Source organism: Tachysurus fulvidraco, chromosome 23 (assembly GCF_022655615.1).
Source record: "Tachysurus fulvidraco isolate hzauxx_2018 chromosome 23, HZAU_PFXX_2.0, whole genome shotgun sequence".
NCBI lineage: Eukaryota > Metazoa > Chordata > Actinopteri > Siluriformes > Bagridae > Tachysurus > Tachysurus fulvidraco.
Genome location: NC_062540.1, coordinates 10,635,058 through 10,923,415, shown reverse-complemented (window position 1 = coordinate 10,923,415; position 288,358 = coordinate 10,635,058). Strand labels below are relative to the sequence as shown.

Genomic DNA, 288,358 nt, shown 5'->3' with positions numbered 1-288,358 from the left:
CACTGGATTTGGTTTGCTCCAACACTGTGCCTGGGCTTCAGACTAAATGGCTCAGTTTTAGTTTCCCAGACCACAAAATCTTTTTCCAAAAGCTCTCAGACTTTCTAGCATGGGCTTTCTCAGAAATAGCTTCCTCCTGGCCACTCCCTCAGAGGCCGGATCTGTGAAGAGCTGAAGTAATGTTGATGTCTGCACCGGTTCTCTTATTTCAGCCAGTGATCTCTGCAACCCCCTCAGTGTTGTAGCTGGACTCCTGGACACTCCTCCGACAATTTGTGTTTTGTTAAATGGATCTGTTTTTCTCCAAACAACTTCGTAGCATCTCAAAGACAGTTCTGTGTCCTTCATGACAGCAGGACTGATCTAATTCTCCATTTTAGCTGAGACCTCCCAAAGTCAGAGCTCTTTATATGAGCATACAACTGAACGCAAACGGATTTAAAATGTTCATTTGAGCTTTTAAAAAAGTCCCAGTTTAGATCACTAAAAGAAAGACGGGTGAATACTTTCCCATTGAGACCTTTACTTTGTTAAATAATACATTTAAATACTTCATTTCTTCAATTTCGTTCTAACATTCTAATATTAGATGTTAAAATACAGCAAAAAGAAATAATCCCTGGGCAGTGAATACTTTCTCTAGACACTGTATGAATTCATTTTGAAGCCTTGAGATCTGCAAATGGCAGTGAAGAACCAGAATCTATACAATAGCCATAAACGCTCCTTGCTGTATAAAACCTGAGACTTAAAACAACTTCTTCCACAAGGCTACTGATGATATAAACAGGAGAGAGGAAAGAGGGGGGAAAAAAAGACAAGCAGCTAGCAGTCTCAGGGTCACAGAATTCTACCAGGCAATAAATACTAGAGTGTTGAGGAGGCCTTGGGTTCTTGCTGTCAATTTCTTTTATCTCTATTGGGAGTATTTCTCTTCTCAAGACTGGGTTCGTTTGAAATTTGAAACATAAAAGCCCATATACACCGCACAAGACTTCCTAAATCATTCAAACCAAAATAATAGAGCTTGTTTCTATGATGCTCTTTTTTTGAATAGCTGCTGGTAGATTCTGTAAATGCAAAAATCTTTAAACGCAGTGGATACTGAAGTGGATCACTGCAGTACTGCTGCAATCAAGAAGACCTGGCCCTAATGTAGTACTGAGACATGCTGAGGCAACACACCAAAGCTGAAGTCTGCTTATGTGTGTGTGTGCGTGTGTGTGTGTGTGTGTGTGTGTGTGTGTGTGTGTGTGTATACGTGTGTGCGTGTGTGTGTGTGAGTAGAATCTTGGGTAAAGCTCAATCTGATCTCATTTCTCTGAAGCACTGAACTCCTTAATCTCCTCCGAGGATAAGGGGTGGGATGGGATGGGTAGACCTACAATCGCACACAAAGCACTTGCACCAGTGTGTGTTTGTAAGCACACAGACCAATGGGCCCTCATGTCGATGCTTATACAGTACTAAAAGCAAGAGGCCTTGCTGTTACTTAACTAGATTTTAATCCTTTAAACTCAATTCTAAAACAATGATGCTTGAAACAAAAAAACTGCAACCCTACAGCAAACATTATAAAAAGTACTGATAATTCTACTAATATTCACCATCACTAGTGCTCAAGGCATCAAACAAATCAGGTCAGTGGAAACTATGAACAATACCTAAGGAAGCAAGGGAGTAAATACAGAAAATGGACGAGCTGCTCGACCAAATCCCGGTCGAATGCAGATCTGAAAGGTAGATGTCATGGCCTGGTTATGGTGAAGTGGACTAAAGAGGTTGGAGCAGGGCTCAGTGCTTTATCAGCGGGTTAACTGCCCACTTCACATCCGTGCTTGCTCAGAGGTGAAGGTGTCACTAACAGCCAGGTTACTGTGTGGGTCAAACTCATGTCCAGCCGCTCACGTTTTCTCATATACACCTGAACAGTCACCCTGCTTCACCACTGGACCACAAATTCAGAGTAAACTGATATTAAGGCAGAAAATGTGCCGTCAGCGCACGATACAGGCGAGTATTTTCACCAAAATCCTTACAGCTGCTGGCCTGTATTTGCTGAAGTGTTTGCTCAAGAATTTACTGTTTATTGATTTTTTTGTTCGGTGAAGAATGTCAAGGCTAATTCAAAGAGCAAACAATTCCCCTTTTACAGTAGGTTATCTTATCATGGCTCTTTCACAGGTCCTCTTAATTTCTCGGTAAATCCTAAGGATCCGATAGCAGGGAGTCCAAATTTCAGGGGCATTTTGGAGGTTTTATGGCTCGACCTTTACTCGGTTTTTCTGAAACACACCCAACCAACTCCTCATAAAACAATCAAAAAAAAAAAAAGAAGAAAAGAAAGCAGGGCCTCTGCTTGGTGTGGTATTGCACACAAAGCTACATACCCACCCAGTTTTACTCACTTACACAGGATAGAGTTCTGGGAAGACTTTAGCAAGTTCCAGAGGACGTGAACAGTGAGTTCACAGCTTGGGATACACACCTGGGTGCTTACACTCCCGTAGACTGTACACATACAAACACACCTCATTAGCAGTAAGCAGGACCTGGCTGTCTAATTGCATGCACACAGAGACACACACAATGATAAACACACTCACAGAAGCATGCGCTAAATCACAGCAGGCCACCATTCCTGTGAACAAAACAAATTGTTAGCTATCTGTCAAGCAAGTGAGCCCATGTGTATAATAATTAATTCAGGCTCTTCTTATTTGAGGGTGGCGTGGAGGGGTGGCAGTTAATAATTAAGCAGCCATTGGCCCTGACTCAGTGGAAACCATCTTCTCAAGGACCCAACACCAGCAGCACACCTCTGAACACACACACAAACACACAATTACTCCAAACCAGCCTAACTGACTACAGACTGATTGAGAATATTTATTCGCTAATAAGCGTCATTAACAGATACATTACTCCATTATTGGTAGCAGATGAAAGTGACTAAAAATAGGAGATAGCAAATAAAAAAAAAAATAGAAAAAAAAGAAAAGGATCAGGGGGTTGTCTAACTGCTATTAAAGGAGAAGAAAATGGCAGCCCATTTATTTGTTTCTCTTTTCTCTTGCTCTCTTATGATTTATCTTTTCATCTCCTGTCTTGCTCTCTCTCTCTCTCCCTCTCTCTCCCCCGCTGTACACTCCCTACAATAACTTAGCAAACATACTCACAATCAAATAGAATGCACACTGGGAAATGTCATATGTTAATGGCTCTGCATTTTTAATAGTATTTCCATTAGGTTATCACATGATTATCATCCTCCGCCTCTCCTTTCTCCCCCGCATGCTCTTTAGTGTCTATGGGAACTTGTTCAAGCTACAACACTTAAGATGCAAGATGCAAAACCATTCCAACTGCAGTACAGACTGCAGAATAGCCATCTGTTCCACATGAATTCCCTCACTGCTCTAGTCAAGTGCTAACAAACTGGGTGGGATCTGGGAAACTGGAGACACTTGCCGAGTTCTCGGGCTAGCAGCTAGTGCTCAGATTATCACAGTCCCATATGCTTAAAAATGATTGTGCCACTTCCATAAAAAAAAAAGAAAAAGAAAAAATGACCAATGCTTGAATGCTGTGTCCAGTGGTCTTTATCAGAATTTAACTATTCAAAAATCCTTGTGATTTCATACCTAAATAGGACCAATTTTTTTTAGGTTTGCCTTCCACTATTGAACAGCTTCGAATAAACATCACTAAATATAGAAGTAAAGCAAGCTATTTCTGCTGGTCTGTATGGCTCCTATGTATCTGCACTATATTGACACACAGTGTTCCATAGATCCGTGGGTGATATTCTGAAAATTAAGCCAATGGAGCAAAAAACAAAAGATATCTGAACCACCAATTCCACTTTTGTAATACATGATGGATCAAGTGAAAACATTAACCGTCACATTATCAAACACATTGTGATAGATGGGAGAACATTCGGTGTTAGAATACAGCCTTAAGTGTGTGTTTATGCCATAGGATAGTAGGAAACATATTAGATAGTCAAGCTGCTTCAGTCAGCTCAAATTCATTTCCTACATGCACGTCTTGTCTAAAACAATCACCAATATCGACAGACACTGTCTCACATTATACAGCTCAATATAGTTCTCAAGCTTATGTAAAAAAAATAAAACAAAACAAAAAAACCAAAGTTACTGAGATGACGTGTATTCTGATGTTTGATGTGAAGATTCGCTGAAGCTCTTGACCTGCATCTGCACTGACTTTGCACTGAACTGCTGCCACATGATTGACTGATTTGATCACGGCATGAACATGTGCACAAGTGTTCCTAATAAAGTGGACAGGTGAGTGTATGCATCCATGTATACACATGAACACACACTATATATCTATATACCCCCCCATCTATATAATATCAACATACATATAATTAGCTCACATAAATGAAAACAAAAAACAGAATGTGGAGAAATTTAGTGCAGGTACATAGTACACATTAGGCATTAGTTATTATTTATTAGTTTTATGTAATATAAGACATGGATTCTAGCATAGATTGTATAGGGCCATTAAGAATTAATGCTATAGCTTTATAGCTGCCATCAAGTCTTTTAAAAATAAATAAATAAATAAATATTTTGGTAGTGTAATATTATTTTGGTTGTAAATGCAAATGATTAGCTATTTAATTGGGTTGCACAATTTAATGATATAAAGTGTTTTTTGGAATAAAACAGTTGGATCTCTGTGTTGATCATAAGGGTGTGGGAATCTTCACTGTGTCAGTATATCAAAAGAACCTTAGTGACCGACTGAAGATGCCCAAAACACTCTGGGTTTAAGTTACTCTCATTAGAAGATAAATCCAACAGGAGAAGATAAGAATCTGTGACCTGCTGAAACCAGAGGCAGCAACCTGAAAATATTAATGAGTCTCCACCTTACGCACCTGTCACTCAAACCGGCCGGATCCCTTCCATTGGCTGGCAGTCAGTCTGTAGTTTTCTAAGCTGCTTTGTGTACAGGGTTTGTGATTTGTTTTCTGGAGCTGTGGGATGTCATCTGTTGGCAGTTGTGGATGCAGCAGTGCACCAAAAATAACTTTGTTCCTGCAGTTCAAAAGCAACAGTAATAGGTCTGCATGTTATCAGCTCCTCTGTACTGTACTGTACATTCAGTCCCATTTAGACTGTTGTGAGAAATATCCGAGGTGATTAACATCGGCATACTGTACACATTTGTGCAAAGCCTTTATGTTCATTTAGTTTGTCAGCTATTTATCTGAAGCAGCACTCCTTGCAGGACCCACTTTAGAATGAGTAATAAGCAGTCACAGAAGAAGGTTCTGCCCCTCTATTCAAAAAGGATTGCAAAGCTTTCAGCCGGAACGAGCGGGCCAACGTTCACTTGCCTCGCCTCCCGACATGCTCACTACTGCATTGTGCCACACGTTGCCTTTCACTGCTGCTGGTGAAGCTGTTCGGCGTGTTGGAACTGTTTGCCTGCATTCTAAAAGATTTCAGTAAAGCCTAATAATACTAGAAGAATAGTGGAGCACGACGTCCCTCACAGCTCTGAGCGTGTTTGAAGACAGAATGGGAGGATAGAAGGATAAAATGTTCGGCCCGGAGACGTCTGTGAAAGCCTGCTCTTAAAAGCACATGTATCTCTAATGTTATACATTTCCTCTAGCAAGGAAACAATCAGACACCTGTCATTATGCAGCTGGAAGAGCTATTACAGAACATCAAACACTGCTCTCAGCCTACCTTGATGCATACACTCACTGCAGATAGCATAAGCCTATAAATGCCTGTGGTTCTTCTTGATTGCTGTGTGGTGGACTGCATGCTTTACTGCAGGAAAATAGTGACTGATATGAAAGGCAAATGTATTCAATAAAAACTAACCAGAGCACCCTCAATAACATGCATGTACAGTCAGTGAGGTGTTTAATGACTGTTGTTGACAGCAAACGGTGCATTCCTAGGTGTTTATTAGCCTGAAGTATGCCCATGCTTTATGTGCAGAGTATGAACTAAGTACCTAGTGTAATTATTCACTTTTACACTCAACCTCCATTTCTTTGGTCCATTGGGATGCTTTTCAAAATAATGGTGTTATTTTTTCACTGCCTGCTTTACCCTCACCATCACCATATTCATTTTCTCTCTCTCTCTTTCTCTAAGCACACTCACTCACCTTGCGTACATGAAGGAACATACCTTTTTTTAAAAAAAAAAAAAAGAAAGTGACCGCTGCATCTCTCAAGGTCACTTGGAGGTCACCTAACCGCCTATGGGGTTAAAACTAATCCACCCAGGTTTCAGAAAAAGGTCATTCAATCTAATATCTAAAGCTATGCATCAGGTGTAACAGAATACATGTTTAGCGAGTAGCTTACAACGCTCAAAACCCTCACCCTCCCACTTTATTTAGAACACCTGTGTACCTGCTCATTCAGGCACTTTCCTAAGCAGCCAACCGTGTAGCAGTAATAAAGTGCATAAACAAGTCATGCAGATACAAGTCAAGAGCTTCAGTTAATGTTCACATCAAACATCAGCAAGGGCAAAAAAATAAAACATAAAATAATGGCTCTCTGTGACTGTCGCCAAACAGGCTGGTTTACACATTCCTGATATCCATGAAACTTTTCAAGCAGTCTATAGAGGGTGCACACAATGGCATGGACAGAAAAAAAAATCCAGTGAGCATGCAGTAGTGTGGGCTGAAAGGTCTCAGAAAGGCTACAGTAAATCATACATCCACTCTTTACAACCGTAGTGAGCAGAAAAGCATCTTAGGATCCACTACATGCTGAATATGCTTGAGACACACGGACAGCTGAAGAGCTCACAGGCTTCTACGCCTGTCGGCCAAAAACAGAAATATGAGGACACTGGCCTCACGGAAAGCTGAAGATTCAGGTCTTTGCACAAATAAGCAGGTAGTTGCCGTTCTAGTAGAAAGTGAATGTACATGATGACTGTTTATGAGACATCTTCAAGCTGCATCACTTGGGGTACCGTGATGGAGAAAAGCTTTCTGTCAGCTCGATCATCAGCTGATATTATGGTCTGTTTACGTGAACCAATTGAGGTTTATTAGCTAATTACATTAAATGTACCTTTAAATCTATGCGAAATTGTAACAGCTGGTTGGTAAGCATTATATAATCATTAAGAGTTTCCGCTAATCTCATCTCTGGTTTGTTCATTAGAGTTCTACATTTTGGTAATTTTTTGTCTATAAAATTCAATTCTCATTTTGGAATGTGGAGCATGTGATTTCTTTCAGAGAAAAAGGCACCTAATTCTTGACCAGTCATGCGATTTTTACATTTTCCCTAGTGACTGAAATCAAGATTATTATTAATATGCAAATTGATTAATTTGTATTCTGAGTGTTCCTGTGAGAATAAGAAAACAGTGGGTGGAAAATTTGACAAACAGATGAATTCTTTGGTGATTTACTAACCCTGAAAAGATTTGAGTAATTGCCTGCGTTTTTTTTTTTTTTTCCAACCACACCTTAGGGCGGTATATTTAATCGGACATGCAAACTCTGCGCCTCTGATCTTCTAGAAACGTGACAATCAAAAGCATATTCAGTTGTAAAAACAACTCAACGCAATATTCCCATATTCACAATAAAATAAACAACTCCACATGAGTGCTGTTAGGAATTCAAATAGAGGGACCCCTGAGGGGGAGTGCTGTGCATTTGCAGCATGGTGCGTACCCTGTGCTGCTATAACCTGATAGTTAAAGACTGGTAGGATCCATGTGTCTGTGTGTGTTGTTCAATCCTCCCCCAAAACTGAACAATAAGACAAACAGCCTGCATTGATTGACGCCGTTTTGCCTCGCACCGCCCGACACTTGGAGCGACTTCGGGATCACGCTGGAATACTGCTAGACATTTCCATTCATATACTCAATAAACTGATATTCATTAATATGCTCCATTGTTCCTTGACCGTGTGCTCACAGACCACAGTTAATTAATACTTTTAGCCCCGGTTAATGCAGATCATATTCATATTTCCCGTTCAAAGATTACAGACTTTAATTGTGCTTGATTATATCTGCTTAGACCTTAGTACCTAGAGGCGCAATGGAATTAATGAGGTTCACTGAACTAGCAATTTTAAACAATATCATCATTAAACAAAATCAACAAGCAAATTGTTCCAGCAAGCTGGTAATTCACCACGAGCTGTTACAGTGATTCTTGCTCAATGCATATTAGAATGTATTTAATGTATATAATGTATATAAGCTCATCTGAGTCCTTCTTTACCCTCTGCAGAAAGCGATATTTCCTATAGATTCTCCTCCACCCTTCCTCCTCCACTCCATCTGCCAATACCCTCTCCCTCCCCCTCCTTTTTCCCTGTCTCTCTCTCTCCTGCTCTTCGGTCTCTCTTTCCCTGGACGTATAGGATTGTGGTGTGGGGGAAGCAGCATTAGTATTGCATACAAAGCCTCACCAGACAAATCCTCAGTGTCAGTCTTCACAGTTTGGGCACAAAATTAAACACTAATATTTCACTGATATTTTTCTCTGGGGTCAGGATATGTGCCGCAAGGTGTTTGCGTTACTCTTAAAAGAGTCATTGAGAACTACAGAAGAGCTAGGACAGCTACCGCTTATCCATTCACTCTTCTTTCTGACACAATAAGATATCCGGATGTACACGGATCAGCCACTAGCAGTAAAACGGCTCGGCCCCTTACACTTGACCCTTTCTTCTGCTTTCAACATGTCAACTGCGCAAACTGACATTGCACTTGCGGTCTAATAAATCTCACCCTTTGACACAGATGTCAGACACGAGATAACGTTATTCACTTCAACTGTCAGTGGTTTTGATATCGAGGATGGTTGCTTTGTCTGTTAAGTATTGTCACCAAGAACATCTGTAATAATTAGGCATGATTAATGATGCTTATGACTTTTGTCACAAGCATTCGAAGCTGCAATGAGGCTTTGTCGTAGCAGGTCACATGACCACAACATCTACAAGCCACAACATACCTAAAACCCAACAAGCATCAATATGGTTTGGCTTCTGGGGAGACGACAGAAAGAGTAACCCCTGGAGCATTTTTATACTGATTAGAAGAAGAAAAATCACAATAAATATTTTCCCCACAGGATATGACAGAAAATGTAGCAATATGTCAATACGTATGCAATACATCAACTCGAGTTATTTTTACCGGTATAATCTTTACAAACAAATGCGCATCTGTCAAAACAACTAACACGGCAGATTCGGATGGGACTGAAATCATAGAGATTCAAGATTTCCCTCAAAGTGAATCTGGTCCAGTTTGAATAGGGTTTTTTCCTTTGATAACTGAGTGCACTATGCCAGGTGTAGCTGTCACTCATAACTGATTGCTCTGTACGTCAATTCCAGAGGCAGACATCCTCAAAAGATCAGTTCACATGAGAGGCCCCTCGTCTGAGTGGTTAAAGACAACTCTTGCTTTACTCTCTGGAACCTAGATATAATCCATTTGGTTACTAAGAGCGAAGTGCAGATCTGTTAGATAATAACTGTGTATTTGAGATAATGGAGAACCACAGAGAGAAGCTTGAAGTCGCTATATATGCCTTCTAACATACATGGTTGGTTCCTACTTTACTTAATCAAAACCTAATCAGTACTTTACACAGAAGTAAAGTAATGACTTGTAATTTATTAATATAATTTAATTTGGGATATAATTGTGCTGCTATGATGATCAGTATTTGTAGTCAAGGGCTTTGACTGAAAAACTAGTGTTTGCTATGTTTTGTTTGGTTTTTTTTTGTTTTTTTTAAATCACAGATATAGCTCACAAAATACTTATAAATGTCACTGAACGTGGCACTAATTTACGTTCTGCTGAGCTCTTCACACATACTGAGACTCATGGTGACAAAATGACCAGAGACCATACATTTTCAATCTGAGCTGGTGGACGTCTGACACCATGAGCGCCCATGACCTTTGGCGAATAGATGTGTGCTTGTCTAGGGAGTTGGGAAAATGTAGTCCATGCGAATATGTCCAAAGAGTGCAAAGACAGTAGAGCTGATATACACTGGTACATATTATATACCAACACTCATCCCCCAGAATGTCTCATTTTAGCTGCAAGAAAACTGATTTGGAATGCTAGCTGTGCAACCCACTGATAATGTGTTATTACTATGGTAACCAGTAGTAGGAACTTCTACCTGCGACTTCATATTACGATGACTTGCGGCGATAAAATCCGAGGAAAACCAACATCGCTTAAACAATAGACTGTTTCCTTCAGGCTTAAGAACAACAGCGCTAGCACTAAAGCGCCTGCTGAACAGAAGTTACAATTGACCATGAAGTGAAAGCAGCTAAAAGCAGATCCTTGATGGCTATTAACACATACTCAAGTGAGATCATCTCTGCCTTCCCTTAGCACATCACAACTGTGCTTAATACATGATGTAAAGATTGTTAATTTGATTTGGTGAACAAGCAGCACGCACACCGTAGGATCCAGGCTCAGTTGGAGGAATTTAATGGAAATATTGGCAGATAATAATGGAGCAGAGAATGTCTTATTAGAGTAGACATCTTAAAGTAGAAATGTGCTGGCACTACTTCCCTCCATGTTTAAGCCCAGATAACTACGCGTTCATACAGAATTTGAAGACTATTGATATGATTAATACTGCCATTGAAATACTGCCATTATTACTACTAATTACTAATAATAATAATGATAAACAGCCACAAATGTCAAACTGAGGTGTTCAAGCACAACCCTGGTTGCCATTTCTTGGCTATGCAGACATATAAATATACTATGAAATGTAGTGACAAAAGCTAAAGCTAGTTGTTTAAAATGCGTGTTGAAAGCCCCCATATTTTCTTTTATGTAATACCAGGGGCGGTTCTAGGCCTTTTTTAGGGTGGCTTCAGCCCCCTGTCTGTGATCTCAGCCACATTATAACTAAAAGTATAATTTTTACTTTCATTAACAAACAATAAAAATTACGTTAAAATGCAGGACATGTCGTATAGGAAAGAAAATTATTTTTCAGTTTGATCCAAGAGCAATTTTTTTTACTTTGCTTTTACGCACGTGCGTTGTAGTCTTTCAATAGTGCATCATCAGCTGTCTGCCTTTAATCGGCGGAAAGACACAAAGACGGCAACCAAAAGCAGTGAAATTTCACTATTCTTATTACCAGAGTTGATGGCACAAACAAAATATTAATGCAAACAATCCATTCAATACTTTATTTTTAATAAAATAACTGCATTCTTTGGACACACTTTGTAGAGAATGCACACGTACAATGAACTGATTTGATTCAAGACTGGCATCATTGCATCATGCATAACATTTTGGTGTCCACTTCTGCCATTTTAAATAATACCATAACTTAGTCATATAATATATATAATATAAAACTCTTTGTTTTAAATTCTCACTGAGGGCTAAGCCCCCCTAAAGATGATATCCTAGAACCGCCCCTGTGTAATACGGTGATGCAATGGCACCAACAAGCAAAGAGCCAACAAGTTTGGTTTGCTTGTAGTGTTTGGTGGGGTTGAAAACAACAAAATAGAAATGTTACTGTTTTTTGAGGAAACGATCGTTTTAAGTGCTTTGTCTGTGTGAAGTATTAAATATGTTCCGTTAACCAGTGTTAAACTACTGTACGTGTGTGGGACTACAGTTTTAGCAGCCAAGCGCGTGGTCAATAAATGAACTCTTGAAACACGAGCTTAAATCAGATGCACCTACATTTATTTACATTCAGTATATTCTCAGACTTTTACTGATTTTTCTCTTAGCAATAATACTTTTACTTGAGAAACCATTTTTGATACTCTAACCACCTCTGACAAAAACACCCATAACTATTTAAATTATTATGAAAACACTATTTTTTAAATAATATTGCAACATTAAATCCCACATTTTGTGTTAATTTCTGGATTTTACCAGCCAAAAATTATTTTTAAAAAAAACAAACAAACAAACAGTTTAATAAGGATTTCAGAACTTTTCATTAACTAAACTAAACATTAAGACTTCGCTTTCCTGAACGTAAACACTTGTCAGGCGGAAGAACGTGCTGGAAACCGAAGTGCAATTCACGATGTTTAATGAAGAAACAAAGGGCAAATGCAGAAAACGGCAAACCAGAGCTAAGCTCAAGGTTTAGCAAAACCTGGTGAATGCTATGACCAGAGAAAGTTCAGAGAACTAAACAGAGTCCCGTAAACTATGAAAACCAAACTAAACATGTACGTAGCTTGGGTAGTAAAGCAATGTTCATCAACATTCGGGGGAAGGGAGGTTATATAGCCTGGAGGCTGATGAGTGCCTGGTGTAGAACATTAGTACAGTAGGTAGGAGAGCTGCTTGGAGTGATAGGTGGGTCAAGTGAAGGTGTGGCTGGTGGATCCCTGACAATACTACAGTATCTGCTTATTGTATGTGAGTCAAGAAAGAGAAAGAAGCAATGTCATTTATCATTTATATATCATATATGCTGCAGAGTGGCTTTGCTGCCCCTTCGAATCAGAAGTTGCTAGTTGAGGTGGTTTGAGCCGCTTACAAGGATTCACCCTGATCAGCTTCCGTTAGAAATTTATTACTCATATCTCACTGAATGAGCGTCCAGACCTGCTGGAAAGCTCATATCTCAGACTTCTTAGCCTGCTGCCTCCACAATCCCGTAACATAATTAAGACAGAGGTTTTTTTGGGCTGCATGTCCGATAAGTCTGTCCTTAATAGAGGTTTTGGTAGATGTTTTTTTTTTTTTTTTAACTTTAGTGAATGAGGAGATAGTAGTGAGAAACGTGTTTCAAGATTTAATTCAATTTGAAATGATGCATATTTAATTGGAAAAGGCCTGGATATTGATCACTCTAATTAAGCACTTGTAGCACATGTATTTGTCAACTGATACTAGCAGGGTCTATTTAACTTAACAAATTTAGCCACTGAGTTTGCCTTTACAACACTAATTGAGTGTCTAATTAGGCTCTTGGAGTTGGAGTCATTAAATGCAAAGATTTAGGTCACTGGGTCACCTTTATTATACTGTACTGATTAATATACATTTTGTTTTGTATTGAGACAATAAAAGTGTTTAAACTGAATATTTCTGATTGGTTGTGTTGGCCAAAGAGAGGTCAATAATGTTTGATTTGCTTTGCTGTCATGACATGAAAAAACAGACCAATCTGCCTTATACCAAAAAAGAATGCTGTTATATATATATATATAACAGGTCTATAGTGTCTACAGTACACACACACAGACACACCTCACTTTAGACATCTGTTTCGATTAATATTTGAATCTATAAGGAGCAGATAGGCTTGTTCGTCTGATCACTGGAGAAATAAAGAGACATGTTAAAGAACAAAGGGCTCGTCACTTATACTCTGAAAGATGCCGTCTCCAAGAAACTGATGTCTGTGTTTCTGCTAAGAACAGAAGGGTTAGAAGATATCAAGCATCAGAAGATGAGTGTTATGAGGAGGTTGGCTTCTTTATTCTCTGTGGATATCAGTCACTCTCAGCCTGGAATCTCCCTGCAGCACTGTCTGAATAATCTTCCCACTTCACCTCACCCTTCCCTGGCTTCTTCCCACTTCTCTTCCCTGCTATTCTCATATGTACTGAACCTGCTGGAACTGTGAACCGGAAGCAGAGAGGGGGAACGTGTTTGATCAAAATCGATTCACTCGCACCACACCTTGGCTCTCATGCTCACAGTGTGTGTGTGTGTGTGTGTGTGTGAGAGAGAGAGAGAGAGATTCTGCGAGTGTACGTGACAAAAGCATCATGCTTTGGCATACTGCTTTATTGGCTTTCATCTCAGAGGTCATTACTTCTTTCTTCTCCATAAGGGGTCAGGTAGTTTCTATCAAGATTGAGATGAGACCAAGTAGAACTGACAAAGAAAGTGAAACCAAGCAAGATAAGGAAGAAGGAACGCGTTAAGGAATGAAAGTGTGCATGAGCGAGGACATCGCTGCTCTTACCATCGTCTTCTTTGTGTGTGTTTTGGGGGCTGAGCATTCTCTCTATGTTCGTGGCTGGGTTCAGGTCTGAGTGTGCGCTGTGGTGCTCAGTTGAAATCCATGTGGGGTCGCTCATATCAAACTCCTCACTGCTCACTGAACTCTCATCCTAGAGAACAGGAAGAGAGAGAAATGCAGAATGGATGAGAATGTTTTGAGAGGGAGAGAAAACTGATGGAAATGGACACAAGTTTGTAAGCGTTTCTACACAGTAGCGTTCAGTAAACACCTTTCTGTCTGTACTCACCTGCATCCGCATAGTTGGTTATATTTATAAACAAAATAAATTCTATCAGCAGCACGTCTGATATAAAATTAGTCACAATAATGTTTAATTTCAGCGTGAGACATTTTTACCTCTGCTCGGATAAATGCAGAATTTTAGCGGACAACCTTCAAATCTCAGACCTTTGAAACGGGTTTGACGTTACTTTACATTTGCATGTATGGCATTTGGCAGATTTTCTTATCCAGAGCGACTTATATTTTATACAACTGAGCAATAGAGGATTAAGGGCCGTGCACTGGGGGACAGCTTGGATGGACCTGGAATTCGAACCCGCAAGCTTCTGTTCGATAAGCCAACAACCTGAAGTAGCACATCCACGTCACCAATGATGATGTCACCATTGGTGTCAGTGTGTACTTAGAAGGTATAAACGTTTATTAACCATTATTGTTTTTTGGAACTTATCAAAAAAAAAAATACAGATAAGCCCCGAGTGCCTACTTTCACATGAAGCATTACAATTCACTGATGAAAATTGAAACCTGCAAAACAGGCATAAATTCCATATTCTTTATATGATTTATTAGGGAAGAAACACAGAAAGCGCATCACAAATGCCATTGACTATGCTCCAATGTATATCCACATGGTCTTCCTTCTGTCCTGCGAGCTTCATATATAGTCATTCACTCCCACCCACATGAAAGTGAAAACCACCTGCTCCTGTAACGTTTGTTCCTTTTAAGTCCTATAAAGATCCCAATCCGATTGCACACATCTACGGCAAGAGTCTCAACAGGTGGTCATTAAGGAAAAGATGCGCACGCACACACACACACACACACACACACACACACACACACACACCACTACAAGGCTATAGGGCTTGGCTTCAGCTGCATGCTGCATGATGTGATTATGAGGGCAGCGCATATGAAAGAGAGATCAAGAAAAAAGGTTGAAGCGCAGTATGACCTTTTTGTGACGCACTATGCAAGTAGACTGAATGCATTTCTATTCTATATCCTGAGATGGTAGATGGTGAATGGTGCCTGAATTACTTCCACAGAAAGCTCCAGTCAAGATCAGATATGCTGCTGATAAATACGAATATGAAAAATGTCTTTGTGAGAGTGTGTGTGTGTGTGTGTGTGTGTGTGTGTGTGTGTTCAACTCTTTTTTTTTTTTTTTTGAGGATTGTGAAATGAACAAGACTTGGAAGCGCAGCACTCTCAGTAATAAGGTCCAAAGTGCACCAGCATTTTTAAGAAATGAAAAAAACATTGTTACTTTCTGTCTTTTAAGTTTTTTTGTTGTTGTTGTTTTTATACATTTCATTTCCTCCATGTACAATCCTCTCTTGATTATTCAGTCTTCTCTCTCTCTCTCTCTCATCTTAATTTACTCGCTCTTAATCCAATATACAATATTACACAGGAGACATTTCAGGGACTTAGGACGACAATAAGAGATTAGCACAAAATGCTTCCTAAACAGATCTCATCTACTGAATATCTGCATTGTATATGAAGAATTTCAGCATGCTTCCTTTTTATCTGGTAACACGTTCCAATAAGAGTCGACCATCTCGCCTTAGGTGATATGAACCAATGCAGAGGTTATAATGAATAAAGCACGTTGTTCTGATTGAATAATGGTTAGTTCATGTTAAAGGATGAGCAAGAACATTTAATGCATCTATTAAAATTTCATCAGTAGCACATGATAAACATCACTAAATAGTACTAAGGCTTTATTCACTGCCGTATAACTTCATATAGCTCTACCCAGATCTGACAATATTCAGAATAATCATTACTGATCTCAATTATACATAACTTACTGAAATGGGTTTCATTATTGTTGTTATTTATATTCTTACCACTATTGCCACGGTGTCTTACCTAAACACATTGTAAAATTGTTCACTTGTAAAAGTAGTATCATTAATGCGATATATCCATGTGCACTGAATAGTTCAGTTCATGGCATCCAACCATCACTAGTCAAAATGCATCTATTTTGTCCAGCAAGGGCACAGACAAACAATAACAGACAAAATTCTAGAGGGAGAATCTTAACAGACAGAGACAAGACGTGGTCAGTCTGAATAGGCCATAAGAAACAAGGCCGCCGGTGCGCTCAAATATATAGAGACAAACATTCCGTGAGGGAAAAGAATGGAGAAGAAATTCTAATAGCTTTGGCTTGTGTTAATAACACCTGAAAATAAAGCTGTTTCTATGGACTGACTATGCTATGAGGGAGAACTCAAGCCAGCTGTGTGACCAGATGAATTAATTTGTTCTAACATTAGGCCTGTGTGTAAGTGTGAGGCAAGGGCAGCGTGCAACATGCGCATCTGCTAATGCCCGCCATTAAAAGCGGGGGACCTGACAACTCTGTGACCGATCTGTTTAATCAGATTGGCATCCCCTCAGACCTGCCAGTCAACACACATCCCCTGCCAGCAGCCCTGATTAGGTAACGTTTCAATTGCAACTTGTCTGCATTAAGGATGCATGGTGAGTTTGAGGAGACAAGCGCCATTGAACCTGCTCTGGGCTTAGCGTTCTTCTCGATCAGGCCACCTCGACTATGCCAATACTGCCTTATCTTAAACAACTGAACATAAATGCTCAGTCTGAGGAGTCAGCCAGAAGAAAAGATCTGTCAGGGTCATCCACCGAGGTCATCATTGTGTCAAGAAATCCGCCTGACGTGAGAGGGTTCAGGGATGAGCACTGCTCACTTTAGGAACAAGAGATTCAACACCAAAATAATTTCTTTCCCTCAACAAATTCATCAGGAACATGCATAATGTTACCAGAGCCAATATTACAGAAGTTTAGTTTCATCTCTAAACACCTTATGATTACAAAACTGCATTTAACTACTTCAGCTCTGATCTGTAAAGTAAAGATGATCCAATTTAGAGCTATTCTGGTTATCTAATCTAGAGTCTATGTCCCTAATGTTTCATCTCCTCTCATCCCTGTTACTTAATCCTGCCAACCTTTTATTAGTTGTATTGTTTATTAATGACCTTGCTAATGCATGCCACTCATCTCTATGTAGATGATGCTCCTCTTGCTCCGCCTGCTCCACCGATGAACTGCTGTCTGTATGAAAACAGGGGCGAGGGCTTTGGCCCATGGCCACTCCGCTCGGTCGTAAAACAGTCTCAGGCTCTCTCCTTTCATCAACAAGATTTACGGAGAAGATGTTTTATTGAGGCAGTATTGTACCCACTGGCCTCTTTTGTGCAATGTTCTCTTGATTGGAGGGAATGGGAATGCGTAGCCTTCGGATTCATGGAGGTTTTTCTTTGTGCGTGTACCAAACGGCACCAGTATGAGGAAGACAAAATGTAGAGTGGACGACCTTGGGAGCGGTTCTCCACCCAGCCTAAATAAATATTTAGCTCTCAATAAATTCCTGTCTTCTGTAGATTGCACCTTTTAGCAGATTAACATTACTTGCATAATGAGCTGCTGTCACTACAGTGCAGTGAGGGACCAGAAATAATCATTAATGATTAATAACTTCATTAATTGAGGTGAACGTCCAGTAGAGAACCAATAGGTACAAACGCAATTGATTCAACATTGAAATATTTGTCAGAGCTATATGGTAGAAGTCTATAATAATAATAATAATAATAATAATAATAATAATAATAATAATAATAACCCATGAAAACATGAGAAACGACTATTAATGTATATTTATCCAAACAAAAATGATGGAGTCTGGAAAAGTTTTTTTTTTGCCCAACAGTGGCCAAAAGTGCGATGTGGCGACAGGCAGAACTGTCTGGTGTCACTGAGGAAGCTTTCAGGGCAGAAGCCGGATCCGTGGCATGGCCATTTTGAAGTTAATCTAGTTAGCGAGCTAACTCTTCCTGTCTGCTCCTCCTCTCATATCTCAAACTTGGCTGCTCTTCTCTTTCTCCCTCATGCGTACCGTCTCTCTCCCTCGATCAGATTTGCTTAGGCTTAAAGTCTAAAAGAAACCTATTGGCGAGTACAATTAAACCTGATAAGTGGTGTATACAGAGTGCATTATAAACTTACACTGTAAAATCAATAATGGTTTCTCAATAAATACATTCAACATTGTGTGGTTTGATGCTAGGCAAGTAGGTTTTTGGCACTTGTTATAACATCTTCTGCCTAGAGGATGCAAAAATAAAAATAGAAGCTTAATAGAAATCTTCAAAAGGGCAATATAGTCTTACAGTTTTGTAAATATTAACAAGTAGTTTGACCCTCCGTCCACCCCTCATACACCATTTCACCTCTTTTTATGTATCGCCCTTATGTTTTTTTTCCCCTCTCTCTCTCTCTGGTCTCTACTCCTCCATAATCTCACTCTTATTCACATATAGTCTACAGAGACTGCTGGGACTTAGACACTTCTCTAAAAATAGGGGTAACCAGAGTCTGCTAATTGGCTACCATGGAAACAGTCCAAGAACAAAGCTTGAAACAAACTGCGAACAAGAAGAAAAATCTGACAGGAATGTTTCAAGGATAGATTGCAATGTAACTTAAAAAAAAAAATTTAAATACAACAATTGAACTGAAAGCACTAAGCGCAAACAAATGTAGTAAACAAAACACACAATGGTGGTGTAATAAGGTAATGGAGTCAGTCTTGCAAATAAATAAACAAACAAACAAACAAACAAACAAACAAACAAACAAATAAATAAATCACAATAATATGTCTATATAATGCTGATGGTTTTGGCCATCTCTCAAACTCCATGACTGAGGCACTTGAGGCACTCTCTCCATTCTGACAGATAAAAAGCTAGTCCTTTTCTGTTTTGCTCTTTTTTTCCCCTCTCCATTTGAGAGAATCAATAGCTAGCAGGTAAAGCAACAGCCAAACTGTATCATTTCAGACAGAAAGGTGAAGTATTGATATGGGAGACATTACTCGATCAAGATTCGGTGTGAATACAAACACACATGCGGTCAAGCCTAGTGAGGATTAACATGGTGCAGACTGTGAGCTTCCACTAAAGAGTATTGATCCTATAGGAAAACCAGCTGAGAAAAGGGGAAAACACTGGCAGTGTCTTATACGCAGAGCTGCGGTGTCTATTAACTTGGGCGAACTTGGAACATTGGCGTAGTTGCAAATATGGCACGAAACCTGTAGAGTCATTTCACCCTGTGCTTGTGATATTCTAACATGCTTTCAATCCCAGACTTCGTGAAATAAGTATAAAAGTAAAAAGCATTTTATTACATGAAGACAGGTCTTAATCAATGACCGTGACCTTCATTGATTATAGCAGGAGAGGTGCTGCAGCTATTTCTGCCTGCTGTCCCATCCCTGTAACTACATTGCTGTCAGTTACCTCACACAGAGCACACCCGTGCAGTCCTGAAACCAAATCTCTGCACTCAATTACCGCCGCCGCATGTTATTCTATACACAGCCGCTTGTCCTGCAGAACTGAACAAAAGGAAAAGTGAGAAGGAGGAATCGGACCAGAGGGCGTCCCAAACTCCTGCTGCTCCTCTTTCAGATGCATCGCTCATTCTCTGACTCACTATTGAACATACTGTGCAGTATTGGGCATCATTGAAACCCTCAGGCATGGGCATGTCCATGCATTGAAGTAAAGAAGAATAGAGGGACAACAAAGCAACAGCACATCAAGGCATGTCCAACCTTTTGCTTTCGCTCTCTGCCTTTTATTCATTGTGATGAGAGTCACTAGCAATTTTTCTAATTGATGAACAATACACAAAGCCACTATTTCACTCAAATGATTCAATAAGAGAAATTCATATTTACTAAAATAATATTTTTGTACAATTATATGCAATTTTCCCAATCTCTGCACAAGGTGAAGGATACGGGGAGTACATTTTGCAGTTAAACCAACCATACTGTAATAATAGAACCCAAAAAAATCACTCTGGGCTGTATGTATCAGCTGGATATTTTCCTGAGCACAAACTGACTCTAAAATAATCACAAATTGATGTCTAATACAATTGCATATATAATTAGCTTGCCGTTCCACCCCACCTAACTGCCAGGGTTGGTGGATAAAATATACCAGAATGTCACAAAGTCACAGTAAAAATTGTCTATAAGCAATAGTGACAAGGACCCTGTGTCTTTCCTATGTGACAAAATAAACAGCTAGTATGAGGATGGTTTGATTCAGACAGTAGCACAGGGTGCATTCTGGCCATAAGGAACACTCTGAAGGTTCACCTTCATGGGAAGCAAAAAAAAATAAATCCTAGGTTCGGCTACATGGATTCCGCCAAAGTTATCTGTCCACCAACAGATGGAAGCTGAGCTTGTTGCCAGAGCATGCAACTCTCCCACTAATTTTGCTGATTTAATGAGATCATAAAAAGAAGCCTTAAGGGACTCCGGAAAAAATTGGGAGTGCCGACGCTGTGCTCTCGGGGAAGTGCGGTCCACAGAAACATGCTATTCACTGCTGAAATGATTATCACAAACATCTTTAATACACTCTCGTGCTGCAGCCCAGCAGTACATGAAGGATTATTCTCTGAACCATTTTAGGTAGTCCACTGGATCCGGAAACGATGCACACAATTACTGAAATGGATTCTAGAGAAAGACTGTGCTCTAAGGGCTGCTGGAGTCCTTAGAGCACATTCATCCTGAAGGGCCAAAGCCATGAGAGCAGGTGATTTATTTTGGGATGTACCAAGTACTCGACAGCAGGACTCCTCAGCATAACATACATGGTGAGAACAGGCATAAGACAGAAGAAGAAAAACCTGAGCACCAGATGGACGATCCGCAATTCCAGCTGGATTATGTGCCACATGCCCCCATGACCCTCTGCTCCCCAGGCACTAAGAAATTAATTGATGGTTACTATCTTTATTGATGGGGAAACACTCCAAAACAGACCCACTACATGAGACGAGCAAGCTAGAGCCTGTGCCCTGCTGTCTGAAATAAAAAGCACAGTTTTTGGATTGTGGTTTCCAGTCACAAGTAAAAAGGAAGGCATTAACAGTTCTAGTATACGTACTGTAACTTCATCTGATTTTATAGTGTGTGACCTTGCTGCATCTTATCACAATAAATTGACAGCATTCCCCATGACAGTGAATGCTGTAAGGAAGAAAGGATTTGTTCCTAAGGGCCTGTTGGGATTGTGGAGGATGCAGTCATTCATATAGGTCTCTGGTCATTATGGAAAGGCACCAGAGGTAGTAGAAAGTGTGGAATTTAAAATTTTGGTTTCTGGGGCAGTGGGAACACTAATCCACCAACATGAACCAGACTCAAGACAGATTGTTTCAAGACACAATTTATAAATCTGAAAAAACTTAGCATAAAGGGGCTTAGTGTGCTTTTGGGGAAACCTCTATCCTTCCTCTAAACGACAAATTATGCACAATCGTGCTTCTGTCCAAGAAGGAACAAACTTTTTGGGCTAAAATGACAATCCTGGTGCAGCCTGGTTCTTGCCAAATGACAAATTGGTTTGTAATCCCCCTGCTGCCAGGTGCTACCCCGGGGGACCCTTAAGTAGTGATGGATTGCAGTTTTGGACAGGACAGATGACTGTCCCTGCCTAGAGCTCACTTGAGGCTGATGAAACCTTTGTGGACACTGGAAAGTGGAGCAGAGTTGTGATGAGCTGAAAGTGCCATGTAACCAGTCTGTTTGGTTTCATGATTCGGAAACCTTCCTGTACAACAGCTTCATTTGTCACATGTAGCACTGCACCATACAAACAGCACTTTGTTGGAAGGTCTTCACCTAAATGCACTCGCACAGGCGTGTGTGGGCTGCCTTCGGCTGTTCTGAGGAGTGAAACAATCATGTTTCTAACGCACGTCTCTTGCGAGCGCTGTGTTTATATCTGTAAAACTACCTCCGACGTGAATGGAATATTTCAGATCTTCAGTCCATTTCATTAATATCTCTTAAAGCTTTGCATTTCCTAGGAATTGGAAAGCTGACATGTCATAATTAAAAGATCCTTTCTGCAAAACAAAGGATGTAAACAGCTCTTCAGAGCTTCTTGCAGCCTTTCCTTTTACACGGTTATATGGATCCAGTGCATCATTTCCCTGAATCGACTAGACTGTGCCCTCTTCTTTCTTTAAATATCATAAAGGATTGCTAATTCTTAAGCACCTGATGCGTGCAAACTCTCTGAACCGGCTCTGTGCGACACGCCGTTCTCCTCCGACTTCAGCGCACACAGAAAAGCAGTAGAGAAACTTGCTGGGAAGATTTCTTTTGTTAGCAAATAAGGAGTTATTGTCACTTGAAACATTTTAGTTCATATAAGCGTGAACAAATTTATCAATGCTTTATTGTCTCGTGCAGTGATTTCTCGAATTTAATGTGTCAGGAAAATGCCTGAAACCTTACAACTCAGACGACTGAATATGTAACATGATCTCTGCTGAAGACATAAAATCTTAAAATCAACTAAACAGCAAGGAAAAGCACATGGGGGGAAAAAAATTAAAAATTCAACACATCAACAGAAAAGACATGGCCCAGCCTACATATTCCAGACAATACAGATTTTGTAAATGGCAAATTGTGTGCTATTTAATACACCAGGTTAATGAAATAACATACACAATTTTGTGTGAATGATGAACATCAATGCGGTGGTGTCTACAGAATACACGCTAAGGAGGTGTTGTGAGGTCTTGTGTGAAGCAAGGAATGTGCAATGTTGCCTCAAGGTCTCTTCTTTGTGAAGGTGTGCTGAGAGCTCGCTTCTCCGTGCTCCTGGCGATACTCTGCTTTCACTCCAAAAACACAGGCGGCGATGCTTTCATCTCCGTCAACAAAGCAGCCGTGTGGCGTGAAGACACTGGCTTTTTGTTCTGTGCACCTGATTCTGCGTCTGTCAGTCAGTCACTATTTTAGAACGTGATATACTTCAGCCAGATGTAACGTGTGCTCGGTTGCTATGCCGACCGTAACTTATTGACAGGTGTTGAAACCGCAAGGTCTCTAGAAAGAATTGTGTTTATGTGTTGAAGCAGGTAACTAGTGATGACAGGAAGTTAACATACAAATTAAGTTGAAAACTTTTCATAGAAATCCAACAGCATCACACTGTATTCCTCACAATAACAACCACAAATCAATAGCTTAATGCTGCATGTCTGCTACACACATGCACACACGCACACACACTCTTCAACCAACTCTCTCTCTCGTACATTCACACATGCTCTCCTTTTCACACAGAAGCACATACAAACTCTCATACACACAAACACACACTCTCTCTCATACCCATGTGCACAGACACACACACACTTTCTCTCACACCAACAATCTCTTCACAGTCTCTCCCTTGCTCGCTCTCTCCAACACTCACCCTCGCACACAGTCTCTACCTCTCCAATAGTTTCTCACACACACTCAGTGAAAATATGAGAGAAAGATTGATTGAGAGAGAAATTGACTAACACACTCCCTAACACACCTGCTCTCTAACTCACTCTCTACCTTTCACATAACCTCTCTTTTACAGTCTCTCTCACACTGAAGCTCTCATACAGTTTCTCTCACACACTTACTCTGATAAATTCTCTCTCTCCAACTTTCACATAACCTCTCTGTATTACATGGGCTCTCTCTCACACACACCACACACTTTCTCTCTCTCTCACACACACACACAAGTTGGGGGAATGTGCTACCATGAAGTAGTCAAGTTCTACAGTTGCTGGAATCTGCACTCTAAAGGGTTTCTAGCTGACAACTTGCAGGCAACTAAAAGCGGTGAACCCTGGGAATGATGTGTGTCCTGTGTCCGAGTGCATCATCGTGCTGAAAGTGTCAGTTCACTTGCAGATTATCTGTAGCTACAGTATAAAGAGGGAAAGCCTGTGCAGCAGTGAAGTCCAGATTCGCCCTGCCACTCACATGAACATTAGGAACATTGAGTGTACAAGAATAACATTACTACCACTGCTGAAATGTACTTCTGTTTGTAGCAAACTCTGCTCCACCCACAAGGACCCTGACATTGTCCACTGAGGCCGTTTCCTTTTTACCAAGATTTAGTGTTCTTTCCTCAAGACAACACTAATTTCCAATTTTACTTTCCTACATGTGAATCACGAACAAAAGACTTTTCTTGTCCACAGCATTGCTAGTGACTTCTACAGTACGTTCCACTTTGTGTCTGTCCTGAACTAGCTGTGCCTGAGTCCGTCTTTCCGGGATTTCAAAATTGCACTCACAGAATTGGGATTTTTCTGCAGAATTTCCACACACTTGGGCCAAGACGAGTCATGTGACATCATCGCACCCTTTTAGCCAAATCCCATTTTGATTCATGTCTGTCAATCAGGAATACAGCCATCATAAAAAGTTATTAGACTAGTTGAAAAGAAGAATCGTGTGCTTGCAATTATAACAATAAAGTAATTTTCCGGAAAAAAAGGGGACAAAAACAGCAAAAAAGCTTCGAAAAAAAAAAAAGAATTTCGAAAAAAGCTTCAACATCAAGCAATTTTGACTTCAACAATCCCCTTAAAAACTCTAAAATGTTAAAGTTTACATGGGCAGTAAGCATCAGCTGGATAGGTTGGCAAATGTTAGCGATCATGTCAAAGTCAAGAGTTAATAACTTGTTTTCCTCATTTCATTGCTCTTTAATACACTCTCTAAATAAATAAATATAAACATTATTGAAAAAACACCCAGCATAATGGATGTAATTGCAAAAATGAGCCATGTTCCATGTCACAGCTAGCTTATAAAAGCCTGCTAAAATGTTTTCATTGTTTTTGCTTGGACCTTCAGCAGAAACACAAGATAAATCACATCACATTTTTGCCTCGGTCGTAAACAGATCTGCGAGTGACAGGCGTCTGCTCCGGACTCCAAGTGAGAAGCAACAAAAACACAAGCCGTTGTGAACATCGAGAGGAGAAGCGTTCTCACCGAGCAAATAGTGATGTTCTCACAACGCATTTGCACTAATTTCATTTCACACAGACGTTCTACAAACATTTTATCAGAAAGTGGATTATAAAAAAAAAAAAAAAAAAAGATTCTCTTCGTGTCTCTGCTAACATGGTGATCGATCATCAGTGTGTACAAGCGAATCAGTCATCTGACTACTATTTACAAAAAAAAAAAACGAGGAAGATATACCTCACTTTCTGTGAAAAGCAGAATGCATTAATGGCTTTATTCATGTTATTGGAAAGGTGTGGCTCTTGCTACTGCTGACCTGATCTTTGAGAGGGAGAAAAAAAAAGCAAGAGAAAAAAAAAAATCTGTCTCTGTGATCTGTTTACCTAGATCTGCCCTAGTCTTATTGTGGACATGACAAAAATACCTCAAAAAAATGGTTGCGAAATAATTGAGTAAAAGAGAAAAAAAAATCAGGGTTGATCAAAGAAAAACAAAACCTTTCGAGTTTAGAAACGTCTCGCAAGGATGGGGCAAATAAAGCACTGAATAAACCCGAGTGAGGGACCTGCTGTGAAGTAATGGGAAATTTAGTGGCAGCACAGTTACAGAGAGTACTTAGGAGGAGATTAGAAGATCCTTTCGCGTAACCTTGAGAAGGTCTGGTGGAGATACTCAAGGTTCCGGTTGCCTGAGCTTTAAGCAACAACAAAAAATAAACCTCAGGCAGGACCAGTTGAGTGCAGAGAAACCCAGTAGAGCAGGAGGGCAACAGGGAGTCAGTACATCACATCCTATATCGCTGTGCGTTCTGCTTGGGAGGAAACGAGCCGTAAAAAGACAGGAAATTGCACGGTGGGGAAGGATTCGCTTCTTTGCAGCAGGTTTGTTGGTTAATTTGGCACTCATGCGGGCTGAGATGGGCCTGATACAAAAAAATGCTGGCTTACCTCATCATTAAAGAAAAAAAAAAAAAATCCAAAAGGGAGGCTTAGGGAGGTTTGTTTTGTTTTTTGACGACTGCATAGTGACTACAAGGATGCTGCAAAACGGATAATGAAGGACTCTGAAGGAGAACGGCACTAGTTTCAATTTCAAGTCTGCCAAATCATGATAGCACAAGGGAAAAAATTAAGTCTGCAAACATATTTTCAAATCTGATTAGTAAGCTGTGCTAGACCACTCAGAAAAGCTCTTAGTGCTCAGAGAAATCCCAAATGTGTGTATGTGCATGTGCTCTTGTATGTAAGCCTCCGAATTTGATGCCAGGCTCTATAGTAATTTGTAGAGAGGAGCGTAGGGTGGTACAGGCCCTCCGAGAGGCAGAATGAAACATTCACCAGAATGCAGATGAACGAAACAAAGAACAATGAGCGACGGGACAGAGAGAGGGTGGATCAGGGCAGAGACGAAGAAGAGAGGGGACAGTGTGAGAGGGAGCAAAAGAACAAGACGAGAGAGAGCGTGTGAGCGAGTGAATGAATGAGTAATAGTAAAAGTAGAAGGAAGAAAGTGCTAGAGAGTTGACAGAGTGGCACAACGGCAATACTGCACAGTTCTTGCCGCTCAATAGCATTCTGACTTTTAGAAAGTGGCGTTCTTTTGGAAGTCTTTATCCCTGTAAAGCTCCAGCAGAAGACAGCATGCTATAAAGGGCACTTTAAAGCTTTTAACCCTTCACCAGCGCAGACGGTCACTGTAAAGGGATTAAAGTTTCATTCTGTTTTTATAGGGAACGCAATGGACAGCAAATGTTTACACACATTTTAAGAGATTATTGAATTTCAGCTCCGTGCTTTGGAGAAAGAGATTCCAAGACTGTAACTTACTGACACGTCTGGGGAAAAAAAATTAACCTGGTATGGACATTACACTTAAACATGCACTCGCAGGTAATATGAGCAATACAGTGAACTTTGCTCAGAGGAAAAAGTAGGGTATATTTAGGCCAAGTGCAGTAGGTAGACTTGAGACAAAATCCAGGCAGAAAGAAAGAAGACATGAAGCTGACCATCTGAATTAAAAGTCACTCAACATCTTGTAGGAAAACGTTCATTATGCAGTCAAGAGGATTTACACTGTAAACAAACAAACTAGGGAAAACAGAAAGCGACTTTCCTTTCCTTTAATAAAGGATAATAATAATAATAATAATAATAATAATAATAATAATAATAATAATAATAACAACAATAATCTTAACGGTGGCCATCAACAGAGAATATTACAGTGCAGGATAATATTTTTGCTGTGAGATTTTGCCAAAAATCACACAGCAAACAAAAAGTTTCTAATCTTTCCAGACAGCAAAAAAGATAAATAAAATAAAAAGAATACAATACAATACAATAAATACATACATACATACATAAAAAATCATACCAACTAATTATTTGGGTTCAACCCACCAGGTAAAATTAAATATAAACTAGACGAGATGGTCTTAAAAATAATAATAATAATTAAATAAGTAATCAATCAAAAAACGCGCAGAGACGCTCATGCATGTTAATGCCAGTCCTTAATACGCATTGGGGAAACACGTCGGTCACGTGCATGGGCATTGTTTACATTAAATATTTAAAGAATAAATGTTGTGCCGATTTTTGAGAGAGCAGAACGCGGTGTGTCGCTTCCTGCAGTGGGCTACATTAATCAATATCCTACATGAACCAAATACAGGAGGCTCTGGAGGACACCACATGGACACTAAAAGCTCTTATACATCATAGAGCTTCTCAATAGATTTAATATCGTTATTAAACGTGTGGACTTTTTATATGACAGAGTCGTACAGTCCAAGCACGAGGAGCGAATGCCTTTAAATGTATGTTTACACTTAGGAATAACAATAATATTAATAATAAATAATAATAATGATAATAATAATAATAATAATAAAAAAATAAATAAGACAGCATAGAGGGCAGAGAGAAAACCGGTCACATACCTGCAGCTCTCCGGGTTATTTCTGAAATGTTCTAGTGAGGCTTTGTCCCTGTTTTTGGAGCCTGTGCGTGTCTTTTCGCCTGCGCTTTAATATTTCAACAAAATATCCAGCTGGAGGAGCGCGAGCCGCCGCGCTGAGTCTCACGGGCAGGCAGCGCGAGGGAGCGAGGGAGAGGCGGGGCTACGGTCCACACGTCACAGCGCGTGCTATGGACGCTGGAGTTTACAGTAGGATACAACACCAGCTTTACATCCGTTTTCAACCCAAGACATTCATTAATATTCACGTAACGCTGATATTCCAAAAGACACTATGACGACTAGTAAGAATTCACTCGCTTTAATTCACACTGTGCTACTAATTGAAGTAAACTTCACTGGGAGCCCCATTTCTTTCATGGATGACATATCCTTCCTTCCATCCATCCATCCTTCAATCTATCCATCAATCCTTGCATCTATCCATCCATCCATCCATCCTTTACAGTGTTTATCCTACTGAGTCACGGGGAACCTGGAGATGTCCCAGGAGACTCGAGGCACAAGGCAGGGTACACCCAGGACATGATGCCAGTCTATAACAGGGCAACTGTTGTATTATATGACATTACAATCCAACACAATTCCCAAAACTGCTATCCTGAAATTGTGATTACATTTCTGTCATATGAGCTTCATTTAAGTACACAACTGGGTAGTCAGTGGAATAGTGGTGCAGCAGGTAATGTTGCTGCCTCCACACTCCAAGGTCCCAGTTCGACCGTGAGCTCAGGTTACTGTCTGGACAGAGTTTCTCCATGTTCTCCTCGTGTCTGCATGGCATACCTCTGGGTTCTCACGTAAGCCAAAAGGTGGAAGAGCTTAGCCAGCTTTTGTGCATGATTCCCAATTTAAAACATGACAGTGTGTGGTGTGAGTGTGTGTCAGCTCCCATTTAAACAAGAGCTCAAATGGCTACTAGCCCAAAAAAAATGTCAAATGAAAAGATATTATGATATTCAATAAATCCTTGGCATCTGATGCAGAACAGTAGTCATGAGAGACTTAATATGGTAATATGTTTAATACATTTTCAAGATAGATGCTCAAACTATCCTTCAAGAACTTCCTGCAATTCATTACTGGAGCCATAGACCCAATTTCTTGACTTCGACTTAACTTAAATACCAGCATGGAGACTTTGACTTTGCTTGAGAGATGTAAGATGAGAGATTAAAATCAACTTGAACTTCAAAGCTACATTTGACTACGTTCGGACTTGAGGGTAAATAAACTGTTTACAGTGCTGATGTGCACATATGCTTATATGTAGATACATACACACATCCAAATAATGGGTCTAGATTATGCTCTCTCACACACACACACACACACACACACACACACACACACACACACACACACACACACACACACACACACACACACACACACACACACACACACACACACACACACACACGATAAAAGAACTGCTTGTAAAACCTGCCACCTACAGGTAATATAGAGCAATGCAGCTTTCCATTAATAGTCTAATAAAAAAAAAAACAAGAACAAAAAAAATGATTTAAATATAATAAAATTACTGCAATTACAACAAAATGGTCCATATTTACTTTTTTGGGTCGTTAACAAATATGACAAACTCTTTTCTGAGATACACAATTTAAATGCTCCTTTAAAAACCCAACCTATGATAATTGTTCAATGTCATTTTGAAGAGACTCACTGCTCCTTTAAAAGCTATACTATATACTAGAAGTCTAGAGTTACCAATGTACTTACTACTGGTGTCTTACTAGATTAATAATGACTTATGTAGGCTACCACTAACTGCAGCCATATGTTGCAAATGAAATTACCTCGTATGCAGCTTTGTGACCTGCAGACCTGCAGGCTTCTTCGGGGAAACAGATTTAAAACTGGCAGGCTTCATTAAGAAGAACATGTTTTTTTTTGTTGGAAATAAATACCAACATACTGTTTAAAATGTCAAATGTCCGTGTGTACAAATAAACTTGGAATTTGAAATTAGTTTCAATCGAGAACTTTCCCTACAGCCTGCATTGCAAACTTGAAACGAAAAGTGCAAGCAAATGAATCTGGTTTTTACTTGTATTTTGCTGTGCAACCGGTAGCTTTATTATAAACTTCAAGTGCAACTAGCCTGGTCCCACCATATCTTCTGCTCATTCGTTTCCAAAAGAGACAGGGTGACAAAGAAAGAAGTCTCCACTGGAGATCCATTAACTGGAAACCGAGGCTAGAAATGAAAATGAACAACCCCTCCCTCCTTAATTCCCTGCATTCCCCACCCTCCCAAACTGGAGTCTGCAGGAAGGATGCTGCTCATTTCCTCCTTTATTAAATTGACACGCACACATCCTGCAATGCCAACCAACCAGCACTGACAAGTGCATCCTCCACTCTTTTATTCTTGTTGTTCCACAATTTCAGACAGTGTGATTGTATGCTTGCATTTTGCCACATCTGCCTTACTTTCTCTTCCACCCAATTTGCCTATCTCAGGATTCCCAGAACGTCTATTATCATTTCTAACAGAGTGCGCTTCTTTCCTGGATACTAACCGCTCCCCCAAGCTTATATTTCACACATCCTCAAGGATGTAAAAAACACCCTAAATTCTTTCTTCTGAAAATATGTTGCATATCAAAATTCACACGATATAAACATTGTTCCCTTTCATAAGCACAGAGAAAAGATGTAGAGTTACAGATCCTGCTATTTTCTGAAAGATATTTTCCAAACAAGCAAAAGCAAGGACGTGCCTGACATGCAGGTTAAAATATATGAAGAAAATTGCAGCACTTGATTTAGCCTTGTTGGATGTGAATAAAATAGCTTTGCAGTATGGGATAAATCTGGAACACTACAGGGGTGTGTGCTTGTGTATGTGTGTGCATATGTACGCACAAGTATGCGCGTGTGTGCAGGTGTGTATGTGTTTTTCAGAATGAGAGTAAGCCAAAACTAATTGTTTCCTGAAATACAAACTGGACAGTGACAATGATATTCATTCAGGACTCGTGCAATTCCTGGTATTCCTGGTTCATAAAAGAGCCTGTGATTTCATTTTACATACACACATAAAGAAAAGGAAACAGGTCTAGAGTTGAGGATGCAGTCTCCCCTGGTGAAAATGACAATTAAATCTATTCTAATTCGATCCACATCTATCTCCAAAATCAGGATTTCTTAATGGAAATACAAATGGAATCGTTTTAATGCACAAACTAAGCCGACTGTTCAATACAATCGTGGTTTAAAACCTGCCCAATTTAAATAATCTCAGCCTGAGGGCACATTTAAATTAAATAACATAGAAACAAAATTTTATTTGTTTCCAAATCAGCTGGATTAAGAACCGGTGGTATTGATGACTGGCTGTTTTCGGAAGGGATCTGTATGCCTACACTTGATGGTCTGATTTGATCAGATTGGCTCTGCTGTGTAAATGAAGTAATGCTAGGAGGTGTGGGTTTGAATTATCTATTGTAATATGAGTGGATGGGATATGAGGGGAAAAAAACGACCATTTTGTGCATACATTTACAGACTGTTGTGTGTGGAAATTGGAGAAGATCAGCAGTTTCAGAAAAGCCAAAGTCAGCCCATCTTGCACCAATATACATGTCAATGTCATAGTCAACAATGACACACCATTTGTTCCCCACTCTCACATTTGAACATTAACTAAAGCTCCCGATTTCTGCATAGTTGTATGCATTGTGCTGCGGACACGTGATTAGCTGATTGGTACCTCTGAAGAATATCTGAGTAAAATAACTCATTACTTAATAATCACAAACACAACACACTTCGAAGTACAAGCTCCATCACACTTCATTAGCAATCGGTGATTACTGACTGTATTGACCTTTCGCCATATGATTTGCCTGGGACTCAGGACACAAAAAAGGGGACGCACTGATCAGGGTAATAATTGTGCACACACCCATTCACACATTTCTGATCATTTAGAGATCCCAGTGAGCCTACAGATCATGTCTTTGGACTGGGAATGGAAGCCTGAGTGCCAGGAGGAAACCCCCAAAGCTCAGGAAGAACATACAAGCTCTATACACAAAGCAGGATTCAAACTCACAACACTGGAGGGGCAAAGTAAACATGCAACCACTAAACCCTGCTTATTGTTATGGAAATTTATCCTGAAAATAAACTTGGAAAAATACTAATTCAAACAGACACATCTAATACTGCCTAATAAATATTATTTAAATCCTTAGAAACAACTGGTTCAAACCCAAGTGTTGCATGAGTCACAGCAGGAATGGTGGCTGTTGGATCGCTTCGACGTTCATCAGTAATCTGCTATTCCCTGCACCTCAGCTAATTAGCCTGCTGCTCTGGGAACTGGTTTATTAGACAAGAGCTAACCCTGATTCTTGCAAACGTTATTGTAGATCCACTCCCACAACACACACACTTAACCACCCACCCACACACCGTGGATTGACAGGTTTAACAGATGTACACCAACAGGTGTGATAAATATGTTCACACCAAAAGCAACTCTATGTAAATGCGGCTGAGAGCCAAGAGCTGGGTACGCAAAGCCTAAGCCCCAGTAGTATGCAGAGGGTGAGTCAGTTATATTTGCCCTTTTATAAATGGAGTAATGCAAGGTCAAAAAACACAAGCTGAATCATTAGGAGACAAAAACTCAACTCTGTGGACATCCATGGGCGCTCGTTACTCATCTGACCATTTTGGATTAAAGAAGGCAATGTCTAATTTAAAAGCATCCTTGATCTGGGGCCTACACTGCCCCACTGAAATCTGACATCTTGGATTTAAGCATAATAACTTTCTTTTCTATATTCTCAAAATATTTATGCGAAATCAGTTGCTGCTTATTCATTGGGGCATTCCACATCTACTGTTTAACCCAATGTTAATCTTCATAATGTCTCCATCCGTAAGACGTACATTTTCATTTCCACCAAAATACTTATGAACTCTTTCGACTGACCAGTGATTTTGTTGAGTTGTTGTTTCATCTATTTTCTTAATGTTTTAGATGTTGCATGACTGTAAGGCAGATAGCAAACTACCCCACTTAGCTTCCGCTAATAGAAGGCCACTGGGGCAGGAATTATGCTTCCCCATGCTCAGTCTAAGAACATTTTCACTGCAGGAGGGGCAGTGGTCAGGACATTTTTTACTGTGTTTTTACTAAGATGAATTCTAATATCAGAAACCATAAGCAAACTGCAGTTAGAGTTAAGAGCAGATGATGTATATGATGTACAGGGCAGTTTCTACTGCATTATAAATATAATGCACTGTTTGGGAAAATGAAATGGGGATTTTGAAGCAAATAATATTTCACATGCTATAAACCGCCTTCCTCACACAAAGGCTAAAACAAATACGTGTTTTCATTTTCTGATGCCCAAAACTTTTAAGCTGGTTTCAGTTCTTCTGTGAGGTTTTTCAGATGTACAGTAGACGGGCTGGAAATGTTGCCGAAACCTGACCAAAACACCTGCTGCATGGAAAGCAGTTGAACAAGGGTACAGCTAAAACTTCTCAAAATGAGCTACTACAGTAGATTACACAATAGACTGCTCTGAACTCTATACTAAAAAAAGACAGTATGATTCCATGTCAGTTAAACCTAATCGATATCAGTCTGTCCAGTTAGAAAGCATAAGAAATGTGTGAATCAGTTTCATCTACTTTGGTTAAAATAAAATTAACATCAGGCGCACTGGAAAAGCAACCAAAACGCAAAATGGTTACAAGGCTACAACAACCCATCAGCAGAACTGACCGGTCTCAGAGCCCTACAAAACGACTGTGAATGTCAGAAACAGACTCCAAGTAGCAAGCCAAGCAGCACCACAGCACAGACTGTCCAGCAGCTCACTAAAGCCCTGATCCAGGTCTGGGAGGAAATCCCCAGTACACCATCATGTGCCATCTCATCATGAGCATGCCCAGATGTTGTCCAGAGTGCATACAGGTGCATGGGGCTATGCACACTACTTATGCACACTATTAGTTGTTATGATGAAATACATGCAAGTTGGATCAACCTGTAATTTCAATACTTTACTTTGGTTTTCGATGTGATCTAGCCCTCAATGGGTTGATCATTTTGGTTTTCATTGACCGCTGTCACATTTTGTTCTCAAAGTATTACACAATGTATACAGTATGTACTGTAAAGATTTTCGACTTGAGAATTTAGTTCATAGAGATGCCGTGTGATTTAAGCGTTCCCTTCATTCTTTGAGCAGTGTAGACTACATACTAGGCTGTATGCTGGATGACAGACAGTTGAGAGTCAAAAGCACAGTTATAGGATTAAAAATTCACAGATTTTGGTTTCGCTTATCATTATTAATGCTGCTGCTAGAAATGATGTGCTTTGTATAAAAGATATCAAATTAGTCACAATTCATTTTCCCTCATAACAATGATACAGACTTCAAAATGATCCCAAATCAATTCACAAAATAAAATGCAAGGAGAGACTAAATAGCTGCTGTGGGATTCTGTACAGCAGTGCAATCTCTTTTTAAAACACTTTAACAATATAACTTTATAAACAATCGACCGATCATGCACAAGTTCATACAGAAGCACCAAACACATCTTGACTGCTCATGAACAACCACAGAGCAGCAGAGTCCATTCTTTATATCAGTCAGATACAGATCAGCATTCAGAAGAGTTATCAGTGAGAATTAAAGATCTGAGTATGAGGTGTACCTGTTCGTTGTTGTTAATGCACTGCAGTTTCATCTGTTTCAGGTAGGTGGTGGTCAAAGGCATGTTGTAGTCGATGAGGTCAGGGGCCAGAGATGCAGGCCGGTCATTTTCTGGAGAAACAACAGGATCACTATGAACCAATATGTTAGCAGTGTACTTGCAATCAATCATCTGTAGCAACATTATCAAAACTGGGATTAAAAAAAAAAAACACCACCATGATGCTTTTGCCATTCATCATGGAAAACTGTAAAGGACCATGATGGTGTACATGCTGCACTTAGCATTGTGTGTAAAGATGTTCTGTTTCACCACTAGGGGACAGTAAATGAAGCTCTTCATGCTACATGCACACATGTATGGCCCAGTATCTTTGTCCCATTAAAAAGTGCTCAAATTATAACACGTGTGAACTGAATACACTGTTCGTATGCAAATGTAGCCCCTATGTAGTAACGGTAAAAAATGGAGACGGATTTAGTAAAGAATACATGCGTGTGTGTGTGTGTGTGTGTGTGTGTGTGTGTGTGTGTGTGTGTGTGTGTGTAGGTGTGCCAAGTATGAAAGTGACGAATGAAAGTCTAACCAAAACGCAAACCTCGTGTGCTTTCAGATTCCACCGATTTCTACTACGACATCATAAAATGACTTTTAGCCCATAGTGAAATGAGACTATAGTACATCGAAGGGATATTTCGATTTGAAGAAAAAAATAAGTTGCTAATGATCTTACACACAAAGCTGAAACATGAATCGTTAGTAATCAGTGATCATTATTACTAGAGAGGTGATAACTTGTCTCATTCACTTGGTATACAGATTTCTATCCAGACACAGTGTTCAGGTCTGCGCGTACAGCACCTATACTGTGACGTTAAGCATGAAGTCTACTTTTTGATATTTAAATAGATTTCTGACCCTGATATAAAAAGAGCTTAAAGAATTAAAACAAGCTGCAGCTTCGGAGTCGATTTAAGGAAAAAAAAGTGTGTGTGCACAGAAATTAATCACTTTTAATAATTTAGAGCTGAACTTTTGCGTGGGTAGCTGGAGCTAAATAGAGGGGCAATATGAGGGGGTGAATAGGAGGGGAGGCGAGGGGGGTTAACGGACCCCCATGGGGTAGCAAGCCAATTAGCACTCGCTTTATGAAGCGACACCCAATGTTGTCCTCATGCTGCCACACAGAGCTGTGACAGATCAAGCCTGAAGGTGTTGGTGCCTGTGTGTGTGTGTTTTATCTCACACCCAGGAGTGGGTCTTGGGATGATGCTTGGTTCATAATGGGTCTTCTTTTTTCTTTTCTCTTTTTTTTTTCCTCTCCTTTTAATGTACCAGACAGGATCTCTCCATCCAGCTCCTCCCCCCACTGAACTTCTCACATCTTTGTTTGCCGATCCCAAATCTTCCCTCTCCCCATTTTATCTCCTTCCTGCAGAAACCTGGTGTCCTGGGAGTGAGATTTTTCAGAAAAGGGGCTGTAATTGGGCTAATGCAGGGAGGACAAGACACTCCAGTGATCAGTGCCTAATGAATGTCTTTGGCGAGTGTGTGTGGCATGTGTGACGGAGGGGTTTAGCTATTAACTTCAGGAATTGAGGCGGTGGGGGTGGACGGTGGACAGAGTGCAAGAGCCAAAGGGGTGACGGGATTTGTTCTCTGGGACTGTGAATCCCTTTACTGCCAATCATCTCTGCAGAACCTGGAACAATGTGGATGTGGAGACGTTACACCGCCATGGAGGCTTTTGAACATGCTAAATGTTGTGAGCGCTCAGTAACCATGAAGATGGCATTGGATGGCAACTGATGAACAGCTTTGCTCTGTTGGCTTAGGACTACAGTTGTAACAGCTTTAGGACTCCAAGTGCCACAAACAGTTTTGCATTTATGTCTCTATCAGAGAACAGTCGATAATTCTATTAAATTTTATTAGTACTGTATCACACGTTTAACAATGGTCATTGGTCTAAAAGTGGCTTAACCAAAGAGAAATATATAGTGGAAAAAAATTATTATAGAAAGATTAATATTGTACATATTTAAATGTGTATGTATTTATCTCCAATGAGCAAGCCTGAGGTCACTGAGGCGAGGAAGAACTCACTTAGATGGAAGAGGAAAACAAAAATAGACATCATGTTAACACTGGAATGAATTTGCACTTCTTGAACCAATTGTTACGCAGTTATAGACAAGAATCTTTCCGAATTGCAATATCCAGGGTCATCTTTTTGAGTCTGGTTCCTCTCAAGGTTTCTTCTTCAAATCATCTTGTTAACAGTTTTATGTTTTTCTAATGAAATCAGATATAAATATCAATCTGACAATACACCAAGAAAAGCAGTACTATTAGTAAATTAGGTCTAGAAACAGGTTTAATAATTTAGATGCTTGTAATCATTTCATAGGAAGTGCTAAATCATTCTGACCATATTCAAGATCTTTTAACTTGCCAAGATGTTTTTTTTTTTGCAGTACATTTTTGGTTGATAAATGACACACTGAATTTATCATGTGGCTAAAATCCAAATCAGACCTCCTGAAATCGGATTTAATTATTTGCACCTAATTCGCTTAGGTGCACTTTTACTAATATGTGAATAATTCCAATCCTGGGCATCAAAATGACAGAAATAAGCAAATATCAACAGAGCTGAAATGTCTACCTGCCTGCCAGGTTTGTACTCCCTTTGTATCTGCTCACTAAATGTAAAAGCTCACTAAAAGCTCGTTTTAATTTAATAAAATAAAATAGGCGAAAAAGTGGAATACTGAAATAATTGTTTTAAATATTATTCAAAAATAAAATTAAATACGCCATCAAATTGTCCATTATGTTTAAAATCATTACAAGGCTTCAATAACACATTGAATTGGAATGCTCTAAAGAACAAATACAAAACAAACCTTTCTACAAACTAAAAGAACAAAATTATACACACACAATATAATATATAAATATACAGACACACACATTATATATATATACGAACTCTTCAACAGTATATATATTCAATTCATTCAATCTTCAACAGTATATATATATATATATATATATATATATATATATATATATATATATATATATATATATATATATATATATATATATATATAAATATATATATATATATATATATATATAAATTCAATATATATCGTTCAATATTATTATCACGAACGCTGAATGTTTAAATGTTGAACATTAGTGTGAAAATGTTTCAGTGAGCTTTTGGATGCCGTACCCTTGCACTCGGCTCCACTCGGGCTGATGTGCATCCTCTTCTGACACTCCCCACAGCCCATCAGGAATCGGGTCACTGCTTCTCTAGGCAGAAATGCATACGTCTCTGCTATCTGAGACAGAAACAGAGCGAGATGAGGTTTATTATTACATACAGCTGCATGAGAGCAATTTCTTTCAGAGTCACATGTCAATTGTTGAGCTCACTGTATTTTTGATAGAAAATGTGAAGGGTGCATTATGTACAGTGTATGTACAACAATAACCAAGATAATATACAGTGTAAGTACAGATAATATATATAAAGGGATGTAAACTAAACCGGGGTAGACAAATGTAGTTATCTACATTTATATTTAGGTAGAGAAGAGGTAACAATGACAGGATGGAGCAGAACTGCAAGATGATTACAGGCAGTGAAGTATTAGTGAGACATATACTGACAGGTTGTTAGCATTCAGATGTGTTGCTCCGATTGAGAGATTGAGGACAGAGCAGGAACCTATAGCAACTGACCGTCTTAGCGCATATCCAACACCTGCAGCTAGTCGAGTCTCTTTACCTCTCCGTGAGCTGTGCCATGTGTGCCGTTCTGAATCACTGTTCCGGTCATGTCTCATTCTGTCTGCTTATTCAGACCAACAGTGAGCACACAGCCACCAGGCTTATAGCAGTGTAATGGTTTAGAGGAATGTGGGAAGTTTAAGATATGTGTGTGTGTGTGTGTGTGTGTGTGTATTCAAGAGTGGAAGGTGTGACCGTTAAATGTCAGTTGCAGCCCTTGGTGACAGAGTCTCTGTCAATCAGCTGCAAAATAGCAAGGTATCAGGGTGCACGCGCACACACACACACACACACACACACACACACACACACACACACACACTCTCTCCATGAACAAAGGTAGTTTATCAGTGGAGAGACAGCATCCAATCTAAATTTAAATTTCATTAATTCAGGGGAAAGGCAAATGAAGTGCTAATCAGGTTCTTAAATCAGTGAGCAGCAGTGACTGAGACTGTGCTGGAGGGGTCTGACTCGTATTAAAATAAAGAGAGACCAGACCACTACCCCCTTTCTGTTTTTTTACTCCCAACCATGCACTATGCTGAAATTATGTATATAGACGCATTGAGATGTATATATAAAAGCATCTCAAATACATATATAATTTATATATTATATACATATACACACACACACAAAAACATATAATCAATGCATCTATCGAAGCAATAATTCATCAACATCTGTGCTTTGTCCTGTTTTTTTCCCCCCACCCACTGCCCACTGACTTCTTTCCCTCTTTCTCAATCCCAATCTCTTTCATTATTTCACCTCTTCCCTAGAAACCTGCAACAGCAGCCCGGGCTAAGATGAAGACAGAAAGAAAAAGAAAACACACCCCCACAATAGAGCCACATTCTCCCCTGAGGCTCAGAAAAACAAACATAGGGCCACTATGGCACTATGGCACTGCAGCAGCAGGTCAATGTGTGCTACAAATGCAAGGGACTGTTAAATAAAATCCACAAAGCCCTGAGCTTACACCCCGGTGTACTCGCCTGTATAGAGTGCACTGTTAAAAAAAAAAAATCCCTGCTGGATATAAGTCCCAGCAGCAGACAGCAACAGCAATTTCCCCTGCTAGTGTTTGTCTGAGTTGCTGCTCTATACAATAACAGGGGGACTGGCATAATGCCACAGAGATGCTCTGCTCAGCAGGGAGGCACGATGTCAAGACCCCAGGTCCAGAACAGGTTCTGGATGGCTGCCATGCCATACAGCCAGCAGGCACGAAGGGAACACAGCCAGCTGCATGTGTTAGTGTTGAAAACACAGATCTCTATCAATTATACATTAGAGGAAACAGAAACAAACAAGACTATATTTGTGCTTCTGTTAGAATGCTGTTGATGCAGAGCACAAAGGTGTTGAAGAGGTGTTGACGAGGCTGCTCCGTCATGGTTTACATGCAGTCCTTCTTCCGTTCATTAGAGGGCACTATCACAGGGGGTATAGAGCGGTATTGGGAAAAGCTAATCAAAATTAGACGTGTGAGAAAAGTCTTCTAATAAAAGGTGTGATGTGTCAGTATAGCGTGCACTCTAACTGAAAAGAAACATTCACAAACACAACATTTTCATATTTTATTATTTTTAATGCATTATAACAACCCCCTGACACCACAGAACGGCATCGGCGATAAAAGATTCAGGGATTTTTCATGCAAAGAAATAATCCTGATTCAGTGACAAAGAGAAAAAGCCGCCAATCAGTAAGATGCGTCTGAGGGTCTGGAGTTCAGGCAGCGATATGACATGCAATCAAGCTGGTCAAAATAAGAACATGCGAGAGAGAAGGAAAAAGAAGTACAGTAGGGAAGAACATAATTGCTAAGTGAACGGAAAGGACAGGAAAGAGAGAATGGGAATCAGAGAGCTTCAGAAAGAACGAAGGTTGTTTGATGTGCTACTTAACCGCTTTATACGTTTTCTTCTGGCCGGCATGTTTGGGCACTTTGGCTGGGTCAGAGCTGATATCCACATGCATGGCGTAGATGATATCGTAGAAATCCTCCACCACCGCGACTCTTTTCAGAGACGAGATCTCCTGTCCAGGAGCAGTGTCTCCACACTGCACCACAGAGAGACAGAGAGATGAGAGAGAGAGAGAGGGAGAGAGATATTTATCATTTGATAATTTCATTTTTGCCAACCAAACATCAGTTTATCAGATACTCCTTTGTCAGAAGTGTCCCAAAAATGAGCAAAACAGAACCAGAGCAGTACTGTTGCTGCCTTACAGTCCCAGGGTCCCTGGATTGACCAAAGCTCAGGCTACAGTCTGTGTGGAGTTTTGCATTTTCTTCGTTTGTGTGGCTCTGTTGTTCGGCTCTCTGGTTTTCTCCCGTTGTCTAAAAAACATGCATGTACTGTAGGCAGACCGGCTAAGCTAAATTGCTCAGTGGGGCCCGGTCATGATCTGACAGGGTAAATCCCACAATTCTGGGTAAATCCCCACAATTCTGCACCAAGTGTTGACTTATTTCTGTTCCTGTACATCATACAAATATTCTCCATGTCCAGTGCTGTTATACAGTATGTGCCTTCAGTCATCTCTGACTATATTCTAACTTTTGCCAGATAGCTTCTACAATCTTCAACATAGTCAGCTCCACTTCTATTGGCATATATGTGAAATATGAGTAAACAAAGTAAAGAAAAATGTCGTGTTAATTAGCTTAATCTTTCAGTGACAATTAGAGATCCATTAATGGATGTCAAATGCTTCACTTAATGACACTCCTGCATTTACCACTTTGTGTAAGCTCCATTTAACAATTCATTTAAAATTTCCTAGTACATCATGGACTAACAGCCAGATATCCCAGATCCTCCTTTATACGTAATAGTATGTATAGTAATCATCTTTTGTCTTTTCTGAGCACAGAACTCCGGTCCAATCAAAGTTCCTGTAACGTCTGTTAAACTCCAGGCATTTGTGTTTGGTGGCATGAAGGTGTCTGTAACGCATCCAGGTGAATTACAGCTCTGGTTGCATTTACAGCAGTTGTACAGATTTCTGAAGGTCAACACACGTTTAGTTCATTTGGCTAAATCGCCAAGCTTCCTGGTTTTGAAAGATGTTTGAAACAGGAAGTCAAGGACAAAAGAGTTCCTACAGTAGTTCTCAGGCGAGTAAAGTATATCCATCATTTTGTACATGGTTACGTTTTGTTCATAAGACTTTCTGAACAGATACAGATTTTCATTAAGGGTTTTCAGAAATAAAATGGATTTAAAATTATAGAATAGATTTCTTATGCTGTCAAGGTGTCAAGGTGAGATTTAGCAAATGATCCATTGTATCCATCCAACTGTACCGATCTTTACCATCTTATACCCTATTATATATTATAGTGATTGGACACAATTGTACAGTCGAGCGATTAAGAGTTAATAGTTCAGAGTTAAGAGTCGGTCGGTCGCCCACTCACCTACTGCAAGAAAGTGAGCGACTTCCAAATGGCTGAATTCATCAGGGAGAAAATGAAGAGGCAGAAATGTGCTGACTCTTTCTATCCACTGATTTTAATCCTCTTTTTTCTAAATGTTTAATAGGCATTTAAATTCTTACACATGATCGGTGGTGATGTCCTTCATTATTAATCATATGTTTTGCTAGCGAGCATGCAGACCTGTTTGGATCCGGTTGCTCAGTTGCACGCTCACAACCACATGCAGGAAAAATAGAAACGTGTTAATATTTATGACGTAACAATAAGAGAACCCAAACAGACAGTATCATTAATTCACCTTTCATGATTTTGTGTTGTAACATTTATGTTAGCTATTATCCAGAATTTTCCCTTTCGGTCATCAGGGCCCTGTTCAGAATGTACAGTCAGAGAGGAAAATATGGTAGTTAACCTACAGAAACCTGTGTGTGCAGGATTTTGTACTTGTTTTGAAGTATACAATGGTCAGAAGACCAAAAAAAACAAAAAAAACACTAACACCACAAGACAAGGGAACACTGCAATAAACAAAAAGTGATAGATAAATATATACTCTAGCTAACTTTCTTTTCAATATTCAGGCCAACCACAGCAAGAACATTCTAAGAAGTGATCTGAAAGCTTTAAACACAAGAAGGTAGAATACACAGTTAGATAGAGGCTAACCACCTGACTTAACATGGCTGACCTCATGTGACTCACACAGCCAGTGTCCCTGGGCCACATACACACTACCCTACTCTTTATGCACACTAATTTATTTCCCCGGTCTTGTACTCTATTCCACACGAGCCGCCCCATCACCCCACACCCCAGTGTCCTTCTCATGTGCACCTGTCCCCGTTCTCTGTTCCTCGCTTCTACCCCTCCCATCTCCCCCTTTCTGACCTTTATGACACTCTGTGCCATTTCCTAATGTTCTGTGCTGGCTTTGGCAGCCTGGCTTTTGTAGTGTGAGAGTCTACCACTACAGTGTTGATGTTGTTGGGGTGATTGTGATGGCATTGTGCTGCTGGTGGTGGTTGAGGTGCTGTGGTCTGTGAGGATGTTCGTGGTTTATTAAAGCCCATTACAGCTCATTGTTTTTTCTACTTTGCTGATGAAATTAAGAAACGATACATCTTGTGTGTTCAATCCAGACTGGAGTAAGAAGACACCGGTTTGTTTACAAGAAATGAAGATGAGTTGGGGCACAACACTACAAAATGTCAAGATAGACAATTTGGTTGCTTGCTAGATGAATACATGGAGCCCAGCTTGTTATTTCCTAATGGCTTGCTTTGCCTCTACCTCACCAGTGAACATAGTCTTAAAATTAATCCATCCTGCAGCTTTGGAAATAAAATAATAATAGAAAATACCCTTGCACATACATCAGAGTTGCCAAGTGCTGTGGCCTGATGGTCCAAACTTACACAATTTGGTTTGCTTTTCAATCTTTGCTTTTCTAATGCACCTGATGTAGCAGAAGACTTCATCAGAAGTTTCACAGGTGTGCAAGTGCAAGCTTAATCTGGGCTCCTGTGGTATAAACATACTCACTTCTGGCATCATGCGTGCTCAATTACCTCCAGGAAATAGGGCATGGATGCCAGACTCAGGATGTGTGTGCTTTAGACGTATGCCACTGGAGCAGGATGCTGCCCTGCCCCCTTTCCTACTAGCGGTTGCAGGGCACATCAGCAGCCTGGGATGTTCGTGTGCATGACAGCAGCAGGGCCTCATCACAAGCCAATATGAGACAGGAGAGGGAGGGGGGTGTAGCAGACTACCTTCCTGCTTATCCAACCACACACAGGGGCTACACCTCAAGGCACAGCAGATCGGACATTTAGCCCACACCCCTCCTGAAATTGGCAAGATGGGGTCAAAGTCAGTGCACTCGAGAGAAGGGAAAGCCAGGCTGTCCTGCCATGTGCCAGACACACAACACTCCCAATTAGCATTTCCATTGTGGCACAGAACCATGGCAGTATGCGAATGCCATTCTGGCAAGGTTATGGCACTTGAGTGTATGCATGAATAAAATATGGGGGAAAATACCACCCTTCAGAGCTGACCTTGCTCTTTTACTCTTTTCACAAAAACACTTGGCTTAGCAAATCCTGACAGACAGAAAAATAAATAAATAAAGAATTTGAGAAAACAAAAGAAACACAAGAGGAACAGAGTAGTTGCTCAACCTGGACTGTCAGAAAAATACTGTTACAGTCCAGAGGAATTTAGCTCCTTATTCCCCCTCATCACGGATTCGCTGATCCACTCCTGTATCTAAATAACCCCCTTTTCCAGCCTTCCCTACCTCCCCCACTCATTTCTCTTCCTCCCTCCAGTTCTGCTCTCCACCTCCAGGCCTCTGCTCTGTCCAATGGCACAGAATAATTGCAGCCTTTCCTTTCTTTTCATACTCTGCATCTCTGTGTGCTCGCTCTCCCTCTCTCAGCTTCCACTCCTCTGTCCCGGACCAAACAGCCCTGTTGCTAGGAGACAGACCAGGTTAGTGCAGCAGCAGCAGCAGCAGCCGCCGCCGCCTCACCTCTCTCTCTGAAAGAAGTGATGGAAGTATGGCAGAGAAGTGCAGTGGGCCAGAGGAGCTCTTCAAACATTCGAGACCATGACAGCTCTGAGAAACAAACCATCCCACACACACTTGCAAATATTCAATACAAATATATACGCACACAAATGCTGGTAAACTCAAAGCCAGATCCTCAAACACATTAACATAGGTGTGAGATCAACATCCTAGAGACAAACAGCTATTCTCAGGACTTCTGAGTTCCTGGATTATATCTGAATTTTATATGAGAAACATATTTACTGAGACAACATGGTTTTATTAATATTATATACACACACACACACACACACACACACACACACACACACACAGAACCTTTAAAGTCAAGCAGAGAATGTGCATAGCTAAAAGTCCTCAATACACCGAGATCAGTAGTCTTTCTGATGGCTTGCCACATCATGGCTACAGTGAATATAAGCACATCTCTGTTCAAACTGCAAATCTTTGTAATTAATAATGCTATAATGAATTTCAAAGTAAATAATGAAACCAAGATAAATCATGTCAAATCTTTTTTTTCCACCTTTTATGTGACCTAGCAACCAACAAACTGAACAACAAAAGATGGATACTTGCAATAACCTGATCAAACGAGTGTTTACCCCTTAACTAATACTTTGTTAAAACACCCATCAATTATGATATAGCACTCCTGAGTGAATGGCTACCAACTTGCCACATCATGATTTGGCAAAAATGCTTTATTGTGCTGCCACCACCACGCTTCACCATGGTGTTCTCTGGATGACGAACCGTCTTGATTTTGTGCCAAACATAGCTTTTAGATTTAAGCCCAAAATGTTCTACTGTGGACTCATCAGAGCATAACAAAAGAAAGGGGTTGTCTAGTCATCCATTCAGCCCAGACATGTAAAGAATACAAGCTATTGTCATCATGGTCAAGGAGTGACCAGTACTTGCCAGATAGTCTTGCAGCTCTTGCTGTAGATCTCTCAGCCATCTTGTAGTCTGCAAACAGGTATACAGTAATAAACTGTATAAATATTTTCATAGAATAAAAATCATACTTTATAGGAGCTCTCGTGTGAACAGTAATACATGTGAATGTGCATTCAGATCACATTCAGTAGGATTCACATGATTCAAATGTGTGCTGGCATTTTTGGGCTAAAAAAGTGGACTCAATCAATTCAGCTTTTTGGGTTCAATCTGGGAAATCGCCCCAACAGGAGAGCCATAGGGGAGTTAATCTTAGCTCAAAGTGTTAAGATGTTTTTAATCTAGGAATCAAGCTAAAAGAGAGGAAGCATGTTTACAGCAAACGCTGACACTAAAGGAGTTAAGATTTTGGCTGTTGAGTCGTTGCCCATGCAGTTTTAGTCCGAGGGTCCATGTGTTAAAAATTCTTTTTTTAAAATACAAGCTTTGGCCTAGATTTCTCAAACTCCATAAACTAAAGCATCCTTCAAGTCATTCCTGTTCCATTCACAGGCCCACGGCACTGCACATGTGGACAACGGGAAGTTACTGCGGTGTACAACAGGCAGATAAGGCGCACTGTGAGCCTTGAACCAATTAAAGTACTGTTAATTTCTTTTCCAAAGGAGCAGCCATGGCACAGACCCGGCTCACCATGGCAACTGTAGGAACGAGGGGAAGACAGCGGCACCATCCACTCTGCACACAGTCCAGCCTGTGCGGCCACGTTACAGCGGGGGTGTATGTGCGAGCCTGCAGGCTAAGGTTAGAACATAGGCAACATAAAAACCAGGAAATGCACAGCATGAGCAAGTGCACAAAGGAGCCTATAGTGTAAACTAGAATAAGAGACCAGCTCTGCGGACCTGAACACTCAGAATACGTCTTTACTAATGTTCACTCATTACTATGGTTACCATATTCTAGTTCATAGAGACTTTTGTGGGGCTTCTGGATTAATAGCATTCAAAACTGGGTTACTATGAATGCAAACATTAAAACCAAAAAAAAAAAAATGATTTCATTCTTCCCATTTTTACAATTTTGCCTACATTTTTTTTTTGGAAATCTCATTGAATTAATTAAAATATTAGCTGCCAAGAGTGTACCTACCACCATAATATACAGCATGGGACTAAAGCATGGGAATATTTTGTGCAATTGTTAAACAACTGTTTGATGGTGTATACAACAGTGCGTCACGCGTTGGCTGAGAGTTGGCTAAAAATTGAGAGGCAGGAATTTTACCAATAGTTCCTGCAAGACTTTTATAAATCATCGATTTGTGTGCAGGAAAGAAGGAATTAAAAAGCATGGTTACAGCAATGCAAATCTGTGCACACATATTGAAGTATCAGACCATCGTACTGAAACGAAAGCTGAATTTAAGGTCTGGAAAAGAAAATGTAACCCGTTCCTGGTAAAATACCGTGTTAGGCTTTGCTCACAAACTCGTTTACTACTTACTACACAGATATCTGTAAAGAGGACCTTGCCTAGTGTTCCACGCATATGATTTTTCTGTTGTGGTCATCATTCTCTTTAATCCATGTATTACAGTATAAATGCTTTACGGAATAAATTACTTTGACAATCTTGGTTTAAAGTGTGGGGGGGGGGGGGGCATACAGTAAGAATTCTTAGATTATCTGAATACGGACATTACCGGACAACCACTACAGAGCTATTCTTTATACTCCTAATGGCTTTTTTACCATCATGAAAACCGCAGAGGTCTGACGATGACTTTCCAAACAGGACAAGTGAATATAAAAAAAAAATAGTAGTTACTCCAAACTAGTAGTTACAATGTAGGTAGAAACAGAGAAAGGTTGATTGATATTACGTAAATAATCCTAGAGGGGTACATGCGACATTGCTTATTAAATGCAACAAAAATTTAGTTGCATGAAACCACAGATCTTTCATGTAAGAAAGTTATGCAAATCAATGAGTTTATACTGTGAACTTCTAGTCATTTCCAGCATTTAATCCAGCATTTAGCTGATTCTTATAAGCATCACAGTTACAGTTGTAAACACGACAGCTTCCTTTGTTCCATGAGAGAAAGAAAGGGTCACGGCGGCTTCGCTTCGAGGCAGACCGTTTAAAAACGCGACTCGCAAGTCTATCGGAAATCCTGTAGAATCCAAACAATCAGGTGACTTCAAACCTCTTGAAGTGTTTCCAGTTTTGTTTGCCGAATGCATCAGACATTCTGCCAACGGTTCGTGTGAAGTCTGAGGCAGAGACTACCCCTGCTTTGGCCTGTATATACAGTGGAAGCTAGGACAGCTTGTGATTTCTAAGAGAACACAAAACTGAAGCAAAGCGAATATGTTTATTAGAAAATACAATGGATATAATGTAAAGAAAAAAAGGGGGGTACTGTACAAAAAAGTGGAAACCAAAATAATTAATGTTAGAAGTTTTCCAACCTTACACAATGAAAATACAAAATTAAGTGCAAAACAATCATTCAGGAACGACAGGGAAAATATATATATATATATATATATATATATATATATATATATATATATATATATTAGTTGTTTGTGTGTGCAACAATGTTTGATTGTTTCTCATTTAATTTGTGATTGTATCATTGTAATCACACATTGATGGTGAGTAAAAGATGTGAGAAAGTTTAAATTTCATGATGTCTTTTGCTTTAAACATGGTATGTACCCAAGCTGGCAGGAACTCCACAAGTTGGTGCAAGTCTGGACAATCCATGTTATATCAAATCTATCTGAAAAAGCACTAAAGAATACAAATGAATGGAAGGGATCAGTTTGCACTGAGTTTACCTTAGAACTGGGAGTCAGAAATCATAACCGTCATTTTCGATGTAGTAGATTCAAGTTAAAGTGTGTGCTTGTTTACTTCCCCAAATACTATGAACTGTATAGTCAATGTTATAGACTTAACACACGAACAGGTTTGTATGTTGATTTCTCTAAAGCAAATACCTGAAAATACAGCGTAAATGATTTAAATAAAATAGGAGCTACTGTTCACCGTTTTCATATCAAGCAATATAAAAAATGTGCCTAAATTTATATAGTCCTAGAAATAGTGTCGAATCCTCAATATTTTGAATCTTGATCTCCAGTCTAATCAGATGTTTAGACCCCACTGATGACCTAGTCCAAAGATTTTGGCAGGCCCCAAAATTGGTTATACTGTTAACACTCATTCCTTAAAAAAGCATAAGCCAAACCTCACCCTCAAAGCTCATGAATATTCATCCTCACGAAAAGCCAGCGAGTATCGCTGATATCTGGAACCGTGTTGGTCATATCCTGACTTCTTGAATCCAATTGTTTCACGATGATAGTGTTCTCACTCGTCACCATGTCTGTCTCTAACCCCGAGGTGAGGAAACACTACCACATCTACATTCAGGCTCTCTGTAGCGCTCTACCCATGATAAAACTGACAGCATTGGAATTTTAGGTGTTTTTTTATCTCTGCGCTTAAAGACAATTCTTGCATTACATCAACGTTAATAAGACAATTTATACCTTGAGGACTTTAGTGTAAGCGTTTCTTTTTTATTTCATGCTGTGCAGTATAAACACTGCAGCCTATGTATGAAAGTGCTGTGGAGAAACACTTTCCACTGTTATGTACCAAGTCCTTATTGTTCTTTTTGTTGTTTCACTACTTCCCATCTCTCTCTCTCTCTCTCTCTCCCAGAAGTCCCAGTAACACAATTACTCCCAGGCCATCTAATCTACAGCTGCACAACCAGCAAAGGGGCACCAAGGCACACGAGTGTGTGTGTTAGCAAAACTAAGTGCACACAGCATACACACTTGTCAAGTCTAGTTTTATCCAAGTCAAAGAAACTATGTGGCTAAGTAAGAGGATTCTTTTCCACAAAAAAAACACTGCTTTCAATCATTGCAAACCAGTAATACTTTGTGCATCCAATACTTTCTTTCTCCATTTTGTACATCATTAATGTTTGTCCACAACTAGCTTAATAGCCAAATGAGAAAAAACTCCACACAATTCTTTATATGCTGCCAACATTCTAAAATGATCCTGCAAAACCTCATATTACGCTTTGAAAATATTTCGTTTAAAACTACTAAATTTTAGTTTTAAAAATAAACAGAAAATTTTCACACCCATTACCTCAGTGGACTCTTTTGAACAGCACTGGACATTTAGTTAATTCTTTTTTTAGTTTTGTTTATTAAAAAAACAAACAAACAAACAAAAAAACAAAGTACACACATGCACTTTATTCATCACTGTCATGCTATAATTATACCACTGTATTTCATCAGTAACTATCGTTTCATATGCTGCATTAATTGTCAATTTATTTCTCCCTTCACAGCTAAATGCCACTTTATTTCTTTTGCTTTTCATTTGCTAATCTACGTTTGCACATTTTTCCACTTACTCTTGTTTTATTTTTATCTTAATGTATTGCATTCTATACTATTCTACACAGTTGTAAAAAAGCATTTTGTTGTGTCCTACTGTATATGATTGTGTATGTGACCAATAGAATTTTTATTTTAAATATATTCTTATCATTTTTATAAGCTCTATTATAAATTAAAATGCATCCCAATCACTGTACCAAAGCTCCACCTGTACGAACTATAATAAACTTCACTAGTTGCACATCTTTTAACATTCTGAGTACAAGAATTTTATAAAATCCTTGAAGGCCATCAGTGGTCTTAAGGCAAAATGCTGACTATCCTTCCTATTATTGCTGCTCAATCTCTTTCTTTGGTGCTTTTTTAGATTGGCCTCGATAAGTGAAGGGTGTTGAGTGTTTTGAATAAGTTTGTCACTTTTATTGGCCTTTTTATATTTTATCTAACAACAACAACAATAATAATAATAATAGTAATAATAATAATAAGTATTTGTTTACTCAAACTCACTTATAACGTTCAACAATGAGCTTTGAGTTATACCGACATTGATTTCCAGCTTAATTTATGAAAATGACCGAGTTAAGAATTGATTAAATCTTTGCACAAAAATCAATGTATCCCATAAACATTTTCTTCCCAAACAGCTGCCCTTAGACTCTGTGTGTGTGTGTGTGTGTGTGTGTGTGTGTGTGTGTGTGTGTGTGTGTGTGTGTAAGTGAACGAGAGAGAGATGTTCAAGCCCATGTAACAGCCTAGAGAACTAGGCTTTTCGGGGGTTGGGGTATATGCAGGTAAATAGAATTTTCACAAAAAGGAGAGAGAAAAATACCTGTATAGTATGCCTCTCAGAATTTCTTCCAAATACTAGAAACAAAATGTATAGTTTATAAAGTTAATAGTTCTGTCTGGCACAACAAAAGTATGGGCCAAATATAAATAACCACCAACACAACAGATACAGCGACTAAAGGCTTCCAACCCTCCCAGCTCCCCCCGTCCCACCCCCCAAAAAAAAATCCACACACACCACCTGACACTCTCATTGAGCAAGTTAATGAGGTGTCGTTAGAACAATTCAACCAGTTTGTGGTGTTTATTTCATGTGAGTAAGGTTACTGAAGTTACTGAACTGTTAAGGTGAGTAACACATGGGTATTCAACTAAACTGTGCTTAAAAAAAAATAGTCCAGTTATAAAATACCTCATTTATTCACAAAAGTCTGGCTAACAAGGTTAATGCTTAACCATAGAATGAACAGTGAATGTTGTTTCCATCTTGATGTTTCCTAATATCACATTTGACCAGCATCATGGACTTAAGGCAAGGAGAATAATGGTTTTGCTCTCGACTTAACACGCCGTTTTGCTCATCAGACCACAGAGGGTTAAAAAAAATTACATGTGTAAAAACTTCTGACAGACCTAGTGACACCTAGTGCCCTTTTGCTAGGCTCTGGTCTTATGAGCTGCCTTTGGCTAAATAATTTACATAAACACATCTGGCTGGATGAAACAGAGGATCTGCCTCAGAAGCTGTTCTGGGTCAAGTTTAACGTGGAAAATAATCATGCAAAAACATAAAATCTGTTCTACTACAATACTTTTTCCATTGACTTGGTTCAGTCTGCTGACTTGTTGGATCCGTATACAGGCCGGTGACCACCAGTTGATGACCCCGCTAGAGACAACATTTACTTACTTACTTACACACACACACACACACACACCACTAAGTATCTCTGTATAGCATAAAAAAGTCTAAGCATATAAGATGTTAACTGTAAAATCTATGAGGCTAAATATGCTGTAGTGTCTTGTTCCTCTCTCTGCTTTAAAGCTTCTAGTGCATTTTCTTTCATCGGGCCTTTTATATAATCAACACACAATATTAAGATTAATTTCAATAGAAGAAGCAAAGAGACAGAAGGGAACAGAAAGAGAGAGAGACAGGGGCAGAAGAAGCAGAGATACGTTGTGAGGCTATTATTAGCATCCCCACAGTCACGGGTGTCAACTTCATGTGATGGCTTTGTGACAGTTTCCTGCCTCAGCTGGGCCTCTCTGGCTTACCAAATCGGTTATTTTCTTTGCCCCATTTTGGCTTTAGATATCGCCTTCTCACTTGGCTTCTCTGAGTCGCCATCCCTCAAGTCATAGCTACTACAGGGTCCTTAAAAATTACCCTCAAATCTCCCAGAATCACAAACTCAGCTGTAGTGACACATATGGACATATCCCCTATTATGTCCATGTTATGTCACAAACACACACAAAGAGCAGTTAACATCTCTGGGTTGTGGTCTAGTGATAAAGGTCACTAAAGGACAGCACTTACAAGGTTTCTTGGACCCAACTGTGTGCATGGCTCATATTTCATGCATGGACTCTGTGTTCACAGGTAACTCTACAGGATTTTTATTACCCATCTATTTAACCCGAAAATATTGATATTATCTGTCTGCAAAGGCATCATATGCAAATATGGACCTGTAGAGGAAGAAGAAAGGAGACTCTCAGAGAAAACACAGAGCATCTGCTCAGCTTCAGTGTCACAACGCTGAGAAACAGTTCTGGACTTGTAAGCCATATTGACAGTCAGTACTCTGAGACCGATCATTATCTCATTACTGTAGTCATCATCAGTGTGCACTCACACCCATCCATCTTGCTTTCTCTCAGACTCACACACACAAACTCTTAACACAAAAGGAAAACTAAGCACTTTCGTTCAACTTAAAACTCCCAGCAGCCAAAAATAATTGGTGTTTTTTTCCTGCTTTACTAATAACTACACTTATGGGTTCTTAGCTTCCTAAAGAGGTTGTACTTAAAACCGGGATCTGACAGGACAACTCTGTTGTAGGGTTCTAAACAAAAGCCCCTCTCCAGGGTCCCCCCAGGTAATTAAACCCAAGCACTTTGTGTTGCTCTGTATTGTGGTTCCTAATACCCAAGGGATTTTGCCAAAGCACCGACAAGTCAAAGCTTTCTGTATTTCTCAAATATGATCATCACCCAAGTCCTAAAACTAAACAAAAGTCTGAGCTCAATTATATTTTTTACATTTATTTTACTGAGCAAAATGATACATTAAAACCCTTTTTGGGAAGGTTCATGAACCACTAGGAGGTTCATGAATCAAGGGCATGGCAGGCATGAGTTTTTGCAGGCTGTGTTTCAAGAACATAAACTTGGAACTTCACCATCAATGTCTGCTCTTTACCACACAGACTTATGGAAGTGTGATATGCCTAGATCAAATTCAAGAGTTATCACCAGGTTGGAAATGAAGGTTTTAAGAATTTTTAAAAAGTTTGGCCTCTACCGATCCACCATGTGGCAGATAATATACAAAGGGAAGCAATTCAGCAGCATGAAGTTTTTAGGTGGTACTATCATGCTAGTATCATGGTCCAGTATGGCTTGCCGTTATTGATTGGCCTACGAATTTTGGATTGTACAAGCAAATGTCTGGATATTTTTCTGTGAACTGAAACGTTACCATATTTGAGTTATGCAGCAAGGAAATGAGCCTAAGCACACAAGTACCACTACAAAAGATATGGTATAAAGAATACAATGTATATTTTGGCACGGCCATACCAAGTACCATATCAAGCCTGAACACGTTAGAAATGTTATGGAAAGACCTAAAAAGAAAAGCCTACAATCACCACAGAGATGAAGCTTTGGTTGATTTTTTATTCTTGCTAAAGGGGGTCAAACCAGTCACTGAAAGCAAAAGGTTAATATACCCACCACCACCACAATGGAGTTTTGGAGTTTTTACAATGGGGGCATTATGTTGTTCAACAGAATTGTAAAAACTCCATTGTTTTTGAGTCTTATATTTAATAAAGTTTTCTTTATCTAATTTTAGAATTTAGATGTAGATCTGATCATATTTTAGGTGCACACAGGCTACATAGTTGATAAGCTATCGACATACCACACAAGTAGGAAGAAAAAAGTAGTTTACGTTATGGACTTTAAAATCGGTCATTTCAAAAATTTTTCCCCCCATTTACCGAAAGATGTCAAGGGTTTGATTTCAGCTAGTGCATATACAGCAATTACACAGTGTAATATTTAAAAATATAGTACACAGTAGATTAGTTGCTATTCTAGTGTTTTACAAGCTTGTTCGCACCCACAGAAAACTATGCATGTCATATTGCCAATCCCTAAAACTGGACAAGAGTACTTTTTTTTTCAATTTGGGCAAAAGGGCAGCTCATCTGCTAAGGTCACTTAAATGGCCATGTTGGTGAGGGTGTTTAGATCAATAAAAAGTATAATATCTTCATTATACACAGCACTGCACAATCCAAAATGACCCTGAACTGTCAATCAAGTAGCAAGAGGTTTGCCTGCATGTGTGTAAGAGCAGTAACAAGCAGTGACAAGCCTGTGCCTTTGTGTGGTAGAATCTCCCATTCATCAGCCCTACCATCAGCCAAAAATCAAACCTTTCAGTTCTCTCCAAGGGGCCTAATTGAAGTCAATTGGAGAGTGAAGAAAGGGGTATGAAAAGGAACAGAAGGAGCAGGAGCATGAGAGAAGAGAGATAATGGTTTCTGAATAAGCTAGGTGAATCTGGGGCAGCTTCTTCATCATCAGGGGTATAGGGACAGCAGAAAAGATCCATATTCTGGACTGAAGCTGAATCCTAGTTTGAATTGTCTGTACTTTCTATCTTGCACTGGCCTGACCCTCCTACCTCTGCATCCAAACACACACACACACACACACACACACACACACACACACACACACACACACACACACACACACACTTTTAGCAAGGGGAATCAAATATCTGCCCAGCAGGTGTGTTTGGGTTTTTACCCTCTGCACCAGCATCTTGCAGATTAAAATAATTCATCATTCTGCTCTACAAACAGCATTTTCCTAACAAACTGTGTTACTAACTATTACTTCTGAAAATGACATATTGAAAATTATATTTATTATAAATACATGTGACAAGTCACTTTGAATCTGATTATACAAATAAAGCAGTAAATGACTTACAACTGTATTGGAGAAGGTTTTTTTATTCTCATGTGAGTTTGGGCCAAACCTGCATAGGCACCTGATGCAGCAGAACAAGGTCTTGTGAAAACAGTGATTAGTGGAGCAGGTGGAGCAGATTAGTAGATTAGGACTGCTACTAAACTCGAGGGTAGTGAATCTTACTAAAGCTAAAAACCTCAACAAAAAAAAAGTTTAGTAGGTGAAAATCCTGCGCGAGCTCCCCGGCCTATGCGCAAATCCACGCGTGTCCCGACGCTTTTTTTAAGGATATTTTATTAATCATTCGTTAATGTCCACGCTAATTAATGAATAATGATCAGATTTGACATGGCTTACTAAATGTAAACGTTGTTGTCAACGGCGGTGTTCTAAATACCTTGGAAGGTACTTGGGTGTGTTAATAGGTGTTGTTTTTATGTAACATTTCGGAAACAGCGCGCGCTACCCGTTTAATGTATGGAGATGCCAATGTCTCTATTCTGTACAAACTACTGCGCAACTTCGGCAGTCTGGCATTAATACAGTGTTGTAGTGTTTTCCTGTTCTGAGACACCTGAACCAATTTGCCAGTTAATTAAAATGTCCCGGAACAGGGGTAACTTCAGGAAACAAACCTGTGCACTGACTATTCTAAATAAATAAAACCTCACCTTTTTTTCTTTAGCATAGTTTTTCAAAATATTTTTTTGTTTTAATATAATTCTAAAAGAAATGATTCTGAAGTGCACAGCTTTAAATAAGCTATTTGGTGCGCTAGTGTGGATTGCACAACAGTCGACATCCTGACTGCTCCAAACACCTGATTTAACATCGTTTTAGCGGTTTCATCTCCACACCCAGGTGTCAGAGTAATGACTAACGTGTCTTCGTGATCTTCATGTGCTTATTCTAAAGTGTCAAAGTGATCTTTGGTTTTGCTGAAATGATGCTCTACTGTCCGAAAGTGCGTGTGCTGCCAATCAAGCGTGTCTGCGCACGACTGACTACGAACTAGATTTGCATAGGCAAATGCGCCCGGCTATTACGCACACAGCCATAAGACAGGATAAGAGGGAGGGGAGAGAGAGAGTGTAAAGAGGCACTCGAAGCATACTCACCGTTGCCTTTATAGGGACGTAAAGCACTGGTCTTTCGGATTTTCCATTCCTGTCTCTCTGGTTGTCGCCCTTTTCCACTTGGAAGCCTTTCGATTTAACCCAGAACTTAAATTTGGCGTTGATGTGGCTGCCATCGGTGTAGGCGTCCGAGTCCTCGCCCAGAGAGAGCGCGTGAAGGATCTTGTCGTATTTGCGCCGGGTCACAGTCTTTGTCTTGGCTGAATCTCCGTAAGTGCGGAGACACCAATCCTGAAATTCACCGAACATTTCCGTTTCGGATGATACCGGGCTTCTTTTCGAGCAATCCGCGTTGTGCTTCCTACCTGACATCTCTCTCTCTCTCTCTCTCTCTCTCTCTCTCTCTCTCTCTCTCTCTCTCTCTCTCTGTCTGTCCTAAACCCTCCTCTTGCTGCTCCGAATCCTAAGAGTAAGACTTCTTAAAATGCGCTATTTCAAAATGCGTCACGGTCCCTAGTTTCTCCCCTTGTGAGTGAGAAATATTGAGCTGGTGCACTCGGACCTTCAGCAGATAGGTGTATCCCGTTTAAACAATGAGCCGGGAAAGAGAGAGAGTGTGTGTGTGTGTGTGCGTGCGCGCGTCCGTGCGTCCGTCCTCGCACCTGTTTGCTGAGCCGATTCTCCCCTTGTCCCAGAGGAAAAACGGAACAAATATCAGAGGTGGTTTCTCTCAAAGAAACAGAAAGGGAGGGGATGTTTTTCTATGAGTCCAACCCCCCCCCCAAAAAAAACAAGAAATAATAATAATAAAAAAAAACGCACAGGCTTTATGTCTCACTGTCCCCCACCTGTATTCTGTAGCACAGATTCTCCAGCTAATTCCTCAGAGCTGCTCAGATCTTCTGAATGCACGGATGCCCTGAGATAATTCAGCAATAAAAATAGCTGTCAAAGTCTTTTGTTTGAGCTCCGTTCGGCAAAACCGTTCATCGGTGCAATAAAGCGAGTAGCCATACACCCCCCCTACTCCTCCTCCTCCTCCTCCTCCTCCTGCTCTGAGCTCCACCTGAAATCGCTTACCACCTGTTAGAATGAGACGCCGTCCTAAACAGACCCAAGCGCGGAACGGATAATGAAATCAGAAGCACGCGCCTCTCATTCAGACAGTCGCTAAAACGCACGCGTTTTCGTGGAAATTCGGTGAAATAAACGGCGTGTGGCGGCGAAAAGGGTCCCGGAGCGCGGCTGGCAGTGACGGGACTGTGCGTGCGGAGGCGACTCTCAAATCCAGGAAGTGCACAAGACACCCCAAACCAACACAAAGCAGCTGCACCCTCCCTCCATGGGAAAAACAATTCGCCCTATCGCTTTTCACTTGTACTTTTAATATCTAAAAAAATAATAATAATTAAAAAAAACCCCACAAATTTCATTAGTAGGGTACCACCAGGTCGTTTTTAAACACAAATTAATTTCAGCGGTCTGTGATGATGGGCAGTTGGTCGTGGGTCAGTGGTGGGTCGTTAGGAACCATTCTCTTTAAACAACAGGATTTTCAGAGTCACTAATTCACAGTCTCACCTGTTCTTGTAGGTGAAAACATGAAAAGTGAATCATATATACAGGGTTTGATTTCATATATTAAATCCAGTAGATCTACAGATTAGATAAGGTTAAGATCTAAATCCTACACACATTCTTACCTGTTTCTCAGATCACCACAGAAAAAGTGCAGAACTAGACACAATATCAGACTACATTTTTAACTACACCCTGGAAGATAATTAGCATTGGGATGAAGGATTTTATTTCCATGTGTTAAGTGTGAATCTTAACCAATTGCTTGTGAAATGTTAGATTTGACACACAACCTTTATCCTTCTATTTTAAAAAGGAACATCAACAATACAATGTGTCCAAAGGGAACTTTATAGGCACTAGTACACTGCCCTATAGAGAGCCCAATGGAGCTGAGGAGTTCTCAGGTAAAATGACTGACAACAGATAGCAGATAATCTACAATGGGGTTGCCAGATCAGACCAAATGACTTAACTGGGGTGGCAACTTAAAAAAAATAAAAATAAAATGAAATTCTATTTGTAAATTGAAAGTAAATTTCTTCTAATTTCAAGTCTAACTTCATATTATATATAATGTGCACTTACTATAGTTTTATGTTTACTATACTATACTATACTATTATGTTTATAGCTTTTAACAAAATTCTTTGATTTATTGAAGTGCTTTGATGTCTTTACCAAAAAAAAATCCTCATGCTAGTTCACTAGGTCAGGGACTAAGAGAATTTTTTTCTAAAAGCCAATCATTTAACATTTGACAAAATAAAGCATATGAAAAATAAAGAATGGTTTGAAACAAACCCATACATTTGTACAAATAAAACTAGACAAATGGAGGACAGCCCGGTCTATCTGCTCATAGCTAAATGCCTCAGCTGATGGAAGATTAAGGTCTTCTTATGAGTTATCAGTTTTATTGGTCAAATATGCTAAGCAATTTGTTTGACAGTTTCCATTGCCACTTACACTGCATACAAAAAACAGTAGACGTTGGTCATTGGACATAAGTGAGTAAAGATTTACTATACAGCACATAATTTGCAATATAAATAACAACATGAAGTAGTTTAGTATAAATAATCAGTGACTGGTTCATTGGTTACTGATGAACTTGTTCGTGTTCAGTTATGAGATAAAGGAGGTTTAAGTTGTTTTTTTTTTTCTGGGTACAATCTACAGTAGATATTTTTTCTCGCCGTTTTCAAGTCCCACAATTTTCTTGACACTTCACTGAATTCACACCTTTGTTCGAGTTCTGTTAAACTGCTAAAAACTTTTATATTCACATAGAAATGAGTCAGAATATGTGCACTTTTGCCTTTCAGCCTTTTTCTTTCACTGTTCAGTAGGCATTTTGTGTTTCAAGCTCTCTGTGAATTTGAACTTTTATGGAGTTTTGTGGGCATCACTAAATGCTAATTAGCTGTGTGACATACACAGATGACTACTAAAAGTAATCAGTATTTAAATTCAGACAGAAATGTTCGTTTGGTTTATACAAATATGTAAACAAACAAACAAACAAATAAATACATATTCATTCATTCATTCATTCATTCATTCATTTTCTACCGCTTATCTGAACTTCTCGGGTCACGGGGAGCCTGTGCCTATCTCAATAATAATAATAATAATAATAATAATAATAATAATAATAATAATAATAAATATAGAAACAAAAAAAATAATAAACAAGGTCCATTATTTTGAGCAAAGCTGTTGAAAGCAGAGTGACCTTTTGTGTACATTTTGAAATTTTAAAATGAGCTCTCTCTTTTTTTTTTTATCAAGACAAGAACACACTGTTCTGTTTAAGGCAAATCCTTGAACTAATAACAGGATGTTATGAACAAACATTTAGGGAAGCATTTCCTATAATTTATAAAGAATAATTTTGAAAGAAAATTCTTTGGTACTTTTTTGTTTCCAAAATGTTTTTCTTCCCTTTTCTCAGAATTTCACACATGTAGCAAAAAAGGAAATAGTATTTCTGCAGGACTGCAGTCTTACAAAATGAAACATAATGTTGTAAAAATGTTGTGTGTGTGATGTTCTCAGGAATATACTTTGTGAGTGTTGTATGCCTAGATATTTGTACCTTAATAAATGAACAAATATATCGTGAATATATATTAGAATTTATTTAGAAATGTGTGTCTAAATTTGTGTGTCATAATAATTATTTATTTAGAATGTGTGTCATAATAATAATAAGCAGCGAATAGAATTCCTTTATGGGGAAAGAATAAAGGCAAGCTGTAAAAAACATAATAGATTAGAAATTCATTTGACCTTGGAAAGAATGGTTTTTTTTTCTAAATTTCTAATAGTTCATTTCTTTCATTTTTTCTTACTCATTCATACATGTAAGTTATATAGCGAAAAGTTTGTGAACACCTACACACTCAGATGGGCTTTTTTGAGCATCCAGTTACAGCTGTGATTACAACCTCCACTCTTTTACGAAGACTTTCCCCTGGAGTTTGTAGGTACAGTAGCATGGCTGTGATCTACTGTAGGTCCTTAGTTTCAGTGAATTGAAATGCTACAGCATACAATAACATCCTATACACATTTGTGTTTCCAACTTTCTGCCAAAACTTTGGGTGAAGGCCCACATGTGGGTATGATGCTCAGGGTGACCACAGACTTTTGGCCATACAGTGTCTGACACATTTTCCTGTATAAGGGCTGTTCTAGTAGATGAGCTTTCTGCTAAACCACCTGACAGCAGGGCTGTATCAAAATAGCCTCTCACTTCAGGAAGTGAAAGTGGGTTTCAAAACTCTCCTGTTTCTCTCCATGCCTCTTTTTCCCCTTTTTGTGCTGCTGGCCCAATAGACAAGCGGTCAGTCATCTGCGGTTAACCCACTTATCCTTGTTCTCTAGTATGTTTGTCACACACTCTGTTGAAATCACAACCGCTCGGGCAGCTTTGCACCCGTTCTGCAGGTTTTGGAAGTCAGTTCGATTTTCATAGCTGAAAAAGTCTTTTGTTTATGTCTTGCTTCAAATGTGTTGGTTTGGGTTTATTTCCATGACATTTCTAACGTGTGGGCAAATAATTAATGTTCGTGTTACATATGAACTATAAACGGATGTTTAATAACAAAAAAATTAATATGGTCTAGGTTTGAAGCTTTTAAAGCTTTTTCCACCAACAATTTTTATTATTCTTTGAAATAGAAGGTTTGGAAGTCAGGATAGGTAAAAAAAAAAACCCTGCAACCTGACTACCAACAATGATACCAGAAAGAAGGAACTAATATGGCATTAACATATTAATAATTGTGCTTTATATCCAGTTCTTAGCTTCTTTAAAAATGTGCAGGGTTTGTGACTCTGAGAAGTTTTGTCTATCTGTTGATCTGTTGATACTGTAGCTGTGATGACACAGTTTAAGAGAGTGTGTGTGGGGGTGGTAGGTACAGGGAGGGGTGCGTGTGTGTGTGTGTGTGTGTGTGTGTGTGTGTGTGTGTGTGTGTGTGTGTGTGTGTGTGTGTGTGTGTGTGTGTGTGTGTGCGTGTGTGTGTGTGTGTGTGTGTGTGTGTGTGTGTGTGTGTGTGTGTGTGTGTGTGTGTGTGTGTGTGTGTGAGAGAGAGAGGTGTGTAGTGTGCCTGTCTTCTCCGATTACAAATCAGGGTCCAACTGCACAGACAGTTTAGCATGGTCAGCAAACAAGTGGCTGTTGACAATTTGCATGAGTCACTCAGCATATACACTTACTAACACACAGCTTTCATGTACAAACAAACAAGATGTCAGTACTGGAAAGTCCAACTCTAACATTAAGTCGCCTAGGTTTGCAGACTGTGGAGTAGTGGGACTCTTTAAATCCCAGGAAGCCCTCATGTCTGTCACACCTTCTGGCTCTAGCGTTTTAGTTATGCTGTCATAGCTAGTTTTACCGGAGTCCCTGTCTGCACTTTGCACATAATTTACATTGTCCATCACCTGATTGCAATCATACCTAACAATTTTTCTCTCTCTGTGCAGCTATATATGCCACTCCCGACCTCCCGGTGTTTTGAGTTCCTAGCCTGATCATCTCTTCTTACGGAGCTACTTCATCAATCCTGATCTTCTTCAAGTGGTTGGAGTCTCTTTGCCCGGTGGTCACCTTGCCAGGGATTGATCTGCATGGTCAGCCAGTGTCTCATGGGATTGTTGTGGATGGAGCCACTCGGAGACTGTCATGCCTTCTTTAAACCAATGTTGTGTCAGTCAGCTGTATGGTCTGGTCTTTATGAGCAATCAGGTCTGTGCTGAACTTAGAGTTTACGATGACCCATAAGTTCCCCAGGAGCTCTTGGTTGCACTATTATAAACTGTTTTAGAAATGACATTATTTACATTGACATCATTTCCAGCCCAGTGTCACCCAAATGATGATGGGTTCCCTTCTGAACCTGTTTCCTCTCAAGGTTTCTTCCTCATATCATCATCACATATGGCTTGCTCATTAGGTATAGGGATAGATATAAAGTATTTTAAATTTTAAGTTAATATTTTTTGTAATTAATTTTAAACTTTAATTGTGTATATTCATTTATTTATTTTATCCATATTTTTTCTTCTTATTATATATTTATTTCATTTTTCTCTTTCTTCTTTTTCCATATTTCTGTAAAACTGCTTTGAGACAATGGGAATTGTTCAAGTCAAGAGTCAAGTCAAGAAGCTTTTATTGTCATTTCAACCATATATAGCTGTTGCAGTACACAGTGAAATGAGACAACGTTTCTCCAGGACCATGATGCCACACAAAATAAAGACAGAGCTAAGGACTTAAAAGCGCTATACAAATAAATTGAATTGAATTGAATTAACATTACATCCAGACTGCCACGACAGACTGACACCAAATCACTATACACAGCCTCAGTGCATGCCTAAAGTTTAGCTATCAGGCCGTAATGATTAAATTGGATTTGTCCATAATTATTTATATGTTTACGCAAACTATCAGGCTGGAGTCACTGCTGAGACGAGATGTGATGAAACAGTTTAGATCAGATACACAGTAGTATAATCATTTGCACTGTTAATGCACTATCAATAATATTGCACTTGTTATCAGTCCATAATTAAGGACATAAAATGGATCACTGGGTTATGACAAATTGGCACTGAGTATTCGTTTGAAACTTTTAGCATGTTTCACAGTCATTTTGGCAAATAAATTAAATACTACCTGTTACATACTACCTGATATTTCAAATGCAACCCATTTCCTAAATATGCGTATAATAATTTGAAAAGCATTATATCAAAAACTAAATAGAAGAAATGGGTTTGTCACAACGTGAGTTCTTTATTTCATGAATTGGCTCAATGCTGTAGTATGGATAAAGCATTAGTAATGCATATTTTTGCATAATATTGAAGTGCATAACTAGGGCAGCCACAGACTCTTCAAACAACAAGCAGCCAAACACCCATCGATCTCTAACATTGCACCTCATTATTGTTCTGTCCTAAGACTCCACGCTGCTATAATAGCTATTTAATGATCTCCAATCCATCTTCTATAATCAAGATGGCGCCCAGAGCCACCAAGGACCTGGAATGCATTTGATATTTATGGAGGCTATTGTGTACTCATATGTTGGAAAACCAGAGAAGAAGAGAGTTATGGTAGCTTTGGAAGCTTAGTAAGCAGGTTCAGGTAAGCTCTTGCCATGTAATAGCAGAAAACCATCAGAAAATCACTACCAGAAATATAAAAATACTAACCTAAAAAAAAGAAGGTTTTTTTAAATATACGATTGTATTTTTTATTTCTGTTTCTTCATCTCAAAGTTGTATTCCAACATCCAACACACCAAAGGCCATGTTTGGCCAAGAATTTTTCCACTTTCTATATATTTGACCATATAGTGTACAAAAGTAAAGATCTCCTGTCTGCTGGACCTGTCGATCATCATTGATATCATCAATGTTCATCTAGCATACAGCCCTCTCTAACCTCAAACACCTAACCTGTAAACACCTCAACCTCCTGCTCTTGCACATTTTCAGAGTAACACAACACTCACAGACAGGTAACAAGGAAAGCAGAACAACGTGATGTGTAAAACAAAGTAAGGTGTTAAGCCACTAGCAGCTGTGAGAACTTTGCACCTTAGCACAGCCCCCTCCAAAAGTACCGGGATGAGTTAGGAACAAAGGTGCCATGTACCGAGGTGTTAAACACATCTCAATGTAAAATCAGGAAATCAATGCTGAAATATTAATGTTATCTATTGTTCATTATTTAGCACAAAATAAAATTCCTTCAGTGTGTAGCAAAAACAGAAGACTTGGCTGTATTGATCAGAGGGGACCGAAGATTCTCAAAGCATCTAAATCTCTAGGCTTTTTCCTAGACATTCCCTTAATTGGGGTTTTTGATGGTTGCTAGTGGGGAGTACTGTCTAACTGCTGTCTCCAAAATCTCCCCTAGGTGTTCAGTTGGATTAAAATATAGCTAGCATGAGGGCTATAGCATATGATTTCCATCACTTTCATACTCATCAAATCACCCTTGTGCTTTCAAGACTCAAGACTCACACGTGTAGCAGTGAAATGAGATGCAGCCACTCTAAAGACATGTGTATATGTGTGCACATACATACCGTACACATGTGCTCACATATATACATATTTTTATGTGTATTGATGTACTTGTTTTGGCTGCACTCTCCTTTACTCTCTGACTCCTACTCCCATTTGTATATTGTCTATAGTGTATTTTAGTTCTTTGTATGAACTGCATCTCATTTCACTGCATGTATAAACCTTTAACCTTGAAAGTGTTTGTGCTATCAATCTTTCTTTCGATTCTTTTTGGACTCCATACAGTCTTTTACATTTTCCTTTATTTCACTTTCCACAATAAAAGCTGTCAGTTTGAGATAATTGAGGATATTCAATCAACAAAGCCAACACACACAAGCACCCACAAAGATGCACAGTGTTGGAAGTAACCTCCTTAGTCCATCTGTCTTTTTTGCCATTATTTTCTCATTTGACCTTTCACCTTAAAGCCATCAAGTTGTGGCCTGGGGTCAGTCTGGCATGTGCCATCCCTCCAGCTGCCAATAGAAAAATGTGTGTGCATGTGTGTGTGTGTGTGTGTGTGTGTGTGTGTGTGTGTGTGTGTGTGTGTGTGTGTGTGTGTGTGTGTGTGTGTGTGTGTGTGTGTGTGTGTGTGTGTGTGTGTTTTATTCTCAGCTGCCAATATAGAAAGCCTTTACAAAGAGGGATGACAAATTCATAACTATAGAGAGGTCTAGGATGTGCCAATGTCTTGCTTACCATTACAGCCCCCACTGGGGAATCCACTAGAACACAACAATTAAGTCTTGATGTGTAGTTAATATGTGAATATGACCAAACTCGCATGCATCGCTGCACCACACTCAACACTACCTTCTTTCTGATTATTTAATTTCTGATATATTTTTGAATATATTCTTTGATATATAGCTAATATATTGATTTCTTCTATCCACTTGTTCCTTATTTTTATTATTTTATTTTATTCTTTTATTCTCTACGATTGGCTATTTTTTATATCAAGAATAAAAAAGCTTTTCACTACATGTTGTACTGTGTATGATTGTGTACTGTATGTGACATAAAATTTGAACTTGAATGATTTCAATTTGGAATTTTTTTCAGTTTGAAATCATTACAGTCTGATCCGTTTTGTTGATGATATTTTTTTTTTGTTTTGTGATAGTTTTTCCCCAAACAGCGTTTCATTTTGTCCTTCTAGGGGAGCCTGAGAACCCTCTCTACCAGGACTCAGTCGTTCCGATGGGTCGCCGAAATGGAAATCACCTTATGACATTTTCAATCAGTATCAACAAATAATTTATTTAATTACTGAAATAATTGAGTCAGGACACTGTTTGGCTTTCGCTGAGATTTTAGTGTCTGAAGATCATGTTTTGTATCGTCATTTACTTTGCAATTATAAACATTTGTGTGAAATTTTTTTACTTAAACTTTACTATGAATATTTAACCTCTAGTACAGTAAGCTACTGTAGAACAGAAATAATCCTTAAAAATGACAAAATGAATGGTTCATACTTTCACTGCTGTGGAGAATGACACTAACAAAAAATGGACGTGGACGCCACAATACAGGCAAAAATACAATTTTTTAAATCTGCAGTAACCAAAAAGCTACAGGAGCTTTTGCAGCCCCAAACTACATTAGCTGGTGCTTCAGGTGATGTATAACTCGTTCAATTTTCTTCATTGCTTGAGTCATAAGTGATGTATTTTTTGCATTTTATTATTTCTTTGTCTCCGGACCAAATCTTGTATTTCCAGCTGCGATATGATCACTTCTGTTCACCAGACAGTCGACTTAATATTTCTCTGCTTCATCATATGAGTTCATCTATAGAACTGTTCATTTTATCCCTACTGTAATCCGATCTTCCTCTGTGTGCCATGCATTCTGCTAGTAAGAGTACAGGATGACTGTTGTTTTTGATCAGAAGCAGCAGTACGCAAAATGACTTAATAATTTTACTTTCATTTCACAAGTCACAATATGTGTCCGGGTTCATTCATTTTTTTCACTCAATCTAACAAAAATAAACAAAAAAAAAACACTTTTATATTGTTAGAAATATCTGATTTTGTTAGATATAATGGTAAATGTTTGTGAGGACAATGTGTGCATCACAGGTTAAACATGCCTACTTTAAAGATAATATAGTCTTATTTCATATCACTGAATGGCCCTGGCACAACCTCCTCAAATATGTCACCACTATACTAACAATCCTAAATTTAACTATCTCAGGTTATCAAAACCTTTCTAAATATTCTTTCTACGATATTAACAGCACTGGACTTTAGCAGATCTTATCATTCTAGCAGTAGTATTGGAGTGCTTTTGTACATGTGTGATAATTGCAAATGCCCAATGCTGAAATGGTTTTCAACAAAAATTCATATAATATGTCTTTTTATATGGTTATATTAGATATCGTTATACATTTTTAGACATTCTTTCCCAGACCATCAAAATGGTCTTATGGAGTGGAGACCATTTTGTCTCCACTTAAAATGGAGTAAATTCACCAAAATAATATCATCTTAAACTTGAAATAGAAAAGATGCCTAAAAATACTTAATAATCTTAATTACTACTACTACTGCTAAGAAGAAGAAGAGGAAGAAGAGGAGGAAGAGGAAGAAGAAGAAGAAGAAGAAGAGGAAGAAGAAGAAGAAGAAGAAGAAGAAGAAGAAGAAGAAGAAGAAGAAGAAGAAGAAGAGGTGTTTGATCGAAACCGCTGCAAATGTGGACGCAGAGGGGCAACACTGGACTGTGACTGATGGCAGGAAATGACGGTAGCTCTGGTAGTGATCCGGAATGGGAGATGAATCGTGTAGCAGGAGTGCAGGAAGGAATGAATGGTGGAAAGTTGTGAATCGGAAAAGGAAGAAAACTAATAGTCAAGGATCATTTACGGATAGTGGAAAGGAGGATTACGTGAGTAGGAAAAACCTAGAAGAATATAAAATCATGATGAAATTTGCAAAATCAGGTATGATGATAAACCCAATTAAACTCACAAAATCTCTTAATAAATCTTTAGGAGTAATCCATAGTGCAAAGACTCTGAGAGATGGTAACCTGATTATTATGTGTAAAGATGAAAAACAACAAAAGAAGGCTTTAAGTATAACCTCGATGCTTGGACTCTCGGTGTCATGCACATTGATGAACGTTGGATTAGAGGAGTAATAACTGGAATTCCTACTGATATGAGTACAGATAAAATTAAACGTTGTGTTGAAGGAGGGAAGGTTGTGTTGAAGGAGCAAAACGGCTTCAGTATGTGAAAAATAAAGAAAGGAAGAATAGTCTATCAGTAATGCTTCAGTTTGATGAGGAAATCCAGAGAGGGTAAAAATAGGATACGAAAAAATAGATCCTCTGCTTAGGTGCTTCAAAATGGTTCTAAAGACCCTATCTCTGGCAGATCTGCTGCTACAGTATATATTCCACAATTTCAAACCTGTAATATAGCTGCAAGCAGCGATGGCGGGCCCTCGCACGTTTTGGTGCCTCCCAGAAAACAATGCACGGTGGGCAAGTGCATGAAGTGGGTAAATATCAGTGGACTATTTTAAGTTGTTACAGAACCATTTGGGGACTGTAGGTAAATGAAACCCCATTTTAGACATACGGGGGCGCAAGTGAGCCACTTAAGAGACACACCTTTGTATGACCTTTTTGTCCACACTTAACAGCCGACAAATGTGATGTATGTGTCAAATTTCAAGTTAATCTAAGCACGCCAGAAGCCTTAAATATGCCTGAAATAAAAGTAAAAGTAAATTTGGACACAATGCCATGGCAACGGTGTTTGAGATATCAAAAATCCGTTCACGATTTCGCATCTCTAATATCTCTGCGTCATGGTGGCCAAGTCTGGTCTGCATGAATCCTCTAGGAGGAGCATTTAAAAGTTCATTGCATGCAGTTGTCAAAAAATCCACCTTTATGACTGACACACTTCCTGGTGGCGCTATACCCGGGACTCACAATAAGCACATCGATGCGATTGGAATCCTTGGCAGAACATACACACCATGTGTCATCACAATAAGACATTTTTTTGCCTTAGATAGAAGACACTTCCTGTTTCTCCGAATTCGTCATAACTTAGTCGCCTCGCCATTGCAGCACCGTTCAAAAATTCCTTCGGAATTTAGCAAGTGCAACATCTGTGTTGACCAGGTTTTATATCAATCACATGAATGTCCTAGGAGAAGTATTTAAAAGTTCACCACATGCAACTGTTATGACTGACACACTTCCTGGGGCCTGTTGGTGGAGCTATACCCGGGACTCACAATAAGCACATCGATGCGATCGGAGTCCTTGGCCGAACATACGAACCATGTGTCATCACCATAAGACATTTTTTGCTTTAGATATTAGACACTTCCTGTTATTCTAAATTCGCCATAACTTAGTCGCCTCTCCATGGCAGCACCGTTCGAGATATCAAAAATCCCTTCGGAATTTAGCAAGTGCAACCTCTCGGCATCATGTTCACCACGTTTGATGTCAATCGCATGAATGTCCTAGGAGGAGTATTTAAAAGTTCACCTCATGCAACTGTTGTGACTGACACATTTCCTGGCGCCTGTTGGTGGCTCTATGTCCTAGATTCACAATAAGCACATCGATGCGATCGGAATCCTTGGCCGAACATACACACCTCGTGTCATCACAATAAGACATTTTTTGCTTTAGATATTAGACATTTCCTGTTTCTCTGAATTCGCCATAACTTAGTCGCCTCGCCATCCCTTCAAAATTTAGCAAGTGCAATGTCTCGGCATCATGTTCACCACGTTCGATGTCAATCGCATGAATTCCCTAGGTGAACTATTTAAAAGTTCACCGCATGCAATTATAAAACAATCCAAAATGGCAGACATCCTGTTGGGCGGAGCTCATAGTTTAGAGTGCGAAAGTTGTTCGGGACGATGAGATCTATATGCCTACCAACTCTCGTACATGTGCGTACATAATTGCCCGATCTGTGCACAAATGTTTGCTTTTGCATTACAGGGAGCACTACAGAACCCCCCTGCCACACCCGTATTCCAGCCTTTGCTGGAACCTATTGTCGCCCGACTCTGACGTGTGTGCCAAATATCAAGAGTTTTCGAGCATGTTAAGGGACCCCAATTGGCCAATGTGTGCAAGAATAGATAGATAGATAGATAGATAGATAGATAGATAGATAGATAGATAGATAGATAGATAGATAGATAGATAGATAGATAAATAATAATAATAATAATAATAATAATAATAATAATAATAATAAACCCGAGCAAAAACAATAGGGCTTCGCACCATTCAGTATTCGGGCCCTAATTAAAAAAAGAATAACTGATCATGTATCTGTGCAACAGAATTAATTGCTATGGTGGTAGCCCTACAGTAGATAGAGGAAGTAAAACCAAGTTTATTTGTAATCTGTTCTGATTCTTACGCAGCATTATCGAGTCGACTTTATATATGAGATACTTGCAAGTTTATTAAGAACCAGCAAAGTAAGCTTGCTAACTTTTTGTGGGTTCCTGCTCATGTGGGAGTGGAGGCAAATGAAGTGGTAGATAAACTAGCTAAGGAAACTCTTAAACACTCAGAAATAGATATTCAAGTGTCTCTAAGCAAAAATGAAGTTAAAGGGAAAATTAAAGAATTCATAAATAACAAATGGCAAGAGGCATGGAATGGTGATAGCAAGGGGAGGTTTATGTATAACATTCAACAGCAAGTAGGAAATGGAAGATATTTTGTCAGGAACAGAAAAGAAGATACAATTATTACACGTATATGAATAGTTCATACTGGATTAAATCATTCTCTGTTTAAAATAGGAAAACATGAATCGGGCCAATGTGTTTATTGTAATCAGCCAGAAACCATAGAACATGTTTTAATAAAATGTAAAAAAGAAAATATGAAAGCAAAAGGTTAAAACTAATTAATGAAGTGAAAAATGTAGGTGTTGAATCATTCAATGTGATAGGCCTGTTGTAGGAACAAGCAAAGCAAAGTAACATCTATGGTTCTATAATACAATTCATTAAAGAAATTGGAATATTTGACAGAATTTCATTTCTCTTTTTATTTTGCTGCATGTCATATGCCAACTAGTGCTTCACACACCAGACCAGATGGTGGCGGTAAATGCCATCCGCCATAAAAAGTCATAAGAAGAAGAAGAAAACTTGTTCAAGGTAAGGTTTGCTAAAAATATTTTTCTGCCGTGTTTCTGTAAATCAAAAAGTATCTGTATCCCATCTGAGTGAGAAACCTGTAGCACCCAAATCTCCAGTTCCTGCTGGTTAAGGGGAAAAAAGCTTTTGTACTGCTAATCTGTGCATTGGGCCTCTTAAAAGCCTTTCTTACAATCCTTTACTGTCTCCACATTGTTATGTATTTATTTTATCCCGACTGCTTCACTTTCTTTAGGTTTCTACGTCACCTTTGTGATGCACGTTTCCTCCTTATCATTATTCCTCTGAAAATGTGACTCAAGTAACTTGACGTTACAAGTAACGTGACTCAAGTAACTTCCTAAATATTCCATGAATCTGATCATAACTGAAACCAAGCAAGTCCTAGGAAAATGTACTGTATGCAGACCGTGTTTAAACCAAGAAAGCCCATAAAGCAGTTTTTACATGTACTAGCTTGTTGCTTCCCAGTAGTGATGTTACCAGTGACACCGAGGCGTGTGTCAAAAATGAACCGATTTTCATTGAAGCTTTGTATCGAAGCTTGATTCATTCTGGCACGTGACCAATGACGTCCGAAGCGTCGTTTCACACACACACCCACGTGACTGCTTCGTTATCTGATTCAAAAGTTTAAAATTGTGCGCGACCCGCGGCGGCGCGCCCTCGTGTGTTGTATTGGAGTATTACATGGAATCTATTACTGTATAGCGAGTTTAGGAGAGCTTATTGTTGCGAGTTGTCAATGGAGCTGTTACAAAAAGATCGCGTTCTGAAATGTGGGAACACTTTCAATTGATTTCGCCCAATAAGGTGGATATATATGGTTTTGTTTTAAAGCCTATATTTATAACTTCACTCATCACTGGGCAATTATACGATTCAGTGTAACATTTAATGTCGTATATTTTGTCATATATATTTATTGGATAGTAGTAATAAGTTGAAAAATGAAAAGGGATGCAAGAAAAGCCTTTTGTGCACCGCTTAATAGCATGATCTTTTTTTAAATGGTTCACACTTTATACTTTTGAGACTAGGTCTATCCTTAATCTGTTTTAGATCCAGTGTTGATTTGCTCCCAGCAGCTGGCCTGTAATAATAATAATACATCATCCAGGTTGAGACATTTTCGTGCAAAGCATGACAGATCCTCTGTCCAAGATGTAGGAAACAGCCAAGGATAAAACCTACTTTTTAATTTTATTCACTTGCTTCAGTTCGGATAAGCGGCAGAGAATGAATGAAAATAGGAACACTCTCTCTCTCACACACACACACACACACACACACACACACACACTCTCTCTCTCTCTCTCTCTCTCTCTCTCTCTCACACACACACACACACACTCTCTCTCTCACTCTCTCTCTTAATTTCAATTTAAGTGTGCTTTATTGGCATGACAAAAACTGTACATTTGTATTACCAAAGCACCTGCATACAAATAGTACAAAAAGTTACATTTAAACAAAGTACATTGTGCATAATTAAAAGTAAAATCGTAAATTATAGAAATACAATACGAACGTACTTTATTGTATTTAATATATTGATTCATTTATTTATTAATCTATCCTTAATTTGTCAATCCATTAATTTTTGCTTCTAAAATGAATACGTTGTTTGGTTGTGGAACATTCTGTGAAAGCACTTTCACCAGCAGAGGTCCTCATCGAGCTCTGATTTGAAAAGCTTCGAGTAATGAACCTTTTTCCGATACAATTGGGTTGAAAGCTTCACTGCTTCAAGAAAGCTTCACTTCGCCATCACTAGTGAAAAGTAAAGCATGCTGGATGCTAACGTTTTGGTCATTTCTGCCCCCTAGTGACCGCAACGCTGCATTACAGTTGTTGAGAAACTTCTGCTAAAAGTCTGGTGAAAGCCTGATTACACACACCGACCCTTTCCGGATAAGATTGAACACACATCTGGAAATGGTCGGTGTGGGTGCAGGTTTTCATTCCAACACCAGAAGACACAACAGAGTCTATTAAAAGCCAAGATCAAGTGATTAAAGAGAAAAATTAAAGAATATAAAACTAATGAAAGGGGGCACGGTGGCTTAGTGGTTAGCACGTTCGCCTCACACCTCCAGGGTTGGTGGTTTGATTCCCTCCTCCATCTTGTGTGTGTGGAGTTTGCATGTTCTCCCCGTGCCTCGGGGGTTTCCTCCGGGTACTCCAGTTTCCTTCCCCAATCCAAAGACATGCAAGGTAGGTTGATTGGCATCTCTGGAAAATTGTCTGCAGTGTGTGATTGCGTGAGTGAATGAGAGTATGTGTGTGCCCTGCGATGGGTTGGCACTCCGTCCAGGGTGTATCCTGCCTCGATGCCCAAAGATACCTGAGTTAGGCACAGGCTCCCCGTGACCCAAGAAGTTTGGATAAGCGGTAGAAAATGAATGAGAAGAATTAAAGAATATAAAACTATTCTTTCATTAAATTTTTTTTATATATATATTTAATGTACATATCTACTCTGCACTATTCATATTCTATGCATTTTGTACACAGTTTGTATTGTATACCTGTTTACAACTGCATTTTCTACCATCTGTTTCCATATACACTATATCTGTTTACATCTTCACGCTTACTTTTTGGATCATCTGTTCACATTGTGTGTGTGTGTGTGTGTGTGTGTGTGTGTGTGTGTGTGTATGTGTGTGTGTGTGTGTGTGTGTGTGAACGTGTGCACCTTTTAAACGAGAGAGCCTTAATTTCGTCGTGCAGCTGTACAATGATAATAAAGTATTCTATTCTCTACCAAACGTATGAAATCGTGTGCTTGATTGGAATGAAAATCTGCACCCAACCTGAACTAGACACTTGTGATGTGGTGTTGTGATCTTTGTATTATCTTTTGTATTTCCTCATCACGTCTTTTGTTTAACCTTCTTAAATGTAATACTAGTGTTGTCAGTCTGATTGTGTGAAGGCCCAAAGCATATGCTGGTCTCAGTATAGAGAGCACAGCGAGCTGATGGCAAATGAAATGAATCCAATAAAGAATATGCATTTTTCCACTGTATCTCGGTGGGTCCATCACAGTACCTTTAACAGCTGATTTAGTGCAATTGGAACACAGAGAAAAGCAGGAGGAGACAGAGGGGTGAATGGGAGGATGACTGGAAGAGAGAGAATAGTCAGTAAGAGCAGGCGGAGGCCTGAACCTCCAGCCCAGGAAAACCAGTGGGACGGACATGGATGCTAGGGCAATGTGAGAGGCTAATGTTGCTCAGGTACAGTAGGTGGTAACTAAATAACAGAAACAACAGATGAGGATTAGTGTGATACCCACATACCAAGAGAATTGTATGGGTAAAGAACCAAACAGACATACAGTCAGGTCCATAAATATTGGTACACAGACACAATTCTAACATTTTTGGCTCTATACACCACCACAATGGACTTCACAGTGCATTTGGACAATGACCCAAAGCATACTGCAAAAGCAAACAAAGAGTTTTTTAAGCATGATTGCCGATAAGCCGATTGAGCATGCATTTCACTTGCTGAAGACAAAGCTGAAGGGAAAATGCCCCAAGAACAAGCAGGAACTGAAGACAGTTGCAGTAGAGGCCTGGCAGAGCATCACCAGGGATGAAACCCAGCGTCTGGTGATGTCTATGTGTTCTAGACTTCAGGCTGTAATTGACTGTAAAGGATTTGCAACCAAGTATTAAAAAAGTGAAAGTTTGATTTATGATTATTATTCTGTCCCATTACTTTTGGTCCCTTAACAAGTGGGAGGCACATATGCAAACTGTTGTAATTCCTACACCGTTCACCTGATTTGGATGTAAATGCCCTCAAATTGAAGCTGACAGTCTGCAGTTAAAGCACAACTTTTATTTCAAATCCATTGTGGTGGTGTATAGAGCCAAAAATGTTAGAATTGTGTCGGTGTCCCAATATTTATGGACCTGATTGTATATATGAATACACACCTCTTTATTAGAAACTACACCTGCTCATTCATGCATGTAGCTAATCTGCTAATCATATGGTAGCAGCCCAGTGCATAAAGTCATTTAGATACATGTCAAAAGCTTCGAGTAAAGTTCACCTTAAATATCAGAATGTAGAAAAAGTGTGATCTCTGTGACTTTACTCGAGGCATGGATGTTTGTACTGGAAGGGCTGGATTGAGTAATTCAGGAACTAAAATTCCACACACAACAGTCTCTAGAGTTTATGTAGAATGGTGCAAAAAATCAAATAAAATCAAAAAAGAAATAAAAAGCTGAGTGAGTGATGGTTCTGTGGATGGAAACACCTTATTTATAAAAGAAGCCAGAGGAAAATGGCCAGACAGGTTTGTGTTGCTGGGAAGAATTACTGTAACACAAATAATAATGTACTATTGTGGTGAGGAGAAAAGTATCTAAGCACGTGGAAACGCACAACAAAGCTTGAAGTGGATGGCCTACAACAGCAGACCACACCGAGTTCTACTCCTATCAGCCAAGAACAGAAATCTGAGGCTTTCTTGAGAACAGGCTCACTCTGCAGACATCATGCTTTTTCACAATTTCACACTATCTTTTGTAAATTCTAAAGAATGTTGTACATGAAAACCCCAGGAGATCAGCAGTTTCTGAAATCCTCAGACGAGTCCTTCTGTTACCAACGATTTGGTCGACTGAAATGGTCGATTTTCCTTTATTTCCCCTCAGCTTTACAATGGTTTGCTTTTCTCCCATATCCATTTTAAGCACAAATAGCCTTCACAGGTAAAACCAAGGGCTCAAACATAACCATTCAGGGTTATTTACCATTAAACAATCAGTCAAACAGGGCACACATTTTCAGCTTAGCACGTGTTCTGATATTTTTTGATCACTTTAAAAATGGCTGGGTTCAAACAAAAGTTAAACATTTAACAAGAAACAAATGATTGAAATGAACAAGTTCATCAAATTTCTGATCATCACTGATGGTAAGAATCTCCACTATGTTATATAGTAGCTACAAAGCCAACAAAAATATTTCTATCCTGAATTTCTATCTCTATTATAACTGCCAATATTGTATTGACACACCAATTAGGCTAATTATAGGTAGAATTAAACTGCAAATGAGAAACACTCCTATTGCAGCACTGCAGTGTGTGTGTAAAAGACTTTAAAACATAGCATTTCTGCACACAAGTGCCTTTTTACCTTGTGGTGGAAACCTCACATACTGTACCCTGCTTGTGTCTCCTGTGAAAGGGGGCCCTCTTTTCCTCCAGAAAGACCTCACTCGCCATGTCTGTGCTGTAGAGATTAGGGCGGATCTGACTGTAGTAAAATACTGCAGGAAGTGGCTTTATCCACTTCCGACGTCATGATTGTGGTCTGGCAGTGTAAGGAACACAACCAAGAACCCATCAATTATCCCTCAGTACATGAGACAATTGGCTACGTAGGTGTTTGGGATCAGAAAATTGAGAAGTTGATAGACAAGGTACACTGCTTCAGGAAATTATGGGACAAAGGTAAGAGTAGAAGAAGACAGTATAGAGAAATGTAGTTAAGAGAGTTGTAAAGAACGGCATTGAGTTATACAAATTAAACACAATAGTGCATATGCTGGACCCATTTCCTGTTTGAAACTGCACACTTGAGACATGGGACAAAGCCTATAATATATGTGTGTCGGGGGGCAACGTTTAACGTACAAACTGGGCAACTTTGGTCATACCTCTTGGAGAACCCGATGAACTGTGCATAAGCGTTTTCTTCCTGTCACATTTCCTCAGCACATTTGCAGGGTCCATGACTCTGACTTCCCCAGCCAAAATTATTATTATTATTACTATTATTATTATTATATGGCACGATTATTTGCCTACAGCATATCCTGTTGAACACTCCAGTGTCTTTATCATGATCTAACTCTGCAGAATCCATCAGTCACTACTCTGTGAAATAGCAATTGCAGAAGTGATGATAACATAATGCCTGGAGGATCGTACTTCACCACTGTCGTGTAGTTTAGTCCTTTTTTTCTGCTCGTTATGATCTGATATCCTTAGTAAAGGTGATTTTGAATTCATTCACAAACACTTGGTCCTTAATAACACCAGCAGGCTACTGTCTTTATAAAAGGTATTATAAACTCAGCAGTTCGAATTGTAGTCATCTCTTTATTAATGGCTGTAATGACATTCTACGCATGTCCCTATTTTACCCATACTTGAGTAAGAATATGAAAGGTTAGCCAGAGAGCTTTAGGTGTGTCTCTAATACAGGGCCATAAATCTTCAAGCTTAATCCCTGTTACATTGTGCAGAATTATATCAATCAGTATTAGCTTAACTGATGCACTATTTTAAAGGGGGATGAGCACACAAACATTACCCATTCCCTTTAGCCTAGACAATCAAAAGGGATCATATTTCCATAGTTTTATTATTTGCTTTGTAGATATTACTTTATAGTTATCTGTTATCTAGTCAGTTTATCTGAATTGAACTGTGAACGGCATGTGCACCATGTGTGTTAGCGGGTTCTTGTTTTAGACTTCTAACTCAATTCTAGACGAAACAGTGCCTTAGTTTAACCTATTGGATCACCTGTTTTCTGTTCACTGTGTTCAGACTGTGGTCCTAATGGCTTGGCTTCCTTTGTGAGTTATCTGCATCCCGATCTGTTCTGGGGCTCTGAGACCTGAGGCATGTGTAAAGAAACTGAAATGATCTGAACTGTGTGAAATGCAATAATACACACACACACACACACACACACACACACACACACACACACACAACTTATCCAAAGATTCACTGTGGTAGCTGATGATGAACTCTCTGTGTCAAACATCATAACTGAAAGATATTGTGTACCCGTTTTATCAAGTTTGACTGAAAATTTACAAAACAAACCCCAAACAAAACAATGGCCTCAGTAGTCAGTAGGGCAACATTTTGTTGAAAAGATGATGGGTTAATAAGCTAATGGCACAAGTATAACTTCTTCAGTAAGTCTGAACGTTTGGGTGTAACAGTAGGTCAAAATCCAAGTACAAATACACACACACACACACACACACACACACACACACACACAGAGAGAGAGAGAGAGGGAAGTGAGCGTTATCTTCAGCTTTAATTTAAGTATATTTACATCCATATCAAGTGAACAGTGCAGGAAATACAGGACTTTTATATGTTTATATCTTTGTAAGAGACCAAAAGTAATTAGATAATTGGCTGCTCAGCTGTTCCATAGTCAGATTTAACCACAAAAAACATAGCAGATGACAGAACAATTCTTTCAATGGTGAAGAAAAGCATATATCATATCATGATATTCCTGAATTCATGTCAGTATAATCAATCCAGTGTAATACTCACTGTACAGTATACAACTATACAATATGGTTTTACAGTGTTGGTGCAGATAGGAGGTTCTAAATTGTAGCTTACTCATTGCTAGAGGCTCCACAGCTTTTTTGTATATCGCTCTGGATAAGGGTGTCTGCCAAATCCCATAAATTTAAATAGAAATGTAAACGAATCAAGCATTCAGTTCATAAACAGAGAATTTGAAGCGACTCTGTAAATTGAATCAAACTTTGCCATTATTAGCAACTTCCTTAAAAATCACGTGAAGATGGTTAACACAGTAGAGGAGAAGTTAGAGGGTATTACGAACCCTTCCTGATTTGAGACAGGCATGTTAGAGCGAAAGAGAGAGTAATAAAATGACAAAGTATTCATTGCTTTACTGACTGAACCTCTTATATCTGTTATTAATCTGTTTCTGTCTGGTAAATGATTAGACGTAGTGTTGTAAATGTGTAAAAACTACCTCCAGGATGAGGGAGGTGAGTAGACTTCAGAGTACAGTTTGGGTCTGATTAAAGACTTGTCTATGCATTGACAAATTGCAGGCCTGAACCCGCTTTTCTAGAGCCGAGTCACAACCTCAAAGCCAAAACGACAGACAACTGTCTTCCTTCACATATAACTACATACGAATAGAAGAATAGCTCAGTCCAATGTGCACACATACAACTTAACCTGAGCTTCTTCTTTTTTTTTTAACAAACAAATAAATAAATATACATTTTTGTATGCCCTCCTCCCAGGATATCTATATCCACTGCATATTTTGTAAAATGTTTTACATATTTAATTATGTTGTTTAATTGAATGTTACAGTCAGTTCCTGATACATCGTCAGCCTTTAGATGACTAAGCAAATAGATGATAGAACAGATGATATAATAAAATAATACATAATATAATATTCCCTTTCTTCAACAAAATCATCCATCCATCCATTTTTTTTTACTGCTCATCCTACACAGAGTTGTGAGGAGCCTGTAGTCTATCTCAGGGGACTCGGGGCACAAGGTGGGGGACACCCTGGACAGGGTTTCAACCCATTACATGGCACACCCACACTACAGAAAATTAAGATATGCCTATAACACATGTCTTTGGCCTGCGGAGGAAATCCCTAAAGCACCTAAAGCATGTTAATACCCCACACACACTGCAGAGGTGGGTATCAAATCCCCCAACCCCAGAGGTGCAAGGAATGCATACTTACCACGATGCCATTGTGCTCCCCACTGTGCTCCCACCAAATCCCTTGGTCATTCCCAATATCACAAACATTAGCAAAGAACTCAGCCCAAAACACAGACCAAAACATTCAGGTTCATCAGATTCAGGATATAAAATACACATTCAGTGAAAATGACCACTAAGCACAGTTTGACATAAAATAACAAGTGCAAATAAAAAATGCAAATGATTGTCTGCAGGAGCAATCTGAGTCCTGCACAGTGAGAATGGTGCTGGGAAGTGAACTGAATTACATCAACATTAAATCACTGGATAAAAATGTTTCAAATAATACAAAATCAGTGTTTGTGTGAATTTCTTGATAATTGTTAAATATAATAATAATAATAATAATAATAATAATAATAATAATAATAATAATTATTATTATCATCATCAAAATTGAAGAATGCTAACTCTCTCTGGCTGATATATATATATATATATATATATATATATATATATATATATATATATATATATATATATATTAAACACAAAATAAATAAAATAAAAAGATTATATAAAATAAAAAATAACAAAATAACTATCCTTTAGGTTTTTTTTTTATACAAATTATCTAGAGTGCAATAGATCTACATAAGCAGTGGAGACATACAGCCATGACTTTGCTTTCTCATCACAAAACCAGGTGCAGGTGACAATTCTCAGTAACTGCTGTATACGTGGTCTCTACTTAAATCCCGTGGAAATGAGACTTCCCCTTTTTGCTCTCTTGTGTAACGGAAAGTTTTTGTTTTCTCCATTTCTCATAAGCAGGCAACAACACATGATCACATACCATACTGTATTTATGGAACTGTGAGCTTATCTCATCTGACCAGATAATTACCTTCAGGTAGACAACTAAACCTACAACAAATGAAAGTCCTCAAAAAACCCTGCTGGGGAAAAAAAGGCAAAAGAAAAGAAAGGCAAGAGTAAAGAAACAAGGGTACAGTGGTTTACTGAGCTCTCACATGCAAGATAGAGAGAGACAGATACAGAGAGAGAGAGATAGACAAAGAGACAGAGAGTGAGAGAGAGAGAATGAGAGACTAGTGTTCAACAAGTGATGTAAGATGTTGCTTAAATATTTTAAATTAAAATATGAAAATGAATCTACAAAGAAAGAAGAAAAAAAAAGGCTGTAACCACTTTAAATGGTTTTAAAGGCCGGTACATACAGTTTTATATGCTTGACTTACTGGATAATAGCAGATTTTAAGCGTAAGACTAAATAATATAATCATAAATTTCTCTACTAAACATTTTGTTAATCTTCTTAACTCTAAGAAAAACTTTTACCCAGGAAAAAGATTTAGGCATATCTTTAATTAACTCTTCAAGTACAGTAGTTGTCCTTAAGGTCTCATTATATATAAAATATATAAAATAGACACACTGAATACACTGGACGGTACAGACTGTTTAGACCTTTGAACGTCTATTTCAATTTGTTTTATTAAGAGAGTAGATTTCAAGATATAAAATACAACGAACAAGTGAATCAAACAGATTAAAGTGCATCTAAATTTGGCGTGTGTATAGATACATTAGTCATACATTTAATCACATATAAACACATTCATTCATTCATTCATGCTCATACACACATTTAGTTGTTTCTGGGATTCACCAACACTGGATTTGTCAACATTAGAAGGGTCAAGTCTGGTCCTTAGCTGAAGCAGTCCATATTGGCTTTGGCTCGTTCCATCTCATGAAGGAAGTTATAGAACTGGGGTAGAGTCAGTTCTGCAAGAGCACAGAGAAAAGAAAAATATCTAGGCCTACAATATCAATAATAAAGATCTCAAATTGATTATGGGCAAAAATATTAAATGTTAAAAAAATGGTGCTCATAAACAGTCATGAAATGAAATGGTAGATGTTATATGTTTTTATTTGCTATATAACCATAAAACTAATTCTAAATATTTAACAAGCTAAGCTCACAGCAGCAGGCTAAAACCCAGCAAACAGAACAGGTTCAGTTAAATGAATTAGGAAGTGAAAAAAAATCTTACCCATATACACATTTTCTGTTGTGTTGCCCTTCCTGAGCACCAGCTTAAGCTGTAAAGAATTACAAAAGTAATAAAGTGTAATTCGTTTAGTGAAGTTCGTTTGTCAGTGACACACCTAAACCTGTAAACAGTTTGACATCATGATTTCTGGGCTCAGGCTTCATGGCTATAATATATAGTGTTAAAAGGCAAGCCCTTAGGCCATCAATCGTGTGTGTGTCAGCTTTGTGTGTGGAGGTGGTAGGATATTTATCGGATAGGCTAAAGAGTGACATACAGGTGAAAAACTGTTCTGAAAAACGACAACAAAGCATCCTGTGCTATGATCAATCACAAACATTTTGTAATATGTGTGTCTTCAGGGCTGGGAGAGAGAGAGACGGCTATTCTAACAGAGACGGTGATAAGAGCTAGTGCTCTCTTTGTCCTTTGCACTGTGCATACCTTTTCTTCTTCTGTGCTTCACACAGGACGAGGCCCAGTGTTTCTTTTGACTTTTGTAAGTGACTCTTTATTTAAGTTGTCAACAGAGATCATTACAGTCTATCTCTTTTCAGTGCTGGGTTTTGAATCATGTATGATTAATTACCTGTAAGAAGATGTTTCCAGCCTTCTGTAGTTCACTTGTCCCTACAGTAACTACAAAGGTAGGAAAAGGTTTTAGAAGTAGTAGTCGTACACAACGACGTCGTTACATCTCAGCTCAGTATTTGTAGTAAGAACTGTGTGTACAGAAATCTGCTAAAATGACGAAGATTCGGAAACCAAGCACCACATAACATACATAAAAGAACAGCTTTTTACAGCATGTTACATTCTGTCCAAAAATCTGTAATTAATTACCACCAAATTTCCATTCCATATCCACCAGCTGGTTGACCATCAGTGTCTGTGCAACTGCCAGTCTGGACAACACGGGGTAGTGAATCCTCCACTAGGACATGAAACATGCATACAACCCATACATTATATTTGAATATAAATGTCTCCCATGATGTGTGAAAGACAGTCATACTTTTATACAACATAGTATATATATATAGAGAAAGCAAACTATTTTAGTGATGGCATGTATAGACGATGTGACGCAATGTTTCTTTGTAGATGATTTACCTGATCAGAGAAGTGACTGGCTTTGTCTTCAGTCAAACCTACACAGTGACACAGGGATCAGAAATTAGCATTATTTAATCTACAGTAACTGCTTTAGTATTCACTCGCCTTAAAGTTTTCTACACGCTGAAATAGACCTCATTTTGCCTTTCAGTTTTCCATTTCATCTAATGATTGAAGATGCTAAAAGTTTCTCGTATTGGCTCGAGTGGTTAAGGCTCTGGGTTGTTGATCGGAAAGTCGGGGTTCAAGTCCCAGCACTGCCAAGCTGCCACGGTCGTGCAATCGAGCAAGGCCCTTAACCATCCCTGATCCATTGGCGCTGCATCATAACTGCCCCTACGCTCCGACCGGGTTACGTGAAGAAAGAATTCCACTGTTCTGTAATGTATATGTGGTGATAATAAAGGCTTCTATTCCTTAATTTCATTGCCTGATGTTTTAGCTGTAAGTCATCTGAGATGAGTGTTTATCAGCTTATGGATCCTGATATTTTTAGCCATCCTATCTGGCAAAATTGCTCAGAGATGTTTGGTGAATGGTAATTTTCAGATTTCTGCTGTAAATCTTCTCTCTGATTGAGGTTGGAGCTTTGACTGAGCCGTTCAGGTTATTCATTTTGAACCACTCCAAAGTACCAGTGGCAGATTCATTAGATTCATTGCCATGTTAGAAGGTGAAGCTCTGTCCCATTTTCAAGCCCTTTACAGACTGGAACAGATTGTACTCTGGAGTTGCCATGTATTTGTCCCTATCCATCTCTCCTCATCCCAAAAACATTGTGATACCACCACCATGTTTCACTGCTGAGATGGTGGTCTCAGGGTGCTAGTGTTCTGTATAAACATACCACTTATTGCAAGGACTAAGGTAAATTCTGCTCTCTTCAGAAGAGAGGACATTTGAACACATTTGTTGGGTTGCAAACTCCAAACGGGATTTCTTAAAAGTGCTACAATCATTCTTCCGTAACCATTCGTCGATGAAAACCCAGCTTTGTGGAATGCCCCGTCTTTGTTTGTCCTGTGAACAGCTTCTCAAAACGAATGTGTGGATTTCTCTTAAGTTCTTCATTCTCTGACTAACGCCTTCCTTATTTAGTCCACAGTTGTGACATTTTCTTTCAATTATTTATTAATGGGTTTCAAGGTGCTTAATGGATGTTCAAAGGTAGATCGTTTTAACCCATACGATCCTTGATACTTTTCCAAAAGTTTCTGACTTGTTTTGACAGAAGCTTGACTTGCCTGATGCTGTTTATTAAGATATTTTCTTTAAAATACGCTTGGAACTTATAACAGGTATATTTCATTGAATGACTAAATTTGTGACCTTTTATGCAAACTGGTTGCACCAGAAATAATTTAGGGGTTTAACAATGAGGGCTTTGTATATAATTATATGATATTATATTTGTACATTCGTAAATAAGTACACTTCAGCTCAGGTTGTAATACTACAGAATGTGAAACATTCAAGGGGAGTGAATTCTCATGCAAACTATTTAAACTGCCAATCAATGTGGCTTTCACACCAATGATTGAATAGTGGGGGGAAAAAATCATACCGAGTGAGAGCAAGTCCTCTTTCACCTGCTCAGCTGTCAGGTTCTTCTTCATTGCACCTGAAACACAGAAATCATCATTTTTCTTTTTTGCTTATTACACACATTTGGGTGGTGTACTGTCACAATGCTAAATACCTACAGTCCCATTATAGTCAGTATAAGAGCTCTTTCCATATGTTTGTGTCATTTGTGACCAATAAGGTACAACCCTTAGTAAACAGAATCCTAGGTTATCTGCTTTCAGATATTAAACTGCTCATATTTTACATGGGGTAAAAAAAAATCCTAGGTTTTCTGAATCTGACGTTTCACAGCGTACATTCTTAATCCCGGAGTTAAGGATCTAAACTGCATGTTTGCAGTAACACCCACCAGGACTGGATAAATGCAGCATGTGACCGCTCTAAATACTGGCTTGTCCTGTGCTTTTGCATCGAGAAACACACAGGCTCAACACTTGACCAATGAATTTGTGTCTTAAATTAAAAGGACATGTCTGCTGTTCTGTACCCAAGCTGGTACAGTATTGTTATCTTTCACAGTTTATAATCTTTTTGACCTTTTTAAATTTCTCACAAAATTGACCAGTTGTTTGTTAATATCTGGCTTCCACTTTTTCCAAACAGTTCCATGCTGTTATTTCATACTGTTCATTTTTTTGACAGGGTGTCTGTTGCTAAGTATCTGGTTATAACGTTCTCGCACTGCATCGTTTCATGCTCTACATGTTAGCAGTACGAACAAAAGCAGTGCCAATCTTGCTTCAATCTTGCCTCAATTTTGTGCTAACTCCACTTCTAAATTACAAGTGTGAAAACCTTCTCTACCTGTGGTCAAAAGCACAGCTTAGATGATAACTCACTGTAAAAATTGTTACAAAAGCTTAAACTAAACTAGAACTAGGTAATGATAGGAAGTTTGGTAAAAGCTATATATGAAAAACCGGAGAAAACAGCTTCATTTTATGAATCTGGTTTCACCACAGCAGTAAAAATCTACAAAGCCAGTGGTGATTTATTTGTCTTAATACATCTTTGTCGTAATGACATCTTGTGAAGCTGCAGCACATACGGTTGTGATTTCCACACTCATTAATGCTATTTAATTCCTAGAGCTTTATATTGTTTTCCTGAAGCTGGCACACAGAAAACAGAACCATGCTTCTGTGTTGAGTAAAACATTTCATTCAAGATTTAAGAGTTCATGTATACACTATATAGCCAAAAGGAAATGGAGACCTGATCATCAAATGCATGAGACAAACATTTTTTGAACATCCCAGTCTAAAGCCATGGGCATTAATATGGAGATGGTTACGCCTTTACTGCTGAGATTGTCCTCTCTCTTCTGGGAAGATTTTCTACTATATTTTGTAAAAGGGCTGGGGGACACAAGAGCATTAGTTAGGTTAGACATAATGTTAGGAAAGAACAAGTGTTCCAATTTGTCCTAAAAGTATTTCTTTGGTTGAGGTCAGCGCTCTGTTCAGGCCACTGGAGTTCTTCTACACCAGCCTTGGCAAAACATGTCTTCATGCGTTTTTTTTTTGTGCACAAGGCATCCTTAAAGCTTGAGCAAAACAAAGACATTATGTGTGTGGCAACATTTTGGGGAAGGTCCACATATGGGTATGAAGATCAAGTGGGGTTACCACATTCTTTTGGCCACATATTGTATATTACAGGTACAATTGTTTGGTAGGTGGAGTGTAGTACAATACGAGTGTGGCATTAAACATGTTCAATCCCCCTCCCTAAGCACTTTATTTCAATTATTATACACCTAATTATTCAAGCAGTTATCTAATCAGCTCATTTAAAGGCAGCAGCACAATGTATAAAATTATGCAGATACAGATCACGCACTTCAGTTAATGTTCACATCATACATCAGAACAGAAAAAAAAGTGATCTCACTGACTTTGGTTGTTGACACCAGACAGGCGTGTTTAAGTAATTCAGAAACTGATGATCTCCTGGGAATTTCACACACAACCGTCTCGAAAGTTTGCACAGAATGTTGCAAAAAAACAAAAAAAAGTGAGTCACAGTTCTGTTGGTGGAAAGTCCTTATTGATGAGAGCATCCAGAGAAAAATGGTCAGATTGGTCAAGCCAAGAGAAAGGATATAGTACCTCAAATAACCATTCTTAACAACTGTAGTGAACAGAAAAGCATTACAGAACACACAAAACATCAAACCTTGTGTTACATGGGCTACAACAGCATAAAACTGCATTGGTTCCACTCCTGTCAGCTACACTGGGCACAAGCACACCTTAACGGTGGGGTCTCCGCTGTTTGAGAAATGGTTCAGAAAACTGCGTTGGGCCGCCAAACAAAACAAAATTAACGTGTAGTCAATGAGCAGAAAGGGGCGTGTCTTGTCAATTTAGGCGAAGAGAGTGTTCAGTGCGCATGTGTGACATTAGCAGAAAGCGGTTTTAACATCAATATGGCGGAAAAAAACAAAGAAAGAAAGCGAAGAAAGGCTTACGATAAGGCAAGAAGCAGGACCCGTGTTAAAATAGGATCAGTTTTCCAGCGCTGGAGAGAACTGAATGTCTTCCGCGTGGAACAGAGATAAACCTTTCACAGTACAACACACAGTGCTACAAAAACATTTGTATTACCATAGTATTACTCATTGAGTTCATTTATTGATAAAAATTTACCCTCAGTCAGCTGCCCCAGCGGGTTCCGCCATAATACTTGTCTGGGTTATACTTGTCTGGTGTACGTGGAGCTATCAAAACAGGGGTGAGACCCATTTGGGTTAGGGCGTGTTTGTATTTCAAATGTCAACGTTGGCTTTCAAACAATGGAGACCCCACCTTTAACCAGACAGATGAAGATCAGACAAAGACCAGGTGATTCTTTTTTCTAATATGAGATCCAGAAGACCTCTTTTCCTCCAATTCTGATGGTCGATGTGAACGTTACCCGAAGCTGCTGGCCTGCATTGCACATGATTGGCTGATTAAATAATTGCATGAATAAGTAGGTGAACAGATGTTTCTAATATAGTGCTCTGTAGGGGTTTATAAATTATAGACCAGGCGTAACAAGATGTAATGTCATTATGTGCAAAGAAGCAGTGGGTGAAGAGTGTCATTTTCAGTTCACACTAACTGGGACATCCTTTATTCATGGGGTCCTGGAGCTTAATTTGAATGCTTTCTTACTAAGAGTAAGTAAATACAAATATAGCACAAACTGTCAGTGCTGAATTATTATATAATTATGAATGCGTTACTGTTAACTGTTACACAGTTAAACAAAATGTATTGGGTTGAGAAGAAATAAGCTTTCTGGGTGCAAAGCCACTTTACATAAATCACAAAGGAACATTTATTATAACACTTTGATTAGCTCACATTTAAACACATGAAGATGTGAGAGAGATCTGTGTTCAGAACAGAAAACCAAATGCTCCATAGAAGTTTAGTAAAAGATTCAAAAACTGCAAGGTTAGGTCGTGATCAGCTCTTAGAACTTAGAACTAGAACTTAGAACTAGGATGCGCTCATTTTGTCTGTTGAGTGTTTAACCCTATGAATGACCAAAATACACCTCTGTGTAGCTACTAATGGCAAACAAATAATACAGACCGTATTACTGTGGGTAGTACCACTGCATGTTCACACCAATATAACCCAGCAGGAGAATTTAACTGCAAGGGGCTTTTTACACCTGGTCACTTCATGCGTTTTCTGTGATCAGATAGCTATCCGATCGTAAAAAGACCAGGTGTAAATGCCCTCCGAAACGGTTTCGAGACGGATATAAATCCGATCGCTCAAACCCCTTCAGGAGGTGGTCTGGGACGCATTTCAGATGAAACTGGACAGGTGTAAATGAATGTGGTTGTTCAAGCCACATACATCAGCGCTATACTCCCCCCAAACGGAAGTACATCACTCGCAGGTGACTCGTGATCGTGCATCGCACCAGAAACAAACATGTTTTCCCACAAGCGCTGGCTCCGATCTTTCACCCAGGTCTCTTGTTTGGTCTTAAAATGCACTGCTGCCGCCAGTGAAAATGCAGCAAACAGTAAATGCTGTTTTTTGTAGCAACTGTATACACCAAAGCGTGTTCCATTTCAATTACCCCGTAAATTAGGTCAAATATATTTGCATATTGGGCGGGAGTAGAAAGATCGGATTGATATCCGATTTGCCAAGACGCATTTATGTGGCCTAATGTAAATGGAAGTTTTAACAAATCAGATAGCTATCGGATCAGAGAAAACACATGAAGTGACCAGGTGTAAAAAGGCCCCAAGTTACTGCTCAGAAAACAAATTCGGTTTTTGTTTTGGGATTACCATGTGGAAGCAGAAGAATACTCTTCATTAAGCCTCGAAGTGGACCTGCTGCCATGCCGTTCTCTCCTGCAAATTCACACAGCTGGGCAAGAAATTGCTCCGACTGCACAAATGCACACACAAACACAACTGTCAAGGTTTAATCTCACACAATGCAGAATTGTAAGTGCACCGAAAGCTATATTCTACAGGAAGGGTTTACTCACCTCTTTAGGCTCCAACAGAAACTGGTACAATAAATCAGTCAAGCTCAGAAATTGCTGTAAATTGCAGAAAATATGGTCACACAACACAATGATTAGCTACTGACTGACACACAAAGATTAAAATGGTATCTTCAACTAATAAAGTACAGACAACTGACAAGCCTGATAACAATTAAATATATTATTAAATAACCACCTAGACAGATTATTATTATTGTTATTATTGTTATTATTATTATTGTTGTTATTATTATTATTGTTATTATTATTATATAAATATTACATTCTCTAATTCACTTAAATAAACATTAACGGTTTGATCTGATCAAAGTATGCGACCGTGAGGAACAGCAGTAAAAAGAAAATGTTGCACCATCACTCTCTGGGTGGCTATTAACTTTTTTCCTGCTGAACTTTAGACTGTGACAGTTATATCAAGTAAACAATAAGATGAAACATATGGGATTCTCAAATCAAGTCAAGAAGCTTTTCTCATCATTTCGACCGTATATAGCTGACGCAGTACACAGTGAAACGAGACAACGTTTCTCCAGGACTACTCCAGGTGCTACACAGAACAAAGACAGAGCTACATAAAACAACACAGAGCTAAGGACTTAAGTAAGTTAGTCCTAGCCACATAAAGTGCATCTGTGTAACCTGGCACAAACAGTGCAATACAAAAGACAGTGCAAACAAACAAAACAAGACATTACACAAAAGACAATACACAAAAGCAGCACTGGCCAATGTACATAGTAAATATTATATAGTACATGAGCTGAAATACTGGAATGAACACTTAATATAGTAGCAGCAGTTATATGAGGCATTGTAATGATTTGCCCAAAACAGAAATTGACTGAAAGGACAATGTATCAGGCAAATTATTATCAGATATTCAAATGTATAAATTAATGTATAAACTGTAATAACCATTTCAGGAAACTAGTGGTGGAATTGAAATTTTCTGTGACATACACAGACGAGCGGTGTGATACAAACGTCTCTGTGTGGTTACACTAAATATAAGCACACTCGGAACACTGCACATCCAATCAAATCAGTGGATAAAAACTAACTTGCTTAGTGACTGTACCACAGCACTGTTAAATTCTCAAACTTGATTGGTCACAAGGTGACTACAGTATCTATAACAGCAGCTCTGTTAGTTGTGTGGGTCGTAAATCCTAATGATGCTTATATTCACATCGTTTTAATGCTTTATTGTTTCTATAGTAACAGCTCGCTCACAAAGAAATCATATACTTGTAGAGTACAGTCCCTGACAAAAGTCTTGCCGCTTGTGTACAAATTGACCTGAAGTGCCTCTGAAATATATTTCTAATCAAGATTTTTTATTTTTTTTTTTAAACAAAAAAGGCTCATTTTAATCCCAAAGGCTTTTGCAATAATGTTTCAGTCAAAACGAAACTGTCAAAAAGTATTCTAATATTCACAGCTTGGTAAAGCCCATTGAGTCAATTTTTGCAAAGACATAAGTTTTGTCGCCTTGTCATATGAGCTTCACCTGTGACTAATAATGGATCAATTAGGTCTTAGATGTGTATAAAAATCACCCCAGTACACTAGACCTTCACATCAACTGCAACTAGACCTCTGCAAACATGCCTAAGATTCACCCTGAGACTAAAGTTTTGATTATCAAGAGGCTGAGACCAGATCCACTGCTGATGTGGCAGACACCTTCAATGTGTCTCAGCGTCAAGTACAGAGGATAAAAAAAAAAGATTTGAAGAGAATGGAGACGTTTTGGACAAGCCCAGGTCAGGCAGACCCCGCAAGACAACTGCTCGAGAGGACCGTTTGTTGGCTCAAAAATCCAAGGCCAGCCCATTTTCCACTGCAGAAGAGCACGAGACCTGGTTACCTGAAGTCCCTGTGTCAACCAGAACAGTTTGTCGGATTCTGTCTCGAAATAGCCTCCAGGGTCGAATCAGTGCCCAAAAGCCAGCACTAAACAAAAGACAATTGAAAAACTGTGTGGCATTTGCCAAGGCCAATAGCCTGCTAAAAGGATGGCAGAAGGTGGATTTTTCAGATGAATCTTCTGTTGAATTACACCACAGTCGCAAATATTGCAGGAGACCTACTGGAGCCCGCATGGATCCGAGATTCACCCAGAAAACAGTGAAGTTTGGTGGCGGAAAAATGATCTGGGGTTACATCCAGTATGGGGTGTGCGAGAGATCTGCAGGGTGGAAGGCAACATCAATAGTCTAAAATACCAACAAATCTTTGCTACCTCTTATATTCCCAACCATAAAAGAGGCCAAATTCTGCAGCAGAATGGTGCTCCGTCGCATACTTCCATCTCCACATCAAAGTTCCTCAAAGCGAAGAAGATCAAGATGCTCCAGGATTGGCCAGCCCAGTCACCAGACATGAACATCATTGAGCATATGTGGGGTAGGATGAAAGAGGAAGCATGGAAGACGAAACCAAAAAATATTGATGAACTCTGGGAGGCAACTTCAAACCGCATGGATGCAGTCCTTCAAGCTCATGGAAGTCATACAAGATATTAAATTTGGATCTCACGGCACCACTACTTAATTTGCTGACATATTTTTGTATTTGCAGTAAATTTGTTCAATTTCTGTATAGGCGACAAAACTTTTGTTTTGCCAAAATTTGACCTTTCTGCCTTGATTAAATGATAAATCTTTTGTCAGTGAAACTAATCTATTTCAGTGCATTAAACATCATTTGGGAGGGTTTTAGCTTTTCATATGAGCTATTTCTAACACCAACTGATTAATTAAAAGTCAGGTTAATAGCAGGTGTTTCTACAAAATAGATGTGCGACAAGACTTTTGTCAGGGACTGTATAAGAACCATATAAAGTATATAACCATCATATATTTTTGAGATTTTCTGTTAAGATACCTATAATCAACATTTATAGAAAGAGTCTTAGGCACTTTGTAACAGTAAGATTTATTTCATTAAGGTCTTCAGGACAGAGAAAATTTTATTATAGGTGTTTTGTTTGATTTATTAACTTCACGACAGAGAAGAAAAAAACTGTGTTCATGTAAGTAATACTCCCAGAATAACAGGAACTAGGATTAAAGTAAGTAGTACCCGTTAAAACACATCCTGCTTTTTGTTAATGAGTTACAAATTCTCATTAGCAAAGCAACTAAAGCACCTTGAGCTGCTATTTTTCTAAAATAATCAATGTCTGGTGTGTGTGTATTTTTGGTGTTTATTTTTTAGAACAACATGTCCTGTTGGGTTTTATTCTTCATGTTGACTTGTTCAATTCAATTCAAATCAAATTTACATTTACAGCATTAAACAGACACTCTTATCCAGAGTGACTTACATTTTTATTTCAGTTTATACATCTGAGCAATTGATGGTTAAGGGCCTTGCTCAGGGGCCCTGTAGTGGCAACTTGGTGGACCTGGGATTCGAACCAATGACCTTCCAATCAGTAGTCGAACATCTTAAACACTGAGCTACCACATCCCATTTACTTGTGTAGCACTTTTAATAATTGACATAGTCTCATAAACTCATAAAGAACATAAAACAAAAGGTTATTATAAAAAATACAAAGATAAATATAATACAAAAAAATATTGATTAATGTTAGATAATAATATTATAATATTAGACTTGTGTGAAGAATATTTTCACAGATGCTGAAAATATTAGCATGAATGCTTTTCACTAACACTGGTATCAAGAAGGGATTATTTTTTTGAATGTTGAATGTTGAGGAGTAGAAACTTGGTGATGATAAAATATTTATCCTAATGGCTCGATTTCCAAACAATGCATCATCATCAATGTCTGTTAGAATTAGTGCCAATTCAGATGATAAACTACTGACCAGAAGGATGAAAATACAAACATTAGAGCTTAAACTAGAGCCATAACTCTTCAGTTCTCTCCTGCTCTAATGTTCAGATAAAGCTTCTGTCCATTACATGACTAGAAACTGGAGGTTAAATGCACTTTTAGCTGTTGTTTTAACGTAAATGTGCATTTCATGATACCCGGGAAATTACAATTTAGATAGCATTGTAGCATTTTTGCTACATTAGCACAGATTCGAGCCTAAAAATGCCACAATGCTACTAAATCGTCGTGTTATGCTGTTCTATTTAATCAAGCCTTGCGCAGACTGAACAAACAGCCCGTTTCGAGCCCATATACATCTTTAAACTGAGGCATTTGTGCAGTTGATAACAACACGGTTCAGATGCTAGCTGCTTAGCCTTAGACAAAAACATCCCTTGTGTAAGTTGGATACTGAATCCTTACCTGCTCACTGAATTTATTCAAGGTCTGAAAATCACTGCTGACATTGTCGGGCAGAGTTTCTTTAGTAAAATGCAACTGCAACATGATCACAGTAGAGTTTCTTTATCCAGTAACAACTGTTACTAGGCTTCACATCTACTTCCACATTACCGCCCAGAACAAGAAGCTTAAGATTCACTTCAGCACTTTCGACATTGTCGCAGACGTGCGCTGTGGTTTGGTGTGAGCGTAAAATTTTATTTAAAAAGTTTATTCAAAGTAAGTTTTCATGCATTAGGATAAACATCCAGTGTATTGCAAGCAAAGGAAAAAATGACAGTTTAACATATTTCCATTTTAATACATAGTTTTCTACAACAGAAATGTCGCCACTTACACTTTTTATTTATTAAATGTGTTTTATTTTATTGCAAAAAAATATATTTTATTTTATTTATTAAATACTTAGGCCTATGGAATACATTTGTCACATTTCTAACAGTAAATACAGTTAAAAATAAATAAAATAAGAATGTGCGCGTGGAAAGGGAATTATTTTCGTCTGCATATATAAAGTATATTAAATAATAATAACTATTATAGCAAACAGTCCTGATTCTGCCATGAAACATGAAGCATGGCTTTTTTATTGTGTTACAATGGTGGAAACTCACTAGCATCGATGCAAAAATAAATAGATAGATAGATAGATAGATAGATAGATAGATAGATAGATAGATAGATAGATAGATAGATAGATAAATAATAAATAACTTTTAATAAAGTGTCCATAAATACAGTAATGACAGGTGCGTGTTACAAGAAAGAAAGAAGAGCTGATAAGGTAAATATGCCTTTCGTTTTGCATTGGTATGATTCGAGACCCGGGAAATAAGTCACGCCTGATCACTGCAGCGGCCACAGAGCAAGAACGAGGCTAGATTTACATATTTGCCCCAAGGGTTTAAATGCGTGGGTGAGATCGAGGTGAAGTGTGACTCCCCGCGACGGCTTGGTAACATCAGGAGTACCATAAAGGATTTGTCAGTGTCGTGTTGTCCCGCGCCTTCAACACCAGGATTCCTGCAACAGGTAAGTTTCATTCCTCTTCTGCATGGAGCTGCTCGGAGCGCGCGCTCGCTGAGAGTTCTGACTGCACGTGCCAAGGTACATCTCACCTGCATATTACACCCTTTTGTTCTTAGTTCATGATGCAAATTAAACAGCAATAAAAAAAAAAAATTTCCATGGCAAAAAAAAAAAAAAAAAAAAATCACACGCTAGGAGTTTGTAAAGAACGATTATGTAAGTGGGATATGTATGTAAACTGGAACATTTGTTCATTTTTTTTCTTTGCATAAAACATTTTAATCGATTAAACAACACGTTGTATCATCCGTAGGATTTCTTTTAGACGTTTTGTTGCGCCAAGTTCCTCTGCTGCATGTCTATCACACACGGCCCAGACATTTCATGGTCGACATTAGAGTTACAGTTTAATAATGATTGCTGAGATTTTGGATTCGGCTTCACTACTTTTTTTTTTGTTTGTTTTTGTGCTAGTTGGATATTCAGTGCTGAAATCCTTTATCGAAACCAAATAGCTATTTCCAAGAGCCTTTTTTTCCGTTTTTTTTTTTTCCTTTCTTACTCAGAGCACACAGGAAGCGCGTGCTGGAGTTTGCAGATATAATCGCTGTTCTGTTGCAATCCAGAAAGTTGCGTGTGGCTTTGGCTTCAGTTTTGTTCACGTTGCGGGGAAGGAAATAGTTCAGAACACGGGAATATTTTTTACCAGAAACCCACCTGTCTGCGTAAGAATACAACATGCAGTCAGGGAAAAGTCTGTGAAAATGTGGCGACACACGACAGACGAAACCACCTGGCAGATGAAATTTCTGTTTTTGAGTACACTTGTGTGTTTTGTCACGTTTTAAGAGCTATATCTCGCGTTTTGGTGACTGCGCGCAAAAGCGTTTCCAGTCCCTCGCGCAGGAATATGACCATACCAATATATGTACATATATATATATACACATATATATTGTTATTGATATATAACGAGTCACTGGTTTCCTCTTACCCCGCATAATAAGTCCATAATTAGGATATATTCCCAATTTTAGTTTAAAATAGGCTTATTACGACATTATAACACTTTTAAGATGATGTATTATTGCTACAGTGTTGTGCACGTGCCGTGTTGATTAGTGCAGGACGGCGTTACCAAGTCTGTTCATGGGAAAGACAGCGCGTGCTCAAAAAAGTCGCTGGAAGCCACGAGAGGAGCCATGAGCCAATTTGCATATTCATATCATTATCGTGCTCATTTGCATAACAAAACGTGCCTGAAGTAGGAATACTGTTCCTCAGTATAGAATATATTTATCAAAATAGAAACTAACACGTTATAACTTATAGAAAGAACTTTGGTAATGGCACAACATATTAACTTTAATTTCTGTAAAGATTTATAAATTGATAAAGTACTACACAATATTTACAATTCATAGACTGGGATTTTTTCAAATATATAAATATGTTTATTAATTGTAAATATTGCAGATAGAAGAGTATAAAACGTATAAAAAGTCAAATGAAGTGCACAGGTGGGAAAAACAACAAAGGTGAACAGCGATTAGTTGTTCGAATCAGTGGTGATCAGTCATTAATCATTGAGAAACAATAGTGCCAGTGATTGGTCTCTTTTAAAATAAATAAAGTTGCTAAAGGGGTCTAAAAGTCACCAGATATATCAACAAAGAGAACCGCTGGCAATGGTGGAGGACATGTTTTGACTATCATTCATTACTTTTTTCAGTAATACAATATGGCAAACAATTACAATTCCAGTATTTTTAAAATTCTTATGTAAATAAGAAAAACAATATGTGAAAACATTTTGATGATGATGTAGTATTATGCCAAAGACTTGGCCAGACACGTAATTAATTTGGTGGCCTTTCTAAAGCTTGACAATCATTTCAAGATTCAAGATTCAAAGTGTTTATTGTCATATGCACAGACAGAAAGCATGTTTCCCTGCACAATGAAATTCTTACTTTGCTGTCCACACTAAATGTCATACAGTAAAGTAAAAAGTAAAAATAAAAATGTGTGTATGAATAAAATAGAATAAAAAAGAGCAATAAAAGAAATAAAGTTCTTAATAAAGGCAATAAGAGGTGCAGTGCAAAGGCAATAAGTGCTGCTATTTCAAATCGGCTATTAAAAACATGGGTTGTTTGCTGTCACAAAATAAACTTTGTTGAAAAAAAAAATACACCACAAAACTACACCACAACCTAAAATTTCAGTAATTCACTCATTCATTCTGTAACTGTGGATCTTAGCATGAAGTAGAAATACACTCTGTATGTGGTCGGTGTCCATTACAGAACACACACAAATTCATACAATCTTTCATGCCTAGAGGATATTAAGAGTAGCCAACAGACCTACTAATAAGATTTTGAGAAATGGGATGAGATGATTTTGTAGTAGTATTCAGGTAAATGAGGAAGATTTTCACTATCAGACTGAGGTTGTTAAAAACCACATGCCTACAGAGTTTTCCTATTGTAACACTTCAAACAGAGCCCTGGTAATGGTGGGGCAGTTGTGGCTCAACTGGTTAAGGCTCTGGGTTGTTGATCTTAGGATTGGGGTTCAAGGCCCAGCACTGACACTGCTGGGCCTTTGAGCAAGGCCCTCAACCCTCATTGCTCCAGGAGCACTGTATTATAGCTGCCCCTGCACTCTGACCCCAAACTCTTTAGTTGGGGTATGTGAAGAAAAGAGTTCTACTGTAATGCATATGTGGCGATAATAAAGGCTTCTATGCCCCATTCTGTCTGTAATTACCTGTGCAATTGAATATATTGTGGTAAATGAGATAGAATACTATATACTAGAGTGCTATAGCAGAGTCTGATGCCACTCATCAAGAAAAGGTCCTTTTGGTCATTCCTACATTTTCTCATTCTAGATGTGATTCAAACTTAATGAATATGAACTAAAACATGGTTAAGGTACAAAACAGTATGTCTGGGAACACAAATGCACACAGAACTGCCTTTCTGTGGTGTTCTCTGGGCAGGTAGGGACTGGATTAGGTATCATGTAATTGAGAAGAAATTATGGAATGTACTTTAGTATTTTCCTGTTTTTCAAAGGTTCACAAATCACATCTAATGAGGTGTTGAAATTTCGATTCAGCGGGTTACTGAAGTTTTTAAAGATTAAATAGTCCTGGTTTACAATGATATATTCCTGGAGATGTCCAGAAGCTTTTACTAGAGTAAATAGTTTATGCTTTTAGAGATAGCCTGTTTCCAGATAGCCAATTGATGTAAAGTAATATTGGTGTACTTAAAATGAACCATTTACAAACAGAATTTGATCAGTCATACTGAACATGTTGGTTCTTTCCCTCTAATTCACTATTTCTGATATATTTCTCTTACGTTCTTTTACTCCATCTCTCTCTCTCTCAGTCTCTCTCACACTCACACAAACACTACAAATACAGAAAGCCCCCTCCCATTAGGTTTAGTCCATAATCTCCTTGCTCAGTCTTTCACCTTTGATGTAGCCTTTCTTTGTATTCTCACATTCAGTCTCATTCATTCACTTATTCACCTTCACAGACACTCCCTTGGTGTGGCCTGCACTGAGTGTATGTTTGTGTGTGTGTGTGTGCATGTGTGTGTGTGTGTGTGTGTGTGTGTGTGTGTGTGTGTGTGTGTGTGTGTGTGTGTGTGTGTGTGTGTGTGTGTGTGTGTGTGTGCCCTGTACTACATATGTGTGTTTATGGAACCACATAAAAAAAACTCTTAAACATCATAACTCAGAATACAGAGGGATGTAATGAGGTACATCTGCTCAAGCTGTGTGTGTGTGTTCAAGTGAAAACAAATGATTAGTTTCTCAGTGTACATTGTATTTATACACAGGATGCACCTGGATACCTTGTGTTGCCTGTTGTAACTGTATATAAGGGTTTGTTCACCGTTTAAACATCATTCTTGATCATATATTAACCACAGTAACTACAGTATATAGTTACGAGAAAGGGGAATGTAAGTCGTAGCCGCCAACAGAAGTTCAGCTAGTGTGGCCATGTTTGTACAGCTTTGCTCCTGTTCAAAAATGAAGACAGCTTAAGACAATGTGTGATAGACAGAGGAGAAATGAGAGTTTACGTTTCACACAGTCACTAATCACATACTGGTTTTTTTATTTACACAAGCCTAGCAGCTTTTCATCATCTTTACCTTTCCAGGTTACATTTTTCAACACTTCAGCTCCTTAAAGTGTCAGAATATCTGATGTTTTCAACCACACCAGCCAACCATGTTGCCCGAACATAAGACACTCCATCACATACCTGATGTCTCGCCATACCAGGCCGGCGGGGCTATCGCTCTGTTTGTTTAGAAATAGTTGTAAGCTTTGTTGTATTTACAAGGCAGCATGATTGTTATTCAGTTTTAGTAAATCAGCACCACCCAGACTCATCCGAGAAGCTTGTTTAAACAACCGTTTACACTGTCAATTGTTATTCATGTCCTCAGTCGGTAGATAGGTCATGTCTGTCTGCCGGCTAGCATGCATGAATAATGTAGGATTGAAGAAGGTACCTTTATGTACTGTTAATTCAAATAAGTCAGGCTGATCTAAGGATCGCCTCACCTAAGCCAATCATTACCATTAACATTCCTAGAGGGGACTTGCATCTTCAAGGTCAATGGACTTAGTGACCTCTACATACCTGTAGAAAATCCACTTGGAGTTCATTCACTTATGGTTTAAGTGCTTGTCGGTTATTAGTCCTTTTTTAATAAGCTCTAGCAGAAGTACACTTTTAGTTTTTGTGTAATTGATTTCACTTTTTACTTTGTATTTTTGGCACTTTGTACATTTAGCTACCTTATCATGTAGCATTTAGATAGCTAACGCAAAAGAAGTTCTTCAGACCCTCTGGTACATAACATCATGATTTTTGGACTTAAAGTTGCAGATTTACATTTGCACTAAACGTTAAAAATAAGCGTTAACGTATATGTTTGGAGAAGACTATATGCACTGTGGTTATTTATTTCTACTAGTTAAATTATGATTCTAATTATGATATTAAAATACTAATAACAATATTTATTATTATTGTGATTTTTATTAATATTAATGTTAGGTTATTTATATGTACTTGTTTTTGTTACAGCTTAGCAGACAAGAAAACAGAGCAGGAGATACTACCCAAGCGGTGATGCCATCCAATAAGTATTCCTCCGCTATTATGGCAGAAAGCGACAAGATGACAGCCACGGTAAGAATTTGTGACCCTCAGCTCTAGTGTAAACGATATCTCCAACACATGCAAACCTACACACACTATCGTGAATGCAGTGGATTCCATTTCTTGTTGCATGTCTGTGCAGCATTGAAGTGTGAGGTAGAGTTATAGACCTGCAAGGGGTCCCCTGTAGGTATTTGGTATTCAGCAGCATTCAATCACACACACTCCTAAATTTTGACGTCCAGCACGAACCTTTCTGTGTGTGCGTAGCTTTTGTGCTATTTTCTAGTGCTAAGGGATAAACATGTGGTTTACATGTGGTAAACAAAAAACAATTGTTCATCCTACTATTTGTCAGGATTGTGAGTTCATATGACAAGAGCTACCAATTCTGCTAGTTTCCATTAACTGACCTAAAACAAGTGTGTACTAATACCAGAGTGAGCCAAAGCAAGCATGAAGGATGATGGTGCTACAAGCACTAGTCTTGATGCTCTCAGCCAAATTATGATTAAAATTATATAAATTAGGGGCTCCACAGTGGTGTTTTATGGCTCAAATAAAAGTTGACTATCAGGGCTTTATAATCTACTTATGAAAGATTTTATAGACTTTTATAAGTATTTCTGTTTTTACTTAGCCTAACTGGGGATAATGTATTCCAGGAGTTCCAGGAACCCCAAAACAACACAAAATTTTTTATATCTTTAAATTAAATGTAAATATCAATCCCATTTCTACTCTCTGAGATGTTCTCTATCCATAAGCATTTAAAATTTGAATGCATTATGTTCAATCTTTAATATTGTATGTAAGGTTAACCAAAAGGAGACAAAAAATGTCTCACACTGAAAGCTAAAAGTGTTCTATATCAGATTTGTGGTGAAAAAAAGAATTCATTTGTTTATATTGTTTATATAGTAATTGAAAATTCAACTGATGAAGTAACCCAAGCAGACGTAGTGCAGGAATTTACTATATTACTGTAGTCACGAGATGTTAAAAGGAGTTTGGGGTAAACATTTCCAAAACGCTCACTGGCTGAATCTATGTGGCCTTCAGGGTTGTTCGTTTATTCTTACCATTGGGAGTGTAGACTCCTGCATCTTCCTTCTGTGCATTGAAGGGAAGCTGGGCTCTTTGTGCTGTGTGGGCAATATTAATGAATGCTCATTACATTCAGGTCAGTGAGTGGTCCAACCATGCATGCCCATTTGTGTGTAGCTATGGGCAACAGACACACTTGGAATGAATGATTGATTCGATGATAATCTAGGGTCCAAAATCTTTGAGTCCGGTAGCAAGAACAGTTTTAATTTCATCAATTACCAGAAAAAGGCTTCCAAATGACACCAAAGCAAAACGTTCTCCTTAGTGATAGGAGAGTTTGAATCCTGACTATAGTTTAACCAGGAGCCAAGTGAGCAGAATTGGACTGTGAGTTCATGTATGTGGAAGAGGTCACGTAATCTTTCCTCCACATGTGTACTGTATTTATGCCCTGTGAAGGAGTTTAATCAGCAGTGTGCAAATATGTGGTTTGCTGGTTTCATGCTTGTTAGCTTTTCCCTCCCTAGTTGGTGGCTGAATGATGACGAGCTGGCTGTTGTGTGTGAATTAGGGAGAAAATAGGAGAGTAAAATGAATAAACAAATATACTAAAATATAATGAGTTGCAAACTATTAAAAGAGATAAATTCTTTATTTGAAATACATTTGAAATGTAATTCAGAGTTTTTTTGTACAGAAGTTAAAACCAACAAATAATATTTCAGACTAGATTAATACATTAAAAGGCAAAACTATTGACACTCTTTATGAACATTATTTTGAAAAGAAAGTTAATACTAACATCATAAAATAGAATAAGTGAAATTTTGAGCTTCAACTAAAAACTTTACAATACAAGTAGAGGTACTGTACATAGTAGTTACTAGATAATCTACATTTAAGATAACTTACTGAATTAGATCCCTCAAGTATAAGGATTTACACAGTGCACTGTACTTTCTTAAGTTGTATTTTTTGATTTTTCTGTTTCCTGAAGAGAAGAACAGCAGCACTGGGCTTCTTGTAATCTCAAACAAGTTTGGAGGAATTTTGAAGAGGAACTTGGTTCATTCCTCCATCCAGCACGTCATTTATATTCTTTGTAGAATGATAATTCTCTCTTTTGGTCATGTCCTAATTTACTTCTAGACTTCATTTGTGCATGAAGGATTTTATTTGTGAGACCTGCTATTTCTACCTGTTGTTCTATACACATGAAGCCGACTAAGTACATCAAAGAAACTACGTCTACGAAGGCGTTCCTAATATTGGTGGCCATAGTAACAATGTTTATCGGCGAGTTGCACAAGTAGCTTTCCACTTAACAACAAATCAGTTTTCTTGCTACTAATATAAAATGTTCTGGAGAGAGATTTGGTGTCTGTATATAAATTTCATACGAGATGAAGGAGAAGCATTGTGTGATCTTTGTCACCGCTCGTGCGTCTTCATCTCATAAAGTTGCTCTAAATTTGCATTAAGTTAAACTTAAACTTCTCAAATTTGTCACATCACTGGACAAACCCACATATAGTCACCGACGGTTGCCGCCACTCATGTAGCTGGAAATCTCCGGGTCTCTTCGAAAATGAACAACTTGCTTTGTAGCTGATAGTCGCTGTAAGTACGAACGTAGAAAAACGTTCTATCTGCCGTATTCTGCATACTTGAGCACAGTGACATGAGCCATTGGTTAGTGTTGCAGAAAGCGGAGAGAGTGTATGCCATCCCTCCCACCCAGAGAGACAGGCCACAGAGGCTGTAACCATAGACACGGGATGGCATCATGGGGTCTGAATTTGCAACAGTAGGGTGTGGGCTTCTCTGTTGTGCCTTCGTTTTCTTTATCATATGATTTCAAATTCAAATGAACGTGATGCACAGCAACATTATAATTTAGTTGGTTATTTTTGTCAGTTTATGCAGAGAACATTGGTCAAAATATTCATTCTTTATTTAATTTCTTTATATATTTTTGTCATTTGTGGTCTGTACTTGTGGAAAGTAACTCTGGCTCCCTCACTTTATGTCTCACAGTCTTTGTTTTAGTGTTATAATCATTTTTTTGAATAAATACATTTGTATAAAACATTATTAAACAAGTTATAAAAAGGATTTAGCTATACAGGGATAAATATTTCTGATCATTTCTGTTTTTGAAGTCTCATCTAGTTCTGCAATAGAAGGATGAGAAGGATGCATTGTAGTGTTTTTATTATCATAGTATTTTTTTGAATGTGTTCTCTTTGATCGCTGCCTTTGACTTTTAGTTTTAGGAACCCAGTCTGCCCTCATGGTACAGGGAGACATCACTCTTGTGTGCAGAAGACTAGATCCAGTGGCATGTGGATTTAGGGAGTGTTCTTGGTTGCTGTGTGTGTGTGTGTGTGTGTGTGTGTGTGTGTGTGTGTGTGTGTGTGTGTGTGTGTGTGTGTGTGTGTGTGTGTGTGTGTGGTTACAGGGTTAACGGGTGCATACTGGGGAGAGAGGGGGCATTTACCCACACAGCAGACCTTTCATGTAGAGTAAGGGAGAGCAGTGGGAGTAAGAAAGGGAGGGGATTTCTTTTTTTAAGTCTCTTTTTTCCATTAATTGCTCTAATGGGAAATATCCAACTGATCCAACTGTACCCTCTCTCTGCCTTCCTGTATGACTAACACATCCCAGCACATTCCCTGTCCATCTGTTGCTTGCTCCTTGTCTGTCTCTGTATCTGGTGTGAATTTGTGTGGCATGGAATATAGTTGAAGTTAATATATATATTAGTATATATAAAGAAAGAAAGAAAGAAAGAAAGGAAGAAAGAAAGAAAGAAAGACAGAAAGAACCTTACAATGACGTAAAGTTTTGCCCGTTTTCCACTAAATGAATGCTTTATGAACTTCCGAATACAAAATTCATTCAAATTAAAAATGTAATTATGCTCTTTTTAGAATGGCTCCATTCATTATATAGATTAGAACTAAATAATTTCATAACTGACACAATTAAAATAAAAAGGAAATTCACCCAGCACACAGCTTTTTGCTTTTCATACTCATTCATTCATTCATTCATTCATTTTTAAAGATGGGAATTTAAATAGCATTTTGTGGAGCAAGGGTTTGACAGAACACTCGGTTCATGACATAATGTGAGGAAATCTGTTGATAATACCTAAAAGAGTAATCCTAAATTTTCTGAACAGGTTTGTTATTTCTCAAACTACTGATAACAGGATAACAAGACTTGCGCCTAGTTATTTGGATGATGCAGAAATTAATGCAGCCAAAAGCTGCATTAATTTCTGCATCATCCACGACATACTACACACTATGCACTTACACAACACACTGTTTTGTACTGCTTCGAGTATGAATTTTAGAAGCGTAGTGTTGACACAAATGGAGCACTAATGGTATTTTACCAAACAGGAAGAATAAGCCGTTACCCAGTCGATGAGATGTCAAATATATATAATGCCACCCCACTAGCTTTAGGACAATAGAGCGATTTTTTTTTCACACAAATGGACTAATATAAGTCTCCAACATTCCACATGTTTATCATCCGGGTGCATTTCTCCTTCTTGGAATTTTCAGTGTAATGCACTACACACTATTTATAATACATAATTGGATAGAACAGTACATAAGTGTGCGATTTGGGATGCGTCTATAGAAAGTACTGAAATAGAGCAGAAATTTTCTAAACTGGTAGTTTGCTAAAGCTCAAACAGACAAGTATATACTCTATATGGGCAAGTTTGAGAACAGATGAGACTACATCAGTCTTGGTTCTTCCCCAAACATTGCCACAAGACATTGTTGTATAGAATGTCTTGTATGCTCAAGCATTATGTTTTCAGTGCACTGGAACGTCAGCATTTATTGTCTTATTGCACTTTCCAAAATTCACCCAAAAGGGGACAAACCATCTCTAGCATTTGGTGTGTGCTATCAAATTAATAAAAAAAATTTAAGCATATAATATTTATAATAACAATATTATTTTATGCTTCTTTTCTTCTCTCTCTCTCTCTCTCTCTCTCTCTCTCTCTCTCTCTCTCTCTCTCTCTCTCTCTCTCTCTCTCAATTTTTTCTCTCTCTGGTTATGGGAGTACCTGAAAGAGACTGGTGGTAATAAGACACAGTTGATAAACATCTTGCGTTACCTTCTGGATTAACTCATCTCTTCTCCGACCACAGCTGAGACATGATCATGTTCCTTTTCAACCTTTAAATCATCATAAACATGTCTGTCAGTGCAGTTAAGTGTCAAAATGCTCACTAACAGAGCATGTGAGTACGTGTATGAACGTTGGCAGGATGTGTGAACCTACAGCATGCGGCACAGGTGTGGTGTGAACGATGAGTGTCATTCTGGTAAAAAATTACCGAAATGCAACAGCAGCTGAGGACCTTGTAAGGAGATGCAGTTCTTGTTAAAAAAATCCATTATGGGGAGCAAATAACCCCACAAGTTTGAGATTGTCAGATATTCAGGAATAAGGATGTTCACACACACATAACACAAACACACACTCTTGAGTAAAAGCCCTAAATTCTTCTCTTCTAATGACTATCGTTTTATATGATGCCAGCGTGTCATTAAGCTGCCCATCAACCAAAAGGAAACTTTCTTACCAGCACAGATCATACACCTATACACTATTATATTTGTATAAATACACCCACTGCCAAAAGTGACAGAATGAAATCTGATGTATTGTATAGTCATATTCATCATTTGGTCTCAAACCTAAATTTCTTCAGCTTTTAACTACAACAACAACAAAAAAATAGACACGATATTCAGACATTCTTGGAGGGGACATCTGTATCAACGCATTCAGGATAACCCATAAGGTCATCCTCTCAAAGCTTTTGATTGAGCATGCACTTAAAGCATGTCTGCACACAAGGCCACTAATGTGCAAGATAGACAACCTGTAATCTCTTTATACATCTCCAACTGTTTTTGTGGAACCAGGTGTCAGAGGGCATTACAGAGTCTGATCCACAATCAGTCCAGGTCTTACTGTCCCATCTTCAAGTCTCAACACAACTCCAGCTCCACTTAACCTTAAAAAGCCCCTTGAGCATCTTTGCTTTTTTACATAATACCGTGTTTCAAGGTAGGAGGCTGAAAACGGTCCAGGTATATAGTTTGCTTTGGTTATTTTTTATCACCTGCTACTGTAATGAGGTACATTATTTCTCTCAGGTCTTTCTATCTTAACACTGAAATGTGTTTTATCATATTTGTTTTATGTTTTATCATCTTTTATATTATTGAGTGCAATTGCAATTGACATAAAATTCATACTTACATACAGACATATTTTGCACTTTATCAAGACTTATTTATTTTTTTGCGCAGTGATTTACTATAGTAACAGCGACAATGATGGTTTTTAAATCTACTGATATATTCATGAAAATTATACCAAGACACTAGTGATTAATACCTATTTATTGTATCTAGCTAGAAAAAGTCATGTGCTGGTTCCCTCACCGGTACTGAAGCATCCTATATTTTAAGTAGCTTATGTGAACATAAACAGCTCAGTGCCAAGAGCATCAATCAAAAGTCCCTTCAGTATTTTGGAGAGGTTTTTTTTTTGTAATTGTTGCAGCCGAAACAGCTGTAAGTTGCTGCAGGTTTTTTTGCTTTTTATGTGGAAAACCATTTCAAATGGTGAAATTGCAAGCACAGATTTTCCTTTTAAACTATTAGCGGTGAATAAATATATGTAATTGTTCGACGCACGTGAATCGAAGAGGAATTCGTCTGACTGCACATTCTGATGTCACAACGTGCGTCTTGAAAAATCTGCAAGTACCCTGCCTCAAAATTAATATGCCTCAAAATGAAATGAATCTATTAAAGAAGCTTAGAAATCTCTTGACAAACTGTTTCTGATGTTTAATTCGATGGGACTATGGCCCTGCTTGGATCGATTAAAAAGACCCAAGGTTCAGTTCAACTGCTCGTTACAATCATAATTTCTTTTCAGTCCATACAAACATTCAAACATTCTTTGATATCATGCTAAGAATCTCGCTCATATGGACACAGACACCTACAAAAACCCAATGCATTCACCGCCTAGTGGTGAAGACATGAAAAACAACTTCACATTCGTGTCAGTGCACAATCTGTGGCATTTCAACAGTATCTTTAACTGTATGAGTGGAAATCATGTGATTAAAAGTAAGTGTGGTCATTAATAAGAAAATATGGTGCCTGGAATCGCCTGAACACTACAATATCCACAAGGATGGAGCAGTGAAGTGATCATTCAGAGACCGTGTTGTGCCTGAGAGCACTTCAGTTCTGTGAGCACTGAGCACTTCGTACGTTTCCTTTCCCATCATAGAAAATTATTCATGGCCTAAAATTAGAAAAAGTTAATGTGTTGTCGTTTCTTTATTAGTATTTTATTTAAGAGTGTAAATATAAATTTAAAGAGGTTACATAGAAAATGTGTTTTTTATTGTCACAATTTATTTGCTATTATTGTTGTTATTATTAATGTTAGAAATATCACTATGTATTTTAAAACTTCAAGGCTTTCACTGCCTTTGTAGTCTGCGTCAAGCTACCCCCCTAACCCACGCTAACCCATGCTCAGTTTAACCATTAACCAAACTAATTTTCTACACACATTTGGTTATTTCAGATTATTATGCTACAAGCACAGACCTAACAGTTTTCTAACTTCATCAAACCTCATTAAACCAACACCTTAAGTCATACTATTCCAGAACATATGACTGATCCAGAATTTTTCTTTCAAAATGGTTTATCTCAAGGTTTTAATTAGCTTTATATCTAACACACTGACCATATAACTGTTAGCTGTTAGCATATGAGTGCCAACTGAAATCATACAGGCCTTCTAACCATGATATCCGCTAGGTGGGTGAAATGTTATATAAATATATACTGTACATAGAATAGTACCGTAGGAAACTTGGCTCTTTCGGAAAAGTAAAATCTTCCAATTGAAGCAAAACTGCTAATATGATGTCAACCATTTCGGTGGTTGAATATTAAGTCCAGCTAATATGTGAGAGAAGGTTCTTATTCATAAACAATCTGAGGAAAGTAAAAGAGCATTAAAAGTCTTGCCTCATGTCATTGTCAACAAGAAATTGATCTCAATTTTCATTTATGAGCATTTTATTAGAAGCCAGTGAATAGAGAGCTGATGACTGAAAATAGTTCGAAACGATGATTGTTCATAGGTATATACTTCTTTAAGGCTTGTGTGTAACAACAGTGCACAGATAACAGACAAACTGGACTGTTAACTTGCATGATGTGACTAATAATACAGCACGCATCATTAGTTTCTTTACAGCTGGAAACTACTGGCTAGTAACCAAACTTCTAAGGTAATTAACATTGAGCATTAATGAGAAAGGAGAATGGTTTACCACTCCATCTGTTTTTTTGTCACTATTATTAATTAACATTCCTTTTCAGGTTGCTCTCTCTCTCTCTCTCTCTCTCTCTCTCTCTCTCTCTCTCGCTTTCTCTCTCTCTTGACTTTTCAGCTCAGTCAGTAAATGGATTTTTTTGGAAAAGGTGCACAGTATACATAGTGTATCACCTATGTGTGGGAAATCACCTACAGTATGTATAAGTGTAAACCCAAAATCCACTGATAAACCTTTAGTGTGGAACCAGCTTGTGATAAACAGGTCAGGGAAGTTGTATACTGCTAGGTGTTGCCAAAAAGGGTGTGAGAGTTCTCCTCCTTTGACAATTGGCACAGCCTCTTATATGAGAATCAGTCTGATAATGACAGCTTTGATGGACGTTCACCATTTGTGGGGTTTGATATATCAGTTAAAGGGATCCTTAAGAACAGACTTCATCAGAGCTGTCTGAAAAAAAAAAACAATCAAACAATCTACTCATTTTTCTTTTTTTTTTACTACAGTATATGGACTGTGGGCATACTGCTTTGTTTTCCTACAGCAGCTAACATCTAGGTGAAAAATAGAAAGCTAACAAATATGAATTAGTAAACAGATTTAAATAATTAATGGGCTGTATTTCTGGACTTGATATATAATGCAAAAAAGAATTTTTTTTTTCATTGGTTGGAGACACTTTGGGCTGCTCCTTCATAGGGAATGCTTAATGCTTCTTTATGTTTTTCAGTTCGTGTACATGGACATACATGTGAGACATACACTCAGCCTAGTTTTTTTTTACTTACCAACTGCTAAAAACATATATATATAACTTGACAGCTTTATCAGGTTCATTTGACATCTGCACCAAGAGAATTTTCTTCTTCTCCTAGCAAATGAAACTATGATATTTATGTTCTGACCATCTGCACTCCTCAAGGTCACTGCTATGTTTGCACATGCATGCCTACTCCCCATTCTTCCATTGCAGCAGGCTAGTTGGGCCTTTTTCCTGGTTGCCTGCCTCTTTTTTCTTTTCTTTTTTTTCTTTTCCTTTTTTTTTTTTATAAAATCTAGCGTAACAAAGCCAGTCTCTCAATTTCATTTCATTTAGAGGAGACTGTTGTAGTCTGAAAACGGCCCTGTGTGTGATTTATCATTGGGAAAAAGGAGGCAGTGTTGATGTTCAGACCTGCCCTAACTTTTATCTTCTTTGAAAGATGCCTAACACTGGTGCAGTGTTGCAAGATCACACACTCCCTAAAACAGCAGTTTTTTGTGTTAATATGCAAATCAGTTACCTTATTACCACCTTTTTACATTCAAACAACAAATTTCAGTGTTGTTTTTAGTTGTAGTTGCTTTGGGAATAAGGTAGTTAGCAAAATTTTCAAAAATGTAGTTTTTCAACATTCATGGTATTTGCGTCACACGTTGAGAGAACACTTTTCACCTGTTGGGAGAAGTTTTAGTTGTCAACATGTGGCTTGGAAAGACACATTGTTGTATGATTTCTAAAATAATTGTATAATTGCTAACATTAAAAAAATAAATAAATTTCTGAAATAATTGTATAATTGCTAACACTCTGCTTACACTTGGTTATTTTATTCTTCCTGAGTATCAAGATTACATCTGGAGGAGATTATACATGAATATAAAATGAAAATGTAAACAATCCATGATACTACTCTACTTCCAGCTGGAAAACCTTTTGTTTAAATTTTCCCTGAAGCATGCATATAGGTGGATTGGTTCTGGTAATTTAGGTGAAATAGGTGTCTGAATCGTGCTTTATGATGGGTTGGAATCCCATTCAGTATGTATTCCCATCTCACCCAGTGTTCCCAGGGTAGGTCCAGGATCCTCCGCAACCCTGACCTGGATTAAGAATGATAATGTTAATCTGTTGCAAAAAATTACTTTAGGCTTGTGATAGTGAACCACTGTCACCTCCAAAAGTATTGGAACAACAGGGCCATTCCATTTGTTTCTACTATACTCCAAAGAAATTTGGTTTTAAAATACAAAAAAAAGGATATAAGACACAAGTTTAGGATTTAAGTTTTTATTTCTTAAAATATACAGCATACAATATACAATCTTGTATCAAACCATCCCATTTTTAGACAATAAGATGTCACATGCTCACCTACAAATGTTTTGGCACCCTAGCTTTCTGTCCACTTGCCTCCAAATGTAACACTGATCCTTATGTCCACTCGCCTCCAAAAAGCACCGGCCTTTGCGAATACTTGCTTTGTCAAAGCCAACATCAAAGTTTGTCATGACAAACTTTACAAATCTAGTTATATGATTGGTTTCTTTCGTTTTCAGGACATTCTTGTTTAATTGGCTATTCCCAATCTTTGTGACTTGAGTCTGGTTGATTTTCGATGCTGGTGGCATACAGTAAAGTGAAATTGAGTAACAGTTGCATTATGTGATCATAGACAGCTCTCAGATCTTAATGTTGGTTTAACCCTTCTAACAAGTGTAATATTCTCAAGTGAAACGGAAGGCTAAAACCAAGAGTAGCTGTTCAGCATTAATCCAAACTAAACAGGGAACATCTGGTAATAAGGAATACCTTACAGTCACATATTCCAGTATTTTTGGAACTCACCTGAAATTATACAAAATGTGCTACTTAATAAGTCATTTAACCTATTTACATATAAATACCAGGAAATAATAATTTCTTCAGTAAAAAAAAAATATATATATATATATATATATATATATATATATATATATATATATATATATATAAAGGTGTTGTTGTTCCAATACTTTTGGATGGGACTGTGCAATATACTAGCATATTAAATACACAAAATATTGTTATATTAGACATTTTAAAATCGTCTCACTCTACTCTGTTCCATGCAGAAGCATATAGGATATACAACAAAATAATCCCATGTATATGTCTTAAAGCAGATGCCATAATTTGACACACTTGGTGGACAGAACAGGAATGTCTGGTTTCGATGCCGGTGGCATACAGTAAAGTGAAATTGAGTAACAGTTGCATTATGTGATCAGATATCTGATTGAATATTGAATAACATTAAATGTAATCATGGTTTTATACATTTAAGACAATGCTGTAGAAATATTTCATTACATAACATGAACAAAACATTCTAATAAATAAAATTGTTTGCAATGAGGAGAAGACAACAGTCAAGTTTAAAGTTACTATAGTAAACTGTAGTATCTTTGATTATTTATTAATTTTGTTCACTAATTATCAGCAGTTATTTAGTTGACTAAGGCTCTCTTATGATTTTATTGCACTGCAATTTTAACATTCAAAATACCATGATATGTTTATCACACTTATAACCTGATATTACCTTAATATATTATTATACTATATATTTATTAATATATAATATACTATTAATATATAACCTGATAATAAGAATGTAATATCACCTTTTGGTGATTAAGAGCCAAAGATGGCTGAGGCAAACTCGTCATTTTTAACTTTCTTTTTTCTCTCTTTTTACAGGCTGCTGTAAATGGTGACATGCCCACAGTGGAGGGTTTGTCAGAGAATGACAGTGGACTGGAGATGACCAACGAGAACAGCCCCTTAACCGGGGCAGAACCACCTTCACCATTCAGCCCCAAGCAGAACGGGGGTGCAGCATCACCTGCAGGTATATACGCACAGATAACAAATCCTTCATGGGTATGTACAGTACAAAGAAATGCATATTGCATAACAGAAAAACACGTGACATACTACCGGTGACATTGACATAAACATTATTGTTTCCAAACTCCACCTAGAAGTAGAACTCTACAGTTCTATATAGTAACTATAACATGTTAGAATATGCCTTTGCATTTTTAAGACTGATTCACAGACATTCTCTCTCTCTCTCTCTCTCTCTCTCTCTCTCTCTCTCTCTCTCTCTCTCTCTCTCTCTCTCTCTCTCTCTCTCTCTCTCTCTCTCTCTCTCTCTCTCTGTCTGTAAGATGACAGTGTAAACAGCCTGAGAAGGAAGCGATCTCGGAAGCGTTCTGAAACAGATTATGAGAGCGTCTGGGACTCCTGCAGTGAGGTCTGTGCTCACCACTCCACTCTGAGATTTCTGAGCCAATGAGATTCACTGTTAATACCCTTACCAGGAGGAAACTTTATATATATCCAATTGCAATTCAAATTACAAAAATAAACTTGTGTAGATTTGTGTGTTCTGGGAGTTCCTAATTGTTTTTTTTCCTTAACTTTATAATAAATATAATATAATATGCCTGCCATAGAGGGTTCTGATACTTAATAGTAGAAGGGATTTAAAAAATTTGCAAGACAAACACACGTTACTTCTTATGCAATGGATTTTTGCTGCCTCCCACCACCCCGTATGTGTGTGTATATGCATGTTAGAGACTAGAGGTAGACTAGTTCAACAGGTTCCCACTGATATTTGGTCATGGGTAGGAAGTTGTTCCTCTAAAAAAAAGTCAGTTAATCAGATAAGGCAGCGCTGAGAAATTACATGTGTGTGCATGTGAGTTTTGTAGTAAAAAAAAAAAAAAAAAAAAGTAGCAATAAATGTTGTCATTGCAGGAAAAGTCTGATCTGGGTTCAGACTGTGGTTCCACAATCCACAAACGGAAACCTCGTCCCAGGACCATCTTTCAGGCTGGACTAACAGCTCAGACGAAACCCCGCAACAGTGTTAGGGGCCGGGGCAAGCCGGAACCCAGCAGTCTGGTAACGTGAGCGCACACACAAATGCAAAATCTGATACTCAAATAAGTTCCTGTCATCATCCTATCATTATAGATATCTAAAGTAGGACAAAATGTGCAAAACAATGCAGCAAATGGCAGCGCAGTACACATACCTAAGCTTAAAGTATGAACATGTGACAAGAGTATGCCATACATGTTTTTAGCTGTTTGGAAGAGTACATGGTCAGCCATGACATAGCATTCCTGGCACAGAGAGACTTAAAGACCTTGCTTAAGACCCCAGAAGTGGCAGCTTGGTTGTACTGGGGCTTGAACCCCTGACCTTGTAAGCAGTAATCCAAAGCCTTAACTGTCCAAAGCCAGAAAGTACACAAGCAGGACAATGCAATAAAAATACATTGTATCGCATATCACACGTTGTAATGGCATATCACTGCTCACATTAGCCAAATCATTCACGTGCATCAAACATTAGTAGAGCTATTATCAAAGGTAATTCCGTACAGTATGTACATAGTTTAAAATAAGAAATTTGTGTGTTTTCACCAATTGAGCTAGGTTTTTGTAGAAAATATCTGCAAGTTTCAATGCTATTAAAAAGCCACAGCAAAATGAAGCATTTTTGGTTGCAATAAACACAAAAATAAAAACCCTCTGGGAAATCCTAAAGGGTCTGATTAATATTGACACAGATAGCACTACAAAATAGAAGGAACATAAAAGTGAGTGTTAAATACTGAGCACAGTAGCAATATACATACATAAAAACATGCAAGTAAACTCCTCAGTGCATTCACCTTAATGCATTTAGAGCTACTCTGTTCACATTGTCAGCTATTTTCGGTGGAATTATGTTCAGTACATTTATCGAGCAGCAGTCAAACAAAAAGGTATTGATTATGTTACTTCACAACAACATTAACATTACTTAATAGCACAACATTGTAGAATTCTCCAATCTTATTGGTCATTAAGTTTTGTTGTGTGTGTCTTCCTTTTTCACTCAGTAAAGAAAACTTTATAACCAATCAGACTCGAGAATTATAAAATAGCATAAATGATAGGGCTGCGAACAACATTAATTCTAACTGTAAAATGGCAAATTGATGTGTTATAAAATGAAGACATCACTTTGGTTCATGTTGTTCTATGATGGGAAACTAAAGTGTTTTTAATCCCACGATTCTTACAGAAAAGCACTTGTTGCTCATTTACATAAAGTAGAGCTGTATTCAGCTTTATTGTGTCAGCCAGCCCCTCACTTCACTTTTCCTAATGGTCATTGTAAATCCCTGTAAATAAACAGAAATGATTGATTTCTGTCAGCTTTGTTGTACTGAATCATCGACACTGTTTATACCCAGTATAAACAAGAATTGCCTGGTTAAGAAGATGGCCAGAAAATCACAAAGGCAATGAGATGAGATAAAGAAGGCATACATCCTTATTAAATGAGACTATTTTAGATTTAATTAAATATCCTTTCTCTCTTACTTCTCATACAATCTGCCTGTTTCCATATCAGCTTTCAAGCGTCTTCTTTCTAGAAAACCAATGAGAAAGATTTACTACTGTACCTTTGGGTTGGACTCTCTTTTTTTTTAACCTCATGTTCAAACAACTGTTTCCTAAAAGCAACAATAGCTGTTTAAAAGCAAATATTACTATAGCCATGCGAGCTAGCACTAGCTGAGGTATTATTATGAAAAACCATACTAAACAGAGCACCAGACCACCTCAAATTCTTCAGAAAGGAAAATGAATAGGCATTTTCTTCAAAGCCTTTTCTCTATGGCTTTGTGGTACTTCTTGTGGTGCTGTTTATGCCGAAGCCCTTGCCCAAGCTATTTTGTGAATCACACTGGATCACGCAGAGTGTAAGCATTGTCATGCACTCTGATATGAAGCAGTTTATTTAAATGTGTAGAGAAACATCTTTGATGGATAAATGAAAACATCAGGTTTTCAGCTGTAAAATTCCATCTTCTTTTCTTTCCCATGATCCAAAACTAATAATTTTTTTACTTAGCACTGACTTCAATAAATATATATTTATATTTTAAAGTCTTGCATGTAAATGTTTCTTTGTTTCCAAAAATAAATACATTTAAGTCTAGTCAAAAGTCAAATCTTAAATGTATATCTATTCCTTTCTATAGCTATTCATAATGTAATATATCTGCACATTTAAAGCGGTTCCTGGACTGCTTTGCACGGAAGGAAAGTCTGGTCCAGGCAGGTCAGATTGCTGATTACAATATGAAGCCTAACCTCTGTTTGAAAGGAACAAAAGAGTTGTTTAGAATGGCATCATATACCCCATAAAGATCTTTGGCTATCCCTTAAGTAGAGTTAATGTTGTTGTTTTTTTTCTTTTGCAATGCTCCATTTTTAATACGTATCTACGTTCTAGCAGTTCACTCCCATATCTTTTGGTTTTATCTGTGGCCCATCCATTTTCTTGTTTGTTTTTTGCGCCGAGTCAATTTGCCCACATAGGGGTTCTGCGGGGTCCTTTTCTTTTAGCTGCAGACGAGTTAGCATTGACCCTTATCTTCTTTGAGGTTGATGGATATCTTAAAGGAACTCTGCAACCTTTGTCAACCTATTCCTTACCTAATAATGTATGTACAATTTCCACAGACAAGAATTTTAACTAAATGATCTATACCGAAAACAAAAAGCATAATGCATAATAAAACAACCAAGATTCTGTTTAGCTAAAACTTACAGAACCGAGGTCTATGGACAGATGTTCCAAAAAAAAAAAAATTATTATTTAAAATAAAATACAAGTAGAATTTAAATACGTTATACTCTCTAAGATTTAACTTAGATAAACCATCAACTGTTAAAAAAGTTTTAATGAATACTTACTCTTTCCATGATATTTTTCCAGATAGAAAGTGAGGCAATTTTGTGTTTTCTTTGTTGCATAATCATATCTGCAAGGTAAATTTACAAGTATATTTACAACTGTATTTGAATGAATACAATTAATCAATTAATTAATTAAAAATAAATGTCAGGATTTTGTGTTCTATTCCCAATACAGGGAATTTATTTTCTGTGGCCCATAACAAATACATTGGAGACATACTAGTCTTTATTGTTGTAGTAGTGAAATACGTGAGTCTTAATATTGAGGTCTTCTTGGCTTAATACTAAAGTAATAAAAAAATTTTTAACTATCTAACTAACTATCTCCCCTTGTGTATAGGTCCCTAATCTTCCTGAAGGTCCCCAGCTGGAGCTGATGGAGCAGGACTCTAAAGACTCAGCTCAAAGCAGTGCTACATCCACCTCCACTACCGATACAGCCAGCCAGCCTGAATACAATGTACACACACACACACACACACACACACACATGCCGGCACAGTGCAGCCATGTGCATGCCCTCTTGTCTTGTCTTGTCCCTTTTTCTTCTTTTACACAAGACCTAAGTTATGTTTGTCCACCTGCCCTCTAAAAGTAACAAGAGGCTCGCTTATAGAATAGCTCTCTTTTTTAAGCACAGACAGTCGTCTTTGTCTCACGGTTTAGCCTGAGGGTTCAACTTTACAAAACCCAACAGCTACATCTTTATAGAGCTCATTGACTTCACACTCAAAGAGACCGTTAGTTCTTGAATTATGCCATTGTGCGGCAGAGATTTTAACAGAGTTTCTATTGACAGTAACTGTATGTGCAGAAAAGCACTAGGACACACACATACACAACTAACAAGAAATAAGAGTTCACAGTAACTAAATTAATCATGTATATCATGCTCAGACAAGTCCTGTAGATGCAGTCTTTATATCTGACATGCTAACCAGGCTGACTGTCTTCCATACAACTACTAGTAGTTACACTTATGTTATAATAATGTTACATTTATGTTCTTATGTCAAATACATACATTAAATTGCTAGTTTATTAGGGAAGCTTTGCAGACTCTATCGTCTATTAGAGGTATATAGAGGTACGACTAACTTTGGCCCACATTTGTAGTTGTCCAGTTAGAAATGATAGCTCCTCTTTTTTCATGTAAATGTTGTATTATTCATCCTCTTGTCCTTTCTGTGCTCAGCTCCTAAACATAGAATTGCTATTAGACCATTTTGCTTGTTGCATTAGTCTCAACACTGCAGTGATGCTTGAGTGTTTTTAACCCCCCCCCCCCAAACAAACACACACACACACACACACACACACTCACTCTCTTTCTACCTTTTCAGAGTAACTAATATTTTATGCATACCAGTTTAAATAGCTAATAAATCTCATATATGTAAAGGTAACTTATGGTTAATTTTTGTCCATAATCATATGTTTCTTGTAGGACAATAAGGGCTTTGGAATCGGGGAGCTGGTATGGGGCAAAATTAAGGGTTTCTCCTGGTGGCCTGGCATGGTGGTGACCTGGCGAGCCACAGGGAAGAGACAGGCCTCGCATGGCATGCGCTGGCTCCAGTGGTTTGGTGATGGGAAGTTTTCTGAGGTGAGTCTGACTCTGGAAACAACATTATGGATATGTTACAACAAAGATTAATTCCGGTTACCTATGAAGGTTTTCAAGTTATTCATTTATGGGGTGAATATTTATGGGGTATACATTTATGGTGGGTGTGTGTTTTGCTTGTAGGTGTCTGCCGACAAACTGGATTCTATCACAGCCTTCTCCAAGTTTTTTAATCAATCCTCTTACACTAAGCTGGCTTCCTACCGCAGAGCTATATTCCAGGCCCTAGAGGTAAGACGGGATTCACTGTATGAATGCTGATGCTAATAAGGTAGCAACTATGACATCTGCATTCTGTTTGTCCAGCTGAGTATATATTTGTGCCTATGCAGGTTTAAAAGGCTGAAAGGTAAGAGTCTAGGTAAACAGTTATCTGAAAGCTTTGTGGAATTCCCCGACAGCTCCCTTAATTACCTTCCTCTAGAGAATAAGATGTTCTACCAAAACAACACAAAGGTCAGCAAGTCCAGACACGCTCGAGAACCAGAGCCCTGCATGTCTGAACTGCATGCCTTGTTCTTGCTGCAGATGATCACCTTTCCTGTGATGTACTATAGATAATTGGTCTCTATTTTGATAACCATAAACTTTGATTAATGGTACACTTTTCAAAGACACTCTCATGTGTTTATTCACGGTATAGCACAGCCTGTGTGCTTTCTTATAGTGTCTTTAGTGACCCTGCCTAGCCACTTTCTTAATTTAAATAGAAAATAGCTTAGCGCAAAGTATATTTCTATGCTAATTCTATCAATTACTAAATGTACGCAGTGCTTGAGATTGAGTAATGCAGTAATGCAACTCAAAAGAAATCCATCAATAGAAACATCACCCAATGTTTATCTGGTGTCAAACAGCTTTTTATATGTTATGAATCTCAGAAAGCTCTTCGTGGAGCTGTGGTTATAAAAAATAATAATTCCAAACACTAATGTTTAAACACTGGCGCCTCCAAGTGGACCAGGGACAGGATCCCGCGCTCCCTTTACCGCGGTCGGGCTCTAGCCCAGCTACTGAAGAGTTAAACTCTCAGTGCCGGTCCAAAGCTCGGATAAAAATGGGAGGGTTGCGTCTGGAAGGGCATCCACCGTAAAACCTGTGCCAAATCTAATATGCAGACCACGTGATCCACTGTGACCCCGAACAGGGATCAGCCGAGGGGGTGGGGGGTGGGGGGGATTAAAGATTATTTTCTCGAATCCAAAAAGTCACAAAAGAACCACCAAATAAAAAACACAAGCCAAAATATATGATATGTATTCATAAGAACTAGCTAGGTAAGGAAATCAGACAAGTTGTTAGATAAAAGCAAAGTTATGATAAATAAAAAGAAACTATTATGTATTATGTCATGGTTTGGCTTTACTTGTCCCTTTCAAGGGAAGTACTTCTAAGAATGCTCACGTTTAATATATAAGGTTCGAGGATTCACTGAATGGCTGGAGATGTGTCAATATACAGTACTGTATCCTTTACAGCCTTCACATTCACCAGATCACAAAACACTTGAACGCTTTTGTGAGATTTTGAACCAGTGTTTGACACCACCATCATGTTAGACACCATGTTTCAACAGCCATTTTGGCTCCACAATATCTGTGTTTTTATTTCAACATACATGATGCTTCATAGTACTACATTCCATATTTGACTTGCAACTTAAACAATGAACTATCAATATCAAAACTCTCATTGTTTCTCTGGTTTGTTTTCAGATGGCAAGCATTCGTGCTGAGAAAGCGTTTCCTTTGTGCGAATCTGATAATCCAGAGGACCAGGTGAAGCCCATGCTGGACTGGGCTCACAGCGGCTTCCTGCCCAAGGGCAAGGAGGGCCTGAAACCCAAAGAGAACTCCCGTGAGTATGACTCTGAATACCCAGGAACACCAACTGTTAGTCATCAACTACTTCTCATAGCCTGTCGATCCATCTACAGTTCCTTATACATAATCCTTCCATAAACACCTCAGAGCTGGTAAAGTCCTCTAGATAATCTGTGTATCATTTAAATGAGGTTGTAAAGTTCAGTCATCCAACACACACACAGAAGTTTCTTTTTTGATCGGGCAGCTTTGCAATTCATGATTAGTGTGAAGAAGGAAACTCAAACAACAGCGAAATCATGTGTTTATTTAGTGCTCTTAACACACATGACTCATAACTGAAATATGAGATTCTGCACGTTCAAAGATTTCAGGCCTTCTCCGAGTTACGTCTTACCTTACATGCTCTTGTGTTTATTTAGTGTACGTATTTAGTACTTACTTATGTACTATTTAGTGATTCAGGCAGAAATACAAGACATTCACTTAAATACGTGTCACGAGATCCCCTCATGTTCTGTACATGTGCCAGCACACATTCTGGTTAGAGAGGCATTTGGCATCTGCTCGCACATTTTCAAATCAAAAACTTTAATACTACATTACGACAAAATCAATTGTTCTGATGTATCTAAATGTATACCTTAATGGAAGAGTTTGATATTTCAGGGCTGTCTTCAGCTGCTGAGGCAGTTCACAAAAGAGGTTGCATTTAATTTGTTTAATCTCATTATTATTATTATTATTATTATTATTATTATTATTATTATTATTATTATTATTATTATTATACATTGGTATAATTTAATATTAGCCAGATTTGATAAGCATATTGCCTTTTTTTATTATTATTATTTATTTACTTTAGTGCAACTCAGAAAACAAATTCCCTTTGTTATCCATCAGCATGGTCAGCATGGTGGTACAAAGAATAACATTGCCAGCTCACATCTCCGTCCTAAGTGTGTGTGTGTGTGTGTGTGTGTGTGTGTGTGTGTGTGTGTGTGTGTGTGTTTCCCTGTGATGGAGTGGCATCTCATTCAGCATGTATCCCACTTTGTGCCTGGTGTTCCCAGTATACCCAGATCTGCAGAGCTAACCAGGATAAAGAGCTCACTAAAAATGAATGAATCTAACCCTTATTTCAATCTTTTTTAACTCACTTGTAAACACAGTCCCAAGCTACTTAAAATCCTCCACCAGGGGCAGCATCTTTTCTCTTGAAGAAGATAGACCTGGTCCACATTTGTATGAAGCTGGAGTTTGCAGGGTTTCCTCTGGATCCTGGATGCAACCATTTGAAAAAATCTGCTTTCTCAAACTCTAGCATAAATGTTTCCTGGGAGACTGAGTAGTGTAATTCCTCTGTAACTGGAACATATTATCTATTTTTAAAAAAAAATCGGGGACCACCATCCCAGTTTCCCAGTCCTCTGCAAATCTTTGCCACTTTGTCCAAGTAAAATAACATAAATATTGTAAATATCAAAGTTTTCCTCATTAGAAAGGTGACATCTCAATGAGGCAACCATGATGTTTACCAGGACAAACTCCAACTGCAACTCCAATAATTCTATGCAATAGATGTGACTGTTTTTTACTGATTTCTGCAGATTATTTTTTTTAATAGATTTGATATAATAGATTTCAGGTGTTGTTTGAATTTCAAGAAACAGAAGGCTATACAAAATGCTTTAAGTTTTTGCTATATAAGATCTCACTCACATGCCTTGCTGGTTTCATGCCATTCTTTGTGTGTGTGTGTGTGTGTGTGTGTGTGTGTGTGTGTGTGTGTGTGTGTGTGTGTGTGTGTGTGTGTGTGTGTGTGTGTGTGTGTGTGTGTGTGTGTGTGTGTGTGTGTGTGTGTGTGTGTGTGTTGGTTAACATGGTGGTTTATCTTTCACAGCTGAGTGCTGTTTGTTCCCAGCAGCTCCAGAGAGCACAACACTGCAGGCTAAACTTTTGGAGTCCGCGCCACCGGAGCTTGCACCATCTGCCAAGAGAGCTCGACTCAGCATGTGCAAAGCCAAATCAGCCACTGAGGACATCTACAGTAGAGGTCAGAGGTCATCATGTTTAGTAGGACGTACATTTTCTCTCTGGATTTAAAAAAATAATAATAATAATTATGTGCTTTATATAATGAACATGTAATAAATTATTTGTTGGTTCTGGTTATTTTGACCTAAGAGTAAAACGATGACCGGTTATAAATGGACTTTATCGGTCTCTACGAACACTTTTTTCACAGTGTTATTTTTTTTTCTCCATCTTAGAACAAATGGTTCATGAAGTCTTGAAGAATCACAGAAGTATAGAAGGTATGTTTGCACCAAATTATACATTAACTTCCATATGTTCCATCTGGTTATCCTGATTTTTTTCCTCTCTCTGTCTCTCTCATATACCCAAAGAGTTCTGCTTGTCTTGTGGCAAGACAAGAGCAGCAACCTTCCACCCCCTGTTTGAAGGAGGCCTTTGTCAAGCATGCAAGGTGAAAACTCCGTCAGGCTGATTTACATCCTCTGAGTAACTGCACTATGTGCAGACTTGCACAAACCAGAGCCATTGAAAAGACTGTCGCACATTTTAACGAACACCTGCAAACCTATGTTTGATTAAGGGGCATTAGGTTACACTACAGTTACTTAGGGTCAATGTATGTTAATAAATCAGAATTGAAATAGCTCTAGGCTTTTTTTTATCTCTTTTATAACCCTCTGTAAATCTTAGTTACTGGATGTCATCATTTTAAGACTTCTCACTCTCTCACTCTCTCTTTACCTCTCTATCTTTGTCACTTTCTCTTTGTCTCTCTCAATCTCTCTCTCTCTCTTGTTCTCTCTCTCTCTCTCTCTCTCTCTCTCTCATTCACTGTGTATGTGTGTGTGCATGTTTTAGGATGTATATTTAGAGATCTCTTACATGTATGATGACGATGGCTATCAGTCGTACTGCACAGTGTGCTGTGGAGGCCGAGAAGTGATACTTTGTGGCAATGTCAACTGTTGCAGGTTCAGCATCACACACACACACACACATACACTTACATTTGATCTTTTAGCACTTTTTCACAACGTTCTGATACACTGTACAATAATACAATAGTCATAAGCGCCATGCATTAAAAAAAAATGATTTCATTGTTATATTATTGTCTCAGTAAAAAAAAAAAATCCGTGTTACAGAGAATTTTTGTATCCTATTAACTCCTTCCATACCCAGTCATAAATTAGCCATGGCCCATCCTTGTGGATGTCATCGTCTTCTTCTTGATTTGGGGCCCCTTTCATGGCCTCTTGGTTCCAAAAAAAAAAAACTGATCATTTTTTGTTCACAAGCACTGACATGACTTCAAGCAAGAGGACATGCAGTGTAGAACAAAGAGTTAACAAAACACTTATTTGTTTAGACGTATGTAAATCAGACTTAGTCTATTACCACAGTAGGATGCACTGATAATTATACCCCATGCAGCCGTTATTCTTTTCACTCATTTGTTTTTCTCACCAATATTGTTTTTTCTCACCAATATTGATCAAATTTCTACTTTACAGTTTCCTCACTCATTTCATACCATGTATCCCGTTTCCTTCTCTCATGCTAATACAGATATTAAACTTCTTGTGTGTCCTGCTCAGTATCCTGTTCTGATGTTTTAGTTTTTTTATCCTCAGGTGTTTCTGTGTGGACTGTTTGGACCTGCTGGTGGGTGCAGGAGCGTCAAACAGTGCACGTGATTTGGACCCGTGGCTGTGTTATATGTGTCAGCCTTTGCAGCAGTATGGCGTGCTGAAGAGACGTCATGACTGGAGCCTTAAACTGCAGGAGTTCTTTGTCAATGACAACGGACAGGAGTTTGTGAGTCCTGGGTCACTGCATAATAATAATAATAATAATAATAATAATAATAATAATAATAATAATAATAATAATAAATCCTTTTTTTATTACTACGTACTATACGTTTAGAAGCACTGTTATGCTTGTTTAATGTCAACATCCATAACCTTATAGTCTGTGAGGACTTTTTAAATGTTAGAATGTGTCTTATTTTGTCCCCCTAAGGAAAGCCCAAATATTTACCAAGCAGTCCCAGCAGAACAGAGGCGTCCCATTAGAGTTCTGTCTCTGTTTGATGGCATCGCCACAGGTAAGCTTTCCTGCATATGTATCTGTTTGTATGCATGCATTACATTTTGAAGTTGCATTAAAGGAACCTTTTGTTTTTCTTAAATCCATCGCTGTAGCATAAGTCCAGTAAAAACAGATGCTACGTCGATACAATTCTTTCAACTGACATAATTCCACTCACTAATATTAGAAGACAAAAACGTTATGTAAAAAATACCACCAACCCATTTTATGCTTTGCTGTAAGTCAGTCTTGTTTTAATTTAAGCTCGGAATGTGTATAACTCATGCTTTCAGAGATGAGAATTATTTTTCCTAGGAAAAAAATTGCATGAAATGATGAGTGTGTAGACGTTAAACATTGACTTTCATCAAAGTTTTCCAAAAAAATTGTGTTTTACATAAATGTCTAACTTATCTAAGACCAAACTATGTTTTCAGATTGATGCACTAGCATAAACTATGTTTGAGCTAAGTTTTCTTTTATGCTTTGGTAACATGTTTTTAATCTCTGTCTCCTCTTAAAATAGGTTGTTGCTTTATCAACTGCTGTAGATTTCTATAATACGTTTTTTGAGTCGCCGCTTCTTGCGTGTAAAGCTATTGCTTTCCTTTAAAAAAATGTTCCAGTCAAATTACAGGTCACTTTCATGAAAAGTAATAAAGAAGTATTTGTTTCTTGGCCCTGTGATTTATAGGTTATCTGGTGCTAAAGGATTTGGGTTTTAAGATTGATGCATACATTGCCTCAGAGGTGTGTGAGGACTCCATATCCGTGGGAGTCGTCCGACATGAAGGAAAAATCCAATATGTGAACGATGTTCGAAATATCACCCGGAAAAATGTAAGTGGAGAAGTCAGGATCCCTTTGGCAATGTCCTCAGTCAGCTGAGTTCTGTCTCTGTCATTCGAAACCGTAGAATGTTAATTGAATTCTCTCCCCCTCTCTCTCTCTCTCTCTCTCTCTCTCTCTCTCTCTCTCACACACACACACACACGCACATACACACACCTGGTCTAAACTTGTTATTTGCTTTGTTGTTAGTTGCATGTCCCAACAGCTCTTGATAGTAGCAATTAGACCACTGTAGAGGAGTCTGGCTTTTGTAGCTCCTCCTTCCCTTCAAATCCTCCCTGTTTAGCTTTTAGTTTCCTCCTTTCCCTTTCTCTTGTCCACACACATGCACACACATATATACACACACACACACACACACACACACTGCTCCCTGGAACACAAAGCATTCCCAAATCCCTTCTTTACCCATTCACTCATTTACTCCACCATCCACCCTTTCATCCATTCATTGATCCGCTCGCTCAGTCACCAGTTCACCCCATTGTCATCCTGCAGAGGCTGGATTGAGGTGGGAGGAGAAAAGGGAGGAATGAAAAGGGCAGCAAAGAGAAGGGGAGGCCAGGAGCCTGTAGCTGGATAGGGAAAGCATGAAAAGAAGCTGAATAGAATCCAGCTGCATACAGTCTTTTTCTCTCTCACACACACATACACACAAACACGCAGATGTGCCTGTGATATCAGAGAGGTTTTGTAGACAGTGTGGTTTGTGCCTTGTCTGTGTGTGTTTCCTAATCTCTGTGTTTGTGCACACACTCGAGATTTATCTGTGTTTTGCATGCCCCAGTGACCTCTAATCACACAGAGTGTGAGTAGAATTTATGTGCATGTGTCCCCTGACAAGAAGGGATTTCCTGTTACTCATTGGCTTTGTACTGCTTGTCAGTGCAAGACTCGATGTTTGAAATACTAAGACCTGTGAATGATATAGATTTTAGTGCACAATGAGTGTTTGAATGGCATTTGTGCTTGAAGTGCAACAAAAACAGTACCAGGAAACTGATAGTTGGGGATGTGAGTGCTAGGTGGAGCAGGGTAGAGGGGTAATGTGTGGATTAATACTACATGGTGTTGTTTTTTACTTCCACAGATTGCAGAGTGGGGACCGTTTGACTTGGTGATTGGTGGAAGCCCATGTAATGATCTGTCTATTGTCAATCCAGCAAGGAAGGGCCTTTATGGTGAGCATTTAGTGACTGAGCTGCCTGTCTGTCTGTCTGTCTGAGTCAGAAAAAGGGTGGTGTCTTTACTGATTAGGCCGCTAGGATAACATAAAAAGGGGTTTATTAAGGAAAACAATAAAAACATAGAAAACCACCGGGAAAGACAAAAAAAAAGAAAAGAGTCAAGACAACAAACCTAAAAGACACAAACACAAAAGGTAGCACGTAGCATGAATCAGGAAAACACTGAACATCACAAAAGTGCTCGTTGTTGTGAGGGGGAAATATTGTGGAAGTTGGATATCAAGAAACGCCTGGTCAATTACCCGACAAAATTAAAAAGATGATGAAAGATGACGATGCCTGCTCGGGCACAGAACGTTAGATATGTTGTATTTGTTCCTCGCTGATATAAGAGCACAGACAAACCGTTATTTAAACCGGTTCTACACAGTATTTTTTCAGTGTACTGTATTTTATGATTTTTTGTTTGAATTATTTGTTAACCCTCGTAAAGAGTTACTAGTAAAAAAAAATGAAATTACACTGAACACAGCATGCTGAACACAAATTACACTGAACACAGCATGCTAAAACCTAAAAAGATTAGATGATTAATTAACAATAATGATAATAATAATAATAATAATAATAATAATAATAATAATAATAATAATAATAATAATAATAAAAACATATCAGTAAAAATCCATCAAGTGGCTGCTCCTGCTTTAATTGTCAGAAGTTAAACATAACAAGAAAACCTTTTGTTGCTGACACGTAATTTTTAAATTTGGCTTTACTCTTCGGCTTTCTATTAAATCAACACATAAAGCCCACTGCGTACATAATCTTTGCAGAAGGGACTGGCCGTCTGTTCTTTGAGTTCTATCGCCTGCTGAGCGAAGCAAGGCCAAAAGAAGGAGAAGACCGGCCCTTCTTCTGGATGTTCGAGAACGTGGTTGCAATGGGCGTCAACGACAAACGGGACATTTCCCGCTTCCTTGAGGTTTGTATTCTTCACAAAATTTGTCCTTTTCTTAAAGTCAAACGGATCAGCTAAGTTTAATAGATGATGCTGGAGTGCAGAACAGTGCAGATTCTCTTTTTTTGTTGTGGGCATTTTTAATTATCCGTCTCATTTCATTGGAGAAAACTTGTCCTTCAAAAAGGAATAGTAATATTAAGATGTAGGAGCTGTGGTTTTAACTATTTATTTGTATTTTTAACATGTTAATGTGTTCCAATCCAGTGCAATCCGGTGATGATTGATGCTATTGAAGTGTCAGCTGCTCACAGAGCTCGATATTTCTGGGGCAACCTGCCTGGAATGAATAGGTAATATACATTTTATTTCTCTTTTCTTTATTTCTTTTTTATTTCTCATGTTTATTTAAATGAAGACGTTAAACTACAATGTTGCTAAAGGCTTCCTAAGAAGTAGATGTTCTTTCACATATTCACTATTGAGAAAATAGATTGTTTTCTGATTTCCCTTTTTTAGATATATTATGGATATCGTTGTAAAAAGAACAAGTTTAAAAAAGTATTTATCCAGGGTTTTTTCATCAAATGGTTCAGGGAGTTCATCTTTAAATGACATTCAGCATCCTGCAGTCCACTTTTTCATCTGAGCATATTTCCAGTTTATGATGATGTATCAAGGCTACAGACTATTCTGTTTTTCTGATAATTCCCATTCTTATCAATTAAAAAGAGAAATAAATTCGGTTATGTACAGTAACTGTGATTGAACAGATTGGAGGGCTGCCAGGGGGGGTTTCACTTATATGTACATCCCTCTACTTTACTAAGAATCACTCAATAAATAATCACTTTGTATTGAGGCTGAGAATAAATCAGGGTGTTGCTTGTAGGAGTAAGAATAACTGTGATTCTTAATAATGGATTGTATTTAGCCTGTGTATCGTTCAAACACCCCAGAGTTGCGATAAAGCAAGCTAGGTTTGGCCACAGAGGGACATGTTTAAGGCCCACAAAAGGTAACAATGCTTGCTGACCAAGAACACTTGCAGTTTGCTTGCTTGTCTGGCTATAGTGATCTAAAACAAATGCCACTTTATATTTGCATCTTCTACTGGTTTCTATGACAAGTTGTAGAACCTATTGTTTTAGATTGTAGATCAGTCTTATCTGCAAAGGGCCACTGCGGGGCCAACCAATCAGAAGCCACACCTGAGCCTACTGAAAGCCAAGAACGATTGTCTTCTGCGAAAAAAATGTCTTCTATCTCCTCTTCTGCTACAATGCTGCCACATACACTTTTTTGTATGGAACCAGACATCTAGACAACTAATATATAAGTTGAAATAAGTTGTTTATGTCCATTGATTCACACCATCTTGAAAAACATTAGGTTACTGTCGTAACCCCGGTTCTCTGAAACATCGAGTGGAGAGATCCACCTATGGGAAGGGCATCCGTTCCTGACCTCTACAGAAGCATCCAATTACACCAAGTCTGGCTTGACAGACAGGAGCGCGTGCCAAAGGCAGGTAAGGTAACGCCCCTCACCCAAGTGCATAATGCACCTGCACGCGCTGCCTTTCCTCAGTGTACATATTCGCTTCTCGTGCAGCAAGCGGGGCAAACTTGGTGGATCTCTCCACTCGATGTTTCAGAGAACCGGGGTTACGACAGTAACCTAATGTTCTCTTTCATCATCTCGTGTTCGAGATCCACCTATGGGAGATATAGACAACTCCCCAGTTGCCCAATACACTCACAGCAAGGCCCTGTAAGCCAGAGGACGGCCAAAAAGGTGGTGCTCGGCACGTCACAAAGCAGCAGACATAACATACTGCGCGGGGCAAAAAGCTCAGCCAAAGGGAAACACAGCATGCGGCAACATGCATGTTAAAACTTCGCTGACGTCCAACAAGCGGGCAGCCTGCCGGAAAAGAACATGTAAATAACATGTAAATGGACCAACCCGAGCGTATGGCGGGGAGAAGACCAAATGCCTGAAAAACATGCACAGCCAGGCCAGGCGGACAGGGCTGACAAGAGTGCACGTGGCTACGAAGAGCCCACACTCAAGACCGCATGAGCCACGGTGGTACGAGTAACATCAAGCCGGTAGTGCCTGACAAAGGTGTGCGGAGAGGACCAGCTCGCCGCGGCACAAATGTCCTGCAAGGGAACTCCCCCCGAAACCGGCGTGACATGCAGCGATAGCTGCCAAATAGACCTTAATTGTCTAAAAAGACCTGCCACGATCGATAAGGCCCTGTAAAAAACCCAAAATATCAGTGACTGAGCACAGATACGAGACGAGCTGGTGCTCCTCGCACCTCGCCTCAAACACACGCCATTTGCAATCATAGAGAGAGCGTGTGGAAGGGGCCCCTGGCAATCTGAATCGTGGCGATAACACGGGGGGGAAGCCCCAGCGTGCTCAAATTCGCCCTCTCACGGGCCAGGCCCAGAGAGCCAACCTGCCCGGGTGAGGATGAAAAATCTCCCCGTTCATCTGGGTCAGGAGATCCGTACGCAACGGGAGGGGCCACGGCTCCGCATACAGAAGAGGAATTATCTCCGCTAGCCAAGGTGCCTTGGGCCACCTGGGGGCTATGAGGATCAGAGATAAACCCCGCACCGCGACCCTGGCCAGGGTCGGGGATATCAGGCAGAGCGGAGGGAAAGCGTAGAGCAGCACGCTGGGCCATGGATGAGCCAGAGCGTCCATGCCGAGGGGGGCGTCCTCGTCCCGAAGCGAGAAGAACATAGGACAGTGGGCGTTTTCGCGCGAGGCGAAGAGATCGACGGCAGCCTGGCCGAACCTCTCCCAGAGCAGTCCCACTATCTGGGGGTGGAGCCTCCACTCCCCGTACAGAGGGTTCCCCCTCGACAGAAGGTCTGCACCTCTGTTCAAAAGGCCCGGGACGTGAGTCGCCCGTAACGACAGAAAGTGCTGCGTGCTCCATACCAACAGCTTGTGAGCCAGAGCGTGAAGCCTGGAGGAGCGCATGCCGCCTTGACGGTTGATATACGCTACAGCTGTCGTATTGTCGCAGCGTACCAGCACATGATGCCCCCGCAGGCGGGGTGAGAAATGCATCAGAGCTTTCCACACAGTGAGGAGCTCCAAGTAATTTATATGGGCTGAGCGAAGTGAGATCGGCCACACACCGTTCACTGACCTGCCCTCTTGAGTGGCTCCCCACCCTGTCAAGGAGGCATCTCTCGTGACCACTTTCCGCATCATGATCGCCCCGAGAGGGGTCCCATGTGCGTAAAACTCCGCAGCTCTCCAGTGGCGCAGCGAGACCATGCACACGCGCGTCACCGAGACAAAGCGGAAAAGATCGAGCAACGGGCAGAGATGAAGGGACAAAATCCACTTCATGAAAGCCCTCATTCTCAGAAGACCTGGAGGCAAGACATGGACAGCCGAAGCCATAAGACCCTGTAATCTGAGACATGTGCGATACTGTATCAGCGCGAGCCCGAACGGAAGGACTGTGAATTCGTAACATACGCCTTGGTAGGCGAAACGAAGGAATTTTGTGTGCGGAGGATAGATGCTTATGTGGAAAAAAGCATCGCTCAGATCGATCGAGCAAAACCAATCGTTCTGCTTTATCGAACGTATGAGAGAGCCGTGTGTTAACATTCTGAAGTTGTATTTCCGTAAATGTTTGTTCAACACTCTGAGATCCAGAATAGGACGGAGAGATCCGTCCTTCTTCGGGACCAGGAAATAACGAGAATAAAACCCCTGATCGCTTAGATGCGCGGGTACAACTCGAATCGCTCCTTTCTCGAGAAGAGATGAGATCTCGTCTTTCAGAATGTGGGCGGAGCCCTGGTCCGTGTGGGACCAGACCACTCCGTTGAACCGCGGGGGTGATTGGACAAACTGAAGTCTGTAATCCCTCGTGACTGTGTGAATCACCCAATCGGGGGCCGAGACAGACAGCCAGGCTGTCACGTGACTCCCGAGCGTCCCTACACGGGAGGGCGGGACGCCGGGGGCCGGACCGTTCATTGATGGCGCAACGGCGCCCTCCAGTGGCCAAACCAGAAAAGTTTTCATAATTTTTTTGTGAAAAACTGGGGCCGTATCCTTTATTGAACATGTGAGAGGTGTGCGAAGGGGGGTGTTTGGTGACACTGCTTCTGCAATCGATCCCACGACCGTCCCTACTGGGACCGGGGAACGCACTCTGGGCGACACGGGGAACGGTGAAGCGTGTGCAGAACAAAGGATGACCCTCGCCAGCGAGGGGGGGCCGACCTCGCCGAAGGAGACCCTCCGTCTCTTGGACGGGTGAGCCTGGAGGGTAGAACGGGTGTCCGGAGGGCTGGCCGCCCATGAACGCGGACTGAAGACCCCCAGAGGCCGAACATCAGGTCGGTCGCTTACGTTACAGAACAGAAGGAGCGGGGATAGGAGGCCTCCGAGCCGCGGCGAAAGACGTCTTACCCCAGGGCCTATCGGGGGGGAGGGGGCCCGTCCTGCTGAGCCTGTGGCTTCCCACGGTGTTTGTTGGACCTGCCAGCATAGTGAGATGGCGTCTGGCGCGGCGCCGGCTTTCTAGGAAGACACAGTTTGAAGGCCTCATCCTCCTTCTTCTTATCAACGCAGCGCTGCTGCATCAGCGCAACGGCTGGGCCGAAAAGAGCTTGACCCGGCTCAACTGGCACCCCAGCGATGCGGCGCTTCTCACTATCGGGGAGACCAGATAGGTTGAGCCACAGCGCACGTTCTCCGACCACCGACAAAGCCATAGAGCGCCCGCTAGCCTGGACAGCCTGACGGGCGTTGCGGAGGACGAGGTCATTGACCTTCCAGAGATCGGGTGATGGCGACCCACTCTCCAGCTGCTGGCCCAAATCAAGCAGGAGTTCAGCCTGATACGCGGACAACAGCGAGGAGACATTGAGAGCTCGAATGGAAAGAGCTGAGGCTTTATAAGACGCCTGATGGATTGATGCGGAGAAACGATCCATCTTGCCCGGGAGGACGGGCTTGGGTGGGGCGAGCAGCCCGCCCAGGGATGGGTTAAGGTGTCTGGCGATGGAAGGCTCGATCACGGGGGGGTCGCCCATGCCCAGACCCGCCATATCCTTCACCTCAAGCCCCGCGAGACCGTGTTTTAGATCAAGCGGATCTCCCCAGCAATACCTCATGTGTTTTGCACATGCAGGGAGGACGGGCAGGAGCTGCTTCCTCGGGCCGGCAGGAGGCCCTAGAAGCTTACCGTCATACACATCCCTCTCCTGATCCGAAGCGTTCAGGAGAGCCGGCCATTCGATGTCGCGTTCGCAAAGCTCCAGCAGCACCGATTGAGGTGGAGCGGGGGGAGCCTGAGGGGCCTGTCGGTCCTTCGGTGAAGCGGGGTCAGCCGGTAGTAAATCCTCAAACGGGGAAGGACACATGTCGGCCAAGTCAGAGGAAGCCGCGCCGCGGGAGGCCCCCGGGAGCGCGGCGGCGTCGCCTTTTTCCCCCTCCGAGTCTGACAGCTCGCAGTCGACACACTGGGAAGTGGCCGTCTTGAGCCTGCGACGCAGGAGCTTTTTTGGGAGCGCCAGGCAATGGCTACAGTTCTCCGGCAGATCAATAGCCTCTTGCGCGTGCTTGAGACCCGTGCAGACAACGCAGAAGGGATGGGAATAAGCGCACCGCACGTGGCCGGGCAGGCTCGCGATAGGTCATCCACCGGAGTAGCCGGAGCCGCTTTGGAGAGCGCCATAAGGAGGAAAAAAGGCAAAAAAAGCAGGCGGGCAGCCTACGGAAAAAAAAGGGGGTGTGAGCGTGGGCAGCTCGCGAAGCTAACCTGGCTGAGGACGAACACGTCCGGCGGAGGCTGATCAAGCGATATGTCCTCCTGAAGACAGAAAGTGCAGTCCAAAAAAACAGGGAGCTGTGAGGTAGGATCAGAAGTCGCGAGAAGCGAAAGTAAACTGAGGAAAGGCAGCACGTGCAGGTGCATTATGCACTTGGGTAAGGGGCGTTACCTTACCTGCCTTTGGCACGCGCTCCTGTCTGTCAAGCCAGACTTGGTGCAATTGGATGCTTCTGTAGAGGTCAGGAACGGATGCCCTTCCCATAGGTGGATGTCGAACACGAGATGATGAAAGAGAACTTTCCACTTGTATGCAAATACCTGGAGTACTGACAAGCGCATACCTGACCTGTTGAGAACATTGAGATTCATTTTCAAGGGCAAAATTTCAAAATGTGTGGTCTGCTGAGTGACCTTTTCATCTGGTAATGTCTGGTTTGAGCACTCTTTATCATTAACAAGCTTAGCCAATTAACCACAGAGTGTTCAGGTGGAATAGGGCAGCAGCACCTTTTGCATAGTCTGTTGAATGCACTGCAGTGTTCACAAATATGCATGTGATAAGGGGCATGTGGTAGCCTAGTGGTTAAGGTGTTGGGCTACCAATCCACCAGGCTGCCACCGTTTTTGCCCCTGAGCAAGGACATTAACCCTCAATTGCTCGGTTGTATAAAAATGAGATAATGTAAGTGGCTCTGAATAAGGGCATCTGCCTTTCACCTTGCTATGTCACTTACTGTAAGAGTCCAGTTCACCAGGTTGTGTCAGCTCGGAAAATATATAGCTCTTTAACACAGCATATTCAATTGTAATTAAATCATTCTTTATGTATATGTCCATTCAAATCGGGTGAACAGTGCAGGAAGTACAGCACTTTCTTATGGTGTTCCCCTTTTTTAAGGACAAAAAAGTAAGAGCAATTGGCTGCTCAACTGTTCCATGGCAAGGTGTATGTTGGCATCTTTATTTCAATTACAAGTAAGCTGATGAAGATCTAGAGTCGATGCCGTGTGCAGTGTGGTACGTTTGCATTCAGAAACTCTCCATATGATAGCCAAGAAAGTAAACTATAATTTGGTTAAAACATCAAAACAAATCCATCAGAGAAAAAGAAAACATATTATAAAAATATTGTGCATCTCAACATCACTCACAATCTTTGGCCTCACAGCAATGCATAGACAGCAGTATTTCCGTAGGCCGTGTGAGCTATGCTTTGTGCATTATGCTGCAGTTATGACAAGGTTCTATAGGTATGTCATGTCCATCATCCAGCTCCACCAGGGTTTAGCAGAACAAAGATCTTGCCCTGAAATATTCAAGAAGCTGGGAATGTCGACATATTCAACTTTTTACACAACCTTTAAATGTTGTGTACTTGTTACTCTGTTACTACTCAAAGTGCCCCGTACTACATGCTGACTTAAAAATTGTCCTCAGATCTTGTTCAGCAATAGAGTCAGGGCAAAATTCAAATATGAGTATTGCCATTACATACAGTGTGCCTCAGTGCACTTGCTCTAACATTAACAAGATTAACAAAAATCAAAATATTAGTGATCTAAAATTCAGTGTCTTTAATACCATTTGCTGTACTGCAGCAGACCAGAATGGAAAGAGGATGAGTTTGATGTAGCAGTGATGTAGCACATTTAGGTTTGTTTTGTTTTCTGAGTCATTTTGTCCCAAGTATACAGTATACGTGGCATAGTACTGCAAACCTTACTGTAAGAAACTCCTCTGTTGTAGGCCTCTCTGTGCCTCTGGTATGGATAAGCTAGAACTACAGGACTGCCTGGAGCATGGCCGCGTTGCGAAGGTAACCTTGCCCTTTCAGCATGTTTCCAAATGTTTTAGTGAACATACTGAAGATGTGGTCAAACAGCAAGCACCTAGAAAGACCCTCACTGGCTTCTATGATTACTTACTGCATTATTTAACAGTTTAGTAATTAGTAGATTGAAGTGTGGCTTTATGGCCTTTTGAGCACTAATTGTGAAGTAACACTTCACCACCTTGTGTCTCAAGTTTGGAAAGGTGCGTACCATCACAACCCGATCCAACTCCATCAAGCAGGGAAAAGACCAGCATTTTCCTGTCATCATGAATGGCAAAGAAGACATTCTGTGGTGTACAGAGCTTGAGAGGTGAGCAGCATTTTAGATCAAAGAAACTTTATATTCCATCACCACATGTTATTAGCTGGATTCAGGTCTGGGTGCTGGCTAGTTCATTCAAAAACATTGATCTTTTGTTAAGGCTCTCCTTTGTTGAACTGGATGTAGATTTGGGTCCTTGCTATGCTGAAAGCTGAAAATCTGTTTCATCTTCATCATACTAGCAGACACCTGAAGGTTCTGAGTTAAAATCAACCGGTATTTGTAGCTATTCTTGGTTTCTTTTTGCCTTGATAAAAGTCCCAGTTCTGGCTGAAGAAAAGCCAGCTAAAGCATGATGCTACCACAACCATGCTACATTGTAGGTATGGACTTATTTTGGTGATGTGCTTTATTGCACAAATTATACAATGGATTTATTTTACCTTTTGGAATTGGTCTCATCAGATCATAACATTTTGCCATGTAGTTTTGTGAGATTTAGTTAAGCATGGATGTTTTTGTAAGAAAGAGTCTTCCATCTAATATGAAAATATGAGCAATTGTAGTCACATGCAGTAATCATAGTCTGATATTCATGGAGCTCCCTTATTGTTGCCATCGCTCTCTTGGTAGCCTCCCTGATATACGTTTTGGAGACACGTCCTCTTCTTGGTGATGTCAATTTCTCTATTTTGTAATGGTGTCGTTTACAACATTCAACAAGCGTAAATCAAATGTTACCTTTCAAAACATCAGATACCATGCATGCCTTGTAAGCTCTTTACGCACCATGGCTCCAGGGGTAAGATGAAACCATGAGGATGTAAAGAAAATTGACACAACTAATCTTTATATTTGGTGTTGATCAGAATTATTTCATTGATGACAGCTATATGATATAAAACGGTGTGCTCACTTTTGCAACCATGTTATTGTAATCTTTTTATTTTATCCTTTCCACTTATTTGTTCTAAATTGTACAGTATATTCACATTGAGAATAGAAAAAGTTGTTTAACAAAAATGCCATTTTAACAGGGGTTTGAAGACTTTTTTATCCATTGTATATTGTCGTGTAAATGATCTTCTCTTATCTTTAAGGATTTTCGGGTTCCCTGTCCACTACACAGACGTGTCCAACATGGGACGTGGTGCCAGACAGAAACTGCTGGGTCGCTCATGGAGTGTGCCAGTCATCCGACATCTCTTTGCCCCTTTGAAGGACTACTTTGCTTGTGAATAACAGCCAAAAAAGTGTCCAATCTACTAACTCTACACACTGAGTTAATACCTACAGCAACAGAGCTGCAAATGGCTTCACAAAACACAGAGGAACCTATGAGGTTTAGTTATTTTTGTCTTGTTAGATATCCAGTTTTGTGATTCTGTCCAGCTGGTCCTGCTGTTGCTTTGAGCCAGCAAATATCATGTGTGGTTCTTAAGGTCGGAAAAGAGGCTATTTTACTAACTGATGACCATAAACACATAAACTCAGTTGTCCTCAACATTTCTCAGTACTTGATTATCAGGGATCTTGTTTCACTTAAAGATGCCTTTTCTACCTTGATGGACAAAAGTTCTGGTAAACTCTCATCTCAAAAGAAAAGTTGAACATTATATCTTAATGTTTATGCAAAATATGTATACCGAATTCCCATGTTTATCCTGTGTGGTTTATACAATCAAAATCTGAATTTAAAAAAAAATACTATTCTTCAGGGACTGTCTTTTTGCAGTCGTGTTTATTCAAAGATGTAGTAATATTTAATTCCCATACTCTTTGTTACTTCAAATAATTGAAACACTGATTATGCTCCAAAATATCTGAGTTGTTTTAAAAGAGCACAAGTCATCTAAGGATGCCAAAGATACTGTACACAGACTGAGTCTTTTATTTCAAGTCACAACATTATTCCTTACAGTTGGACTTTTCCCAAAAAGGAAAAGGGATTTATTTTTTTTTCGTTCTTCTTGTTGTTTGTGTAGTGACTGGATTGTGTGACAAGCATTGGTAATGCATTCCTTGTACTATAGGTCTTTTTACTAAAAGAAATACTTGAAATGAGCGCATCAGTGCAAAGCTAAGCTGTGAGCCCACGACATACAGTATATTTGCAAACATTTTTTACAAAGAACCTCAAAGAGTTTTCCATACATTTGAGGGAAAAAAGTTAACATATAAAACAAAGCCAAAATATACAATTTCTATATAAGTAGCTTATTTGATATTTTTTATAAGTATAAAAAGAACAGGTCCAGAGGCTTTGTATTAAAAAACAAAATAGCAAAATGCAGTAATTCTAAACAACACACAGGGTACTGTTTTGTATGTTTACAACTAGATTTTAGGGTCTTCACATAGACCTTCACTGGAACTACGGTATATTATGAACGCACCTAACTGAAAGATAAGGACTGATTTTGAACTAAAACAAATTATTACAAGTTTAAAAAAAAATTGATTGGGTTTTCTGTTATAACAGGTTGCATTTTTTGAGCTTTTTGTTTCCTCAAACATTCTGTTTTTAGTACCATTTTCAGATATTTTTAAACTTATGGTGCCTTTTGAAGTACAGTAACCCCTTGAGCCTTTTTGATTGCTTGCAAATAAAAAAGTAATGCATAAGCTCTAGATATATGTGCTTCAGAACGACTACTGTTCAGAAATAAAGCTTGAATATGATGTTAACCATTTTAAGACTGTATGCTAAAATATTTTGTTTTATTTTGTTATCTCATGTAAGATAGGAGTTCTCTGTCACTTATATTTGCATTGAGAACTACAAACATCTAATAGCCCAAAATGTAGGTCTATGTAAAAATAGAACAAAGTATTGCCTACTTTTCACCTTATGTAGACTTTATATTATAGTGTTTTAATATTGTTAAGTTCTAACATTTTATATAGTTGTTCTTTAAATATGTTGAATAAATGTTTGTCATTCGCTATTTGGTAAAATAAAAGAAAGCATTAGCACTGAAAACTTACATATTAACAGTACATTTTATACAAAGTCTATTTTGGAGCAAGTACTCCATGGCTTTATTTTTATACTTTTGTACTCATTTGTATGCTTTTGTATACTTTTTTTCATTATTCATAACTATATGTAACAAAGCATTGTTAGTGGCATTGAGACCAATAAAGAAGTTATGACCTTTACTGTATTATGCAAAAATGTGAGTGTTTTCACTGACAATTATTTATTTGGCAAAGATGACGCAGAATCCCATCTACACATACAAGTGCAGAAAGGCTACATTTCCACCTAATCAAAGAGAAAGCAAAATAGTTGGAGGAAGAACAGCATCACAACCATTTCAGACGCAAACACACATGAACACTCAGACACAGACACGCAGGAAGTGAATCAACTACTGTATACAGGAGGTACAAAAAAATAGCCTAAATATAGAGGATAGTAATATGGCTGGAGTGTAGGCCCATGATGAGTGCCTCAAATATAGGGTTAAATATATATTTTATATATAACATTTTTACATTTTTATAGTTTTCCTTAATGTATGGTTTTTGACAAGTCTCCAGTGCTGTAACTTTATAATAGTTTTTTAGGTTCTCCTGTTGTTATTCTGCTGTAATTGGTTTGTAAGAAACTATACAGTAGCTGTATAACTAAGCTAAACAACCATTCACATAGCAGGAGCACAGTACATAAAATCATGCACAAAATGTACAAGAGCTGCCAGGAATGATATATTAACTCTAACCTTAAGGAAGCCATATCAGGTTCTACTCCTTTCAGCCAGGAACAAGAATCTGAGGCTATCATGGGTACAGACTCATCAAAATTGAAAAAATAAAGATTAAAAAATGGTTCAGTTTCAGTTCAGTTCTACTACTCTATTTGGTTAGGCTTTAACAGTCCACATCCAGTTCCACTGTTAAAGCCTAACCAAGTCATGGTTTCATATCTTTCTCAAGAGCAGGGTGTTTTAGCCTGCAGAATCTTATTTTTTTTTCTTTTTTGTTTTGCCCCACTCTGTGTAAACTCTAGAGTTGTGTGTCTGTGTAAACTGTTGCTTGTGAAAATCCTGTCGATCAACCATGCCACTGTTACGATCAACCATGCCACTGTTACATTTACATTTATATTTACAGCATTTGGTAGACGCCCTTATCCAGAGCGACGTACATAAGTGCTTAAATCTCTAGCATTGAATACATTAACACTAGGTTACATACTTAATATACCATGAGTTTAAAACTTTTGTTCAAAGTTATAATGAAAAAAGTGTCAAAGGTTGTGTTTTTTTGTTTTGTTTTGTTTTAAATGCAAAAGATAGGGAAAGAAGTGTTAGTTGAAGTGTTTCCTGAATAAGTAGGTCTTCAACCGCTGCTTGAAAATAGCCAGTGACTCAGTTGTTCGGACCTCTAGGGGAAGTTCATTCCACCACCTTGATGCCAGAACAGAAAAGAGTCTTGCAGTATACTTGCCTCTTACCCTGAGAGATGGTGGAACCAGTCGAGCAGTGCTGGTAGATCGGAGGGTGAGGAGTGCAGAGCAGGGAGTGATGAGGGCTTTTAGGTAAGAGGGAGCTGGTCCAGAAGTGATACCGGTCTGTAGTTACTGATGTCTGATGGATTCAGAGCAGGTTTCTTTAGGATGGGAATAGCCCTTGCTCTCTTGAAAGTAGTTTACGATCAACCATGCCGCTGTTACGATCAACCATGCCGCTGTTACGATCAATCACGCCGCTGTTACGATCAACCATGCTGCTGTTAAGATCAACCATGCCACTGTTACACTCAACCACACCACTGTTATGATCAACCATGCCACTGTTACACTAAACCACGCCAATGTTACGCTCAACCATGCTACTGTTACAATCAACCATGCAAATGTTGCAATCAACATGCCACTGTTACGATCAACCATGCTACTGTTACACTCAACCACGCCACTGTTAAGATCAACCATGCTACTGTTAAGCTCAACCATGTCACTGTTACGCTCAACCATGCCACTGTTACAATCAACCATGCCACTGTTACACTCAACCACGCCAATGTTACGATCAACCATGTCACTGTTATGATCAAACATGCCAATGTTGCAATCAATATGCCACTGTTACACTCAACCATGCCACTGTTACGCTCAACCACACCCCTGCTACGATCAACCTTGGCAATGTTACAATCAACATGCCACTGTTACGATCAACCATACCACTGTTATGCTCAACCACACCCCTGTTACGATCAACCTTGGCAATGTTACAATCAACATGCCACTGTTACGATCAACCACGCCACTGTTAATCTCAACCATGCCAATGTTACACTCAACCATGTCACTGTTACAATAAACCATGCCAATGTTACACTCAACCACGCCACTGTTAATCTCAACCATGCCAATGTTACACTCAACCATGTCACTGTTACAATAAACCGTGCCAATGTTACACTCAACCATGCCACTGTTACAATTAACCATGCCAATGTTACACTCAACCATGCCACTGTTACAATCAACCACGACACTGTTACGCTCAACCATACCACTGCTACGATCAACCATGGCAATGTTACACTCACCCATGCCAGTGTTACGATCAGCCATGCCAGTGTTACGATCAAACACACCACTGTTACACTCAACCACGCCAATGTTACGATCAACCACGCCACTGTTACGCTCAACCACGCCAATGTTACGATCAACCACCCCACTGTTACGATCAGCCATGCCACTGTTACGATCAACCACGCCACTGTTACGATCAGCCATGCCACTGTTACGATCAACCACACCACTGTTACGATCAAACACGCCACTGTTACGCTCAACCAAGCCACTGTTACGATCAAACACGCCACTGTTACGCTCAACCACGCCACTGTTACGCTCAACCACGCCACTGTTACAATCAACCATGCCAATGATATGATTAACCACGCCACTGTTATGATCAACCATGCCAATGTTACGCTCAACCATGCCACTGTTAAAGTGAAGCTCTTGACCTGTAACTGCATGCATTGTGCTACTCCCACATGATGAGCTGATTAGATAAATGCATGTATGTGCAGATTTTCCTAAGAAAGAACATACAAGTTTTATCAGTACTCATAATTTGTAATTCAAGGACTTTAAATGGCGTGGGCTAACCAACATACCCACAAAGTGCTTGTACATGTTACAAATGACGTCTGCATGCGAAGGATAATACAACAATTATGACATACTGAAAAAACACATAAATAAGTTTTATTATCTGCATTGTAGTAGTTTGGGCACAAGATTTATTATTGTTTACTTGATCGTTTTCCGTTCCCTGTAAATATTGGCCAATGATAGCGCTTGTGCATCAGGGGGCGGAGCTATGCTGAATCGTAACAATTAACTAGGTGCTGGTACGTGCGCGGGCTGGTAAGTTAAGAAAAAATAAACTTTTTAAAAACTAAAATAAACTTCTTTTTTTTTCTATCTCTTAGTATATGCCGGTTAATTACATACCGGCTTGTTATGGTCAGCCAGCTTAAATAACTGCGGGATAGTGTGGATAGACGTGTTGTGTAACGCTAGTAATAATACAATTCGCTTTCTAGTAGCTATGGTAGCTAAACTAGGTGGACATTTTAGAAGATTTGCGGTGTGTCTTAAATAGAGCTTAAACAGAGCCACACGAAAAAGATTTGTAACACATCTGCCCATGTCGATGTTTAATGCTTAGTTATAATGAACTTTTAAACTTGTAATAATCACAATTATAGGGGTTACGTTTAGTTTCTTTGTCTTTCTTTTGCTTGAAAACACGAACTGAAGCAAAGAGTCGTACTAGCAAAAGTATGACGTTAAGCTTAATCATTTAAAACGAATGGTTACAAACCCCAAATATTTAGGTTAATTTTATAACACTTTTTTTTTCTTTTCTAAATTTACCTTCAATTTAGCTGTTTACAACTCGATGTAGCCTCCCCAACCTCACCGTCCTGCAATAGCTGGAGTGTTGTTTTTATCCTAGCCGTTAATAGACTATTTTTAACGACTTTAGGAAACTTTTTCAAACGGTTACAATACAATAAAAGCGTTAATATTGTATGTCGGGTAAAAGAAACGACACCTACTGTTCTGTTTAAGGCAAAGAATTACTGTAAAAACAAAACAGAGGGACAAAAATCTCTGGAAAAGTTTTGGAGATGAAAGGTTGAATACTTTTTTGGGGGGGGGGGGGGGCTGTTAAAGTAGCTGTTCTTTATTATGAGAGAAATGTTTCCAGTCATATGTCAGAAATATGTTTACATCACATTATTGTTTTTGTTTTTGCAATACACAATATGTATCGCAACATTAAGGCATAACAACAAAGTGAACTAGGAGGACATTTTAGAAGATATGCTGAGTGTCTGTTAGCTTAAATATAGCCACATGAAAGAGATTTGTTACACATCTGCCCAGGGCACCATGCATACACACACCCACACACATTTACACACTCATCTACAAGTAGGTTCACTATAGAGTTACTAATCCAGTCTTATTGGGAGAACAAGTGCAATTCTGTGGTGCTTTCAACAAGCTGTGCTTTTAACAGTAAATACAGTTGATTTGCTTTAAAAGCGATCAACTGTATATAAGAAAAGCACTTTTTATGTAATTTAACACTCATATCAACCAAATATAAGTCACAGTTCATAGAATGATAACACTCATTATTTCAGTTTAGAAGTTAGTTTACTCCAGGATTTTGTTGAGTTTTGGAATTTTTTTTAAGCACTATTCTTCTTTTAAACTGCTACTATGTAATGTTACTATGTATAAATAGTATACTATGTATATGTATACTATGTATAAATTACTATGTAATTTATTTTCTACGATGGTAGTTTTTACTGATGATTTTCAGTAGTTTAAAAGGTCATTATTATATTTTTGTGTTTAAATATATTCAGTGAATTAATTTATCCCTTCTTCAGTAAATGTAATACAGAGCCTACTAATCATGTTAACACTACAGTGCTTTATGTCTTTATGTCTCACAATATGGTAACCGCATGCACATGGCATGGAATGTCCCTCAGGTTATGGAAAGATGGTGCGGAGTGTGACGCATGTATTAGAAGCCAAAGATAGTGATGCTGAGGTGCTGGCCTGGCTCAATCACACGTTGCAGTCTGGATTCAACACTGTGGAGCAAACATGCTCAGGTATTTAACTCACTGTTCACGCGAGCATTAAATTTAGCCCAGATCATGGGGTTGCACATTTCTTATATACAAATTAGTGACAGATGGTATTGCAACTGCGTCTTTAACGATCAGTGATATTTCGTTTTGCTCAGGCTGAAAGCAGGTTGTAACTCAAGACACTATGTCAAACAATATAAAAATGAATAACTATACTTTTTCCTATGTCAGTTTTATTAAAATTGAAATGTTTTATTTAAAATTTTAAATTGTCTGGTCCCTTATCCTTCCTCGTTTTCTTCTTAGTAACACTGGAGTTGATAAAAGTTCTCAATCTTTTGAAACTCAAAAAAAAAAACGGCAGATGAAATAACTATTCATAATAATCTATCTATTATGAAATTGTTTTGTTTCACTGAGCTTATAATGTACGTTGTATAGACAAATATTTGTGGATACCTGACAATCATGCCCATATGTACTTTACATTCCATGTCAGATTTAGTTCCCCTTTGCTGTTATAATATACTCTACTTTTGGAAGGCTTTCCACTAAATGTCTGTGGGGATTTGTACTCATTTATCCTCTAGTGAGGTTGGGTACTGATTTTGGCTTAGGAGGCCTGGGATGCAATCCGTGATCCAGTTCATCCCAAAGATGCTCAGTGGGGTTGAGGTTAGGGCTGTGTGCAAGATTGAGCCTCTTCACACAACTAAAGGGAAACAATTGTGTGCTTTCAACTTTGTGCATATATGGGTGTGATGGTCAGTTGTTCAAAAGCTATTGGTCATATAGTGTATAAAGGTGATAAATCAGTGAAGGGCTTTTTTTTCCCCCTCATGTGGTGTTTTCCAGGTGCTGCCTTCTGCCAGTTAATGAACCTGCTTTACCCTGGCTGTATTGATTTGCAAAATGTAAAGTTCAGAATAGAGGATAAAATGGATATATTCAATAATTACAAGATACTTGAAGGTGCCTTCATCAAGACTTCCATCAATAAAGTAAGTTTTAGTAACATGTGATCTCATATGACCCATCATGTAGCACATGTCCCACCTGAAAATACAGGAAAATTACAATACAAAAACATAAAATGTAGCAAGGACGTCCTAAAGAGAAGACTAAGTGTGCCAGAAAATGTCAGGTGGTTGATGGTGTAAGTTTTTCTAATGGCAAAAGAATTTTGACAGATGGTACCTGAGATGTAGATCATAGCAACAGTATACATTATTTCAGACAGAATAAAAAAAAAAATTCAGTACACTCTGTTAAGACTTACCTTAACAGTACATTTCAAAAGATATGCAATTAAAGACACGGTGAAAGTTTTTACAATTAGCGTTTGTATATTGTTGTGGTATTTGAGGCATGTAAATGAAATTGAAAGACTAGACATGTCCATGGAGGCAGATGTATGTGTGTGTGTATATATATATATATATATATATATATATATATATATATATATATATATATATATATATATATATACACACAGTACTATTTACTATGATTACTATGATGTGTGGTTACAACAGTGTGACTATAACATCTTTAAAGGTGATGTCTAAAGGTGTGCTGTGGTATCTGGCACCAAGACTTTGGCAGCAGGTCCTTTACGTCTTGTAATTTACAAGGTGAGGCTTCCATGCTTTGGACTTGCGTGTCCAGTACATCCAACAGATGCTCACTCGAATTGAGGTCAACACCTTGAACTCGTTGGCATGTTCAGCCCCAAGGGGTGGGTTTATTACCATATTGGTGAACCTTAGGTGCCCATGATATTGTTGCTAATTTACCAGATGTATTTCCTTTTTTGGTTGTTGCAACCAACTGCATGTTGGAAACATCTTACAAGACCGGCTGTTTTGGAGATACTCTGACCCAGTTAGGAATTTTGTCATATTTTTGTGTCAGTTTGTGTGTTTAATGTATATAAAATATTTCATACATTCCTACAAAAGGAAGTGCATGGAGCATTTTGTTCACTATTCTGAAATGTTCCAAACTGAACAAATTCATTTATTCATATTTTTTTCCTACAGACATTGGAGATTGAAAAGCTGGTCAACGGCAATTCCACAGATGCCATAAATTTACTGAGGTGGTTCAAAGTGTTTTTTGAACACAATTTTGCAGGATGTAGTTACAATCCTATAGTGGCTCGAGGTGGAAAAATTATGGAACCCTGTGTCCCTAAGAAACCAAGCTCTCTTGTGCAGCTGGACAATTGTGAGACTTTGCACTTCCTTTCCATTTTTCTTGTAATTCTTCAAAATCTCAAGTTACATAACACATCTGGTCATTTCTCATGCATTATATTTCTTTGCAGCAGCAGTTCCAGACAGGATTAGTGAAAATGCTGACATGGAGAGAAAAGTTCCGGATTCCTTTTACTCCAACCGGGTGTTGTGTTTTATCAGGAATTACTGTCCATCTGTCTCAGCCAGCACAGACCCATATATTACATGTTGCAAAGCCAAGCAAGTGCTGGGTCTAAAATACCCAAAAGACATTGCAGCTTTTTGTAACCAGGCCCCTTACTGTCTGTATGTGTACCAAGAAGGGGAGAAATCATACGTGGTCTTGATTGGGTATTTTGACCAGACTGCTGGAGAGACCAAAGTGAGGCTGCTTGATGTTATTGAGGAGACACGTGCTGCCTTAATGACCTGTCTTGTGGAGACTCTTAAAAAGTTTGAGATCAGTCCAGCCAACCTTGCAACATTTTATTCCAATGCACCTAATCATACAGAGTTGATTTCAGGCCTGAAAGCATTGAATCCAGGCACTATTTTTCTGTGCAACCTTACAGATGTTGTAGAACAAGCATGTCATGGAGGAATTACAGCAATGGAGCTTTTAGAAGAGATCCAGGATTTGATTAAGGAAGTCCACCGACACTACCCTTCTCTACCAGACTTTCTAAAGGAACAGCTTAGTAATATGGCGGACTTCAGTCTCACCCCTTCTTTGATGTCTGATTGTCTCAGCCTCAGAACAACAATTTATGGAATGACCCTAGCGTGGTCAGACTTGCTGCAATACTTTAATTCCGAAAGTGCCACGAGTGAAATAAATAAGCATATTTGTTCCCTCCTGAGTGATGAGACATTAAGGCTAGGTTTTCTGTTTCTGAGCCATGCCTTGCAGCCTCTCTGCCGATTTCAGGAGAGCTTGGAATGTGGTAAAGATGTGAGAACATTGCTCCAAGATGCCTGGAGTTTAGTTCATATTTACACATGTAGCTTTCTCACTCCTAAAGCTGTGGAACGCTTCCTCAGGAGAGGTAACTTGGGATCCCATCTACCAAGAGACAAGGTGAAGGTTGGTGAAGAGGTGATGGAATACCTAAGGCAAAATAACACCGAGCTAACTGGCTCCAGAGAACTCTTCTACAAGCGTGCTATTTCATTCTACACAGCAGTCAGTTGCAGTATTTTTAAGAATTTACCCATTCCTGATGCTGCTCTGAGAAATATAGACACTCTCTTAAACCCAGAAGGCAAGCTGGAAGTCACCGCAAAGGCTGTGTCTGATTTAGCGGTCCACTTTGGTCTTTGTGCTTGTGGAGAAGATGTCAGTATGTTAACTGATGAGTTTCTTGAATATCAGTTTGCTGAGCAGGAAGATGTACTCACAGGTCCAGCTGTACAGACACTGGAACACTACTGGAAGGCTGAGCTAAGGATTATGGGAAAGATGTCTCTCTTTCGAAAGCTGATCTTATGCCTGTTGGCCTTGCCTAAGACACTGAGAATGGAAAGGATTTTTGCACAAGTGAGTGAACATAGAAAGAACAGGTTTTTATGGACTACATCTAAGTTTAGCTTGGTACATCCTGTTGATTTGCAAGATATATGGCATGATATTGTAGAACAAAATAGAAATATTATATGCTGTGTTTGTTCCATCATTTCCACAGCAAAATGTCTTTTCATTAATGTCTTTTAAACTTTTAAATCTATCCTGAAACTTTTTATCTTAAATCTTATTTCAAATATTATCTTAAATCTTATTTCAAATATGTATTAACAACAGTGAAGTAGCATAAAAATCTTTCTTGTAGTTGTAGGAATTCTGTAGTTCTGATTGTTAAGGATGCCACTGCCCAGTAAGGAATATGAATACTGAAAGATTTAATTCTGATTCCATGTGAATTGCGTTCCTCTTATGCCCCTTTTCCACCAAGGCAGTTTGAGTGCTGGTTCAGAGCCAGAGCACTGAACCAGGAAAAGTGCTTCTAAAGTAGCACCAAAACGTTGCTGGTCTAGACCGCTTGCATCAGGGGCTGTGGGCATGGATATTTTTAGTGCCTTTGATAATGTACCTTAAGTATACCAATGTTTAATACACTTTTACTTTACTGCAATATGATCAATTATCAGCACACATTATAGTAGGTATTTACATGCTAAAGCTAACTTTTTTCTGTGTTAATGACAAAATAACGTTATGTACTTTCCGTTATTCTCGATTACAACCTCAGTTTATAAAAATTGCATTGAGCTGCACGTACACATTGGATTCACCGTGTTTGGATGCCAGTGTTGGTTTGCAAAGGCATGAGCATTAACAATAAAGCAAAATCTGCCATTGTTGATGTAGAGTTTGTTTGCCACTGCTGCGCTAACGTTGCTGAGAAAGATAAGACGTATACAGTGAGTATACAGACTTGGCTCTGGAACATGGAAAGGCAAACTGGTTGTTAGAAGGCTCGCCAGTGGAACCAACTTCGAACTAGCATTAGCTCTGAACCAGCACCCGTTTCTTTCTGGTGGACAGGGGGCATAGTAGCAATAGTAACCGTTTTGAATTTATTTAATTTATCAGATATTGTGCACCTATAATTTACATCCTGGCCAAGAGTATGTTCTGAAGGACATTGCCTGTTTCTGTATGATCTCAGATGTTTGAGGGTGCCGATCACTGCACTGATAGTGATGAGAGAGAGGAAAAAATGGAGAGTTCTGATGCCATAGACATGGTACATAATGATGATGATGATGATGATGGGGATGTCACAGATACCAGCTCTTACAAAAGTGCCCCTTCTCACCCCCTCAGTCCCGAGACTCAAGAGAGTTCAAGGATAGGTAGTTATTACTTTCATGTATTCACATCTGGATGAGTGTGTGAATGTGTGTCTGTGGTTCTGACTAGGATAAAGCCATTGCTAAAGATGAATGAACGATATACATAATTCACCATGCTTTGTTGATGCTAAATCAAACTACATGATTTAATCTGAGACTTGTTCTGATACTCAGAGGTTATTGATCTGACTGAAGAAGAGGATGATATTTTAATGGTGATTAATGCCAGCTCCTCTGGTCCAGACGTGGAGATTATACAGGGAAACCCAGGTTAATAAAATCAATATTTTACCAATAAATTTCCCACATGCTTTAGAAGAGGTTCAGATATTTACTGTATAACTTATTTTTGATTTTTTGTGGTTTAATTTGTGCACAGCAAAAGACATTTTAGAACCAATAATTATAGATGATGATGACACGGATGATGTGATGAGGACTAATACTTTCTATCCAGAGGTACTTTTATTATTATTTTTCTTTATTAAATACACAGTGCTAAATTAGTTTACTGGTTAAGTTGATATTTCATGATTTCTTTTTCAGAAAAAACACAATATTTCCTTAGCTCCTAATAATGAAATGGAGAATTCATACCAGGTAAACTGATCAAATCAAATTGTTGGGACTTTTTATTGACAAACAAACCTTAAGAATACTTCAGGGTGGTATATGGAACTTTTTCTACAAACTACGTGTTTTGCCTTTGCTTTGTCTGCACCTGTAGGATGGGAAGCCTTTCGCAGCAGGGGAGATGGTATGGGGACGGGTGAAAGGCTTTGTGCTGATTCCTGGGTTGGTGTACAGATGGACAGATGGAAAACCCAGACGGCACATACGCAAGGTGGTGTGGTTTGGTAATGGTATTGTCTCTAAGGTAAGAGTTCAAACAGTTTGTTTGTTCTACATTAAATCTTTAAGGTGCTCAGGGTTGACGTGTTCTTTCCTTTCTTACGTTTGCAGGTTCATCCAGATGATCTGCTGCCTTACTTTGTATTTGCACAGTGTTTCTGCCCTGATTTCTTTGCTGTGGAGACGACGTACAAAGATTCCATCTTTCATTCTTTGCAGGTCAGATTCAGCCTATATGCTGCATTTACATTGTCAGAGATTTATCTGCCAGTGTTGCTCACATTGATATATTCTGGTCATTAGTGGGTGTGTAATAGTATACTGACATCTTCAGGAGCTACAGTTGTCTGTGAAACCAAAAAGCACAGTGGGAGAAGAGATAATTCTGTCCCCTCTGTAGTCACCATTTTACTTTGTTTCTAATTTCAGTAATCTGATATTTTTCTTTATACCCTTTTATCATTGTCGTTTTTCCTTTTTGTTCTACATTGCCAACTCACACTGAATATGATCAGTGTCCATCAGTGCTGATGTAAGCCCAGGATCAGCAATTTAGTCTACTAGAATGTGTTCAGTGTTTGCTTACTCTCAGCTGTGACATAGTTGTAGAGTGCCTAGTATTACTGTTTGCATTGGAACTAATTAGGGGGTTTAAATATTCTTTACCACTATATGAATTATAGGCTGTGGCCAGTAGCTGATAATTACATTGTTAAAATGTCCTAGAGCATATTAAAGTATTGGTATTATGAGGAAGTTAGCATGATTTAATGTAATTGAATTCACTGCCACAACATTGTTTTAAAACTTGAACATCACAGTCTATGTCTACATGTTAAGAGAAACACTGTGCGTCCTTTCTCCCTATGTGGATGTAGGTGGCTGCTGAGCGTGCTGGAAAAGTCTTTTCTCTCAGGTCAGACTCTAAGGATGACCTGATTAAAGCAATGTTGGACTGGGCCATTGGAGGTTTTAAACCATCTGGACCCAATGGACTCAAACCACGATCAAGAGAAGATGGCAAGTTCATTAAAAAAAGAAAGATAAGCACTTCAACTTCCCAAAGTTGTGTCACATGAAGCTCTCAAGTTTGTTACACATGCAGTGATCTGTTGTTTCTGTTGTGTACATTTTCAGAATGCCTTAAAATGTTGGATCAGAACTTGCAAAAATTTATTGAAATCCCTCCGACTAAAGAGCAATTAGTAAAGTTATACAACTTAAAAGAAGTGTCCGTATGCTTGAAGAGACTGTCTGTGAAACTGCAGAATGGCCGGTTGGTCCTGAAGGATAACAACTTGAGTAAAAAGCTTTCATATCCAAAATCAGAACAGTCTTTCTTAAAAAAATACAGTCCGCCAGGTTCCAGTAAACAGAAAAGTGTTCCTAAGAATGAGGCTCGTACCAGAAGCTCGGCTGTTCAAGACAAAGAATACTATAACAGATGTACGTATATTTTTAATTTTATATAAGAACACTAAGTGGTTTAGTCATCTTAGTTTGTAAAAAAAAAAATGTAAAAAAAAATTTGGCTTTCCTTTATAGATCAAATGGCACAGAAGGTTTTGGAGAAAGGGAAAAGTATTGAAGGTGAGAAAAGTGATTAAACATGATTGCACCATGATGATCGTAGCCCAGTTTTAGTTTTGTAACTTCCTTCTTATTTTGATTTCCTAAGATTTCTGCTTATCGTGTGGATCTGCACAAATCGAGATCTTCCATCCACTGTTTGAAGGGAGTCTGTGCTTGAAATGCAAGGTACTTCTGAGAACAGCTGTTTTCCACAAACACCTTCTAACAAAATAATGTTTACAACATAGAAATGAGATTATGGCCTAACCGGAAAGAATGTTATTTGATTTTGGTGGCTGAGTAGAAATTGCATCATGGGAAATAAAAAATGGACTTTCTCTTGATTCTATGTTTTAGTTATCAGGGGTTAAATAGCATTCGTGTGGTCCACCACAACCTAAATAAACAAGCAATTAACATGTAACAACAACAAACAAACAAAAAACATCTGGACCAATTCAGACCTCGATCAAAAGTTTAATTATTTTAAGTGAATTATTCAGGTAGGAGGTTTGTTATTTACATTCTGGTACATCTGTAGTACTGTTCTACTGATGACTAGTATCATACCTTTTTTTTGTGTGTGTGTGTGTGTAGGATAATTTCACAGAGACATTATATCGATACGATGAAGATGGATATCAGTCGTATTGCACTGTATGCTGTGCTGGGCAGGAAGTCATTCTGTGTGGACATTACAGCTGTTCCCGGTAAGTAAATTTGAACTAAATGATCATTCATGAGTCAGTGTTGAAACTAATGATTACTTCAAAGAAGTTTATGCAGCAACACAGCCCAGTGCTTTTCTGTTTCAATTGTACTCAAGGTGCACCTGAATTATGCTTCCATTTGAAAGTGTAGGATGATTGCTAATTAATAAATGGCAGTAAAATACCTGCCACTTGCAAGTCGTGCACATTGTTGGGTGGTGATGAATCTGTTTATCTTCATTTCCTTAAGTGAGGCCAAGGTATTGCCCGTTTGACCGAGTAGAAAAGAGACACTGTCAAAGCCTTTAACAGGAACATCTGTAAAACCTGTGTGTTAATGCAGTAATTAATGTGAGCAGTGCGATGAATATAATCATGCAGAGACGGGTCAAAAACTTCAGGTTCACATAAAACATACAATAGGTGAATGTGGTACAACGAAATGTTTATATTTTCCTCTAATCAGCAAATAGCAAGTTTAAATCCTGATGATGCAAAACTGCCTGTGCTGACCGCATGGGAGAAATAGGGTAGTCTCAATCTCATTTGTCACGATAACACTTGCCAGTCATTTACCTGATAATGTGTATGTCCCCTGTGTGCTGCCAAAACAGCTCTGGGGCTTTTGAGGATATGCTGTGGTATGTGGCATCAGATCATTTTAGCTGATTGTGTAACATCCTGTGAGGTGCTGCCTCCGTGGATCAGACACGTGTGTTCTGTACATCCTTCTGAAGGAATTAGTAGTCACCACCTTAATCTGTCGTGATCTTCAGACTATACCTGAACAGTTTTTAAGTGAGGCAGGACACGTTATTGTCCTCAGAGGCCTCTGCTCTTAGGTGAAAATGTTGTCATGAAGGGGTGTATTTGGCAGGTGCCATTTTAACAAGATAATTGATGTTCATCTCATCTCTTGCTTTTTCATCTTACTTCTTCGAAGTGTGTTACATTGCTCTGTGACAATGCATGTACAGCACTCTAAATATGATGACAGTTGTTGTTTGATAGGACAGAGCTAGCAGATGGATGGGGAATGGCAGCACCAAGATTTGGGACAATATTGCCTTGTTGTTGCCTGCTGCCTTTGATTTGATGTGATTTTAGGGTCCTCTTACAGCCCTGAGTGTACACACCAAATTTAGAATAGAGTCATATGTACTGCATCATAAAATCAGGAAAATTGTAGCATTACCAACTGAATTTTATACATTTCTTAAATATTGCCATTTCCCTTATTTAGACCAATTGCTTTATACTCAGCTGTACTCGCTTTGTCTTCTGTGTTTAGCTCCTACTGTGTGGACTGTTTGGATATCCTGATTGGTGAAGGCACATTTAATCAACTCAAAGACTTGGACCCTTGGATCTGTTACATGTGTGCACCAGAGAAAAGCTCTGGGGCTTTGAGACCAAGACATGATTGGAGTATTCGTGTCCAGGAATTCTTTGCTGCCAACAACAAAGCCATGGAATTTGTGTGTTTTCTTATCATTCCTCAGAATTTTATGGTCATTTTAACACAAATAACACCGAGCTGGAAACTAATGTCTGTGTGAATTATAATAAATAAAAGCCGTGCTTTATGATAGGTTCTGCCCTGCTCTTCCCTAGTGTTTAAAATGACGTATTGGTGTAAGTAGGTTTCTGGAGAAGAGTCTTCCAGACCCTGCTGAAATTTGAAAGTATAACTATTTGATACCATGATTTTGTCCTTACTGTCAGGAAGTACATCGGGTTTACCCATCAATCCCCGCCAAACAGAGACGTCCAATCAGGGTCCTCTCCTTATTTGATGGTATCTCTACAGGTAAGTTGCAGACGTGTGAAAAGTGTTTATGTTCAGCTGAAGATTTTCCACAAGATGGAGCTGTTGGCACTATCTGTGTATGGCCCAGTGGTAGTACAGGATATCTGTGGGAATGGCGATAATTTCCACTGGGATGGTAAACCTATGCCTATTAACATCAGATCACTTTCTTACACATTTTGAAAGAATACTTAAAAGTTTTGCATATACATTTTTCTGCAACATTAAATATAATAAGGATTGTGCATTAGGACCAGCTATACATGGGTACAGTGGAGCTTTATTGTCTTCTACTTTGAGTCCTCCACTGGTCCCTGTCTATGATATGTTGCAGTACTATATGTGTGTCCATTTTAGGATACCTGGTACTGAAGTATCTGGGCTTTAAAGTGGAAGCATATGTTGCTTCAGAAATAGATGAGGAGTCTATCACCATCTCAGTGGTGAACCATAGTGGAAAAATCACCCATGTGAATGACGTGCGTGAAATTACCCAGGAGCACGTATGTATATGGGTTTTCCACACTTTGTTGTTTCTGTGTACTTCACTCAGTCGCTTCGGCCTTTTTTTCTTTTTGTAACAGTAAAGGAAGTCAAAATATATAGTTGCTCGCATTTTGGGGATTTTACTAAACTTTGAGACATTTTACTGTCAACTCGTTGCACTGTTTTTCAGATTGAAAAATGGGGTCCATTTGATCTTCTTATTGGTGGCAGCCCATGTAACGACTTGTCCATAGTAAATCCAGCACGGAAAGGCTTGTTTGGTATGACATTCTGCTTGTTATTTGATGACCGTAACTGCTCGAGCATGATTTAAAATATTATCCTCTAAATGTGAAAAAGTGAGATTTTTATGGTTAATAAGTAAGGGTAATCAAACACATTAGCTTGTTATTATCAGTTTGTATGTAACAACAGCATACAGTTGTTTTTATTCTCTACTTGGGCATCCACATCTGTTATCATTTATTAATCATCACCACTATCATTATTATTAAACTTAATTAGTCTTAACCTATCCATCAAAGTTTGCAAGCAGGGTAAAGCTTTCTAAGGTAAATTGAAAAGGCTTTTGTTGTACTCATGCAGTAGGTGTTTCTTGAATACTGTGCAATGTTATAAAGAGCTCCCTCTCAAACGATACAATCTCTCTTGCTTGCAGAGGGCACAGGGCGGCTTTTCTTTGAGTATTACCGGCTGCTGAACATCATGAAACCCAAGGACGATGACCCTCGACCGTTCTTCTGGCTTTTTGAGAACGTTGTATTCATGAACACCAGGGACAAAGCTGATATCTGCCGTTTCCTGGAAGTAAGGTTCTCCTAAGTGGCACTGAAAAGCTTTCCACAAAACTAGTTTTACTAGAGAATTCACAATCTGTGAGAGGGCAGAGGTTTAATGTATCATGATTGAATATTAACTGCATTTTACTTGTACAGTATATATTTAAGCAATCGATTACAGTGTGTTTATAGCCTCAGGCAGGACCTGAGAGGAACCATGGGCTAGATCTTCTGAAATAACAGTTTCAATTTGATGAGCAATTTGTCAGGAGGACATTTGGATTTCATCTTCGACTCTATGAATTAATTTGATTTCATTGGGCACTTCGTGGAGTTGTCAAAGTGGAATTTGTGGGGCAAATCCTTAGTGGCCTCATTCTTGTGTCTCGAATAAAGACAATCTTTTCAAAAAGTTCAACATGAACTAACTCAGTTGCTTGGCTCAACAGTGCAGCAGCCATATAGGGTCAATACTGATTACATCAAGATGTCTCTGGTTAGCTTTACAGGCAACACACAGCTGAAATGCTTTATGATTTACTCTTTCCCGTATTGTCATTTATCCATTGCATTCGAATCTTTAAGGAACTTTATTTCTTTGCATTTTTTTGTTGTTCATGTGTTTGTTTTGTTCACAGTGTAACCCGGTACTTGTTGATGCAGTTAAAGTGAGCCCAGCTCACAGAGCACGGTATTTCTGGGGTAATCTGCCAGGCATGAACAGGTGGGTATTTCATATCCACTCTCTCATCAGCTTTGCACCCTTTAATGCGTAGATTCTTTGTCATGAAATAAAGTGTCAGTTCTTATGGTGCATAAAATGGTAAAAAAGTATACACAATATAAAAGACTATAAACATTAACATTACTTTAACTACAACAGTTAAAGTAATGTTTAAATAATATAACGTAATACTACATTTTATGTAGTTGAATAATAAACTTCAATAAGACTGCAGTTAGGTTCAAAGCATTGGAAGGAGCCATGTAGTGAAATTCAGTGCGTGAAATAAATATCTGATCCGCTATAAATCAGCAAGATTTCTGTTTCCCAGGTGTCTTTTTACAGGTAATGAGCTGAGATTAGTAGCACTCTCTTGAAGGCACTCTCTCCTAATCTCATCTTGTTACTTGTATAAAACAAAACACATCAGTCCACATAAGCAATCAATCGTTCAGATTCCAAACTCTCCACCATTGGAGAGCATCTGCAAAGAGGAGTGCGACAAAATCCCTTCAGAGATGTACGCAAACCTGGTGGCCAACTACAAGAAATGTATGACCTCTGTGATTGCACACAATTACTAACATTTTGCAAAGGGATTGAATACATATTCCACTCATTAAATTGCAAATCAATTTAGAACTAGATTTGTAAAGTTCTTCGTGACAAACTTTGATGTTGGCTTGTCGGGGCAAGGTGTGCCAATACTTTTGGGGGCAAGTGGATACGAGCATGTGACGTCAACGAATACCCGTGACGCTGTGATGCTGAGTGTTTTGATATATCAAATGTTCATTATGTGTTTTTTATTTATTTATTTTTGGGGTAGGGCTGCACATGACATCAGGTGACGTCATCAGAATACCCATGAGGAAGTTCCCCTCATTGTTCTGAGTGTTTTGCTATATAACATGCCAATGTTGTGGAAAGTTTTTTGATTTTGCGGGGCTGTGGGGAAACCGAAAGGCCAATCAGTACACCAATTTAAAACTTTGTCCAGAGTATCACCCTAAAGAGGCTGGCCAAGTTTGGTGTAGATAGATCGAAAGCTTGCAGAGTTATAAACCTCTAAATTTTATAATGTGTGTCTATGGCAAAAAAGGCCGCTTTGAGTACCGTGAGTACTGGAACTCTGATCACAACAAACTTCAGACCAAGGTCTGCAACATACCCGATTTTGGTGCATGTGGCTCGGAAGTCCTAGGAGGAATAGCAAAACAGAATCTTGGCTTTTACAAGCCAACATAACTATTTTTAAATGTTTCTCTGGATTCTGGATTTTTTTTTTTTGTTATTCTGTCTCTCACTGTTAAAATAAACCTACCATTACAATTTTAGATGGATCTTTTCTTTTTTTCAGTGGGCAAATGTACAAAATCAGCATGGGATTGAATAACTTTTTTTCTCACTGTATATCCCTTAAACAAATTGAGTATGTAACTAGTAACTATTGTTTTATTCTTATCTAGACCAATCATCGCCTCCCAAAATGACAAACTGACCCTCCAGGAATGCCTTGAAGTTGGCCGCACTGCTAAGGTCTCATGCAATTTTTATCTTAAGCATTTAGTACATGACACTGAGACTCTAAATGAGAATGTAACACAAGGCTGAGTTCTCTAAAGTGTGAATCATCTCTCTCTCTCTCTCTCTGCATCCATCTATCTATCTATCGCTCTCTCTCACTGCATCCATCCATCTCTCTCTCTCTGCATATATATATATATCTGATCTGGTCTGATGGGCAGACAATAGAAATGTAATAGTGCTACATATTTATCTTTTGTTAAAGCTGGACTGACTTACTGTGCTAATTAACTGCTTTTCCATATGTGCACTCATATTAGTACGTCAAAGTAAGGACCATCACCACACGCACAAACTCCCTTAAGCAGGGAAACAATGACCAGCATTTCCCTGTCTCCATGAATGGAAAGGATGACGGTTTATGGATAACAGAACTGGAGAAGTGAGTCACTTTTTGTATACATATGTGTGAATGAAATTATGTAATATTAAACCCACAACTTCACCACTTCTTCTTCTTGCATTTTTGTCAGGATCTTTGGATTTCCAAAGCATTACACAGATGTGAAGAACATGAATCGCATGCAGAGACAGAAGGTGTTGGGTAAATCATGGAGTGTCCCAGTCATCAGGCATCTCTTTGCTCCACTGAAGGATTACTTTGCTTGTGAAGAAGTGCCCCTAAAATGAAGAGTTTTTACATGACTTTCTCGATCTCTGAAAGTGATTTACTCTCAGGAATGTTTTAAGTAATTTTGCTTGCTCTTTTGTTGTTGTTGGGGGTGTGTGTTTTTTTTTAATTGGTTTATTAATTTTACTGAATGTATGGTTACATCATGATGATTGCAGACATTCTTAATCAAAGTAATCTAAATGTGATTTGAGGGAGGCGGGTTTTAGTAATAAGTAATTAAGTAAGTAATTAAGGGTAACATCATATCTGTAAACCTAATTCAGTTTTATAAGCTGTAACAATTATTATTTCCAAGAATATTTACGGTTTTCAAATAGCCGAACTCTGGCTTTTGATTGGTTAATTGAGCTGCTGATTTAAAAAAACATATATAAAATATCCTTTTTAAGTTAAGTTGCCATCTTTTTCTTTTCTTTTTTTTTCTTTTCAAAAGTTCATGTGCACACATTTGAGGTCATAAATGTTAGTTACTACATTTCAAAGTTTTATACTTGTGCTTCTCTTTGATGATGGTGTGCCAGAAAGCATTATGTTTGCAAATTACCTGTAGCTTATAAATCACTGTTTCCCTGTCTTTATGTACATATTTTAATTACAGGTGGTTCAATAAGATTTATTGTAGGAGGTCATAAATTGTTTTACCTTTGGCACTGCACACGTTCTATTTCGAAACAAGTCTCATTACTGTGACCAAAAAAAACTTTAATCAAACTTTTAATTAATTAAGTAAATAACTGTGTATTTTGGGCATAGGGAACAGGTTTGGGCCTCTTGGTTCCCATGAATGTTAAGCTCATAGCATACATTAAAAACAAAAATAAAAGTTTAGAGAAGTTTGGTCATGGAGTGTAAATCTAGCCTCCTGAGCATGGTCAGTCATATACTAGTAATTAATGTAAACATTGAGTTGTGTGGTTTCATGGTCATGCTGCAGGTAGTGTTGCCTCTTATAGCCTCAGGCTCCTTAACTAGATAAAGAACATCTTTACTTAAAACTAAGATTAAACCCACAAAAGGTGAAAACACTAAACACGTTTTAATTTTGAACTCAATGCTCCAATATGCCATAGCAATCATTTACAAATGGACATGTTCTGCATTCCCTAAAGCCGGTACTGAGTAAATACCTCAGACGCTTTAAAAGTGCTGCTCATTGTCATTGTCGGTAAATGTTTTTATAGCCATATGCGACGCTTTTCCTGCTCATACTTCGAGGGTGTGTAGCCGACTTTTATTGTGTAAAAAGGAAGCTGTGTTTGGGCGGTCACCGTAAAAAATTTCCTGGACGTTAGTTGCTCTTTTTTCCTCTCTGTTTATAGTCCGCTGCCGTTTGCAGTCTACGGTTACACTTAAACAACTTTGGTAAGAGATCAAATCAGTCATTTATCTGATATCTCTTTATGACTGGTCTTTATTTTGCTAACAAGATCCTAGCGTCAAGATAGCCTAAAAAATTAGCCTAGCTCCCGGTAGAAGATACCTGTTAAAAGCTAGCACAGTTATCGACATTATCACTACTGATATGTTTGTAAAGTAAGTGTGAAATATATAGAAAATTAAATCGATATCGTAGTAGATTGACAATTTTACGCTAGATAGCTTATTAGCTAGACTTTTTTTCCCCTCGCTAACTGCTTGTTAACGCACTTAGCTGCTTTAGCTATTTTGGCCTACGTCCTGTCTCATCAAAATGTCCTCCTTTAGATCGCATTTATACGATATCGAAGTATAGTGTTTTATTTATTTTTTAAATCTAATTTGTTAGTGACAATAGAAAATGCCTCGTGATATTTTGATAGCGTGAAAGCATAAAATATACAATATTATTTGAGCAAATCATGATCAAGCGTGAAAGCATAACAAAATATACAATATTATTTGAGCAAATCATGATCAGATGCCTTCTGATTTACAATATATGTTAAAAAATAATAATAAATAAATAAATAAATTATACGTGTACAAAAGTGTGGTTTAAAAATGATGTCAAACATTTTTGTACATTGCTGATTAGCCGAGCAAGAGTTTCGCTTCCTCAATAATAACTAGTAGGTCATTCTGTAACCAGCTAGTCATCTAGTTTACTAAAGCTCTCCTGATAAACTAGAGGGTTTTCCTGACTCCGCTTATACATCACCTTTAACTCCTAAAACACTAACATGCCAGGTTTAATATGTTCATACAGTGGTCTGAATAAGCTGACAGGCCAAGAGGAAGCACACAGGTAGTCGAGGGGGCTTTAAAGATGCATGAACGGTAAAATAAATACAATAAATAAATAAATAGATAAATAAATAAATATGATTTTGTACATTACTTACTTGTAAAAAATATCCTGGAAGATTTGTGGAAGGTGATTTTTAAAACGTAACCGTTTAAGAAAACGTGCTTAGACTGACTTCCGGTCCAGGAGGCTTGCTTGTGTTTGCATCACGTCCTGTCAGTCATTTTATAAACAGTCTGCAGCCCAATGTAGACTTCATAAACATGAACAAGAATCATTAAAATGTGTTAATATTTAATAGTCTGTAATATTGTAAAACTTTCTGTAAGGTGACTTTATTTAACCTTAATGAAAACAAGGTTTTTTTTTTGTTTGTTTTTTTGCTTTGTGATGGTCAGGACGTTTTCTAGTATGTTTTACTGTTGTATAAATTTCTTATAAACATGACACGGTTTTTTACTTTTTCTTTTTTTTGGGGGGGGGGTCGTCTATTTAGGGAACGACATTATAGTTTTATAAATAAAATACATTCTTGCCAATATTAAAGCATTACTTTGCAGCAAAAGCCGTATAGTCTTTGATTAAAATGTATTAATGATGTACCATTTTAAAGGATTTTTATTTTCTGTCTCAGTTTATGCCTTGTTTTCAGAGCCTGCAGCAGGTTTGCAAACCGACTTGTGCAAACGTAATCTCTTCCTGTTAAATTGTCTGTGAAGCGAATGCGTGAAAGGGTTTTGCATTACAGAGGTTGTGAAAAAGGAACCAGGGTTGTTTTCACCGCATGTCAAGATGTACAACATTCAACTGAAACATTAGCTACTGTGGTTAACTAGCCGGGGTTTGAGTTTAGAGACATTTAGCGAAGTCATTTTCAGAAAGTTTACAGGAAGCATCCATTTAAACCACCTATTTATTTTGCAGTATATACAAAGTCCTGCTAGTAAAGTCTGTCTATTAGACATCTATCTTTGTATTGCTCCTCAGCAGTTATTTTCAGTCGTACAAATCCTTTCTAGGTGAATAGGCAGAGACCCTCAGACACAAAGTAGATCAGCAGTGAATTATTGATTTTAAACGGAGCTCAAATCTGACAAAACCCTAAAAATTATAATGTCTTTAGTTTCAATAGCAAAAATGCATTTTCTTCCACACTAATTTGGCTATTGTACACATTACAAATGTCTCCCATAACCAGTAAGGTTAAAAACCCGATGTGGCAAAATTATTTTCAAAAAATTACACCATGTGGTGCCCAGTGTACACCGTTGTACTAATGCAAACTGCGCTCTTTGAAAAATCGGGAGGAAGAACTGCAGCATCTTACCACAGTAATAATATAAATAATCTGATAAAACATGCCTTTTAAACAGTATCATTATTGAGTGTTTTGGCATTGACACATTTCAAAATCATGTATTCGGAATTAACATAATTCAGTTCAATTTCAATGTATTTGAACAATGGATATTGTCTCAAAGCAGCTTTACAGAACATAAAAGGAATGGTATTGATGCCTAAAGTGTTGTTTTTCCAGGACCACAGTGAAACACTTAACAATGCAGTTGAACATAAAGTGAAAATACACAACAGCGTAAGACAACAGCAGGAAAATAAACGCACAGCACAGTGAACACAGGAAAGCTCTTGCATATTTAACTATTATGTTGTGTAGCACAAATTCTGGTGGCAAAAAAAAGTCTCATAAATAAATCAAGTGTCTGATGCAGCTTTGTAAAGTGCAGTGTGCAGAGGTACAGAGTCGTATTGGGTTAGGTGTTTTATTAGTTCAGGTGAGCTTTAGGAAGGAGCGACGTGTTGAGTAATTTCAGTGCCTGAGTTTGATGCTGTTGAGTCTGGTGGTTATGGCACAGATGCTTCAGTACCTTCATGTCAGAGTCGATGAGAAAGGTTGTCCTCGATGCTGGTGACTTTACGGATGCAGTGTTTAATATTCAAGGCGACAAGACCTCATTGGAATTTTTCTTTTAGCTGTTGTCACGATTCACTGTAGGTTTTTGCGGTCGGAGACTGTTGCAGTTCCCAGACCATGTGTGTGGGTGTGGTATGGACAGTAGCCTGTATCTGCACACGTCAGTGAAAAAATGTGATACCCCTGGTATTTTTCTCATTTACTGAAAAGGCGATTTGCTTTTTTTTTCAAGCAACATTTATTAAATGTACATTTTAAATATTTTGACTAATTTTATGCAATTTTCTGTCTCGTCTATATACCACATCAGGTATTAACATGTTTGGAAGTTAAAATTTTCTACAAGCTCTGAGTTTGCAGTTAGGATGCCATGTTGAAGTTTCTCAATATGACACAACTAATGAAAGTCTTACCAAATTTATCTGATTTTTTCCCCATCACTGTCTTAATACCTTTTTCATAATATAAAAGACTGCATGCTAAGGCTAGCAGTTGGTGCCCATATTTAGCAGAAGCCAGTACGATGAATCAAATCGGGTGTATTGTTCTGCACATGTTCCTGTATTCTTTCAAATTCTTATATTCATTTAGCCTGTGCTTATAAATGAGTTTATTAATGCCCAATATTAAACATTTGTTTTTCCCCACTTCCTTTGTATAGATAGCCGAGTGAAACAATGCAGACGATTAAATGTGTAGTAGTTGGTGATGGTGCTGTGGGTAAAACCTGCCTCTTGATTTCATACACCACAAACAAGTTCCCTTCGGAGTACGTACCCACAGTAAGTATATCAGCCTTTTTGTCCTATTCTTACTCCGCTATGAATAGTATGACGTGTATTGTAAGTTACTAGTCATAAGAAAACAATATAGAAACTTAAGTAATACGTAATGGTTTTGTTTTCATTTACAGGTCTTTGATAACTATGCTGTAACTGTAATGATCGGCGGGGAACCTTACACTCTCGGATTATTTGACACCGCAGGTATGGTGTTGTCTTTGTGTATACCAGGAGGCTGCTAGGCTTGATCTTGGTTTTGATATGTTTTTTTTTTTTTTTTAATGTGATCAACAATTTAATTGCACAGAACAGCAGGGGAGAAGATGATGATAATATCAGTTGTGCATAGTGGATTCTGCAGTAACGCACTCAGATGTTGAGATAATTTATGAGTTGCTCCTGGTTACATAACTCCAACTTTCTGTATAGGACTGTTGAAAGGACATTTATAAATAATCACACTCCGCCATTTATGGTAATTCACACTCTCCAGTGTTTTTAATCATTTAAAATCACTTTATGTAAAGCTGCTTTGAGACAATGTACATTGCACTATACAAAAGCACTATGCAAAAATTTTTTAAACGGATTGCAGTAATTTACTCAAAGCGGTCGTTTTTTTTTTCCTTCAATTATAATAATTTTCTAAACCCGTTGCTTGTTGAACACATGGCTGACATGTTTTTCTGTTGACACGGCTACTAAAAGAACACATCAGGAAGGAGGGGAAAAGACACTGGTTTTAACTTTTATTATTGGAATTCATTTATTTAGGCATTCTGAATGTTGACTAGCATATTCTTAGGGAAAATGCAGGTCTGGTATGTAATGTCAGTGACACTGGAGGTCAAGGCAGTGTAATATAGTGTATTTATTAAATAGTACAAGACCACCCAGTACAGTCTTGTAGAAAATCTATGTGTGTTAAGTGATGCTGAGTGTAAAAGGTCGAAGCTCTAAATTAATGTGAAATAATGTTTTCCCTTCCCAGGTCAGGAAGATTATGATCGGTTGCGACCCCTGAGCTATCCCCAAACTGATGTCTTCTTAGTTTGTTTCTCTGTAGTTTCACCATCATCTTTTGAAAATGTCAAGGAAAAAGTATGTTTCCTTCCAACCAGAAAAAAAACTAAAAACCCCCATCATATATTTTACAATTTTAGCCCAGTTTTACTAAAGTAGACTTTTTTGATGTGTTTGTTTCCCCTCCTCTCGCATGCAGTGGGTTCCTGAGATTACCCATCACTGTCCAAAGACCCCATTCCTGCTGGTCGGGACTCAGATTGACTTACGAGACGATCCCTCAACCATTGAGAAGCTTGCCAAGAACAAGCAGAAACCTATTACTCCAGAGACAGCTGAGAAACTCGCCAGGGATTTAAAAGCAGTGAAATATGTGGAATGTTCAGCTTTAACACAAGTGAGTGTGTTTGGAAACAGACATTTTATTTATTTCAAAATATTTCACTTAAAAAAATAAATAAAACAATATATATATGTGTTTATATATTGCACTGAAAAGGAGACAAATACAAATCTTTGTAAAGTTGAACCATTTAAGGTTTATTTACAAATGTGTAAGAAATAATATTTGCGATCATGTGTATAACGTATCGTGATATTATATTGTCATATCGCCCAGCACTTCTGCAAGATTAAGTCAGATCTTTCTCAGTTCCTGATTAGACAATAAACTTGTTAACGCAAATCATTTCCTCTTCTTTCTTTGTAGAAAGGGCTAAAGAATGTGTTCGATGAGGCCATACTCGCTGCGCTGGAGCCCCCAGAGCCCAAGAAGAAGCCCAAATGTCTTCTTTTATGAGTTCAACCTTGCCATAGGTCCTTTCAGGCAGAATCCATCTATGACTTCTCCATCTACACTTGAATCAGTTCAGGAAAGGACTAATTATAGCAACCGTTATGCTTAATTTATTTTTTTCTTATTTTGCCTTGAATTATTATGTCACCAGAACTAAGCAAAACAAATAGAATAAGCATAAGGTAAGAGTAAGAAAAAAAATGTCTCAAAGGTTATCTTAATTTGTATTATATTTCATAAGAATCTTCTTCTCAGAAAGACCTAAAGGCTAAAGAAGACTTTTAAATTCGGTTATTTATTCATACTCAATATTGTGACAATATTACTGTTTAGTATCAGTGAACTAGATAAAACACAAATAAGAGCATCTTCTAAGTCAGCTGTTGAAATGGTGTTATTTTGTACAAATGAATAAGTCTTTTAGACTTTCTTAGGTCTCCAGAAAACCTGGACAGTGTTATTGTATATGATTAGATTTAGAGGCAGAGCCGAACTCTCGGAGCATCCTGAACTGTCGGCTGTGCTGCAGCTCTAAACTGCCTGATCCTTAAAGTGGCTCGATAAGTTAGGAATACAAGCAACTGGTGAACCAAAGCTCATTCTGTTTCTAAAATGCATTCACTTTCAATCGCGGTTAAATAATCAAGCCACTGATACCGTTTGATTTGCTTTTTTCATCAGAGTCTTGATGAAATTCGTTCAAAAAAATGTAAATAACCTGACAGTCACGTGATATGCAACGCAAAAACTTCATTCCAAAAACATTTCCATACCAACGTGAGTGTGACGCTGGCAGATGATACCTTTCACGTTGTATATTTATTTTAATCAGTCCAGAATTTAATCTGATATAAGCACCCAAAAATTATCCCAGATACCTAAATTTTAAGTGTTTTTCCATCACTTGACAAAAAAAGAGAGTTTATCATAATTGTGTGTGAAGTTGGTCTATTGCCATTTAGATACACTCTAGGTTTGTTTTTTGTTTTGTGTTTTTTTTTAAATATTTTTATATGGAATGTTTTCGTTAAGGAAATTATCATGTGAATATTACCTCAAAATAAACATTTCCAATGTTTAACACAAATGTTTATATGAAGTAAACCTTATTATACTGCATGTGTCACCTTAATGTCTGTTGTCATGGGAACCCACTGTAAATAATGTTTAATATCCGATTTTATTAACACGTTGAAAATATGCACACATGACACAAATGAACACATGATAATCCTAAAACAACTAGTGCACTAACACAACTATGTGCACACTTTTTTGGGGGGTTCCACGTTCTCTTGTGCTGAAAGTGCTTCTCTCTTTGGTGCTGATTTATTGCTCTTGTCTTCGAGAATCCTTTGGTCTGTATCCACATGACCCTACAAACAACAGAGAAGAGAGTAAATTACTACACTAAGACAAAATTGTCTATTAAGATAAGATATTCTTTTATTCGTCCCACAATGGGTAAATTTATGTTACAGCAGCAAAAATATATAAAAAGTATAAAGACATACAGTATATACAAAAACTACAATGTCTGAAAAGAGTAGTGGTTACACTGAAGACATATTGCACATTTTTTTTACACATGTTTAAAATACTTTGTTATAAAAAATGTCAGAGTACGTTTGCTTGGCCAATACTGTTGATGTAAGGCCAACCTTAAAAATATTCTTGTTTGCGTGACCCGACCGACCCTTTAGGGCCGACTCAAATGTTTTATTTTATTTTTATTAGGGTCCGACCTACTTGCCGGTTGTAAATTTGCGTTAAGACCGACCAATTTTTTTTTTCTCTTCAAACAATACAAAATAAAATACTATTAATTATATTTTAGTAAGTACTGTAAATATATAAATTGCCTAGGCCTACATATAAACGAGGGCTACGTTCTTTCTTTTAAATAAAAACCCGTGACGTCATCTATGTTTACACTATTGGTTAACGGATGTCATGGCCTGTGCGTTCGCTTCGTCTCATACTCTCATTCATTGTCAGAGTCATACGGGTTCGGGCACCATAATACATCTAAAAAAAATCATTAAAACAGCTCGACACCGCTTTAACTTGGCACGAAGTTCTGGAAAAACTTTGCCCAGCATCAAAATAAGGTTTGCAATGATGCGTCCGAAGGCACAGGTTGAAGACCCAGTCAGTGACATCACGATATGCTAATTTGTTTAAAGTCATACCTACGTAATCACCGTCACCGAAATGGTACCTTTTTTTATTTTTTTTTTACATTGAAACTTGAAAAGAAAAAAAAGACCTACCTATCGACCCCTTTTTATTTTTTTTTACTGTTACTGCAAACCAAAGTAACCCTGCATCACTTCACTGTACTCTATCACTCTCTCGGTGGCTCTTTACACATGAACATAGAAATGAGACCAGAGGAAACTGATTCCAGACAAATAGTTTGATTTCGTTTTGAATTCTGTTTTCAGCTCAATGAATCTATATAAGAATTTGAAACACTCCAGCAAGAATGAAAGATATAAAGGTTACAATTTGTGGAAAATCAAAGAAAATAGAGGGCCGAGTTAGAAACTAAACTAGTGGGCTAATGGTTATGAAGCCTGTTATTGCATTTGAAATATGTTTTTTGCAGCTGTAAATCTAATTCTGAGCTTGAATAAAACGGTTTCAGAACTCCAACTTAAACACTGCAGTTAAATTGTGAAATACTTTATTTTGTGAGGGTTCTATAAAATAGGACGATATACTGCTCTGAATCTTTGTTCAGTTGCTTTCATTAGTCTAGCTGTAGTTTTAATGCTGAAATAGACTTTTGTGATATTCATTCATTTTCTACCGCTTATCCAAACTACCTCGGGTCACGGGGAGCCTGTGCCTATCTCTGGCGTCATTGGGCATCAAGGCAGGATACACCCTGGATTCAGTGCCAACCCATCGCAGGACACACACACACACGAGACAATTTCCCAGACATGACAATCAACCTACCATGCATGTCTTTGGACTGGGGGAGGAAACCCCCGAGGCACAGGGAGGACATGCAAACTCCACACACACAAGGAGCAGGCAGGGATCGAACCCCCAACCCTGGAGGGTTGAGGCAAACGTGCTAACCACTAAGCCACCGTGACCCCACTTTTGTGATATTGATTTGTGATATTCTGAAAACACATGATTGTAGTAAAGGCCACTGGAACCGGGATCATTGTTTAGACGCATATCATCTGTATCATCACACAAGCAAGAGTGAAAGTCCATTTCTGATCACGCTGCAGTATTTCTATATTTACTTACTTGCTACATTTGAATTATATCTCTATTTGAGGTAAAACAGTTTAAGGTCAATAATGCATCCATATAGCAATCGAACAAATGACATTATTTTCATTGCCCATCCTAATCTCATTATATAGACCTAAAAGTGCTAAAAATAATGAACACTAACCTTGTTCTTTTGTGTTGCATATTTTGCTGTCCATCTTTGGGCCTTTTCCAAATAAGCTGCTTTGTTGTATTTAAATTCTGAGGACTGAAGGAAATGCATTAGAAAAAGCATACAAGGGTGGAAAACAGTGGGTGATTCAGTGGGCTCGAAGCAGAAAGTCAGGAAAAACTCACAATATCTGCCATTAATGGGTCGTCAGGGTTCGGTTCTGCCATGAGAAGCTGTATTGAGCTCAACACTGTGGAGATGTTCAGTGAGGGCCTCCATGCACCCTGTGAATATCACACTAATATTACAGCATTCCACAATCATGCACTGCAGGTCACAGACTCACTATGCATATGTACACTGGTTATTGTTATGGTATTCTGTGTAAGTTCCTTTTCTTAATATAGTAATATACTTCTTTTAATTACTTTTAAATACTTCTTTTTTAAATATAGTAATATACTTCTTTTAATATACTTTAATATACCTTGCATTGAGCCATTCACCCTGCCTGCACTTAAATTAAGGAAACCCAGTGGTACTGTCAATATTTGAATTGTTTCTAATATTACTGTGCATATGTACATTTTCAAAGTAAATGGGAGTACATATAACTGATGTGATTCTTCGCAACGACACTTTCAATCTTTTCAGTAACAGTAAAATAATTTAGCATAAAATTATCAAATTTAGCTTCAAATGTGGCTTCAAAGAATCTATCTTGAAATTTTCCGGTGCCATGATTTGTTTGATTGTCAAAATAAGCCTTTTTTTTTTTTTTAAAAAAAACCTTACCTTGGGCGGTAATTTCAGTGCATCAAGACAAATCCGGCCTGCATTATCAATATTGGGGTGGTAGATGGGAGTCAGGAAACGCATTTTTGGAGGTTCAAATGGATACCTTGAACCGATAAAGTAAACAGCAGTCAGTACACTGAAATATGACTTTCATGTTATGACGACTACAAACCGAAAATCACAAACACACATCTATATAAAAGACCTCACCTTTCAGGGATCTTTATTTCCAGTGTAAACAACCCACCATCATATGGAGTGTTGGCACCTCCAACAATTTCTGAACAAGAGAGGATTTCATGAAATCGTTCAGTTTTCATTTGTTATAACAATCATAAATAATACACGTGAACTTGATTGCAATTAATGGCAACCACATCACATCGATATTCTTTCAAATATTCTTACTATCTTCCTGCTATGGTTTCTTAGAGTTACTGTGTGTCTGCAATGTTTCGTCAGTCCTGTTTGTGTTTATTCGTCTGCTCTAGAAGCATCTGCACCGTGTATAATGTATTTTATCACAGCGTATAAACACACATACAGTTTGCTAACCTATGGTGAAGCTCTAGTGCCTGACAACATAGCAATCAGGGATTGAGGAAAATCCTCAAATGAAATCCAGAGATGTTACTACTTTTTGACATGATGATTTAAGTCCTAAAACCTGCTGTGACCTAAGAATATTTAGTCAAATTTAAACTCATTTCAGTTAAACAGTTATTCTGAAAAGCATAATTAATGGCTTGGTGAACAAATGAGATTTAAGAAACCTATAAAATGTGTTAATTTACTGACTTTGTGCTGTGATTGGACAGTGGTTGTAATTCAGTGTTGCACGATTGCAGCATAGTCAGAAAATGAAATGCATTGCAGAGGGAAATTGCACTCAGATCTAATGCAAAAATACTTATATTCTACTTATAATTTTTAAAACATTACAGCAATGCAATGAAGGCTTTGCTTTCCAGTATGACATACTGTCCTTATGTCAGAAATAAAAAGCAAAACCGTCTGTGTACGTTTTCGTCTACATGCCCACCATGACACTAAGCATGAGACTAAAACGGACTCTACTAGAACTATTTACATAATCACAGACTACCTTCTTCTCCACCATGGGGCTACCACTAACACAATATGATCAAACCGACATTGTAAAAGTAGCACTGCATTTTTTCAACACCTCATTTCCATTACAAGAATGAGAAACAACACCAACACCAACCAAAAAGCCTCAAGAAACAGCAGTGCAGTGTCAAACCATGAGTGCTGATAAAGGGTCTGAAGCAATTACCAAACACTATACAAGGAAGATAATTGTTTCTATTCTTTATATTTACAGCTAGAATCAGTCCCAGATTAAAATTAGTGCTCCGAGATGGACTCTAGCTGGCTGTGGTTTGTCACTTACAAGGCCGCTCCCAGTCATCACTTTCAGTACGTGTAAGAACGTAGTATATAACTATCTGCATGTTTTTATATCTGCTAAGTGACCACTACATATAAAGCTAGACTTGAAAAACCTGTGCATGGTGTTATATTACATAGTCAGTTACTTCAATAATATTCTGAGTAAATTAAACAGTGTATAAATCCCTCACAACTGATGCTATGCATTGCTGATTCACTCTTCCAGTAACATCCCATTATACCGAGCCTCTTATACATTCCAAATAATATCTAATCAGTAGTGGTCTTGTTTGACTAGAAAGAGATGAATTACAGATAAACAGCATAGATGGACTACAGACAGGCTGCATAACCACATATGGACTACAGACAGGGTGCACGGAGACAGATGGACTACAGACAGGGTGCACGGAGACCAATGGACTACAGACAGGGTGCACGGAGACAGATGGACTACAGACAGGGTGCACGGAGACCGATGGACTACAGACAGGGTGCACGGAGACAGATGGACTACAGACAGGGTGCACGGAGACCGATGGACTACAGACAGGGTGCACGGAGACAGATGGACTACAGACAGGGTGCACGGAGACAGATGGACTACAGACAGGGTGCACGGAGACAGATGGACTACAGACAGGGTGCACGGAGACCAATGGACTACAGACAGGGTGCACGGAGACAGATGGACTACAGACAGGGTGCACGGAGACAGATGGACTACAGACAGGGTGCACGGAGACAGATGGACTACAGACAGGGTGCACGGAGACAGATGGACTACAGACAGGGTGCACGGAGACAGATGGACTACAGACAGGGTGCACGGAGACAGATGGACTACAGACAGGGTGCACGGAGACAGATGGACTACAGACAGGGTGCACGGAGACAGATGGACTACAGACAGGGTGCACGGAGACAGATGGACTACAGACAGGGTGCACGGCGAAAGATTTGCTGACTACTGACGGGCCTGAAGCTCCTCCACTCTCGAGTCCAGCTGCCAGCAGGAAACACCAGGCGGAGGCTCAGTACTGAGCATCTGCAGCTCTCGTTTCAGACGGCTGTTCCTCTGCATGTTGTCTCCGTCCACGTCTATAATACCAACAAAAGAAGACATTTCAATCTAACAGTGAACTGCGGCTGAATTTATCGCGACAGTTAGCCGTTAGCACATATGTTTACGTTAACGCCAATAAACTTAGCAAAGTTTCGTGTCAGACATTTTATTATAATTATTTATAAATAACTATAACCATTACTTGTATTTCTACATATATAAATTGTTTACAGCATGCGGTGTTAATCTGTTACTGCACACAAGTCCACTATAACACACCAGTCTCCTGTAACCTGTTTTTGTTTTATTTTGATTCTCCCGGCTGAAATTTAATACGTCACGTGCAAACCTGTTCCCGCGTCCGGCGCAAGGCCTCATGGGTATTGTAGTACATTATCGCCGGAAATGTGGATGAAGAAGTGATAAAATGCACAAGCTTTCAAAACAATCTTTTTAATAGGTAACAAGAGAAATAAAATTTAATTTTTTTTATTTGAAAACGTATCACAATATGTATGAGATATCACTTATGCCGCAGCAAATGACAACAATTACAATTTTAAATTGAATAAACAAAACAATAAACTTTTTAAATGCTTAATGTTCTGGAACTTTCTACCAACCATATAACAACAGATTCAAGTAAAGCAGAAGCTCAGAGAAGTCTACAATCTGAAGGCTGAGATCTGAGAGGGATAACAACATTAGTCTCTTACAATTTCCATGTACAAAGCTTTCTCCGATCTGACAAAATAATCAGTCAAATTTATTCAGAAAGCACACTGTGTTGGCCATAGTGCTGAACATCAAATAAATCGGTACAAGAAATAAAATAAGGACTTGAATACATATAATGTAAAATGATAGTGATTAGGAAAGTAGTAATTCAGTGGCTAAGGTGTGACTGATCAGAAGGTTGTGAGTTCAAATCCCAGGGCCGCCAAGCTGCTGCTCCTGAACCCCTGAGCAAGGCCCTTTAAACCTCAACAGACGATAATTAAAATAATAATAATTATAATAATCGTCTGACTCGACATGAAACTAGACACCATCCATCACGTAATAACCTCAAGAAAATTGGCAAGAAACATTAAGGTTCAGCTTTCAATATATTTCAGGGGATAGAGCTTAATGTTATCTGCACCGCGGTAAATGTAAACATTATGCTTCATTAGATGGAGGAATTAACCTTGTGGAAGTCTCAGGAGCAGAGCAATAGGAAAAATCACTGATACTCACTAAGGATATCCTATGCTGTAGGTGAACTATTTTAGAGCCTGTAAAACCACATACAACCAATAAACAGATCGTGGTCCTGAGGTCTGGTAACATGAAGATGGTTTGTCAATCAGTCATGATTTTAATGCAGTAAACAAAGCACTGATTAGGACAATCAATGTTAATACATAACTGATATTAAGTGATGGAGGGATTGTATGTGGAATTGGTACATGAGACAGTGTATAAGTGAAAAAGTGAGTGAATAAGTTTTATGTGAGAATATGATTGCAGGGTGTAAGTAAGAGTGGACAAGGTGGGAAAGCATGATCATGAGTGACAGATATACATCTAACAAAACAGAGATGTTTCTGCTTTACTTAGCAGCTATAGCATAAATGGCTTGAAATGGGAGGAGCTTGTCTCTTCTGTTCTCCATTCGGACATCAGTGAAACCACAGGACTGCAGTGCCTTCATGTAAACTTCGGGTTGCCAGTTTTCACCATAAAACACGTTCCTAGATGCAAAGCCAACAATATGATCCAGCCTGAGGGTCGTCACCATTAGCGCACCTGATGGAGTTAAACAATGTGAAATAAATATTTCAGGATTACATGGCAAAATCGGATTTTTCAAGAAAAAATAGAGAATTTTCTTGAATCCTTTACACAACCTCTAAGAAAGTTAACAAGAATACAAAAAATAAGAAACAGACCATCTGTATTTCAGTACCTGGTTTCATCACTCGGTATATCTCTGAGGCTGCTGTCTTCATATCAGGCCAGAAGTAGTAGCAATTGCAGTGGAACACTTTATCCACACTGCTGTCTTCTAATGGCATTTCTGCTACATCACAGCAGTACAGAGCTACTTTTCCACTGGCTATGTGACCCTGCATACTCTTTGTGGCCATGTGGTGCATATAATTGGAGTAATCCACCCCCAGCAACTTTCCTCTAGGTTCGGTGAGAAGTTTGACAGCCACCTGCAAACCCAGACCTGGACCATGTCCCAGCTCCAACACTGTCTCATGAGGCTGGATCTCACACAGCCTCACTGCATTCTCCTCCAGGATCTGGTTATTCCTCTTCAGGAACTTGCTAATCAACCACCCAGAGATAGACTGAGTGGGTCGCCCCAGCTGTTGGCCCAGTTTTCTGAAAAACATTCTGCAAAATGTACGAACAGGCAATGTAGTATTAATGCCCAATTTCCTGATAGCATATTTATATATTTCTTTAAATCTGTAAGAAATGTCTTTAAATCTCTAAAAAAAGATTTGTGACAACATCAATTGTTAAAAGTGCTATACAAATGAAATTTGTTTTGCTTAAGCTGAGACGAGGAATCTTTTCCCTTTGACAATGATCTGATCTGTCAAGTAAATCAATTCCACATTTCTTTAATTCTACATAGTTATTAATAATATCAGAATTGTATTTGTATTTTTGAGTGTTAGTTAACCAGTAGGGACACTAAAATTTAAACAAGTAAACATGTTAAGTTAAATCAGCAGTTTTGGCTGAAGGCATACACACTTTGTTTCTTTTGGCGGTTACAATTATACTAAGGGCTGTATTCAGAGATGGTGATTTTCAGTGGGAACATAAACATATGACAATATATAAAATAAAAACATTCATCATATCTAGACCTGAGACCAGACATCCTGATGTCTCTGTGGAATGAATGAAATGTCTACGTTTTTGTGGTGTATTTATACAGTTCATAAACACACTATTTATCCACAAAAATGGATAAACTTGCACATATTTTGTGCACTAAATGGCCAAAACTATGTGAACATCCATCCTAATTAATCGATTCAGGTGTTTCAGACACCCCACATTACCAGGAGGAGTTTAATAAAAAAATAAAAAAGGAAAAGAAAAGAGATTGGACGCTACAAAGGTGGTCAATCATTAATGATTGTGTCAACATACTTTTGGCCATATAATGTATGTTATGTATTCTAATTTCAATTTATCTGATGGAGTAAACAGTTCCTGAGAACACAAATTAGTTTCCTTGTTCCCTAATTACTAATGTATGCTGACACAATCCCTGATTTGTTTGTCCTTCCCTGTAATATTACTGTCTTATCTGTCAGTCATTGATGAATCTATCTGACCCATGCATAGAAGTTTGTGTTCTTCCTTTCATGTGCACTGGATAAAGGTGAAGCCTGTAAACCGAAGTGTCCTGACCATTAACAGTATTTCTCATTACAAAGATTTGGTCCCATGTGTATATACATTTATATTTAAGAACACAGTATAATGGCCTGATATGAAGAAGTAAAGGCAAGTACTTTCAGTCCAAATGTGTTTAGAACTAAAGCACGGACTTTATAAGGCACTTTATAATACTACCGCACAGTATGTAATATGCGAACAGGAGCATTTTACAGCTGACAGCTTGGCCAGTAAAAAGCACGCCATAGGTTTGGACATATAGACAAGATTTATATGATTTGAACAATATAGACAATACTAAAAAAACACCAATTGTGCGCAGGAGCACTCACTTTTTCTTACGGCTGGCGTTAGTACTTTCCAGGGAAGGCTTTAACCACAACCACCAAAATCTTTCATGCGCATAAACGCGAATAAACAGCTATGTCCGTCTGCGTCACTGAGAAGGCGGAGCTTGTGGGTAACCTACTGTACTACAGTTATGAGTCAGTTATGAGTCAGTGTTGTATAAAGTATTAGAAAGCAATACTTGAGTAATAGTACAAGTATCGTACTAGAAAAAGACTTTGGTAGAAGTGAAGGTCACCTTTTAGAATATTACTCAAGTAAAAGTCTTAAAGTATCTGATATTTACTGTACTTAAGTATCAAAAGTAATTTTCTGATATTTAATGTACTTAAGTATTTGAAGTAAAAGTAAAAAGTAAAATGTCAGTGATTTTCGGTACAGCAGGGGCGGTTCTAGGGTTTCATCTTTACGGGGTTTAGCCCTCGGTGAGAATTTAAAACAAGAAGAGTTTTATATTATATATTACTGTATATGACTACATAGTAAGCCAAATGTTATGGTATTAAATGGCAAAAGTGGACACCAAAATGTTATGCATGATGTAATGATGCCAGTCTTGAATCAAATCAGTTCTCTACAAACAGTGTGTCCAATTAATGCAGTCATTAATAAACTAATATTCACAAGATAAAGACCAAATCAATAAATGTTTTTTATTTAATATTGAATGGATTGTTTTCATTAATATTTTGTTTGTGCTATCAACTCTGGTAATAAGAATAGTGCAATTTCACTGCTTGTGGTTGCCGTCTTTGCGGCTTTCAGCCGATTAACGTTAAACGTAGATAAACGCCTCCAGCTCTGACTGCGCGTGCACGCTGCGCGTACCTGTGTTTCTCCGTAGAGCGCGCGGAGCTGCGTAATGCAATCCAGGAGCAGTGATTCGCCAAACCTCCCTTATTGCTCCCTTATCGCACACATTTCTGCTGATTTTATTTTGTAGTAACGAGTAACGAAGACGCAAATATAACGGAGTAAAAGTATACATTTTATCTAGAAAATGTAGTGGAGTAAAAGTGAAAGTTGACATAAATTTAAATAGCGAAGTAAAGTACAGATACGTGAAATTTTTACTTAAGTACAGTAACGAAGTATTTTTACTCCGTTACAACAGTGGCTACGAGTCGGTGAGTCAGAGTCAGTGTCAGCTTTATTGTCAATACTGCTATATATATATAGGACATACACAGGATTGAAATTTCTAAATAGAAATTTCTCAGTCCTACGGTGCAGAAACAGGGAAAAGAAAAACAATAACTTAAAAAAAAAACCATTTATACACACACACACATATATATATAGCATACAAATCATGCAAATAAACAAATCTGTGTACATTATACAGAATGAAAACTTAAATATCTATGAAATACATACATTATCGCTGCTCATTGCTAATTTCATATCTAGTCAAATGCTGCTTCATCTAGGGGGAGCAGATACTTATGGTAAATTAAATATGGTAGGTTTATTCACAAAGAGTGGAGTAATGTCTGTGAGTGTTAGACTTTAAAGCATTATTTTCATTTCTTAGCGTACCTGGGGCTCGAACTCACAACTTTCCAATCAGTAGTCCAACACCTTAACCACTAAGCTACCACTTTAATAATCACGATCATTTTACATATCATCTGTATTGTTACTATGTTATGCTGATGGGGAGATTTCCACACTACTGTGCGTAACCCTTATTCCATAATGTCCAGCCCAGAACTGTGTGTCCTTCCCTCCATGCTTAAAACGGATAAATCGAATACCAGGTCCATAGTCCTTAAAGGTATATGTCATCTAAAATAAAACAACAGCAAGTTATAGACATCTTGTATTAAAAAAACTGCTAAAAAAAATTCCATATTGAAAATAACCAGTAAAGAAATAACAGTGTAGCTGTAGTGTAGTATCAGCACATATTAGGTTAAAAATTATGATTTGAAGATACAATAAAACAGACTTTACTAAAACAATTACCTATCTGCTATAAATAATATACAACAAATGTAGCAATAAACCTGTACACCTTTTGCTGTGTGCAAACCGTGAAACTACAAGCACACAAATTTACAGAGAAATATTGCAGTGGCTTGGGAGGTATGACACAAGACCCACAATATCAACAGACTGATTAATGGTAGACTGATCCATGTGCACACCTAGCAAAACAAGCTAATCATGTGGAAAAATTAAAAATATTGTTTAAAGGGAGTAACAAAGATGTTTTCTAAGTTTATAACATTTTGTTTATTGAATATGTAAATCATGCAACTATCTCCTGGAGCTTTGCATAGGAACAAATAAAAGTGACTAACCTCTTCCCATTTCTGATCATTCCATTGAGGAAGAAACACAGGCTCTGGCTTAAATGACTGGACAGTCGTCTTCCGGTGATTGAGTAACTCGACTTGAATTTGATATTCACAGCCACAGTCAAACCGTGGAGCATACCTGGGCAAATAAGTCTAAATTAATTATTTAACAAGAGGAACATTTAAAATATTTTTTTCTTATTCAGGAAATAATAGAGAAAAGCTGAACAAAGGCTCACCAATCAGATATCACAATGTCAGGCTGTATTTCATCCATAAATGCAGGACTGTACCCTTCTTCCTCTAGGTTGATCAGCTGACTCTTTATGCATTTCCTGTTATATGAAGCACAGTTAATATAGACAGAATTGTGTATAGATGGCAGGTCTCTATAAAATAATAGTTGCACATCTTCATTTTTTATTAAATACTTCATAGTTGGCTATGGGCTTCTCAATCCATTCACTTTTGTACATCACCAGGTAACAAGAATGTAGAAGAAACATGTTTCCTTTGTATAAAATAATATAAATGTTGTATAAATACAAAATGAATCTTACCCAAAAGAGGTAACAAAGCATTTTGTTACAATATCATCTGGATGAGGTACACGAATATTCTCTATAACCCATCTATGACCTCCATTTTCTTCGATTTTCCAGCCAGCAAAACATTCTAGATAAAAAAAAAAACATTTCGGATATTACATCAACTATATAAATTTTTTTTAAATCCTAACTTTTTAACCAAACAGTGTATACATACAGACATTTTCCAAACCATATCACAGTGACATCTGTTAAGGAAAACAGTTTAATCTTTATTGATTTTTTGCTCACCATCCGCATTGGGGTTCTTCAAAAGATTCCGTCTCATTTTACATAGAAAATAAAACATCTGCCAATGTCTTGGGACTTTGTGGATAGTGAGAGGCTTGAGTCCTTCCCTACGGCATCGCTTTCTCCAAAACGCATTGCTGTCCACCACCGACTTCCACTCAGAACACACCAGGCGACACACACAAATCACTTGATGGCCAGGCAGGTTTAGAAGAATTTCCTCAATAATAGCAAGAGGAAGAGTTGGCCACTGTGGCTACAAGAAAAATAACATTACATTTCAGGTGAGCACAAGTCAGCCACATATTTACATCCAGAAAATATTAATTCCCCAGTGAAAATCAGGAAATGAAAATCATCTCGCAATCAAGAGCAACATAGACGGAGCTAAAAATGTAAAAATGTATGTACAATGATCCAACACAAAGGGTGAAAATACAAATGAATGGAAATAAATAAAAAATGGCTTGTGTTGTGAAATGACTGAGCCAAAGCCCAGACTACAATCAAAATCTGTTTTTTTTTTTACATCCGACTAAAAATCTGTTTTGTTCTGGAGATTCTAGTAGATAAAACTATTTACTCAGGAGTGATAGAATAAGTAGAAAGTTGTTTATTTTTATTTAAAGAAAAAAAAAGGTTTCACCTACACAGAACCCTAAGCACAGTTCTCAGGGGCTTTTATAACAAGTGCATCAGGGTATACATTTTCTAAAAATTGCAAGAACAGCTTGTTTACTGACTTTATAACCACCGTTGTGGTTCTTCCCCCATGTATATCTAGGTGTCAGCTGTGTGTCACTCAGCAGAACATACTTTTTAAATTAAATAAATGTGAAGCCACACTAACCACTAGTCAAAATTTGGCTTGGCCTGACCATCAAGAATATCGATTAATATATTTTTTTAAATCTAAATACTTTAGGTAATTTTATTTCTGTAGAGAATATCAATACAACACACTTAGATTTTATCTTGCAACACAGTAAAGAGAAAGATTCACAATATTCAAGTGGTGAACACATTCTGGAGGCACAGAATAATGGGATGATGACCATAACCTAGTCCAGACATCCCAAGTGTCCAGGAAGATCTGGGAGTCTCCCGCATATTGTTAGCGGCTCCCATAGATATATACACTAGATGTCACCTTGTATACGGCAGTATATTGGAACGAACTGAGCAGCCATCTTGGTACAGGGGACCCCCTCCTCTTAATGCATCAGTTTCAATGTAGGCAAAGAAATAAAATCACCATAAATCGTCATGAATGCCATTTCCTAGTTTTTTTGGTTCATTCCAAAGGTCAGACATGTATTTATTATTGAGTACAGAGAAAATTTAAGATTTTGATATGAAGATAATCTACTTTTTCACAATATAATGCATAGTGCTAGTAGGTGTAAGTGTATTACATACATTCTTCCAATTGAGTAAACTTCAAATGAACAATCACTACTTACCTTATAGCCTACTGCATGCAACACTGCTACAATCGTGTGAATATACATGTTCATTTAAACATTTAAATTGTATTGGTTTATTAAATATGATACACAAAGCAATTTGCAGGTGGAAGCAAATCACAAATTTGAGAGGAACATAATGTGAAAGTTAGATAGTTGAGGTGCCAAAGACTGTTCAATCTTTTATTTATTCCTTTCCCACAATACTTTTGCTACATTAAATAAGTATAGTCACATAAAACAAAAAACAACAACAAAAAAACAAAGTTTGACTTTGCTGATGAACTTGTGTGTTACACTGCCAACCTACTGTAACTGGTGACATCCTTCCAGGACTGTCAGCTGAGTTAACCATTAAAAAAAAGTGTTTAGTGTCCCTGCAACTTGTCCATGACTGACGTCTCTGTTTATCACTTGGGAATCTACAAACAGGTTCAGATTCAGATTATTTTATTTAAATATGCTATTTTCATGGCGAAAATTCAATTAGAAATATAGCTGCAAGCAGCGATGGCGGGCCCTCGCATGTTTTTTATCACTATACGGTGCCTCCCAGAAAACAATGCACGGTGGGCAAGTGCGTGAAGTGGGTAAATATCAGTGGACTATTTTATGTTGTTACTGAACCATGTGGGGGTTGTAGGTAATTGAAACCCCACATTTTAGACAAACGGGGGCGCTAGTGAGCCACTTAAGAGACACACCTTTGTCTGACCTTTTTGTCCACACTTAACAGCTGACAAATGTGATGTATGTGTCAAATTTCAAGTTAATCTAAGCACGCCAGAAGCCTTAAATATGCCTGAAATAAAAGTAAACTTTGACACGATGCCATGGCAACGGTGTTTGAGATATCAAAAATCCCTTCCCAATTTCACATTAGATTCAATCGCATGAATCCTCTAGGAGGAGTATTTAAAAGTTCATTCCATGCAATTGTGAAAAAATCCACCTTTGTGACTGACACACTTCCTGGGGCCTGTTGGTGGGGCTATACCCGGGACTCACAATAAGCACATCGATGCGATCGGAAACCTTGGCCGAACATACACACCACGTGTCATCCCAATAAGACATTTTTTGCTTTAGATATTCGACATTTCCTGTTTCTCTGAATTCGCCATAACTTAGTCGCCTCGCCATGGCAGCACCGTTCGAGATATCAAAAATCCCTTCGGAATTTAGCAAGTGCAATGTCTCGTCATCATGTTCACCACGTTTGATGTCAATCGCATGAATGTCCTAGGAGGAGTATTTAAAACCGCATGCAATTATGAAATAATCCAAAATGGGCGACTTCCTGTTGGGCGGAGCTCATAGTTTAGAGCGCAAAAGTTGTTCGGGTCGATGAGATCTATATGCCTACCAACTCTCGTACATGTGCGTACATAATTACCCGTTCTGTGCACAAATGTTTGTTTTTGCATTACAGGGGGCACTACAGAACCCCCCTGCCACGCCCATATTCCAGCCTTTGCCCAAGCCTAGCATCGCCCGACTCTGACGTGTGTGCCAAATTTCAAGAGTTTTCAAGCATGTTAAGGGACCCCAATTGGCCAATGTGTGCAAAAATAAATAAATAAATAAATAAATAAAAAATAATAATAAACCCGTGCAAAAACAATAGGGCTTCGCACCATCGGTGCTCGGGCCCTAAAAACAAATATCATATAAATACAATAAAAACAAAACAAATATAAACAGCAAGAGTCATATTATACTTTTTTTTTTTTAATTAACATACGATAAAAAGAAAAATCCAAAACATTTTTCAGGCATGTCATTAAATATATAAGTGAAGTAACTTGATAAAAGAGCATTCTGCTTGTGTTAAGTCCAGGACAATCTAATAAAATATGTTTGATATTAGATAAGGGAATCTTAGGTGTTACTGGTGCTGCCAATTTCTAACTGTGATGTGGAAAGAGCATTCAGCATTGTGCGTCACATCAAGGCAGAATTTAGGAGTCAGATGTCTCACCAAACACTTGTGAATCTGATGTCTTGCAAGATAAACATTTCATTGACACAGAGTGCTATGAGGTTAAGGTTTCTGGAAAGTTGCTCAAATCTGTGAAGCAAGCAGCAACAAAGTAAAACGAAAGCTTGCAAAAAAAGTTAAAGGCATAGGATGTAGGAAATAGTATGTAGACTACCGTTGGCATGTGTGTAAATAGTTATTTTATTCATTCATTGTTCTGTTATATTTAACTGTATTTCGGTTTACGAGTAAAGTCATGTTCTTTGGTGAAATTTCATATCCTTCATATCCTTGTCCAGGGGGCAGTCGTGGCCTAATGGGTGGGGGCAGTTGTGGCCTAATGAGTGGGGGCAGTCGTGGCCTAAGGGTTAGAGAGTCTGACTCGTAACCCGAAGGTTGTGGGTTCGAGTCTCGGGCCGGCCACTACTGAGGTGCCCTTGAGCAAGGCACCGAATCCCCCCCCCAACTGCTCCCCGGGCGCCGCAGCATAAATGGCTGCCCACTGCTCCGGGTGTGTGTTCATGGTGTGTGTGTTCACTTTGGATGGGTCAAATGCAGAGAACGAATTCTGAGTATGGGTCGCCGTATGTCACATCACTTTTTTGAGGGTGAGGGAGAGGGAGAGAGAGAGAGAGAGAGATTGATATGGGATACCTTCGGAATACCTCCCTGAAAATACTTTTTGCAGGTTGGGATGTCTGCAACAGACTAATGTATAAATAAACAACTCACCACTAGTCTGCTTTCTGAATGACTCATTCTTTTCTTGCGTGGAAATATAGGTCATTTCGAAGTCCTTCGCCTCGTGGGTTAATAACACAAAATCTAATACTGCTTTTTACATTACTTTATTTCGCGTGTTTATGCTGTCAGGTGCCTTAGTTCCGGAGAATTCAGTTCAGTTCTCCTGTTTCCCCTCTAGCGCGCATGCGTAAAACCGTGACGTTGTCCGCAATGTTTTGCATTGAGCCGCTCGTGCGTCGTGTAATTTTTTAAAAATCAAAATAAGGTATATTTCGCGTTCTTTGTTTGATAGTTTGCAATTAAATGCCTACTTTAAAGTCACTATAGGCTTATAAGAAGTTATATATGCTTGATGATTATAGCTTTCGCTTTGTTTTTTTCTGATTTCCAGGAAATCCTGTTCCCCCTGTGATTTTAGTTTAGGAGACTGTTCTGTAGATGGAAGTTGTTATATATAACGAATGCATTTAATTGCAAAAATAAATTATGATCAAATAAATAAACACATCAAAATTGTGTTGTGTTTAAAATATCGACTCATTTTAAAAACCGTGTCGAGTTCCTCATAACTCCTCCCTGTTTAAACAGTGAAACGCCTCTTTTAAAGGTGCAAACACTCTCACAAATATAACATTATGTGTTAATAGAGATTTCAGAAACAACATTAACTGTATTTTTGCGTAGTAATAAATACATAAAACACAAAACTCATGGGTTTTGATTCTCCATTTCAATTAAAAGATATATTTTACCCAATGGCGAAAGTTTGATTTTGACATTGTTGGGGACATAATTTATTTGACATTGGTGGGGAAAACATTCCCCGTATTTTGTGCATAAAACTGTAGTTATAAGAATACTTTCTTACTCACTTACAGGTAGCCTGCATAATCACGTTACATAATGCTTCATACAACACAATCTACCTGCAGCCTACCTAAACACATTGGCGAGAAAGACAAACAGCCAATCAAACAGCGACGTGGGTTAGAGAGACAGGACTCAAAAAAGGCAAAGGCCAATCCTGTTAGAGAGTTGAGTTACAGAGGCGGGATCCATTGTAGGGGGTAGATTTGTTAACCGTTTGTGTTCCACAAGTTGCACTATTTTTTAAAGAACATCGTTGTAAAATATTTTCATCTTATTTAATGATTCCTGGATAAATGTTAAATGAAATAATTAAAAAATGCACAAGACACAGACGGATATCAGTGGTTATGTATAAATATATATATAGGGTTGGTCGAATTATTGCTAGGGACGATTGAGTGTTCCCTGGATATTGGTAGGGACATGTCCCTACCGTCCCTACCAAAATCGACGCCCTTGATTTTACCGATAAAACTCCTGAGTCTTTTCCTTCTCCAAGGGACCTCATTGGAAAGCGCGCAGCATCTCGGGAACCCCAACTCATATCAACAGTCAGCCACATACACTAGTTATTTATTAGTGACTCAAATGATCAGGCATTCAGATCAATACTCAGCTATAGTTTTCAAAATAAAAGCCTACCACTTTACTGTGGTGCAAAATACTCAAAAGTATTTACTACTTTGTTTTAATCCGACAATTAGGCTTTTGTCGGCATCACTTACCATGTCAATGTTGTGGCTGGAAGACTATTAATAAACAAATACCACTTTCAATATTAATACGTTCTATTCAAGTTGGCTGTAAAGTGAAAGTAAACTTTTATGCTGGTTATGCTGATATCAGAATCAGAATTAGAAACAGAAGCTTTATTGCCAATTCCTTGTGAATACAAAGAATTTGTTTTAGTGTCATACACACAGACAATAAAAATAAGATGAAAAAAAAAATACACATATGTAGATACAAATAGACAAGGAAGCATGCACTCTTTCACTTTTGACTCTGCTGTAAAATATTGGCCCAAAAATCTCAGGCATAATGCTTGTGCTTTTTAGGACAAGTAAAATGATGTTTGCTCTTTTTCTTGGTAAACATTGGTTTCTGCTTTACTACTCTTCCATGAAGTGTATTGTTGCAGGAAAATTGGTACCATTAAACCTTTTAAGCACACAGCTAGAATGTTTCAGTCCTGCAAAGACTGAAGCGCTGAGAGCCAAAGATTATTTTGAATTGATGTGAAATAATATGAGGTGTAGCAAGAATTTTTCAGCAAAGAAAATCCACAAATTATATTTGTCTTTTTGTTATTTATGTATAAATGCTATTAAATGGTCTTTTCAATAAAGCTTTTACATTTGTCAATAAAATTGCTACCATTGCTACTTTTTATATCTGTAAGCAGCAGTGGAATGAATCCAGATGTAGCATACTGCACAGATGTTCTTCTTTTGCAGAAAGGGTCAGGCATTCCACTTATAAGAAAACTGTGCTACGCCATTGGAGGGATGCCCTATCAAATGACAAGTAATGCCAAAGGCTTTTTCATGCAGATCTTATGTCAATATGCTTCTTTTAGAGCACACATTGCAATACAACATACATCCTGTCTAATAGAGATATGCTATTTTTTTTTTACACTATGTGAAATCAGTTTATCTGAAGATATTGGTTGTGGTGTAAAGAGTGCAACCTGTGACTGAGTAAAAGACAAAAATGCAAACAGTTTTGGTTTGCCACTGCTTCCTGCAAGCATCTGGCATACAAATGAACAGAATTTCCCAGAAGCTGCTCATGGAAACATTGGTCAATTGAAAAAGGGAAATTACTACTATATATTTTGAATATGTTAAACACTATTACTTGTATAGGCATGCTAACATGCATGTTAACATGCATGTGGGATAATGTAGCAATGCAGTAGGCATTCACTCATTTATTTATCTTTATCTCAAGTAGTTTTGTAAAGTACACATTTCCATTATTTCTTTACACTTATAAACACTCCTGCCACTGCAGAAGCTATATACAGTACAAGGTGTTATATGGTACATAGCAACAAAGCAGAGCAACTTTGCAGCAGATTGCCACTTTTTATGTTAACTTCCTTTGTAACCCAGTGAGAACACATATGAAAATGAAAAACCAAGACCTTTTAGATAAAATGAAATAAAATATTTTCATTTTTATCAACGATCTCTGAAAAATACTAGGAAGTGGCTTGTGAATTCAATTCATATTGTCTTTCCTAGATATGACCCAGATGTACAGATGTTTAGTTTCTTTCAGCTCTGTCTAAAATATTTTTTATTTAGTACATTTTACATTTTCTGTAGTACAACCTTTTTAATTTCTGATTAGAACAGTAAGATATCAAGGGTATGTCCATGAGCAGGTCTTTAATGACTTAGTAAATGCTTCTTACTGTAAATTTGCATTTGTTTATGCATCTATACATAAAGTAAACATCTCTGAACACTAAGTACTGTATTCCTATGAATAGTTGAAATGTTTTCATTATTATATACAGTACAAAGTATGTTCATATTCTTTTCAGTCTCAGGTTAAATTTTCATTTTTCAGATGACACCTTTCTATGTGTCTGTAAACCTTTTCCTTGGCCGAGCCTGGGATGCGATCACAGACCCTTTAGTGGGCTACATGGTCAGCAAGAGTGGACGCACATGCATAGGCAAGCTCATTCCATGGTAAGGAAGGGGGTAAACATTAAAAGAAGTTCTTGTACTGCGAGTGAGCAGATACCCATTCTCCGGATTGTGCCAAGCATTTTGATATGTCACTAATAATTTTCTGAATCCATGTGATATAGACAGACAGACAGACAGACAGACAGACAGACAGACAGACAGACAGACAGACAGACAGATAGATAGATAGATAGATAGATAGATAGATAGATAGATAGATAGATAGATAGATAGATAGATAGATAGATAGATAGATAGATAAATTTACCAATACCGCCAATGGTAAATAGTCCAATTGTATCTAAAATGTACATCTTCGTTATTTTAGTCTGAAGGAATCTGCTGAATTTGTTGAAAGTAGAATGACATATTGACATATTATGTCAATTTATTATTACTGTTTTCTTGCATGTGTTGGTTCTCTGTTTATTTCCTTTTCTACCAGGATTGTATACTCCATGCCTTTGGGAGTGATCGCCTACATCATGCAGTGGTACACTCCCCAGGACAGCATGTCTCCTGTCTTCAGCTTTTGCTGGTACTTTAGCTGGTGCTGTCTCTTTGACACTTTAATGAGTGTAAGACCATCACTTGTCACTATGTTCCTGTCCCTTCTACAGGGCATGTTTTTGCTGTGGTTGTTGTAGTGACGTGTACATTTCAATAAAATATAGCATTTTTTCCCCCGCTTCAGCTAATGAATCCTATATAATAATAAGCTCACTGTAATTCTCACCCAGAAAACAGGGCCAGTTATGCTTTCTCTTACTCCTGTCCACTGATGGTAATTTATGGTGTCTGACAATAAGGCCGTATTGGTGCCCGTTATCCAAATTATATTAGTGTAAAATTATGTAACAATATTTGAAAATATCATTTCAATCAGGAAAACTGAGTTTCTAGTTGACACTCCTTTTTGCTTCTACTGTACATAGCCAATGCCATAAAAAGCAATGGTCTTTTAGAACACAGTACAATTTGTTCTGTACTGTTCTGTTTGTTCTGTTACAGTTTTTAAGACAATTTTTAAACCTTTATTGTAAGATCTGTTTGCTCATTCAAATAGAAAAGCTGGACACATTACTGTACTACTATATACTGTTTTATCTTTTCTCTCTTAGTGCTACCATGTGCCCTACACTTCCTTAAACATGTTTTTGGGTGGTGATCAAAAAGACAGAGACTCTGCCACTGGCTACAGTAAGATACAACATCCATAATAATTTTTCACTCTCTGGTCTCTTAGCAAATTTTGATGGTTCATAAAATGGCTAATGAAATTCGAAGTATGGATAAAAAGTTCCACTCTAAGTCACATGTACAATGATTACAATCAGTGGGCTTAAAACTGATTGTAATGATTTGTTTAATTCCTTGACCCCACTCCGTATAATCCTGGCAAACAGAGAGGATGTGAACACATTCAAGCAATTTATGGTGTTCCTCTGTGTCCTTTTAATAATTAATTTATTATAATTGACCATAATAGAAATATAGACTGACCCTTGTAGAGAATACGAGGCACCCTGAATGGAACACTAGTGCATCACAGGGCACCATACACCCACTCAGTGGCAATTGCATTCACCCAATTGTTGGGAAATAGTGAGTTGAATCCTAATGATGCCACAGCCATCACTGGTCATGTGTCTAGAGAGTAAAATTGGGAGGGAGCTCTCTCTCTTCACATACAACTTCTTTCAACTTCAGCATGTGTCGCGCTACAATGCTAGTAGTTAAAGCAACATCTATATAATAGAAGTGAATTCTTTAATATAAATGGCCTAGAGGTACACACATGATATAAATGTAAATTTATGTGATATGCATTTCCTGTTTCCTGTACTGAGGGAGAAATAGCCTGCTCTCCGGATTTGCTTAATTTATCTGAAGTTCTAGCTCAGCTATTCCACAGGAACTATATCTGTTTATCTACGTCTATATTTAATCTGGACGTAGGGTTACTCATACTTATCCGGAGGTTGTTATTGTAAAGTACAAACTTGCTTACATTGTATCTTCTGTCATTCTGTTCATCCTGCAGGAATGGGAATAGAGATGTTTGCAACATTGGCAGGAGCCACCATTCAGGGACAGATTGTGGGCGTGTATCAAGCAATATAGCAAAAAATGCATAAACAATATTTCTGAAGGTTCAATTTATTTGTCCCATTCACATGCAAGGCAGATTGGTCTCCAGGCATGAAAACATGAAGAGTTACAGTTGAGTGGTTTATATACCCTAAAGATACATTACATTTTCTTTGCATTAGCACAAAGTGCTTTTCAGGTTTAACTTTCTAAAATCAACTTACATTTTCAAAAATTAATTTAAAATCCCTTCAAACTAAAGGAGAGTCACTTGTAGGCTGCCACACACCCTAAAGCTGAGCATTACTAATAAACTGATGACTTTCCAGGAAACTTCCCGCCTATTCCAATGATATATCTGCTTATATAACCCCATGCAATTTCCTTTAGAGACATGAAAAAATCCGAAGTTTGTAGAAGCACATCTGGCATGCGGCACATCTGTTTCTTATTTATAAGTGGTTATTTAACACAAAAGCAATGTGCCAAATGACACACTACACACTATGCACTCTACAGTCTAGTGTATGAAGTTTAGTAAGATTAGTATCATCTCAAATAGAACTCAAACAGATTTCTCTAACCAGAAGTATATGTCGTTATGCAAAATGACATCAGATGCGCATAAATTGAGGATGCTAGCTTTGGCAGAATGTGGTAAAATGTTGACAAATAAATACCTAATACCTAAATTACTTTTATTAAATGTATGTAGCTAACATATGGCAGCTAGGATTTAAAAACAAATCAGTTTAGTAAACTACCATTTCTCTTAAATGTGTTTATTTATCTGCATTTGAAAAGTAAAGGCTGAATACACAAAACATTGCTTACAAAGGAAATAATTACTCTGACATATGCACATTTGTACAATAATACTTGTCTTTGCTTGTCATTTAGGGGCACACCCTGAAAGTTGCAAACCTTGATGTATAAGTTTCATTTTCTGCACTGTAAACAGTAATTAATTAAATCACATTTGTAGGCAGTAATTGATTAAATCACATTCATTTTATCTGATCTATACAAGCATTCTGTCACGGTTAGTCACAGGCGAATGCGGATTCAAATGCAGTTATCCTTTATTAAAAGGATCCCCCAGATCCTTTTAATAGACAAAAAAGTGCAACAAAACACAGGACAGATACCACAGGAACATTGGTAGGTTCAGGCCAGGCAGAGAGTTCAGGGAGTTTGGGTGTAACCATGTAACTGCGTTCTCCGACTCAGTCATTTCGGTCAACCCGGTCGGTCCGGCTGGTTCCGTCGACCCGCTCGGTCCGGCTGGTTCCGTCGACCCGGTCGGTTCCGTCGACCCGCTCGGTCCGGCAGGTTCCATCGACCCGCTCGGCCCGGCAGGTTCCGTCGACCTGGTTGGTCCGGCTGGTTCCATCGACCCGCTCGGTCTGGCTGGTTCGGTCGACCCGCTTGGTTCGGCAGGTTCCGTCGACCCGGTCGGTTCTGTCGACCCGGTCGGTTCGGCAGGTTCCGTTGACCCAGTCGGTTCCGTCGACCCGGTCGGTTCGGCAGGTTCCGTCGACCCGGTCGGTTCCAACGACCCGGTCTGTTCGGCTGGTTCCGGCGACCCGGTCGGTTTGGCTGGTTACGTTATCCCAGCTGGTTCCGTTGTCCCGGCTGGTTCCGGCGACCAGGCTGGTTCCGGCGACCTGGTCGGTCCAGCTGGTTCCGGCGAACCGTTCGGCCCGGCTGGTTTTGATGACCCGGTCGGTTCGGCTGGTGAGGCCGACGGCTTAGGGATGCCGGCCGGATTGGAGACCAGCCGGTTCGCACAGGCCTCAGCCGAGCTTGCCGGTACGGTAGCCATGAGAACTGGCTCGGTCACAGGTGTGCACGGGACTGGGCTGGATGGAGGCACTGAAGGGCATTCGGGCATCTGTGGCTGGTTCGGACTGGACCTAAGAACTAGGATAATTTGTCAATATGATTTAGGAGAAGGATACAAGTTATCTGGGTCTAAAGTTAACAAGGTCTCTGTCTCCAAAGTCAGGTAATATAGTTAAAAAATGGAAGGCCACAGGACCAGTCTTTGTGAGGGAAAGGTATGGTAGGCTGAGAAAAATATCTGAAAGGCAGAGGCGAGGAATGGAAGAATGGTGACAGACAGACTACAGACAAATTCCAAAGAGATTCAAGAACATCTTGCTGCTGATGGTGTCATTGTACATCGTTCCACAGTCCAGTGCACTTTGCACAATGAAAGGCTCAAGAGAAGGGTGATGCTGTTTTTGCAAACTGCCAACAAGCAAAGTCTTCTGAGGTATGCAAAGGCTCACCTGGACAAGCCAGAATTATTTTCAACTAATGTGCTGTGGACAAATGAAACAGAGTTATTTGGTCACAACCAAAAGTGCTTTGCACAACAGTAAAAGAACACAGCTTTCCAGGAGAAGAACCTGCTCCCTACTATAAAAGTTGGTGGAGGGTTTATCATGTTATGGGGCTGTGTGGCAAGCACAGGTGATGGAAACCTTATTAAAGTTCAGGGTCGCATAGATTCCACTTAGTATCATCAAATTCTTAAGAACAATGTGCAGAGTTCCTGGGTGTACAGAAACTTTTTTTGCATAAAACTGTAAAATAATCTATTTTGAATATTCTTGTGTTTCTTTATCAGCTCCATTGAGTAAGCTGTATCGCATGAAAGTGTCATACCTGACAGGTATGAAACTGGTTGTGAGACATAAACCATATGTTCGACTTGTGTTGGGATTTCTCTTTTCTTCAGTTGCTTTTCAGGTCAGAGCCTTGAAAATAATGTAGTACATTGCACTTGTAATGTGATGAAAACTAGCACTTTGTGCCACCTGTGGGTTTTCCATATTGTGATGCATTAGAGGTATGAATATAGCATTAAGATGCATGGGCCCCGTTAGCTACAGTATACAAATATACAGTATACTATTACATGAATGTTTACTGTTTCACATTGGGAGTTTTTTCCATCCATCCATCCATCCATCCATCCTTTTCTTTTTCTTCCTTCATACCTCCCTCCCTCCCTTCCTTTCTTCAGATGGCCCAGGGAAACCTAGCTCTCTACTGTACACATGTAGCAGGATTGGGGGCTTACTTCCAACACCTTGTACTCATATTACTGGTGAGTGTAAGCTTATACATGTTTCACCAGGTTTACATTTACTTATATATATATATATATATATATATATATATATATATATATATATATATATATATATATATATATATATATATATCATACAAATCATGCAAATAAACAAATCTGTGTACATTATATAGAATGAAAACTTAAATATCTATGAAATACATACATTATCGCTGCTCATTCCTAATTTCATATCTAGTCAAATGCTGCTTCAGCTAGGGGGAGCAGATACTTATGGTAAATTAAATATGGTAGGTTTATTCACAAAGAGTGAAGTAATGTCTGTGAGTGTTACACTTTTAAAGCATTTTTTTCATTAAACATGATTTTTTTTAAAGTAAAAGGAAGAAACCAATATGATATTTTTAATGTTTTAATATGATGCACAGATCAAAATTTGCTGATTCTTACCTTAGATCTCAAAAAATACATTTAGCTGATTTTACAATTATATGTAAGAATTTGATTATGCTAATTATTTTATACATAATTGGATTACATTTTTATAACATCTCTGTTTAATATTCTTTCCATCACATTGAACACCACAGACATATTTTAAGCATATTAGTATAAATAATTGCAGTAATCATTTACATTCAGACATTTGGCAGACACCCTTATGCACAGTGACTTACATTTATAAACAAATTATACCACTGAGCAACTGAGGGTTAAGGGCCTTGCTCAGAGACCCAGGAGTGGCAGCTTAGCGTACCTGGGGTTCGAACTCACAACTTTCCGATCAGTAGTCCAACACCTTAACCACTAAGCTACCACTTTCCTAATCATTATCATTTTACATATCATCTGTATTGTTACTATGTTATGCTGATGGGGAAATTTCCACGCTACTGTGAGTTACTCTTATTCCATAATGTCCAGCCCAGTACTGTGTGTCCTTCCCTCCATGCTTAAAACGGATAAATCGAATACCAGGTCCATAGTCCTTAAAGGTATATGTCATCTAAAATAAAACAACAGCAAGTTATAGACATCTTGTATTAAAAAAAACTGCTAAAAAAATTCCATATTGAAAATATCCAGTAAAGAAATAACAGTGTAGCTGTAGTGTAGTATCAGCACATATTAGGTTAAAAATTATGATTTGAAGATACAATAAAACAGACTTTACTAAAACAATTACCTATCTGTCACGGATACGCCAGGTTCTCACGACACTTCCTTCAGATCTCAATCACCGGAGTTCTGACAATCATCACCTGGCGTCACTCAGCACTAATCGCTCACAGACTATTTAAGCCCCTATTCAACTCCTTCTCGAGCGTGTTTATCGGAGCACGGGCGAAGCATCCTTCACCACGTCTCCAAGCTTTGCAGCTTTACCTCAGACTATCAATAAACACTGGTTTTGATTTCATCTGTTCGTTCATTGTCTTCTGTTCGTTACAGAAGACTGGACCAACCAAACATCATGTCAACTCAACCCACGGACGTCCTCCAAGGATTAGTTGACGTGCTCAGGCAAGAGCTGCAGAGAACACCGGCACCACCGGCGCTACCAGCTAGCAACCAGGCTAGCAACACCACTGTAGTCACGGTCCCATGGCCCATCCAGCTGGGCTCATCGCGGATTTCGTTTCCAGAGCGACAGCGTTTGCCTCAATGCTGGATTATGCCTCTACTGTGCGAGCAAAGATCATCTCATCTGTAAATAACCAACTGAAGCGGACACGCGAGCGTCTCCCGCGCAGACTACAGGTACATGCAGTGACCGGCAAAGCACTTAACCGAGCTCCAGTGACACAGAGTACTAGCGAGGTGACACTAACGGTGGGCGTTGTTCATCATGATCGAATAAAGTTCCTTATCCTAGAACATTCTACTGCAGAAGTGATCCTGGGTCGACCCTGGCTAATACAACACTGTCCCGAACTCTCCTGGGAAAATGGTGAGATCAAACGATGGGGCGATGGGTGTTTCCCACAGTGCTTCTCAGGAATCCCCAAATCGAAACCAGAGTCGTCAAGTCTTCCTGTCTTCAGCACCTCCATTGAGAGCCCCACAGATAACGTCTCTGTTTCTGTGCCTAAGGATTATGATCACTTTTGCGATGTTTTCTGTCCAAAGAGAGCATCAAAGCTTCCACCTCACCGTCCCTGGGATTGCGCCATTGAACTCCTCCCGGATGCACCACTGCCGAAGGGAAAGATCTACTCGCTCACTATCCCAGAACAAGAGGCGATGGAAAAATACTTTCAGGAAGCTCTCGCTCAGGGCTACTCAACAACATATCCAAGAAGTTCCGTTATCCACTTCCTCTAGTGCCCGCAGCCTTAGAAAAACTCCGTGGCGCAACCATATTTTCTAAACTTGACCTTCGTAGTGCATGCAACCTCATCCGTATCAGTCAAGGGGATGAATGGAAAACTGCCTTCGTGACCCATACCGGACACTATGAATATTTGGTCATGCCGTATGGCCTTGCTAACGCGCCCGCCGTCTTCCAGGATTTCATGCATTCTATCTTCCGAGACATTCTCAACAAGTACGTCATGGTTTACATTGACGACATCCTCATCTATTCGAGAAACACCAAAAGACCATTATAACCATGTGTGTGAATTTTTGCGATGTCTTCGCAATCACTCTCTCTATCTGAAGGCCGAGAAATGTGAATTTCACCAGAAAACGATCCAGTTCCTAGGGTATGATGTATCAGAACGTGGCGTCAACATGGACGATAAAAAGGTGGTAGCGATCACAACCTGGCCACCACCCAGCTCTATAAAGGAGCTCCAAAGATTCCTGGGATTCTCGAATTTCTACCGTTACTCCACTCACCACCGCGCTTCATGTAAACCCTAAGAAACTCATCTGGACTCCAGACATGCACATCGCATTCGAGAGACTAAAAAGAGCATTTTGCGAAGCGCCAGTACTGGTTCAGCCAGACCCCACGAAACCTTTCCGGGTAGAGGTGGACGCATCCTCCACCGGCGTGGGCGTGGTTCTGGCGCAAAGGACAGGCGAATCCCCCGCTCATCATCCATGCACCTTTTATTCATACAAGTTCAGTTCGGCCGAGAAGAACTATGATATCGGCGAATGTGAACTGTTAGAGATAAAAATGGCACTGGAAGAGTGGAGACACTGGCTCGAGGGAGCCAGACAGCCGTTCATCGTGATCACAGATCATAAGAATCTCCAGTACTTGAAGGAGGCCAAACGAATGAACTCTAGACAAGCCAGGTGGGCTCTATTCTTTACACAGTTTAACTTCTCCATTTCCTATTGACCAGGTTCAAAGAATGGACAAGCAGACGCACTATCACGGAGATTCTCACCAGAAAAGAAAATCTCCCGAGCCCATCCTAGCGGATAAAATCTTCGCATGCCCAATTGAATGGAGCGAGGAGGATGAGATCCCAGACACTCCATCACCTCCTCCAGAGTGTCCACCTGGACGTAAGTTCGTCAATCATTCACTCAGGACCACATTGATTGAAAAGAGTCACTCGTCTCCAGGCACGGGACATCCCGGTGTGAACCAGACTGTCACCGTGCTGCAGCAGCGCTACTGGTGGCCCAATATGAGGCAGGATGTGAACCGTTTTGTCCAGGGCTCCCGGGATTGTGCAATGGCGAAGACACCCAGACAGCTTCCGTGTGGCAAGCTCCTACCTCTCCCCGTTCCTCGTCGTCCATGGTCGCATTTAGGAGTAGATTTTGCCACCGATCTCTCCCAAGGTAATAGTCATTTTTGTCATTGTAGATTTTCAAAAATGTTAAAGCTCATCCCGATGAAAGGTCTTCCTACAGCTATGGAGAGCACCGAGGTGCTATTCCAGCAAGTATTTCGCCATTTCGGGCTCCCAGAGGACATTGTCTCGGATCGGGGCCCTCAGTTCATTTCCAGAGTCTGGAAAGCTTTCTTCAGGCTTCTAAAAATCTCTGTCAGTCTCTCTTCAGGCTATCACCCGCAAACTAATAGACAAACGGAGCGCAAGATCCAGGAGGTGAGCCGATTTCTGCGGACATACTGTCACCAGCATCAGAACTCCTGCAGTCAATTCCTCCCATGGGCTGAGTATGCACAGAACTCGTTACGCCAACAAACCACCGGTCTTACTCCCTTTCAATGTGTTCTAGGCTTCCAAACCCCCGCTATTCCCGTGGACCGAAGAACCATCAGAGGTAGAGTCAGTCCAACAATGGTATCGGGAGAGCGAGAGGGTCTGGGAAACCGCGCATGATGACCAAACAATTTACACGGTGCGACAACTTCTGGATTATCAATAAACTATCAATAAACACTGGTTTTGATTTCATCTGTTCGTTCATTGTCTTCTGTTCGTTACACTATCTGCTATAAATAATATACAACAAATGTAGCAATAAACCTGTACACCTTTTGCTGTGTGCAAACCGTGAAACTACAAGCACACAAATTTACAGAGAAATATTGCAGTGGCTTGGGAGGTATGACACAAGACCCACAATATCAACAGACTGATTAATGGTAGACTGATCCATGTGCACACCTAGCAAAACAAGCTAATCATGTGAAATCATTACAATACTGTTTAAAGGGAGTAACAAAGATGTTTTCTAAGTTTATAACATTTTGTTTATTGAATATGTAAATCATGCAAATATCTTCTGGAACTTTGCATAGGAATAAATAAAAGTGACTAACCTCTTCCCATTTCTGATCATTCCATTGAGGAAAAAACACAGGCTCTGACTCAAATGACTGGACAGTCCTCTTCCGGTGATTGAGTAACTCAACTTGAATTTGATATTCACTGCCACAGTCCCACCGTGGAGCATACCTGGGCAAATAAGTAAATAAATTTATTCTTATTTAGAAAATAATAGACAAAAGCTGAACAAAGGCTCACCAATCAGATATCACAATGTCAGGCTGTATTTCATCCATAATTGCAGGACTGTACCCTTCTTCCTCTAGGTTGATCAGCTGACTCTTTATGCATTGCCTGTTATATGAAGCACAGTTAATATAGACAGAATTGTGTATAGATGGCAGGTCTCTATAAAATAATAGTTGCACATAATTTTTTATTAAATACTTCATAGTTGGCTATGGGCTTCTCAATGCATTCACTTTTGTACATCACCAGGTAACAAGAATGTAGAAGAAACATAGGATTAGGATAGTGTTTCCTTTGTATAAAATAATATAAATGTTGTATAAATACAAAATGAATCTTACTCATAAGAGGTAACAAAGCATTTTGTTACAGTCTCATCTGGATGAGGTACAAAAATACAATCTTTAATCCATCCATCACCTCCATTTTCTTCGATTTTCCAGCCAGCAAAGCCTACTAGATGAAAAAAACATTTCTGATATTACGTCAACTATAATTATTTTTTCCAAATCCTAACTTTTTAACCAAACAGTGTATACATACAGACATTTTCCAAACCATATCACAGTGACATCTGTTAAGGAAAAAAGTTTAATCTTTATTGATTTTTTGCTCACCATCCGCATTGGGGTTCTTCAAAAGATTCCGTCTCATTTTACATAGAAAATAAAACATCTGCCAATGTCTTGGGACTTTGTGGATATTGAGAGGCTTGAGTCCTTCCCTACGGCATCGCTTTCTCCAAAACGCATTGCTGTCCACCACCGACTTCCACTCAGAACACACCAGGCGACACACACAAATCACTTGATGGCCAGGCAGGTTTAGAAGAATTTCCTCAATAATAGCAAGAGGAAGAGTTGGCCACTGTGGCTACAAGAAAAATAACATTACATTTCAGGTGAGCACAAGTCAGCCACATATTTACATCCAGAAAATATTAATTCCCCACTGATTTTTTTCTCATTTGCTGTATTTGCAAAAATGTCACGAGATTAGGTGACTTGGTGACAGTTTGTGAAGCTTCAAGATTATTAAACATTTATAGAGGCAGGAAACAAAAATATCCTTTAGCAGGAGGAAATGAAAATCATCTCGCCATCAAGAGCAACATAGATGGAGCTAATATAAGCAAACTCCTGAGAAGAACCTGTTCCAGGAATACAGAAATGTGTAAAAATGTATGTACAATGATCCAACACAAAGGGTGAAAATACAAATGAATGGAAATAAATAAAAAATGGCTTGTGTTGTGAAATGACTGAGCCAAAGCCCAGACTACAATCAAAATCTGTTTTTTTTTTTACATCCGACTAAAAATCTGTTTTGTTCTGGAGATTCTAGTAGATAAAACTATTTACTCAGGAGTGATAGAATAAGTAGAAAGTTGTTTATTTTTATTTAAAAAAAAAGAAAAAAAAAAGGTTTCACCTACACAGAACCATAAGCACAGTTCTCAGGGGCTTTTATAACAAGTGCATCAGGGTAATACAGTTTCTAAAAATTGCAAGAACAGCTTGTTTACTGACTTTATAACCACCGTTGTGGTTCTTCCCCATGTATATCTAGGTGTCAGCTGTGTGTCACTCAGCAGAACATACTTTTTAAATTAAATAAATGTGAAGCCACACTAACCACTAGTCAAAATTTGGCTTGGCCTGACCATCAAGAATATTGATTAATATTAATTAATTAAATCAATTGATTGATTGATTAATTAATTAAATAATTAATTAATATTTTTTTAAATCTAAATACTTTAGGTAATTTTATTTCTGTAGAGAATATCAATACAACACACTTAGATTTTATCTTGCAACACAGTAAAGAGAAAGATTCACAATATTCAAGTGGTGAACACATTCTGGAGGCACAGAATCATGGGATGATGACCATAACCTAGTCCAGACATCCCAAGTGTCCCGGAAGATCTGGGAGTCTCCCGCATATTGATAGCGGCTCCCATAGATATATACACTAGATGTCAGGTGGAAGCAAATCACAAATTTGAGAGGAACATAATGTGAAAGTTAGATAGTTTTTTTAATTTATTCCTTTCCCGCAATACGTTTGCCACATTAAATAAGTATAGTCACATAAACCAAAAAAACCAACAACAAAAGAACAAAGTTTGACTTTGCTGATGAACTTGTGTGTTACACTGCCAACCTACTGTAACTGGTGACATCCTTCCAGGACTGTCAGCTGAGTTAACCATTAAAAAAAAGTGTTTAGTGTCCCTGCAACTTGTCCATGACTGACGTCTCTGTTTATCACTTGGGAATCTACAAACAGGTTCAGATTCAGATTATTTTATTTAAATATGCTATTTTCATGGCATTCAATTAGAAATATAACTGGAAGCAGCGATGGCGGGCCCTTGCATGTTTTTTATCGCTATACGGTGCCTCCCAGAAAACAATGCACAGTGGGCAAGTGCGTGAAGTGGGTAAATATCAATGGACTATTTTATGTTGTTATTGACCCATTTGGGGACTGTAGGTAAATGAAACCCCACATTTTAGACAAACGGGGGCGCTAGTGAGCCACTTAAGAGACACACCTTTGTCTGACCTTTTTGTCCACACTTAACAGCTGACAAATGTGATGTATGTGTCAAATTTCAAGTTAATCTAAGCACGCCAGAAGCCTTAAATATGCCTGAAATAAAAGTAAACTTTGACACGATGCCATGGCAACGGTGTTTGAGATATCAAAAATCCCTTCCCAATTTCACATTAGATTCAATCGCATGAATCCTCTAGGAGGAGTATTTAAAAGTTCATTCCATGCAATTGTGAAAAAATCCACCTTTGTGACTGACACACTTCCTGGGGCCTGTTGGTGGGGCTATACCCGGGACTCACAATAAGCACATCGATGCGATCGGAAACCTTGGCCGAACATACACACCACGTGTCATCCCAATAAGACATTTTTTGGCTTAGATATTAGACATTTCCTGTTTCTCTGAATTCGCCATAACTTAGTCGCCTCGCCATGGCAGCACCGTTCGAGATATCAATAACCCCTTCGGAATTTAGCAAGTGCAATGTCTTGTCATCATGTTCACCACGTTTGATGTCAATCGCATGAATTTCCTAGGAGGACTATTTAAAAGTTCACCTCATGCAATTATGAAATAATCCAAAATGGCCGACTTCCTGTTGGGCGGAGCTCATAGTTTAGAGCGCAAAAGTTGTTCGGGTCGATGAGATCTATATGCCTAACAACTCTCGTACATGTGCGTACATAATTACCCGTTCTGTGCACAAATGTTTGTTTTTGCATTACAGGGGGCGCTACAGAGCCCCCCTGCCACGCCCGTATTCCAGCCTTTGCCCAAGCCTAGCGTCGCCCGACTCTGAAGTGTGTGCCAAATTTCAAGAGTTTTCGAGCATGTTAAGGGACCCCAATTGGTCAATGTGTGCAAAAATAAATAAACAAACAAATAAATAAATAAAATAATAATAATAATAATAATAATAATAAAAAACACGAGCAAAAACAATAGGGCTTCGCACCATCGGTGCTCGGCATCTTTTCAGGCATAATGTCATTAAATATATAAGTGAAGTAACTTGATAAAAGAGCATTCTGCTTGTGTTAAGTCCAGGACAATCTAATAAAATATGTTTGACAAATAAGGGAATCTTACATAAAGTTGGGTTTTTCACTTTTAAGCAAAAAAAAGCATGGGTCAATTTTTAAAACTAAAAACAAAAACTAATGGGTAACTAACAGGGATTAGCTGCGGTCATTAACCAAGGACTAAAACAAACCAACGTAACCAGAAGTATAATTTCCTAACATTCAATATCATAAAACACATTCTCACCTGTGAAATGTAATCTCTTGCTGTCTGGTTTTTATATTTCTTTCGTTTGAACATCCAAACGCAGCACAGAAGTCAGGCATCGTCCATGCATTTAAAGCCGTATAAAGATGGAGGCGGTTTTGACGCATTTTTAGGACCCCAAGGCGACATCTAGTGTATAGATATCTATGGCGGCTCCCTGATGCCCGCAAATGAGTTAAAATCTCCCGGAATCTAAAGCGAGCGAGCAAGAGCGCGCATGCGTGACAGAGACTGTGCGCTAAACCAAAAAATTATGCCTGCACTTCCACTAAAACGGCAGCTATGATGAACCTGGCACTGGAAACTGTATGTTCAGGGGATTTGTACAAGTTAATCCAGAGAGAAAAAAGGCTACACAGTATTATGGTTGATGAAAGCAATGACATCATGTGTGAGGAGTGTGCCATTTTAGTCAGGTACTTGAGTGAAGCACAGGATACGTTGGCAGTTTGTAGACTTAGTAGGATTTGTAGACATGCCAGTGTGCAATGATGCCAAAGCTGCCAACATATTCAACTGCATTGAATAATCCATGCATGAAAAAGGCCTTGAATGGTCTAATTGCATAGGATTCAGCAGTGACAAGTGCAATGTCATGATTGGTAAAATCATGTCACTCTGTCTTATCGAGAGTGAAAGCACAGGCACCTTATATATACAGTGTTGGCAGTCCAAGTCACTTGATTAACATATGTGCCAAAACTGCTTCTAAAGAGCTCTCAATGTCACCTGAGGAACTGCTAATTGACATCTACTAATACTTTGAGAAAAGTTCAAAAAGAAAAGAGAAAAAGAAGAGTTTCAGGACTTTTTCCAATGTAGCCCAGCAGAGAATAGAAAAACACTGTAATTTTCAAGTTAAATGACAGTGTGGAAGAACTCCTCCATGACACAGCAAGCAAATTTATTGTGCCAAAGGTATTGAGAGAACTGAAATCGCAAGAGATAGATGTGAGCAACCCTGAAATTCATTGTCCAGATGAAGAACTTTCTGTTGGGTTCTTGACAAGGAGATCTTTGCTAAGTGAGGAAGCACTTTCTACTCACAAGACAAAAGCAATTCTTCAAAGATGTCAGAGCATTCTATGTCAGGAGCTTTCAAAAAGTAAAGGAAAAGTTCCCAATGAGAGACCAAATCTTGAAAAATGTCAGTGGTCAATCCAGAGAACCAAGATGATGTGAAACCAGAGCAAATTCTGACTTTGGCATAGAGATTTCCAAATGTGATGAAGGCAGATGCCAGAGAAATCCTGGATCATGTCTCAACTAACCTGGAAGCACTGGTGCCAAATTACAAGAATTTACAAGTCGATGAGTTCTGGGGGAAGCTGCCCAAAGTAAGATCTCTGAGCTCAGGGCAGATTCAGGGAGATCTTTCAGCTGATGAAGGTGCTACTGGTGCTGCCAAATTCTAACTGTGATGTGGAAAGAGCATTCAGCATTGTGCGTCACATAAAGGCAGAATTTAGGAGTCAGATGTCTCACCAAACACTTGTGAATCTGATGTCTTGCAAGATAAACATTTCATTGACACAGAGTGCTATGAGGTTAAGGTTTCTGGAAAGTTGCTCAAATCTGTGAAGCAAGCAGCAACAAAGTAAAACGAAAGCTTGCAACAAAAGTTAAAGGCATAGGATGTAGGAAATAGGCCTACATGTAGACTACCGTTGGCATGTATGTAAATAGTTATTTTATTCATTCATTGTTCTGTTATATTTAACTGTATTTCGGTTTACGAGTAAAGTCATGTTCTTTGGTGAAATTTCGTATCCTTCATATCCTTCATATCCTTCATATCCTTGTCCTGGGGGCAGTCGTGGCCTAATGAGTGGGGGCAGTCGTGGCCTAAGGGTTAGAGAGTCTGACTCGTAACCCGAAGGTTGTGGGTTCGAGTCTCGGGCCGGCCACGACTGAGGTGCCCTTGAGCAAGGCACCGAATCCCCCCCAACTGCTCCCCGGGCGCCGCGGCATAAATGGCTGCCCACTGCTCCGGGTGTGTGTTCATGGTGTGTGTGTTCACTTTGGATGGGTCAAATGCAGAGAACGAATTCTGAGTATGGGTCGCCGTATGTCACATCACCTTTTTTTTTAGAGGGAAGGGGAAAGGGAAAGAGAGAGAGAGAGAGAGAGAGAGAGAGAGAGAGAGAGAGAGAGAGAGAGAGAGAGAGAGAGAGAGATACGGGATACCTCCCTGAAAATACTTTTTGCAGGTTGGGATGTCTGCAACAGACTAATGTATAAATAAACAACTCACCACTAGTCTGCTTTCTGAATGACTCATTCTTTTCTTGTGTGGAAATATAGGTCATTTCGAAGTCCTTCGCCTCGTGGGTTAATAACACTTTTCCTCAGTGTTATAACAGAACTTTTATAGCTGTGTCTAATCCTGTAGGTATTAACAAAAAAAGGACAGGTTTTTATTTAAATATTTAACAGGCGTTTTTATTTATTTATATTTTAGCCATTCGTGAAATCGTAATATAACCTAGAACTAAATACTAAACCGTTAAAAACGAATAACTTTCGGTTTCAATTCAGGAAATTAAAAAAAAAAAAAAACACTCTTCCGGGAGATGATGTTTATAAGATTACTGTAAGTCATTGGCCAGTTTACACGTCTAATAGGTATATTATATACTAGTAAAACAGCTCTAAAATGTGAGATAACCATAGACTAGCTCATAGGCGCAGTGATCCAGTAGATTACAGCTTTTGTTTATCGACTACATTGTAAAGAATCAAATAGACCTTTTGCACCCGTTTCTAACCCATGGGCAACCCATTATTTACATGAACTCAAACACAAAATCTAATACCGCTTTTTACATTACTTTATTTCGCGTGTTTATGCTGTCTGGTGCCTTAGTTCCGGAGAATTAATTTCTCCTATTTCCCCTATAGCGCGCATGCGTAAAACCGTGGCGTTTTCCGCAATGTTTTGCATTGAACCGCTCGTGCGTCGTGTAATGTTTTTTAATCAAAATAAGGTTTATTTTGCGTTCTTTGTTTGATAGTTTGCAATTAAATGCCTACTTTAAAGTCTCTATAGGCTTATAAGAAGTTATATGTGTTTGATAATTATAGCTTTCGCTTTGGTTTCTCTGGTTTCCAGGAAATCCTGTTCCCCCTGTGATTTTAGTTTAGGAGACTGTTCTGTAGATGAAAGTTGTTATATATAACGAATGCATTTAATTGCAAAAATGAATTATGATCAAATAAATAAACACATCACTTTAAAATATCGACTCACTTTAAAAACCGTGTCGAGTTCCTCATAACTCCTCCCTGTTTAATCAGTGTAACGCCTTTCTTTTAAATGTCTATATAATAAAAGTGAGAACACTCACAATAAGATTATGTTAACAGAGATTTCAGAAACAACAGTACAGTAACTGTATTTTTTGTATAGTAACAAATATATAAAACACGAAACTCATGGGTTTTGTTTCTCCATTTCAATTCAAGGATATATTTTACGGATAAAACACTTCCATATAAGTGGAAAGCGCGCAGCATCTCGGGAACCCCAACTCACATCAACAGTCAGCCACATACACTAGTTATTTATTGGTGACTCAAATGATCAGGCATTCAGATCAATACTCAGCTATAGTTTTCAAAATAAAAGCCTACCACTTTACTGTGGAGCAAAATACTCAAAAGTATTTACTACTTTGTTTTAATCCGACAATTAGGCTTTTGTCGGCATCACTTACCATGTCAATGTTGTGGCTGGAAGACTATTAATAAACAAATACCACTTTCAATATTAATACGTTCTATTCAAGTTGGCTGTAAAGTGAAAGTAAACTTTTATGCTGGTTATGCTGATATCAGAATCAGAATTAGAAACAGAAGCTTTATTGCCAATTCCTTGTGAATACAAAGAATTTGTTTTAGTGTCATACACACAGACAATAAAAATAAGATGAAAAAAATATATAAATACACATATATAGATAGAAATAGACAAGAAGAAAAATAAAAAAAACAAGTTAAAAAACAAATAAATTACAGGTGTGCTATAGATGATAGAATGGAATAGAATAGAATGAGATGCAGGGATGTACTAAGGTGGTAACAAATAAATATAAGATTATTGCACATTGTTATTGCGTAATGGGGGAACATTTAACTGTTCATGAGGCAGATTGCCTGTGGGAAGAAACTGTTCTTGTCCCTGGTTGTGCTGGTATTTGGGGATCTGTAGCACCGGCAAGACACTAAACGTTGAAAAAGTGGACGTGAGGGATCCAGAGTGATTTTATGAGCCCTTTTCCTCATTCTGGATATATACAGTTTTTAAAGGGTGGGCAGGGGAACACCAGTAATCCTTTCAGCAGTCTTCTGGTGTTTGGTTTTGTAGCTGAGCCAAACCAGGCAGTTATTAATGTGCACAGAACAGACTCAATGACGGCTGTGTAGAACTGTTTCAGCAGCTCCTGTGGCAGGTTAATCTTCCTCAACTGGATAAGGAAATACATCCTTCGTTGGGTCTTTAACACGCTCTTGATTCTCCACATGGGGGCGCTCCTTTAAAAGCACCGAGTAAACTTGGTGGACATGCTGAAACTTTCCCATCCCATCTGAATCATGCCTTTGGAATTAAATTCAGTGCCGAAGTTTTTGTTGCTCTTGTATAATTACCATGATTACCATTAATGTCTCTGAAGGGTTTCAAGTCAAGTCAAGAAGTCAATACAACAGCTGGAAAATGATAAGTTAGTTAATGTCTAGTTTTGCATTTTAATCTTTTTGTCTGTTTGGTAAATATAATAGGAAGTATTTGCACATTGAACAACGTGAATGTTTTTATATTTATTATTTATATGAAATAAATATTTTACAAGCTCAAATATGTGCTTACTGTCAGTCGAGTTTGTCAAGAAAAGTGAGACTGAAGAGTGTCTGTAAAAATAGGACTCGTGTTTTAGTTTAAATAAAATGTACAGGAAATTGCAGGAATAATATTGACAACATATTACTTTTAAATAACTGTATAATCATAAAATATTTCTAAACATTTTTCATAATATATTGTCATTCACACAGACTCTTGTTTTTGGGTTGTCAGTGTTGCCTGCATGTATGTCTGCATGTCCATGAAAATGTCATTGTCACGCGGCAGATCCAAAACCTTCTTCACTCCACTCCTTTACAATACTCTGCTGTCCTGGCCAGACAAGTAGCTTATTCAATAGTTTCCTACCTCCATAGAGAGCCCAGAGTCCAGCACTCAGGCCAGCATTCTGCCTTAATACAACTGTCATGGATGGCTTGGACATTTCTTTGATGGAACACCAGATAGAGTTCAGGCAGGTTTTGTTTATGTCCTGTCCCATGTTTCTGTCATGTGCAGGGTGCCTCCGTTGGAACAAACTCTGGACTCAGGACTCAGAAAAAGCAAACACAAGACTGCAGGTATAAATAGGGAAGGTAATTAGTGGTGTGCAGATATGGGAATGGGATAAGGATCACAAGAACACAAAACATAAACAAAAACACATGGGACTAGACATAAACAAAACCAGGGAATTGTCCAAGCCATCCATGACAACACCACTCCACCTCGTGAAATTCTCACGTGTCCTCTGCCACCTGATAGACACCCAGCTGTATGTAAAATATGAAAAGTGTGAATTCCATCAGAGAACCATTGCATTTCTCGGTTACATCATAACATCATGGACAGGGCAAGATCACAGCCATGGTGGACTGGCCAAACCTAAAGGAGCTGCAACTTTTTCTGGGTATTGCAAATTTCACAATATCACAACTGCTGACCATGCCAGAGTTTTGTGGAGAAGCCTAAAATGCACCCTGTGGTTTCCGTAACTTGCAATCAAACCCAAGCAAAACAGAATTATCATGTCTGCTTATTTGAGTTAATTTAGTTGAGTTAGTTTAGACTTCCTCTCTGATTAGAACACTCCTCTGAGCTCTCTCATCAACAGGGTGTATCAGCTTTCAGACCTTTTGCTCAAATTATGTTTTTTGTACCATACGCTGTAAACTCTAGACTGCTATGTATAAAATTTCCAGGAGAGCAAAAGTTTTGTAAAAACTCAAATCAACCCATGTGGCACCTGCATCAACTGCATCTATCTATCTATCTATCTATCTATCTATCTATCTATCTATCTATCTATCTATCTATCTATCTGATAAGTACTATTCAGATAAAGGAAAAAAAGCTTGTTGGGTTTAGTTAACTGTGAGACTTGCGCTAGTTTGTGCAATGCTGTACAATGGACCATTGTAAAAAACCATAGTTTTTCCAGGATCACCCAGGCCAAATAAAACTAGGCTGCAGGCTGGAATTTAATTGCCCTGAATCTGAAATGTGTGTATTGGCCACATCAACAAGGAGGATTGGCACTGATGTTGGACATATGGTCTTATTTATTATTATTATTGTTATTATTATTATGATGATGATGATTATTTATAAATGTATATAGTATTGTACACACAAGTTGATGCTGCATGCCTTTGTAAACGAGGCTTAACCACGTTAACCAAGTGTAACGGGAAATTGTGCAATAGAGGATTGGCTCCAGTTAAAAAAAAATTCCAAACAAGGCATAACTGTTAATCCTATACTAGGGGGAGCAACAAGGGGGCGTAAACCTATGGAGTAGAGCATAGATTACCACATCAGTGTGCGTGAGGAATCAGCTTCAAAAGACAAACATGTAACCACCTACTTTGCATTACTTGAAGGTTTCCGCATGCGACTGCACGTTTAGTGTAAAACTAAAACATAAACGACCGGATGTTTCCCTCCATTCACTTTCAAGGATCAAGAAGACAAATCGCTTCGGAGACGGCATCAAACTTTGTTCAAGGCATGGGGAAGTCTTCTGCACAACTTTTTGTGTAGTTGTACTTTTCACTGCACAATATATTTGAGAGTTATTCAGTGTCGCAGAATTAACCGGTTCTAGACGTCTGGACGAGGACGAGGCGCTTGAGGATGCGCCGGGATTCACACACACAGTGCGCGGAAATGGCGTGTTCTGAGGACCCAAGCTATGACCAACAGGTAATTTCATTAATACACAATTTTGTAAAGTGTTTACTTTGTTCCTTGAATAAAATATAATCTTTATAGTCCCATATCACCCCTGTGAAAAATAAATGCCCTTTAAATCTAAAATGTGGTTGGACTGTCCTCAGAAGCTATAATTTGATAAAAGGCTTGTGAATCTCTGGTGAGGACTCATGGCACACTGTTCTTTGCAGAACTACTTAAATTCTGACCCATTTGAATGTCTTCTGGCAAGCATTTTGGTTTTGGGTCAGGGTTTTGTCTGTGCCACCCCAAAACTTCTTATATTAACCCTTCAGATGTTGACTTATTTTTTTCTTGTTGATGACTGTCCTGATTAACCAATGACACTTAAGATGGTTGGATATTCTCAAGAATGGTCAATTACATACCAGAATTCCTTCAACAATAGCAAGTCACTCAGGTTCAGTGGTAACAAAACATTGACATAACTTCATACTGCCACCACCATGTTTCAATGTAAGATGAGTGCTGTATTTGCTCTGTCTCAGACACAAGGAAGCATGCACTCTTTCACTTTTGACTCTGCTGTAAAATATTGGCCCAAAAATCTCAGGCATAATGCTTGTGATTTTTAGGACAAGTAAAATGATGTTTGCTCTTTTTCTTGGTAAACATTGGTTTCTGCTTTACTACTCTTCCATGAAGTGTATTGTTGCAGGAAAATTGGTACCATTAAACCTTTTAAGCACACAGCTAGAATGTTTCAGTCCTGCAAAGACTGAAGCGCTGAGAGCCAAAGATTATTTTGAATCGATGTGAAATAATATGAGGTGTAGCAAGAAGGACTGAAGGATTTTTCAGCAAAGAAAATACACAAATTATATTTGTCTTTTTGTTATTTATGTATAAATGCTATTAAATGGTCTTTTCAATAAAGCTTTTACATTTGTCAATAAAATTGCTACCATTGCTACTTTTTATATCTGTAAGCAGCAGTGGAATGAATCCAGATGTAGCATACTGCACAGATGTTCTTCTTTTGCAGAAAGGGTCAGGCATTCCACTTATAAGAAAACTGTGCTACGCCATTGGAGGGATGCCCTATCAAATGACAAGTAATGCCAAAGGCTTTTTCATGCAGATCTTTCTACTGGATGTTGTGCAGGTCAGATGTCAATATGCTTCTTGTAGAGCACACATTGCAACACAACATACATCCTGTCTAATAGAGATATGCTATTTTGTTTTTTACACTATGTGAAATCAGTTTATCTGAAGATATTGGTTGTGGTGTAAAGAGTGCAACCTGTGACTGAGTAAAAGACAAAAATGCAAACAGTTTTGGTTTGCCACTGCTTCCTGCAAGCATCTGGCATACAAATGAACAGAATTTCCCAGAAGCTGCTCATGGAAACATTGGTCAATTGAAAAAGGGAAATTACTACTATATATTTTGAATATGTTAAACACTATTACTTGTATAGGCATGCTGGGATAATGTAGCAATGCAGTAGGCATTCACTCATTTATTTATCTTTATCTCAAGTAGTTTTGTAAAGCACACATTTCCATTATTTCTTTACACTTATAAACACTCCTGCCACTGCAGAAGCTATATAAAGTACAAGGTGTTATATGGTACATAGCAACAAAGCAGAGCAACTTTGCAGCAGATTGCCACTTTTTATGTTAACTTCCTTTGTAACCCAGTGAGAACACATATGAAAATGAAAAACCAAGACCTTTTAGATAAAATGAAATAAAATATTTTCATTTTTATCAACGATCTCTGAAAAATACTAGGAAGTGGCTTGTGAATTCAATTCATATTGTCTTTCCTAAATATGACCCAGATGTACAGATGTTTAGTTTCTTTCAGCTCTGTCTAAAATATTTTTTATTTAGTATATAATATATTTAGTTTCCCTTCTAAATTGGGCAATATCTCTGTAGTACAACCTTTTTAATTTCTGATTAGAACAGTAAGATATCAAGGGTATGTCCATGAGCAGGTCTTTAATGACTTTGTAAATGCTTCTTACTGCAAATTTGCATTTGTTTATGCATCTATACATAAAGTAAACATCTCTGAACACTAAGTACTGTATTCCTATGAATAGTTGAAATGTTTTCAATATTATATACAGTACAAAGTATGTTCATATTCTTTTCAGTCTCATGTTAAATTTTCATTTTTCAGATGACACCTTTCTATGTGTCTGTAAACCTTTTCCTTGGCCGAGCCTGGGATGCGATCACAGACCCTTTAGTGGGCTACATGGTCAGCAAGAGTGGACGCACATGCATAGGCAAGCTCATTCCATGGTAAGGAAGGGGGTAAACATTAAAAGAAGTTCTTGTACTGCGAGTGAGCAGATACAATCTGGAGAATGGGTGCCAAGCATTTTGATATGTCACTAATAATTTTCTGAATCCATGTAATATAGATAGATACACAGACAGACAGACAGACAGACAGACAGACAGACAGACAGACAGACAGACAGACAGATAGATAGATAGATAGATAGATAGATAGATAGATAGATAGATAAATTTACCAATACCGCCAATGGTAAATAGTCCAATTGTATCTAAAATGTCCATCTTCGTTATTTTAGTCTGAAGGAATCTGCTGAATTTGTTGAAAGTAGCATGACATATTGACATATTATGTCAATTTATTATTACTGTTTTCTTGCATGTGTTGGTTCTCTGTTTATTTCCTTTTCTACCAGGATTGTGTACTCCATGCCTTTGGGAGTGATCGCCTACATCATGCAGTGGTACACTCCCCAGGACAGCATGTCTCCTGTCTTCAGCTTTTGCTGGTACTTTAGCTGGTGCTGTCTCTTTGACACTTTAATGAGTGTAAGACCATCACTTGTCACTATGTTCCTGTCCCTTCTACAGGGCATGTTTTTGCTGTGGTTGTTGTAGTGACGTGTACATTTCAATAAAATATAGCATTTTTTCCCCCGCTTCAGCTAATGAATCCTATATAATAATAAGCTCACTGTAATTCTCACCCAGAAAACAGGGCCAGTTATGCTTTCTCTTACTTCTGTCCACTGATGGTAATTTATGGTGTCTGACAATAAGGCCATATTGGTGCCCATTATCCAAATTATATTAGTGTAAAATTATGTAACAATATTTGAAAATATCATTTCAATCAGGAAAACTGAGTTTCTAGGTGACGCTCCTTTTTACTTCTACTGTACATAGCCAATGCCATAAAAAGCAATGGTCTTTTAGAACACAGTACAATTTGTTCTGTACTGTTCTGTTTGTTCTGTTACAGTTTTTTTTAAACTTTATTATGACAAAACAAAAATAAAAACAAAAACACATGAACATTGTCCTGAGAGTGGGCTTCATACATTATTTACCATCATGACATATACATATTAAGGCATAGATTGTGTCCTATTTCAGAAAGTCAATAGCTGGACCCCATCTTCTTTCAAAAGCTGTGACTTTTAATTGCAGTTGTGCTGTCAACCGTTCCATTAAGTAAACTTGTTTTAACTTTTGTGTCCATTGCTTAACAGTATGTGGTTTAGGCTTTAGCCAAAATATTATCATTTTCCTAGCCGTCATTAGAAAGAGATGGAGAAGAAATGCTTGATCTTGTGAAAGGTTGTCTGGAAAGATGTCCATTAAAAAAGTTTGGGAGTCAAAAGACTTGTTCACTCATAGTAGATTGTCCACAATGCCCTTAATGTCCCTCCAAAAGCAATGTACGATGGGGCAGTCCTAAAAGATATGAGTTTGATCACCGACCAATCCACATTTCCTCCAACATTTGTCACTCATTCTATTCATTCTGTTACAGTTTTTAAGACAATTTTTAAACCTTTATTGTAAGATCTGTTTGCTCATTCAAATAGAAAAGCTGGACACATTACTGTACTACTATATACTGTTTTTTATCTTTTCTCTCTTAGTGCTACCATGTGCCCTACACTTCCTTAAACATGTTTTTGGGTGGTGATCAAAAAGACAGAGACTCTGCCACTGGCTACAGTAAGATACAACATCCATAATAATTTTTCACTCTCTGGTCTCTTAGCAAATTTTGATGGTTCATAAAATGGCTAATGAAATTCGAAGTATGGATAAAAAGTTCCACTCTAAGTCACATGTACAATGATTACAATCAGTGGGCTTAAAACTGATTGTAATGATTTGTTTAATTCCTTGACCCCACTCCGTATAATCCTGGCAAACAGAGAGGATGTGAACACATTCAAGCAATTTATGGTGTTCCTCTGTGTCCTTTTAATAATTAATTTATTATAATTGACCATAATATAAATATAGACTGACCCTTGTAGAGAATACGAGGCACCCTGAATGGAACACTAGTGCATCACAGGGCACCATACACCCACTCAGTGGCAATTGCATTCACCCAATTGTTGGGAAATAGTGAGTTGAATCCTAATGATGCCACAGCCATCACTGGTCATGTGTCTAGAGAGTAAAATTGGGAGGGAGCTCTCTCTCTTCACATACAACTTCTTTCAACTTCAGCATGTGTCACGCTACAATGCTAGTAGTTAAAGCAACATCTATAAAATAGAAGTGAATTCTTTAATATAAATGGCCTAGAGGTACACACATGATATAAATGTAAATTTATGTGATATGCATTTCCTGTTTCCTGTACTGAGGGAGAAATAGCCTGCTCTCCGGATTTGCTTAATTTATCTGAAGTTCTAGCTCAGCTATTCCACAGGAACTATATCTGTTTATCTACGTCTATATTTAATCTGGACGTAGGGTTACTCATACTTATCCGGAGGTTGTTATTGTAAAGTACAAACTTGCTTACATTGTATCTTCTGTCATTCTGTTCATCCTGCAGGAATGGGAATGGAGATGTTTGCAACATTGGCAGGAGCCACCATTCAGGGACAGATTGTGGGGGTGTATCATGCTAAAAAAGCACAAGCATGCAGTGAGCTCAATGAGAGTATTGCACTCACTGGAAACTACTCATCTCTGCTGTACCACAACTCTACAACTCCTTTCACTGCCACACTGCAGGATACGGTCAGACATGCTTACAGTAACTTATCAAAGGATGTACAATTCTTACATTTACTGTACATTTACTGCATTTGGCACACACCCATCCAAAGTGACTTACAGAAGTGCTTTGAAGTTTCTATCAATGAATATATCGATAATAGACCAAGAAAACTGGCAGCCTAAAACCCCATTGGGAAGCAATATAGCAACAAATGCATAAACAATATTTCTGAAGGTTCAATTTACTTGTCCCATTCACGTGCGAGTTACAGTTGAGTGGTTTATATACCCTAAAGATACATTACATTTTCTTTGCATTAGCACAAAGTGCTTTTCAGGTTTAACTTTCTAAAATCAACTTACATTTTCAAAAATTAATTTAAAATCCCTTCAAACTAAAGGAGAGTCACTTGTAGGCTGCCACACACCCTAAAGCTCAGCATTACTAATAAACTGATGACTTTCCAGGAAACTGCCCATCTATTCCAATGATATATCTGCTTATTTAACCCCATGCAATTTCCTTTAGAGACATGAAAAAATCCGAAGTTTGTAATAGCACATCTGGCATGCGGCACATCTGTTTCTTATTTATAAGTGGTCATTTAACACAAAAGCAATGTGCCAAATGACACACTAATACTATGCACTATGTATTCTACAGTCTAGTGTATGAAGTTTAGTAAGATTAGTATCATCTCAAATAGAACTCAAACAGATTTTTCTAACCAGAAGTATATGTCGTTATGCAAAATGACATCAGATGCGCATAAAGTGATGATGCTAGCTTTGGCAAAATGTGGTAAAATGTTGACAAATAAATACCTAATACCTAAATTACTTTTATTAAATGTATGTAGCTAACATATGGCAGCTAGGATTTAAAAACAAATCAGTTTAGTAAACTACCATTTCTCTTAAATGTGTTTATTTATCTGCATTTGAAAAGTAAAGTAAAGGCTGAATACACAAAACACTGCTTACAAAGGAAATAAATACTATGACATATGCACATTTGTACAATAGTACTTGTCTTTGCTTGTCATTTAGTGGCACACCCTGAAAGTTGCAAACCTTGATGTATAAGTTTCATTTTCTGCACTGTAAACAGTTGCATAGGCAGTAATTAACTTAATCACATTCATTTTATCTGATCTATACAAGCATTCTGTCACGGTTAGTCACAGGCGAATGCGGATCCAAATGCCTTTTAGACAAAAAAGTGCAACAAAACACAGGACAGATACCACAGGAACATTGGCAGGTTCAGGCCAGGCAGAGAGTTCAGGGAGTTTGAGTGTAACCATGTCCACTGCGTTCTCCGACTCAGTCATTTCGGTCAACCCGGCCGGTTCGGCAGGTTCGGTTCGACCCGCTCGGTTCCGTAGGTTCCGTCGACCCGCTCGGTTGCTTCGACCCGGTCGGCTCGGCAGGTTCCATCGACCCGGTCGGCTCGGCAGGTTCCGTCGACCCGGTCGGCTCGGCAGGTTCCGTCGACCCGGTCGGCTCGGCAGGTTCCGTCGACCAGGCCGGCTCGGCAGGTTCCGTTGTCCTGGCTGGTTCTGATGACCCGGTCGGTTCGGCTGGTGAGGCCGACGGCTTAGGGATGCCGGCCGCCCGAGCCGACCTCATCGGGGTATCCGCCAGTTTGGAGACCAGCCGGTTCGCACGGGCCTCAGCCGAGCTTGCCGGTACGGTAGCCATGAGAACTGGCTCGGTCACAGGTGTCCACGGGACTGGGCTGGACGGAGGCACTGTAGGGCATTCGGGCGTCCGTGGCTGGTTCCGCTCTGTAGCCCACGGACCCCGATGCTTGCTGCCCCCCCAAAAAAATATTTACGGCCAGGTTCCGTCTCTGCATTGCTCAAGGTTAATGCGGACCCGCCCAGGAGCAACGCCAAGTTGACGAAGTCCGTGAATGACTCTCTCGGCTAGATGGCATTAAATCTCGCAGGATGTCCTTTAGTCTGTACTTAAAAATGTCCTTGAGAGCCTTCTCCCCAAAGTTGACCTGGTTGCACAGGTCCACGAATACCTCCGCATATTCCTCGACTGGGGAGTCCTCCTGACATAGACAAAACAGGATTTCTGCTGGATCCATTTGGTGAGTCGTTCTGTCGCGGTTAGTCAAAGGCGAATGCAGATCCAAATGCAGTTAATCCTTTTAATAGACAAAAACAGGAAAAAACAGGGCAGAACACTGAGCAGGACAGGGCACAGGAACAGAAACAGAAACTTGAACAGACAGCATAGAACATACTAACAATGACTCACAACAGGGAAATGAACAAACAGAGTAGATATGGGGAACAAGAACCAATCACAAGACGGAGGCAATCACAGACTAAGACAAAACACCTGGGGAAGAGAATGAGTGCAGTTAATGTCCATGGTAACAAATAGGTGGGCGGGGTCAACAATTAACAGCGGGAATGACAGCAGACAGAAACAAGGGAAAACACAGACAGACTCGTTACACATACAATGTAGCATGCTTTGGGTGGATACAAGAGAGTAGCAGAAGTGTGATTTACCATCAAGCCATCATACTATTTTAATAATATTAGGGAAAGTTTTGTCTGTTATTGACCATTTATGACCATCACGACCATCACTCTAACACAATTATTGTGAAAAAAATATGATCAGACCTACAATCTATACAATATACAATCAGCCATATGATTGCCATATGTGTGTACTTTTATCTGTCAAAAAAGCCTCTGAAAGTAAGCATACTGTTATGGCTACTGTGGAAAAAATAGATATGAAGGCAAATATATAGAGGCTGTTAGAGATACACAGATTTGCATACTCTCACACGTATACTTAAACATAAACACTGTAAAAGCTCAAAATGTTCTAATAAGACATTTACCTTTCCAGCATATTTGCATAAAATTTACATTTGTTAATATAGCAGATGCTTTTATTCAAAATATGTGAGACAAATTCAGTCTATGCGCAGAGCTGTCTTAAGAGACGTGAAAACCTCACAGACATTGCAGCAATATATGTAATGGTCCATGTGCCACATATAATGTTTAACTACACAATAACTAAAGTATGGTTTAGAGAACAGGGGTTAAAACATTTTATTCACTGAGCCACATTACATTTAGTTTGGTCTCAAGAGGGATGGACCAAACAAATTAGTTTAGTTAACAGCAACTTCTCTAAAAAATGTCCATTTATCTGTAACACAGTGCATTGCTTACAAAACAACAATTTTTCCAAATATGTTTGCTTTCCATAAGTATTTATTCTTTAAATAAACATAATTAGCATTCCAATTTATATAGTTCACAAAATTATGGAAAAAAAAATTAAATTATGAAAAACTTGATTAAGAATGCATTGGTGTGAAAACCCTTAAATTTGTTATTTATTTTAAATATGTTAACAGTGTTTTGTTTCAATACATTAAAACCTTTTTTGTAGTAGCTGTTCATGCCTCTTAGTTTATTGCTGTATTTTGACTACTAGTGATAAATCACAGACTAGCGTCTTTGTGCGAGCTAGTTTTAAAGTTCTTCTACATTCAAGCCCTGTTATACCTGCTGACTAAATCTACTGCCAGATTGTGTAAAACAATTTAAAACTTTTTTACATTCACATTTCTATCATTTATAAGTTTATGACTTGAAGGAGTAGTTTCAGTGTGTGTTGTCCTTCAACAGAGGAGAGCTTATTTGATTGCTGCATTGGTGTTAGGAGGTTTCTACTTCCTGTGCTGCCTTGTGCTGTTTCTTGGAGTGAAGGAGCAATTGGGTAAGAATAAACATTTTAATATGGAATAAACAATTTTTCTAAATATCTGTTGTAGTGGCACACTATCACCCGTAATTGTCATTCACTGCCGTTTTGGCATCCCTCTGATGCTGCATAATAATTTGCTGTCTTTATAAGAAAAGGTTGTTTTGATATGTAATTTTGTTTCTAGAGAAAAATGACAAAAATGAATGTACTGAGTTGAATAAAAGAATATCAAATGTGAAAAACAGGCTGTGCAAAAGTTTGGGCACAAAACACATAATTGATTTGCAACACAAAATTGCAATTTGATTGGCTCAATTAAGATTACACTGCAAACAGAGGTGCAATTAATCATGAAAAAGGATATTTAAGGTAGCTAATTGTTAGTTTGTTTTTTCCTGATTCTCTACTAGAAAGTAGCAACATGGGAACCTTAAAAGAACTCCCTAATGACCTAAGAACTAGGATAATTTGTCAATATGATTTAGGAGAAGGATACAAGTTATCAGGATCTAAAGTTAACAAGGTCTCTGTCTCCAAAGTCAGGTAATATAGTTAAAAAATGGAAGGCCACAGGACCGGTCTTTGTGAGGGAAAGGTATGGTAGGCTGAGAAAAATATCTGAAAGGCAGAGGCGAGGAATGGAAGAATGGTGACAGACAGACTACAGACAAATTCCAAAGACATTCAAGAACATCTTGCTGCTGATGGTGTCATTGTACATCGTTCCACAGTCCAGTGCACTTTGCACAATGAAAGGCTCATGAGAAGGGTGATGCTGTTTTTGCGTACTGCCAACAAGCAAAGTCTTCTGAGGTATGCTAAGGCTCATCTGGACAAGCCAGAATTATTTTCGACTAATGTGCTGTAGACAAATGAAACAGAGTTATTTGGTCACAACCAAAAGTGCTTTGCACGACAGAAAAAGAACACAGCTTTCCAGGAGAAGAACCTGCTCCCTACTATAAAAGTTGGTGGAGGGTTTATCATGTTATGGGGCTGTGTGGCAAGCACAGGTGATGGAAACCTTATTAACGTTCAGGGTCACATAGATTTCACTCAGTATCATCAAATTCTTAAGAACAATGTGCAGAGTTCCTGGGTGTACAGAAACTTTTTTGCATAAAACTGTAAAATAATCTATTTTGAATCTTGTTGTGTTTCTTTATCAGCTCCATTGAGTAAGCTGGATCGCATGAAAGTGTCATACCTGACTGGTATGAAACTGGTTGTGAGACATAAGCCATATGTTCGACTTGTGTTGGGATTTCTCTTTTCCTCAGTTGCTTTTCAGGTCAGAACCTTGAAAATAATGTAGTACATTGCACTTGTAATGTGATGAAAACTAGCACTTTGTGCCACCTGTGGGTTTTCCATATTGTGATGCATTAGAGGTATGAATATAGCATTAAGATGCATGGGCCCCATTAGCTACAGTATACAAAGTTAAAAAAAATCTATTACATGGATGTTCACTGTTTCACATTGGGAGTTTTTTTCCATCCATCCATCCATCCTTCCATCCATCCATCCTTTCTTCCTTTTTTTCTTCCTTCATACCTCCCTCCCTCCCTTCCTTTCTCAGATGGCCCAGGGAAACCTAGCTCTCTACTGTACACATGTAGCAGGATTGGGGGCTTACTTCCAGCACCTTGTACTCATATTACTGGTAAGTGTAAGCTTATACATCAGTTTCACCAGGTTTACATTTACTTATACTATAGGTGAAGCATCAGAGTCAAAGACAAAGCTGGAATATACATCAAAGCAATTTGAGGAACATAAAAAGTAATTGTTCATGTGGTTTTGACACAACCTGAAATTCAGTCCCCTCTGAAAATATTGAACTGAGTTTTCAGTCATTGTTTTGCTGCATGTTAAAGTTCCTCCTAATTAGATTGGATGTATTTCTCTGTAAAAGAAGACAATGTTTCTGTAAAATTCTAAATTCCTTTGCTGCTACCATCATAAATAATAATTGGTGAGTCTGTATCTGAAGCAGCTTTGCAAGCCCAACATATGACACTACCTCCACACTGCTTGGTGGGCTTGTATGTTTTAGATGATGAGCAGATTCTTACTTGGCTGTCCTGTTCGATGTCTGGTTGTTAGTCCACCAGTGGTTTCTTTCAGAACATTTCAAAATGTTTTATTGTCCATGCCCAATGCTTTTGCAAAGGCTCTGCTTGATTTTCTCTCTTTTCTTATCTGCAAAATGGCTTGTCTTGCTCCCGTAGACAGCTTTCTGATCTTTAAAGTGGTTTATCCTTTTGCCTGTATAAAATTCAGGACCAATGACTGAACGTACATTCTACACATAAGGCCTCAATTTGTAGGATCATAATTCTGTACAACAACAGTACAGGAGCATTATTGTCTACTGCATAAGTATCATAGATGATTGACTCCCATGTCTTGAATTCTGTTTTTGATCAGTTATGTAATATAAAGTAAGACAGAATGAGAATGATTGATTATTAACAGATTTAAGACTTCAGTACATGTATAATATATGTTGGCTTGTCCACAGTCATTTGTTTTGACGATGTCTCAATGAAGATAGTATTATTTGGACAATTAATTTATACAACTTAGACAATGCATTTCATCAACGTTTCTGTAACTTAGACAAATTATGAATACAGAAAATGTTGACATGTAGATATTATTATGTCATTGAACATATACAGTATGTACATTTTGAGTCACTATATGACATTCAGTATAGTGGATTCATTAGTCTTCCAGAAGATATATGAATATGTTAATGGTTACTGTCAACAATTTGGTTGCTGAAAACTTTATTGTTTGTTTGAGCAGCATTTCTGTGCACAGTGCAAAGTAAATCAAAAGTTCCTAAACATTGGAAATATTCCTTGCTGTGTGTGCATTAGTCAGGTTCAGTTTTCTTCGAAATGCAGGAAGCAGTGTTTACCCCATACTGTCAGTTATGATTTAAGGAAGGCACTACTATACATTGGGAAACATGAATCCATTACTTTTTCTTACACATTGAGCTTGATATGGCTGTACTCAATGCCACATTTTTAGAAATAACGACAGGCCTGTAATACCATTTTCTTCTGTTGTTTTCTGCACATTTAGGAATTGAGCCTAAGCATTTTGCAGTGTGTGTTATGCTTAGGTCTGTAGTATTGAGGTATTGTAGGTCTATGCCTTTGAAATAATAATAAAATAAAAACTGAAAGTTATAAAAATATATACCTCTTTGCCTTTATTCGTTTAGTATTACTAATTACTATTACACCTCTCATTTTTATGTGCAGTTGGCAGCCACTCTGTCCATTCCATTATGGCAGATGTTACTGGTCAGGCTGGGCAAGAAGACCACTATCTTCATTGGTCTAACAGTAAGATTATGTTCTCTCCTTATTTTCACATTATTAAGATGAACACAATGCAGCGAAATGCATCTTATTAATGAGCTAAATCATAAGTGCCAAACACTTTAATTATACCAAAAACACAACATCAAATTTACAAACACAAAAGCAAATTCAGAGACACAACTGCTGTTGTGTCTTTTGGTTGTTTATTGTTGTTTTGCACATATATGGCTCACCACAAAAAAACTCCACACATTTTAAAATCAAGTAATTAATTCAGTATTTCTATGCTCTATATTTCTGTGCAGACTTACATTCCTGCTCTCACTATCATATCCTGTGTAAAGGGTACTTTTCTCATCTTTGCCCTGGTGGCCATTTTGGCTGGTGCTAGTCTAGCGTCCATCTTTTTACTGCCCTGGTGAGTTCAAGTTGGACATCATCTTTTAATCTTCATCTGGGAGAGAGTCCAATAATCAAAAACAAAACAGAAAGAATGTGATATCATAGTCTCCCTGTTTGAAGAGCTCTGATGCTAGCATGCCAGTCCATGCAAATGTTTCAGCGTAAACCAATAAAGATAAAGAATAATCTTTTATGTTTTATTTTTCATTTAGACCTGCTTGTCTATTTTCAGGTCAATGCTGCCGGATGTGGTAGATGACTTTAAGGTAAAAAACCCAACATGCAGTGATCTGGAGCCCATGTTTTACTCTTGCTATGTATTTTTTAACAAGTTTGGCGGAGGAGTGTCACATGGTGTCTCTACACTTGCACTACAGTAAGGATTTATTTATTAAATTCATTTATTTAATATGACCTGGTACATTGCACAGAAGCTTCCTGTTTTTTATTTAGGTGATGAAAAAGTTTATATAGGTGACAGGACATCACACGGTCAATGATTTGACATTTTCTATATAAATCTTAAAAATGCTTTCCTGAACTTAAATAATTTTAAAATCTGGTTACTGCCAAAATATAAAGGTTTAACACCCAGTTTGTGAATACAAATTGACTGGGCTTATGTTTGTAACTGTCCAACAACTTTGTAGCCTGCCATTTTTCTTCATGCCAAATATTATATTATCTCCTGTTTAGAATTTTATTATACATGTGGCCCCCCCATAGATAGCTTCTATACCAAATCTAACCAATGAGAGCATTGTTTTCTTGATTTATTCATTATAGAATTACACTACAGCTGGAAAATGGTAGATCTACATGTGATGTGATGCGAATGACATACTTTACCCATGAATCACCTCCTCAGCTTTGCAGGGTACAAGCCTGGTGCTTGTAGGCATGATTCTGCAGTGATCACCACATTACAGGTCCTGTTTGCCCCAGTGCCCATCTGTCTCCTGCTGATGGGCATGGTGTTCTTCTGCCTTTACCCCATAAATGAACAACAACGCTGGCAGATCCAGGCTAAACTGCAGAAAGCAGCGTAAGTGTGCCCATAGTCGGGGGTGGTGGGTGCGGTGGGGTTGGGGGTTCATAAGTACAGAAATATTAATAATTAATCTATTAATCTTTTCAGATCGGATTCTTATCTATACCTAGATTTTCAAGATATCATTATCTAAAAAAACAAAATGAATAAGATGTGTCAAATGCTGCATATCGCATTGACCAATTATGTTATTCATAAGGGGGGAAACTGAATCTAATATAGACAACTCTATTTACAGACAAAAACTGAATGTGAGAGTATACTAATAAATTCAGCTAAATACAAGTCCAAAGGTTCAGGCCAGTATCACTGGCAATATGGAAATTCTGTGCTAGATCAGTTCTGAGAACTGAGACTAAAAACACATTTTTATTTAACTAGATTCATCATGAAGTGATTGTTGTGTCTACTTCTTTTCTACAGAGCAGAAAAGAAAGCAGAGACAACAGAGGAGATTTTTCTTTGAAGAATTCATCCTGGATCACAAGTCACTTATTTATCTTAAATACATTTTCCTTTCAATAGCTCTTGTATACTATTTGTGCAGGATCAGTATACCTTTACTAAAGTGTCATTCAAGAATTTACCAGTGTTTTTCCAGAAATTTACCAGATTTATTATCCATTCCAACCCCGTCTTTAAGATAAATATATGCACTATGTTTCGGTAAAATTGAATACAACCTTAATTAAACATACTTGACTGGCATATGCTGGCATCACTTGCTATGCAGATTTGTAAGCATTGTTTGTTTGTGACTGTAAGTGAGTGTAAATAGATTCTAAATAGAGATTTGGTAATAAAGGATTACATGCTTATAATTTATCCACATCAAATACCATATATCTATCTGAATTTACACCAGTGTCTCACAGTTATTTGGTGCAGGTCATCCATAAATTGAAGCCCACTTTTTGTTTGTCGGATGTTGTCCCTCCTCGTCTTTTATTAGAGACACTCTATTAGTCCTAGTTTACTGTCAATAATTAATAGCAGTTTAATCAGTGGGATAGTCCCATCCTATTTTAAACATGCCACCATACAGCCACTGCTTAAAAAAACAAATCTTGATTCAACAGATCTAAATAATTACCGTCCCATCTCTAAATTACCGTTTTTATCAAAAGTTTTGGAGAAGGTTGTGTTTAATCAGCTTTCCTCTCTACAGGAAAATAGTGTTTTCGATAAATATCAGTCTGGCTTTAAACCTCAACACAGTATGGAAACTGCATTGCTGACAGTTCTAAATGACTTATTGTTGATTCTGGAAATTGTGCGGTTTTAATCCTGCTGGACCTTAGTGCGGCATTTGACACACTCGATCATGACATTCTTTTAAACCGCAGCTCAATTGTGGGTCCTGCTTTATTTTCTTAATACATGCTTCCTTTGTATGCAATATTTAGGAGGCACAATGTTTCATACCACTGTTATGCAGATGATACTCAGTGTTATGTTCCTGTGCACTCAAAAGATGGCTCCAGTTTACAGTGTCTGTCTGATTGTCTGAGAGAGGTCAAAGAGTGGATGTCTGCAAACTTCCTTCAGTTAAATGAGTAAGACTGAGGTCTTAATCTTTGTCTCCCCTGCTTCTATGGAGGTAGTGGCTAGTAAACTGGGACCTCTATCTAATAATCATCATTCACATGCCAGAAACTTAGGTATTACTTTTGATTCAGCCTTGACTTTTGATAAACAGTTCAATGCTGTGGTTAGAAGTTGTTTTTATCAGCTAAAGAACATTGCAAAGATGAAGTCATTCTTAACATCAAAAGACATGGAGACTGTAATACATGCTTTTATTTCATCCAGGTTAGATTATTGTAATGTACTGTACTTAGGGGTTTCACAACCCCTATTGTCTCGTCTTCAACTTGTTCAAAATGCTGCTGCTCGGTTGTTAACTGGGACAAGGAAGAGGGAACATATCTCACTAGTGATGATCTCTCTTCTTCTTCTTCAGTTAAATTCCGTATTCATTTTAAGGCACTGCTGTTTGTTTATAAGGGTCTCCATGGATTGGCTCCATCCTATATCTTTGATCTCCTTCTACAATGTAATTATTCTAGGGAACTCCGGGCAACTGGTAGTCTTCAGTTGACTGTTCCTAGAACTCGATTGAAATCGAAAGGTGATCGCGCCTTTTCAGTGGCTGCTCCATAGTTATGGAACAAGTTACCTCCCTATATAAGAACAGCACCAACATGCGCAGATTTCAAGCCTCTTCTTAAAACTTATCTTTTTACTGTTGCGTACGATCATAGGTAAGCTCACTGGTATAACCTTAGTCTATTATCTGTTGTTGTGTCCTATGTTGACTTTCGAATTTTGTTTTGTATTTTATTATATGCTTAAATTCTGTACAGCATTTTGGCCAACAGCTGTTGTTTTTAAATGTGTTATATAAATAAAGTTGACTTGACTTGACATGAATTTTGAAATGATCATCAGATATACAGTACAGACCAAAAGTTTGGACACACCTTCTCATTCAAAGAGAACATTTATTTCATAACAAAAAAGTGTGAAACAACTGAAAATATGTCATATTCTGGGTTCTTCAAAGTATCCACCTTTTGCTTTGATTACTGCTTTGTACACTCTTGGCATTCCCTTGATGAGCTTCAAGAGGTAGTCACCTGAAATAGTCCTCCAACAGTCTTGAAGGAGCTCCCAGAGATGCTTAGCACTTGGCCCTTTTGCCTTCACTCCAGCTCACCCCAAACCATCTCGATTGGGTTCAGGTCCGGTGACTGTGGAGGCCAGGTCATCTGGCGCAGCACCCCATCTTCTTCATGGTCAAATAGCCCTTACACAGCCTGGAGGTGTGTTTGGGGTCTTTTATTTTTCACACTTTTTTATTATGTATATAATTCCACATGTGTTAATTCATAGTTTTGATGCCTTCAGTGTGAATCTACAATTTTCATAGTCATGAAAATAAAGCAAACTCTTTGAATGAGAAGGTGTGTCCAAACTTTTGGTCTGTACTGTATTAGGTAACAGACTATACAGCATATACATTTCTAGAAAGGAGTAGAAATAAAGCATGTTAACTCCATTTTAAATGTAAAAATTTTAACAGAAAATTGAAAATATAAATATTAAAATAATTCAAATAATAAAAACCTTTTTTTTAAAACCAAGGATTATGAGTACAACAGGTACATACTCTATACTTGCTTATAACAGTCTATATGTAATATTACACATGCATTATAACATACATGGTTAAGCCCAATTAATTTTTTTACTCAAGTTTTTAATTCCACCTCCTCTCTTTTTTTAACTTAGATCTGGAAGGTGAACTTTTGTTTCTTGAAATGTCTTATATTGTAAACAGAATAAATATTATATTGTAATTTCAAAAATAAATGATTTGTTATTTATTACAAAGTTGTACTGGTATATTTTTCAATCTACTGTGTAAATATTGTAAAACAAAGCCAAATCATAATCTTCTAACCAAAAATTCAGCACTTGTTGCATATGTAATTTTTTTTCCTTATGCCTGGTCATGCTCCCCTTAAACTGTTCATTTTACAAGAAGTAGCTACTTTTATATAGAAAAAAATTTATGCTACTTGCTTGGTTGGAAAACTAGGGGAAATGCGTTAATGGTTCCACTTCTTTGTATTGCTGTCCTAAAACTGTGAGCTTAGTAACTGTATGAGGAACTGGAAGGTCCTATAACTATGGGCCTGGCACAGGGCTGCAGCAATCTCATAGTGAGATGTAGGCTCACATTTTATTGGGCGTGGTGTAGGGCATCAAAGATACCACAGTGGATTTTCACTATGCTGTTTTCCCCCACTTACAAAATCATGAGATCATTCGAAATCATGTGATTACAGGAAGTCCTGACGGCAGGGAATTTCAATTGACTCGTAAGACCAAGGCTTCGCAGGTCAAAGTTCATGTAGATAAATCCATAAACCCTAAAGCAAAATTAGCTGTTATATTGCATGTCAGCAAACTGTCTTTTCCAACAAATTAATTAGGGGTCAAACCCTGAAGGGGCGTAGACACCTATTGTTATCGGTTGTGTTCTTCTTCTTATTATTATTCCTCTTCTGCCTTTGAAGTCAATGGCAGCCCATAGAACCGTACGTAGGGAAGTTATGAAATTTGGCACACATGTAGAGGCCAGTCTTAGAAGTTACTATAGCAACTTTAGTGTGTCTAGCTCAAATCCTCTAGCTCCACCAGTCCAAACTATTTGAGGGGCAAGTTGGCACACAATATGAACTGTACGTAGGAAAGTTATGAAATTTGGCACACATGTAGAGGCCAGTCTTATAAGTTACTATAGCAACTTTGGTGTGTCTTGCTCAAACCCTCTAAACACCAGTCCAAAACAAATTCTATTATTTGAGGGGCGGTTTGGCCCACAATATGTATTGGGTGCTAAAATCAGAATCAGAATCAGAATCAGAATCAGAATCAGCACCGCAGTGACACACACACACACACTTCACAACGTTTTGTGACAGCACCACCTAGTGGCCAAGAGATTTTCACGTTAAGTCCAGTATTTTATGAATGCAATGCCATATCGCTACGAAACTTGGTATGGTTCATCAGCGACATATTCTGAGCGCATCTGATCGGCTTGACCCCGGAATCGATGCTTGCAGCTAGATTTATATTTGTGATTGTTTGAAAAAGCATACCTTTTCGCAAGTCACAGTAGAAATCAGAATAAGAATCAGAAGAGCTTTATTGCAAGGTATGTTTTCACATGTGAGGAATTTGTTATAGTGACAGAAGCTCCACAGTGTAACAGAATGACATATACAATATATACAATTTGTATCAGATGTATTGCCTGAGGGACGAAAGTTCCTATATCTGGTCATTCTGGTGCTCAGGGCTCTGTAGCGTCGATCAGATGGCCACAGTTCAAAGAGGGAGTGTGCTGGATGTAAGGGGTACAGAATGATTGTCTTTGCCCTTTTACTCAATCTGGAGAAGTATAGTTCCTGGAGAGTGGGGAGAGTTGTGCCAATGGTTCGCTCAGCAGTCCGGACTACCCTTTGTAGTCTTCTGAGTTCACATTTGGTAGCTGAGCTGAACCAAACAGTAATTGAGGTGCAGAGGATGGATTCAATGATGACAGTGTAGAACTGTTTCAGCAGATCCTGTGGCAGGTTGAACTTCCTCAGCTGGCGAAGGAAGTACAACCTCTGCTGGGCCTTTTTCACAATGGAGTCAATGTGGAGTCCACTACAGGTCCTGGGAGATTATGGATCCCAGGAATCTGAATGACTCCACTGATGTGACAATGCTTTTCCATGATAGCAATTGGGGGGAGTTCAGCTCCAGGTTGTTAAGAGTGCACCAGACAGCCAGCCGTTCAAACTCTAATCTGTAGGCAGACTTGTCACTGCCCTGGATGAGGCTGATCAGTGTGGTGTCATCTTCAAACTTCAGGAGCTTGACAGAGGGGTCATTAGAGGTGCAGTCATTTGTGTACAGGGAGAAGAGCAGTGGGGAGAGGACACAACCCTGAGGGGCGCCAGTGCTGATGGTGCGGGTGCTGGATTTGAGTATTACCAGACGCACTAGCTGCTGCCTGTCTGTCAGAAAGCTGGTGATCCACTGACAGACAGAGGAGGGCACCTTTTTTCGTATTCAGAAGAGGGCACGTATAATCAGGTTTATTGGCCAAGTGTGTTGACACACATAAGGATTTTGGATCCAGCTGTTGGTGACTCAGCTACAGACATAAATAACACTATACATTTAGCTTGGACTGTACAAGACAAAAACAGACTATACAAGACAATACAGACAATGTGAGACGATATAGACAGTACAAGTATTAAATAGGAATAGAGAGTATATGACAGATCAGTAAAGTACATAAAGTGTCCATATACTCTGAAAACCTGGTTGAAGAGGGCTAGCACAGTTTCGATAGTAGTGGGTCACTTTTGATATGTTTTGATACGTTTCTGGTGGTCTATGATCACTTAAAAGGGGTACTTGGCACCCTCGAGCCAGTGACACCATTTCATGAGGGCTCGTTTAATATTACACACTGGTTTTTCAAGGCTCTAAAAATCTCATTAATAAATGCCTGAAAGACAAAAGGAGCATTCGTTTAGAATTCAACAGTTCTCAACAGCATCACTAAATACTCATAGTGTGTTATGGGGGACCTCAATTCCACTAGGAGGAGTGGGTACACATCAGGTCTGTTATTCAAGAGAATGGTGAAAGGGGTGTAAGAAAAAAATGTGTAGTGTAAAAATAAGACGATGATGTTGAAGATCTTAATGAAGAACAAGAAGTTTATTCCAGCATAGCAGTGACAAAATACATGGTGTACTTTGGGTTCGACGGAGTCAGAAAGAACAGGAACCCAGAGCAAATTCTGCTTAAACCTTATATACAGTTTTCCCTTTTGGTAATTTAAATGAAGTTTCGCTTCGAATGTGTATTGAGGGTAAGAACTGAATGTCTCCCAAATGGCTGAGCTACACCTTGTTGTCTAGCTGATGTCTTTAAATGTTAATCATGGTCACGTACACCTTGTCTTGGTATTGTTACAATTGCTAGCCCTCAAGTGGTCACTTTAAATGGTAATCGCGGTCACGTAGACCTTGGCTTGGTATTGTTATCAACCAAGTGGTCACTTCAAATGGTAATCGCAGTCACATAGACCCTTTGTTCGTGGTGATCCCTAATGTCCTGCCACCATCCACATATTTATAATTGAATCACATTTATACGTTTAGAGTCCTAAATGTATTACCTTATGATACTTCTTAGGAATTAGCTCTTTTTAGATGTGTACCTTGGAGTGGAATTTGGGTGCAATTTCTGTACTTTCTTACAGTCCCCTCTTTGATGCTTTTGGCCCTGAAGCATCACATCACTTCCTTAATACAGATCACACCTCCCATTTTTTTGGGCCGGTGCCCAGTGTTGGCGAAGCCCTGCCTTAGGTCGTTTCCCTTCGGCCCTCAGAGAATCTTACCTTTCATCGGAACTTCACCTCACGCACACTGGTTTTAGCTCCATTTTATAAGGCAAACATATCACAGGTTTTCTTCTTAAAATTTGGTTCTATGTAAAATATTACTTGGGTTTGGAGCAGAGACATTCAGAAACCATCACAGCCAATGGGAACGTCCCACATTGATCATTGAATTAACTGCAATTTGCCGTTTCAATATAGTACACATACAACATAACATAATGCATTGACAAAGAATGAGAAAAATGCATACACCAACAGCAGTTTTGAAAGTTATATCCCAAATCAGATCAGAATAGGCAATAACCAAATCACCACCATGCATTTGTTTAGTCAAGACATTATCTTTTCCCACAAGACCTTGTTGAGCTTTAACAATATGGTCGTCTTTTCTCTGCATTAGCGACATTAGCATATTATCCAACTTTGGTAAATCAAAATCAAACTCCGGTATATCCTCCACAAAACCTAGTTGTTCCTCTGGATTCAATGACAGTGTTTGTTGGGTGATATTCACATATGGGAAGTAATACTGTCCTATTGACCAAGCTGTATCTGGTGTTATACAAAATGAGGTATCATTAATCTGACGAAGTGTCTGGTTATCATTAACAAAGACCGAGAAGTGATCAAGAGTTGTGGTGACACATTTTTTCCTGTTTGAAACTATTACTCTTGTAAAATTATTGTGGACATACGTTAGATTGATTTCACAAGCCTCATAATTAGTTTGGGGTGCCCCAGATAATGGTTGTTTTTCCAAGGCATCCCACTCACAAATAAAACCAAATGGAGTTTTGTCACAACACTCTGTGTTCAATCCTCGCCATTGTCCTGATGGTAACTGTGTGATAAATCGGGGTAGATTGCTTCTCTCCTTTAACACATTTTTTCTGTAATATTCCCAAATTGTCCATGCTTAGAATCCTCAATTCAAACAATTTTTCCAATCCTTGAGATTATTTACTTGATGTTCTCTGAGGAGGTGATGAACTGGTTGCAACATCACTGTGATACCTCAGGAACGCTGTTGTCAAGAAGACCTTATACATTCCTGTTACACTGTTCATCTGGGTCTGGAGATCATGCTGTAAGGTTCACCAAGACCGGAACCTGGATCCATTGAGATAAGCACTTTGGGACAGCGTTGGGCACTGCTGTCACGAGAGCTGCCTTCCTAGTCCATTGCCCACATCTTTTTTTTTTTTTGACCTGAAAAACACTTGAAAAACATAATGAATTTACCCCCCACCTTTTTAACACAGCACACACAATAAAAACATTACAAACACATACAACATAAACTTGCCTATTTAAATGGCCCTGATGACTGCCATCAGCTTTTTATGATATTAATGGACCTATGTGGAATGATCTCTTACCAGGTTGACGGTTTTTAGTTTTGTGATGTGAATCTCTGCATGGTCTCTCCCGGTGAGCAGACCATGGGCCCTCATTTTGGTAATTCTTTACCACAGCGTCATCACTACTTTCAAATTTGTGATGGTACACATTCTGACCAGAATGCATTTTGTTTTTCTGACTTTGCCAAATTTGTTGAGTAGTTTGGTGAAAAATACCAGGCAAGGAGTTCCACAGATTTTTGAGCTCCTTTCTCAGTCTGTTTACTGTAGCCTGTAACTGGTGTAAATCTGTTTTGGGGCCTGATCTCTTAAGGGAAAATTTGCATTCCCTTGAAATATGTCCCTCTTTGCCACATGAATAACACACCAGGGGGTTATCAGGGTTACGAGGGGGTAGTCTTTCCTTTCTACCTCCGGTAGTGTAGGTCTCTTTTTTCCAGGAAACATTGCTGGCTCTATTCTTATTGAGATTTTTAACACCTACTGCGGATACATAATGGGACCTCTTTGAGTTAGCATTGTTGTTGAAAAACTGTGTCATTTTAGCAATGATGTCATTATAATCAGAAAGATGGGTTACAAACATCGACACAGCAGAACGTGTGAGTGAGTCACATTTGTTAATCAAAGCAGATTTAAAACTGACATCATTCGGTGTGATGTCAGGATTGCCACTGAAAGTTTTAAATGTCTCCAATAATCGCTCTGAAAATGCCATGGGGTGCTCCCCTGTCCTCATGTGCACATCAGATATTTTATCCCAGTCAACTGACATTACACCTAGGACTTCAAGCAGTGCTTGTTTCCTCTCTAACTTATTGGCAGTTCTAGTTTTGACTTTCTCCTTTAACGCTCCAGACAAAGTGTCAGGCAAACACACAGTTAACAACACACACGCATCACCATCTGTGAATTTGTAAATGTCAGCATATAGCTCGAAAACCTTTAGAAAGTCTAATGGATCTTGTTTGGCAGGATCAAATTTACCGATACTTTTAATCACTTCTAGCTCATTGGGATTAAACCCTCTGACCATAGTAGAGGTCATTGGTTCCTCCTCTTCTTCATTAGCAGGCATAGTCGTAGTCAAGTGAACTGGAGTCATGGGGAACTTAACTGTACAGTCAGAGTGTTGACTGCTGACTGACTGAGGATCTCTTTCTGAGTTCCCATCACTGTCTAACATGTCAGGAACTTGATTACTCCACATACCACATAAAGATGTCTTACCGGTGCTAATTTCAGTTGTGCCATTTTTTAAAAGGAATTGACAAGCAGACTTTGCTTCCTCTAAATCTTTGAACAATGTTTCCACAGATGAACTAAGCATGCTGTTGTTAGTTCTAAGGTGTACAATTTTACTCTGCATCCTAATCTTTTCTTCTTTCCAGAGTATTTCACTCATCTGGTGATCTCTTTTAGATATTATCCCATCATCTAGTCTAGATTGCAGTTGCTCGTTTTCAGCCTTTAATGCATTTAAAGTCTTATTAGTTACTTTGTACGATGCAAGAACTGCTTGCAGTGCATTGGCAATCTGTCCTTTTTTGTTCTTGGGCATTTTAGGATAATTTTCAAACTTAGAAATAGCCCACTCATATGGTTTATCCACGATGTTCTCTATTCCATCAAACATTCCCTGAGAACCGTGTTTAGCGATGTACTTAACAATCAGCTGTTCCATATTTTAACAAACTCACAGCTTTCCTTAAATCTTAGTCTTTAAACTTTACACAGTTTCTGTGACTACAAGATATCTAGTTAACCGTTAGTCTATTTATTCACAGCTTCAGTACTTCGGACGCAAATGAACAATACGTCGGGCTTTTGACCTCAAAAGTCTCACTGCTTCGGACACAGACACACTCTGTTTGGCCTCGAGGTCAACTACAATAACACTTAACACTCACAACTCTCAAACAGTCACAAACACTCACCAACAGTAACACTCAAACAATAACACTCACAAACACTTTCAGTCACAGACAGTAACACTCACAAACTAACAAAGTTTAAAATGCAACACAGTCACAGTTCGTCGGACAAAACCACAGTATGTCGGGTTTTTGTTATATTTTAAAACAGTCTTCTTAGCCACAGCACTTTTGGACTTAAACCGTTAGTTTAACACAGTCACAGTACGTCGGACAAAACCAAGGTACGTCGGGTTTTTTGCATTAAACCTAACTGTTTACTTAACCACAGTACATGGACTTAAAACGTAAGTTTAAAACACTGTTACAGTCAGACAACACCACACTACCTCGGGTTATTGCTTAAAACTCTATAGAGCCGCGGTGCGTCGGGCTCTTTACACTATCACTGTTTCAGTTACTTTAGAAACACTTAGCTATAATTCAACTGCCACACTGCGTCGGGCTGATTCAGTTACTTTAGAATCTTAACAGAATTATAACAAACACACAAGTTTCAGTTACTTTAGAAACCTATCAGCTTAAGCACTTTGCTTCAGTTACTTTAGAAACAACGATTCACATACAACTCTCACCACACTGTGTCGAGTTAATTCAGTTTCATTAGAATCTTAAACAGAAATGTACAGAATAGGCTTAACAATAATAACTCCTCCTGCTTATGACCAGTAACCTATGTTCTATTCTACACTAAAACATTTCTTTTCTAGGTTTTTTTTTTAACAAAGGGGTTCCCTGAATAAAAAAACAGCGTAAAAGAAAATACCGCTTTTCTTACCTTTCCTTTTTTTTTGGAATCCGTCTCCTGGCTGGCTCGCCAATGTAAGAAAAAAATGCGTAGTGTAAAAATGAGACGATGATGTTGAAGATCTTAATAAAGAACAAGAAGTTTATTCCAGCATAGCAGTGACAAAATACATGACGTACTTTGGGTTCGTTGGAGTCAGAAAGAACACGAACCCATGAGCAAATTCTGCTTAAACCGTATATACAGTTTTCCCTTTTGGTAATTTAAATGAAGTTTCGCTTTGAATGTGTATTGAGGGTAAGAACTGAATGTCTCCCAAATGGCTGGGCTACACCTTGTTGTCTAGCTGATGGCTTTAAATGTTAATCATGGTCACGTACACCTTGTCTTGGTATTGTTACAATTGCTAGCCCCCAAGTGGTCACTTTAAATGGTAATCGAGGTCACGTAGACCTTGGCTTGGTATTGTTATCAACCAAGTGGTCACTTCAAATGGTAATCGCAGTCACATAGACCCTTTGTTCGTGGTGATCCCTAATGTCCTGCCACCATCCCCATATTTATAATTGAATCACATTTATACGTTTAGAGTCCTAAATGTATTACCTTATGATAATTCTTAGGAATGAGCTCTTTTTAGATGTGTACCTTGGAGTGGAATTTGGGTGCAATTTCTGTAATTTCTTACAGGGGAAAGGAGCAGATAGAGAAAGAGTGTAAATATATATAAATAAACTATAAATGCAAAATAATATATTTACGTGTATGAGTATATATTTATATTATACTATACTATACTATTCATACTATGTCCGCACGCTGAGTGGAGAAAGGTGATGCGAGTTGTGCTAATTAATGGCACGTGACTGAGAGACTATAAGGAAGCGTGCTGATGGCGTACTGAGTGTCCCTGAGTGGTGTGGAAGGCAGTCTTCTATTGATCCCCCTTCTTGATTTGGACGAGATTGTGGGCACTGAGAAGATCCAGTGTTGTAAAATACCATATACCAAATACCTCTCAGAGTTGACTGAAGGTTGTGGGTACCAGCGGCAGGGGGTATAAGTACAAAGTGAAACTCATTGATATAGCATTCCATAGCCTGGGTTTCAGAGACTGCCAGAGGGTAAATCCCAATTGGGTGGTGTGTTGTTGGTCAGAAGTTCATTCGCACAATCCCATTGCAGGTGGGGCTTTTACCAGTTTGACCTATCAGTGGTTTACACTCTGTATTTATGATTTTGTCTTTGATACAGACAAACCCTCTGGTAGGCGTTCTTGTTTTGGCCAATTCTAGTGAAGGGGTTCGTTTTTCCGTGGCTTTTTGTGTTCCTGAGCTCCCCGGTGCATTCTGTCTTTTTGCAAATATAGCATGCATTTGAGTTGGCCATACCTAATGTTTTTTGCTATATCCCTGAAGAATGTGTTTTGATTTTTCAGCATTATGATAATTTGCCTCACTCCATATTGAGAGTTAACAGCAACAGATTGCCACACCTGAAATCAACTCTAGACCTAACACCTTAACAACAAAGGCTACCCCATCCCACCCATAGTTATTGTTGTAAACATACAACACAACTACAGCTTTATGATAATATTACTGGCACAATAATATTATGACTTTTAATTTTTTTTTCTTTTTTGGCTGCTCCCCATTCTGGGTCGCCACAGCAGGTCACATGGTCCGCATATTAGATTTGGCACAGGTTTTTATGTTGGATGTCCTTCCTGAGGCAACCCTCCTGTTTTTATCCCTACTCTTTAACTCTTACCTCTTCAGTGGCTGAGTGAGCTCCCTGCCCGGGAATTGAATCTGGACCGCGACAATGAGAGCATGGGATCTTGCCGCTGGACCTAATGGGGTCACAATATTAGGAAAAATTCATGATGATATAAATAGTTACACTTGCAGAGACAGGGAAATCATGGAACTAAGCAGTCACCAAACAGGCAAACTGCTTAGCTCTTAAAAAAATACATTTCTGTCTGGTTTAGGTTGATAATACTTTTGACAGATAGGGTACAGATGCTTCTGGAGGTGAGTGGAGGCGATGTGATGTTGCCAGAATACACATAATCCATAAGTTCTTATTGTGTCGAGTGTTTTGATATACCATTAGGTATGTTGTGGAAATTTTGCAATTCCATTTATATTGGGCATTGACTTTCATGTGACGTCATGTGAGGGCATCAGAACACTCGTACGGAAGTTTCTGTACACATTCAGACAAGCCATTAAATGTTAAGATGGCTTGCCATGAGTGTTTTCATGTCACATGTGTATGTTGTGGTAATATTGCTATAACACTGTCTTGTCTTTTGTGTATTGTCCTATCCATTGTCTTTTGTGTATAACATTGTCTTTTGTGTATTGTCTTGTATTTTTGTTTGCACTGTCTTTTGTCCTGCACTGTCTTTCTGTCTTGTCTTGTCCTGCACTGACTTACTAAGTCCTAGCCCTGTCTTTGCTTTTATGTAGCACCATGGTCCTGGAGAAACGATGTCTCATTTCACTTTGTACTGCAACAGCTATATATGGTTAAAATGACAATAAAAGCTTCTTGACTTGAGTTGACTTGACTTGTTGTGACACGACTTTGGGGTTAACCTGCACGTGGTGACGTCACCAGAATACGTCACAGCTACTGGGACTGGAGAAGAAGGAGAGAAGAGGTGCCTCAGTTACTGAGCGGAATTCCAAGATTCAATGTAAAGTTAATGGGAAATTTGAAAACCGCAAAGCCGATGGTTTCGAAAATTTACACCTTTATCAGAACCACTAGTCTGAAGTTTGGTTGAATTAGCTTCAAATCTTGCCGAGTTATAAACCTCCAAATATGTGATTGGAATTCTGTGGGAAAGTAGACCAATTTGAGGCTCCGATTTCGGGAAAACCGTAATTCCGATCACTTAGAAAGGGTAATAGCAACAAACACCAGGCCAGGATGAGGAGGAGGAGGAGTAGCATTGAGAAAAAAAATGTCCAAACCTGAACTTCAACTTACCAGGAACATAAATATTCCTGTTTACATCCTTGTCAATATCCTTGGCATTATGAGTAAATCACATCTCCATGTGAACCGAAAACACCTTGTCATTAAAGACAACACCATGATTCGTGTGTGCACTCAAAAATAAAAGCATGACTCACCTAATGTAGTTAACGCCTAAAACCTCTGTGGGTTCATATTTTGCAATATTTATAGGCTGGCTAATAAAATGTATCTAGTTTATCTACTTGAGCTAACAAACAGCATTGCTTAGTCATCTCTTTACATGTCGAATCATTCTGATCAATAAAGTTATAAAGCAAATATTATTGCAGCAGTGAGTAATGAATGCACTTATTTTCGGCACCGACAGTCAACACACACGTCACAGACCGAGCAGGAAGTTAACGGCAGAGTTTCCATTCCCCCTTTAGGCAGACACAAAAAACTGCTTTGTCTACGTATACACCGTCTAACATTCACACCTCTCAACCTTTTACCTGGAATCGGATATTCGGGACCAAAAACGTAAGTTATTTTGATTTATTTGACTCCGTCTTGAGAAGCTAAGTTAACAATGTAGCGTTGCTAACGATAAACGAGCAGCTAGTTAGCTAGATTAGCCAGCTGTTAGAACAAAGAGGTTATATATATATATATATATATATATATATATATATATATATATATATATATATATATAACGTATTCCCTCTTCTTCACATTTTCTGTTTCATAAGTGTTTTTTTTTAAGGTTATCTGTCGGTTAACTATCGAAGTCCTTTAGTAAGATGTAACGTTACTGATTTCCGTTACAAATCCCAAACAAATTCAGATATCCAGCAAACGTTACAAAAACATCAGGGTTTGACTGTGAAAAATGAACACTTGTCACTAGTGCATTAACAGTGACATTAATTCACGACGACGTCTCTTTAAAAAAAGTTACGTAGCGAAAATAACAACAGGATGAAATGAGTTGTAGTGGTGCAACAGTTAACTAACTAGCTGTTATACTAGTCGCATAAGTAACAGCTAGGCGACTTAACAGGTAATTTGTCTTGATTTGGTGTGTGTTTGGGCTTCTTATTGGAAAACAAAGTTGCTTATAGACGTTTCATCAGGTAGAAATCGGGAAAGGGTTGTGGCACAAGCTTCGTAATGAAACGGAAATGCGGAATTAAGTCACGTGTTTTGTATAAGGACGTGTCCCAGCTGAAGGCATGTTGCTTCCCAGAGGTAAGGAGGCAATTTTAGAACTCCTAAACTTTAGGAAGGGACTTTCCCCAGTGACGTCATCAGATCCGGTCACTCATGACTCGTATTAAGTTGTTTTTTGGGGGAAAAAAACCACCAAGCTAGCACAACTAAAACATGTGTTTGTCTTTGTCATGGAAAAAACAACGGTTTGTCATGAAAGGCTCTCGTTCAGTATTGAAATAGACTTTAGTGTGGCACAGTATTTTATTTGGAATGTTCATTACAATACTGATATTGCACAAGACTGCATGATACAGAATAATCTTTTAACCAATCAATATTGTCCCAGTGTGTTAGTATCCTGAATAACATCAACTTAACAATGTTATTAACTATCTATTCAGAATTGGTCAAGCAAAAAATATGCCATTATACCATTCCATCATTGTTGTTATTCCAAGTGAACACAATGCTCACTCTTTCTGTCCTTGGAGTGTAGATAGTTGGGTCAGTGCTAGTTATCACACTAACACTGACCCAACAATCCAAGCCTCAAAGTCAAGACACCTGTTCTGAGGGAGTGAAAAGAAATAGCACTTGTACCACAATTCACATAAATAGTATAGAATAAAGATTTAGATTTAAAGTTTCCCAGTAGAATAAAATTCTTTGCTGTAAACAGTGAATGCCTGACAAGTACAGAAAATAAGACACTATGTAAAAAATACTAACACACACATAAATACAAACATAGTTTAAAAAAATGCAGCAGATTTAATTTAAATGTGGAAATATAGACTGTTGTCTCTATGTACAAGTGTACAATGTTGACTTGAAATTTCTCTCTCTCTATATATAAATATATATATTTACGTATGTGTAAAACAATGGTAATGTAATATGTTCCAAATTTGAATACCATGGTAGGTGGTAATAGCAGCAGTTACATTAACGATGTGCAAATTGAATGCATCTGTGGATAGAAATGGCATTAAAATTAACAGCCTGCAGTGAGGTGCAGCTGCTTGATATAACAGCAGTAATATTGTTTATGCTGACTGATTTGATTCTGACATTAGAATTACTTTGATAAAAGAATTCTAGTCATAATATATAATTCTTTTATCAGAATCAAATCAGTCAGCATAAACAAAATAAAACAATCTTTTTAGATTTCCACAATGCACAACACAGGGATACAATTTTAGTGGCAAGCAACACTTGAATTTGAGATTTTCTAAAGTCTATTCATATTTTGAGACATTCTATTGCGCATGTGGTCCAATGTTTCTTCAGTTCCCCCCCTCAAAACCATACTTTCTACCCATAGTTATTTTGCTCCCATTTAACAGTTTATATGCAAACATTAGTATAAGTACAGATTATAACCGGTTCATCTTATCATATGTCATATGTGACCACATGTGATTTGTAATTGTCCATTTCCCTGACACACACTGCCTGTATAAGTATTGAATCTTTATTTTCACATACACAATCATACATCGAGCAACATGCAGTGAAATGCTTTTCAATGGTCTCATAAAAAGCAAAATAAAATAAACATGAGAAATGGAAAAGAAGACATGTACAAGCAAAGGAAAAACATGTATAACAAAAAAAAGATAATTGATGTTGGATCTCAACATGATCCTGGATAGTACACAACCACTAAATTCCCAGAAGAGAGAAACTACAAGCAAGATGTATAATTCTCAGGTTCAGAGTAGCATGTCTGGGTTTTTATGGATTTCTAATGTGTTTATTTTTATTGAAAAAGATAAACTGTAAATACCTTATCTGCCATGGCTCATTTTATCTTTTCACCTAGTAGACTAGACTTAAGTGAACTTAATATTAACTGTTTTGGTGACTTTTGGAGTTTACACTGTGTCCCGTAATGAAATAAATCTGAAATAATTTATTTATTTGTTTGTTTTTGTTTGTTTCTTTTTGTTTAGTGTATTAAAATGCCATTACTGTTTACCACAGAGACACAAAATCTAAATATACATCTGTATCACAAAACCTTTGATCTGTGTGATAAATCCAGGCAGTGGTCTTGGATGATGGTCATCAACTGTGTCTGTTCTGATGAGTTTCCTGTTTGTGCTCTCATGCACTTCCTGAATCAGATTATAGTAGACATTGAGGTACTGCTGATATTGCATGTCTTGCGCAGTATACCAATGAATCTAAAAAATGGCGGCATACAACTCCGACAGCAGTCTGCTGAATCACTGCAGTACTAAAGATGTGTCCGTTCAGGATAATGCACTCAAATGGACAGCCAGTACAAACGATTATTGTTATATGCTGGTGGTTTCCTTTTAAATCTAATAGATTGAAATGAGGTGGCATCAATGACTCTCTGACTCGCATTCCTACTCGAAACGTGCAGTATTTTTCATCAAATGCACTGTCCTACTTGAAACTGAGTGGTGATTAAATGGAAAGGTTAGAATATGGTTTAAATTCAAGAGACCTTAAGGTGGATAAAATATCTGTGTGATAATATATCTGTATGCAGAACTTATATTTTTAGCTCTGAACAATTACAACTATGATATGATCCTTCTGGGAGATCTGTGTTGGACAAATCACAGCTCACTTTAATCAAAGTTGAAAGAGAACGCTAAAGGATTCTGAATCCCAGGTATATTGTTTGTACCAAGCCACATTTAGAACCCAAAATCAGCTGTGTTCAAGAATGCAGTAAGCTAGTAAGCTGTTTCATGTGCACAACTCACCAGTGGGTTCAGTGCACATCGAAGCTTAGGCATTAGGAATAGGGATTGAAAGCTAATGAGTTAGTGCCTGCTTTCTTCATGTCACTTACTATTAGTACTCATGAAGCATTAAAGCTACACAGCGTATATTTGTTTGTTTATTCCTGTTTATACATCTAGAGTTACAGATACACCCATTGACCAGCTTTGCGTGTTTTGTTCTCTCCAAATTAGTTGGCCAGTTCTATCGTACTTGGCGACCTTTGTTTTCTTTCAGTCAGCCGCATGCTTACTTTTCCTGACGTAAAAGACTGTTGACCTAGCTGGGTAATCTTGTTTCTGGTTGCTAGTTGCTTCACGTTTTTATCTATTGTGTCCCTTTTTCTCAACCTGTTGTTAGTGTGTTAACGTATTAATGTACACTTTGGAGTTTCACAGAAGCTCACTTGAAATGCTGATCCTAAACTGTACTCTACTGTAGTCATATGATACAACATCTCAAGTCTTTCCTAATGAACTTTCATTTCTCTGAAAATGTTGCTTCATTCTCGGTCAGATGGATCTGTGCTGCTCTGTATGAGTCACTATATTTGGAAAAGGCTTTGTTCATTACACCATAGCTGGCCTGAATATTACAGTAAACTATAGAGAAGCAGCTCAAAATTTCTGTTCTTTGTAAACCAAAAGTGAAGGAACCATTTTAGACAAACTGTTTCATGTATTTTTTCCATTTCCATTTAATTCTATTTAACTGTTGTAAACATTGAGCTCTATCCGAACAAAACACGATTCATAATCGGTTTGAACAAGTATTCAAGTATTCTGCTTTTAATTTTCCATGATATAAACGATTTGGTCGTTCAAAATCGTTTTCCTAAAAGACAGGAAAACAAATATTTCCACCATTTCAGTGTATAAGGAAGTAAATGAGGATGTAATAATGTTGAGGAACTGTGGTAATCCCCCCCCATCATTATTAATAAACATAATGAACTGATTTTAAGTAAGTTAGAGTAAGATAGTGCTTTTAATGTTAAACTAACAAACCATACTATTATTAATAATCATCTATTCCTCTGGGAAAGCTATCTAGTAGATTTTGCTTGCCTGAGTTTTTATGTTTATTCAGGGATCTAAGCAGGCCACTCGAATTCATTGGCAAACCTTCTTCGTGTTGTCATGGCCCTCACTTTGTTTGCAGGGGCATTGGGATTGATAACACAAAAGAAATAACGCTACAGCATACGAAGGCATTCCAAAGCTGCAAACTTTGGGCCACATTTCGTCTGTATAGTTCATTTTGTCACTTGTTTTATTGCAGCTTGTCATTGGAAAAGCATAATAACCCATTTAAGACTTTTCAGTACCGGATAACCTTGCAAATCACTGTAACCATTCATAAAGTGTGGATCCTAGTGACTCCTTTAATAAATGTTAAATAAATATCCTCCTAAAAATGTCAGCACATCAATGAGAAAACAAATCATTTTTTCAAATTCTTTTACTGCTTGTCTTGGCACTTTTCATAATAATAATACGCAAGTCGCCGTGTATGAACTGTTAGAAACCATAACATATTAAAACAAGTGCATTAATAGTAACTTATCATTAACATTACAGCCACAACTACTCTATTTTACAAAATTAAGGCAAAACGTCTATATAAACTTCAGTAAATATCACAGGAAATTGTGTATCGTTACAGGGCATGTGCCTAAATTATAGCATTCATATTATATGGCTCTGCAAATAGATATGAACTTGTGAACTAATATGGACAAATGAACTTATTAATAATAATACTTGTGAAAAGGTAAAAAACGGTCTTTTCAATTCATCATTGCAATTGTGTCTTTGCCCAAATCTCTGGAAAATTGGGAACTGTGAACTCCTCTGAATATCTGTTTAATGCCAACATTCCTATTTTAGCTTAGACAAAAATTTATCAAGAGTAACTAATCCTAGGGCTTTCGAGCCACATGCACCAAATTTGAATGTTATAGACCCTGGTCTGAAGTTTGTTGCTGTTACTAAGTGATCCGAGTACCGGTACGTCCGGTACTGGGTCTCAAACTGGCCTTTTTTCCCATAGACTCCCATTATAAAATTTGAAGGGTTATAACTCTGCAAGCTTTAGAACTATCTACACCAAACTCGGCCAGCTCCTTTAGGGTGATACTCTGAACAAAGTTTTAAATTGGTGTATCGACTGGCCTTTTGGTTGTACCGCACCCCCACCCACAAAATATGCAAAATCAAAAAACGTTTTACAACATAGGCATGTCATCAAAACACTGTCATGTCATCAGAACTATGAGGGGAACGTCCTCACGGGTATTCTGATGACGTCACATGCTCGTCTCCACTTACTTCCAAATGTTTTGGCACCCTAGCTTTCTGTTTACTTGCTTCCAAACGTAACACTGATCCTTATGTCCACTCGCCTCCAAGAAGCACCGGCCTTTGCGAATACTTGCATCGTCAAAGCCAACATCAAAGTTTGTCGTGAGGAACTTTACAAATCTAGTTACAGTCTGTATCTTTTAAATGAAGTATTTAATAAAGTGCTACAGTACTACTATTTAAAGTAGTATTATAGTAGTCTGAGTCATGTTTCTCCTGTTGTATAAAGGAGCTGATTTGCATGTGGACTGACTCCCCTTAAGCACTTTGCTCATTAGCTTTCCAGAAACAAGTAATATTAATTTTGCTGGGCTGTAGGTTAAAATGTGAATGTCCGTGCCAGTATGGCAGTTTCTTCAAAAGAAGACAAATGTGAGGATAAATCACTCACAGAGGATCATCGGTTAAAATGGTTAAGACAACTTTATCAGACCATAAAGTCTCTGGTGGTAAATAAATGGGGCCCTGAGAGTTTTGATCTTAAGTGTGTGTGTGTGTGTGTGTGTGTGTGTGTGTGTGTGTGTGTGTGTGTGTGTGTGTGTGTGTGCGCGTGCATTTGCATGTAGTTGTGTAAAGAAAGCAGAAACAGGAAGAGGGTGGCTTATGGTTGTGTAAGAGCAAGGGACCATCTGTGGTGTAATATGTGTGAGAGGCTGTGTAGGATATGTGGGTGAAGTAGTGAGCGAAGAGATCTTAAGGTTTTGGAGCACAGCTAAATAATGCCTCCTACTTTATTGTACCTTCTTGTTTCCCTGACCAAACAATATGTACTATGCCTTTAGCCAAGTTTCATGTCAAGTGCATGTAAAGACCACGTTCATAGTTCATGTTTATAGGCACATGTCAAATCTTACATGCGATCAACATCTTTCCCCTTTTTTTTCTATTTTACAGAATGTCGCTGTATCCATCTCTGGAGGACCTGAAGGTGGACAAGGTCATGAGGGTAATGAAGTGTGATTAAAAAAGATTTTAATAATGACATATTTTTTTCAACAATACATACAGAGTGGTGATTTTGGGTTTTTTCTTTCTTTCTTTCTTTCTTTCTTTCTTTCTTTCTTTCTTTCTTTCTTTCTTTCTTTCTTTCTTTCTTTCTTTCTTTCTTTCTTTCTTTCTTTCTTTCTTTCTTTCTTTCTTTCTTTCTTTCTTTCTTTCTTTCTTTCTTTCTTTCTTTCTTTCTTTCTTTCTTTCTTTCTTTCTTTCTTTCCAAATGAAGTACTGAATTGAATTAATATCTTTTATCTAAATGGATAACCCTTCTGTCAGGCACAGGCCCAGTTTGCCCAGTCCGCCGCCTCTGGTCCAGCCATCGCTGAGGAAACCTACCAGCCTGCCGTGCAAGGCATGCCAAGCGCTGGTATGTCTTCCCTTTTTTTATTTATTCCAGCTGAATTTGTTCAGATTCCTGCATGCTTGCCATTTTTGTACCACCTCCACTTTTTTTTCTTGTGCCTGAAGTCGTGTTGTGCATGCAGAATGAGGAACTAAGACGAAAGCCCTGAAATTGTTGTGTGGTGGTTACGCAGTAATGGATTGTCAATGCCCCAGGGACAATAACTGCAAAAAAGATTTATAGTATTTTTGTTTGTAGGTTATTTTTTCATTTCCGCCCTCTTTAAGACAGATGTGTGCCACTAGAGTTCACTTACACCCAGGTGTAAGAAACCTAAACAGAGTCAGAGTACTGGAAAGTGTGAATTTTAGGGGAGGAAATGTTCTTTATTTTACTCTCTCTCTCACGCTCTCTCTCTCTTTCTCTCTTCCTCTCCCTTTCACTCTCTCCCGCTCTCTCCTGTGCCATTCTCTCTCTCAGGATTGGTTACCATCAGAGACTGTGGGGCTTTTGTTTACGCTAAGCTGAAGGAAGGAACTCTGTGTAGTCATGGAAACGTCATTCGTAGCTCTGTGTATGAAGGACAGATTTTTTTTTTTTTAGATATATAAGATTAGTGTTGGTACTGCACTATTACAGAAAGGGGATGATGCCAGATCTTCTCATTCTCAGCCCCCCTCCAGCGTGCACCATTAGTCTCTCTGTTGTTCTGTTGTGCTATGTTTCACTCTCTTTTAGCACTCATAAAAACACTGAGTGCTCCACTCATCAGTTCCTCCCATGTGATCCAAGATGTTAATTATTCATTCAGTGCTGTTAATGTTTTGCTCAGGTCCTTTTATAAATCTGACAAAGGTTCTTTGATAAATGTCAGTCTGCTACACTATTAGAATTGTAATGGGATCATGTGGTAATGCTGGATAAGAGGAACCATGCCTACTCCATACACTGGAGAAACACGAGGATTTATTTCTTTTATGACTAAAACTTTAGCAGTGCTTGACTTAACTGATATAACTGATATAATAGATATAACTGACCAAGAACTGCCCGGCTAGACTATGACATTTTCACTAAGAAATTTTGGATAACAAGAAATGACTAAAGTTTTTTTTTATATGACAGATTATGTAGCACGATCGGCAACCCGGAACTGTCTATAACATTTGTTTTTGAAGGTGCAGGTCAAAATATCACAAACATTAATTGTATTTTTTTTCCCACAGATAATTTCTGGTTGTGATTTATATATAACTTATCAGTGAGGTTGTAAAATATCAGTGTTGGCACATTGTAAGTGTGCGCCATTTGATGTCACGTTCATATTTCATTGCCCCTTCACAAGCCTCTGCTATTGGCAGATGACCGGTTTTATGTGTGGCTGTGGATGCCTTGCAAACTTTTGGTAAATTCAGATCTTTAGATGGTTTCTAAGATTTGTGGTGTTGGCACCTTTTGCTGGTATTTCTCTTTTACATATTTGATACACTGCTGGGTCAATGTCCCTTTTCGTCGGGTATAAAACCAAAATGTGCCCAGACAGGTGGCATCGTTTTTGGCTGCGAAATTAAATCCATCTTTGCCGTATTATTGCTGCTCTGATATGGCTCGGTGATGCAAAACTTGTGATGCAGAACAGTGTCATTTGAACTTAACACACGTATTTGCTTTGCACAATGCGTGCAGAGCAAGCATGTTGGAAGTAGGGTGCTGCAGGTCTACAAACTCCCCCTTATGGCTAATAAAAGTGCACAATAATTGCGGTTGGATACAACGAACGGTTATTTAATAATAATGACAACCTTGGTTACTTTTGTATAATGTCTTCTAGTTGATCAATAAAACTAGTAAATTTGATCACAAATAAAAGAGAATTTTATTTATTTATTTGTTTGTTTACTAGAGGAGACACTAAAATATATATTTAAAAAAGATTTTTTGCCATGGCAGCAAAATTATGGGAAATCATGCCCTTTGTTGTTCTCTGATTCCTCTAGGTCTGTACCCAAAACTGGAAGAGCTTGGGGACTACATGGGGCTTAGTCTGACCAGTGATGAGGTGCAGAAGAACCTTGCTCTTATCCCAGCTGCAAACAATGTAAGTGTGTGTGGTTATGGGTGTGTGTGGGACATAGACATATCTCAGAAATATAAGTAAAGCTTGTGTGTGTGTGTTTGCGTGTGTGTGTTTGTGCTTTCCTTAACTTAATCCTGGTTTCCTTGGTCTTGTGACTTCAACTAGCTGATCATAAAGTCATGTAGGGGAAGTACATTTGACACGGAACATGTGACTCAGATAAGCTGCCTCCTTGTCCCATGTTTTACAATACTGTTCTCTTTGAGATGGAGGACAAATAAATAACTCCGCTAAAAGAGCCTTATTTCATATAAAGATATGCATTTTTAAAGGATCGGTTCTCAAGAATATTTTTCTGTAACATATTCAAACTTGCTCATTGTAAAACCTTAAACCTAATTGGCTTTGTATCGACTTCAAATTTAACATTACTGACCACAACATTTTATTGCTTTGGATCAGTGTCTTAAGATGCTTCCACCATTGACACGGGTTCTCCACCCTGAAGTACTTCCAATCTGTATGTTTACAAATGTGTGATATGCTTTTGTAAAAAAAAAAAGAGAGAGAGATTGTACACATGAACAGTATACAAAAGCTGTGCAAACTTGCTGCAAAGGAAGAAACACAGCCAACATTTTTGTGAGTGAATATGGTGAAGATTTGGAAAGGCAGATACTTTAGTTATACGTTTGTCATTTAAGGTGCTTATAAAATACAGCTGAATACTTAGATCCCTTCAGTCATGTGAAATATTTAGTGAGATGATATGTTGGTCATATCTCCCAAACCTTGACTGATTCATAAACCTAGAGCGTGTGATATTAGCAAACGTGGGTGTGTGGGTGTTTACACTCACATGAGCACAATCTTGGTCTATGTATATACTCAGACCCACACAACCAGTATCCGCTCTTACTGACTTTAGCCATCTTCAGTAATGGAACTGCTGCAGTGGACGTATTAGATCAATTAGATCAACTACTGAAGTTGAAACATTACTGCCAGATTTCACATGATGATGTAAATCATCATACATCAACTCTGATAAACTCACGTTTTTGGCATTAGAGTTTTGAGCCATGGAGTGCTCTCAATAAACTCATTTTAAATATGATTATATAAAAATTTAGACCAATTGAAATGGAAAAACTACACAAATGATGTATGCTAAGCATTATCAACATGTACAAATATATCTGAAGTAATGAAAATGGTGCTGGAGATCATTGCACAGAGGAACATATCAGAAACAAGCAGACATTGTAAAGAAATCAGATGTATGCCACACTACACAGTGCAAGTGGTAGTAATGCACTTTTTCCAAAAGAATGTGAATGTTGGCCTTGCCCACCGGGTATTAAAAAAAATCAGCAGCGTCATGTCTTTCCTCTTCATGTTTGGTATAACAGTGACTTTCTCACACCTCCCCTTCTCTTTGCAGCAAGTTGCAGTAGGATCAGGTGTAAGTGGCATGGTGCGACCGGTGACTGGTGCTGATGTGGGCATCAGAAGAGCTGAAATTCACCCAGGTCTTCGGGAGGTCATACTCTGCAAGGACCAGGATGGGAAAGTTGGCCTGCGGCTGAGAGAAATTGACAATGTGAGTAAATCTTATATTTACTAGGATTTAGTGACCTTGTGGGCAAAGCTTCTAATCAACTGGGATTCAATTACAAACTGCATCTTTACTAAGGTCTAGTAGGTAGTCTCTTCAAATCGCAGAACTGACAGACTATGACTTTTGGGCACAGTAGGTGTTCTTGGTACTCCACAAAGTCCTTTGTGCATTCAGTTTATAGTAATTCGTTGTATGTGAGAATTTCTCCTAAACAAACTAACAAACACAATCAATATTTAGTGTGAAGTGAGTGATGAGACTAGTGGACTCCATGCTGATGATCCTTCATTTGAACCCAGGCTGTTCAAAATTTCTCTAATGAATTCTAGTTTTAAACTACCCTTATTTTCTCCCCTCAAGGGTGTGTTCATTCAGCTGGTGCAGGCAAATTCACCTGCATCTCTGGCTGGTCTGCGTTTTGGAGACCAGGTGCTGCAGGTCAATGGGCATAACTGTGCCGGCTGGAGCACAGACAGAGCCCACAAGGCTCTGAAGGCAGCAGCCGAACAGCGCATTGAACTTGTGGTCCGTGACAGGTCAGTCCATTCACGAAACCTTATACTCTATATAATTAGTGTGAGTTGAGCCGTATTACTTTTTAATAATAAACCTTGATGACTCTGGTTTTTGTTCTTTTATTTTGTTGATAGTGATACACCTATACAAAATACATCACAGATAAATATAAAATTGCCTGTTTAAATTAACCCCGCAAAATGCATGCAATTTTCTAACAGTCAATCTTTTGGCAGCTGTGCAATGTATAAATTCATGCAGATATGGGCCAGCAGCTTCGAAACCTTTTCATATCCACCATCAGAATATTGAAAACTGATTTTACTGATTTTGACTGTGGCATGATCGTTAGTGCCAAATGAACTGGTTTGAGTATTTCTAGACCTCTGGTCTACCCAGATTTTCACATACAGCAGTCTCTAGAGTTTACTATGAATGGGGCAAAAAACAAAACAAAACACAAAAAAATACCAGCAGCAGTTCAGTAAAAGTAATTTCAAATTTGTTTCATGAGCATGAAAATGTGTTCAGTTCTCTTCAGTGGCCTTCCCAGCCACTTGATCTGAATCCAATAGAGAGATATACAGTATTAAAAGAAAAATCTGAAAAATCTGCAGGAACTGCACTTCAGCATTGACCAGAATCTGAGTGTTACCAACATTTTGTGGAATCCATACAACCCAGATCGAAGGCTGTTTTGAGAGCAAAGTGAGGCCCTTCCAATAATAAGAGTATAGAGTTCCTCATGAAGTGAGCGTATAACCTAGACTATTTTCTTTCATTTCTCTTGCTCATGCCAGACCTCAGAACATTTGTTACCTGCCTTTCATCTCCAAAACCAATCTCACAGGTTCCTACTCTGCTCCTAGAATATCCCTTGTCCTGCACGTCTTAGTGTTTTTGCTGCTTTATCATGCGTCAAATAAGGAACTGGCAGTTTATCAGCTAGGTTATAGAGATTAAAGGTCATCAACAGATGTCAAAGCCTCAAGTTTTGTCCCTTAAAACTGATGCGCAAAAATGAATGTTAATGGTGTCTGTATGATGTCTTGGATAATTCAGTTAAACATTATTTACTTTGTGGTACTTTGTGTCTAAAAACATCCAGCACGTTGTCTCTGGCTCCACCATGTGGACACCTTTTATCATGCAAGGTGTAGGTCTGTCATGTAGGTCTGTCAATTCTTACACTATTACTTTCTTTGTTTTTGCACATAGGCCCTTCCAGCGCACAATCACCATGCATAAGGACAGCTCTGGCCATGTTGGCTTTATCTTCAAGTCTGGCCGTATCACTTCTCTGGTGAAGGATGGTTCTGCTGCCCGCAATGGCCTTCTCACTGATCATTACATTTGTGAGATCAATGGCCAGAATGTCATTGGACTCAAGGTAACTGAGCACGGATTTCTAGCATTTGAGTGACTGAAGGATTAAACTGCATTAACATGTGTGCTACACATTACAAACAAATATGCAGAGCTCCTATATAAAATATGTAAATGTTGTCAGGTCTGACACGGTCTTAAATATTTGTATTTATTTATTTTATTTGGATTTTACTTCATTGTACAGTACAGGATTTAATTGTTTCATGTGTCTGCAGGATCCTCAGATTAAAGACATCCTGAACACATCTCCCAGTGCCATGACCATCACCATCATGCCCAAGTTCATCTATGAGCATATGATTAAGAGGTTAGTGCATTAATACCAATAGTAATTCTTTCAGGGCAGGTTATATTGAACATAATATAGGGTATTAAATGTCTACACATGGGATCTTTGCAAATATGAGGTAAAACAATATGAGCCCGACACTCATTAGTTGGTTCTAGAGATTTCGCACTTGCTTGTTCTGTGGTTGGAGGCTAATGGTCACATTTACATTTGGCTTAATTCCGAGGGAGCCAATGCTATAAAAATGCTAACAAGGGTCATGATGATAATTACTCTTACCAATCAGTAATAATGTGGAAGGTTAATTGGATTTAAAGCCTTCAGTAAAGCCTGAAATTTAGAACAACAACGTTTTTTGAGTTTTCATTGAGTGTTGACTTAAAAGGTTTAAGTTAAAGAATTTTCCAGTATTTCCTATTTAGGGTCAAAAAATTTGGTACCATTTAAAAGGTTTAGATAAGGTTTAGGATTAAATGTAATGAATTTATTTTCTTATAAAATGTGCTGATTACTTATTTGTTGTGTTGAAATAAATACATTTTTGTCTTATAAATCTAATGGTGCTAAACGCTAATTCCATTTTGCTTGCTGCAGGATGTCCAGCGGCCTGCTGCGGTCATCAATGGATCACTCTGTGCCTGAGGTTTGAGCCTCTCACACACCAGCCCCTTCCAGAACATCTGCAATCTCCATCAGGCCGTTCTAGCACATGGCTGCTCTGTGTTAGATTTAATCATTCAGTCAGTTTCATGTATAACATAAGAAATTTGCCTTTTTCTACTTTAGATGTTCTTGTATATCTATTTTTTTCTATCTTCCTTATTCCTGTTCAATTCTTTAATTGTATTTTATATGTAACAATAATAATCCATGACCTATCCCTGAGTATTACTGGCTTTGGTTTTTATCACTTTTTTTTTTTAAACTTGCACCATTCAATTAGTTAGTGGGCAAAGAAAACCAATAGGAATAGGTTTGCTTCTGGGCTTCCGAAAAAGATAAGGATTGTGGGCATCAGTTCAGTACTCTTAAACATTACCCACTATGCACAGGTTTCATTAGTCTCACTTGTTAAGAACTTATCATTCACACCTACGTGCCAAGAAGGACTTGCACTGCCGGACTGTAAACGAGGAAGGTTTAATTAGTCTTTGTTTTAAAAAAAAAAAATATATATATATGTTCATTTTAGTTGTCTTCTCGAACTGTATAAACCATTGATGGCTCGATCTGCCAATATGTAAATTCTATTACAGTTACAGTGTATTCAAATATAGCCTCAACCTACTTGTAATAAAAGCAAATAAATAATTCTAGTAGAATAAGATGGTGTAATGTTTTCACTAGTTCAACCCCTGAAGAGTCTGGACTGCTGGGAAGGTGTTTAAGTGCTGCAGCCCATTTGATAAACCATGTATTGAGCGGAATATTGAAAGACATTTTTAAAATGGCTAAAAGGACAAACATTTGAACAAAAGATGGGAGTATATTCACCATGCTGTTTAATATAGTCTTTTTTATACAGAGTAGCATGAAATGACAGCTGTGAACAAGGATTCCTGTACACTCTAGGATTACTATTAAAATAGCTGATTTACAGTTAAGTATTGATTTATTAACCCATACTTTTTTTTTGACAAACAAATGACATAAATGACATTACAGACATTGAAAGAAACAATTTTATTGTTCCTCATTTTACCTCATTTTTACACATTGTGTGGAAGTGTAACATAATTTACGCAATGCTAAAAAAATAGAGTGCTATCATTCACATGTGATGCATGTGACATTCTGTTCTTTTGTTGTATGCTGAGATAAATACCAAACTTGGAGGCTTTAAAGCACATCTTCAAGTAACTATGGTCTATTTGTTATACTATGCCCAAATTCCAAATATCAGTGTTCTAAGCAATGTTGGCCTGCAAATTCTAAAAGCTTTGTGGTGTTACTGATATAAGGTGAAGAGGGTGTCTAAATAAATCTTAGTCTTCCATACAAAGCCAGGATTATTCATGATCCTGTGATGTTTTGCTGAAATCTGGACTCTAGTTGGCAATTCGTTGTTACATGTAAAGTGAATATTAGTTTGTCGGGTTAATTTGGATTCATAAATCTGTCAGAATAAGACTCAAATGAACAGGAAGATTGCAATGGAATAAAAAAAAATCAAGCATTTTATGCACTCATTTCCAAATGCACACAACTCCTCACACAAACTGAAGTCCCCTTGCTACCACACAAGGTGTACTTCATTAAACCATGTACATTACACAGATTAGAATACAGGTTATACACACTATCCTTTAGTAGAATATGGCTTTACAGAAAATGTTCAAGGTCTTATCAGTCACTTCAGTGCAAACCTCGTGCTTTCATCCTGCAATCAACAGCATTGAAGCATTTAAATGGCTCTTGACAAACTTTGAAATAAGAGGTAATGAATTGCTGCCCAAAAAAAATTTGGACAGCAATGGCATTCTTTGAACGTCCTTTGACCATTTCAGTACAAATAATATACGAAGGCCACACAATCATTATCTAAAACAATCTTAAAACAAAATATAAAATCAGAAATTCATCAAAACAAATGAAATATATGCCACATGTTCAATGACTTACAATCACACACAAGTGCTAAAACAGCCAGCATGAGACTAGCTTATTTACTTAAAATAGAGAATGCACAACACAGAGATTGTCATATGGTTTTAAGAGGAAAAAACATGAACAGCTACAATATTATATGTTGGCTTCACAATGTACATGTGAGTGTACATTGCCAAACATAAATGCCAGCTGACAGCCGTGACTCCACACAGAGGGGCGTGTACAGCAAAAGGCAACTAATGAAGGTTGTGATCAAAGATTGTAGACATTCACAAGATTAAAACAGCGATTTCTTCTTATAATAACTGGATAGACGGTGCTTTAGGATTTATTTCTGATTAGCACATATGGCTGCAATTTGTACACTCCAAAGAATATGTACACCTACATATGTGTACATGATTGGGTCATCTGAATCTGTGATCTCTGTGAATATCTGCCTTAAATATTGCATACACACTAAACTTCAAGTAAATTTGTGATAAAGTGAATTGTAGTGCAAGTGATATCAGCAAATGTCACACCATATAGATCTGATTCAGTCGAAAGTGACATTTTCATGGAGACACTTTTTCACAAAAAAGTAAAAAATGAGACATTGCCAGTGTAACAGTACAGGGACTACTAATGTTGACAAATTCTCAAAGTGAAAAAAAAAATGAAATACCTCTACATAAATCTCACACATTTTTAAATTGATCATAAATAAGTAGCATTATTATTACTATAAACATTGTACGATTGCTTGTTCTTCATGCATCCTCCAATGCTTTGATTTTAGTCCATTTCGAGGCCCATACATCCTAAATTTGTACTTTGTCTTTCACAGACGCATTTTGGTTTAGAATACCACAATAAAGCTAATACGTGTCATGTACTTTTTTGCCTATGGATTACATTCTAGCAGGAGAAGCCACCTTAAACACCAGTCTATGTCTATGTGAAGCTTATAAATAGATTAGCAGTACAAGAATGGGAGAACTAACCATGCACCTACAACTGCTGCAGCAATGATCATGCCCAGTTGTTCAGGTGCTTCAGCTACAGAGCACAATAACACAACACAAACACAAACTCACATGTATTAACACACATAGTTTTTAAAGCCACATCTTATTGAATTTGACCAAAAGAGTACATCATGGGATCAGGACACAGGAAGACAATGAGTTAAGCATTTTATTTTCATCACTCTGATTATGCCGCTACGAATACCAACATTGTGGTGTCAGATGACCACAAGCAGCTTCCTATCTTGCCAACAAATTGTGGAAAACTGGGTCACAGATGAGGTTTTAAAAATTAAAGGGTACCATTTTATAAAACCAGAAAGGACTGACGTTATTGATAAAACACGTTCCCCACTTTCTTCCATCCTACATCAGAACTAGAGTTGAGATTGTTAGGATTTAACTTAAGACCAAGGTGCAGTGCTAATCTTGCCTCCTGACCTGCCATCAACTGTTCTTTAACACCCAATGATCTGCCAGTCTGATCTGAAAACTGCACTGTGAGAAGCTTGAGAATCTCTCTGGTGCTCAAGGTCTGATCTCATATATTTATGCCTCCTGGCCCCCCTCCCCCTGCAGGGTAATGGCGCAGACCCCCCCCTCGGCGAAGGGAATGCAGGGCTACGGTACAGCAACCGCGCAGCAATGCCCCAATGTGGTACATGGGCTGGCCTTCACGCCGTGGGCCCCGACACAACCACGCCACTGTGGGTACCACTGGCACGGCCACAGCCAAAAGATCCACTAAAAAATGGCGGCTCCAGTAACTCTTTACAGGCACACCACAGCCAGAGCTTGTTGTACTTGCGGCACCTTCTTCTTGGCTTTCTTCAATATCCTCATTCACCTCTACAACAGTCACCCCACTGATGTTGGTCTCTGAGTCTACACGTTGTGGCTGTGTAGTTTGTGGGGTTGGGTTCTCCACCAATGGCATCTCTGGCACAGGGCAGGAGGTATAATCAGGCCTTGGGGATGTATCTTGTGCAGAAGGATTTTGTGCAGCATCAGTTGCTGGCATAGCTTTTGCTGTGGGCAACAGAGACAGAGAATCATCAACTACAGCCATCGTGACAACAGCCTCTGTGGCACCTAGTGCCAGAGCTGGCTCAGTGGAAACCTGTGTCTCTGTGAAAACAGCTTTCCCACCAGCTGTGGCCGTGACAACAGACTCAGAGGTGACAGAGTCTAGATCATCACCCTCATCTGACAGCCAGGTGGAGGTGGGGCTGCAGGCCTGAGAGCGGAAAGTGCGAACCTCAGCAATAGTGTCCAAGTCTGAGCCAAAAGCAGCTCCATGGACTGGGGCTGAGGCTGGCCCAGAATCACATTCTGTCTGAATTGCCTGTTCTCGCAGGTGGTGCAGGTAGAGGTGGTGATGTGACAAGCAGGGGTTGCTGATGCTCAAGGCTGCCTCTCTTCCAGCAGTTCTACCCAGGCTGCAACGCATTGGCAACATCCGTGGCTCTCCACAGCACAGTGCCTCGTATGTAGCTGAGTGGGGCAAGCGTGAGCAAGCGTTTAGCAGTGATGCCGTTTCCTCTGATAGGCAAGCCGCCTCCAGCAGCAGCTCAGCCCGTGTGGCTCCAGCCCCTTCCATCTCCCCACAGCACACAAAACCACTGTCTTGAGTACCCTCTGCTGACAGGCAGCAAGCCACATCCGAGCCACTGCCACTTTCATTGCGTTCGGGTTGTGCGACCTCACTAAGTTTAGTGTAGGTAGAGCTGCGGGTTACTGAGTGGGCCGGTGAGCCTTCACAAGAGCCCACTGACCCCTCACCAACCCACGGCCCTGCCCCCACTGCCCCACCCCCATTTGGGGCCTCTGTAACTTTTGCCACCCCGGCTTGTGCCAGCTCCATGCTTTGCAGCAGGGTATCTAACTTGTGGTTCTGGACATTGATGTCTTGGAAGCACTTCTGCACTCCTGAGTCTGCCTCACCCAGGCTGGAGCGTACAACATCAATCACCTGCTTAAGCTGTTGGATCTCCCGGCGTGCCTCCTTCAATGCCAGTTGGGCCTCAACACGATGGCATTCCTCCTCAATCCAGTCCTCCTGCATCCGGGACAAATGAGTCCGCAACTCATCTATCTCAGTGTCTCTGAGTACATGAGAAGTAAGCAAGAAAAGTCAAGTTAATTTGTATAACACATTTATAATAGTAATTCAAGGTGCTTTATGTGTGCTGGGACGAAAACATGAAATAAGATTTTTACTTTTTTGAATAAGTATTTTTATAGCATAGTTCAAATGTATTTTGCTCATGTCTCACTTCTTCAAGTTCAGGATGTGAATAGGTATGTATACTCTAAGTGTATTCTAAAGAAAGATACTACACTATGTGTCCTGTCTGGCCATTTATCTGTCTGTGTATCAAACAGAGAAAGAAAGTTAAAGATAGACAGCAATGCATAAGAGGAAAAAAGATTGAGGTAAAGGAGTGGCGGAAGAGACCTTTCATGCTTATTGAAGAGCTGATGAACAAGCACAATAGTATGTGTGCTATGGAATTAATGACCAGATGTAAAGCAGTTCAAATGCATATGTTCAGAGTTTCTTTCCAAATAAAATACAAAACTCTGCAAACATATTTCATTTAAATTGAATCACTTTAAACCTTTTTACAGAAACTAATATTTAGAAGCTATAGACATCTATTGGAAACAGCTATTTAAGCTAACAGCAGAAGTGCCTACTGTACACAATGGCACAACTTAAAAAATTTCCAAGTGCTTAGATATAAAATTACAGTAAACTATTTTTAGTTATTTACTAACACAGTAACATTTCATGGGACCGTCGTTTACTTTAATTACGGCACACAATGATGCTATAGCAACATTCAATAAGCTTATATGATGTCACAACATTTTTTTCATGAGTGCCAAGATCTTAATGATGTAAGAGCCAGACCATTGTGCAGTCTTCTCCAGCACTCCAGATATATATTCATAGTTATATTGATTTAAATTGTTGTAAAGCAACAACTTAGCATTATAAATCTTGATAATTGTGAAACTGCTGATAAATCCACCTTAGAGCTGACTGACAGCTGTACACTGTAAGAAAAGATACACCATATCTACTCAATAAAAATGAGGCAACAGATTACAAGCAATATTATTAATTACATTTCACAAGGTTTGGTATTGAGTAAATATTAATTAAATGAGACCCTTAATAGTTATCCATTTAATATGAGTACTGAGTAGATTGAAAAAGATAAACTCCCTAATGTGTAAATAGTACTAATAAAAATTCATTTAATTCTACATATCATAATTGAGTAATCATAGTGAGAAGTCATTTCAGGTAAGCGACAAAGGAACCAAACAGTAACAGGTTGTAAGACAACTCATATATAAATATAAGGGACATGATTCGAAAAAACAAGGTATATTCATCTTTTACATGTTGACACAGCAACTGGTAATATAAATACCTGGTGTTTTCAAGCTGATGTCTAAGCTATACTTCAAAAAAAGAAAATCAGCTCATTGTGAATGTATTATTTCACAAACTCTTATTGTAATCTATTGAGATAAAGGGAAAAGTTGCAAATATATTTATGAACACTATATATTGGAATTATGATAAATGTTTGTAACCATATTATTGAACTGCCTGTTAGTGGGTTAAATCTGAAAGAAAACATTTGTGTGTTTGCAAACTTTGAGACTTTGATTCCATAATAATTTTCTTTTTGGCAGTGTGAGTCATGGTTCATGAGGTTTCACATAGGGATTTTACCGGTCTTGGAGTCGTTCAACTGTCTCTTTGAGCCTTGCCCTCAAATGTCTGATGCACACCTCTTTCTGCTGCAAAGGTGTCAGGTACTGCTCAGGAGGGGGTGGTTTAATACCATGGTTATCTGTGCAGGAAGTGTACTTCATATGGCGCCTGAGGAAGAGGAGTATGGAAGAAAGTTATTTTGTTAAGCCATTCTCTTTCTATGTGAGGTTCTGAGCACATAATATTGGGAAAACATTATATATATATATATATATATATATATATATATATATATATATATATATATATATATATATATATATATATATATATATATATATATATGTTTTCCCAATATTATGTGCTATATTATATATGTGCTAATATTATATATATATATATATTGGGTTGTAAAGTTATCACGCCATGAACTTTTCATGTAACATCACCTCTAATCTGAATGCATTTATATTAATATGCACCAACCTGGGGGTGGGGCTGCAATCACTCCCCTTGCATGATCCTGAGTTGCTGCTGCTGCTGAGAGAAGCATTGCCATAGGGATCGCGGTTACTGACAGGTGCTGGACTCCGCCTACAGCATAGGGAGAAAAGGAAAATATTAAAGCAGCTTCTGTAAATGGAAATATATAACACAGGCCAATGGTGAAGAGCATTTTGTGATGTCACTAATTATCCAAAAAAAAAAATCAGCCATAAACTGTTCTCTTGCACGACAAAACATGCCTGTCTACATTATAATCACTAACATGCCACAACACAGGGTGAGTAACTTCACAGGGACCATCATCTCTGAAGAAACAGAAAAACATAAACACAAAAATGTCAGAAATGAACAAAAAAAGTTCAAGCTGATTTATATGCTATGATTTAACAAAAAGGAAATCATCTTTCAGTATATAAACTCAAATTAGCCTCAAGATAGATGATAAAGCCTGAACAAGCAGTCCAGTCAGTCTATCCAGTCTAATTAAAAAAAACATAAGATGAGGAGAATAATTCATGCCAGAGTAATGCCAGAGAAAGTAAAAGAACACAGGACATAGGTTGAGACAGAAAGAATGGGCAATTGATGGATGACGCTCTGACCGACAGTGGCGCTCTGGAGACTTGGGTGTCACAAATCCTCGGCTCTGCCTCATAGAGACCATAATGCCTGCCTCCATGGGTGTGTAGTCTAGCTCTATAAACCTGCAATAGTCAAAACTGACCCACATACAAGAACAGATCATTACTCATGGGACTACACATAACTGCATACACCTACACACCTGCAAAGTGTTGGGATGCTCGTGATCCAGTATTCTGTTTTAAACTAAATACGTTTTATGGATTTATTTATTTTCCCAGACACCTATTTTTGAAGTTTTAAGCAAAGTATACACAAAGTGGTTAAGTGGTTTAAAATCACTTAATGACCCTCATAAACAACTGAAGCCAGAAAGTGAATATTAACTGTCCAGTGACTGTTTTACACCTTTAATGATAAAAGATGTAGATAGATTAATCATGCATGTAAATCATTGTTCAGCTTCTGAAATATCAGTGCTTCTGTTTCGTTTATGACCTTTACAAACAAGACTAAATAAAAAATCAAATAAATAAATAAAACAACAAAATCTGCTCTAAAATTGGGTCATATATTTTTAAATCCGTTTCACCCCAAAAGGATACAGTTAACAAAAAGAGGTGTGAGAAGAAGGAAAGCTAAGTATTGATATCACTGCAGTGAACATAGCCACAAAAAACAAATGTTTATTTTCTAGTCTTCTGATACTAACTTTTAAGTGAGGATTCTGTTTTAGACCTGTTTTAAACATGTTCTTAGGAACTTTGCCCTTGGACATGAAACTAATTGTTTGAGGGCACAATCTGTCAAAACATAGAGGTCACTGAAGCACTTCTTACCTTAAGTGTACTCCCCAAAAGCAGAAAATATTAAACCAAGCAGCAGCCAAACACTAGGCAAATACTATAAACAGTGAATCAAAGGAAGCTTAAAGGATAAATGCTCTTTAATTTTTCCCTCCAGTGGGAAATAAATCCCCAGGTTTGCCAGGCCTGCCAAGAATGGAAGCAACATTCATTTATAGGTTGAGAGACCAGAAACTGTGTTACGGTTTTCCATGTTTACTGAACTGATGAAGTAATGATACAAGGTCCTAACACAGGCTGCAAGATCTTTTGCACATACACCATGAAAAACAAGTAGCTACGAATGTGGTTTATTTACATTCAAGAGTGCAAAAGTGTTTTAATGCCAAAAGCTCAACAAGCCACAGAATAGGTTTATCTCCCAACCCAGAATGATTTTTTTTTTATCACAGCAACAAACCATTCAGAAGCAAAGCTTTATTTAGAATACATGCCTTTCCTTTAACATAATTTTTCCAAGGCTACATGAATGGGTATGGGGAGAGATATGTGGATACGGCCAAAGAAGCAAAAAACAAAACAAACAAAAACCATAATGGACATAATGCAGACATAAGAAATCTGGTATCATTACTGATAGCAGAGAGAGAGATAAAAAGTCAGGGACATGGGCACCAGAGAACGTCCATCGTACTGTGTTCTTTAAGATGGACTGGTTCAAGTGCAATGTTAATGATACTGTGTGGTGAGAGATGCTATATTTAATTGTGCAGAAGAAGAAGAAAAAAAGAGATTAAAACCCTAATAAATGTGTCTAATAAATAATAAGTTATTAAGCTATGTACTCTCTGTGTACTATTTTAGATGTTTGCTGAAATTCAGTATCTCTGTCACACAGATCTCGAGTTATCAAGAAACAAAAGCTACATACACAACAGCCACTAATGTTTGCAATTTCCCATAAGCAAGAAGCCATTGATCGTCCCAACCCTGAACCAGTCCTGACACACCGTATTTACTTAACATTTTTGGCTAAAAAAAAACAACAAGGAATCAGAACATTTACTAAAATTTTAAATATAGAAAAATATCTAAAATATTTTTTCATTGCATATTTTTGTTTGGTTAAAAAAAAGAAAACAAACAAACAAACAGAACAATCATTTAAATAATATCTAGATTACAGTGATTGTGTTACGGACGGTATGCACTACAGAATAAACTGGATTGAATTGCTCACAATTTGATACTGCTTTACTGTAATATTTCCATTCTTTCCAACCATATTTTGGCCATAAAACATGTGCATGATTTGTTTTTATGACTTTGATTTATTTCATCCCTTAAAACTTACTACATTATGCACAAACAAGATATTTTAGTGGCCTGTCCTTGGCTCTGTAGCATCCTTATTTATCAATATATTTTCAGCCAACACAGAAATATAGTTATTTGAAACAACATGACAATTCTATTTAAGTTGGCACAGGTTGAAGGACTGACTTAACAAATACAAGATAAATGGACACAGCGCATATTTACCAATTATAAAAATGTTGTGTGATGCAGGAACTATAGATAAATCTTTGGATTTTAATTCCTAAAGTTAAATAGGTCCATGTCATTTTTGCTATTTAGATCTGTACAGTTGCACATGGCAGCAAGAGGATCTCTACCTATAAAGAGTTTTAGATGTGCATTTCTATAAATATTGTTTTCATTGTTAAAGGTGTATCAGAAGATAAATTGGACACCTGCTATTTTTCACTATATACCTATTTACACTTTAATCATTGAAAAATAAATTCCCTGTTTCCTTTCCTATTTGGTCAATTGCCTTTTTCCATCTCTCCCTAATCATACAATAGCAGCTAGCCAATAAAGATGAAACATAGCATCTTTACAGACTGACGCTCAAGGACATAGCACACTAAAATAAAAGGGCTGTTTACCCGCTTCCGAAAACACCCACAACTGACTAGTGTTGCTATGGTTGACAAAGGAGAGAGATCCAAGAGCACAGCCATGACCCTGAGGAGCTGTGGAATTACTGACACTCTTCTGTTATACAACTATAAAGATTTTTATTTAATGAATTGAAAATGTATTTTTCAAAATCAAAAGAGATAGTGTGGGTCAATAGGACATTAAGTGCTCTATTAAGAAGAGAAGATAAATGAATTTTCTACCTTACCTAATGATAGAGTTCATTTACATCCTTGATATGAGTTAAGGAATGGTTTTAGGTTGGCTCTGGCTTCATGGGTGGATTGCACTTTTAAATAACTACTAACAGTAGTGCGCTCTACTATAACCATGCCCTAAAGAGGGTATTGAATCTGAGGCTCACGGAGGGGATGCAGAAGGAGAAGACAGAATTTGCTGCAAGCGCCATTTGGGCTGCAGGGCCTTCAGAGGATTGAATCTGAGAAGAGAGACAAGACAGAGAGGCAGAGAGCTGGGCTCTACCAGAAGCAAAGATGTTACTGCTTCTAATGCTGACTCTACTATTACTTCTTAAAGACTTAAATACTTTTCCACAAATATTTCATATATCTGCAAAAGAATTGCAAACACTTTTGCAGGCATACACGTTTAAACATACCTTAGTAACTTGAAGACAATCACACCACCAGCAACTCCAAGACAAAATATATCATTAACATATAATTCAATCTATTGTCGTTTCTGTTATAATCACATAAAATCTTCTAGGTCAAATTTTGCAACTCCAATTAGTAATTACATTAATGCATCTTATACGAGAAGCAATTTCTAGGATTTGTGCTTGGGATGTTGGCTTTAAAATCTTTTACTCAGCATGACAGCTTAAGGCAATCATCCATCTTCTTGGGGAAAAGAGACCAAGAGTGAAAACACAGTTAAAACCACAAAGTTATAGAGCTGCCATAGCCGAGCAGAGAGGAAGAGAATGAAATAGCACTTAATTAAAGAATAAATGTTTGCTGCAAAGTAAAATGAATCTTCAGATGTGATATATAAATATTCTGACCCCAAAATTCTGTATCCATATTTTCAACTCATAGTAGCATATAATATGAAAAAAACAGCATATAGTGAAAACGTTTAGAGACATAAAGCAGTAAAAACAGGAATAAATGTAAGAATAAAGTAAAACAGTGCAGTTGAGTTGCCTCAGGAATGCGACAGGAGAGAGATTACAGGTGATCCAAAAAAATAAAATAAAAATAAAAATAAAAATAAGAGAAATTCTAGCACCCTACCTGCGGGTCCCAGATGTAGATCTTTTATTGACAGGTGAAGACATGGAGGCGAGCTGGCTCACTCTCTGAGGCTCAGTGTCTCACTCCTATCTTCCCTCCCTTGTTTCTCCACACTGAGCTTAAACACCTTAGCTCAAAGCAGCCTGGGGGAAAAAAGGACAAAGCGACAAACCATCCAGAATTACTGAGGTTCAAAAAAATATAGAGCTACTGATTTTTTGAAGAAGGTTTCAACTTGAAGCAGATGCTGAATTAGCCACTTAGAGGTTAACATTAAGTTTTATTGCAATACTAATCTGTCACTAACATTATAGCATTGAGTAATACATCAATTCAGACCTGTCACCCACAGCAAATTGAGAAGTTAACAAAACTTCATATATACATTTTAGAAAGAAACCATGAAAGGAATTAGATTTAAAAGGGAACCTCATCTCTCCTGGGAAAAAAAAAATTCTATAACTGTGTACTATATGGTCAAAAAGTGCAATTGCATAACCAGAAAATTCCTTCTATGTTGAAGTCTATCTCGCTGAAGTTGAAGGGCACTTATTCATGAAAACTGTTAGTGCAAAGAGTTGTACCTAGGGACGAGGTACATTTCTTAGAAATTTGGGCATTTCCCCTTAAAATTAAAGAAAAGATCCTAGTAAAGATAAAGATTATTCACAAAGCATTTTAACCCTTAAAATGTTATATTTACATTACATTTATTACATTTGTAACATACAGCTTTTAGCGCATCTCTAATATGATCGGTCATGAACGTAATAACCTACATGTTATAGCCTCAAATATCTTAACATAGAGGAAGTTTTATAATAGACAAAGGTTTATAATAGACCATATTTTGAAAGTGCTCCTATTTTTATTGTTGGACAACCAATCACAGTCTTTAAAGGAATGTGTCATACAGTACCTAGCCCTGCCTCCTCTCTAAGAAAAAGTTGACTTTTTTGCTCAGAAAAGCAAGGACCACTAGAAGATACCTTTTCAACTTTTCATTTGCCCTGCCAAACCTTTTCTAGACACACTCAATCCAGTGACATATCATTAAGCCTCTGGTTTCACTAGAATATAGAATATGGTGTAAACACCAAATTTTTATTTTTTTTTTTAACCAAAATAAATTAAACTTAGATGCGTAAAAGCCACTTATCTGCCATTGCTGATACAGTTTTCTGAACTTCTCAATGTATCTTCATGTATCTGGCCAAAACATAAGTTTGCCTAGTCATATTATTATACCCCAACAGAACAGAAAGTATGAAAAGATCAGGGAAAAAAATGGTAATAATAAAAATCTTGAGCGAAATGTCTGATAAAAGCTGCCTGAAATAAATGCCTTTAATTAATACTTTAGTATAAATTTTCAAATCCTTTAAAGTGGAAAGTTACTGCTGTCAGTTTACCTACTAAAGGCAAAAGGAAACCAGAGAACCCAGAGGAAACCCTTGTGGAAATTTGGAGTATGTGTGAAATTTAACATAGACAGTAACAGGAGTTTTGACTGAGGTGGTAGCCTCAGCCACTGCACTGTGCCGCCTGTCACAAGGGTCATGTGTAATAAAATCCCAACCTTATTCAATTTTTGTTATCATTAGATTTTAGTATGTTCTTGAAATGAGATCTCAGAAAATGTTTCTATTCCTTTTCCAAGATGCAAAAATATCTCTTGGTCTACATATACCACAACAAAAAAGAGGACATGAGTACATATTCTGTGAGTTTGGTTAGAAGGTGTCCTTTGTACAAGGGATTTTCTGCAAGAGTATGCCTTAACTGTGCCAAAATGCTAAAACGGGTTTACTTGATGACTGTGCATTCTCTCGGGTTTTCTGAATCCCAAAGCATTTAGCAACTCCAAGTGAAAATACGACCTTGATTTATTTAAATAAATACCCAGAAATCCACACTCATTGCAATTTGTGTGAAAAATAACATGCATGTTTTGTCAGGGAAGCCTAAAAATTAGAAATGTCTGGTTTATAGATGTACCTATTTGGTTGTTAGTTAAGTACAGTAGTTGTTCTAAAATGCGACACCTTAGCAGTATATTTGCTTCCTCGGTAGTGTACAGTTTTATTAACTATTATACTGTACTCGTCTGTCGACGTCTATGATACATCTAAAAAAATATATACTGTATATAACAGCTGACAGGATTTTCTTTGTATTTGTTTTATAATCTTGAGAGATGTCTTATCAAGCATGTTTCTGAAAATGAAATGGATTATTGTACCAGTCTAATTAGGGTGCACTAACTACTAGATGCACCCTGGGACTCCCTTGAACATGACTCAATACCATGTAGAGAAAAACTGAGTCACTCACTAACACCTTGCTAGCGACCCCCCACCACAACAGTGTATGCACAAACTCAAACACACACACAAGCATGCGTGCACACACTCGCACGCACACACGGATGCATGCACAGACACACACACGTCCACAGATCATAAATATTCACACAAAGAGCTAAGATTTTCATATGAAGCTTTTCAAATGAAGCTGAAGTCGGTATTTCACCTTTTCCCCCTCAGCTTCTATTATACATAATAAACACACAATGATAGCAATAGCTAGACCACTGGAACCAAGACAAAGTCAATAATATTTATTTGTAGGTTACGCAATAAAGCTAACCTGACCTTAAGGGGGTGGAATATAGACCCCAGTGAATGTGCCAGTGAACATGTTTTCTTTTAATTATTTATTACTTGCAGAAGGGATTAGGCTAAACTCATACTGAACATTTAATCAGCAATGTTTCATAACATCATAAAATCTTTTTCATATTTACATAAGTTACATAACCAAGTAGATTTTACAAAATTTTCACTGATTCAGCATAAATATGCTGGTCTTTAAGTGCTTGCATCAGCATAAAACAGCCTTCTGCTGTTTTTTAAGCCTTGTGGGTTATAAGATTTTTTTTTTTTTATAATAACCTCTTTCTGCTAGATTTTGGAGCATGGTTTTAGGGATATGTGTTCATCCAACTACAAGAGCATTATTGAGGTTTGACAATCACATCAGGCAAAGAGCGCAGTTGGTGTTCAGTTGGGGTTGAGGTCAGGGCTATGTGCAGACCACTTGAGTTTTAGTACAGTACTTCAACCCTGGCAAACCATGTCGTACTGGACCTTTTTTTTATGCACAGAGGCACTGCCGTGCTGGAATATATTTGGGCTCCTTAGTTCCAATGAAGAGAAATTGTAAAGCTACAGCATACAGGACATCCTATATCCTATATGTGCTTCCAAATTTATGGCAAAACTTTGGGGATGACTTTAAAGTATCCACTAACCTTTGGCCATACAACGTACATAATTTGTTTATTTACTGTGACACAAATGTGCATATCTCCTTATAAGTCACAGTCAAAAAGAAACATTCATGTATTTCTAGGACATTCACATACTTTATAGTTCTTGGAAAACTCATTACTCTGTCATGCTGATTCGCCAGAATCTGCAGTATAATTAGTACTCTTGAATCTTCCAGGCTGGCTTGGTATCAGTTTAGTCTTTGGAGATGTTATGTGTTTCTTGTCCGCTTAGAGAGAAGGATAACTGAAAATCCACACGATAAAAAAATCACAATGAAACAATTATTTCCTGATGATCTCTTGCAATTTCACTCTATCCACAGGGCACAAGGCTGACTGAATGGCTTGATAATTAAGACAATTACAGTACAGTGTTCCATCCCTCCAGTGGAATTCCAGAGACTTGTAGAATCTGGAGCAAAGATGCACCATAGCTCTTACTTTACTAAGACACTTAATATTGTTTTTACATTTAATTTGTCATTGTTCATACAATCCCATTTTATTGAAGAGTCTAGATTTTTGTTGTTTTGTCTGTGTTGATGTCAAAATTCAGAAATACTCTGTCACCAATCAATGCAAATTTCTCAGTTTCCAATTAGCTCAGAATATTCTAGACTATAATATTTCCTGTCAACCTGTACTTTTTAGTGTTATGTAATCAAAGAAATTTCCAATCAGTGTTACACTGTACATGATTGACCAGTAATGAGGAAATTGTTTTTATTTATAAAACAAGCATCTGTAGAAATGAGAGTTAAAGTGCTGAATTGTTCATGAAGAATTATTTATTATTATGGAGATTATAGGATCACACCTTGGCTGGGGTGCCAACTAATTGCAAGGCACAAGTGCGTCCACAATCACAAAACCCTTTATATATCATGAACAACTTAGAGATGCCAATCAGTCTATCATGCACGACTTAATAAACTAGCTAACCACTAAGCCACCATGCCCCATGTTTTATGGATCTATCACTGAAAATATTTGAAAATTCCTAATCCAAATACACAGAAACCTAGAAGTTGTTACAGTATGTGTACTCATGGTGACATGGCTATAACAGACTGGCTGCATGAATCTATAGTCTGGACTACATATAAATCAACCCACCCTCATTTCCTCATACCATACTGTGTATTTTCTTATTATCCTTTAGTTCTCATATAAAACATTGCTTTCATATAAATCCAACTACTGTAGCTAACAACATATAATGATGTGAGGATGGCAAAAAAAAATATATGGAAGTATTTTTATCTATGAAACACAAGGGACATGACCCCTTTAGCCCATTTATAAGCTGCTCTTAATAGTATAGCATAGACAGTGTAATATAAATAAACACTTGAGAGAAATGGTGCTTTTTTTTGCCATGGATGACACTGAAATGTAGTGAACAAGACATACACAGAAAAACAAAACACATGAAGCTGCACACCAACAGGGTGAATGAAGTCTCCATGGAGACGGCCACTATTCCAGAATGTGAGAAGCCCAAAGTGTAATGATTGGGTTTGAACATGCTGTGAAAGTGGAGTGATACAGAGTAGAGAAAAGAGCAGGAAAATAACAGGCCTCACACATCTGTGTGAAAAATCCAGCTTAGTTTGACCAGCTACCAAAACACAGGCACAGCTGGTCAAACCGGTCAAATATGGTGTTATGTGCAAGGTTTTATGTGCCAATAGAAAGGAAACAATTTCTGAAGTACTGCTATTAATACAATGTTGGACGTTTAATCCTTGTTATACAATTAAAAACAACAATAAGACATGACAAGTAATAAGACTTGCAAAAAAACGTACCAACTGGAAAAGATGGTCTACCAGCTTGAGAAGCTCAGCCAGTGTTTTGACAGCTTGTAGCTGGGTAAATCGTGTCGGACTTTTCAACAGAGTAATCATTATTAAATGTGATTTTAATCAGAAACATGTAAGACCTTAGTTTGAATAGGACACTGAATGTCCCATTATGTTGTTCTGAATGTTCCATTATCTGAATGGAAGAAATGAGAAGGGCAGAATCTTCTCAGTGACTGATTACTCCAAAAAATTGGATGGTGCATCTATTCTTTTACAACAAGGGCCTTGATAATACTTAAAGATCATCAGTAATAATTTGCGACACAGGTACAAATTGTGCAAGGTCACACCAGGCCCTAACACGCAAGCTTTCTGCACCTGTCACGACCCACAAGGCACAAAACCAGCACGCTTCCAGCTATCAGTAAAATGATCCATACAGACTTATAGGAAATACACACCTATAGAAACGTATTGCAGACAATTCTGCACGTGCAGCATCTCGAAAACATCGTGCTAAACCGCACTCACACGCCGCATATCATCTGCATCCAAACATCTGTAGTGCGCAGTCACAGCTGCATCCAACATGTCCAAACCCAAAACTACAGCCAATGCTACGTGCATATAAAATGTGGTAAAATAAATCCTCTTTGTTCCATGTGTCTTTTATACAGTCCTTCGTGTGTCCTACAGGCAGAAATCATGCAGCATCATATCACCGGTTTCCTTGTTTTCATCACAAGTCTGCCTTGGCGACACGTTCTGCATACCTGTTTACTGCTGCACGATTTCCTCCTGGTTCATTTATGCGCTGCCGTCGCGTTTCCCCCGCGCTGCTCGGGCGCGGACTGCACCGAAAGCGCGCAGAGGGAAGGCTGGTGGGACGCAGGGTGCGTGCGATTTGTTTGCAATCGTGCGAGAGGGAAAAGGTCCAGAGCTGAGACGAAAGCAGGCGCGTAATATTACGTCAGATCTCCTTAAAGGGGAACGTAAGTCGATAAGAAAGTGAGTCGCGAGAGAAGGAAAACTGACATCTGCTTAGTGCTGTATACATACACACACACACACACACACACACACACACACACACATTTATGCATATTTTTTCATTGTCATATTTATTTATTTGTTTGTTTGTTTGTTTATTATATATACATATAAAATAAAAAAATCTATTATATATATATATATTCATATGAATATGATAACTCAGTAGTGTCATATTTGACGACAAAAAAAGGCTCAAATAATTCATGCATTTGTTTCAAAATGAATAAATAAATACTGAATACTGAAATACTGAAGCTTGACTGTGTTCATTAGTAACAAGACAGGTGTTGTTTTCTATTTACTGCAGGCCTGGGTACAAAGCATGCTGGTCAGAATTGCTTGTATTCGTATTCATTAGCGCCACCTGCACCTCATGACGCTCGATATTATAACAAGCACTCCCGTGTTCCATGTTATTTCTTTCTTATTCCAAGAGTGTTTGGTAATTAATATACTAAAATCATTTAAGTGCATTTAAATGCCCTGTAAAGTTCACTGTTGCAGAATAACAACATCACTTTTAACATTTTTTAAAAAAAGACCTGAGAATGTTTTTTTCTCAAGACCACATTTACATAGTTAATGGGTTCTAATATTTGTCCTCATAATGCTATTGGATAGAAGAAGTGTTTATAGGTCCGGTAATCTGGCCATGAGCTCACTCTACCTGAGCTCATCTCTATTTTATTGCAAGATTCAAGTAAGTAAAATTCCTCACATGTTTTTCTGTGTTTATTACAATGTCTAAAACACATACATATTTAGTTATTTTGGAAAAGATTAATCAAATTTGATTTAGAGCTTGTTAAGTCCATGTTGTAATTGTACACCGTTGGGCCAGAGTGGTAATCAAAATAGCCTGTGCACCTTACACATTACATAAGGACACTGCATTTCTCACATGGCCACAAATTGAAATTTAAACTGTTAGATGATTCATTATAACTAATTTCTAAATGTGCTTTTCTGTTAAATTTGTACTTAGTTTAGATTGGACCATAATTACACAAGAATATATTTTATGAGGTATTTGAAAGTCCATCATATAGAGCAGTATCTGAAATTCCCTGTATCTTTGTAGTTTTTTGTTATTTAACGTCTAAATGGTCCTGAGATTTTTTTATGACTGTTTCCCAAGTAGCAGTTTATAGCATTAGGAGATAGAAAAACAGGCTCTGAATGTTCTGGATGTTTTGGGGTGATGCCTGTTGCATTGTTCAGGGACAGGTGTAAATGGTCTTGAATACAAACCTGTGATATGGGGGATGCATGTGTTCCTTTTAGTATGATAAGTGGATAGCATAATAGGCCATCCAGAGAGTATTGTTTGAATGAAGTGGTGGAATTTTGATTAGCATTTGCATTGAACTGATAATGCTTTGATGGACAATACTTAGTCTATTCGTTCAGTTTATCTACTACAATATAAGACCCATATGTATTATTCACTAATTTATTTATTTATTTTTACTTTTTCCAGTTCAGAATGCCACCAGTGCAGAAAGATCGGCTATTCACTGTGCAGGATGTGATTGCTGCAGTCCAAAATGGAGAGAGCGATTTTGAAATGGACTTAGATGACACTGATGCAAGTGAGTCAGAGAATAAAGATGCAGGTGAAATGGACAAAGAAAACCACCAACCCATTGACTGCCCAGCCAATGAGTATCTGTACATCAAGCCCCAACCAAAGAAACACACCTTGCCCCATGACAGATATCGCTGGCTGAATAAAGGGGTTTATCAGTCCCAATACTGAATTTTCTGGATCAGAAATCACAAATGATGCCACCTCCCTCCTCACCCCACTGGATTACTTTCAAAAGTTTGTGACAGAAGACATGATTGAGGCTCTGACAAGAAACACAAATGAGTACAGCTTTAAAAAAAAAAAAGGAACATCTGTAAACACCAATTACAAGGAAATTGAGAAGATGCTTGGCATGTACCTGAAGATGGGCCGAATGCAAATGTCTGGAGTCCGTATGTATTGGGAGACAGACACGCGATACACCCCTGTTTCTGATGTGATGTTCCGCAACAGATTCCAATCTCTGCTGACTTCATTACACTTTACAAACAACTTAACTGTGTCAGAGATGGAAAAGAAGGATAAATTCTGGAAACTCAGACCATAGCTGAATTCATTCAGGGAGAGACAACTTGCAACCTCTCTCATCCTGGTGAACACACACAACACAACACCCAAGAGAGGGCGACCATCTTCAGGTAAAAAACATTCACGCAGAACGGCAAGAACAGGGAGCCCTTTGGATCCTCAGAAGCTACCATCCTCAACAGATGTGAGTCCCCCAGCCAAGAGGTCATCGGACCACCACCCAATGGATGTACGCAAAGACATGTTTGCATATTTCCCAGTTCACGCTGCAGACACTGTAATAGTGGATACACAAACACACTGTGTAGCAAGTGCAATGTTCGCCTGTGTCTTTTAGAAGAAAAGAAATGTTTTGTGGACTATCACTGAAATTAATCAGACTTCAAACCACACAAAAGTCCATCCATCCATCCATCTTCTACCGCTTATCCGGGGCCGGGTCGCGGGGGCAGCAGTCTAAGCAGGGATGCCCAGACTTCCCTCTCCCCAGACACTTCCTCCAGCTCCGGGGGAATACCGAGGCGTTCCCAGGCCAGCTCTTTCTTCACCACAACAGATCGGTATATCAACCGCATCACTGCCAAAGATACACCAATCCGCTTGTCGATCTCCCGCTCCACCCTTCCCTCACTCTTTCCCTCACTTGAGGCAGGAGCTCTCCACCAACCTGAAGGGGGCAAGCAACCCATTTCCGGCTGAGAACCATGGCCTCGGACTCGGAGGTGCTGATTCTCATCCCCGCCGCTTCACACTCAGCTGCAAACCGTCCCAGTGCACGCTGAAGGTCCTGAATTGAGGAAGCCAGCAGGACAACATCATCTGCAAAAAGCAGAGACGAAATCCTGTGGTCCCCAAACCGGACTCCCTCTGGCCCCAGACTGCGCCTAGAAATCACCATGGGCTGACCGGCTGACCGGTGACAAAGGGCAGACATGCCGGAGTCCAACATGCACCGGAAACAAGTCTGACTTACTGCCGGCAATGCGAACCAAACTCCTGCTCTGGTCATATAGGGACCGGACAGCCCTTAACAGAGGGCCTCGGACCCCATACTCCCAGAGCACCCCTCACAGGTCACCACGAGGGACACAGTCGAATGCCTTCACCAGATCCACAAAGCACATGTGAACTGGTTGGGCAAACTCCCATGAACCCTCCAGCAACCTGGTGAGGGTATAGAGATGGTCTAGTGTTCCACGACCGGGACGAAACCCGCATTGTTCCTTTTGAATCCGAGGTTCGACTATTGGCCGAATTCTCCTCTCCAGTACCCTGGCATAGACTTTTCCGGGGAGGCTGAGGAGTGTGATCCCCCTGTAGTTGGAACACACCCTCCGGTCCCCCTTCTTAAACAGGGGGACCACCATCCCAGTCTGCCAGTCCAGAGGCACTGTCCCCAACCTCCACGTGATGTTGCAGAGGCGTGTCAACCAAGACAGCCCCACAACATCCAGAGACCTGAGGTACTCAGGGCGGATCTCATCCACCCCCGGTGCCTTGCCACTGAGGAGCTTCTCAACTACCTCAGTGACCTCAGCTTGGGGAATCGACGAGTCCACAACTGAGCCCCCACCCTCTGCTTCCTCAGTGGAAGACATGTCGGTGGGGTTGAGGAGAACCTCGAAGTACTCCTTCCACCGTCCGAGGATGTCCCCAGTCAAAGTCAGCAGATTCCTACTCCCACTGTAAACAGTGTGGGCAGGGCACTGCTTCCCCCTCCTGAGGTGCCGGACGGTTTGCCAGAATTTCTTCAAGGCCAACCAATAGTCCTTCTCCATGGCCTCACCGAACTCCTCCCAGACCCGAGTTTTTGGGCTGGAGCTGAAGCTTGCTTGCTTGGCCTTTCGGCACCTATCAGCTGCCTCTGGAGTCCCCCGAGCCAACCAGGCTCGATAGGACTCCTTCTTCAGCTTGACGGCATCCCTTACTTCCGGGGTCCATCACCGGGTTCGGGGATTGCCACCACGACAGGCACCGAAGACCTTACGGTCACAGCTCCAAGCGGCCGCGTCGACAATGGAGGTGGAGAACATGGTCCACTCTGACTCAAAGTCTCCAACCTCCCTCAGGATCTGGTTGAAGCTCTGCCAGAGGTGGGAGTTGAAGATCTCTCTGACCGGAGACTCTGCCAAACATTCCCAGCAGACCCTCACAGTACGTTTGGGTCTTTCAAGTCTGTCCAACTTCCTCCCCCACCATCGGATCCAAAACACCACCAGGTGGTGATCAGTTGACAGCTCCGCCCCTCTCTTTACCCGAGTGTCCAAGACATACGGTTGGAGGTCAGATGAAACAACCACAAAGTCGAGCATCATCCTCCGACATAGGGTGTCCTGGTGCCATGGGGAACTGATGGACACCCTTATGCTTGACCATGGTGTTCGTTATGGACAAACTGTGACTAGCACAGAAGTCCAATAACAGAACACCATTCGGGTTCAGGTCGGGGGGGGGGGGCGTTCCTCCCAATCACGCCCCTCCAGGTGTCACTGTCACTACCCACGTGAGCGTTGAAGTCCCCCAATAGAACGATGGAGTCCCCAGTCGGAGCACTTTCCAGCACCCCTTCCAGAGTCGCCAAGAAGGTCGGGTACTCTACACTGCCATTTGGCCCATAAGCGCATATAACCGTGAGAGACATATCCCCAACCCGAAGGCGCAGGGAAACGACCCTCTCGTTCACCGGGGTGAACTCCAACACATGGTTGCTGAGCTGGGGGGCTATGAGCAAGCCCACACCAGCCTGCCGCCTCTCACCATGGGCAACTCCAGAGTAGTAGAGCGTCCAGCCTCTCTCAAGGAGTTGGGTTCCAGAGCCCAAGCTGTGTGTGGAGGCGAGCCCAACTATCTCTATTCGGTATCTCTCAACCTCCCGCACCAGCTCAGGCTCCTTCCCCCCCACTGAGATGACATTCCATGTCCCTAGTGCCAGATTCCGTGTCCAGGGATTGGGTCGCAGAGGCCCCCGCCTTCGACTGCCACTCAATCCACATTGCACCGGCCCCTTACGGTTCCTCCTGCAGGTGGTGGGCCCACAGGAGATCACACACTGAAAGTGACAGAAGAAAAAGTTTTTCAAATATACATTTGTTTTAAATATTTATATTAATAAATGCATATTCATAATATGATTGTTGTGTGATTATTACTCATGATATATACTGTTATGGGGCAAAGTTAGCAATCAATCCTCCAAATGAATACTTAAATGCTCTGTATATCTGTTCAGACAAAGTGAGTACAAATGCAGAAATTCTGCTCCTAGCAGAGCCCAACGTTGCAATAACCCAAACTTTTCCCTAAAAACTTACTAAAATGTAAAAAAATGGAAAAATCTTTAATTTCTACACCAGAGGCCTCGTAAAACAATATATGAGAGGTAAAAAAAAAAAATTCTTATTTTTTTCAATATTTGGGTTTTACAGGGTTAATGCAAAATGTGTACCCCCAAAGCTTGTTAGAATTATTCATCATTCTTTAAGAGGTGAAGTGGGAATACACATAGGATTGGACCCACTTACATTATTTGTGAAATAGGAGGAAACAGGGAGAAAAGCTCAGGTTTAAAACTGAAACACTGAAGTTGTTGCTCCACTGTCCTCCTCGTCAGTTTGTTTGAGTAATTAATCCATTCATCTAGTTTCTGTGGCAGTTAACCTATGGCGATGTAATGCCAGCCCATCGCAGGGCCCTTTACACACAATCACACTATGCTTGTCAGCCTACAAGTTAAGTCTTTGGACTGGGGAGGAAACTGGAGTACCTGAGGTGGGAATCAAAACTGAAGCCACAAAGGTACAAGACAAACATTTTAACTGCCAAGCTAATGTGCCACCCTGAATAATAATAATAATATTAATAATAATAATAATAATAATAATAATAATAATAATAATAATCATGCAGAGTGAATTCCTTGGACTTGGATTGCAGCTCTGACCAGCATAAAGCAGTTAATAAAAATAATTTAAATAATAACATTAAAATAGGTAGCACATTATAAATGCTGTATAACAAATATGAAATATTGTTTCAGAATGTAAGAAACAAAATTTTATAAACTGGAAAATGTAAAGAATTGCAGTTAGAAACAGCTTTTATTAAAAATGACAACCGCTGTAATATCTACTGTAGACTGTACATTTCCTGTTCAAACCACCAAATTATTTGATTAATGTAATCTGTGAGAATTATTGTACATATTGTACATTGTGAAGGATGCCTTTGATTTGAGAAACTTCCTGTATATTTCTGTATACCTGTATATTAAAATTTCAGAGTTTGGTTTGTCCCCCGTTTGCTTTAATGGCAGTGTGTAATTATGGTGGCCAAAACCTTATGATCCATTTAAGATCAAATCAGTCAGAGTTTTGTCTGAGCACATTATTAATGAATGAGGAAAATCATACAAAACAACCTGGTCAATATCACAAGATTTTAAATAGAGACAAGGAGATTTTGCTTGTAATTCTCTCCAGATAAAAGTGTGCTAAATTAATAAATTTGTATAATGCTGAATCATGAATATTCTGAATAATTTTTTTTGTTTGTTTTAAATATTTCAAACGTTTTATTATTTATTTAATTATTTGAACTTAAAAGTTCGGACGTCACTGTGTCAAAAAACATTTTTGAAAGTATAAAATCATAGGTTTGTTTTTTAATCACCCTAACCTGTTAACTAGGAAACATAAATAATGTGATTCAGTGGCCATGTTTGCTGCTCACTGTGTTTTCACATAATACTATAATATATGGAAACAAATTAGCAGTTTCAAAGTTAATTTCATAATTTCATGGAGGATTATTTCAATTAATGAAACTTTAATAATTTATATGTGCAAAAGAAAATAATTACCTACTGAAATTACCACTTAAATAGGATTCCAGTAAGCTTTCCCAAAAAAAATTCTATTAAATGCACAGTGAAACTTAATTCCTAAATAACCTTTTCACTGCCAACATGATCAAATAGTGCAGCTTTATCTCTGTAATGCAATAGCCTAATGAATTATTGATAATTTGTTAGGTAAAAAAGCTGATGTTATATTTGAAATACAATCTATTATATAGATTTATACTTCTTTAATTTTACAGCTTACTGTATGTTAGTGACTCAGAGAAATTGGTCTGAATAAAAATAAAATACTTTAGTTTAAAATCAAATTGCTGCACTAAACAAACAAGTAAAGAAATTGTTAAAAACACTTTGTTAAAAACTGTTTTTTTTTTGTATTTACAAAATACAAGAGTTTTTGGGGGCCCTTGAGCAAGAACCTAAGCCTTGCTCAGTTATATCCTTTCTTCGTTGTTTTGTTTTGGATGGTGCTCTTGACGATTTCCACAGAAGCTCTGTTGATGTTCAGTGGAGATTGGTCACTATTCAACAACTATCTCTTTAGTTTTGTCAAAGTTCAGATATAGGTTGTGGGCTCTACCCAGGCAGTTAGCTTTTACCTCTTCTTTGTATGCTGAGTAATCATTCTTACTGATGAGATGCACCACGGTCGTGTCAGCAGAAAACTTGATGATAACCTTACAATTGTGATTTCTGCAGTCAGCAGCATGAACAGCAGTGGACTGAGCACACAGCCCAGTGCTCAGTGTGGTGGTGCTGGAGATGCTGTTCCCGATTTGGACTGACGTCTCCCAGTCAGGAAGTCCAGGATCCAGTTGTAGAGGGAGGTGTTCAGGCCCAGCAGGCTAAACTTCTCAGTTAGGTGCTGAGGGATGATTGTGTTGAATGCTAAACTGAAGTTTATGAATAGCATTCATATGTATGTATCTTTATTGTCCAGGTGGGGGAAGGCTAAAGGGCCTTGGCAATGGCATCGTCCGGGGAGCGATTTGGATGATACGCGAACTGTAGGGGGTTCAGTGAGGGTGGTAACTGGGTCTTGGTGTGTCATGTCGAGCTTCTTGAAGCACTTAATTACAATGGGTGTGAGTGCAACGGGACGATAGTCATTGAGGCATGGCACTGTAGACCTCTTTGGCACGGGGATGATGGTGATTGTCTTGAGGTACGTAGGAACAACAGCGCTACTCATGAGCTACTTACATCGGCTGTGGTTAGACAGAGTACCTGGTCGTGGGGGGGGGGGGGGGTGGTCTTACTTGACGTGTAGTTCGCGATCACCTGGATGCCCTGCCACATACGCCGGGTGTCTCCACTGTCCATTAAGTTAATGAGTTAATGAGTTTATTTGTACTTAATCAGGGGCAATGCACAGAGAACATTAGTCTAAGAAAGAAGAGATGTTATGTGCCAGGTTATAGCAAAAAAATGCTAATTTCCACCTGCAGTCCCTAGAGAGATGTTACATTTGCAAAAGGGCTGTGGATTGTGGATTTTCTGGGCATGTGTATGCTTTGCCTCTCTGGTTCTTTGGGACAGTTTAGAACCTGTTTTGAGCATCCTGAATCCATGAATCCATGAATTCCTGAATTAGCATAACAGGTATGTGGTCTCAGTAGTGGTCTAAGTAAGTGATATGTGCCAGCCACCACACAGTAGAGTGTTTGTGTAAAGATTCAATGTGATTGCCCGTCTTATTGCAAAACTTAGCATTGCAACCAGTACTACTTTAATAAAGGCTTATGTAAAAACATTTTGCACAAACTAAGAAAATTATTTAATTTAAATACTAATAACATGTTTTAATAGTAGGATGGTCCACTTCTGTATGTACAAAAATAATGCCCATGAAGACATTATTTTTCATGGTATGTGATTGGCCTGCACAGATAACTGACATTAAATATAATGTTTTTTAAGAAATGTTTCAGTTAAAATAGAAAGTGTTTTGTCAGTGCTGAACTGCTCAATCACAGCCAATGCTGGTTTTCTGGTATTTTATTGCATTTGTCAACTTTTACCAGCAGATGGTAGTAAAAGATCATGTGCAACAGTCACTTCATCACACCCAGCAAACGTATCAATAACATTATTGTGTTTAAAATTTGGGATGTAGAACTTTGTTGCTAAATTACAAACATAATATTTGTATGAAAATTTTATTTCCTAAATCATGATAAACATGAAAGCTTCCATGTAAAATCAGAAGTATGTCAACTTGCGTAGATCTTTTGAACCCTATTTTTCCATGACACCTATATGTTACATGTCAAATACACGCCTCTTTCTGCAGGATAATGCATTCTGCCGTACTGCAGGATTGTGTTGAGGAACATGACTTTTTGTCATCTGCTAGCTTTTTAAAACAGATTGTTTTAATGTTATTTTTTGAAAATTGGAAGAGTTTATATCAAATCCCAGTAAACACTTACTGTAAACAAAACCAAATCAGTGCAATCAGTTGATAATTTTTTATGTTTTATCAAACCATAAAACAGCTCTTTGCTTTCTTTGTATTATGTCTCTCTCCTTACCCACTAACGTACACATTATAGCCCTTCTCACTCATACTCAGCTACATCTGAAAAAAAAAAAAAACCCACAAGGATTACAGCAAGAGTAGCTCTATTGTCACTGGAGCTGAATATCAAAATACAAATGATGCTGTTAGATTTGGTGGAGTTATATACAATATATAATCTGAAACTCTTACTGACCACTGACACACATTTTGAACATCTTGTCATAAACAAGCTGTGGATTGGATTTCAAATGTTGATGATGAGCTCTGAAACTCATTTAAACATTTTTTTTATTTGTTTTTTTTACTCATTTAAACATGGTTTGTCTGCAAAAATGGTTTGTCTACATTCATTTTGTGAAGAGGCTTGTCAAGTTTATTATCTAGTGTTTTTGAAATTCTTCATGTCATCTTTGAGAGAGAGCAAATTAAATTGCAGGGCACCACACTGCCAATTGAGGACTCTGTAGCAAATGCAGTTGGGCTGGAAGTAATTGAATCAGCCTCTTGTCATTTCTTAATTTATATTACATGCAAGAAATTGACATGGACTCAAGTTGTGTTTTACCATAACAAGGAATCCACTGTTATGTGCAACAAGGTATTAGGGTTTGTTGTCTGTGAAGATTCTCAGTCACCCAGCTGAGATTATCTGGAAGTTGAGAATCTGGTTCTTGGTGAACCTCTGAGGTCTTAATCTTGTGGAATCTACCAACATCCCTCGGACTAAAGAAGCTGCTTTGATGAGTAGTGAAACATTTTGAGCTAACAAGAAAGAAGTGCAGTTGACATGACTCATACCTCCCATACATTTATGGCTACTACATGGGCAGTAGTAGCCCAAGCAGGTAAGGCTCTACATGTAGGTGGTTGATCAGAGTAGATCGGGTTTAAGCTCCAGCACTACCAAGCTGCCGATGTTGGGTCCTTAAGCAAGACACTTAACCCTCTCTATTCCAGGGGTGCTGTATCATGGTGCTCTGACCCCAACCTCCAAAGTTGGGAAATGTGAAAAAAGAATTTAAACAAGCACTAACTAGTAACCAAAAGTATTTTATATGTATGTAAATTATAATTACATTTACAATCCTGAAACTGCACTTAAATTATATAGTGTAATACACTGGCACTCCAATCTCCAATCTGACCTGTAGATCTCTCCAGCTATGTTAATTGTACCTATATGGTGTATGTCCTCCCCTGACAGAGTAGCAGTTGTGCCATATTCTTTTGTACATTGTATTAATAAATATATAATTATGTGCTGCAGAATTAAGAATATTTAAAGTTTGGGATTTATTTAAAACTAAATTAACTTGGTCCCAAATGTCTTTTAGTAGCTCCATGGACTACATGACACCTCATAATGAAATTCTAGAAGTGAAAGGAAATTCTGTGAATGCCTTTGTATGTCTGTTTGGGGATACTCTTTTGTCATGGATTAATTGTGGCTTAGAAAGATAGCTTTAGACACTGCCAATCAGGCTCTAACAAAAGGGAGATTTAGCAGGATTGTTTAAAGATGTATAAATGGAATTAGCAAGACTAGAGCAAGAGACAATTAATGCCAGTTAATGCAATGTTCTGTGCATCAATAAGTTCAGGAAATCAATATGAATTGTTAAAATATCCTTTTTTTGTTCCCAGTTCATTATTTTGATTTCAATAGACTAACCCTGTTGGTCTTTCACCAGTCACAGGGATTTTATACATCTTTATGTCCTGCATATTTTTTTTTTGCAATCTTTCTGAGCGATATACAAAAGTCTCTATCAATATATACATTGAGACTGATTTACTAGGTTGCAAATTAAGAATACCATCTGTCAGGAACGGGGGCACAAATTCATGGATAGCAGAGAGACAGGGGTTTATTAAAAATAACAAGACTGACACAGAGGAAACACTAAGAATAAACTAGGTGGGTAAAACAAAAACATAAAACAGGGAGCAAAAATGGTGACAAGAGACAGCCAGATACGATGAAGCCTAACAAAAACATAACGCAAAACAGGTATAAATAGGAAGAATAACGTGGGGAACAGATATGCACAAAATATAAACAAAGACACATGGCATAGAAAAATAAACAAACACTACCAGATTGACCCCTAGTGTTCTGGCATTGCCCAACCAACCCTGACACCATCAGTCTAAATTATAATATATATAATATAATAATAATATATTAAATAATATATTAAAAATTAATAAAATACACACTGCCTATGTAGAAGTGTAAGAAGCAGGAGGTATCACAACAAAATATTCAGAATGATAATCAAGAGTTACCACAAAATGTAGATTTTAATTTATCTCAATTATTTTTTGTAGCAGTGGGTCTCTGAGCAAAACCTAACTACACTTACAGATATTTTTGTGTATGGATTGCAACAGCAGAAAAACACATCAGGTTCCACTCCTGTCAGCTAAGAACATGAAGAATATGAAATTGTCATGGGCACAGACTCACCAGAAAAGAACAATTGAAGACTTTTTAAGCATAATGTCATGGTTTTCATATCTATCTATCTATCTATCTATCTATCTATCTATCTATCTATCTATCTATCTATCTATCTATCTATCTATCTATCTATCTATCTATCTATCTATCTATCTATGATTATTAACAATTAACATAAACAATTTAAAAAAAAAGCTGGCTCGGTGGCTTAGTTAGCACGTTTGCCTCACACCTCCAGGGTTGGGGGTTCGATTCCCGCCTTCGCCTTTGTGTGTGGAGTTTGCATGTTCTCCCCGTGCCTCGGGGGTTTCCTCCGGGTACTCCGGTTTCCTCCCCCGGTCCAAAGACATGCATGGTAGGTTGATTGGCATCTCTGGAAACTTGCCCGTAGTGTGTGAGTGAATGAGAGTGTGTGTGTCCTGCGATGGGTTGGCACTCCGTCCAGGGTGTATCCTGACTCGATGCCCGATGATGACTGAGATAGGCACAGGCTCCCCGTGACCCGAGAAGTTTGGATAAAGCGGTAGAAAATGAATGAATGAATGAATTTAAAAAAAAAGGACTCATTACATTTTCGACATTTGGCAGACCCTTTTCGAGAGTGACTTACATTTTATGTACTGTGTAAAGTGACATAAGTAAAACAAATCCAATGACTAGTCTTAGAAATTAGTAACTTCAAACTCAGAAGAAACATCTACAAGACCTACCGAATAAACAGAACTTTTAGAACTAACCATGTTAATATAACCCATTCATTGCACTAGCTGATATGATGGCCAATTATTTAGTCTACTTCAGTAGAAATGCTCTAATGCATATGTGACAAAAATCTTATTCTATTCTAAAATGGTCCTCTAATCTCATGCAAAAGCCACAAGAATTTAAACAAGCACTAACCAGTAACCATAAGTATTTTTATATGTATGTAAATTATAATAATATTTAGAATCCTGAAACTGCACTTAAATTATATAGTGTAATACACTGCTACTGTGCCTGGCTGAATATTTGCCCCTTCCTTTTACAACCTGTAATATGGGCTGATGTCAGTAAGAGAATCAATGCACACAACACCAGCTCTCCATTTCATACAAAAAATATGGGAAGTGGGAAAAAAATTGGGGACCAGATTAATCATACCAGATTATAATTTCTTCTTGTTTTGCATTTGCATCCAAGACAATTAAAAGGATTTGGGATAACTGGACATAAGGTGGAAAAAGTGAAATTAACTTGAACTTGATGTCATTGAACTTGCTGAGATTTTATCGAAAAATGAGGGCTGGTGTTATGATCTTTGAAGATTCCTGCCACTCAGATTTCAATAAGTGCTGAGATAGTACTTGGCTTGATTGTTAACCTAAATAGAAGAAGTGATTTGATAGAACCCATAAAATTTTTGTGAACTCATTGCATTATTGAAAGGTTGGTTATTTATATGTTATCCATTCGATTACTGAGGGAAATGAGACAATGGTTGATGTAAGGCACACAATAGAAGTATTACTGGTGCTCTAGTGTGGTCAGTGTCGTTTTTTTAGGTAGATTATTCCTTTTACTCAATGAAAAAGAGATTTGAGTCAACAGTATTTTTTTCTTTTCTTTTCAAACATTTGGCTCATTAGAAAGCCCAATGACAAATGGCTGTCTCTTCAAGCCAACTCTATGATAGCATCTTTCCTGAGTCCAGGATGGAATTGGACAGTGAGGGATGGTTCGTTCCACCTATTGCCTGCAATTAGAATTCTAAATCCTATGGCATATTCAGTGGCAGCGTTTTGCTTTATGTTAGTAAACACTCACCAGACTCATTCGACAAACTCGTGGAAGCAATGCAAAGCCTTTTTTTACATACTAAATGCACAAAATGAGATTGAAAGTCAAAAATTGAATTCAAGCCTGTGCCTATCGCAGAGAAATGAATTAACCAATCAAAGCTATTTAAGATATTAAGTACTGATTAAAGTCTTTCTAAAATAAGGCAAATGTAATTTGCTGGCAGGTCTGGTGTCACTAAAAACCTTTATGAACCTTTAAGTGAAATCATACTGCTGTATATGTCATAATGCTGCATTGAGGGCTGAGATGAGCTTGATCTCTGTTCATGTTAGAAGCACATGTCACCACATCTAGCATCCCAAACCCAACACATGTCTACATTAATGCCACACTCCACCACACACCACTTGCAACAATACTAACAAAGATACCAAAAACATATGAGCTGATGATTAATTTTGCATATATGCAATGAAAATAAAAATAGAGTCCTAAGTCTTTTAAGAAACAATATAACACTCCAACAGAAAACCCACACATTTACAGCATTTGACAGATACCTTTATCCAGAGCCACCTTTATCCAGTGCCGTGTAGTCTGTATCACATCCCCCTGTCACATCCCTTTTCCAACCCTACCATTTTCCATGTTATCAAAACAAGAAACAATCTGTTGTTTCTTGTCACAGATTGTTGAAAATGTATTTGTTTTGAACAAGTCAAACCTTGAAGACTGCATTTGTTGTTAAAAAAGGATGAACCAGTAATAATATCAAAGAGTTGTCTATTGGTTTAAAGCAACCCATTTCAAACCTGAAAAAAAGGGAAAATCTATCAGGGCCAATCAGCATGACCAATTCAACAATACAACCAAACCACCAGTGAGCTATTAACCAGACATTGAATAGGTTGGTCAACTAAAACAGCAGTTGATAACAGAAACACTATAAGAGCTGTAAAGAAAAATCCAAAAACAACAGCCATTGACATCACCAACCTCCACAGGGCAGGGGTGAAGATATCACACTTTGAGAGACTTTGTCTCTCTCTCAAGACTTTAAGAGCAAATATAGAGGCCATACCACAAGATGCAATCCACCCATCAGCAGAAAGAATCAGAAGACAAGAATGGAATTACAGAGATGAATTTAAAGAAATACAGAGATGAGCCACAAAAGATTAATCTTTAAGATATTTATCGTATCTTTAAGATTAATCTTGCCAAATTGAAAGCAAGGTCAAAGTGTGAAGAAAGAAACGATCTGTTCATGATCCAAAACATATTAGCTCATTGGTCAAGCACAGTGGAGGTAATGTCTGACTAATCCTTATACATCTCATGAAAAGCACGACGTAAGCAGCAGAATGAATTAAACCCACTATCATAATCATTATCTGCTAATTTGCAGGGACTTCATCATGCAGCAAGACAATGAGCCAAAATACACTGACAACACAACAAGGACTTTATCAGGTGAAAATAAATGCAAAGTTCTAGAATGACCATGTAAATCAGCATACCTTAACCCGACTGAAGTGCAGAAGGGAGATCTTAGATAATCAAGGAAAAGCATCACAAAAGAAGAATGCAGCAGGTTGGTGATGTTTGTGGGCCATAAGGTGTGATGCAGTTATTGTAAGCAAGGGATATTCAACAAAATATTGTGTTACTTACCTGAATTTATTATAATACCACAGATATATCTGTTTCAATTCTTGCCATCAAAGGAGCCATGTACAGTACTAAGCCATTTAACACATTTAGAAGTATATTTCCAGAAACCTTTAATCTAAACCTTGAATGACTTTAGTGTATAGCAAAAAAAAAAAAAGAAAACTGATCTTTTTGGTACAATACATTTGGAAGGGACTGTACATTTAAAGTAAAAGTAATAACCACTGAATGGCACATCAGAGCATGCCTGTCTGGCAGGTGAACGGGTTCTCTTATCTCTCTAGTTTCTCTGAGACAGCAATAAGATTGCATTTGTCAAAAGGATGTTTCTGCTTAATTCTGTCTGATTTGTCTCCTAGGACAAAATACACAATTCTCATGAAGGTCTCCAGGTTAACTACAAACACACTAATGTATATTTCTAAAGATGTACCCTAGAGTAATTTTTAAAATTTTGACGTATGCAAGCATTTATAATCAAACTGGAAAAGAAGGAACTCTAAATAATATGCCAAATAATTTGTATTTCAATTATTATTTTAGTTGTAGTAATATGGGTATAAATATATTTGAATATGATCATTTTCTAGCTTTACACATTTATTTGCTACATTAAATTAAGTATTAAGTATTACTTTTTCAAGTAATATTTTACATTTTTTACTATGATCAAGAATATTTATTGGCCTCCAATTGCAATAATATTACATTGAGAGGAGAAGGCTTGGACTGGGATGCATCATTGAACTGCATCCCATGTAATGAGTATTTTATATAAGGTGTACTCCAGCATCATGACCCTCTGATGAACCTCTTTACTGCAGTAGAAGAAACATATATAGAATGTTGTGCCTCAGTGCCTTATTGACCAGTCCGAGATTTAGACTTTATTGATGATCATAAAATCTTTATAGATTGCACAGAAGTATTATATTTATTCTCTGGTCCTTGGCAGGGGTGTTTACACAGTTCAAAAAAGTAACATAATCCCAGCTGATACTTACTTATGTCAGGAAGTTGTGATCTCTATGGACAATTCACTGATCTCAGTTTTAGTCACTGCATGCAATCACCAAGGTGCTTGGTCAATCATCTAAATTTTAGCTATTGTAAATTTTAAGGTCATAAAAATTAATGTTTATTATTTGTTTGTACAGGTGTGTGTTAAAAGTTGCATATGTACAGTAGAGGTCATTGCACTGTGATGGAATGAACTTCCCCATGATCTCTAAACAACTGTCTTCAAACAATATCTTCCTGAAATACTTAAAATAGCACTTAAAAACATAGCTAATTCTAAACTAAAACTAATTTGGTTGTTTGACCCTGATATACATTTAAAAATTTACAAACATTAATAAAAAAAAAAAACTAGAATAGTACATAAGTATGCAACGTTTAGTTTGCTCTCTTACATCAAATTGGACTGCACTGCCCCTTATGTGCATACAGTGCTATATTTATATTTTTTTCCATGCAGAATGAGCCCAGTTTATGCATGGCTATCATAGTTAACACCAGGCTTAAGCCTGGTTAACATTAGGTAAGAGTTTGGCATTACAGAACTTCTTGTCTTACCATCAGTTTTCAAGAGAAAGAGTTTTTTTTTTCCACTAATACTACTTGATACAGTGAAAACCAATGTAAAGGACAACATGTTGTTGTATTAGGGAAATCATCTTCAAATCATTTCCATTCAATCCCACTGTTTCCATTCTTTTCTATACTGTATGCTGTAGCCATTGCTCTCAATGCAATTCTTCCATGCTAGTGAATCCTCTTCATTTTGAATGGCACTGAAATTAGCTATTTTCAAAGGTATAATGTCTCAAGGGGGGCACGGTGGCTTAGTGGTTAGCACGTTTGCCTCACACCTCCAGGGTTGGGGGTTCGATTCCCGCCTCCGCCTTGTGTGTGTGTGGAGTTTGCATGTTCTCCCCGTGCCTCGGGGGTTTCCTCCGGGTACTCCGGTTTCCTCTCACGGTCCAAAGACATGCATGGTAGGTTGATTGGCATCTCTGGAAAATTGTCTGTAGTGTGTAAGTGAATGAGAGTGTGTGTGTGTGCGCCCTGCAATGGGTTGGCACTCCATCCAGGATGTATCCTGCCTTGATGCCCAAAGACGCCTGAGATAGGCACAGGCTCCCCGTGACCCGAGAAGTTCGGATAAGCAATAGAAGAGAGAGAGAGAGAGAGAGAGAGTAATGTCTCAAGGCACTTTTGCTCTGAGGAAGAAACTAATGCAGTATATCGATGAATTTTGATCAGTTTGTAGCTCTTTTTTAGAGAATTCCTCTCTTGTTGCCCTTCCTCCAGCTCTCCATTCAGTCATTTCACACACTTAATACTGGCCATAATGGCATCATTAGCCAGGATTCTGTGTGTGTTTGTGTGTGCGTGCATGTGTGTGTGTGTGTGTGATGTCAGAATTTTCTGTGGACTGCCAGCTGCACTAAAGGAAATATTGCGATGAAATTGGGATGAGATTGGGATGCATCACTGAATTGTACTAATCTGTAAGTCCTCCTCATGACCTCTTTATGACACTTTTTTACTGCATTAGAAGAAACATATATACAATGATATGGTTAAATGTCTTATCTGTCTGGATTTAGATTATTTCTGTTCACAGGTAAAGCAATTTATTCTAGTGTAATACTGTTTACATTGTAAGTGGTCTTACGTTTCGCCTTACAGTGGTCTTAAAAATTACGGTTATTCTATGGTTCATTTAATAGTTATTCTCTGGGGTATTTAAACAATCATTCCTGGAATTAGAAATGTCCAAATGCACCACATGCATCTGCCACAACCGATGCATTTGTGATATATCAAAGATGTGAAATTGATTGAAAATTGCACAAAATTAAGACATATTTTGAATACCCTTCAGGTGATTTCTCCTGCTATGAGAACACAACCCTGGTTACACAATTCCTGCTGACTATATACAGTATAGTTGTAGAAATGATATGATTTAATCATACTCTAGTGTCAGATGAGGATGAGTTCCCTTTTGAGTCTGGTTCCTCTCAAGGTTTCTTCCTCACTTCTCAGGGAGTTTTTCCTGATTAGAGAAAATATAAATTTTAATATTAAACTTTGTCATTTTTTTACATTTTTATATTTCTGTAGCCTCGTTGAGACAATGTCCATTATTAAAAGCGCTATACAAATAAAATGTAATAGAATTTAATGACAAAGTCTTGCTTAGATTGCTTAGGCAATGGGGATTTTTATCCTCAAAATGTACAAAACAAATAGCTACCTTTCACTACACAAAAAGCCTTGCTTAATGCACAGAGTTAAATATGACCTTTCTGTAATTCTGTCCACTGCACAGTGGCGTGTCCTTTTTATGCCTTACAGAAAGCTCAACCACATTTTCACTCTCCTTCTTAAGTGTTCTCTTTTACAGAGTGCTATGATGGATGATTTTCCCCAAAAACTCCTCTCCATGCACTGCTCTGTCTCTGGTCACCTTCTGATAAAATGGGTGATTTTAACTTTATCATGTTTTTTTTTTTGTATTGTATTAAACTAGTTTTTATCCTGTCTTTTCGCTCTATCTTGCAGAATATGTTGTAAATGGAAAAGGGACAAAAATGTGTTTTTAAAACATTACAAAAAAAATAAATGCACCAGCTCTTTTGCTCATGTAAGTAGAGACTTTTATTCACCATATGCCAACATTTAACTTTGTAACAACCATTTCCACACATATAGTACTGTTTGTCTTTTCTTGCTTGAGTCGAATTTGTTTTTTAATTTTTTATCGTTTTAAGAAAAGACATTGCCATAAAGCAGCATTATAACTTTTTAGAAAAAGAATAAATGGCATCTTAGTAGAAAAAGGAACAGTGACCAGGCAAAAACAGACTGAGACTACTATCAAGAATAAAACAATAGGGAACCTATTCTCTCATTGCTGAACAGAAAGTAACAATCAATGGTTAGACTATACAGTTATATAAGGAAATGAAAAACAGAATTAAATATGGTGAACAGATGTGAGTTATGGGTGAATAGAAAGTTTAATTCAATTTAACACTTTTAACAATAACTATTGTCACAAATCATTCATTCATTTTCTACCACTTATTCGAACTTCTCGGGTCACAGGGAGCCTGTGCCTATCTCAGGCGTCATCGGGCATCAAGGCAGGATACACCCTGGATGGAGTGCCAACCCATCGCAGGGCATACACACACTCTTATTTACTCACACACTATGGACAATTTTCCAGAGATGCCAATCAGCCTACCATGCATGTCTTTGGACTGTGGGAGGAAACCGGAGTACCCGGAGGAAACCCCCGAGGCACGGGGAGAACATGCAAACTCCACACACACAAGGCGGAGGCGGGAATCGAACCCCCAACCCTGGAGGTGTGAGGCAAACGTGCTAACCACTAAGCCACTGTGCCCCCCCCCCCGTGTCACAAATCAGCTTTATAGAAATATAGAACTTCTGGATATACATTTTAAAATGATACATTTTTGAGTTTGTGATTTGTGATTAAAAATTTGACATGTTTTTCATACAGCGATCAGCCATAACATTAAAAACACTGACAGGTGAAGCAAATAATATTGATTATACCATTATATGATTACATCATAATATTATATCATCACCTATAAAGAGGATCAGTTTTTGAAGTTAATATTTTGGAACTAGAAAAATAGGGAATAGGGAAGTATAAATATCTGAGTGATTTGACAAGAAGCTAATTGTGATAGCTAAATAACTGGACCGGTACATCTCAGGAAAGAGATGCCAAAACCTGCCACACTACAAAAACTGTTGAATTGGCTCCAATTTCCAATCTCCAATTGGCTCCAAGTTTTATTTGACAATATGGTGTCCACGCTCATTATAAGACTGCTCAAATAAAATACCCCATATCATAAAAAAAAGATTTGAAATCATATTGTAAATTGTCTAATTAATAAAATAATGGCAGTTGTTAATTCAATGCATGACCATGATTTAGAGCATAAGCTGACCAAGCCCTCATCTGCTGAACTTATAGCTCACATTAAATTAATTTATCATTTTCTAAACAATATTGGCAATGTATCCAAAAGAAGGAAAAGTAAAAACAAGTTTAAAAAAAAGAGTTTAAAAAGAGTTCAAATGTTCTGTCATATCAGAGACATGAACACAATATATGCTATACTTTTTGTGGCACTGCACAACCCAGAATGTATTAAGACTTTAACAAACTCTTCTTCAATTCAGATTTTACTCTGTCACTCCATTCTAGATCCTTAATAACAGAAATCAGCATTAGCAGAAAGGTGTTAATGCCATAGTAGTTTTTGTTAAGACAAAAAGAGCAGATTTGGTTTAGCTCTGTGCAGAGATTTCATTTTGCTTTCTGTTCACAGTGGTTTCTGTCTCTATAGTTTCTTCACCTTTTTATCCGATGGATCAGAGAATGCCAGTTTGCACCTTTGTGACATTTTATGCAGCAAATGCATCTAGATCTCATTGTGGAAAATATGTAACAATAATGGACAGAAAAAGATGAGATAAAAAGATATCCATTGTACAAGCTCACTGCTTATTAAATTCACCACTTAAACCCACATTACTGGAATTGTGAAATGTTGTGATGGCTCACATATGTTAGAGATCCAATCCTGTCTACCAGTTTCCCGCTGAATGACATTATTTTTCTTGTTCATTCTTTTTAGTCTATGTCAGATTTAAAACACCTCTATTAACCTGATGAAAAAAAGTTACAATAATCAAATATCTGTAGTTTTCATGCCTCGGATCATTAAAAACTGATCACAGAATCAGTTTCATTTAACAACTGCAGCATGTTTGGTTTTGCTCAACTGATGTTTAATACTTTTTTTTTGTCTTTCAGTAAAGTGGAACAAAACTAAACGAGTATACATATTATGTTGTTTAAATGTGAATATTAGTTGTCATATTCAAATAATTAATTCTAATTTTTGTTTACATTTTATGGAAATACATTCTATTTATTTATTTTAGTTTGATTTTCATGTTCAAATTTAAGGTAATCGGAAGGTGTAGGTTTGAAAATTTTCACAAGTACACACAAAAACAATGGAAAATCTAGACAGGTTTTATGTAAGCTTCATGTGTACAAGTATAGAGCAAGTTAGCACTTCAGATCTATTCTCTTTTCCTTTCTTGTCCACCCTCATCTCCACACCTCAAGGTCATGTATATTGTAAGTAATCCTTAATCCTTCTCAAATAAATAACCCTCCCTAACAACTCATGGGAACAACAATGTAATTGTTTGGTTTAAGTTACAAGCTTAAAACCTGAACATTCAACAGAACAACACTGAATAGTTTTATTTGCCATTTGGCAGATGTCCTTGTCCTTATAGATTAAATCTCTTTTGGGGTAATAGAAAATACAGACAAACAATTTTTCAATAAAGCAAACAAGAAAACAAAACAATTGCTAGTTTAAGTGTTTCGGGGGGTGTTCATCTGAAGAACAGAGAAGAGTCCTTATGAAAGATGAAAGATGGTGGGACCAGTTGATCAGTGCTGGAGGATCTGAGGGAGCATGGTGCAGTGCAAGGTGTGATAAGAGCTTTGAGGTAATGAGGGTCATGGTCCGTTTTTGGCTTTGTAGGCAAGCGTTAAAGTTTTAAATATGATGTGTGCAGCTACCAGAAGCCAGTCAAGGGAGTGCAGCAATAGGGAGATTTTGGAGATTTTTGGAAGGCTGAAAATAAGTTGTCAGTTGCATTATGGATCTCTGCTCCAAGAGGTAAACCTGCCAGCAGCGATTTACAGTAGTCCAGTCTCTAATAAGAAACTGAATAACACCTGCACGAGCTGTGTGGGTAAAAATGGCCAAAACCTCCTGAAATTGTAAAGAAGATACCGATAAAGCATGTCAATTTAGTAATTTGCGAGGAAAAGGACAGTTGTCCATGGTTACCCCATGGTTGCCAGCATTGGCTGAAGGGGAGATTCTGACATGGGGATGAATCATCTTGGATGAAATTGACTTTCAGTTGATAAGCTGCAATCCATGATGACATGTCAGCCAAATATGCTGAGATTTGAGCAGAAGCATTGGTGACTAAGAGAGTATAGGAAGCAAGCCTACATTACTAGAATTGTGAAATGTTGGGATGGCTGATATATTTGAGAAAGCCCACTCTTCCCACCAGCTTCCTGTTGACATTTTTCTTGTTCATCCTTTATTAGTCTATGTCAGGTTTAAAAAGTCTAAAAAAATAATAATAATAAAAAAAAAAAACAACTTGTGATAATCCTATATCTCTCAGTAGTTAACTCATGCCTCTGATCATTAAAAATCAAAAGAATCAGAATCAGCTTTATTGCCAGGCATGTTTTCACATGCGAGAAATTTGCTTTAGTGACAGAAGCTCCACAGTGTAACAGAATGGCATATACAGTGTAGACGAAATGTACACATTTACAGGCATGAAATGTGCAGTTTAAATATACATATCCAATATGCAGTAGGCAATAAATTGTATTTACAATTTGCAAGTGTGAGAAATGTGCAAGTGAAGTATACCATATATACAATTTGTATGTTCACAAGTGCAATTTTGAAATGTGCAACTGAAGTAAACAGTAAACAGTATAGACAATACAGTATGTATGTATGTACAGGTGTGCAAGTATGAAATGTGCAAATTGAGGTATACATACTGTAGTACAAATGTGCAAGTGTGGAATGTGCAATTAGGTGTTGTGTGTTCCATGGTGTTAATTGTTCATCAGGTGAATTGCTTGAGGGAAGAACCTGTTCCTATGTCTGGTCGTTCTGGTGCTCGGGGCTCTGTAGCGTCGGCCAGATGGCAACAGTTCAAAGAGGGAGTGTGCTGGATGTGAGCGGTCAGGAGTGATTGACTTTGCCCTTTTGCTCACTCTGGAAAAGTACAGATCTTGGAGAGTGGGGAGAGTTGTGCCAACGATTCGCTCAGCAGTCCGGACTACCCTCTGTAGTCTCCTGAGTTCACAT

The 288,358-nt window shown here is 38.5% G+C and overlaps 15 protein-coding genes and 2 long non-coding RNA genes across 49 annotated transcripts in view; 8 read left to right on the top strand and 9 right to left on the bottom strand.

Annotated features, from left to right (window-relative positions):
- LOC125140105 overlaps nucleotides 1–50,373 on the top strand; it is a 76,321-nt gene extending 25,948 nt beyond the window's left edge. Inside the window, exons 2-3 of the long non-coding RNA XR_007139340.1 lie at nucleotides 46,350–46,488; nucleotides 49,429–50,373. This is a non-coding gene — a long non-coding RNA (uncharacterized LOC125140105). The remainder of the gene's footprint in view (nucleotides 1–46,349; nucleotides 46,489–49,428) is intronic.
- Nucleotides 1–57,576, bottom strand: part of nol4lb (nucleolar protein 4-like b) — a 94,255-nt gene extending 36,679 nt beyond the window's left edge. Inside the window, exons 1-5 of one of the 2 annotated variants that reach the window (XM_047807621.1) lie at nucleotides 56,270–57,576; nucleotides 40,664–40,819; nucleotides 38,184–38,295; nucleotides 34,937–35,046; nucleotides 14,029–14,176 (exon numbers count right to left, since the gene is read on the bottom strand). In XM_047807621.1, coding sequence (XP_047663577.1) covers nucleotides 14,029–14,176; nucleotides 34,937–35,046; nucleotides 38,184–38,295; nucleotides 40,664–40,819; nucleotides 56,270–56,599 — 856 coding nt within the window. In that variant the 5' untranslated portion in view covers nucleotides 56,600–57,576. Of the gene's footprint in view, nucleotides 1–14,028; nucleotides 14,177–34,936; nucleotides 35,047–38,183; nucleotides 38,296–40,663; nucleotides 40,820–55,169; nucleotides 55,943–56,269 lie in introns of those variants that run through there. The other variant, XM_047807622.1, reaches the window with a different exon arrangement.
- Nucleotides 57,577–69,938: 12,362 nt separating this feature from the next.
- On the top strand, nucleotides 69,939–91,094 carry LOC125140063. The gene is made up of 2 exons (XR_007139300.1): nucleotides 69,939–70,590; nucleotides 90,054–91,094. It is a non-coding gene; the product is annotated as an uncharacterized LOC125140063 (long non-coding RNA).
- Nucleotides 80,606–92,883, bottom strand: commd7 (COMM domain containing 7). The gene is made up of 9 exons (XM_027145291.2): nucleotides 92,704–92,883; nucleotides 88,405–88,458; nucleotides 88,199–88,301; nucleotides 83,870–83,926; nucleotides 82,303–82,340; nucleotides 82,033–82,123; nucleotides 81,779–81,828; nucleotides 81,190–81,238; nucleotides 80,606–80,917 (listed from the first exon to the last, which is right to left on the bottom strand). The coding sequence occupies exons 1-9, from the start codon at nucleotides 92,785–92,787 to the stop codon at nucleotides 80,841–80,843; spliced, it is 603 nt and encodes a 200-aa protein (XP_027001092.1). The 5' UTR covers nucleotides 92,788–92,883; the 3' UTR covers nucleotides 80,606–80,840.
- A 669-nt stretch (nucleotides 92,884–93,552) lies between these two features.
- Nucleotides 93,553–136,715, top strand: dnmt3bb.1 (DNA (cytosine-5-)-methyltransferase 3 beta, duplicate b.1). Of its 5 annotated transcripts, none has more exons than XM_027145068.2 (22): nucleotides 93,553–93,774; nucleotides 98,906–99,010; nucleotides 110,960–111,110; nucleotides 111,433–111,518; nucleotides 112,028–112,174; nucleotides 115,376–115,495; nucleotides 116,483–116,641; nucleotides 116,786–116,893; nucleotides 118,378–118,519; nucleotides 120,416–120,544; nucleotides 120,762–120,806; nucleotides 120,900–120,979; nucleotides 121,387–121,499; nucleotides 122,163–122,346; nucleotides 122,554–122,638; nucleotides 123,317–123,462; nucleotides 124,565–124,655; nucleotides 125,498–125,646; nucleotides 125,890–125,975; nucleotides 133,199–133,268; nucleotides 133,478–133,596; nucleotides 134,649–136,715. In XM_027145068.2, exons 2-22 carry the CDS (start codon nucleotides 98,951–98,953, stop codon nucleotides 134,788–134,790), a joined length of 2,412 nt encoding a protein of 803 aa, XP_027000869.2. In that variant the 5' UTR covers nucleotides 93,553–93,774; nucleotides 98,906–98,950; the 3' UTR covers nucleotides 134,791–136,715. The 5 variants fall into 5 exon arrangements, with proteins under 5 accessions (XP_027000869.2, XP_027000868.2, XP_027000867.2 ...); XM_027145067.2 differs by having other exon boundaries at nucleotides 120,413–120,544; XM_027145066.2 differs by having other exon boundaries at nucleotides 120,392–120,544.
- A 1,371-nt stretch (nucleotides 136,716–138,086) lies between these two features.
- Nucleotides 138,087–140,557, bottom strand: LOC113641977 (autotransporter adhesin BtaF-like). Its single transcript, XM_027145213.2, has 2 exons — nucleotides 140,462–140,557; nucleotides 138,087–139,614 (listed from the first exon to the last, which is right to left on the bottom strand). Exon 2 carries the CDS (start codon nucleotides 139,556–139,558, stop codon nucleotides 138,713–138,715), a length of 846 nt encoding a protein of 281 aa, XP_027001014.2. The 5' UTR covers nucleotides 139,559–139,614; nucleotides 140,462–140,557; the 3' UTR covers nucleotides 138,087–138,712.
- Nucleotides 139,859–156,818, top strand: LOC113641932. 3 transcript variants are annotated; one of them, XM_047806961.1, is made up of 25 exons: nucleotides 139,859–139,948; nucleotides 141,601–141,726; nucleotides 142,561–142,706; nucleotides 143,751–143,937; nucleotides 144,038–145,485; nucleotides 146,615–146,801; nucleotides 146,976–147,071; nucleotides 147,181–147,260; nucleotides 147,348–147,401; nucleotides 147,529–147,678; nucleotides 147,765–147,872; nucleotides 148,532–148,673; nucleotides 148,791–149,099; nucleotides 149,199–149,243; nucleotides 149,332–149,411; nucleotides 149,823–149,935; nucleotides 151,227–151,413; nucleotides 151,661–151,745; nucleotides 152,103–152,248; nucleotides 152,422–152,512; nucleotides 152,911–153,059; nucleotides 153,670–153,755; nucleotides 155,225–155,294; nucleotides 155,603–155,724; nucleotides 155,816–156,818. In XM_047806961.1, the coding sequence occupies exons 2-25, from the start codon at nucleotides 141,612–141,614 to the stop codon at nucleotides 155,970–155,972; spliced, it is 4,353 nt and encodes a 1,450-aa protein (XP_047662917.1). In that variant the 5' UTR covers nucleotides 139,859–139,948; nucleotides 141,601–141,611; the 3' UTR covers nucleotides 155,973–156,818. The 3 variants fall into 3 exon arrangements, with proteins under 3 accessions (XP_047662917.1, XP_047662916.1, XP_047662915.1); XM_047806960.1 differs by lacking the exon at nucleotides 139,859–139,948 and adding an exon at nucleotides 140,608–140,725 and having other exon boundaries at nucleotides 144,041–145,485; XM_047806959.1 differs by lacking the exon at nucleotides 139,859–139,948 and adding an exon at nucleotides 140,608–140,725.
- A 363-nt stretch (nucleotides 156,819–157,181) lies between these two features.
- On the top strand, nucleotides 157,182–163,821 carry cdc42l2 (cell division cycle 42 like 2). Its single transcript, XM_027145134.2, has 6 exons — nucleotides 157,182–157,338; nucleotides 160,795–160,915; nucleotides 161,047–161,119; nucleotides 161,907–162,016; nucleotides 162,138–162,335; nucleotides 162,648–163,821. Exons 2-6 carry the CDS (start codon nucleotides 160,811–160,813, stop codon nucleotides 162,735–162,737), a joined length of 576 nt encoding a protein of 191 aa, XP_027000935.1. The 5' UTR covers nucleotides 157,182–157,338; nucleotides 160,795–160,810; the 3' UTR covers nucleotides 162,738–163,821.
- Nucleotides 163,822–163,895: 74 nt separating this feature from the next.
- On the bottom strand, nucleotides 163,896–169,859 carry ube2t (ubiquitin-conjugating enzyme E2T (putative)). Of its 3 annotated transcripts, none has more exons than XM_027145132.2 (7): nucleotides 169,703–169,859; nucleotides 169,333–169,458; nucleotides 167,155–167,224; nucleotides 166,942–167,047; nucleotides 166,332–166,430; nucleotides 166,159–166,242; nucleotides 163,896–164,110 (listed from the first exon to the last, which is right to left on the bottom strand). In XM_027145132.2, the coding sequence occupies exons 2-7, from the start codon at nucleotides 169,439–169,441 to the stop codon at nucleotides 163,994–163,996; spliced, it is 585 nt and encodes a 194-aa protein (XP_027000933.1). In that variant the 5' UTR covers nucleotides 169,442–169,458; nucleotides 169,703–169,859; the 3' UTR covers nucleotides 163,896–163,993. The 3 variants fall into 3 exon arrangements, with proteins under 3 accessions (XP_027000933.1, XP_027000932.1, XP_027000934.1); XM_027145131.2 differs by having other exon boundaries at nucleotides 169,655–169,800; XM_027145133.2 differs by having other exon boundaries at nucleotides 169,626–169,779.
- A 281-nt stretch (nucleotides 169,860–170,140) lies between these two features.
- zgc:194242 (uncharacterized protein LOC100005854 homolog) lies at nucleotides 170,141–173,349 on the bottom strand. The gene is made up of 3 exons (XM_027144701.2): nucleotides 173,170–173,349; nucleotides 171,375–171,811; nucleotides 170,141–171,214 (listed from the first exon to the last, which is right to left on the bottom strand). Exons 2-3 carry the CDS (start codon nucleotides 171,808–171,810, stop codon nucleotides 171,018–171,020), a joined length of 633 nt encoding a protein of 210 aa, XP_027000502.1. The 5' UTR covers nucleotide 171,811; nucleotides 173,170–173,349; the 3' UTR covers nucleotides 170,141–171,017.
- A 968-nt stretch (nucleotides 173,350–174,317) lies between these two features.
- On the bottom strand, nucleotides 174,318–182,249 carry fbxo44.5 (F-box protein 44, tandem duplicate 5). 6 transcript variants are annotated; one of them, XM_027144483.2, is made up of 6 exons: nucleotides 182,114–182,249; nucleotides 176,328–176,583; nucleotides 176,049–176,163; nucleotides 175,728–175,823; nucleotides 175,492–175,627; nucleotides 174,318–174,973 (listed from the first exon to the last, which is right to left on the bottom strand). In XM_027144483.2, the coding sequence occupies exons 1-6, from the start codon at nucleotides 182,114–182,116 to the stop codon at nucleotides 174,833–174,835; spliced, it is 747 nt and encodes a 248-aa protein (XP_027000284.2). In that variant the 5' UTR covers nucleotides 182,117–182,249; the 3' UTR covers nucleotides 174,318–174,832. The 6 variants fall into 6 exon arrangements, with proteins under 6 accessions (XP_027000284.2, XP_027000286.2, XP_027000280.2 ...); XM_027144485.2 differs by having other exon boundaries at nucleotides 176,328–176,577; nucleotides 182,114–182,238; XM_027144479.2 differs by lacking the exon at nucleotides 182,114–182,249 and adding an exon at nucleotides 181,855–182,010.
- Nucleotides 182,250–183,944: 1,695 nt separating this feature from the next.
- On the top strand, nucleotides 183,945–186,235 carry LOC113641931 (sodium-dependent lysophosphatidylcholine symporter 1-like). Its single transcript, XM_047806804.1, has 4 exons — nucleotides 183,945–184,096; nucleotides 184,542–184,674; nucleotides 185,218–185,296; nucleotides 186,141–186,235. Exons 1-4 carry the CDS (start codon nucleotides 183,972–183,974, stop codon nucleotides 186,218–186,220), a joined length of 417 nt encoding a protein of 138 aa, XP_047662760.1. The 5' UTR covers nucleotides 183,945–183,971; the 3' UTR covers nucleotides 186,221–186,235.
- Nucleotides 186,236–189,689: 3,454 nt separating this feature from the next.
- On the bottom strand, nucleotides 189,690–201,886 carry LOC113641651 (F-box only protein 6-like). Of its 10 annotated transcripts, none has more exons than XM_027144491.2 (7): nucleotides 201,764–201,879; nucleotides 200,302–200,433; nucleotides 194,806–195,061; nucleotides 194,530–194,644; nucleotides 194,198–194,293; nucleotides 193,993–194,128; nucleotides 189,690–190,299 (listed from the first exon to the last, which is right to left on the bottom strand). In XM_027144491.2, exons 2-7 carry the CDS (start codon nucleotides 200,326–200,328, stop codon nucleotides 190,159–190,161), a joined length of 771 nt encoding a protein of 256 aa, XP_027000292.1. In that variant the 5' UTR covers nucleotides 200,329–200,433; nucleotides 201,764–201,879; the 3' UTR covers nucleotides 189,690–190,158. The 10 variants fall into 10 exon arrangements, with proteins under 10 accessions (XP_027000292.1, XP_027000293.1, XP_047662759.1 ...); XM_027144492.2 differs by lacking the exon at nucleotides 201,764–201,879 and adding an exon at nucleotides 201,298–201,560 and having other exon boundaries at nucleotides 194,806–195,055; XM_047806803.1 differs by lacking the exon at nucleotides 201,764–201,879 and adding an exon at nucleotides 201,298–201,532.
- Nucleotides 201,887–204,646: 2,760 nt separating this feature from the next.
- LOC113641649 (sodium-dependent lysophosphatidylcholine symporter 1) lies at nucleotides 204,647–221,088 on the top strand. 2 transcript variants are annotated; one of them, XM_027144478.2, is made up of 14 exons: nucleotides 204,651–205,092; nucleotides 206,108–206,227; nucleotides 207,263–207,387; nucleotides 207,801–207,933; nucleotides 209,013–209,091; nucleotides 209,936–210,123; nucleotides 213,783–213,873; nucleotides 215,031–215,152; nucleotides 215,444–215,527; nucleotides 217,146–217,229; nucleotides 217,514–217,626; nucleotides 217,843–217,986; nucleotides 218,479–218,655; nucleotides 219,085–221,088. In XM_027144478.2, the coding sequence occupies exons 1-14, from the start codon at nucleotides 205,024–205,026 to the stop codon at nucleotides 219,125–219,127; spliced, it is 1,572 nt and encodes a 523-aa protein (XP_027000279.1). In that variant the 5' UTR covers nucleotides 204,651–205,023; the 3' UTR covers nucleotides 219,128–221,088. The 2 variants fall into 2 exon arrangements, with proteins under 2 accessions (XP_047662758.1, XP_027000279.1); XM_047806802.1 differs by lacking the exon at nucleotides 219,085–221,088 and having other exon boundaries at nucleotides 204,647–205,092; nucleotides 218,397–218,648.
- Nucleotides 221,089–224,941: 3,853 nt separating this feature from the next.
- znfl1j (zinc finger-like gene 1j) lies at nucleotides 224,942–232,982 on the bottom strand. 2 transcript variants are annotated; one of them, XM_027144798.2, is made up of 3 exons: nucleotides 232,845–232,982; nucleotides 231,466–231,547; nucleotides 224,942–229,753 (listed from the first exon to the last, which is right to left on the bottom strand). In XM_027144798.2, exon 3 carries the CDS (start codon nucleotides 228,692–228,694, stop codon nucleotides 226,991–226,993), a length of 1,704 nt encoding a protein of 567 aa, XP_027000599.1. In that variant the 5' UTR covers nucleotides 228,695–229,753; nucleotides 231,466–231,547; nucleotides 232,845–232,982; the 3' UTR covers nucleotides 224,942–226,990. The 2 variants fall into 2 exon arrangements, with proteins under 2 accessions (XP_027000599.1, XP_027000598.1); XM_027144797.2 differs by lacking the exon at nucleotides 232,845–232,982 and having other exon boundaries at nucleotides 231,466–232,122.
- Nucleotides 232,983–233,061: 79 nt separating this feature from the next.
- Nucleotides 233,062–247,568, top strand: sdcbp2 (syndecan binding protein (syntenin) 2). The gene is made up of 9 exons (XM_027144799.2): nucleotides 233,062–233,211; nucleotides 239,910–239,961; nucleotides 240,285–240,375; nucleotides 242,349–242,449; nucleotides 243,873–244,031; nucleotides 244,410–244,585; nucleotides 245,784–245,955; nucleotides 246,170–246,261; nucleotides 246,838–247,568. Exons 2-9 carry the CDS (start codon nucleotides 239,911–239,913, stop codon nucleotides 246,890–246,892), a joined length of 897 nt encoding a protein of 298 aa, XP_027000600.1. The 5' UTR covers nucleotides 233,062–233,211; nucleotide 239,910; the 3' UTR covers nucleotides 246,893–247,568.
- Nucleotides 247,569–247,728: 160 nt separating this feature from the next.
- snphb (syntaphilin b) lies at nucleotides 247,729–264,887 on the bottom strand. Of its 8 annotated transcripts, none has more exons than XM_027144790.2 (7): nucleotides 264,343–264,887; nucleotides 258,740–258,882; nucleotides 257,845–257,919; nucleotides 254,709–254,825; nucleotides 254,086–254,193; nucleotides 253,618–253,767; nucleotides 247,729–251,968 (listed from the first exon to the last, which is right to left on the bottom strand). In XM_027144790.2, exons 2-7 carry the CDS (start codon nucleotides 258,781–258,783, stop codon nucleotides 250,405–250,407), a joined length of 2,058 nt encoding a protein of 685 aa, XP_027000591.1. In that variant the 5' UTR covers nucleotides 258,784–258,882; nucleotides 264,343–264,887; the 3' UTR covers nucleotides 247,729–250,404. The 8 variants fall into 8 exon arrangements, with proteins under 8 accessions (XP_027000591.1, XP_027000590.1, XP_027000593.1 ...); XM_027144789.2 differs by having other exon boundaries at nucleotides 264,655–264,886; XM_027144792.2 differs by lacking the exon at nucleotides 254,709–254,825 and having other exon boundaries at nucleotides 264,655–264,886.
- Between the last annotated feature and the right edge of the window lie 23,471 nt (nucleotides 264,888–288,358).

Bases quoted from the DNA above. Each gene is read 5' to 3' on its own strand.
- commd7 (XM_027145291.2), bottom strand. From the start codon at position 92,787: ATGTTGCAGTTGCATTTTACTAAAGAAACTCTGCCCGACAATGTCAGC. The intron at 82,124-82,302 runs GTAAATCATCTA...TTCATGTCCTAG, and splicing joins CCAGTCACTTCTCTGATCAG to TGGAGGATTCACTACCCCGT. The intron at 81,829-82,032 runs GTAATTAATTAC...CTACCTTTGTAG, and splicing joins TATGGAATGGAAATTTGGTG to TTACTGTAGGGACAAGTGAA.
- dnmt3bb.1 (XM_027145066.2), top strand. From the start codon at position 98,951: ATGCCATCCAATAAGTATTCCTCCGCTATTATGGCAGAAAGCGACAAG. The intron at 112,175-115,375 runs GTAACGTGAGCG...CCTTGTGTATAG, and splicing joins AGCCGGAACCCAGCAGTCTG to GTCCCTAATCTTCCTGAAGG. The intron at 121,500-122,162 runs GTTCAGCATCAC...TTTTATCCTCAG, and splicing joins GGCAATGTCAACTGTTGCAG to GTGTTTCTGTGTGGACTGTT.
- LOC113641977 (XM_027145213.2), bottom strand. From the start codon at position 139,558: ATGCATGCAGTTACAGGTCAAGAGCTTCACTTTAACAGTGGCATGGTT.
- LOC113641932 (XM_047806959.1), top strand. The intron at 148,674-148,790 runs GCAAGTTCATTA...GTACATTTTCAG, and splicing joins ACCACGATCAAGAGAAGATG to AATGCCTTAAAATGTTGGAT. The intron at 152,513-152,910 runs GTATGACATTCT...TCTTGCTTGCAG, and splicing joins AGCACGGAAAGGCTTGTTTG to AGGGCACAGGGCGGCTTTTC.
- cdc42l2 (XM_027145134.2), top strand. From the start codon at position 160,811: ATGCAGACGATTAAATGTGTAGTAGTTGGTGATGGTGCTGTGGGTAAA. The intron at 160,916-161,046 runs GTAAGTATATCA...TTTCATTTACAG, and splicing joins CTTCGGAGTACGTACCCACA to GTCTTTGATAACTATGCTGT. The intron at 162,017-162,137 runs GTATGTTTCCTT...TCTCGCATGCAG, and splicing joins TTGAAAATGTCAAGGAAAAA to TGGGTTCCTGAGATTACCCA.
- ube2t (XM_027145132.2), bottom strand. From the start codon at position 169,441: ATGCAGAGGAACAGCCGTCTGAAACGAGAGCTGCAGATGCTCAGTACT. The intron at 167,048-167,154 runs GTGAGGTCTTTT...TATCGGTTCAAG, and splicing joins GAAATAAAGATCCCTGAAAG to GTATCCATTTGAACCTCCAA. The intron at 164,111-166,158 runs GTTAGTGTTCAT...TGTTGTTTGTAG, and splicing joins ATGCAACACAAAAGAACAAG to GGTCATGTGGATACAGACCA.
- zgc:194242 (XM_027144701.2), bottom strand. From the start codon at position 171,810: ATGTTTTTCAGAAAACTGGGCCAACAGCTGGGGCGACCCACTCAGTCT. The intron at 171,215-171,374 runs GTACTGAAATAC...TAACTCCATCAG, and splicing joins ATACCGAGTGATGAAACCAG to GTGCGCTAATGGTGACGACC.
- fbxo44.5 (XM_027144479.2), bottom strand. From the start codon at position 181,950: ATGTGGCTGACTGTTGATATGAGTTGGGGTTCCCGAGATGCTGCGCGC. The intron at 175,824-176,048 runs GTAAGATTCATT...TTCATATAACAG, and splicing joins TGCTTTGTTACCTCTTTTGG to GAAATGCATAAAGAGTCAGC. The intron at 174,974-175,491 runs GTTAGTCACTTT...GTTTTATTTTAG, and splicing joins ATGATCAGAAATGGGAAGAG to ATGACATATACCTTTAAGGA.
- LOC113641931 (XM_047806804.1), top strand. From the start codon at position 183,972: ATGACACCTTTCTATGTGTCTGTAAACCTTTTCCTTGGCCGAGCCTGG. The intron at 184,097-184,541 runs GTAAGGAAGGGG...CTTTTCTACCAG, and splicing joins ATAGGCAAGCTCATTCCATG to GATTGTATACTCCATGCCTT. The intron at 184,675-185,217 runs GTAAGACCATCA...TTTCTCTCTTAG, and splicing joins TCTTTGACACTTTAATGAGT to TGCTACCATGTGCCCTACAC.
- LOC113641651 (XM_027144486.2), bottom strand. From the start codon at position 198,080: ATGTTCAAACGAAAGAAATATAAAAACCAGACAGCAAGAGATTACATT. The intron at 194,645-194,805 runs GTGAGCAAAAAA...TTTTTCATCTAG, and splicing joins GAAGAACCCCAATGCGGATG to TAGGCTTTGCTGGCTGGAAA. The intron at 194,129-194,197 runs GTGAGCCTTTGT...TTATTTGCCCAG, and splicing joins GACATTGTGATATCTGATTG to GTATGCTCCACGGTGGGACT.
- LOC113641649 (XM_027144478.2), top strand. From the start codon at position 205,024: ATGCGCCGGGATTCACACACACAGTGCGCGGAAATGGCGTGTTCTGAG. The intron at 206,228-207,262 runs GTCAGATGTCAA...TTCATTTTTCAG, and splicing joins TTCTACTGGATGTTGTGCAG to ATGACACCTTTCTATGTGTC. The intron at 217,987-218,478 runs GTAAGGATTTAT...TCACCTCCTCAG, and splicing joins GTCTCTACACTTGCACTACA to CTTTGCAGGGTACAAGCCTG.
- znfl1j (XM_027144798.2), bottom strand. From the start codon at position 228,694: ATGGAACAGCTGATTGTTAAGTACATCGCTAAACACGGTTCTCAGGGA.
- sdcbp2 (XM_027144799.2), top strand. From the start codon at position 239,911: ATGTCGCTGTATCCATCTCTGGAGGACCTGAAGGTGGACAAGGTCATG. The intron at 242,450-243,872 runs GTAAGTGTGTGT...TTCTCTTTGCAG, and splicing joins TTATCCCAGCTGCAAACAAT to CAAGTTGCAGTAGGATCAGG. The intron at 244,586-245,783 runs GTCAGTCCATTC...TTTTGCACATAG, and splicing joins GAACTTGTGGTCCGTGACAG to GCCCTTCCAGCGCACAATCA.
- snphb (XM_027144790.2), bottom strand. From the start codon at position 258,783: ATGTCTTCACCTGTCAATAAAAGATCTACATCTGGGACCCGCAG. The intron at 257,920-258,739 runs GTAGGGTGCTAG...CTCTCTTCTCAG, and splicing joins TCTACATCTGGGACCCGCAG to ATTCAATCCTCTGAAGGCCC. The intron at 254,826-257,844 runs GTGAGCCTCAGA...TATGTGGGTCAG, and splicing joins TCTCCTTCTGCATCCCCTCC to TTTTGACTATTGCAGGTTTA.